This window comes from Bubalus bubalis, chromosome 16 (genome assembly GCF_019923935.1).
Source record: "Bubalus bubalis isolate 160015118507 breed Murrah chromosome 16, NDDB_SH_1, whole genome shotgun sequence".
Lineage (NCBI taxonomy): Eukaryota > Metazoa > Chordata > Mammalia > Artiodactyla > Bovidae > Bubalus > Bubalus bubalis.
This window is the reverse complement of record NC_059172.1, coordinates 50,019,173-50,300,325: the sequence shown is the minus strand read 5'-3', so window position 1 is coordinate 50,300,325 and position 281,153 is coordinate 50,019,173. Positions and strand designations below refer to the sequence as shown.

The 281,153-nt window shown below is 38.9% G+C and overlaps 5 protein-coding genes, 1 long non-coding RNA gene and 2 other non-coding genes across 13 annotated transcripts; 6 read left to right on the top strand and 2 right to left on the bottom strand.

The window, feature by feature from the left end:
* Window positions 1-10,146: 10,146 nt before the first annotated feature.
* Window positions 10,147-57,630, bottom strand: NUCB2 (nucleobindin 2). Of its 4 annotated transcripts, none has more exons than XM_025266717.3 (14): window positions 57,486-57,630; window positions 52,202-52,355; window positions 38,655-38,798; window positions 37,956-38,063; window positions 33,978-34,104; window positions 28,790-28,893; window positions 27,103-27,288; window positions 26,714-26,804; window positions 26,045-26,103; window positions 25,855-25,947; window positions 24,617-24,706; window positions 18,335-18,505; window positions 17,703-17,781; window positions 10,147-10,551 (listed from the first exon to the last, which is right to left on the bottom strand). In XM_025266717.3, exons 3-13 carry the CDS (start codon window positions 38,796-38,798, stop codon window positions 17,707-17,709), a joined length of 1,248 nt encoding a protein of 415 aa, XP_025122502.1. In that variant the 5' UTR covers window positions 52,202-52,355; window positions 57,486-57,630; the 3' UTR covers window positions 10,147-10,551; window positions 17,703-17,706. The 4 variants fall into 4 exon arrangements, with proteins under 4 accessions (XP_025122502.1, XP_006041252.1, XP_006041251.1 ...); XM_006041190.3 differs by lacking the exon at window positions 10,147-10,551 and adding an exon at window positions 17,152-17,292 and having other exon boundaries at window positions 17,699-17,781; XM_006041189.3 differs by lacking the exon at window positions 10,147-10,551 and adding an exon at window positions 17,152-17,292 and having other exon boundaries at window positions 57,486-57,629.
* Window positions 57,631-57,746: 116 nt separating this feature from the next.
* On the top strand, window positions 57,747-61,626 carry LOC102403358. The gene is made up of 3 exons (XR_326046.3): window positions 57,747-57,880; window positions 60,431-60,502; window positions 61,011-61,626. It is a non-coding gene; the product is annotated as an uncharacterized LOC102403358 (long non-coding RNA).
* A 29,899-nt stretch (window positions 61,627-91,525) lies between these two features.
* On the bottom strand, window positions 91,526-91,598 carry TRNAW-CCA. Its single transcript has one exon. It is a non-coding gene; the product is annotated as a tRNA-Trp (tRNA).
* A 59,257-nt stretch (window positions 91,599-150,855) lies between these two features.
* On the top strand, window positions 150,856-259,355 carry PIK3C2A (phosphatidylinositol-4-phosphate 3-kinase catalytic subunit type 2 alpha). Of its 3 annotated transcripts, XM_044929579.2 has the most exons (34): window positions 150,857-151,036; window positions 186,724-186,840; window positions 187,279-188,413; window positions 201,086-201,189; window positions 206,807-206,964; window positions 209,309-209,429; window positions 210,046-210,157; window positions 211,321-211,400; window positions 211,533-211,596; window positions 219,406-219,549; window positions 221,174-221,222; window positions 221,303-221,513; window positions 223,980-224,102; window positions 225,158-225,325; window positions 233,289-233,400; window positions 233,774-233,919; window positions 236,085-236,273; window positions 236,738-236,831; window positions 237,327-237,421; window positions 237,778-237,958; window positions 240,542-240,646; window positions 241,427-241,519; window positions 242,945-243,074; window positions 245,051-245,187; window positions 248,064-248,233; window positions 248,980-249,136; window positions 249,814-249,923; window positions 251,852-252,059; window positions 253,243-253,367; window positions 254,391-254,508; window positions 254,598-254,670; window positions 254,898-255,007; window positions 255,095-255,220; window positions 256,156-259,355. In XM_044929579.2, the coding sequence occupies exons 3-34, from the start codon at window positions 187,343-187,345 to the stop codon at window positions 256,336-256,338; spliced, it is 5,067 nt and encodes a 1,688-aa protein (XP_044785514.2). In that variant the 5' UTR covers window positions 150,857-151,036; window positions 186,724-186,840; window positions 187,279-187,342; the 3' UTR covers window positions 256,339-259,355. The 3 variants fall into 3 exon arrangements, with proteins under 3 accessions (XP_045018911.1, XP_044785514.2, XP_006077826.2); XM_006077764.4 differs by lacking the exon at window positions 186,724-186,840; XM_045162976.1 differs by lacking the exons at window positions 186,724-186,840; window positions 254,898-255,007; window positions 255,095-255,220; window positions 256,156-259,355 and having other exon boundaries at window positions 150,856-151,036; window positions 254,598-254,777.
* LOC102390640 (adenosine kinase-like) lies at window positions 156,259-157,537 on the top strand. Its single transcript, XM_045162977.1, is given in 1 exon segment — window positions 156,259-157,537. A coding segment is annotated over 1 exon segment (1,038 nt). The 5' UTR covers window positions 156,259-156,405; the 3' UTR covers window positions 157,444-157,537.
* Window positions 259,356-265,932: 6,577 nt separating the features above from the next.
* Window positions 265,933-268,724, top strand: RPS13 (ribosomal protein S13). The gene is made up of 6 exons (XM_006077765.3): window positions 265,933-266,045; window positions 266,192-266,240; window positions 266,416-266,494; window positions 267,450-267,619; window positions 267,937-268,037; window positions 268,647-268,724. Exons 1-6 carry the CDS (start codon window positions 266,023-266,025, stop codon window positions 268,678-268,680), a joined length of 456 nt encoding a protein of 151 aa, XP_006077827.1. The 5' UTR covers window positions 265,933-266,022; the 3' UTR covers window positions 268,681-268,724.
* LOC112579759 lies at window positions 267,205-267,294 on the top strand. The gene has a single exon (XR_003104093.1). It is a non-coding gene; the product is annotated as a small nucleolar RNA SNORD14 (small nucleolar RNA).
* A 10,131-nt stretch (window positions 268,725-278,855) lies between the features above and the next one.
* On the top strand, window positions 278,856-279,455 carry LOC112579681 (ubiquitin-40S ribosomal protein S27a-like). Its single transcript, XM_044929004.1, has one exon. The coding sequence runs from the start codon at window positions 278,871-278,873 to the stop codon at window positions 279,414-279,416; it is 546 nt and encodes a 181-aa protein (XP_044784939.1). The 5' UTR covers window positions 278,856-278,870; the 3' UTR covers window positions 279,417-279,455.
* The last annotated feature ends 1,698 nt before the right edge of the window (window positions 279,456-281,153 follow it).

The following is a 281,153-nucleotide window of genomic DNA, read 5'->3' as shown; positions in this document are numbered from 1 at the left end:
TGGTCCATATATTGCTGAAGCCTGGCTTGGAGAATTTTAAGCATTATTTTACTAGCGTGTGAGATGAGTGCAATAAATGGAAGTGTTTTGTGTTATTTTGGGGAAATGTCCTTAAAGGGAGGGATATGCTCTTTACCCTTTCATCCGTCTGCTGGAAGGAATGGAGATGTAATAGCTAGAGCACAAGCAGATATCTTAGACCACAGCATAGAAGTCATGCACTGGGGACACTGCGATAGCAAAATAGAGGGGTGCTGGGTCCCTCATGATTTGTGAAACTTCCCTACCGGACCTAGGATGACACCCCGGAACTTGCAGAACATAAGAAACAAAGTCAGTAAGTCATTCTTATTTGAGGTGTTCTTATTTTCAGCAGAATTTAACCCTAATCACTACAAATGGTAAAAGAAATGGAGTTACTTTTGCTTGAAGTAGACTGAGGCTTTAAGATGTGTCTCAGTTTTTTAAGTCTTAGAAAAGCTAACACCTAAGGATATGCATAGACATGCTATATGATGTTTTTGCAGGCAGAAGTAAAGTCCCTATGTAGAATTTATGGAGAGACAGATTTGAACTCAGCATAAGAAAAACTTCTCCAATAAAGGAATGGTCATTTTAAGTCACCCCACAGGCAATCATTCACTGAACTCTGACAGGTATGGTCTGAATGTAATGGATTCAGGTGACTAAAACATAGTCCTTAGCCTCAAAAGGCTATTCCAGACACTGCTTGTCAAAATAACTGAGACAAAGGACCTTTGTAAAAAAAAAAAAATTCAACCTAAAATATTATATAACATCCCTTATATGCAGAATCTTTAAAAAAAAATGATACAAATGAACTTATTTACAAAACAGAAGCAGACTCACAGACTTAGAAAACGAACTTAATGGTTGCAGGGGTGAAGGGTGGGGGGAAGAAGGGATGGTTAGGGAATTTGGGATCAAGAAGTACACACTGCTATATTTAAAACGGATAACCAACAAGGACCTACAGTATAGCACAGGGAACTCTGCTCAGTGTTATGTGATAGGCTGAATGGGAAGGGAGTATGTGGGAGAAAGATACATGTATATGTATAACTGAGTCCCTTTGATGACACATGAAACTATCACAACATTGTTAATTGGCTATACTCCAACATAAAAGAAAAAGTTAAAAAAAAAAAAAAGAATATCCAACCTATTGAGGACTGATATTTTGTAAAATACAATAAAAAGGAATTCTGAGAAAAATGAAATCAAAAGACATAAAAATTAAGCCTCCAATTTTTACTATAAAACAAATGTAAAATTATTTTCAAAGGCACAACAAATTTCAGTTTCTATGTTTACCCCTCATTGTTGGGTGACACTGGTGTATAGACAGCATCAGTCACAGAACATACTTTGAGAAATAACGGTCTAGACAAATGCAAGTTGAGGGCCATTCTATAAAATAACTGGCCTGTACTTTTCATGAAAGACAAAGAAAGGTTGAAGAGCTATTTTAGATTAAGGGAAATGAAAGAGATGTGAGAAGTAAATGCAAAGCTTGATTCTGGATTAAATCCTAGATTACCAAAAAAAAAAAAAAAAAAATTTGACCATGAAGGACAGTATTGAGACAATTGGTGAAATCTGAGTATGGACCAGATGTTAGATCAATACTTTGTAATGTCAACTCAAAAAAAATACATAATCAAAAAACTGAGAATTGTGTTTTATTCAGTGGTCTTACTGAGGACTAAAGCCCAGGAAAGAGCCTCTTGGAATAGCAAAAGATTCCCATTAACTAGAGAAAATCATATATCTCAAGTAATGAAGTTAGTGCTTTTCTATGTATGGAAAGATTCAAGAGTCTGGGCTCATTGAAATCAAGCCTTTGATAAGCACCTCAACTCGCTAAGGCTGGTATCCTGTTTATCTCCCTCCTGAGTTCTCCTCGGGGTGCACACCTGCACAGAGGGCAGCTATGAAGGCTGATGATGGTGGTAATGCAACATTCTTTATTTACAGAAGTGGCAGACCACATTCTTTGTCCACAGGAAATTTCCTGAATTTGAATAAGATGATAATTTGACCACTTCTAAAAGATGGTGAAATTCTGAAAGAGATGGGAATACCAGACCACCTGAACCTGCCTCTTGAGAAACCTATATGCAGGTCAGGAAGCAACAGTTAGAACTGGACATGGAACAACAGACTGGTTCCAAATAGGAAAAGGAGTACGTCAAGGCTGTATACTGTCACCCTGCTTATTTAACTTCTATGCAGAGTACATCATGAGAAACGCTGGGCTGGAAGAAGCACAAGCTGGAATCAAGATTGCTGGGAGAAATATCAATAACCTCAGAGATGCAGATGACACCACCCTTATGGCAGAAAGTGAAGAGGAACTCAAAAGCCTCTTGATGAAAGTGAAAGAGGAGAGTGAAAAAGTTGGCTTAAAGCTCAAATTCAGAAAACGAAGATCATGGCATCTGGTCCCATCACTTCATGGGAAATAGATGGGGCAACAGTGGAAACAGTGTCAGACTTTATTTTTCTGGGCTCCAAAATCACTGCAGATGGTGATTGCAGCCATGAAATTAAAAGACGCTTACTCCTTGGAAGGAAAGTTATGACCAACCTAGATAACATATTCAAAAGCAGAGACATTACTTTACCAACAAAGGTCCATCTAGTCAAGGCTATGTATGGATGTGAGGTCATGTATGGATGTGAGAGTTGGACTGTGAAGAAAGCTGAGTGCCGAAGAATTGATGCTTTTGAACTGTGGTGTTGGAGAAGATTCTTGAGAGTCCCTTGGACTGCAAGGAGATCAGTCCTGGATGTTCTTTGGAAGGAGTAATGCTAAAGCTGAAACTCCAGTACTTTGGCCACCTCATGTGAAGAGTTGACTCGTTGGAAAAGACTCTGATGCTGGGAGTGATTGGGGGCAGGAGGAAAAGGGGACGACAGAGGATGAGATGGCTGGATGGCATCACCGACTTGATGGACGTGAATTTGAGTGAACTCCGGGAGTTGGTGATGGACAGGGAGGCCTGGCATGCTGCGATTCATGGGGTCACAAAGAGTCCGACACGACTGAGCGACTGAACTGAACTGGAAAGATAGTTATTATAAAAGAATGTCCTTGTTCTTAGGAGATGCTAATTTACAGATTTAGGGTAAAGGATCATAGTGTCTGAAACTTCTGAAATGCTTCAGTAAAAAAATCAGAATTGTAGAGAAAGAGAGAGCTTGATGGCAAATGTGGCAAGCTGCTAACAACTGATATATCTAGGGGAAGGGCATTCTAGAATTAGCTGACCTATTGTTACAACTTTTTTGGATAGGCTTTTTTTTTTTTCAAAGTTAACAAACACACCCATATATACAACTAACTGCAATGTGTGATCCTGAATTGGCTCTTTAGCCTAGCAAAAATGTATTAGTGGGATAATTGGCAAAATTTAAAGATTAGTTAACAAAATTATATTAATGTTGACTTCCTGATTTTACTAACTCTGTTTAAGGTGTTAACATTTGAGGAAGCTAGGTGAATGGCATATACTATTTTTGCAAGTTTTTTGCAAAGCTGAAATGATTTCAAGTAGAAAAGTTGGGAAATTTTAGTAAAATTAGTAAAATCTCACAATCTAAACTTTAGAGTTTTTTCTCAAGACTCTAGGAGGGGGGAAAAAAAAACATACAGTTGGAGAATGACAGAGCCAAAGTCCTAACACCCAGACCCCAGAACTTTCCACTACCCCATAATCAGAGATTCTTTGTCACTGTTCTTGAATTTAGGTGGAAATGTTTCCTGCATGTTACAAACACTGGTATGTGCATGCAGGTAGCTGAAAGTGAAAGCTGCTCTGTCAAGTCCAACTCTTTGAGACCCATGGACTATACAGTCTATGGAATTCTCCAGGCCAGAATACTGGAGTGGGTAGCTGTTCCCTTCTGCAGGGGATCTTCCAACCCAGGGATCAAACCCAGATCTCCCACATTGCAGGCAGATTCTTTACCAGCTGAACCACCAGGGAAGCAGGTAACTGAAGTGACATTTAAATGCTTATAGAACCTTCATAACATCAGTCAGCTTTCCTCCCCAGTGTAGATTCTCTAATGTTGGTTGATTTCCACATAATTTACCAGCAGTTCCCAAACTGGCCTGCACATTAGAATCACTTGAAGATCTTTCAAAAATTTCAAAGCCCAGATCACACTCCAGAAGAATGAAATCACAATCTCTGGAGATGAGACCCAGGAATCAGTCTTTTCTGAAGCTCTCAGGTGATTTCAATATTGAAGACACGAGCCTAGAAACTACTGTGATTTTCACTTCAGTCCTGTCCCTGGAAGCATATATGTGAGTGGTAAGTCATTTCAGTTGTGTTTGACTCTTTGCAATCCTGTGGACTATAGCCTGCCAGGCTCCTCTGTCCATGGGATGCTCCAGACAAGATACTGGAGTGGATTACCATGCCTTCCTCCGGGGAATCTTCCTGACCCATGAATCAAACCCACATCTCTTATGTCCCCTGCATTGGCAGGCAGGTTCTTTACCACTAGTGCCCAGATGATGTCCACTTCAATCCTGTCACTGGATAAAAGTATACTAAGAAATATAGGAGAAGAGGTCCCTTCCAGGGAAACAATTTCTAAGACCCTGAGGTTCCATGACTCTGCAACTTTAATGTTTTGCAAATAATTCATTTTTTCAATGTTGTCAAATTTCTTTTTCCCCAGAAAATTACAACAAATACTACATATTTTCTGATTTTACATTTAGTATAATTAAATATAAACCTATACAAATGATGACCAGAATAATATTTTCCAACAAATATTTCTCTGGAAGAATTCTTACAACATATAGCCAAAAAACAAGTTCAAATATAGCAAAGTTTTATAAAGTCTCTGTGTCTTCCTAATTATCAAATTAAAATCCAAGTATTTATTTGTAGTCTTAAAAATAGCCCAAAATATCTAAATAAGCCAAGAAGAATTACATCTGAAGACACTTGAAACTAATAAAATTTCTTCCCAAAGTTTAAGATCAATAGAACATTTTTGGCCCATACTTATAAAAGGTTATTTTTTAACATTTAATTTTTGAAAACTTCAAAATCCCCCCAAATTAATTGTAACAAATAAAAGGTCTTTATAATCTTGACCTTAAATAGGATATATAAACCATCATTATTAAATGGTTTTTAGAATATAATAAATATTGATAAAATATGGGTTATGCAATATTGGTCTCCTTCATGAGAAGAAAAGGCAACAATGGAAAAAATGTTTTTTTATGTTTTAATTCCAGAAGACAATTTTTTTCAAAAGACACAAGATAACTAATGGTCTTCCCTCCAGACCTGTTTTAGGCACAAGCTTACACATAAACACATATTCCTTCCAAAACTATGACCTTTTAGTTAGAGGCTATATAAATAAGTACACATACAGATACTTTGAAAATTGCAAGGGCTTGGAACTTTCATGTGCTAATAGATCCTGGATTAACCACCTCAGAGAAAGAAATACCTTCAGTGGAAAGGGGGCTCCTTCCTCCACCTTGGCTCCTTCAGCCTCCAGGGCCCGTCCATTCTTAGGCCCTTAAACTGGATTGACAGGGGAAAACTGAACTACCAAAGCCAAAGTCACCAAAGCCATCGCAAATGAATGAAGGTTACTCTGGTCATTAACTGCCTTCAAATTGTTGTCCTTAAAAGATTTAGCCTCTATTTTAATATAATTTTTTTGAAAATTAATCCTGTTTTAATAAAATCACCTCCAAATTTTAATTAGTAATACAACAGACTCCCTTAGAGAAAAGATTAATAGTTTGGAATTATGAGGAAAGAGGAGAATTTATTTGAAATATTGGATAGTAAGTGCCATGGAGATGGTGGCCATGAAACCTTAAAAATGTCTAGATGTCTAACAATGGTACTACAACTGTCTGTATCCCTATAAGCTTTCTCTAATGATTAAGGAGGTGCATTGGAAATACAGTAGTGGAAAAGTCAATAAGCGTTAGCGTTAGGCACTCAGTCGTGCCTGACTCTTTGCAACCCTATGGACTACAGCCCACCAGGCTCCTCTGTCCATGAGATTTTCCAGGCAAGAAGACTGGAGTGGGTTTGCCATTTCCTTCTCCAGGGGATCTTCCCAACCCAGGGATTGAACCCGGGTCTCCCGCACTGCAGGGAGATTCTTTACAGACTGAGCTACAAGGGAAGCCTGGAAAAGTCAATACAACAGTAGAAAAATGGTAGAGTACTTAGAGAGGAAAGAACTTAATTAAAACTCAGATCATCTAGGCAAAAGTAATAATAAAACAATACACTATGCTACTTCTCATCTAATCAGTGAGTGCATGTGCTAAATCACTTCAATTGTGTCCAACTCTTTGTGACCCTATGGACTGTAGCCCACCAGACTCCCCTGTCCGTGGGATTCTCCAGACATGAATACTGGTTGCCGTGCCCTCCTCTAGGGCATCTTCCTGACCCAGGGATCAAACCCACATCTCTTAAGTCTCCTGCACAGGCAGATGGGCTCTTTACCACTAGCGCCACCTGGGAAGCCGCTCTCTTCATATCAGAGATTGTCAAATTTATGTCCTGGTCTTCCTGTTTCCCAAAATACTTACTTTCCTTTACTAACAACTGTAAGATGGAAAATGTCTGTTGGGATGCACAAAGTATTTTCAAAAACACTATTATTATTTAAGGAGGGTATCAAAAAGCTAAAGAATTGGACAAGGGACATTTACAGTAGTCTGAACAGATGCTTTTTCTCCATAACCTGTTTCACTCTGTTAAAGGGAGGGAGTCAGGACATCTCTACTCGTGAGTCAGAAACTTTCTTCAGGGTTAGAAGCACTCTCTGCACTGCTCAGAAACCACTCTAGGAAGATTGCCCTGTTGCCTAACGAGCCCTAGAAAACCTGACTTTTTTACAAACATGGTTTTCTTTTCCCCAAGATCAATTCTTAACTCTGAATGAAACAGAGATGTGTATGTGTTTTCAGAGAATGAAACACATCAAAGGAAGCAAGAAATAAATGCAGGATTAGGACTGAGCTTTAGTCAGGGAAAAAGTTAAAAATACAAATTCTAAGATAACCTTACTCAATGCTAGAGAACAAGAAGGAAAAAATGCTTCAATACTACCGTTAAAAATGTTTAAAACATCAAGGGACATGGCAAATATGTCTCAAAAAGGAAATAATCTGTAAAATATCACTATTCGAATAAGGAAATATTTATGAAGCAACAACACCAAGAAAAGAAAGGATAAAGTTCAAAAGTAAAGCAAACTTAAATCACTGTAACAAATGTAACAGTGGACAGCACAATGGTTAAGTCACATGGAACAAAACAAATACAGAATGGCATAGGCTGAACACATGTTTCTTACTCCATACACAGGGAATCTAACGTGAGGATAAGGATTTAATTAAAGGGCACCTGTTCTCACACCACTAAAAAAGAGCATTTTAAATAGACTACAATTTAAAAGTAACATTTTAATACAATGATCCACGGGAGGTGGCAAAGAATACTAATAGATGGAATTTTTTTTTTTCTCCCGTATTTTTAAAACACTCAGACAAGGAAACTTTAAAATTAGAACTTTAAAATCACATGGAAAATCAATTATTCATTTAAAGATTTCAGAGTAGCAAAATTTTAAGAATTGTAAAATGAATTTTTTTTTTTGCAAGCGAATAGGATTTATTAAGAAGGAAAGTACAAAGCTCTCAACATACACCCTGGGGGGGGTTGGTAAACAGTCCCTTAAAATGCAATATTTTAACAATTTAATTGCAAGATATATTTTCATAATCCTGGACAGTCTTAGGAAACATACTCATCACTAAGGATAAAACAAAAGGAGGAGGAATTCCTGATGGTCCAGTGGTTAGGACTCGACACTTTCATGCTGAGACCTGGGTTTCATCCTGGTTGGGGAACTAATATGCCACACATTGTGTGACATGACCAAAAAAAAAAAAAGACAGGAAGGAAGAAAATTTGCACAGCTAAAGTCGTATCTATTGCTTATAGTAGATTGTAAACAAATTATAAACAAAACAAAACTTATTTTTAAAATTATTTTTTAAAAAAACCTTGTTTAAAAGGCAGGCAGAGCTTGGAAGGCAACTGGAACAGTGAGCCTGTAAGACAAATACACAGTCAAGGGCTGGCTGACCAAGCTGGTACATGGCATTCATCATCCAGACTATGACTAAATAAACTTGTGAAAATTACAGACACCTGTAAGCATGAAATGTTTTATTTGGGGGGGGGGGGGCTCCAAAATCATTGCAGATGGTGACTGCAGCCACGAAATTAAAAGACGCTTGCTCCTTGGAAGAAAAGTTATGACCAACCTAGACAGCATATTAAAAAGTCTCTGCTTTTTACTTTGACAACAAAGGTCTATCTAGTCAAAGCTATGGTTTTTCCAGTAGTCATGTATGGATGTGAGAGCTGGACTATAAAGAAAGCTGAGCGCTGAAGAATTGATGCTTTTGAACTGTGGTGTTGGAGAAAACTCTTGAGAGTCCCTTGGACTGCAAGGACATCAAGTCAGTCAATTCTAAAGGAAATCAGTCCTGAATATTCACTGGAAGGACTGATGCTAAAGCTGAAGCACCAATACTTTGGCCACCTGATGTGAAGAACTGACTCATTGGAAAAGACCCTGATGCTGGGAAAGACTGAAGGCAGGAGGAGAAGGGAACGACAGAGGATGAGATGGTTGGATGGTATCACTGACTCGATGGACATGAGTTTGAGCAAGCTCTGGGAGCTGGTGATGAACAGGAAAGCCTGGCATGCTGCAGTCCATGGGGTTGCAAAGAGTCAGACACGACTGAGTGATGGAACTGAACTGAACTGAAACATGAAATGTAAGTTTTTTCTACATAATTCTAATAGGAAATATTCGGAGGGAAATCCTAAATTTCTAAAATGTAATAAAAGGTTTTATTGGTTTTGCTTTGTTTTTGTCTCAATAAACAGGTTGGTAGTGCTTGTAACCATAAGACCAAATTTTTCAATTTGGTGTCTTTACCACTTGCTGCTGCTGCTTGTTCTGGCTCAATTCTTGAATTCTTTAAGCATGGTTACTAATTCATAACAACTATACAATCATAAAAAAGAATGAAATAATGCCATTTGTAGCAACATGGAAGGACCTGAAGATTGTCATACTGAGTGAAGTTAGTCAGATAAAGACAAATGATGTCACTTATATGTGGAATCTAAATAAATGATACAAATAAACTTATTTATAAAACAGAAACAGACTAACAGACATAGAAAACAAACTTATGGTTACCAGGGGGTGAGTGCATAGAGGGATAAATTGGGAGGTTGAAATTGACATATACCCACTGCTATACATAAAATAGATAACTAATAAGGACTTACTGTACCATGCAGGGAACTTACTCAACACTCTGTTATGGCCTATATGGGAAAAGAATCTAAAAAAGAGTGGATATATATATAAGTATAACTGAGTCACTTTGCTGTACACCTGAAATTAACACAATATTGTAAATTAATTTACTCCAATAAAAAATTTTAATGGAAAACAAATAAATTATAGCAACACTATTTATAATGGCCAAGCAATCTAAGTGTCCATTAACAAATGAATGGATAACGAAGATGTGGCATATGGAATGGAATGGAATATTACTCAGTCATAAAAAAGAATGAAATATTGCCATTGGCAGCAACATGGATGAACCAAGAGATTATCATACTAAGTGAAATAAATCAGAGAAAGATAAATATATAACTCATATGTGGAATCTAAAAAAGAATACAAATAAACTTATTCACAAAACAGAAACAGACTCACAGACATAGAAAACAAACATGGTTATCAAAGGGGAATAGAGGAATGGAGGGATAAATCAGGAATATGGGATTAACAGATACATAACACTATATATAAAACAGATAAACAACAAGGATTTACTGTATACCACAGGGAATTACATTCAATATCTTGTGAAAACCTATAATGAAAAAGAATCGGAAAAAGCATATATGTGTATATATATATAAAAATCAGTTTGCTATATACTTGAAACTAACACAATACTATAAATCAACTATAGTTCAACATAAAATTTTAAAAACTAAAAGCTGGAAAAAATTGCCATTTATTAGATCTAAGTTGTTGCATTTTCATTAACTAATTGATTAATTAAAACAGTATGGAAAGACTGAAGTTCTGCTAATGATATTGTGTTAAAGAAAAAAAAAGCAAAGAAAATTTCTGATTTCCTTCAAATCTCATACCTTGAAAACAAGCTGTCATTACAGTCTTCCATTTTATCATCCACAGGAACTCTGCATTTTACTGAATACACCTTAGTCTCTCAATTCCAACAAAACAAAAGCATTAAAGTATCAAGTTGACATACTTGGTTAAGGGTAAAGATGATCTTCTCTAGCAGCTTTTTCAGGAGACACAAATCTTGCATGAAAATTATAAAAATCATCATCTAACTCTGCCTCTTTTTCAGTTTCTTCTTTATTTACTTTACAGCTATAAAAGAGAAATTAAACTTTAGGCACTAACCAGAACTAGACTTGTCAATGTGCTTAGTCGCTCGGTTGTGTCCGACTCTTTACAACCCCATGGACTATAGCCCTCCAGGCTCCTCTGTTCATGGAATTCTCCAGGCAAGACTATTGGAGTGGGTTGCCATGGCCTTCTCCAGGGGATCTTCCTGACCCAGAGATTGAACCCATGTGTCCTGCGTTGCAGGCAGTTTCTTTACCATTGAGCCACCAGGAAAGCCCAGACTTGTCAATATTTCTCCCTAAAAAAACATTTTGGCCGTCCCTGGTGGCTCAGTGGTAAAGGATTCATCTGCCAATGCAGGAGACATGGATTCTATCCCTGCCCAGGAAGATCCCACATGCTGCAGAGCAACTAAGCCCATGAGCACAACTATTGCGCCTGTGCTCCAGGGCCCAGAAACCGCAACTACTGAGCCCATGTGCTGCGACCAGTGAAGCCCGCGCACCCTGGAGCCCAGGGCTCAGCAACAAGAGAAGCCACCACAGTGAGAAGCCCACGTGCAGCAACTACAGAGTAGCCTCCTTTGCTACAACTAGAGAAAACCTACACGCAGCAATGAGGACCCAAAGTGGCCAAAGAATAAATAAATATTTAAACACACACACATTTCTCATCACCTCTCTTATTAGCTCAACTATCTTAAAAAAAGTCATATTATCACAAATTTTTTTTTTATTTTTCCTCATGTGAAAAACAGACCTGCTCTTAGATTTATGGTAATACAAATATGTTCAATTAGCATGAAAAAATGCTATTGTAAACAAATCTTGGTTAAACAAACAAACAAAAAGAGCCATCTCTCAAAAAGATCTTTTACCACTACTTCTAAACTTCTAAATTTAAGTTTCCTTCAGTGAGAGTCAAATATTATATACAGGACTATTGTCTTTGAAAATATAGTTTTAATTATATATAACTAAGTATGCGATAGGCCTTCCCAGTGGCTCAGTGGTACAGAATCCGTCTGCCAATGCAGGAGGCACAGGTTTGATCTCTGGATCAGAAAGATTCTCCTAGAGAAGGAAATGGCAACCCACTCCAGTATTCTTGCCTGGGAAATTCCATAGACAGAGGAGCATAGTGGGTTACATTCCATGGGATCGCAAAAGAGTTGGACATGACTTAACAACTAAATAAAAGCAAGTATACTATAAAACGCTTCATGGAAATTCATATGTGAAACAAAATTTCAAATTACTTATACATACTACTAAGTCAACTAAGCCAAAGACTTTTTAATATCTAAAGAATATAAAAATGAATGGGGTAAATCAAACAGAGGACCAATACTTTGTAAGAGAGCTGGAAAGAATATGATTAGCAACTCTTTAAGAAACAACCCTCAGTAATAAATGCCCAACACACATATCAACTGGAATTCCTTATGTCCATAAATAATCTTAGGCTAACAATTCTATTTTTAATAAATTATAATTTGTTGGAAACTGAGGTATGTCTACATTAACATCTGTCCCTTATCTGCTGCTGCTGCTAAGTTGCTTCAGTCATGTCTTTCTCTGTGCAACCCATGGACGGCAGCCCACTAGGCTCCTTTGTCCCTGGGATTCTCCAGGCAAGAATACTGGAGTGGGTTGCCATTTCCTTCTCCAAGGCATGAAAGTGAAAAGTGAAAGTGAAGTTGCTCAGTCATGTCCGACTCCTAGCGACCTCATGGACTGCAGCCTACCAGGCTCCTCCGTCCATGGGATTTTCTAGGCAAGAGTACTGGAGTGGGGTGCCATTGCCTTCTCCAGTCCCTTATCTACTCATGCCAAAAAAGCATTTTTAAAAATTTCTCTATGCTCTCCTCCAATTAATTTTTTTACTTGAATATATTTGATATATGACACTGTATAAATTTAAGATGTAGAACATGTTATTGTTTAGTTGCTAAGTCATGTCTAATTCTTTGCAACCTCATGGACTGTAGCCCATCAGACTTCTCTGTCCATGGGATTCCACCAAAGTGGGTTGCCATTTTTCTTCTTCAGTAAAACGTGTTACTTTGATATATTTAATGTGTTGTAATACAACTGCATGGATCACAATAAATGGTGGAAAATTCTGAAAGAGATGGGAATACCAGACCACCTGAATCTGCCTCTTGAGAAACCTATATGCAGGTCAGGAAGCAACAGTTAGAACTGGACATGGAACAACAAACTGGTTCCAAATAGGAAAAGGAGTACGTCAAGGCTGTATATTGTCACCCTGCTTATTTAACTTCTATGCAGAATACATCATGAGAAACGCTGGGCTGGAAGAAGCACAAGCTGGAATCAAGATTGCTGGGAGAAATATCAATAACCTCAGAGATGCAGATGACACCACCCTTATGGCAGAAAGTGAAGAGGAACTAAAAAGCCTCTTGATGAAAGTGAAAGAGGAGAGTGAAAAAGTTGGCTTAAAGCTCAAATTCAGAAAACGAAGATCATGGCATCTGGTCCCATCACTTCATGGGAAATAGATGAGGAAACAGTGGAAACAGTGTCAGACTTTATTTTTCTGGGCTCCAAAATCACTGCAGATGGTGATTGCAGCCATGAAATTAAAAGACGCTTACTCCTTGGAAGGAAAGTTATGACCAACCTAGAGAGCATATTCAAAAGCAGAGACATTACTTTGCCAACAAAGGTCCATCTAGTCAAGGCTATGGTTTTTCCAGTAGTCATGTATGGATGTGAGAGTTGGACTGTGAAGAAAGCTGAGTGCTGAAGAATTGATGCTTTTGAAGTGTGGTGTTGGAGAAGACTCTTGAGAGTCCCATGGACTGCAAGGAGATCCAACCAGTCCATTCCAAAGGAGATCAGTCCTGGGTGTTCTTTGGAAGGAGTGATGCTAAAGCTGAAACTCCAGTACTTTGGCCACCTCATGCGAAGAGTTAACTCATTGGAAAAGACTCTGATGCTGGGAGGGATTGGGGTCAGGAGGCGAAGGGGACGACAGAGGATGAGATGGCTGGATGGCATCACTGACTCGATGGACGTGAGTTTGAGTGAACTCTGGGAGTTGGTGATGGACAGGGAGGCCTGGCATGCTGCAATTCATGGGGTCACAAAGAGTCAGACACGACTGAGCGACTGAACTGAACTGAATACGACTGCTAGGTTTCCCAGGTGGTGCTAGTGGTAAAGAACCTATATGCCAATGCAACCGTAACAGACACAGTCTCCATCCCTGGTTCAGGAAGATCGCCTGGAGAAAGGCATGGCAACCCACTCCAATGTTCTTGCCTGGAGCATCCTATGGACAGAGGAGCTTGGCAGGCTGCAGTCCATAGGGCTGCACAGAGTTGGACATGACTGAAGCGACTTAGCACATATGCAATATGACTGCTGTTGTATTGATATTTGTCACATAAAAGTACAATATCATTGTCTCCATTACTTTCTGATTTGACCCCAGTCCGCCATCTAAAAAGTTTTATCGTATATGAATCCCTGTCTTATCACAATACCAGTTACATATAGAGTCATCAACAAAAGGATACCCCAGACCATTTAAAAATATTTCCTATAATTTAAACAACAGAGATAGGAATTCTTCCCCATCTCTAGAAAAATAGCATTACTCTGCTGAGTGATTTTTGTGGGTTTTTTTAAAGATACATATAAGTAGAACTTTTCTAGATTGCTATAGTCAATTCTAGGATCCATGATTTAAGGGGAAAAAATCTGAAGTGTTTGGAGGAGTATGCAATGATTATTTTAAAATTTATAAAATAAGAACTGTTTTTAAATTAATGTTGAGAAGCAATTAAAATTTTGAAGTATTACTGTGGATTTGTTCACTTAGCAGCTGTACGCATGCTACAACAGGGGTAGGAAATTAAATATTATTTCCCAACCTCCCTTGCAGCTAGGATCCCATATATGATTGGTTCAAACAATTGGTTGCACTCACTTGAAACTTTTACTCAGAGCCGAGTTCCATGGGGAGAGAAGTAGGACATGAAGTATCCACTTGTGCTGATCTAAAGTGTGTCAGTGGTGGTGTTCTGGAGCTGGCAACTTCATGGCTTCCTAATCCAGTGGGTGGCTTCCTGATTTAGCAGACAGCTTCTCAATTATTCCCAAAGCAGCAGCTTCTTCAGCAGCCTAGTCTTGTGATGCAGTTCCTAGAAACTCAGCCTAAGTTCCATTCTTTCAGCCCTCCCAAAGATGCTGTGAGCTATCTATACACCCCTCCCACATTAATCCCATTCTGTTTGACAGCTGAAGAGGATTCAATGAGCTGCAATGAAGAATCTTAACCTATCCAGAATTTGGTAACTAGAAATAAGGTATAGCAAGTAAAGAGATAATAAGAATGGAACTTGCTTAGTTGAGGAGGTCAGGTTTGGGGCAGTGATATCTCATGCAAACTCAGGATAAGGTATCAGAGAAAATGGTAATAGAATTTCAGAATGCTAGCACGTGTAGGCTCTGCCTTCCCTCTTTCAGCAAAGTCCAACAAGACAGATGTGACTTAGGCTAAGGATGGTCAGGTCTAGAGAGATGGAAGGGAATGTATCTTTGCTGAGAGAACTGCTCTCTATCTACCAAATAAATTGATAAAGCCCCAAATCTGGAGCCCTGAAGAACTAAAAAAGGCAACTACTGTACTACCGTACTCCAGACTGAAACAATTATAAATAAAGGTTCTGAGGAAGCTGCTAAAGCGTTCACAACCTTTCCAAGAACCTTCCCTTAAGAATTTTCTGCCAAGTAATGGGAACTATCCTAAAGAAAAAGATCAGAGTAAGACTGTTGTTATCCCATCCCAGCCTACAGTTCAAAACAATACTAAGTAGGTCCCACTCATTAAAGACCCAAAGGGAGAGAAAGAACACAGAGGCCAGCAAGTAAAAGATGAGGTTCTTTGTTAAAAGCAATCTTGATAAGATCTTTGTGCTTTCTCATGGTAATAATCGAAGAAAACAGACCAGAGACCTACTAAATTTTTAGGGAACTGTTTTGCAAAAAGCAGAAGAAAACAAAAAACAAATAAAAACCCTAAGCCCAAGCTGAAACAGCTTATAACTTTCTAAAACAATTCCCAAGGCCCTAAACCCATAATAACAGGAAGAAAGTGTGAAAGCTGTCCACTCTTCAGGAGGGGGACACTTTCCAAAGGCCACTTGTGTCCTTGAAGGTTAGTGGGCAATAAAAACATCCCAGAGGGCAATGCCAAGGGCCCCTGAGGACATAAGACGAGGGAGTTCCTCCCAGAAAGGTGAAGCAGGGGTTGCCTGATAGAAAAACCAAAGAATGTATTTATGGACAGAGCAGCGAGCTATTAGCACCTTGCTATTTTTGCCACAGAGTATTTTTTTTTAATTTCCATGGATGTATGACTGCTATGTTTCCTGCTTTCCTTTTTTCTAAAAGGTTGATTTTACTGCAGTTACCCTGTACCTATTTCATTATGCATACGGTGCTCAGGGGGTAGACACGCTGCTTTTTAGTTTGCAAGTGGTGGGAACGTAAGAAACCACATTCTATCCTCATGAAGGGGACTATACTCAGATATCATAGGCTTGTGTTACAGTTATTAATGGATTCGATTTTGGTGGTTTCCTTTTGTGGTGGGGGATGTGAGAGTTCTCTGTTTCAGAAGAATGCACACAGATATTTAGGTCACCAAAAGGCTGATTAAGTTTTCAGAGCTGTAGTTACCCATCAAACATCCCCCTTTCCCTTCTGAAACGGGATTTTTCCCTAGTTAAAGAATCCTGATTTTTAGCTGGTCTCACTTACACTGGATTTCTCAGCTTCCCTAGCAGCTAGATGGCAATGTGACACAGCTCTGGCCAAGGACATGTAAATTCAAACGCTGTGTGGTCCTCTGGGAAAACCGAATCCAGGACACTAACTCAGCTGGGGAAATTTCCTTTGGTTGCCCTTCGCCCACTGCTTCCAAAAGCCACTTTGGAAAATGAAACTGAAATAACTTGAGAATAAAAACCATGCAATGAGGAGAGCAGAGCAGAAAGATGGGAACCTGGACACTACCTACTTACAGATTTCTTTTATGTAAAAGGCAAAAACTCTGCTTTAGTTAAACCAGCATTCTCTTTGGCAATTCTGTTACATGAAGCAAAACCTGATCTTGAATGATAGAGCATAATGCAAAAATATTGTAAATGAAAAATGACCTTAAGGGGTAGGAGAAGCTGTTTGGTAGAAGAATTTCTAGCAGTTAATATTGCTGAAAGTTAAAAGTTTCAGGGAAAAGTTACCAGCAAACACTGGGGAATACTATGGTATTCTCAGGAGAAGAATCATTAATATCAAAGAGACTTTTATTGAGAGAGGGGATGATAAGCACCCAAAAGAGTATCTATATTTATGAATAAGTGAAAGCAATTTATTTTAAAAGCAATGGATGAAGCTTTCTCACTTAAATAGTTACTAATAATTTCATTAAATTATGGCATAGGCTGCTTAATTAAATAACTAAAGGAGAACAAGGGGAAAAGAAGGGAGGTATGAAAATGACAGCAGGTATTGAGTTTGTTTCCTTCCTGGTTCTGATAGGCTTCAATCCTTAAATATCTGTGTTAAAAGAAATATGTTCCCATTTAAAAAGTATCTTCCTTTATTCTACATATGCTTTAAAATATTTATTGAGCAGAGGAGAAGGAAGGGAGGTAAAAAGATGACACAGATGATGATTCAACAATTTTCTTCCAAGTTCTGGTGGACTTCAAACTTTAAATGTCTGTACAAAAGAAAAATATATGCCCTCATTTTAAAGGTATCTTCCTTTACCCTGAATATTCTTTTACACATAGACATATTGAGTATTTGTTTCTTAACTATGCTTAACCACAGATCACAATTTAAAAACATGTTCTCTAATAATATCAATACTTGATTAGGAAGAATTATGAGTAATATTGAAAGCCATCATTTCACCATGTGTATGGCTATCAAATTACATAGCTTTTGAAATGTACTAGTATATAAAGATTTTAGAGGCCTTTTCATTTTTCTGTAATACAAATTGCTCTTCTACACATAAAGAGAAAATAGCACAGATATTAATGATTTGAAATTGTATTTGTAACAAAAGTAAATTTCTATTTATTCCATTTTTAAAAATTTTCTCAAACAAACAAAATTACCTACGTGGCTAGATCTTTGATTCTCCACCAGGTGCTGATGGGGAAATCTGTTGTAATTTTTTTTGTTCCATCTGCTGTACAACCTAGTGAATGGAAAAAGAAGGTCTTAAAAGTAAGTATTATTTGATTTTCTCTGCTATGGATGCCCTTTGCCAAAGCACAACAAACTAACTAAAAATTGTTTTCCAAAATGAGATATTCATATTCTAAAATTTAAGGCAGTCAAGAATGCCATTTAAAAAATACTAAAATTTAAAAGGCAATGGCACCCCACTCCAGTACTCTTGCCTGGAAAGTCCCATGGACGGAGGAGCCTGGTGGGCTGCAGTCCATGGGGTCGCGAAGAGTCGGACATGACTGAGCGACTTCACTTTCACTTTTCACTTTCCTGCATTGGAGAAGGAAATGGCAACCCACTCCAGTGTTCTTGCCTGGAGAATCCCAGGGACGGGGGAGCCTGGTGGGCTGCCGTCTATGGGGTCGCACAGAGTCGGACATGACTGAAGCGACTTAGCAGCAGCAGCAGCAAAATTTAAAATATAACATCTAATTGAAATATTATAGTACCAAAACAGAGGCATGTAGAAAAGACCCTAGAATCCTTTTCAATGCCACAAGCATTTTACAAAATACCACCTGATGGTATTCCAGCTTCTGAGCCTCAAGTTGGTCATGCTGACGTTGTAGGTCTTCTTTTTGTTTCTGAAGCTCATCTGCCTTTTTCTTAAGTTTACTTTCTTGTACGGAGATAAGATTTTCATATTCCTTCAGTTCTTCCTCTGTGAAGAACTGTTGCTGGTCCAATGTCTAAAAGACAAAAAAAATGAGAAAAGAATAACCTTAGAAATAAAACAAAAAGCTCTGATTCAGCTTTTAAATTCTGTGATTAACAAAGTACAAAAGAATATCTATAGTAGTATATCTTTGGGGTAAGAAAGAAGGGGAAAAAGAAAATACATACTTATATTTATCCGGGCAAAAAGTATGACAGGAAGGAAAAATCCAGAAACTACTGAGACTGGTTATTGGTCCATGAATCAAGGTAAATTAGAAGTGGTCAAACAGGAGATGACAAAGGAAAACATTGACATTTTAGGAAACAGTGAACTAAAATGGACTGGAATGGACAAATTTAATTCAGATGACCATTATATCTACTACTGTGGGCAAGAATCCCTTAGAAGAAATGGAATACCCTCATAGTCAACAAAAGAGTTTGAAATGCAGTACTTGGGTGCAATCTCAAAAATGACAGAATGATCTCTGTTCATTTCCAAGGCAAACCATTCAATATCACAGTAATCCAAGTCTATGCCCCAAGCAGTAAGGCTGAAGAAGCTGAAGTTGAATGGTTCTATGAAGACCTACAAGACCTTCTACAACTAACACCCAGAAAAGATGTCCTTCTCATCACAGGAGACTGGAATGCAAAAGTAGGAAGTCAAGAGATACCTGGAATAATAGGAATATTTAGCCTTGGAGTACAAAATTAAGCAGGGCAAAGGCTAACAGAGTTTTGCCAAGAGAACGCACTGGTCATAGCAAACACCCTCTTCCAACAACACAAGACAAGACTCCACACATGGACATCACCAGATGGTCAATACCAAAATCAGATTGATTATATTCCTCGAAGCCAAAGATGGAGAAGCTCTGTACGGTAAGCAAAAACAAGACCGGGAGCTGACTGTGGCTCAGACCATGATTCCTTATTGCAAAATTCAGACTTGAATTGAAGAAAGTAGGGGTAACCACTAGACCATTCAGGTATGACCTAAATCAAATCCCTTACAATTATACAGTGGAAGTGACAAATAGATTCAAGGGATTAGATTGCCTGAAAAACTATGGACAGAGGTTTATGACATTGTACAGGAGACAGGGATCACGACCATCTCCGAAAAAAGAAATGTAAAAAGGCAAAATGGTTGTCTGAGGAGGCCTTACAAATAGCTGAGAAAAGAAGAGAACTTAAAGGCAAAGGAGAAAAGGAAAGATATACCCATTTGAATGCAGAGTTCCAAAGAATAGCAAGGAGAGGTAAGAAACCATTTCTCAGTGATCAATGCAAAGAAATAGATGAAAACAACAGAATGGGAAAGACTAGAGATCTCTTCAAGAAAATTAGAGATACCAAGGGAACACATCATGCAAAGATGGGCACAATAAAGGACAGAAATGGTATGGACCTAACATAAGGAGAAGATATTAAGATGAGGTGGCAACAATACACAAAAAAACTGTACAAAAAAGATCTTCATAACCCAGATAAACACGATGGTGTGATCACTCACCTAGAGCCAGGCATCCTGAAATGCGAAGTCAAGTGGGCCTTAAGAAGCATCACTACAAACAAAGCTAGTGGAGGTGATAGAATTCCTATTGAACTATTTTAAATCCTAAAAGAGGATGCTGTTAAAGAACCACACTCAACATGTCAGCAAATTTGAAAAACTCAGCAGTAGCCACAGGACTGGAAAAGGTCAGTTTTCATTCCAATAGCAAAGAAAGGCAATGCCAAAGAATGTTCAAATTATCACACAATTGCACTCATCTCACAGGCTAGCAAAGTAATGCTCAAAATTCTCCAAGTGAGGCTTCAACAGTTTGTGAACTATGAACTTACAGATGTTCAGGCTGTATTTAGAAAAGGCAGAGGAACCATTAAATTGCCCATATCTGCTGGATTATCAAAAAAGCAAGAGAGTTCCAAAAAAACATCTATTTCTGCTTTATTGATCATGCTAAAGCCTTTGACTGTGTGGATCAGAATAAACTGTGGAAAATTCTGAAAGAGATGAAAATACCAGACCATTACCTGCCTCCTGAGAAATCTGTATGCAGGTCAAGAAGCAACAGTTAGAACTGGACATGGAACAACACATGGGTTTCAAATTGGGAAAGGATTACGTCAAGGCTGTATATTGTCAACCTGCTTATTTAACTTATATGCAGAGTACATTATGCAAAATGCCAGGCTGAATGAAGCACAAGCTGGAATCAAGATTGCCAGGAGAAATATCAGTAACCTCAGATTGGCAGATGATACCAGCCTTGTGGCAGAAAGCGAAGAACTAAAGAACCTCTTGATGAAAGTGAAAGAGGAGAGTGAAAAAGTTGGCTTAAAGCTCAACACTCAGAAAACTAAGATCATGGCATCCAGTCCCATCACTTCATGACAAATAGATGGGGAAACAGTGGAAACAGTGGCTAACTTTATTTTTGGGGGGCTCTTGACTGCAGCCATGAAATTAAAGGACACTTACTCCTTGGGAGGAAAGTTATGACCAACCTAGACAGCATATTCAAAAGCAGAGACATTACTTTGCCAACAAAAGTCCGTCTCGTCAAGGCTATGGTTTTTCCAGTAGTCGTGTATGGATGTGAGAGTTGGACTATAAAGAAAGCTGAGGGCTAAAGAACTGATGCTTTTGAACAGTGGTGTTGGAGAAGACTCCTGAGAGTTCCTTGGACTGCAATGAGACCAAACCAGTCAATCCTAAAGGAAATCAGTCCTGAACATTCATTGGAAGGACTGATGCTGAAGTTGAAACTCCAATACTTTGGTCATCTGATACGAAGAACTGACTCATTGGAAAAGACCCTGATTCTGGGAAAGATTGAAGGTAGGAGGAGAAGGGGACAACAGGGGATGAGATCATTGGATGGCATCACCAACTCGATGGACATGAGTTTGAGCAAGCTCCAGGAGTTGGTGATGAACAGGGAAGCCTGGCATGCTACAGTCCGTGGGGTTGCAAAGAATTAGACAGGACGAGCAACTGAACTGAACTGAATGAGATTGGTTACCTATAGAATAAATAGAGAACTGGGTGGTAAGGACAAAGAAAATGTGAGAAAGAAAATCATACTTTTTTGAATAAATCTTTTTTGCACAGATGTGATTGCTGGTAATATGTCAGTGTTTCACATGCTTAATAAATAAATAAAATCCATAAAGACAGAAAACTCCTCCATATTGAATACAAATAGAAACAAATAAATAATACTTTTAAGTGAACAAAATACTTCACAGAAGGGGGAGGGGAAAAAAACAACTAATCCAAGAAACTTGTGATCACAGTATATAGACTATATGCACTTAGGCTAAAACAATGACAAAAAATGTAAACAAATATTAAAGTCTGGTTTTTCAGAGATATTGATTAGCAAGTCTGAAACTCTTTGTAAATCCTATGATTGAAGAAATAAGTAAATATTATTCCCATCAAAAACCTTACGAATATTCCCTTGGTCCTGGTAATACTACATTGAGAATCTATTTTAAAAAATAATCCTTAACACAGAAAAACTTTATATAAAAATGGGTTAATAACAGCACTATCTTTTTAAGTAACAATAAAAGACTGGAAATAACCTAAATGTCTAACACTTAGAAAACAGTTAAGTACCTCCAAAGTTATTAATGCTTACCAATACTTTTGATATGATGTTGAATGATTCTTTTTTAAGGATTCTGGCAGTGGATTAGACAAGTTACTTTTCATATTACCAAAGATAAAATAGTAATTTTACATTGGGAAAACCTGGATGACACCACCTTAACCAAATAATCAAAGTTAACCTAGCCAGTTATGGAAATAATCAGCAGCATATGCTTCTTGATATGATGCATTTAACATCACTTCAGTGATATTCCTACCAAAAGTAGGAATCATAAAGAAACAGCAGACAAATTCAAACTGAGGGTCATTCCATGCAAATAGAGGGAGAAAAAGAGGGAGGTAGTGACAGATTTCCTTTTCTTGGGCTCTAAAATCACTGCAGATAGTGAATGCAGCCATGAAATCAAAGATGTTTGCTTCTTGGCAGGAAAGTTATAACAAACCTAGATAGTGTGTTGAAAAGGAGAGACATTACTCCTCCGACAAAGGTCTGTATAGTCAAGGCTATGGTCTTCCCAGTGGTCAGCTGGACCATAGAGAAGGCAGAGCGCCAAAGAATTGATACCTTTGAACTGTGGCGCTGGAGGAGACTCCTGAAAATCCCTTGGACAACAAGGAGATCAAACTAGTCAATCTTAAGAGAAATCAACCCCGAATACTAGTTGGCAGGACTGATGCTGAAACTGAAACTCCAGTATTTTGGTCATCTGATGGGAACAACTGACTCATTGGAAAAGTCCCTGATGCTTGAAAAGATTGAGGGCAGAAGGAGAAGAGGGTATTGGAGGATGAGATGGCTGGATGGCATCACCAATGCAATGGACATGAACTTGGACAAACTTCAGGAGATGGTGAGGGACACAGAGGCCTGGCGTGCTGCAGTCCATGGGGTCGCAAAGTCGGACACAACTGGGTGACTGAACAACTTTTTAGAAATATCAATACTATGAGATACAAAGACTCAGAAACTTTCAGATTCACTAGAAAGACAGTGCAACTAAATCCAATGCATGATCTTGGATTTTCCTTTGTAAAGGACAATACAGGGAAAATTGACAAACCTCTCAAAAAAATCTAGAGATTAGAGAATAGTATTGTGTGTAGCATTGATAATCTTACTGTGATTATATAAGATAAATCTTTGCAGAAAAAACACCGTCAAGTATTTAAGGTTAAAGCAGCATCATGTGCAACTCTCAAAAAAAAAAGGTGTTCAGGAATTCCTTGTTTATTCTTGCAGCTCTTTTTGTAAATCTGAAATTAAGTCAAAGTGAAAAAGGTATGTAATTATCTATTGATCCAGTTCACCAGAAGCACTCAAGGGAATTCATGTTCAAATAATCTGAACATTCTTCTTCTTCACCAATGTCCAGAAATAGTTCAAATGTTAGACAAAAACTTAAAACAAAAAAGAAGCTGATTTATTTAACTTCAAACTAAGATGACCAATTGTCCCAATTTATCCAAGACCATCCAGGTTAAAACACTGAAAAGTTACACATCCTGGGAAATCCTCAATCCAAGGTAAACCAGGACAGTTGGCCACCTTATTTCAAACTAACTAAAAAGGTAATTTTATTTTATATAGGAAAAGACAATGTTCTCTTTTCAGTCTACTATGGTTGGTTCCTCTCGACCATTCTTTTCAAGACGTGTCTGCACTCACTCATACAGAGTAAACTATGATATAAATTCAAATAACTTTGGTAGGGAGCAATTTGGCAGCTATGTTTAGAAACTAAAACCTGCTCATAAAACTTGAGAAAAGTTCTATTCCTAGGAATTAATCTTAGGGAAATCCTCACAGATGCCCCAAAATGCATGAACTAATGGATAGTTATCACAATGTTATTTATCACAGAAAAAAAAAAGTCTAAAACCTGGAAGAATGGCTATAAAAATTATGCTATCACACAACTGCATACTAAGTGGTCATTTTTTAAATCATGATTTTGAGACACGGCTTTGGAAATTTTTCATGAAATATCACTAAATTTTACAAAACAGAATTTCACAAAGTCATTTATATAGTATAAAGCCATTTAAAACATATATAGATATGAATTTATACATATATGTAAACTAAAAATGGGACAGGCACTATTTATACACTCTATGCTATATGTATGCATAATACTAAATACACAAAGGATTTCCAAACTTGCATAACACAATGCATAATTTGTGTCTACTTCTGGATGGTACAATTACATGTAACTTCCAATTCACTCTTCGAATGTATCCATATTTTTAATTTTCAAAAATGAATATTATTTTACACTTAAGTACAATTTTAAAAAGACTTCTAATTATATGCAATGTGATTGCTAGTAGAGATCAGCTGCCACAGCTTTTCAAGAAATCGAGTTCATTATTTTATAGTGACATTTTATGTGAAAAGCCAAGATGGTATAACTATCCATGCAAACATAATGGCAAATAAAAGTTAAAAGGGGATAAACTGATATAAATTTCTTGAACCATACATCCCATTTCAAGTAGGTTCTCTTACCTCCCAGCTATCCGGCTCTAAGAATTCCTTTTTTTCTGTAGCCTTTAAAAATTCCTCTAGCGTCACCAATCGGTCTTTGTTAGTATCAACCTGATTAAAAGAAAATGTATATGTAAAATAAAATAACTCTTTCTCATTATTTAGACACTAGAAATTCTTCTAATAGATGCTGCTACATAAACATACAGCAATTAGCATTAGCCTAACATCCATAGAAACTGAGAAAAAACAAAACAAAACAGAACACTTAATATCATACTAGAATCAGAAAATAGATAACTTTCTCTTCTATATAATTCAAATTTGAAAATACCTGAAATCCCCAAAGATCACCAAGTTTGAGTCTGGTGATATGGCTGGTTAGACTAATATTATTTTCCTTCCTCCCTACACCATTTATAATTCCTTTTGAAGCTAAGTGCTTGGGCAACAATCTTTCCAGAAAGAGGACTTTTTTAGGCAAGAATAAAGCAGTTTAAGTTAAATGCTCACAGCATTTTTTTCCTAAAAACAAACAACTAACTAAATCAAAGATGAAGTTGACAACCTTTCCAAATCCTTTTCAGTGGCTCTTATAAACTATGGCAAATTCAGTTACAAAATTGAACTTTATGATGGCCAAAGAAATTCATTTGTTATGTAAGATGCCAGCACTCAACAGAAATCCCAGTTTACCATGAATAGCTCAAATATCAGGTGAAAATCACTGAAGCAAAGCAGTGGGCTTGGGGAATTCCCTGGTGGTCTAGCAGTTAGGACTCCACACTTTCACTGCCAAGGGTCTGGGTTCAAGCCATAGTCAGGGAACTAAGATCCCACAAGCTAATCACACAAGCTGTGCAGTATAGATAAAAACAAAAACCGTGGGCTTAAGTTATCCTGTCTATGATAGCTCTTTCAGAGTTTTTAGCTTAATAACATGAACAAGAAATAAATATTTGTTGTTATAAACCATTAAGGCATTGAGTTTTTAATTTCTTAGCAAAAATTAATTTTTTACTTCTAAAGAATGTTTTATACATTCTTTTATATGCAGAGCATCTTAATCTTTTAAAACATTTTAAAGTAGTTACAAAATAATTTTATTTACACTAAGGGATTCTACTGACTGTTATGAATCAAAAATGAAAAATACAATTATATATCTATTCTGTATATTTGTTTTCCATTTAACAATAAGATTTATTGCAAGAACTTGAATAATCCACAGAAGTAACAGGCAAACATTTCAAACATACCTCATTCATTACATGTTCCCTCATTCTAAGCCTTTCTTCCTCCATTTCTACCATATCATCCTCTTCATTTTTGGGGTCATATACTTTCTCCAACTAAAAAGAAAATTTTAAAACCAACATAAAAGAAAGGAAGATAATAGAAGGAAAAAAGAGAGAGCAAAGCCACTGAATACTTAATGAACTCATTTACCTCTTTAGTAAATAGGGCTTCTAATTCTTGTTCATCTAGGAAGCCATCACTATTGACATCTAAAGTTTAAAAGTTACAAATGCAGAAACTGATTTTAATGCCTTAGAAAACAGATAATTAAAGTACAACTAATTACAAGTGGTTTGCAACAATATTACTTACATAAAGCATCAACATGCTACAGAAAAAGGTTTCTTTCTTTTTATGAAGCCTCCGATCAGTCCAACTGATAACAATTCACTACTTACTCATAATTCACCATAGTTATTGAGAAAAATATGTTAACCAATTTTTCCCAAAATATAAAGCAATGTGCTTTAAGACTATATTTTAGTATTACAGCCTAATGTCTGTGAGATGCAACCTAGCTAGTCACAGAAATACCTTCACTTTACAGAGAAACTTGCAGTAAGTCATATAACAATTCAAAAATAAAAGCAAGTATAAAGACAGCTACTGAACTAAAATATTTTATACTACAGACCAGTAATAAAGACTATTATACTACCCTTGAGAAAAACTCAAGTTTTTCTCTTGATATTCTTGAGTAAATATTTACTACCAATAGGACTCAATTAGAAAACTTTAGCAGAAATCAATTAAGACTAAAGCATCTATTATTTTTCAAACAGAAGATATAAATATTAATATTTGTATCAACTCTGTTACCATGTAATTTGAAAAATGTCTTGGGGTCGAAGTCATTAGGATCCAATCCATCAGCCTCTTCCCACACTTCTTTAAGTTGATCTTTGCTTCCCTGTGAATCAATTTTTAAAAAAAACACATAAGACAAACTGTAATCCATATATAGAGACTCAAATGCAAAATTGAAAAACTATAAAAAATTAACTCAAGATTTTAAGAACTAATAACATGATAAAATTCTACTATCTGGCACAAAGAAGTATCTTCATTTAATTATGATTTTATATATATTTTGTTTTGTTTTAATTAATTCATTTATTTTTAATTGAAGGATAATTGCTTTACAATATTGTGTTGGTTTCTGCCATACATCAACATGAATCAGCCAGAGGTAAAGTCACAGTCCTTACTGGATGATTAACTTTAGGGTGATTTTCATGTTTTTTCTTCATTTCTGCAAATTTAGATTCTTCTTCTTTTCTCTTTTCTTCACTCAGTGTTTTTAAATATTCTCTCCTTTCATGTTCCTTCATCATTTCATATTTTTTAAATTCTTCATGCCGAGCTTTATCATAGTGTTCCAGATCACTTGTAGCCTATAAAGCAATATTTAAATTAAATAAGAAGATGTGCTTACAAATATGAATAAAAGCTTCTTCCATATAGCATACTCTCTAACAGAAGGTAGTATTCAGTTCAGTTCAGTCGCTCAGTCGTGTCCGACTCTTTGCGACCCCATGAATCACAGCACGCCAGGCCTCCCTGTCCATCACCAACTCCCGGAGTTCACCCAGACTCATGTCCATTGAATCCATGATGCCATCCAGCCATCTCATCCTCTGTCGTCCCCTTCTCCTCCTGCCCCCTATCCCTCCCAGCATCAGAGTCTACATACTCAACTTTTGTTTTAAATTCTACCCTTCTAATTCAGTCATTATTTTTGTCAGAGATGGGCTTCCCAGGAGGCTCAGTGGTAAAGAATCTGTCTGCCAGTATAGGAGATGCAGGTTCATGCTCTGGGTCGGGAAGATCCCCTAGAGAAGAAAACATCAACCCACTCCAGTATTCTTGCCTGGGAAATCCCACGGACAGAGGAGCCTGGAGGGCTACAGTCCATGGGCTCAAAAAGGAGTTGGACATGACTCAGCAACTAAACCAATCAACACTATCAGAGGTGTAGGCATTCAAAGAAGCTAAAAGTTCAAAGCTAGTTTCAACCTTAGAAAAGTTGCGACCCCATGGACTATACAGGTCATGGAGTTCTCCAGGCCAGAATACTTGAGTGGGTAGCCTTTCTCTTCTCCAGGGGATCTTCCCAACCCAGGGATCAAACACAGGTCTCCTGCATTGTGGGTGGATTCTTTACCAGCTGAGCCACAAGGATTGGGGGGGCGTAATTTTTAAGGTAGGCAATAGATTCATATGGCCTAAAACAAGAGAGTATAAGAAAGTATAAGAAAGAAATGACTGAGCGACGTTCACTTTCAAATTAAGCCCTTCTTCAAAGTAAAAAGCAAGTAATATATAAATTTACTTTAAAAAGAAAAAGGAAGAGACTGTCAAATCTGTATCATATAGAGAACTAGAATGGTTTCTAACAACTTAACTAAACGTAAGAATACCCAGACAAGAACATCTAGTCTGCTAACTCCATACAGTACAACACAGGAGGTCTATGAACTGCTATCTAAAATTCCTGAGGCCAGATGTGTTTCAAAATCTTCAAGATTTTATAAAAGATATATGGCATATATGCAATATTATGTAACACTCATGAAGAGTATAAATAGATTAGTACTTCCTTATCAAAATCTATGAGTACTCATATTAAGTAAGCTAGGAAAAAAACTATAAACAGCCTTATTAGAATTCAAGCCAGGTTTCCATTTTTATAGTATTTTGGATTTTGGAATTGTTGGCAAGGGATTACAGATCTGTATGTCCACATTATTATCTGTACTAATAAGAGTTATACTATCTCCCTTTAAAGATATTCTAGAGAGTATACAAAAGTTATACTACCATTTCATGAAATTTGTCAAATTACAAAATCTCAAAGGTACAATAAAAACAATACATTTTGACAATTATTCTCACCGCTTTGATTAGCATATCTAAATCTGTAGATTCAAACTTGTCAGGATTCAGGTGGTTTAGATGATCAAATTGTTTTAGAAGAGCATGGTGGTCTATACCTGTATCTGAAAGAAAATGAGAAAACTATAAATAATAAGTTACTAGAAGCTAGAATCATTAATATAAATGATACATAAGAATAAAAATTCTTATTTTATAAGAAAATTTGACATTTTAGATTAAAGGTTAATTATTTTTTTAAGAATATTGCATACATTGTTATTCTAGACAAAGATAATATCCCTGAATCTGGAATGGAATACAATTTAATGTGTGCATTTTAATGTTATTTCAAGAAAGACTAGTTGACTATCAGTGTAACTTACAGTAAAATCTTTTTTCTTCTTTTTAATTTATTTTTTATTGAAGGATAATTGCTTTATAGAATTTTGTTGTTTTCTGTCAAACCTCAACATGAATCAGACATGCTGCTGCTGCTGCTGCTAAGTCGCTTCAGTCGTGTCCGACTCTGTGCGACCCCATAGACGGCAGCCCACCAGGCTCCACCGTCCCTGGGATTCTCCAGGCAAGAACACTGGAGTGGGTTGCCATTTCCTTCTCCATGAATCAGCCATAGGTATATATATATTCCCTCCCTTTTGAACCTCCCTCCCGTCTCCCTCCCCATCCCACCTCTCTAGGTTGATACAGAGCCCCTGTTTAACTTTCCTGAGCCATACAGCAAATTCCCATTGGCTATCTATTTTACTTATGGTAATGTAAGTTTCCATGTTACTCTTTCCATACATCTCACCCTCTCCTCCCCTTTCCCCATGTCCCAAATATCCATCAACAGGGTTCTGGTAAATAAATTATGATATATCTATATAATGGAAATATATGCAGCTGCTAAAAAAAAAAAAAAGATGGTCTCTGCATATTAATACAGAAAGATCTCCAAAATATATTATTAAAGGAAAAATACATGGCACAAAATGTATATTGTATATATCGTTCGCATAAAAAGAGAGGAAAAATGAGAACTTTTATTTGTATTTGCTTATGTATGAGTAAAGAAACACAGGAAGGATGGTATTAGGGGGCAGTGGAAACTAATAATGTACAAAACTATCCAGGAACTTTCTTACGCTCTCTTGTTTTAGGCCATATGAATCTATTGCCTACCTTAAAAATTACAGCCCCCTCCCCCCAATCCCTGTGGCTCAGCTGGTAAAGAATCCACCCGCAATGCAGGAGATCTGGGTTCGATCCCTGGGTTGGGAAGATCCCCTGGAGAAGGGAAAGGCTACCCACTCAAGTATTCTGGCCTGGAGAACTCCATGGCCTGTATAGTCCATGGGGTCACAAAGAATTAGAAATGACTGAGCGACGTTCACTTTCAAATTAAGCCCTTCTTCAAATTATCAGAAATTTTAACTCATAAATTGTGAATCAAGGAGAAAATATTTATAACCTTTCTAAGGATGTAAGTCAGTTTACTTTAGATAATGAAATCTAGCCCCTGTTTTGGAATAAAGAAAACATTGCCAAGATTAAGGAGATGGAAGTTGTCTAAATGCAAAGAAATCTCAAACCACCTTAGGCCTGGCTTCAAAGACAGAATTGCTTTGTGTGTCTGACTACAGGAAGTAGGATGGTATGAGTTAATTTACCTCTCACTGATGTCCTTAGTTTCAGGATAATGAGTATTTGGTACTTGTTTTCTAAGTCTATTCACCAGCAGAGAGTTTACCCTCTACACTGAAGTGAAGTGAAGTCGCTTAGTCATGTCTGACTCTTTGTGACCCCATGGACTGTAGCCTACCAGGCTCCTCCATCCACAGGATTTCCCAGGCAAGAATATTGGAATGGGTTGCCATTTCATTCCCTAGAGGATCTTCCCGACCCAGACGTCGAACCCTGGTCTCCCACATTGTAGGAAGAGGCTTTACCGTCTGAGCCACAAGGAGTCACCAACCTCCAGGACCTAAAGCCTGATGATCTGAGGTGGGATGAGTGAATGAATGAAAGTCGCTCAGTCGTGTCCAACTCTTTACAACCCCATGGACTATACAGCCCATGGAATTCTCCAGGCCAGAATACTGGAGTGGGTAGCCTTTCCCTTCTCCAGGGATCTGAGGTGGAGGCAATGTAATAATAATAGAAATATAGTATACAGTAAATGTAATACACTTGAATCATCCTGAAACCATCCCCACCACCACCAGTCTATGGAAAAATTGTCTTCCATGAAACTGGTCCTTGGTACCAAAAAGTTTAGGAACCACTGCTCTACACAATTTCTCCAATATGACCCATTGCAGAGGTACAAGTTTAAAATGCATATTACTTATCCCCAGAATCAGCATATATAGAGGTGAGATTCAGTAATTTGTATGTTTAAACTAGCTCCCCAGGTGATTTTTATGCAACTGGAGTTTAAAAACTGATACTCTGTCCTTAGTAAATATTCAGATATTTATTGATGACAATGAACCACCCAGATAACCAGCCTATACAGGCATATTACAAGGATACAGGAGCCAGCTTGAAGGGTATCTCACTTGCCAAATCTGGCCCTTGGGTTTTGATTCATAATTAGAAAGGCCATTCCAAGACAATAAAGGAATTCACTTATGTTGTCAACTTTGCTTTTATGGTTTTATTTTCTACTCTTAAATCTTTGATTTACATAAGCACTTATCCTGATATATATGAGATATAAATCTAACTATACCTTTTTCCAAATGGCTATCCAACTCTATTAAGACCACTTATCTCACTAATGAGATACCACCTTTAATGCAAATGAAATTCCATATGTATTTAATTTTATTTCTGGAATTTTTATTTTGTTTCACTGGTCCTTCTACTTACATGACAAAATCATAGAATTCTAATGTCTGATGTTCAGTGATATGTTTTGATATCTAATATAACAAGTCCTTCTTCTTTGTTCTTCCTAAGAGGCATATTGCTTTTCTTGCTTGTTTTCCTTTTCATATGAATTTTAAAATTAACTTGGCCAGTACCAGGGAAAAAATGTACATCTTTTTTATTTGAATCATGTTAAATTTATAAATTAATCTAGGAAGAATTGACATGTTTATAATACTGAGTTTTGTATCAGAAAAATGCTATGTCTTCCTTGTTTTTTCAAGTCTACTTTTGCATCTTTCAGGAGCATTTTCAAGTTTTTATCTTTAAGTCTTTCATATCTCTTAATAGGTTTATTTTGGGTATTTTATTTTTGTTGGTATTGTGCAATAGTCTTCTCTTCCATTACATCTGCTAACTGGCTGTTGTTTGCACATATGAAAAAACACTGATTTCTATATATTGCTTGTGTGCATGCTAAGTTGTTTCAGTCGGATCCGACTCTTTGAGACCCTATGGACCATAGACCACCAGGCTTCTCTGTTCATGGGATTCTCCAGGCAAGAATATTGGAGTGGGTTGCCATTCCCTCCTCCAGGGAATCTTCCCTACACAGGGATTAAATTCGTGTCTCTTACATCTCCTGCATTGGCAGGAGGGTTCTTTACCACTAGCACCACCTGGGAAGACCTCTGTATATTGTTTACCTTGCTGAATTTTCCTGTTGTATATACTAAGTTCTTCAGACAATTACATTGAGTTTTCCAAGTGCCTATTATCTGCAAATAGAGATGATTTTATTGCCTTTTTTCCATTTACTTCACCTCCAATTTTTTCATTTGTATAATTGATTATACCCTCTAATACAATATTAATTAGTAGTGGTGACACAGTGAGCATTGTTTTGTTTCTGATTTTAGTTAAAATACATATTTGTGTTTCTCCAATAAGTATGTGTAGCTGAGCTGGACATATGTGATCATGTTACAGAAGGATCTATTGATTACTATTTTATGACTTTAAAAAAATTAATTAGATGTGTTAATTCTTGTCAAATGCCTTTTCTGAATATATGGAGGTGATCGTATGAACTTTCTTTGAGATAGCTTCACATTTCAAAAATTCTGCTTCTTAGCTGTGTAATCTCCTCATAGTCTAAATTAGACCATGGGAGGATAAATAGGCAGAGCCAGAGGAGTTTTAGGGCAGTGAAACTACTCTGTATGGTACTATAATGGTAGATACATGTCATCATAAATTTACCTGGACCCATAAACTGTACAACCCCAAGAGTGAAATATAAAACTGTGGATTTGGAGGTACCATGATGTGTCAGTGTAGGTTCATCAGTTGTTGGGAGATGTTGGTATTGGGGTAGGCTGTGAACGTTTGGGGACAGGGGGTATATGGGAAATATCCGTACCTTCCCCTCAATCTTGCTATGAACTTTCTATTGTACCAAAAATAATTATCTTAATTTTTTTTTTTTTAAATTGAGGAGAATTCCCTAGTGATCCAGTGTTTTAGAGTCCACACTTTCAATGCAGGGAACCCAAGTTCGATCCTTGGTCAGGGAACTATATCCCACGTACCACAATGAAGTTCAAAGACACCCCATGCCACAATTGAGACCAGGCACAGCCAAAGAAATGCGTAAATAGATAAATATAATTTTTTTTAAAATACAAACTTGAAAGGTTTATTCCAATTAATTATTTGTCCTTTGACTTTGCAAGTTCTTTTGTCACCAAAAAATTTTTTCTTCCTGTATATACACATATAATAATTTATAATATTAGATTTCCTAAAAAGTTAATCTTGCATTCCTAAAATAAATCCACTTGCTATGACAGAGTATTCTTTTAATATCCAATAATTTTGGTTTTGGCATCAATACATGATAAGAGCGTGGAAGTTTCCTTCTTCATCTGTGCTCTGGAATACTTTAAATAGCACTGACAACCTGCCCCCTAATGGTTTAGTGGAATTGCCTTTGGTATTGTCTGAACCTGGTGTTTTTGTGGAGCTAGCTCCGACCATTTTTCTATTTCATCTATGGAAATTATTCTAATTAGTTTCTCTCCCCTTCTTTCTTTTGGTCTTCTTTGATGTTATTTTTCCTCTTTAAAGCAATGGCTTAATTAATTATTTTTCATTCTTCCTTTTTTGATATTATTATTTAAGGGCAATCATTTTGATTTTTGAATGACATTTTAAAAATTAAGAGCAGCCAAATCAATTTTAACATTAAATTTTTACTAAAGGAACATGGTCTGTAAACTGACCTCAAAACCAAATATTGGAATTTTCTGACCTTTTCTTTAGTACTTACCTTGAAAAGAATCTAATTTAGCTTTAATCAGCATTCTTAACCTTGCCACTTCTTGCCTTTTCAGTTCATCAAGTTTTGTCCTCACATGGTGACTTACTAAATCCAGTTCTTTGCTTAGCCTCCCACTCTGTTAACAAAAATGATAAATTAATGTTATCTATTCCATTGCATTTTTAGATAAGATATAATATATCTAAAATAGGATTATGATAAAATAGTGATAAATGCTTTGACTAATTGAGATAAATTTGATATTACAAACATTTCTTTCAGAAGAAATTCAGTTTGTAACTCTAAATTAAGGCATCTAAAAGCCATAATTAAAGCAAAAACAAGAAACTCAAAAAGTAACTTAAATTGTAAAATGGTACAGCCACTTTGGAAAACAATTTGACAATTCCTCAAAAAGTTAAACACTGAGTTACCATATGATCCTGCAAATCCATTCCTAGATATATACCTAAAGAGTAGAAACATATGTTCACATAAAGTCTTAAATATGAATGTTCACAACAGCAATTTTCACACTAAAAAAAGTAGAAATAACCCAATTTATCAGTCCGTCAACCGATAAATTGATAAAATATGGAATAGCCATATAATGGAATATACCAATACATGCTACAATATGCTGAACATTGAAACCACTATGCTAAGTCAAAGAAGCCAGGCACAAAAGGCCAAATTTTGTATAATTCTACTCATATGAAATGTCCAGAACAGGCAAAACCACAGAGATAGAAAGTAGATTAATGTTGGCCAGGGGCTGAGGGGAGGAAAGGGGGAGAGATTGCTTAATGGATACAGGGTTTCATTTTAGAGGAAACAAAATTGTTCTAAAATTAGATAGTGGTGATAGTTATATAACTCTGTACATGTATCAAAACCACTGCATTGTACACTTTAAAGGGGCAAATGTTATGGTATATTAATTATATTTTGATAAAGCTTTTTAAAGTAACATAGCTTCCTTAAGCTTTAGTCATTCCATATATTAAAAACTTATCAAAATTCATCTTTTTTAGGTTGTCTCCTTTGATTACTTTTTTCATAGATGAATATATACATGCTTCAAAATTTAAGAAACAAAATAGTTAGTGGTTTACTTTCTCTTGTTATAAATGCACTTGCAATCATAACTGCTACTGCTGCTAAGTCACTTCAGTCGTGTCCGACTCTGTGCGACCCCATAGACGGCAGCCCACGCAAGTCTAACTAGCAATCAGGCACACAAACCCTTCAGGATTGAGTCAAGGGGGCCTGCTGAGGAAGGGACGGTAAAGAAACTCCACAAGGGAGACCAAGAAAGAATGTTCAGAGTGGGGAAAGGGAACCAAGAGAATAGTCTGTTACAGAAGCAAAAAGAGTAGTATATTTCAAGGAGAGATGGTCACTATTATTGATAAAGCAACAGTTCTCAAGCAGAAGCACCAACATCACTTGGGAACCTCAGATCCACAGGCCCTAGACTTACTGAATCATAAAGTCGGGAGGTGGGGCCCAGAAATCCGTTTTAACAATTTTAAATTTTGAGAACCACTGAGATAAAATAAAGGAGTCCAGTAAGAAGAGGAATAGAATGTGTGCCTTAGATCTGGCAATGAAGAAGTCATGACATCCTTCACAAAAGCACACTCAGGGAAGCAGCACAGGCACTGCCATGATCCTCCCCGTTAGCAATGTTTGGTAAGGGAAGAAATGCAGTATGAGTCTCCTTTCAAAATGGAAGGAAAGGACAACTTCAACTTTTTTTCCAGTTTTTCCTGAGAAAAGAGGAATTGCCTAGCTGTTTGTAATGATTCTCTTGGGTTGGGTTTTGTTGTCTAGTTTTACTCATTTCTTTTTCATTAAATAACTGTTTAAGTCACTCTATTTTGTCTCCCCCACCCTTACCCGATACAACCCCGTAAAGAAAAGGACCTGACTGTGAAAGGGAGACAGTTATAAAAGTATTCCCATACCAAATAAGACAAGCTAGTTGCCTTCTTTTCCCTGGTTATCTCTATATAGTAACTCCCATTATCCACATTTTTGTTAGCCCTCAAATAATGCTCTTAGTCCTAACTGAAGTATTGTAGATAAGAGACACTGAAAGATCTATATTAGATATCATTCATCCCAGGAAATTAGTTCCATAGCTCAAATAAATTTTTCAAGGAAACACAAAATTATTCAGGGGATTGTGGGTATTACCTAAGTGAAATAAGTCAGGCAGAGAAAGAAAAAATGCTGCCTGACATATGTGGAATCTAAAAAAACAGAACAAACCAACTAAACTAAACAAAAAACAGACACATACAGAGAATAAATTGGTGGTTGCCAGAGTGGAGGGAGGCTGGGGAAGAAATGAAATGGGTGAAGGGGGTCAAGGGGTACGAACTCCCAGATGTAAAATAAATAAGCCATGGGGATGTAATGTGGTGGGGGTGTGCAATCAATAATATTGTATTAATTTTGTGTGGCGACAGATGGTTACTAGACCTATTGTGGTAATTATTTCCCAAAGTATACACATGTCAAATCACTATGTCCTAAACATTAAACTAATATAATACCATATGTCAAATATATGTCAATTAAAAAAAAAAAGGTAATTCTAAAATAAAATAAAGATAATTCAAGGGAATAATTGGCATAAGGCTGTTACCATTCTCCCAGAAATGTTCACAGCTTCCAAGAGGAAAGCTGTGAACTAAAAGCCACACACAGGCTCTGATAGTAGCCACAACCTTATGTAGGTCAGACTTTCAAAAGGGGCCCAGACCAGGGACAGAAACTAAAATAAGAAGGATGCTTGATCCAGAATGTTTCCTTCAAATGAAGTTCACTAATTCTGATTCTAGAAACAGCTGAGACAATTTTTTAGGAAAGTTAAAAACAGATAAAAATAACATAAGCAAACCAATAAAACTATCTTGAGAGATATAACTGAAAGTTTAAAATTAAATCATTGGATTTTTTTTTTAAATTTCTGACTCTAAGATAAACCAAATTAAATGGATTCATTACCCTTCAAGGATGGGCTTCCCTAGTGGCTCAGATGGTAAAGAATCTCCCTGCAAGGCAAAAGACCTGGGTTCAATCCCTGGGTCAGGAAGATCCCCTGGAGAAGGAATGGCAACCCACTCCAGTATTCTTGCCTGGAGAATCCCTTGGACAGAGGAGTCTGGCGGGCTACTGTCCATGGGGGTCACAAAGAGTTGGACACAACTGAGAGACTACACTTTCACTTTCACCCTTCAAGGATGGGCTTTTAAAGAATCTCTCATGTCAGATCTTGTTTTTTACAATCTCTTTTCTTTATTATGAGTACTAAGGAGAGGTCTAGGACTAAGATAATGTCTAATAAATGGACTAAGATAATGTCCAATAAATGCTTCTTAGGACAGAGGCAAATTAAACCTCCCCTACTGAGATAAGATGTGGGCCATTACATCTTCTATTAATCTGGATTTGATTAAACACCAGAACTAAACTTATTCTAAACCTTTGAATAGCTTCCTGCTGGCCTCCCATCATGTTTTGAGTCTCTTACCATGATGTACAAGACCCTCTGTCATCTAGCCCATGATGCCTTCCAAGCTCATCTTTAGGCCAATCATGGCCTCCACTTCCCAGGCTAGCTTCCAGAAACATTTCCTACTCCCAGGTTTCTATATGTCTCCTGCACCGTGGCCTGGGATGCCTCCCAGTCTTTCTCCTTTTCTCAGCCACATCTTCAAGCAATAGACATAATCTCTAGGAAGAAAGATGACCCACCTTCCCCCACTGCTTTATACTGAATTAGGTGTCCAATCTTATATCTCCAAAATACATTATACACTTATCATATATTCATTGTAGTAATATTTTTCTTGGTATTAGTTTCCCTTGAGTTCTTTAAGGGCTGCAAATGAGACTCATCTTTGTAATCCCAATACTTAGCTCAGTGTCTGGCATGCTTAAATATATGTCAAACAATTATTTAATTACATTTACCTTTATTTCCTCTATGTCTGCTTTCTGGAGCTTTTCTCTGAAATGACTATCTGTTTCCAGCACGTCAATCACTTGCTTGAGGTATTCATCATAATAAAGTCCAGTATCCTTCAAATTAAGAAACAAACAATAACTCTTCTGAAAGTTTTTCCTTCCCTGTATCTAAAGATCTCAATCCTAAAAAACAAAACAAACAAAAAAATGTCTAGAAAAATGGTATTGAGACAAACCTACTTTGACAGTTTGGGCAGTCAAAGTTAAAAAACTATTTCTCAAATGAAGAACATTGTATCAGAACCAATGTCATGTTTTATTCCTATGTAAAAGCCAATTTTCTATATCGCTTAGACAATGTAGACTTAACCAATAATATTAAAATTATTGAGTTTACCCCATTGTTACCTGTCTCCTTCATTGTTATCTGTCTCTTCTCTGAACATAATGTTTTCTTGGCTGGTTATCTCCATCTTGGAAATGTATTATGGTTAATTCTCTTATATACTATCTAATATACTAATTAGATATATATATCTAATATAACTACATTAAATAAATTTTTTCTAATATTAAACAACAACATATACTTATTCATTATACTTTTTACTACTTTTTGAAAAATAGTTCCTAAATTTCCAATTTTATAAGTAATAAATTTAGTTAAAATTCTTCTCACAAGGTTATCTTTGTCATTTCACTTACTGGTGGTTCTATCTTTGCACTGTCCACAGGCTGAGTACTTTTCACTTTTGTCTTGTCTATGTCTATAGGCACAGCTTCAAGAGCAGTAAGTGCACACGTAACCAGGAGAAAACAACACTGTGGAAGGATGGTCCTCCACTTCATCTGAAATAAAGGTACAATTATATTAAGGTTCTGAAAAAACATTTTCAAACCATATATATATACCACATTATCACATTAATACCACATTAATAATACCACCATTAATAATATAATATACTCAATTTTAGGGAGCTTAATTCTAGGAATTAAAAATTCTAGGAATTCTAGAATTCTAAGAAAGGGGTTAAGAATAGATTATAACATCAAAAATAATGCTTAAAATAGATCACTAAAGAAAATCAGGAAAGAAATGCTTTTCAGCTAAGATTAAAAAGACAAGTAAACAAAATTTTAAAGTTTAAACTGCTTATATAAGAAAACATTTGGTTAATTTAAAAAGCTTCAAATAAAGATGGTAATGAGGAACTCAATTTTTTAAAAAATAAATAGCCCAAGTTTAAGAAAGGGAGAAGGGAAAACTATATATTTTTTCTCAATTAAAATACTAAAGAGCCAAAATTACTTCTGGATATATTTAAATTAGCTTTGATCTAATTTTGAAAGTAATTTGCTCTATGAACATAAATTGATTTAAAAAGACAAATAACTGGCTACAAATATTCTCTTAACCTTACCAGACATTATTTTATCATAGCCAATGTTTATTGTTCAGTCATTAAACCATGTCCGACTCTTTGTGACCCCATGGACTGCAGCATGCCAGGTTTCCCTGTCCTTCACTATCTCCTGGAGTTTGATCAAACTCATGTCCATTAAGTCGGTGATGCCATCCAACCATCTCATCCTCTGCTGCCCTCTTCTCCTCCCACATATGACAAAGTTCTTTTTGGTCAATAATTTTTCAAATAAATAGGTCAATAAAATATCAAGCAGGATGTAACAGGGTTGAAGCAAAAGAGTAACAACTAGTGCTGGTCCCACAATATTATTCAAATCTTGGGGATCCCTGGTGTTCCACCTTGCAAGGCAGGGGACATCAGTTCAATCCCTGGTCCAGGAAGATCCGACATGCCACTGGGCAATGAAGCCTATGTGCCACAACTCCTGAGCCCATGTGCTGCAGCTACTGAAGCCTGTATGCCTAGAGCCCGTGCCCGCAACAAGACAGCCACAACAATGAGAAGTCCAAGCACCACAACTAGAGATAACCCCCGCTCTCCACAGCTAGAGAAAGCCTGTGCATAGCAAACAAGAGCCAGTGTAGCCAAAAATAAATTAGTAAATCTTTAAAAGAAATACATTGTTCAAATCTTGCTTATTAATTTTCTACTTCATAAGGATATTTGTAGCTCCAGAGGATCTACTACAAGAATTAGAATGAATGAAAAGCTCATAATTTATTTGATACACATAGACTGATAACAGGATCTAAGTAAAAAATAATGGTCTGACCATCAATCTGGAATATGCATTATTTAATTCAGAGACTTCCAAACTTAGCTGGCCATGGACTTTTTTTTAAGTAACATGTCTTTATCCACAGAACACAGTTTGGGAGAATACACTGCCTCATTTTCACCACAACCCTAGGTAGGATATAGCAGTGACTCATTTTACAGATGAAGAAATTTTTAATGGAAATAATTCACTCACACAGCATTGTCTTGAATTAACAAAATCACTAGAATTCACATGTTAGTGCTATTTCTAGTATATCAACATTTTTAACATCATTATTGAGATATAATTCACTTGCCAGAAAATTCTCCCATCTAAGGTACAGGATTTGTCTATTCTATAAAGATGCTACTCAAAGTTTAGTTCTCAAACTTAAAGGATAAAATCATCTGGGAGCTTGTCGGAAATGCAAATTCTCAGGTTGTACCCAAGACTTCTAGAGTCAGAATCTCTGGGGTGGGACCCTGGAATCTGCTTTAACAAACACTCCAAGTGATCCTTACATATATATACTCAAGTCCAAGACTCACTCTTCTCTAGGACACTAGTCCTTCAACATGACTGTTGTGAGTAAATGTTACTTATAATGAAATGTTTGGGAGATACTGGCTTAATGAAGTTACATATGTTCCCATCTTCGTAAGACTTTGAGGACTTGTGACAGGCTACTCAGCATTAGGAATCTTTAACAGAAGGATGATTTGTTTTTCCACAGAATCTTTTCCTGGCCATGAATCACCTCCTCTTCTCACAATGATTTTTTATGATAACAAAGGTTTATTTCTCATTCATGCTTCATGCCCACTATAGGTATATGTTTTGCCTTTGTTCTTTTGAGATATAATTTACATGCTATAAAACTTATCCTTTCCAAACACACAATTCAGTGGTTTTTAGTATATTCCCAAGGCTGTGCAATTATCAACATAATCCAATTTTAGAACATTTTCATCATACCAAAAAGAAACCACATACCTATTAGTAGTCATTCCCCATTCCCTCTATTCTCTCAGTCTGTGGCAACCACAAATCGACTTTCAGTCTATATAGATTTGCCTACTCTGGACATTTTATATAAATGGAATCATATAACATATGGCCTTTTCTATATCTGGCTTTTTTCATTTAGCATTATGCTAAATGTTGTAACATGAATCAGCACTTCACTTTTTTTTTTACAGCTGAATAGATATTCTACTGTATGGATAGTCTACATTTTGTTTATCAGTTCATCAGTTGATGAAAATTTGGGTAATTTCTGCTTTCTTTTTTTTATTAAAGATTACAATAAACGGTCTCCTTTTTTGTTGTTGCTTTAAAATTTTATTTACTTATTTTTTGGTCACACTCAGTCTTTGCTGCTACGAGTGGGCTTTCTCTAGTTGCAGGGAGTGGGGGCTACTCTTCATTGCGGTGCACAGGCTTCTCACTGTGGTGGCTTCCCCTGCTGCGGGGCACAGGTTCTAGGCTCCAGGGCTCAGAAGTTGCAGCTCTCAGGCCCTAGAGCATGGGCTTAGTAGTTGTGGCACACAGGTTTAGTTGCTCCACAGCATGTGGAATCTTCCCAGACCAGGAATCGAGCTCGTGTCTCCTGTACTGGCAGGCAGATTCTTAGCTACTGTACCACCAGGGAAGTCCTACTTGTACTTTTTTTGGCTAGTATGAATAATACTACTATGAATATTTATGGTCCAGTTACTGTGTTTGATGCAGCAACTTGAATTCTTTTTGTTGTATATCTAGGAGGAGAATTGCTAGATCAATTCTGTAACTCCATTTATAATTTCTTGAGGAACTGCCAAACTGTTTTCCATGGCAGCTATATCTTTTCCCACTACCACCAGCACTATATAAGGGCTCCAATTTCTACATCCTCACTAACACACACTATTTATTGTCTATCTTTTATTATAGCCAACCTACTGGGTGTGAAGCAGTATCTTATTGTGAGTTTGATTTGCATTTTGTTGGCTACTGATGTTGACCATCTTTTCAAGTGTTTATTAGCTATACCTTTTACCTTTTAAAAAATTAATTTAAAAAGTGTAAGTTAGTTTTTTTTAATTCTGAATTGAAATTTTTGTTTACCTTTGCAAGTCCCCTATGCCACTGTAAACAGGCTGCCCAATCTAATGACTATTAGACATCACTAGAGTTTTAAGTGTAATCACGACTGAAAAGCCCGAGTGACGGCTTAACTGCTCAAGTCAATTTTGATATCTTCTACATATACTTCTGGGGCTTAATTGAGTCTCAATGGCCCCTAACATGGTACACATATAGTTAGAAAATGAATAATTGCTAAAATGATTTGGGCATGCATGCTAAGTTGCTTCAGTCATGTCCGACCCTTTGTGACTCTATGAATTGTAGCCCACTAGGCTCCTCTGTCCATGGGATTCTCCAGGCAAGAAAACTGGAGTAGGTCGCAATGTCCTCCTCCAGGGACTCTTCCCAACCCAGGGATTGAACCTGCAGCTCCTGCAGCTCCTGCACTGCAGCCAGATCTTTTACTGCTAAGCCATCAGAGAAGCTCAAAATGACTTGAATAGTCTCTACATTGTGCATGTGGAAAGTCAGCTCAGTGATACACCTCCGTAACTTCACTTTGCAAACCCCACCAGGAACTGTGACTGCTATCACTTGATACAGTAAATCCAGAGTTTAAAAGACTCTTTCACACAGACTCCTTCCTCCACCCTGGGTTCATCTCCCATGTTCCTCAGGCTCTCGTTTTCCCACCATACAGCACATACATTAATAAACAGTTCTGCTTAGCAACTGGAAGCTAAGTTGCATGCTGTTAAATATGCCCTTTCTTATAGCGTCTACCTTTACTTCAATACACAATAGAAGCCTGAGAGTAATGAAAATAAACCTTAGTTAAATACAGTCTTGGAAGTGGAATCGCTTCACCAATTTGTCATTTCTACTCTCTCATTCTTCTTTTAAGTCTATCATAAAATGAAGAGAGTCATGGAGGAATGTGTGTATATGAAAATGTCTGTGTGCATGCGTTCTGATAGCATCTCAAAGTGACAAAAATTCTCTGAGCATCTGCTCTAAAACAGTGGATGAGTTAATGGTACATAAACATTTAACTGAGTCCTGCTGCTGCTGCTGCTGCTAAGTTGCTTCAGTCATGTCCGACTCTGTGTGACCCCATAGACAGCAGCCTACAAGGCTCCCCCGTCCCTGGGATTCTCCAAGCAAGAACACTGGAGTGGGTTGCCATTTCCTTCTCCAATGCATGAAAGTGAAAAGTGAAAGTGAAGTTGCTCAGTCACATCCAACTCGTAGCGGCCCCATGGACTGCAGCCTACCAGACTCCTCCATCCATGGGATTTTCTAGGCAAGAGTACTGGAGTGGCTTGCCACTGCCTTCTCCAAACTGAGTCCTAGGCTTATTATAAATAACAACAGAAACCATCTATTGAATGTCTACTAAGTACTTCCCTGGTGACTCAGCTGGTAAAGAGTCCTCCTGCAAAGTGGGAGACCTGGGTTTGATCCCTGGGTTGGGAAGCTCCCCTGGAGAAAGGAACAGCTACTCACTCCAGTATTGTGGCCTGAAGAATTCCATGGACTGTATAGTCCATGGGGTCGCAAAGAGTCGGACACGATTGAGCAACTTTCACACACACACACACACACACACAACATACTAATCAGTATGCTAAATTTTTTTATTACATTAATTTAATTCTTACAATGGCCCTGTGAAATAAATACTATTATTCCCATTTTAAAGCACAGGAATCTGAAATATATCAGTTAAAAAATTTGAACTGGATCACATGGCAGTAAGTGGTAGATCCAGAGTTTGGACCTGGGAGTGACTGACTCCAAAGCCTATGTCTGCTTTTAAGCAGCGATTCTCAAAGCGTGGTGGTCCCTGAGGCAGCAGCACCAGCACCCCTTGGGAATTTGTTAGAAATGCAAATTATTAGGGCTTACTCCAGATCATCTAAATCAAAGAATCTTTGAGGGAGGTGGGGGTGGGGGTGCAAAGTCTATTTTAACAAGCTCTACAGGTGGTTCTGAAGCAGCTAACATTTGAAAACATACTGCTTCCCTTAGCTCTGTTATTCACAAACCTCCTCTGCAATGAGAGACAAAGAGAATGCTTATTTGAAAAGTAAATTTGGATCCTCAAGGAAAAGAAAAATGGATGATACTACCACGTGTAAAATAGACAGCTAGTGGCAAGATGCTCTCTAATACAGGGAGCTCAGCTTGGTGCTCTGTGATGATCTAGAGGGATGAGACGGGGGAGGTGGGAGGCTCAAGGGGAAGGGAATGCGTGCATGCTAAGTCACTTCAGTCGTGTGTCTTTGCAACCCCATCGACTGTAGCCCACCAGGCTCCTCTGTCTACGGAATTTTCCAGGCAAGAATACTGGAGTGGGTTGCCATTTCCTTCTCTGGGGGATCTTCATGACCCAGGGATCAAACCCCACATCTCTTAAGTCTCCTGCATTGGCAAGCAGGTTCTTTACCACTAGCAGGAAGTAGAAGGCTCAAAAGGGAGGGGATATATGTATACATATAACTGATCCACTTTGTAGTACAGCAGAAACTAACACAATATTGTAAAGCAATTATACTCCAATTTTTGTAAAAGGTGTTACACCTAAGAAGAGTAAGGCAAATTAAATTTAGGTGTATATACTATCCACTTGCTATGTGATCACAGATCAGTCAATTAACTTTCCCTGCTTGTTTCCTCATTTTTTAAAATAATGAATTTTTTAAAAGAGAATTCAATTAGACCTCAGTATTATTTACACTCTTAGATTCTATTATTAGTTAATTCCATTGAATAAAGTGTAGATCTTTTCTGCTACATTATCAGAAATACTAATAAAATTGTTTGTATTCACACCAATTGTAAGAAATGATTAAGCTATATGATTTATAAATGCCTTTAAACCAAACACTGCTTATTCAGCCAGCTGAAAACTACCTTGGTAGATCAAATAGAAGATTTAGGTGGTAGGATACAAAGAACACAAAAATCAACTACCAATAAAATTTCCTGTCTAGATATAGTAAAAATGAAGTAAAGCCAGGAACGTCTCACACTTCGGACAGAGTGTGAGACACTGTACACTTTTTAAAGAGTGAATTTTAAGATATGTGAATCATACTTCAACTGTTTTTAAAGTAATGAAAAATGGAGCAAAAAACCTGAGCTTGTAAAAGAAATGTGAACATTAAAAAAGGAACAATTATAATTTTCAGGCATAATTTATTATAAAAGTATGTAAGTTTTAAAATTAGCTCAGCTCTATAACTTTTCATAATTATCCAGTTTTTACATTCTTAATCATTTTTGTCTAGATAAGATGACTATTATCATACTAGAAAAGTGAAAATCTTGCACTTTAATTTTGGATTTATCTGTTTTTCCTTATAATTCTGTCCATTTTCCTTTAAATATTTTGAGGCTGTGTTTTTAAATGTACACAAACAAGATTTTCTAGGTTTCTGGTAGATTTAATCTTTTTCACATTTGAGTGACCTTTATATCCTAATTTGCCTTAAAGTCTATTTTGATAATTTTTAAACCAGTTTTCTTTTGATTAGTGTGTAGATACACATACACACCCACACACACACAGTCTCACACACTTTCTTAAAATTCAGCATAACAATCTTTCCAACTAGAATATTTTCTCTGTTTATATTTAATCAAATTACTGACAATGAACTTAATTCCTCAGTTTAACATCTCAGAAATCAGAGTGTTTTTCAGTTAACAGAACATTAAAAAGTGGTTGACTAAGTGGCAGTAGCAACATAATCTTTACTGCCAGCACATACATGAACTTTATTATAGCTATTTCTACTGCCATTACTTTAGACTGAGTTTTTGCATTTTTTGGTCTCTCACAAATTGAATTTAATTGCCATTTAATACATCTTCAAAAGGATTAAATTATGATTTGGCATTAAAATGAAAGGCTATTTGGGTGAGTTCCCTGGTGGCCTGGTTTGACCAGTCAATCCTAAAGGAAATCAATCCTGAATATTCTTTGGAAGGACTGATGCTAAAGCTGAAGCTCCAATTCTTTGGTCACTTGATGCAAAGAGTCAACTCATGGGAAAAGACCTTGACGCTGCGAAAGACTGAAGGCAGAAAAAGAAGGGGACGACAGAGGATGAGATGGTTGGATGGCATCACCAATTCAATGGACATGAGTTTGAGCAAAATCTGGAAGACAGTGAAGGACAGGAAGCCTGGCGTGCTGCAGACCATGCCTTCACCAAGAGGACACGACGAAGCAACTGAACCACGACGACAACTGGTGGTTAGGATTTTGGGCTTTCATTGCCCAGGGTCAGTCCCTGTTCAGGAAACAGGATGCCACAAGCCTTCTGGCCAAAAAAAGAGAAAGCTATTTTGTAAACATAGAAATGAAGTAGCTGATACTAGTAAAGCAAATATTTGATGTTAAAGGAATAATTGCAGCTTTACACTTTCTTGTAAAGGAACATCTAAGTGTTTCACCTGACTACAGACAGGAAGATACTCACAAATAGACAAAACTACCTTACATTTTGAGATAGAACAAGATTATTTATAAGCAGCCAAACAACGCAAATGAAGGCAGCAGAAACTATGTCTCCAATTAAAAAAATTATATAGAATATAAGACTGATTTGATGGATTCATGACCAAAGTCAACTTGTCAGAGACTTCCAGCCAACACTGAACAGAAGCCACATAACTTCCAAGTAATTTTGAGGAAAAAATAACAAAGATGTATTTAGTCAATAGGAAATGCTGAAAAAATCCTGATGCCCTTTTACAGGTCTCCAAATGATACAGTAATGCTAAAGGTGCTAAAGAAACTGATACTCCAAGAATGAGTTACACAAGAAATAGCACACTGTTCTTGCCTGGAGAATCCCAGGGATGGGGGAGCCTGGTGGGCTGCTGTCTATGGGGTCGCACAGAGTCGGACACGACTGAAGCGACTTAGGAGCAGCAGCAGCAGTAACACTGGCATAGGCATCTATGGCAAAAGTTCTTGCCATATTAAAATTTAAACTACAGAAGAATTTCTCAAAAATGTTACTATACATGTAAAAGAGGGATTATGGCTAAGAAAGGAAAGTTAACTAAAGTTGGCTTGAATGTCCAAGAGCCTTTAGTAGCCTTTCAAGTGCGTGAGTTTAGTTCTGGATGCATTCTGAGGCTGCATACCTGAATATTTGAAGAACAGGTTGCCTGAAAGGTATCCCAACTGGATGTTATTTCTGATGCCATGTCTAGACAAACTGTAACCCCTCAGTGGTAAATAAACCACTGATGGAGGGACTGGGGAAAGAAGGTGAATCTGACAACTTCCCATCATCATCTTTTGAAAAGCACCAGCATCAAAGCTTGTAAGATGATGATCATCTTCAGGAATGCACTGGCATCAAAGCTTGCAAAATGAAGGTCAGAAGCTTAGAAGAAAATTTCAGGCAGATGGTTTTAAAGAAACTCCTAGAATTAAATCACCATCACTCTCCACAGTAGAAAGGAAAATGTCATGTGGAAAACACTGCTGCTGCTGCTAAGTCGCTTCAGTTGTGTCCGAATCTGTGCGACCTCATAGATGTCAGCCCACCAGGCTCCCCCGTCCCTGGGATTCTCCAGGCAAGAACACTGGAGTGGGTTGCCATTTCCTTCTCCAATGCATGAAAGTGAAAAGTGAAAGTGAAGTCGCTCAGTCGTGTCCAACTCAGCGACCCCATGGACTGAGCCTGCCAGGCTCCTCTGCCCATGGGATTGTCCAAGCAAGAGTACTGGAGTGGGGTGCCATTGCCTTCTCTGGTGGGAAAACACAAACAGTCACAATTCTGAATCAAGGAAGCATTTCAGAAGACTTAGGTTATGAATGTGAAAGAGTCTTAAAAATACCTTAACTGATTTGTTTAGCTTCTTTAAATTTCTTAATGTATCTGCAAATGCAATGTAAGAAAAATCTGTATGTTTAAATGTATCTTAAAAGCACAGAATGAAATTCTAAGTGATAAAGAACTCAGTTTTATGGGCAATATGTATTCTATATGGTATAAAATGGTATGTCTTAATATCAGTGTGTTAGGGGAAGCACGCTGACTGAAACCTTGCACCCTAGCCATGCACCATAGTAACCATTTGCATCAGCTGTTTTAGGACAGGAGGTCCTAGTAACAAACACAGAGCTAATAAGCCACCACCAATCAGAAGAGTTCAGGAAAGATAAAAAGGAGATACCACGTGTCCGACCACCTCCCAGAATCCTTCTTGCTGGCATCCATCTTGGCTAAGCAATGCGCGTGTCACCAAGGACCCTGAGTCAGAATGACTGGCCAAAGACAACCCGGAAACTAACCCCATGACCATAAAACCCAAGACTCAGAACCACGTGGCAGAGCAGTTCTCCTGGGTTCCTTTACCCTACTGCTCTCCCCTTGGGTTCCCTTTCCAAAAAAATCTCTTGCTTTGTCAGCTCATGCGTCTCCTCAGGCAATTCGTTTCTGAGTGCTAGATAACAGCCCACTTTTGGGCCCTGGTAGAGGTTCTCCTTCCTGCAACAAATGGAGTCTTAGAGTCAATGAAACACCACCTTTTGGGGGGCTTTCTATGTACCCTGCCTCTTTACTATTTATTTCCTTTCCTTTCTTGCCTGTATTTAAATTTTGCTTTTGATTGATGAAGAATTTTTTAAATATACTTTTCCCTTCTATTAATTTTGAATCTTTTAGTGTTTATTTTATAAATAATCAGGACAATTAACTTACTGGAGCCTAAAACAAATTAAAACATTTACTCCTTAATAAAGCCTCAATAAAAGTTAACTGTTATCATAACAAAAGAAATGAACATTGTCCTAGCTCATTAGGTATAAAAGTAATGTTATAAAAATCTCTTTAAATGCCAAGATAATGTCAAATGTGTCAGAGACAAGTTTCCAGATTTTCGTGAATCCAGTAATATACAAATGTCCATACAAAAGAAGGAGAGATGAGTGACAAAGAGAGGCAATGCGGAAAAAAGGAAACTAATTTATTGATACTTTTCTTCCACTATCAGATCAGTAAGAATGGCCTTCTCCTTTCTTTTATCAACCTCTTTGTCCATAAGAACAGAGACCTAAAGAGAAAATACTGGGCTAAATGAGGTTGACACAGTAGACTGATCCAAACCAGGATAGGCTGAAATTAACACTCTAAAGTAGGATAATGGAGGGAGGAGGGAGGAGGGTTCAGGATGGGGAACACATGTATACCTGTGGCAGATTCATTTTGATATATAGCAAAACCAATACAATATTGTAAAGTTAAATAAAATAAAATAAGGAAAAAAAAAAAAAAAGAAGAAAAAATAAAGTAGGATAATGTAAAATTCTAAATCAGGCAGTGATCTCAAGATAGCATGGAAAGCACTGATTCCAAAGGCATTAGAGCCTTAAGCAAAAGCACAAAATAAACAGAGTTCTTAAGCCTCTCCTAACATTCAGTAGATACAAAATAATTTCCCTCAATTTCCAAGTCCTAAAAATAAGCTTCTCTATTCTTCCCTGTCTCCACCAAAACAAAATTCCCATTCATACACAGAGGCACATTTCTCAACTACTGATTCTTACCAGTAATGATCTGGATTAAGCCTACCTGGGGTGGGTGTGGATGGGTGGGTGTGGGTGTGAGTGGGTAGGGGTGTCTGTGTGTGTGTGTTTCCTGTTTTGCTTATAGGGACAAATATCCTGAGTGGTTAACAAGAATGGTCGTGGGTAAGAAGGGTGAAGAATACAGAAAACTGAAACTGGTTTGTCTCGTTTTGCTTTCAACAGTCTCTCTTCCTTCCTCATTTATTGATTTCTCCCTCCAACCTCCTTCTTTTACTCCTATTGCTCTTAAGTTTAAGACTGAACTGAAGTATATTTTCTTTACTCTGTTATCTGTTATTTATTAATTTAACAAACACTTAACTAAGTACCTACTATATTCCAGACATTATGCTGGATACAAAGATAAGTGAGATAGACACGGTCTCTACCCTCGTAGGGTTTTCAATCCAATGTGGAAGGCAGCCTATTAAGTAAACAATTGCAATTTGAAAAAAGCTGCTTACAAAACAACATATAGCATTATTCTTTCTATTAATTGAAAAAAATTTAAGGCATTAAAATTGTATTCAGCAAATAAGATATTTTCAGTCAGATGACTTACAATGCTAAATGCTCCTTATAGTCTTTCTAATATCCCTAAATGATGGACTGAATCTTTAAGTTCTTCCCTCACCAATTTCCATTCCCTAAATTTCGGTTTCTTTTTCTCAAAATTTTATTTCAATTCACTTTCTTTACAGATAAAATGGCAATTGAAGCATTTCATGTGACAAGTATAGGGTATATTTGGGCTTCCCTGGTGGCTCAAACTGTAAAGTGTCTGACTGCAATGCGGGAGACCCAGGTTCAATCCCTGGGTCAGGACTATCCCCTGGAGGAAGAAATGGCAACCCACTCCAGTACTCTTGCCTTGAGAATTCTATGGACAGAGGAGCCTAGTGGGCTACAGTCCATGGGGTCACAAAGAGTCGGACACAACTGAGCAACTTCACTTCACTTCACTTCTATCCAAAAACTTCTAGAAGGAAATAAAATACTGGTATACCTAAGTAAGTTAGGCAAGGGAGAGTAGTTAAGTAAAAGGAAATTTCAAGACAGTTAACAGTTGAGTGGTTAAAAAAACACACACACAAAACCACAACATCTTTTAACCAACAAAGGCAACAATGTTCCTTGCATGACAACATTGAACTTAAAAGTATCTTAAGGTGAATAACAATTTTCAACATAAATTTACTTACTGATGATTTATTATGTGGTACTCTTTGGATATTGGAGAAGGAAATGGCAACCCACTCCAGTGTTCTTGCCTGGAGAATCCCAGGGACGGTGGAACCTGGTGGGCTGTCGTCTATGGGGTCGCACAGAGTCGGACACGACTGAAGCGACTTAGCAGCAGCAGCAACTCTTTGGATAACTTATATGTCTTTTTAGTACTTTGCATAAAGCAAGTGGCTCAATAAATGTTAGCTATACAACAAACATCTACTATTGAATATTTATGGATAATTTTTTTTAAATAACCAGAACAAATACCCAATTAAGACAGAAAGCCTTCTACAGTGAATCCTGGGATAAACATAAAAAAAGAAAAACAGTTTGTTAGATGAAAGTTATTTCCTTCTGGAGATAATGGCCAAACTTAAAACTCTGACATGACAAATTACTGAAGCTTCTTTGAGTGCTTATCACAGCACACAGATCTCAGGGATGAAAGAGAAAAAAATTCATATTGTGCAAACACTTTTATTTGCCAGTCAATATCCAAATCTTCCCTTCCTCTGCAATAACAAAAGCCCAATTTTATTCAAGGCAACCATGCATTCAGCTACATTTCCCTACTTCCCTGGCTCAGGATAATCTTTTGGTTATTATTATAACCAAAGGATAATTCCTTTGGTTCAGAATAATCTCCTTAAAGGGAGAGGTTGCATCTTTCTTTGTCTTTGCCTTGCTACCTGGAACTTTGCTTTGATGGATACAGCTCTGGCTGCTATTTTGGACTATGAGGACCAAGGCCACATTTTAGGGATAACAGATCAAAGAACTGGAAAAAGTTTAGGTCCCTGGCAACTTAATGAAGCAACTATCCTAGATTGCCTACTTTAAGAATTACTTTACATGAGGTAATAAATATTTTATGTTTAAGCCACCACTAAGTCTGTTTTCATTTTTGCTTTCTCAAATGATCGTGCAAGTGTGCTAAGTTGCTTCAGTCATGTCTGACTCTTTGCAACCCTATGGACTGTAGCCTGCCAGGCTCCTCTGTCCATGGGATTTTCCAGGCAAGAATATTGGAGTGGGTTGCCATGCCCTCCTCCAGGCTGGGGATCTTTCCGACCCAGAGATCAAACCCATGTCTCTTACATCTCCTGCACTGGCAGGAGGGTTCTTTACCACTGAGCCACCTGGGAAGCCCTCTTAACTGATCACTTACCTTCAAACAGGTAAAGAATTTCTATCTCCTTTTTACAGATGAGGCAACTGAGATCCAGAGAGGTAAGATGACTTGCACAATATCAAATTAGTGAAGAGGTGGGTCTGGCTCCTGTCTCAATGCTTTTTCACCAAGAACTGACTCTTCACAGGTTCTAAATATAAAAAATAAATAAAAATAAACATAAACATAAATTTAGGCTTATTACAGTGGTAGTGGCACATTATAGTGTATATATGTGTCAAATTCTATGAAAATAAAAGGTGCCAACATTTCTATACTGTGGAAGGAGTCTATATCATATCCCAGTGGGGAAGGAAAAGAAATATATTATCCAAATAGAATCAAAGACCAAAATAAGCAAAGGTATTTATTTATATGCCAAGGTTTTACCATATTGCTCTTCTTTTAAATAGTTTAGAAAAGTTCAAACTAAAAGCTTATTTTTTCCTCTTCAATGAGACTTCAATATACATTCTAAGTTTCCCCATTCAATCCTTAACTGGATTTTTTCTTAAAATCTTTACCTAGAATCCTTTTTTACTCTTATTACCACTTTTAAAAATTAAGCTTAGCCCATGCCTTAAATACAGAGATCAGTAATAAAGCACAACATCTCAAATTCTTTTTTGAAGCACACCACCCAACTGTAAAATATAAGGCAGTTATATTGCAAACTCACCAGTGAATATAATCAATTATTTCTAAGCAGTATATAAAGAAAATAAGGAAATAAAATATCTTCAAATTTTAAGAACACATATTTATTTCTTTTCATGGTACTATAGTTAACATAAAATTATCTAAGCAGGAGAGTGATCATATGCAACTTATGTTGGAAAGGCACATGACTTTTATTAGCATGGTCAAAAATAAACTGCAGATTGAATCCTAACCACTCCCATTTACTGCCAAGCTACTTGACTCTCTGAGTCTCGATTTTCCTATCCATAAATCAAATTAATACTTCTTCATAAGTTTTTGACTGGATGAAAATAAGAATGAATACAATGGAATTAGCACAGTACATGGCAACAGTAAATGCTTCATAAACAGTAATGCCCTTCCTGTCTTGAAAATTTAATATCTATATATTTAAATAATAAAAATCTGTGTTGTAAACACCCAAAGTCATCGAACTTAAACAGCAATAAGCCAGTTTGACATACAACCTTAAAATGTCATTTTTTTTGGAAAGGCCACGTTAGAGCTCTCCCTAGAGCATGCCACAGCCAAAGTCCTGATGCAGGTCAATGAAAAAAATACAACCCACAAAAGAAGAGTACAATCTCTTCCTCCCTGACATTAAAATCAAGCTTCTGAAAGAGACCCAGGTTTCTTCCTTCAAGTCAAGAAACTTGGGTTGCTTCAACCTACTGTCAGTGTCAGAATTCCGACAGAGAAAAGGGGTGGGGTGGAGAAAAACAGATGGCTTCTAAATTTCTCCATGGCAGCAGCGAAAAGGGCAAAAGCCAACCTACGGCTCAACTCCATTTTTCCATTTGAAAGTGACAGTCAATAGGAAAGTGAGATTCACAATAAAACATCAGATGTATGACCAGCTGAGCTGTATTCTAACCCTTCCCTGTATCAAGACATCAGTATAGATCTTAGTGTCTTTGATGCTCGTATCTGTAGAAAAGGACACCAATCAAGAAAACCAGTATTTTGCCTTTTTTCTCAATCTTAACAGATGGCTATAGTGTTAATTTTTTTTAAATCAACTCTTTTTAAAAACTGAAGTATAACTAACTAATTTACAATGTTGTGTTCCTTTCAGGTACACAACAAAGTGATTCAGGTATACATATATGTATATTCTTTTCAGGTTATTTTATATTATAGGTTATTAAGATATTGAATATAGTTCCCTATGATATACAGCAGGTCCTTGCTGCTTATCTGTTTTATAATTAACAATGTGTGTATTAATCTCAAACTCCTAATTTATCTCTTCCCAACCCATACAGCATGCTTGATAATGAGTTTCTGAAAAGCAAATACCATTGCTCATGTGTATATTCAATAAACATAAAAGCAACAGCAAAATTTTTAAATTTATTAAAATTATAATGTCTTCATCATTTACACATACTATACTTCAGAGCCTCTTGAAAGTGAAAGAGGAGAATGAAAAAGCTGGCTTAAAGTTCAACATTCAGAAAACAAAGATCATGGCATCCAGTCCCATCACTTCATGGCAAATAGATGGAGAAACAGTGGAAACAGTGACTGACTTTATTTTTGGGGGCTCCAAAATCACTGCAGATGGTGACTGCAGCCATGAAATTAAGACGCTTACTCCTTGAAAGAAAAGTTATGACCAACCTAGACAGCATATTAAAAAGCAGAGACATTACTTTGCCAACAAAGGTCCATCTTGTCAAGGCTATGGTTTTTCCAGTAGTCATGTATGGATATAAGAGTTGGACTGTGAAGAAAGCTCAGCGCCGCAGAATTGATGCTTTTCAACTGTGGTGTTGGAGGACTCTTGAAAATCCCTTGGACTGCAAGGAGATCCAACCAGTCCATCCTAAAGGAGATCAGTCCTGAGTGTTCATTGGAAGGACTGATGCTGAAGCTGAAACTCCAATACTTTGGCCACCTGATGCAAAGAGCTGACTCATTTGATAAGACCCTGCTGGTGGGAAAGACTGAAGTCGGGAGGAGAAGGGGACGACAGAGGATGAGATGGTTGGATGGCATCACTGACTCAATGGACCTGAGTTTGAGTGAACTCCAGGAGTTGGTGATGGACAGGAAGGCCTGGCATGCTACAGTCCACGGGGTGGCAGAGTCAGACATGACTGAGGGACTGAACTCAACTGAACTGTACTTCAGATAACTAAAATACAATATATTAAAAAATTCTGCCAAAAAATAAAAGAAATACAGCTGCCATTTAATTTTTCATTAGGTTGCTTTAGATTTTTAAAATCAGAGCATGCTGGAACCAGAAATGATCTTAGAAGTGGTTCGGTTCAGATCTTACTTTTATAAAAGGTTTAAGGCACAAGGAAGTTAATTGACTTGGCCAAGATCACCTGGCAGAGCCAGGATTGGAATCTGGCCCTTAGAATTAATTCTAATGAAATACACTTTTTACCAGATTGTGGTAGTTTTAGAAAATTTAGATTAATCATTAAAGTTATCAAGGTTTTTCCTTGAATAAATTATTTTAAATTGTTAGAAGCCTGTTTTTTAAAGTCTATAAACTAACTGCATGTATTAAGCATAAGAATAACAGTTTCCCCACTTTAGACCTTCAATTATTTTTAAAAAGCTAATCATCTATCATGTCAAATATAGTCAACTCAATTACTCACAGTACTTAGAGGATTATTTACTTTAAGAAATATTTTTGATACATTTTTAAATCTTACACTTGATTCCTCCAGCTACCCAATACTTAAAAGGGTATTTTGCACACTTCAGTCATCCAAACGGTCCTTAGAAAGTGGAAAACACTTAGAAAGTGCATATTCTAAATAACACAAAAATTAGTTTGGTATGTCTAGGAGGTATATAATGTGCCCCCAAATAAAAAGACACTGGTATTGAGCATGCTACTGATACTCTATATTAGTGCCCATAATCAATTATCGCTGTTTTGAAGCATACCTTTATTGCCTTAATTGTGCAAGTCATTTTAACTGGTATTTACAGAACACAAACCAACTTGGCAAAAAGCATACTGAAAGGGTATATACAAAATGTGTGGTATAAACAATAAATAACTCAGGAAATCAGAGATATGTAAATGCAACATGGACTCCACCCTTGCAAAACAGATAAAATTAGAATAGATGGAGAACAACATGGATAACTACAAGGAGACAAATGAATTTTTCACTCATCTTGGAAAGCTGGAGCAGATCATGGGGAGTTTCAAGACCAAGATGAGAAACAGGAGTTCCTATGTTCACCCTAACATAGGGTGAACACCCTAATTATTTGATATTTCATTTCTAATTCTAAATTTCCATGTTTTTTCTTAAACTTTGGACTCTACTAACTGAGGAAGAATTGTTGAAATATCTGTTTGTTCAACATTTGTTGAACTTAGTTTTCAAATTTTATAAAACAAGAAATACAACTTGGCTTAAATCTGAACTAATCCAAGGCACTATCTATGAGGGACAAGATGCAAGAATCTGGAGACTGCCTCACACTATTCAACCGAATTCATGAGGAAGGATAGTAAGAAACAAGTAACTTAAGTAGGCCGTTAAAAACAACAACAACAACAACAAAAAACCACTATAAGCTACCCGATCCAAATCTATTATACAACTAATCATATTACTTTTCATGCATTCCTGAAAGCAACCATCTCATCAATTCAGTTCTTATAAGGAAAATCCACAATTTCCTTCAAACAAAATTGACAATCAGATATAATTGCATTTAACCTCTCTTTTCCCTCCTCCTCCCTTTTCTAACGAAAGTAATACATAGTTTGGTGTTCATATTCACCCATGGATTTAATAGCTTTAATAAAAGGCTTAGATGGCAGCATTCTTATTCAATTGTGCAAATGGACACTATCCAGTTTAGGAGTTTGGTAGACACTTTGAGACTTTCAAGAGGTTTCTGTCTCCAAGAAACGAGAATGGTTCAGTGGTTCAAGTTCATTTTTCCTCTCTTACTTAACTTTATAAAAATAATTGTCATCCAAAACCACTGCCCAGAACCATCCACAACAATAACCACATTTAGTCACTCAGTTACCATTTAGCAGGTGCAACAAGAAAGTACCGTCTTTCTCAAACTCCATACCACCATCTTACATCTAAAGATTTGTCACTTAGGGAAAACAATACCATAACTGGCACCAACTTTCTCCTCTCCTGATGTCAGCGGCTGCCGGCTTAACAGAACCGGCAGAAGAGCAGGATTCACCGGCCTAGCTTAGCTCGGCGTCGCGGGATGCGGTGAGCATCAGCCTGGAAGTGGTAGGTGTACCCTGTTCACCAGTGAGCACGTCCCTCGCCCATCGCCCTGCCAAGGCCAGGCTGGAGCCCACCCCGGGACTCGGTCCTGCACTTACCGACCCTCGCCTGCTCTTCTCCAAGAGCCTGCCCCTTGATAGACCCCAAAGAAAGCACCGGTGCCCTGCAGCGGGTAGAACGGAGAAAGGGACCCAGCGCCTCCAGCTAGAGCTGGAACCTACTCCCCACTGTGCCCGTCCATAGTGGAGCTCCCACCATCCTCACTGCTGGGGCAGGGCAGGCGAACTAAGCCTTATCTCAGGACCTGCCCCAGCCTCCCGATCCTCACCCACCTTGAGGCCGCCAGCTTTACGAAGCCGGGTCTCCAAGCGCGAGGCTCCGCCTGCTGAATGCTTGCAGGGAACAGGCTGGCCTCTAAAGCCCCCAGCCGCCGGCTCTGCACTGTACTTCTACCCACGGCGCGCTCCCGCCTCCTTGCTGCCATGGCGACAGCCCGGGTCCCCGGCAGCCGCTGATTGGTCCCACCGGGAGGGTGGAAGGCGCCGATTGGCTAGGGCGGAGACCAGGCCGCGCCGGAGGGCTAGGAGGCGGGCGGTGTGAAGCTCTAAGGCGTAGGAGCCTCGGGGAGGGTGAGCCAAGAGGGACGTGGCGCTCTGCGGCGCGGACTAGGAAGCCGCGCCCCTTCCTTCTTGGGCTTTCATGGAGAATCCTGTGGAGCAGGATTAGGGTGGGTGAGGTGCTTACCCGCGACCGGGACAAAAAAACAGGTGTCTCCTCGCCCTCGGCCGCCGGTGCGCGCTGGCAGCGCCCAGACTGGTCAGGCGGTCAGGCGATTTTCGCCCGCAGGCCTCCTTGGGGTCTAATACCCCGGGCCTCCTCCTTGGCGGGAATCTTACCCGTATTTGTAAGCTCACCTACCCCGGTTTTGTTATGCCGTGGGCCACTGTGGCTTGATTGCTTTTTGTTTCACCTTCTCTCACACCCGTCTGCGGTATCTTTCTTTTCTCCGCACCCTCCTTCTTATAGAACTAAGACATCTCCACACCCATCATTTTAAAGATGGGGAAACTGATCGTCAAAGATACTTGTCGCTCGAGGATTAGAGAAACTTTTGGAGCCTCGAGGCTGGTTTCGATTGAGTCTGCTAAGTAATGGCATCTTTCTCTGAAGCTGTTTTCTTGCTTGCAAAAATGGTGTTTATCTCAGAGTTGTTAGTGACGCTTAGATAAGATTCCAGAAAACCAGTATAGAACCTGCTGCATATGTTAGTAATGTTAGCTGCTTTTTATCAGGAAATAATACAGGGTAGTAGCTAAATCACCTATTTGGAGCCCAACTGCCCACGTGAAACCAATTCCTTGACTCGCTTAAGCGCTGTGTGCCTCACTTTCCTTGTCTGTAAAATGAGAATAATAATAGTATCCTCCTCTTTACAGCATAAGTAAATAGAATAGTGACAGGCACATAGTAAGTGCTCTATAAATGTTAGTACTTCTCATGTTAGTGGCTGAGCCAGGGCTGTAATTCAGCTCTCTAGATTCCAAGACCGGTGATCTCTACTCTTACACAACTCTCATCTGTACGTGAAGAACAATACCTAGAAATTCAGCTTATTTTAAGGTTCAGGAGGAAGTGCTTGTCCCTTTTCTTCAAATCGCAAACTATCTCCCTTACTGTCATGAAAGTCCTAGTATGTTGTGACTGCCTCCACTGAAGGTTTAATAGCAGAGGCAAATGCAAGGAAAATAATCATAGTTCTGATGGAGAGATTGAAGAATGAAAGCACTGGAGTAAGAAATGAGTTCAAGAAGTTATGGTGTAGGAACACTACACCATAGTAGTGTTTCATCTCTATCTGAAAAATATAAATACTAATGTGAAGGTATTGGTAATATTAATATATAATTAGTAACCAATGTTAGTGTTAGATTAGGAGACAAGCCACATCCCGTCTCTGTGGAAAATACTGAATTGTGAATACATCAAAAGCAGGAAGTATCTTCCACATTTTTATTACCCATTATCTACCACAGGGCCAAACACACTGTGCTTGATCTAAGCCCTAACATTTGAGATAAACCCTTTAAGGGGAAGCCCTGAAAGATCTGGTAATCTTCTACACTATTATCAAGATAAATATTATTTATTATTATTATCTAGTAACCCAATGGAAAATAAGAAATTGGATTAGTCCAACAACACAATGAAAAGAGAAAGAACCATAGCTGGGTGACTGAGACGTCAGCAATATTCTCAGCAATATTCTGGGGTGAAGGAAGAATAAAACAGGAAAACAGGGCAAACAGAGATGAAACAGCAAGATTCAGGATTAGGAGAGATCCCTAAGGAAGATATTTCAATATGTCATGTGCCTGTAAAGCAGGCAACAGCATCTATACTAGTAAAGATGCTTTTGTGATGGAGAAAAATAAGAACGTTAATCATGAACCCTGGAACTATGGGCTGAGGGACTTATAAGGAAATGTTACTTTATTTAATAGGTAAAACTCCAAACTTGGGGCTTTGGCACTAATGGAAAATCTCCTGATGGGAAGAAGGACGGAAGAACACACTACTGCACTGTTCAAGGAAGAAAACAAGGCTTTGGAGTCAAAACTAGGTCCCAACCCTGCCTAAATTAAAAACCCGCTTCTATATTAGTTGAGTGTTCTCTGCCAAGTAACTTAACCTTTGTCCATAGCATAGCTTCCTTATTTATAACATGGAGGCAATAATAGTTCCCACTTCATAAACAGGTGAGGATTAAATGAGTTCGTATTTGTAAAGCAAAGGGGTGCTTGGCACATAGTAAGCCCATAGCCCATATATTAATGTTGGATAAAATACTGATATCAGTTTCTCTATCTGCAACCTGGGATCATAATAGTGAACTTACTATAAGGTTCAAATGATGTAGGTAAATTGTTAGAGAAGAGATGCTCATAGACATCATTTCTCTGCCCCTCCATCCCTACAAGCCTGCAACCTGTTACCTCTGAACTCCTTTCTGATTCACACTGTCACTGCCATCAAGGGGCTGTTGCTCAACCTGGTCTAAGCAAGGATAAAATATCATTGCATGATTTTTCTTGACTCAGGTGAAAAGCTCAAAATGAGTTTACTGGAGGCCAGGAGAAAATGGAAGGGAAACAACTCCAGAGAACCAGCTGATGTGAAGCCTACCTCCATACTTTGGGTCGTCCAGGAAAAAACAAAAAGGTGTCAGGGGGATTCTGGTTTTTCAATACTTCTACTTTCCCCTTCTCTCTTTTTCTAGGGTCCCACCTGGCCGAGTTCCTCATTGCATTTAGAATGGAAGAGAGGGAGGCAGTAATACTTATAAGAGATGGTAAGTAATCTGAAGGAAGAAAACAACAGTACACTCTACATGGGCACCAAGACTTAGTAGTTTTATACGGTCTAGGTCAGTGGTCAGCAAACTATGGCCCTTGGGCCAAATTACCCAACTGCCTGTAAGGTATAGTTCAGGCCGAGGCAGAAAAGAAGGAGAGACGACCTCAATGGAAGTAGGTTACCTTTATTCAGGCAAGGAGGAGTGACAGGCAGCCTAACGACCAGGCTGAGTGCAAGAGGGGTCAGGGAGGCTTCATATTTAAAGGGAGGTTTGTGGAAGTGATAAGGGAAACATTAGTCAGGTGGGATGTTTTGGGTATTCTTTAGTTGAGATGGCATTTGTAGTTCGGCAGGGGGTGATAAATCCCCTGGGCAGGGGGTGATAAGTCTCAGTTAGATACAACTGGCCTGGAGCATCAGGGAGAGACCTAAAGTTCGGTTTTGTTTTCTCTGAAGTTAGATGATTCAGCGAGGGCCTTTGACACTGTTGTTTTCTTTTCTAGGCCCAAAGACTCCTTCATTCCAGATCCTGAAATCATAAAAAATGGGGGAAAGGGCGCTGTATCTCTCTGGCTACTACCTGCTCGATAGGGGTGACGGTTTTGGGTCTGGAACAGAGGATCGTCCTAGGACCCAGGGTCTCCTTTTCCTGAGCTTGGGATGAGGCTCTTGAGAAGAAGAATGGTCTTGACCTGGTCTCAAGAGATGGCCCGAGTCAGTTCTTGGAGAAACCTTTGAAACAGATTGAAGAGACAGGGTCCAAATAAGAGGAATAAAATGATAAGTACCAGTGGTCCCAGGAAAGGGAGCAACCAAGGGAGGGCCTGTTGGAACAGGTTTTGGGGACTGTAAAGGTTTTGTAACTCTTTTCTGTAGCATTCAATTCTAAGTTCTTTGACTCTGCCCTGGACTATGCCCTTTTCATTAACAAAATAGCAGCTGTCCTCTCCTAGGAAAAGGCAAGTCCCTCCCTTTTTCACGATGAAAAGGTCCAGGGCTCACCTATTTTGTAGGACCACAGAAGCTAATGAGTTAATTTGTCTTTGAATTGAAACGAAGGACTCCACTACATGCTCCATGTCTTCATTAAGTTCTTGGGATATGCTAAGTCACTTCAGTCGTGTCCGACTCTGTGTGACCCCATAGACGGCAGCCCACCAGGCTCCCCTGTCCCTGGGATTCTCCAGGCAAGAACACTGGAGTGGGTTGCCATTTCCTCCTCCAATGCATGAAAGTGAAAAGTGAAAGTGAAGTCGCTCAGTCATGTCCGACCCTCAGCGACCCCATGGACTGCAGCTCACCAGGCTCCTCCATCCATGGGATTTTCCAGGCAAGAGTACTGGAATGGGGTGCCAATGGGCCGAGGTCAAGATGCCCCCAATCCCAGTGCCTAGGGCTGCTGCTATGCCGGTAACAATCAGGAGGGGGGCTATGACAGCTCGTCTTTTCCTGTTGGAAAGTTCCCCTTGTGGGTAGACTATTTGTTCTACCGCTTCTTCTTTGAGGAATGTTAGGCCCGGGGTCAGGAAGACCAAGATGCAAGGTCCAAGGGAGTCCAGGGGGAGACATGAATATGCATAGGTCCTGCAGAGAATGAAGAGTCTCGGATTGGTGCAATTATTTGTGCTGTTCCAGAGAACCCAAGTGGAACAGAAGGAGGGAGCGGAGTTTGTAAGACCAGTGTAGTTGGGACTAGAGTAGTTGATACAGGTTAGGTTTCAAGAGGCTGAGAGTAGGACATTGTCAGAGACTGGTCCAATGAGTTGTGTAGTTTTTTGTTGGGAAGGGGAGGTATAGTTGCCCTGTGACAGCCAGGTTGAGGGTAAGGGAATTGCTATGTGTGGTGAGGGAGACAGTGACATGCATATCCAACACTGGGATGTGTGTTGTGTGTAAAAAGAAGAGTTGAGAAAGTGGGTAAGGTGTTGGTTGCCAGAGGGAGGTTTTAGGAGAGGCCATAATTGGGAAAGGAGGTCTAGGCATTTATAAGGTTCAGGAGTCGCCTGTAACCAGGAAATTATGTTCCTTATGACTTGTTCTTGTTTGTTTTTTTTTCCCGATTTTGATCTAGTACCCCCGGCATCTGAGTACCCCCAGTGGGCAATGGAATAGAAGCATATGTTTCTTTCATTTGGCTTACAGCAGGTACTCATGAAACTCCTCTTTTGTACTTTAACAATGAGTAGGGATTTGGACTTCCCCCCCACCGAGGTTCATGGTGCATGGTCTTGGAGCCATATTATAACATGAGGAATGAACATAAGAATAAATGTCTGAGCAGGGGCAGGGAGCAGCCAGAAGGCTGGGAGTGCAGAAGGATAAGGAACGAGGGAGTCATGGGGCTGTTAGTTAGGCAGTGCAGAGGGAGTAGCACCCTAGGAGTAGAACACAGCTAACAACGTAGGTGATACCCACGGAAAGATGAAGGATAGGTGGCCAGTCCCAAGGGGAGACAGTTACTAGGCCTATAGCAAGGACTAAAATTAAGAGCGCAGTTATAGTTAGAGAGATGGGGACAGGCCAGTCAGGGCGAGGGGCAGAAGGCCCCAAGTTGGTGATTGCTTGAATCTGAGGAGGAACAGTGTTCATTAAGATGTAGAATGATGTAGAGAATGAGAGTAAAGAAATCAATTTTGTCTGGAGTCAGGTCGTAGAAGTTTCTCTGAAACCTTGAGACACCAGTTGAGACATCAGTTTGGTCAGGTCTTTGAAGGAGGTTCCTGTCGGGGTGCTGGTCCAGAGGTCTTGTAGTAGTTGAGTCGGAAACCAGTTGTAGGTTGAAGAGAGTCCAGGTCATGCAGTGTCTTCTTGGATGGTTGACAGGTGTTGTTGCCGGGTGAATTTTAAGGAGGTGGGTCCTGTGAGGGAGACCTGATAGGGGTCAGTTAAGGAGGGCAATGCAGGATTGGAGGTGACCCATTTTAGGCGAGAGAGGTGTACCCAGGAGGTGACCTTTTTGAGTTTAGCTGCAGTTGCGGTAAGGAGGATGATTTTGAATGGTCCCTGCCACTTTGGGGTTAGGTCACCCTGGGGATTATCAGACAGATAGACCATGCCCCCAATTTGTAAAAGGGTCAGGGAGGCTTGGGGGTCAGGGGCAGGCGAGTTGTGGTTGATGTATTTCCAGAGGGCATTGTGGAGTTCTTCCAGCAGAGGGGAATGTAGGAAGCTTGGTATGGGAAGAGGTTCAGGGGTTAGTCCAGGAGGTTGCATGGGCCTTCCATACATTACCCCAAAGGGGCTCGGCCCTAGGGGCTTTCTGGGCAAAGCCCATACTCTGAGAACAATCGGCAAAAGTTTAGTCCAATCCAGATGTACCTCGAGGGTTAGTTTGGTAAGAGTTTCTTTGACTATTCTATTCATCCTTTCTACCTTTCCTGAGGACTGGGGATGATATGGAATGTGAAATTTCCAGGGTATCTGTAAGAATTGGACAAGTTGTTGGGTGACCCTGGACGTAAATTCCGGGCCATTATCAGACTGTAAGGATGAAGGCAGGCCAAATCTGGGGATAATTTCTGTGAGGAGGATTTGGGCCACGGTGTGGGCTCTTTTGTTTGTAGTGGGAAATGCTTCTACCCATCCCGAAAAGGTGTCCACAAGGACCAGGAGGTATCTGACTCTCTGAACCGGGGGCATATGAGTAAAGTCTATCTGCCAATCCTGTGCTGGAAGGCTGCCTCACATTTGATGGGTTGGAAAGGATGTTGATTTAAGGTTGGAATTGGGATTAGTACGTTGACATGTTTGACAGGCACTGGTAAGGTTATCTAAATATTGTTGGTCAGCAGTGAATATGGGGAAGTGGTTACAGAGGAACTGTTGGAGTGTCTTGGATGAGGAATGAAAGAGTGAGTATAGATAAGAGAGGATTTCTCTGGTGGTGGGAGGGTCGGATGGAGTCAGGGCTAAGATGACAGGGGACTGGAGAGAAGGATGGGACAGGGCTATCTCCTTTGCCTTCTGGTCTGCAGCATTGTTGTAGGCCGATATGAGACTTCCCTTTTGATGTCCCCTACAGTGGAGGATGGTGGCTTTGTTTGGTAAGAGTGCTGCCTCTAGAAGTTTGTGGATCAGGTCTGAATTAATAATGGGGGATCCCTTTTGGGTTAGGAAACCTCTTTCTCTCCATATTAGGATGTTTGAGTGAAGTATGTTATAGGCATATTTGGAGTTTGTGTGGATGTTAACCCTTCGATTTTTAGCCAGAGTTAAAGCTCTGGTGAGAGCTATCGGTTCTGCCTGTTGGGAGGTGGTGTGAGGTGGCAGAGGTGAAGCTTCAATTGTCTGGGTCTCATGATTATGATGAAGGTCTCCCGGATGATGGCATATCGTGCCACGAAGGGTGGGGATTTTTGAGAGCTGCCATCAACGAACCAGTGTGAGGTGTCTGGGTCTAGGATGGGCTGATCTGTTAAATGTTGGAAGAGATTTTGGGTAAGATCTACTGTTAGGCTGCAGCTATGTAGAAAGGGGTCTGTTATAGAGGATGTGGGTAACAAGCTGGCGGGGTTAATGGGAAAGCACAGGGAGAATGAGAGCTGAGGGTCAAGGAGAAAAGGCATGTAGGACCTGTACCCTGGAAGGGGGAAGGGAGAGGAAAGCCGGATGTGATAGTAAGTCTCAGAAGGTGTGTGGAGAACAGACTGTTAAAGGGGCATGCCTAGAGAGTTTATTTGCTTCGGGTACAAGGGCTGAGATAGCAGCCATGGCCTGTATACAGTGAGGCCACCCCTTGGTCACCATGTCCAGCTGTTTTGATAGGCTATGGGAGCCCAGGTGTCTCCAGCCTGCTGACATAGAAGTCCCAGGGCCTGTCCTTAGTTGGAATGGGCAAAGAGAAAGAATGGTCTGGTGTGATCCTGCAGGTAGAGAGTTGGTACTCGGAGGAGGCTCTGGGTGAGCTGGCGAATAGGATTGGCCAGCAAGGAGGGCTTAAAGAGGGGCTCATCCAGATATCCTTTAGTTGCTTCACAAAGTGGCTTTGTAATGAGGGAGAAGTTAGGGATCCAGATACGGAAAAAGTTTAGAAGGCCAAGGATAGACAGGAGTTCCCTTTTTGTTTTTGGAAGTGGACAGTTAATTAAGGCCTGGGTTCTATATGGGTGAATAGTTCTTTGTAGGTGGGATATGGAGAGCCCCAGGTAGGTGACTTCTGTCTGGGTTATTTGGGCCCTGGATCAGGACACCCGATAACCCCAGGAACCTAGGGCCCCAAGAAATTTGGCAGTATGTTGGAGGCAGAGTTTTCGGGTTGGGCTACAAAGGAGGAGGTCATCTACGTATTGGAGGAGATGACTCGGGGCTAGGTCGAGTGTCTGTAGGTCCTTTTGTAAAGCCTGTCCAAAAAAGTGGGGGCTTTCTCTGAACCTCTGGGGGAGAACTGTCCATGTTAGTTGTTGGGAAACGTGAGTCTCGGGGTCTTGCCAGGTGAAGGTGAAAAGGGGTTGGGAGAGGGCATGGAGGGAGATGGTAAAAAAGTGTCTTTGAGATCTAATACTGTGAAGTGGGTTGCAGTCGGAGGTATGGCAGACAGAAGGGTGTAAGGGTTAGGGACTACTGGGAATGTCGGCGTGATGGCCTCATTGATTTTTCGCAGTTCCTGGACCAGACTCCAAGAGTTTGGTCCCTTCCTTACTCCCAAAATAAGGGTGTTATGTGGTGAATGGGTAGGAGTTAAGGTACAGGCTTGAAGAAGACAGTCTATGATAGGCTTAAGTCCCTTATGGACCTCCGGGGTGAGAGAGTACTGTTGTTGGGTGATTATAGTCGAGGGGTCCTTTAGGGTAATGTGGACTGGGGGATGATGTCTGGCTATAGATTGATGATCAGTGTCCCAGATTTGGGGGTCTAAGGCGGGTAGATCCAAGGGAAGGTCAGGGGTGAGGGATAGGGATGGTCCAGGTGCCATCTGCATGCAGAATATAGAGCTTGTATCGAAGTGGGGTATGGTAATAAAGACCCCCATTTTGGATAACAAATCTCTCCCTAGGAGTGCCATCAGGCACTGAGGCATTATGAGGAATGAGTGTATGAGGGTTGATTTTCCAAATTGACAAAGTAATGGAGGACTGATTTTTGGCTTTCAGGGAACTCCAGAGACCCCCTTGATTGTGAGTTCTGAGTCTTGAGTTGGGCCAGAATAGGAAGTTAAGAGAGAGAAAGCAGCTCCAGTGTCTACTATAAACGAGGTCTTTTTTTCCCACCACTACCCTGTCTACCCTAAGTTCCGAGCTTGTGTCTGGGACACAGGCCGGGGGACTGGAACCTGGACCTTGTCACTGGAACAACTCTCATAGGGTTGGGCTGGGGTTTTGGGGAGAAGTGGGGATATCCCCAGCGGTGCCAGGGCAACCCTGTGGACATTCCACTCTCCAGGTCTGGGAGGTGGGGACCTCCTCAGGGGTGTCAAGGTGTCCCTGGGGGCAGTCCATCTTCCAGTGTCCCCACTGGCTACAGGTTGGGCATGCTTTTGTTGGGGGGCCGTGGGTTTGGGCATGCCTTTGACCAGTGTCCCAACTGGTTGCATCAGAAGCAGGGTCCCGGGAGGCATCTTAACCCCGTTCTGGGAGACTTGGGCCAGGCTGATCTCTTCCCTTGATTGCTGCTGCCAAAAAGGCATATTTAGCTTTTCTCTCACGGTCTTTTTCTCTCTTAGCCTCCTCCTCTCTATTATTGAACACCTTGAAGGCTACTTCTAGAAGGTCTCTTTGTGGGGGGTGTCTCAGGGCCCTTCTCTAGTTGAAGCTTGCGTCTAATGTCAGGGGCTAACTGACTGATGAATTGAACACAAAGGTAGAGGAACCCAGCAGGGGTGGTAATATCTAGGTTGGTATACTTCTGGACTGCCTCTGTGAGGCATGCCAAGAATAAAGCTGGATTTTCATGTGCCCCTTGGGTGATTTCCCTGACTTTATCATAATTGACATGGATATGAGTATTTTTCTGCATTCCTTTTAGAAGGCAGGTAATCATATGATTGAGTCTCCTGAAACCTGGGTCACCGGGCTTGTGGGTCCAGTAGGGATCTAACTGAGGCACCGCCTCATCAGCAACTGGGCTATCCCGGTCTTGGTTATGTAAGTGATCAGCATGGGCTTTTGCTGCTTGCCAGATATGGTCTTTCTCATCTGGGGTGAGAGTGGCATTTAGGATATAATATACATCACTCCATGTGAGGTTATAGGCCTGGGAGAGTCTCAAGAATTTTTTTCTATATCTGGTAGGGTTTTCAGAAAATGATCCTAACTTTTCTTCTGTCTGACTCATGTCTGACAATGAAAATGGCACATGGTTGTGTGTGTGTGTTGGGGGGGGGTGTCCTAAGATGGCAGAGGAATAGGATGGGGAGACCACTTTTCCCCCCACAAATTCAATGAACGAACATTTGAACGCTGAGCAAATTCCACAAAACAACTTCTGAACGCTGGCAGCGAACATCAGGCACCCAGAAAGGCAGCCCATTGTCTTTGAAAGGAGGTAGGACATATTTTGTCTTTTATATTTTAAAAGATAAAAACAGAGACAAAAGAGTTAGGGATGGAGAACAGTCCCGGGAAGGGAGTCCTAAAAGAGAAGTTTCCAAACACCAGGAGACCCTCTCATTGGCGGGTCTGTGGGGAGTTTTGGAATCCCAGAGGGCAACATAACCAGGAGGAAAAATAAATAAATAAAACCCACAGATTACATTCCTAATGGCAACTCCCAACAGAGAAGTAGCCCAGACTCTCGCATCCGCCACCAGCAAGCAGAGGCTGAACAGGGAGGCACGAGCTGCACTGCTTAGGGTAACCGGGCCTGAATGCCCTGAGGGCAATCTACGGGAACTGACGTGAGATAGCAACCCAAACTGTGGGAAAGCCAGAGAGAGAGAAAAAAGAGAGTGAGAGAGAACTATCCCACAAAAGCCCTAACCTAAGTCACTGCCAAGCTCACAGAACAAAGGACTGAGCAAATACCAGAGGAGTGCTAGTCGTGGACCAGCCCATCCCCCGCCAGAGGCAGGGAGGCAGCGGGGCAGGGGTGTGAAGCCAGAGCCAGAAAGGGGCAATCTTGGCCCCAGAGATGGCATCCTCTACCAAACTTCAAGAAGGCTCCCAGTTGTTAACCAAGACTTCTTGGGGTTCTGGACACTTGACATCCACCAGGAGGGTTGCAGCCAGAGATAAGCCCTCCAGAGGAGACACACGGCACATCTGAGACAGGCACGCCCGCTGCCACCCAGGAAACCGAGCGGCTGGGACTGGGGAGGTGATAAGACGCACTGCACCTGGGGAGAGAGCGCTTGGCAAGCACCTGGTCGCCTGAGCTGCTCGAACCTGGGAAGGACACAAAATGCAGGCCCAACCGAGTCTGTACCTTTGTGGAGTACCCAAGAACCTGAACCTGAACGGCTTAGACCTGGGAAGTGCACGCAAGCCAGGGCCCACCTCAGACAGTTCCCTGACAGAGCAACCTAGAGCCTGAGAACTGTAGACTGGGAAAGCACACGCACCATGAGCGGGGGCAAACCCAGTGAGGCCAAGACACTGCAAGCACTCCCCACACATGCCAGTGATATTTGTTTGCAGTATTCCTCCCTCCCCACAGCACGACTGAACAAGTGAGACTAAATAAGTGACTACCTTTGCTGCCTTATGTCAGGGCGGAAATTAGACACTGAAGAGATCAGCAAACAGAAGAAGCTAAAATAAACAGAGAGAACCACTTTGGAAGTGACAGGTGCAACAGGTTAAAACCCTGAAGTTAGCACCGACTACATTGGAAGGGGCCTATAGATCTTGAGAAGTATAAGACAGATCAAGGAACTACCTGAAACTGAACTGACTCCACACTGCCCACAACAGCTCCAGAGAAATTCCTAGATATATTTTTACTATTATCATTTAAAAAAATTTTTTTTAGTTTTTTTTTGTTTTTAGGTTCTCTATTACTCCTTTAATTTTCATTTTCATAACCTATTATTACCTTGTGACTGCAGCCATGAAATTAAAAGACGCTTACTTCTTGGAAGGAAAGTTATGACCAACCTAGATAGCATATTCAAAAGCAGAGACATTACTTTGCTAACAGAGGTTTATCTAGTCAAGGCTATGGTTTTTCCTGTGGTCATGTATGGATGTGAGAGTTGGACTCTGAAGAAGGCTGAGCGCCGAAGAGTTGATGCTTTTGAACTGTGGTGTTGGAGAAGACTCTTGAGGGTCCCTTGGACTGCAAGGAGATCCAACCAGTCCATCCTGAAGGAGATCAGCCTGGGGATTTCTTTGGAAGGAATGATGCTAAAGCTGAAACTCCAGTACTTTGGCCACCTCATGCGAAGAGTTGACTCATTGGAAAAGACTCTGATGCTGGGAGGGATTGGGGGCAGGAAGAGAATGGGACGACAGAGGATAAGATGGCTGGATGGCATCACTGACTCGATGGACGTGAGTCTGAGTGAACTCCATGAGTTGGTGATGGACAGGGAGGCCTGGCATGCTGAGATTCATGGGGTCACAAAGAGTTGGACACGACTGAGCGACTGATCTGATCTGATCTGATTACCTTGCAAAAAAAAAAAAAAAAACCGTATTTTAAAAGCAAACTTCATATATCTATTTTATAATTTTTGTAACTTTGTTTGTTTTTTTTGAGATTGTATTTTCAAGAGTCTAACCTCTACTCTAGATTTTTAATCTTTGCTTTTTGGTATTTGTTATCAATTTTGTACCTTTAAGAATCTAATCTTTAGTATCTATTTTTACTTAGGGGTGTGATTACTAAATTGATTGCTCTCTTCCCTTTTGATTCTCCTTTTTCTCCCCCAAGTCACCTCTATCTCCTCCCTCCCCCTTCTCTTCTCTACCCAACTCTGTAAATTTCTTTGTGTGTTCCAGGCTGTGGAGAACACTTAGGGAACTGCTTACTGGCTAGATCTGTCTCTCTCCTTTTGATTCCTCCTTTTCTCCTCCTGGTCACCTCTATCTCCTTCCTCCCTCTTCTCTTCTCTATGGAACTCCATGAATCTCTCTGAGGAGTCCAGCCTGTGGAGCGCACTTAGGGAATTGATTACTGGCCAGCTTGCTCTCGCCCCTTTTGATTCCCGCTCTTCTCCTCCTGGTCACCTCTATCTCCCTCCTCCCTCTTCTCTTCTCCATGTAACTCTGTAAACCTCTCTGGGTTCCCTAACTGTGGAGAATCTTTTCATCATTAACCTAGATGTTTTATCATCAATGCTGTATGGATGGAGAAGTCTTGAGGCTACTATAAGAATAAGACTGAAAAACAGAGGCAGGAGGCTTAAGTCCAAAACCTGAGAACACCAAAGAACTTCTGACTCCAGGGAACATTAATCAATAAGTGCTCATCCAAAAGCCTCCATAACTACACTGAAACCAAGCACCACCCAAGGTCCAACAAGTTCTGGAGCAAGACATACCATGCAAATTCTCCAGCAATGCAGAAACATACCCTGAGCTTCAATATACAGGCTGCCCAAACTCACACCAAATCCATAGACACTTCAAAACTCACTACTGGACACGTCATTGCACTCCAGAAAGAAGAGATCCAACTCCACCCACCAGAACACTGACACAAGCTTCCCTAACCAGGAAACCTTGACAAGCCACTCATCCAACTCCACCCACAGTGAGGAATCTCCACAATAAAGAGGAACCACAAACTGCCAGAGTACAGAAAGGCCACCCCAAACACAGCAATCTAAACAAGATGAAAAGGCAGAGAAATACTCAGCAGGTAAAGGAACATCATAAATGCCCACCAAACCAAGCAAATGAGGAGTCTACCTGAAAAGAATTTAGAATAATGATAGTAAAAATGATCAAAAATTTTGAAAACAAAATAGAGTTATGGATAAATAGCCTGGAGACAAGGATTAAGAAGATGCAAGAAATGTTTAACAAGGACCTAAAAGAAATAGAAAAGAGTCAATCAATAATGAATAATGCAATAAATGAGATCAAAATCACTCTGGAAGGAACCAACAGTAGAATAACTGAGGCAGAAGATAGGATAAGTGAGGTAGAAGATAGAATGGTAGAAATAAATGAAGCAGAGAGGAAAAAAGAAAAAAGAATTAAAAGAAATGAGGACAACCTGAGAGACCTCTGGGACAATGTTAAATGCCCCAACATTCAAATCATAGGAGTCTCAGAAGAAGACAAAAAGAAAGGCCATGAGAAAATACTTAAGGAGATAATAGTTGAAAACTTCCCTGAAATGGGGAAGGAAATAGCCACCCAAGTCCAAGAAACTCAGAGAGTCCCAAACCAGATAAAGCCAAGGTAAAACACCGCAAGACACATATTAATCAAATTAACAAAAATCAAACACAAAGAACAATATTAAAAGCAGCAAGAGAAAAACAACAAATAACACACAAGTGAATTTCCATAAGGATAACAGCTGATCTTTCAATAGAAACTGTTTGGGCCAGGAGGGAATGGCAGACATACTTAAAGTGATGAAAGAGAAAAACCTACAACCCAGATTACTGTACCCAGCAAGGATCTCATTCAAATATGAAGGAGAAATCAAAAGCTTTACAGACAAGCAAAAGTTCAGAGAATTCAGCACCACCAAACCAGGTCTTCAACAAATGCTAAAGGATCTTCTCTAGACAGGAAACAAGAAAAGGTTTATAAACTTGAACCCAAAACAACGAAGTAAATGGCAATGGGATCATACTTATCGATAATTACCTTAAATGTAAATGGGTTGAATGCTCCAACCAAAAGACACAGACTGGCTGAATGGATACAAAAATAAGACCCCTATATATGTTGTATACAAGAGACCCACCTCAAAACAAGGGACACATTCAGACTGAGATTCAAGGGCTGGAAAAAGATATTCCACGCAAATGGAGACCAAAAGAAAGGAGGAGTAGCAATACTTATATCAGGTAAAATAGACTTTAAAATAAAGGCTGTGAAAAGGGACAAAGAAGGACACTACATAATGATCAAAGGATCTCTCCAAGAAAAAGATATAACAATTATAAATATATATGCACTCAACAAAGGAACACCGCAATATGTAAGGCAAATGCTAACAAGTATGCAGATGACACCACCCTTATGGCAGAAAGTGAAGAGGAACTAAAAAGCCTCTTGACGAAAGTGAAAAAGGAGAGTGAAAAAGTTGGCTTAAAGCTCAACATTCAGAAAACTAAGATCACGGCATCTGGTCCCATCACTTCATGGCAAATAGAAGAGGAAACAGTGGAAATAGTGTCAGACTTTATTTTGGGGGGCTCAAAATTACTGCAAGATGGTGATTGCAGCCATGAAATTAAAAGACGCTTGCTCCTTGGAAGGAAAGTTATGACCAACCTAGATAGCATATTCAAAAGCAGAGACATTACTTTGCCAACAAAGGTCTGTCTAGTCAAGGCTATGGTTTTTCCAGTGGTCATGTATGGTTGTGAGAGTTGGACTGTGAATAAAGCTGAGCGCCAAAGAATTGATGCTTTTGAACTGTGGTGTTAGAGAAAACTCTTGAGAGTCCCTTGGACTGCAAGGAGATCCAACCAGTCCATTCTAAAGGAGATCAGTCCTGGGTGTTCTTTGGAAGGAATGATGCTAAAGCTGAAACTCCAGTCCTTTAGCCACCTCATGCAAAGAGTTGACTCATTGGAGAAGACTCTGATGCTGGGAGGGATTGGGGGCAGGAGGAGAAGGGGTCGACAGAGGATGAGATGGCTGGATGGCATCACTGACTCAATGGACGTGAGTTTGAGTGAACTCCAGGAGTTGGTGATGGACAGGGAGGCCTGGCGTGCTGCACTTCATGGGGTCGCAAAGAGTTGGACATGACTGAGCGACTGAACTGAACTGAACTGAAAGTCAAATGTGCCAAATTCAGGTCAGCGGTCTTGATTGTCTAATTAGTATTGAGGCCAGATCTGTATACAGAGTTGTTTTAAGTGGTTAGCTTTGAGTTCAATGAGTAAGAGCAATTTGAGATTTTTTAGAACATAGGCCAGAGGGGAATCTTTTGAGACAAATTGGCCAGACTCCTTAATTGAAAGGCAAGCAGAGGCTCCTATTAGGAGTTCGAGTCGTCACCCGTAGTCGCAACAGCAGTTATGAGAAGAGAGCTCTGTGTCGAGGTGGAGTGTCCTCCACCGTCACCTACAGAGTGGCCCTAGACCGGTGGTCCCCAAGACCCGGAGTGGGCTGAGTTCTAGGGCGCCTCTAGAACACGGTCCAGATCTTACCTTAATCTAGGGGCCAGCTTGAGTGGAGTGTTGCATGTAGAGTGGTCAAATGGCAAGAGTTCCCTCCGCTGGTCATCAGAGAGAGAGTGAGAGAAAGGGGGTAGAGCCGAGGCCTGGGGGTATGCAAAACACCGGTAAAGCCTTAGAACAAGGCTTGTACCACTCACAAAGACACTAGGCATCCCCGAGGGGATCTTATGAGCCCTGGCAGAAAGTGAGCTAGGTGGGTGTTCACGCTCCCAGACTCCAGGAAAAGGGAAAACAATGAAAGGGAGGGAGAGTAAGAGAAACAGAGTGAGACAAGTGCCTCGCCCTCTCCCGGGTTTTGGCACCAAGAATGTAAGGTATAGTTCGGGTCAAGGCAGAAAAGAAGGAGAGAGGACCTCAGTGGAAGTAGGTTACCTTTATTCAGGCAAGGAGGGGCGACAGTCGGCCTAACAACCAGGCTGAGTGCAAGAGGGATCAGGGAGGTTTCATATTTAAAGGAAGGTTTGCGGAAGCAATAAGGGAAACATTAGTCAGGTGGGATGTTTTGGGTATTCTTTAGTTGAGATGGCATTTGTAGTTGGGCAGGGGGTGATAAGTACTCTGGGCAGGGGGTGATAAGTCTCTGGCAGATGTAGAGGGTGGAAGGTTTCTGGACAGGGGGGTGATAAGTCCCCTGGGCAGGGGGTGATAAGTCTCAGATAGATATAACCGGCCTGGAGCATCAGGGCGAGACCTAAAGTTCTGTTTTGTTTTCTCTGAAGTTAGATGATTCAGCAAGGGCCTTTGACACTGTTGTTTTCTTTTCTAGGTCCAAAGACTCCTTTACTGCCTGTTTTTTATAAATAGTTTTATTGGAACACAGCCATTCTCAGCAGCCACACTCACCTGCCTGTGTCGTGTCTCTGATTACTTTTGTACTACAAGAGTAGGGTTCAGTGGTTATAATGTAGAATGTATGGCTCTCAAAGCCAATATATTTACTACCTGACTCTTTACAGGAGAAAAAAAAAAAAATTGCTAACCTCTGATCCTGACAATTCACCCAGAATTATCGTCAGTATCCTGAGTGCAAAAATTTTCACCTCCATCAAATCCCCTAATCCATTGCTTCTCAAATTTAAATGAACATACAGATTACCTGGGGGTCTTGTTAAAAATGCAGATTCTGATTCAGTAGGTCTACAGTGAGGCCTGAGGTGCTGCATTTCTCATAAATACCAAGGTAATACCAGTATTGCTAGTCCCTAGATCAAAATGATCACCACAATATCTAGTTAAATGTCCATCACCACACCTAGATGAGATTTTTTTTTCTTGTGATGAAACTTAAGGTTTACTCTCTTAGCAACTTTTAAACATGAAATACAGTATTTTAAACTATATAAACAACTGACTGTATAGCACAGAGAATTCTATGCAATAGTCTATAATTACCTATATGGGTAATTATAAGTACCCTATGGTTTTTCCAGTGGTCACGTATGGATGTGAGAGTTGGACTGTGAAGAAAGCTGAGCGCCTTAGAATTGATGCTTTTGAACTGTGGTGTTGGAGAAGTCTCTTGAGAGTCCCTTGGACTGCAAGGAAATCCAACCAGTCCATTCTGAAGGAGATCAGCCCTGGGATTTCTTTGGAAGGAATGATGCTAAGGCTGAAACTCCAGTACTTTGGCCACCTCATGCAAAGAGTTAACTCATTGGAAAAGACTCTGATTCTGGGAGGGATTGGGGGCTGGAGGGGAAGGGGTCGACAGAGGATGAGATGGCTGGATGGCATCACTGACTCAATGGACGTGAGTCTGAGTGAACTCCGGGAGTTGGTGATGGACAGGGAGGCCTGGCATGTTGTGATTCATGGGGTCGCAAAGACTTGGACACGACTGAGAGACTGAACTGAACCTATATGGAAAAAAATCTTTTAAAAAAGCGGATATATGTATATGTATAACTGATTCACTTTGCTGTTCACCTGAAACTAGCACATTATAAATCAACTATACTCCAATGAAAATTAAAATAGAATAATAAAAATAAGCTATAGTCACCATGCTTTACTTGACATCTCCAGGATTTATTTTATAATTGGAAGTTTGTACCTTTTGACTACCTTCACCCTTTTCACCTGATCTTGATCCATATTGCCTCTGGCAACCACCAATGTGTTCTCTGTATCTGTGAGTTCCTGTTTTCATGTTTGTTTTTTAGATTCCATATATAATGAGATCATATAGTATTTGTCTTTTTCTGTCTGACTTATTTCACTTAGCATAATGTTCTCAGGGTTCACCCATGTTGTCAGAAATGGAGGAATTTTCTTCTTTTTTGTGGCTAAACAATATTCTATTTTTTTATATGTTTATTTTATTTATCCATTCATTCATTGATGGACATGTAGATTGTTTCCATGTCTTGGTTACTGTAAATAATGCTGCAGTGAACACAGGGGTGCAGATAACTTTTTCAAGTTAGTGTTTTCATTTCCTTTGGGTAAATACCCAGAAGTAGAATTGCTGGATTGTATGGTAATTTGTATGGGGGTTTGTAACATTGTTCAGGAGGCAGTGATCAAAACCATCCCCAAGAAAAAGAAATACAAGAAGGCAAAATGGTTGTCTGAGGAGGCCTTGCAAATAGCTGAAAAAAGAAGAGAAGTGAGAGGCAAAGGAGACAAAGAACAATATACCCATCTGAATTCAGAGTTCCAAAGAATAACAAGGAGAGATAAGAAAGCCTTCCTAAGTGAACAGTGCAAAGAAACAGAGGAAAACAATAGAATGGGAAAGACTAGAGGTCTCTTCAAGAGAATTAGAAATACCAAGGGAACATTTCATACAAATATGGGCACAATAAAGGACAGAAATGATATGGACATAACAGAAACAGAAGATATTAAGAAGAGATGCCAAGAATACACAGAAGAAATATACAAAAAATGATCTTCATGACCTAGATAACCACAGTGTTGTGATCACTCACCTAGAGCCGGACATCTTGGAGTACAAAGTCAAGTGGGCCTTAAGAAGCATCACTATGAATAAAGAGGGTGGAGGTGATGGAATTCCAGTTGAGCTGTTTCAAATCCTTTACAATGATGCTGTAAAGTGCTGCATTCAATATGCAAGCAAATTTGGAAAACTCAGCAGTGGCCACAGGACTGGAAAAGGTCAGTTTTCATTCCAATCCCAAAGAAAGGCAATGCCAAAGAATGTTCAAACTACCGCACAATTACACTCATTTCACATGCTAGCAAAGTAATGCTCAAAATTCTCCAAGCTAGGCTTCAACAGTATGTGAACTGAGAACTTCCAGATGTTCAAGCTGGTTTTAGAAAGGCAGAGGAACCAGAGATCAAATTGCCAATGTCTGTTGATCATAGAAAAAGCAAGAGAATTCCGGAAGAACATCTACTTCTGCTTCATTGACTACACTAAAGCCTTTGACTGTGTGGATCACAAAAAGCTGTGGAAAACTCTTAAAGAGATGGGAATACCAGACCACCTTACCTGCCTCCTGCAAAACCTGTATGCAGGACCAGAAGTAACAGTTAGAACCAAACATGGACTGGTTCCAAATTGGGAAAGGAGTACGTCAAGGCTGTATATTGTCACGCTGCTTATTTAACTTATATGCAGAGTACATCATGAGAAACGCTGGGCTGGAGGAAGCACAAGTTGGAATCAAGATTGCAGGGAGAAATATCAATAATCTCAGATATACAGATGACACCACCTTTAAGACAGAAAGTGAAGAGGAACTAAAGAGCCTCTTGATGAAAGTGAAAGAGGAGAGTGAAAAAGCTGGCTTAAAGCTCAACATTCAGAAAACGATCATGGCATCTGGTCCCATCACTTCATGGCAAATAGATGGGGAAAGTGGAAACAGTGTCAGACTTTATTTTTGGGGGCTCCAAAATCACTGCAGATGGTGATTGCAGCCATGAAATTAAAAGACACTTACTCTGTGGAAGGAAAGTTATGACCAACCTAGATAGCATATTCAAAAGCAGAGACATTACTTTGCCAACAAAGATCCGTCTAGTCAAGGCTGCACAAAAACTACTGGTTTTTCCAGTAGTCATGTATGGATGTGAGAGTTGGACTGTGAAGAAAGCTGAGCACCGAAGAATTGATGCTTTTGAACTGTGGTGTTAAGAAGTGTCTTGAGATTCCCCTGGACTGCAAGGAGATCAAACCAATCAATCCTAAAGGAACTCAACCCTGAACATTCATTGGAAGGACTGATGCTGAAGCTGAAGCTTCAATGCTTTGGCCACCTGATACGAAGAGACAACTCATTGGAAAAGACCCTGATGCTGGGAAAGACAGAAGGCAAGAGGAGAAAGGGACAACAGAGGATGAGATGTTTAGGTGGCATCACCCACTCAATGGACATGAGTTTGAGCAAGCTCCAGGAGATGGTGAAGGACAGGGAAGCCTGGTGTGCTGCTGTCTATAGTTGGACATGAATGAGCAACTGAACAACAAAATGGTAATTCTAGTTTTCATTTTTTGAGGAACCTCCATATAATTTTCCATAGTGGCTGTAACAATTTACATCCCCATCAACAGTGCACTAAAGTGAAAGTGCAAGTGGTAGTCACTCAGTCATGTCCAACTCTTTGTGATCCTGTGGATTGTAGCCCTCCAGGCTCCTCTGTCTATGGGATTTTCCAGGCAAGAATACTGGAGTGGGTTGCCATTCCCTTCTCCAGGAGATCTTCCTGACCCAGGGATCGAATCCAGGTCTCCAGCATTGCAGGCAGATTCATAACAATCTGAGCCTACAAAGAAGCTCTAGGTACACTAGGGTTCCTCATTTCCATATCCTTATCAACACTTCTTTTTCACTTTTTAACTGAAATATAGTTGATTTACAATGTTGTTAATCCCTGCTTTACAGCAAAGTGCTAAAATTATAAATACATATATATTCTTTATACACATATATATGTATCCTTTTCCTCTATGGTTTATCATAGGATACTGAACCAACACTTATTTCTTATCTTTTTGATAACACCCTTTCTAGTAGATGTGAGATAATCTTATTGTGATTTTTTATTTGCATTTCCCTGAAGATTAGTGATGCTGAGCACCTTTTCATATAGCTGTTGGCTGTTTGAATATCTTCTTTAGAAAAATGTTCACTCAAGTCCTTTGCCAATTTTTAAACTGGATTATTTGATTCTTTGCCATTGAGTTGTATGAGTTCTTTATATATTTGGATATGAACCATTTATCAGATTTAGGATTTGCAAACATTTTCTCCCATTCCATAGGTTGCCTTTTTGTTACTGTTTTTCTTTTTCGACCCTGCCACATGGCCTGTGGTTTCTTAGTTTCCTGACCAGAGGTAGAACCTCTGCCCCTTGCAGTCAAACCATGGAGTCTTAACCCCTCAACCACTAGGGAGGTCCCTGCAAATGCTTTTTAATTTGATATAGTCCAACTTATTTATTGTTGCTTTTATTACTTTTGTTTAAAAAAAAAATCATCAATAAGATTGATGTTCAGGAAGTTACCACCTGTGTTGAAGTTCTTCTAGGAGTTTTATTGTTTCAGGTCTTACATTCATGTCTTTAATCCATTTTGAGTTCATTTTTGGTTATGGTGTAAAACAGTGGGCTAGTTTCATTGTTTTGCATGTGGCTGTCCAGTTTTTCTGATCATTTATTAAAGAAACTGTCCTTTCCCCAAAGCATATTCTTGTCTCCTTTGTAAAACCTATTTCTTGGCTCTCTATTTTCTTCCATTGATCTGTTATGTCTATTTTGCACTAATATACTGTTTTTATTGCTATAACATTGTAATATAATTTGAAATCAGGACGTGTGATGGCTTCAGCTTGTTCTTCTTTCTCAAGATTGTTTTGGCTACTCAAAGTCTTTTGTGGTGGTGGTTGTTCAGTTGCTGAGTCGTGTCTGACTCTTTGCAACCCGATGGACTGCAGCATGGCAGCCTTCCCTGTCCTTCCCTATCTTCCAGGGTTTGCTCAAACTCATGTCCAGTGAGTCGGTGATGCCATCCAACAATCTCATCCTCTGTCATCCCCTTCTCCTCCTACCCTCAGTCTTTCCCACCATCAGGTTCTTTACCAATGAATCGGCTCTTTGAATCAGGTGACCAAAGTATTGGAGCTTCAACTTCAGCATCAGTCCTTCAAATGAATATTCAGGCTTGATCTCCTTTAGGATTGACTTGTTTGATTTCCTTGGCTTCCCTGGTACTCATGATAAAGAATCTGCCTGCAATGCAAAGGCCTGGGTTTGATTCCTGAGTCAGGAAGATTTTCTGGAGAAGGGAATGGCTACCCACTTCCATATTCTAGCTTGAAAACTCCATGGATAGAAGCCTGGCAGGCTACAGTTCATGAAGTTGCAAAGTCAGACAAAACTGAGCGACTAACACTTTCACTTTAACTTTTGTAGTTACATAGAAATGTTAGGATTGTTTGTTTTGTTCTATGAAAAATGACATTAGAATTTCATTAGAGATTGTATTCAATCTGTATATTGCTTTGGGTAGTATGAACATTTGAATAATATTAATTTTTCTAATTTATAAGCACAAAATATTTTTGCATTTATTTGCATTTGCGTGTATTTCCAATTTGTTTCATCAGTGTCTTATAGTTGTCAGTAAACAGATCTTTAACCTCCTTGGTTTAGTTTATGCCTAGGTAATTTATTCCTTTTGATGCAACTGTAAATGGGATTGTTTTCTTAATTTCTCTTTCCCACCAGTTTTGTTTTCAATTCTCTTATTATTTCTCTTGTTATCCAGCTTAATTTCTCTGGTTCATCAACTCCTTTGCCTTTCTTTCCCTCTGTTGCTTTCACCTGACAAAAACTCAGTTCTGGATGAACCCAAATTATGCCTTCTCTTTATCTGTACCAACATAGCTCTACATAGCAGGAGAAATATCAATAAACGTTCCCCTGGAGAAGGAAATGGCAACCCACTCCAGTATTTGTACCTGGAGAATCCAATGGTTAGAGGAGCCTGGCAGGCTATGGTCCATAAGGTTGCAAAGAGTCAGACACAACTGAAGTGACTTAGCATGGACGTCTCCAAATTCAGTCACTGACCTTAGACAGACCCTCACCATTGCTCCTCAGTCCTCCAGTTTCCTTAGCGTGCTCTCTCTTCCACACTCTCAAAGTCCATTCCACACTTCCCCTTGCTGCTCAGACCTCCCATTCTTCCTTCCCACTCATTATCCACTGATCCTGTCAGATTTGTTGAGAAACTCCTTGTCCAGATTAAAGAACCCCTGTTTTTTGTTTTTTTGGTTTTTTTAAATTTAATTTTATTTTTTAACTTTACAATATTGTATTGGCTTTGCCATATATCAACATGAATCTGCCACAGGTATACACGTGTTCCCCATCCTGAACCCTCCTCCCTCTTCCCTCTCCGTACCATCCCTCTGGGTCGTCCCAGTGCACCCACCAGCCCCAAGCATCCAGTATCATGCATCAAACCTGGACTGGCAACTCGTTTCATATATGATATTATACATGTTTCAATGCCATTCCAAGAACCTCCGTTTTAAAGCAGGTTTTTTCAACAGCACTATTTATACTTTGAGCCAAATATGTTTTTGTTATGGAAGATTGTCCTAAGTGTTATAGGATGTTAGCAGCTTTCCTGGTATCTACTCAAGATGCCAGTAATACCCCAGGTGTCAAACAAAAATATCTCCAGACATTGCCAGATATCTGTTGAGTAGTAAAATCTCCCCTAATCACAACCACTGGTTTAAAGCAACAGAAATCAATTCCAGCTAACTACAAGAAAAAAGGGGGATTTCCCTGGTATTCCAGTGGTTAAGAATCCACCTGCCAATGCAGGGGACATGGGTTCATGGGTTCAATCCCTGGTCCCAGAAGATTCCACATGCCACGGGGCAACTAAGCCCATGTGCCACAAGTACTGAGTCCCATGTGCCTACAGCCTGTGGTCTGCAAAAGAAGCCCTCATACCGCAACTAGAGAATAGCCTCCTCTCCCCACGACTAGAGAAAGCCCGTGTGCAGCAACGAAGACCCAGCACAGCCAAAAATAAATTTTAAAATTAATTTAATAAATGGAAATTTATTGGAAAGATAGAAGAGTAATTCATAGACTGAATGGGAAAGAATCCCAGGGCCAGGAGATTGTGGGTTTTCTTTCTAGAGGTGACAATTAGGTTGTCTCCTTCTGTGTTTTGGTGTTCTTAATTAAGTTTAAAATCCTCAGTAAGAAAAATCTAAGTCCTGTTAGGTCAGGTATTCACTCCTGTGGCCTAGGGAATAGAGTCTATAACCAGAATCAAGCTAGGGAAGGCTGTTCAGCAGAAAAAAGAATAGCTGTCACACGCCTCCCATATTCTGTATCTTTATTCACCTAAAATGATGGAAAACCCGATGACAGAGGCTTCAGTGAATTGAAGTTTAATTTTCTATCATAAAAGTAAGTCTGGAGGTAGGTAGTTGTTGGCATTGCTTCAGTTGCTAAACAATATCATCATGGTCTTTTTCCTTTTCTGAGCTCTGGCTTTTCATCTTCAAGTTTATGGAAAGTTGAAAGATGGCTCTCATACTTCCTGACATCATGAATCATGACCACATTCAAAAGTAGGAAAAACAAAGGGTGGAGGAAGCAACAGAAGGACCTTATGTGAGAAGTTCCCTCTCCTTTTATCAGCAAAGGAAAAGCTTTCACTGAAGCCCCCTCAGCAAGAAACCCTTAAGATCTATTGACCAGAAATAGGTTATATGGCCATCTCTTACCTTCAAGATATGATGGGATAGTTAGTATCTGGCAGAAGGGAATGTAATAGTCATGACTGACTTAGACCATTGTTAATTCTCCTGATCTGGGCTTGTTGGTACCAAATTTTGGGTTCTATTAGCAATAGAAGAGGATCTAAGCTGTTAGTTAGCCAATGGTATAGTGCATGCTAAATTTGCTCAACGTTAAATCCACAAACCTACATGATTCAGTAACTATTTCCTCTTTTTTCCATTCTGTAACAGCAAAGTTCAGTTCAGTCGCTCAGTCGTGTCCAACTCTGTGACACCATTAACCACAGCACACCAGGCCTCCCTGTCCATCACCAACTCCCAGAGTCCACCCAAACCCATGTCCATTGAGTCAGTGATGCTATCCAACCATCTCATCCTCTGTCGTCCCCTTCTTTTCCTGCCCTCAATCTTCCCAAGCATCTGGGTCTTTTCAAATGAGTCAGCTCTTTGCATCAGGTGGCCAAAGTATTAGAGTTTCAGCATCAACATCAGTCCTACCAATGAATACCCAGAACTGATCTCCCTTAGGATGGACTGGTTGGATCTCCTTGCAGTCCAAGGGACTTTCAAGAGTCTTCTCCAACACCACAGTCCAAAATCATCAATTCTTTGGTGCTCAGCTTTCTTTATAGTCCAACTCTCACTTGCATACATGACTACTGGAAAAGCCATAGCCTTGACGAGATGGACCTCTGTTGGCAAAGTAATGTCTTTGCTTTTTAATATGTTGTCTAGGTTGGTAATAATTTTTCTTCCAGGGAGTAAGCTTCTTTCATGGCTGCAATCACCATCTGCAGTGATTTTGGAGCTCCCAGAAATAAAGTCAGCCACTGTTTCCACTGTTTCCCCATCTAATTCCCATGAAGTGATGGGACCGGATGCCATGATCTTAGTTTTCTGAATATTGAGCTTTAAGCCAACTTTCTCACTCTCCTCTTTCACTTTTATCAAGAGGCTCTTTAGTTCTTCACTTTCTGCCATAAGGGTGGTTTCATCTGCATCTCTGAGGTTATTGATATTTCTCCCAGCAATCTTGATTCCAGCTTGTGCTTCCTCCAGCCCAGCATTTCTCATGATGTACTCTGCATAGAAGTTAAATAAGCAGGGTGACAATATACAGCCTTGACATACTCCTTTTCCTATTTGGAACCAGTCTGTTGTTCCATGTCCAGTTCTAACTGTTGCTTCCTGACCTGCATACAGGTTTCTCAAGAGGCAGGTCAGGTGGTCTGGTATTCCCATCTCTTTCAGAATTTTCCACAGTTTATTGTGATCCGCACAGTCAAAGGCTTTGGCATAGTCAATAAAGCAGAAGTAGATGTTTTTCTGGAACTCTCTTGCTTTTTCCATGATCCAGCGGATGTTGGCAATTTGATCTCTGGTTCCTCTGCCTTTTCTAAAACCAGCTTGAACATCTGGAAGTTCATGGTTCACTGAACCACGGCTTGCTGAAGCCTGGCTTGGAGAATTTTGAGCATTACTTTACTAGAGTGTGAGATGAGTGGAACTGTGTGGTAGTTTGAGCATTCTTTGGCATTGCCTTTCTTGGGGATTGGAATGCAAACTGACCTTTTCCAGTCCTGTGGCTACTGCTGAGTTTTCCAAATTTGCTGGCATGTTGAGTGCAGCACTTTCACAGCATCATCTTTCAGGATTTGAAATAGCTCCACTGGAATTTCATCACCTCCACTAGCTTTGTTCGTGGTCATGCTTCCTAAGGCCCACTTGACTTCACATTCCAGGCTGTCTGGCTCTAGGTAAGTGATCACACCATCGTGATTACCTGGTAACAACAAAAGACGTCTCTTTACCTGTACTGTGAATCCTGTTCCATTCCCTCAGTTCTCAAGGACTTCATTTTTTTTTTTCACTTGGTTATCCCCTTTCTTTCCTGTATCATTCGTCTTCCCTAGCTATTGAATCATATTCTAAGCATACAAACATGCTCTAGGAATGTTTTCCATCTTTAAAGATTCCTTCCTTATGGGTAGATAAAGAGATATGATAAAGCAAGCATAGTAAAATGTTAATTATAGAGCTCAGTGAAACTGCAACATTCTTTCAACTTTTCTGTATGGTTAGAACTTTGATAATAAATATTCGAAATAAAATCCTTTCCTTAACTCCCAGTCACCTTCCAACTTGTTCCTCTGCTTATTATTTATTCAGATTCCTTTTAAAAGTTATTTTCTCTGCTTGCTTCCCTCTCTTTACTCTCAGTTCAGTTCAGTTCAGTCACTCAGTCGTGTCCAACTCTTTGCGACCCCATGATCGCAGCACGCCAGGCCTCCCTGTCCATCACCATCTCCCAGAGTTCACTCAAACTCACGTTCATTGAGTTGGTGATGCCATCCAGCCATCTCATCCTTTGTCGACCCCTTCTCCTCCTGCCCCCAATCCCTCCCAGCATCAGAGTCTTCTCCAATGAGTCAACTCTTTGCATGAAGTGGCCAAAGTATTGGAGTTTCAGCTTTAGCATCATTCCTTCCAAAGAACGCCCAGGACTGATCTCCTTTAGAATGGACTGGTTGGATCTCCTTGCAGTCCAAAAGAGTCTTCTCCAACACCACAGTTCAAAAGCATCAATTCTTCGGCTTTCTTCACAGTCTAACTCTCACATCCATACATGACCACTGTGAAAACCATATCCTTGACTAGACGGACCTTTGTTGGCAAGGTCTGCTTTTCAATATGCTATCTAGGTTGGTTATAACTTTCCTTCCAAGGAGTAAGTGTCTTTTAATTTCATGGCTGCAATCACCATCTGAAGTGATTTTGGAGCCCCAAAAAATAAAGTCTGACACTGTTTCCACTTTCCCCATCTATTTGCCATGAAGTGATGGGACCAGATGCCATGATCGTTTTCTGAATGTTGAGCTTTAAGCCAACTTTCTCACTCTCCTCTTTCACCTTCATCAAGAGGCTTTTTAGTTCCTCTTCACTTTCTGCCATAAAGGTGGTGTCATCTGCATATCTGAGGTTATTGATATTTCTCCCAGCAATCTTGATTCCAGCTTGTGCTTCCTCCAGCCCAGCGTTTCTCATGATGTACTCTGCATAGAAGTTAAATAAGCAGGGTGACAATATACAGCCTTGACATACTCCTTTTCCTATTTGGAACCAGTCTGTTGTTCCATGTCCAGTTCTAACTGTTGCTTCCTGACCTGCATACAGGTTTCTCAAGAGGTAGGTCAGGTGGTCTGGTATTCCCATCTCTTTCAGAATTTTCCACAGTTTATAGTGATCCACACAGTCAAAGGCTTTGGCATAGTCAATAAAGCAGAAATAGATATTTTTCTGGAGCTCTCTTGCTTTTTCGATGATCCAGCAGATGTTGTCAATTTGATCTCTGGTTCCTCTGCCTTTTCTAAAACCAGCTTGAACATCTGGAATTTCACGGTTCACGTATTGCTGAAGCCTGACTTGGAGAACAGGAACAGGAGACAGGGATCAAGACCATCCCCATGGAAAAGAAATGCAAAAAAGCAAAATGGCTGTCTGAGGAGGCCTTACAAATAGCTGTGAAAAGAAGAGAAGTGAAAAGCAAAGGAGAAAAGGAAAGATATAAGCATCTGAATGCAGAGTTCCAAAGAATAACAAGAAGAGATAAGAAAGCCTTCCTCAGTGATCAATGCAAAAAAAATAGAGGAAAACAACAGAATGGGAAAGACTAGAGATCTCTTCAAAAAAATTAGAGATCCCAAGGGAACATTTCATGCAAATATGGGCTCAATAAAAGACAGAAATTGTATGGACCTAACAGAAGCAGAAGATATTAAGAAGAGGTGGCAAGAATACACAGAAAGGAAAGTGAAGTCACTCAGTCATGTCTGACACTTTTCAACCCCATGGACTGTAGCCTACCAGGCTCCTCTGTCCATGGGATTTTCCAGGCAATAGTACTGGAGTGGATTGCCATTTCCTTCTCCAGGGGAATCTTCCCAACCCAGGGATCAAACCCAGGTCTCCCTCATTGTAGACAGACGCTTTACCGCCTGAGCCACCAGGGAAGTCCTAAGTGACCAAGATAATCACAATGGTATGATCACTCACCTACGGCCAGACATCCTGGAATGTGAAGTCAAGTGGGCCTTAGGAAGCATCACAATGAACAAAGCTAGTGGAGGTGATGGAATTCCAGTTGAGCTATTTCAAATCTTGAAAGATGATGCTGTGAAAGTGCTGCACTCAATATGCCAGCAAATTTGGAAAATTCAGCAGTGGCCACAGGACTGGAAAAGGTCAGTTTTCATTCTAATCCCCAAGAAAGGCAATGCCAAAGAATACTCAAACTACCGCACAATTGCACTCTTTACTCTCAGCTTATATCAGTTTGGCTTCCATCTCCACCACTCCTCTGATATGGCTCTTATTAAGCTTGCCTTTGAATGGACACTTTTCTGGCCTCATCTTATTCAACTGTTCAGCATCATTCTTTGCTGCTGACCTGTCTCTCCTTGAAACAATTTGTGCTCTTGGCATGTGACACCACTTGTTTTAGTTTTCTTTCTACCTTTCTATGTACTCCTTTTTCCGTCTCCTTTGCCAACTTCTTCTCCATTGTTGTTTAGTTACTAACTCACATCCATCTCTTTTGTGACCATATGGACTATAGCCCACCAGGCTTCTCCGTCTGTGAGATTTCCCAGGCAAGAATTCTGGAGTGAGTTGCGATTTCCTTCTCCAGGAGATCTTCCCCATGCAGGGATCAAAGCCACGTCTCCTGCATTGGCAGGCAGATTCCTTCTTGCTGAGCCACCAGGGATCTTCTCCATTACCCAACTTCTAAGAGTGGGAATGTCCCAAGGGTTGGTTCTAGGACTACTTCTCTGTCTACAGCCAATTTCCCTACACAGGCACTTTTGGAATTTTCTGCTGGATACTTCTTCATTGAGTAGGATTTCCCACGCATTCTAGGGTGTGGTGCAGTCCCAGGCCCTGTGCACTGAATGCCAGCAGTATTCCTATTGTCCCTTCAGTCAGTGTGTCAACCCGAGTTGCCTCCTGACAGTCCCTAGGGAAGTGATATTTCTCAGGGTTAAAAACTATTTTGTCCAGTCCAGGTTCAATGCACAATACTGGATGCTTGGGGCTGGTACACTGGGACGATCCAGAGGGATGGTATGGGGAGGGAGGAGGGAGGAGGGTTCAGGATGGGGAACACATGTGTGCCTGTGGTGGATTCACTTTGATATTTGGCAAAACTAATACAATTATATAAAGTTTAAAAATAAAATAAAATTAAAAACAAAACAAAACAAAAAAACTATTTTGTCTCTTAATAGGTGATACCAACCAGTCTGTGACCTTAAATGTCATATATATGCTAATTTTCAAATATCTCTGGCCCAAACATCTCTTTTGAACTCTCAACTGCCTCCAATTATGTGCATGACATTTTTATTTGAGTGGTCTATTTAGAAGCTCAATAAGTATTTGATGAGTGAATGATCTAATTAATTGTCTTAGTCCCTCCCTCCTATTGAAAACTAAATTCTTGATCTTTTCCTACCTGTTGTTCCCTGTGGGGACATGGAGATGTGCTTACTCAAATCCCTCTTCAAGAAAGGACTGGCTGGCTGCCGAGCTATGAAGCATGTGGTTAGCTGACAGCTTCCAGTTCTTACCTGCTTCAGGGTCCACCTCACCTTTAGAGCCAACATTATATGCCATATAACTGATGGCATGCTCTTCTTGGGGAGATTCCCAGCCAATGAATGAGCAAAGTGGTAGTAAAAGGACCTAAAGCAGTGTTAGACACCAAGCAGTCTAACACAGAACTCTACTAACTAGCAGCCTTTGCTCTGGTACTTGCCACTGGGCTGGCAGAGACTTTGTCAGGTTTCATCACAGCTTGCAACTTTCCCGGTACCATTCTGCTCCTGCTTCTTTTCCTTTTACAAGTGTTGTTTCCTTCTACAAGTGTTGTGGCACACCTAACTCTGTTTCAGCATCCGCTTTCCAGAGAACCTGTTCAGCACTCTGTCTTTTACATTTCAGTAAATGGAATGTACCTAGTTGCTTAAGCCAAACCCTGTGAGTCATTTCTGATTCTTCATGCTCCTTCATACTGTATAACTCATCAGCAAGTTCTGTTGACTCTACTCTGACATACATAATCTACTTGTCTCTCTCCTCCCACCAACCCAGTCCAAGTCATCATCATTTCTCACTAGAATACTGCAAATAGCTACAAAAGTTATGTCTGAAACTCATTCGGATCTCCTATATCCCATTCTCCACACAGTAGTTGTGGGGGAATTGGGGGTGGGGTAGGGGATGATCTTTAAAACATAGCCTGGTTTTACTTGAAAACAATGGCTTCTAATCCAAACTCCATCCAGCATCTGTCAAGACTCTTCATGAGGTCTCCTAGCTTTCTGTTCAACCTTATTTCTCACTAATATCCTTCTCAGTCACTGTACTCTAGCCATGTTTATTGTCGTTCTGAAAAGCCATTCCTAGGCAAGGCCATTGCCCAAGCTATACCCACTTCATAGACCACTCTTTCCTCTACATTTTACATAGTCAGATCCTTCTCCTTCACTAGTACTCAAGTGCCATTGCCTCAGAAAAGCCCACTCTGGCCACTCAACCTAAAGTAATTTTCCTCTCCTCCTTCCCATTATTCTTCCTAATAGTATACATGTACATATGTATGAAATTCATTTATATATAGGTATACATATATTTGGGCTTCCCTGGTGGCTCAGTTGGTAAAGAATCCTCCTGCAATGTGAGAGACCTGGGTTCAACCCCTGGGTTGGGAAGATCCCCTGGAGAAGGGAAAGGCTACCTAATCCAGTATTCTTGCCTGGAGAATTCCATAGACTGTATAGTCTATGAGGTTGCAAAGAGCGACTTTCACTCACTCACTCACTCATACATATATATGCACTTTTTTCTTTAATTGTTTTTGTTTTAATTTGATTAACTTATTTTTGGCTGTGCTGGGTCTTCACTGCTGCTCAACTTCTCTCTAGTTGTGGCAAGTGGGGGCTACTCTCTAGTTGTGGTGTGAAAGCTTCTCATTGTGGTAGCTTCTGTTGTTGCAGAGCATAGGCTCTAAGGCGCGTGGGCTTCAGCAGTTGCAGCACATGGGCTCAGTCGTTGTGGCCCCTGGGCTCTAGGTCACAGGCTCAATAGTTGTGGAGCACCATGGGGTTAGTTGCTCAGAGGCATGTGGAATCCTCCCAGATCAGGAATCAAACCCATGTCTCCTGCGTTGGCAGGTGAATTCTTTACCACTGAACCACCAGGGAAGCCCCTCCTTAATTGTTTTTTGTCTGTCTCTCTCACTTGGCCAGAAAATCTGTGAGACTATGGACAATATTTTGTTTATCACCATTTACCCAGAGTCTGATATGTTTAATAGGCAATTAATACATATTTGTTGAATGAACAAATAAGTAAATAAAAGGAAAATTACCAAATTATCTTAGGTATTCTAAGGATGTTTTTCTTAGTATTTTGACAAGGGGATTTGATTTTTATTTTTATCTTTTTAAAATATTTTATTTATTTATTTGATTCCACCGAGTCTTACTTGTGGCATTCAGGATCTTTAATTGTGACATGTGGGATCTAGTTCCCTGACTAAGGATCAAACCTGAGACCCCTACATTGGGAGTGTGGAGTCTTAGCCACTGGACCACCAGAGAAATCCCTGCTTTTATCTTTTTTCCTTTAGAAAGAGAATGGAAATTGTATCCTCTGCCTGCTGATATTAGTGATCTTCACATAGGAGACACATATTAATAAGAGTAAATCAAACAGTAAAAACAGTATCTAGATCCATGTTACAATGACAATAATTTCAAAAGTCCTCTCAATTCAGTTCAGTTCAGTGGCTCACTCGTGTCCGACTCTTTGCGGCCCCATGAATCGCAGCACGCCAGGCCTCCCTGTCCATCACCAACTCCCGGAGTTTACTCAAACTCACGTCCATCGAGTCAGTGATGCCATCCAGCCATCTCATCCTCTGTCGTCCCCTTCTGCTCCTGCCCCCAGTCCCTCCCAGCATCAGGGTCTTTTCTAATGAGTCAACTCTTCACATGAGGTGGCCAAAGTACTGGAGTTTCAGCTTTAGCATCAGTCCTTCCAATGAACACCCAGGACTGATCTCCTTTAGAATGGACTGGTTGGATCTCCTTGCAGTCCAAGTTTTACTTTAAAAAGTAAACTATCTCTACTGAGAAAGCTGTATAATATCCTAAGAACAATAATTTTACTCCCACTTACCAATCCTTGGGTTTCCCTGGTGGCTCAGACAGTAAAGAATCTACCTGCAATGCCAAAGACCTGGGTTCGATCTCTGGGTCAGGAAGATCCACTGGAGAAGGGAAAGGCTACCCACTCCAGTATTCTTGCCTGGAGAATTCCATGGACAGAGGAGCCTGGCGGGCTACAGTCCATGAGGTCACAAAGAGTCGGACATGACTGAGTGACTAGCACTAGCAATCCTTAAAAAAGGAAAGAACAAACTAGAAACAAAGTAGTAGGAAGTATTTGTTCCATAGATTATAAGAATTTAGCGAGAAAAAAATTCAGTCGTGCTGCAGTAAGGAACATTATCAAGTAGTGTGTGCTACATTCATAATTCTTGTTTCTGTTCAGCAAAAAACTAAAATGTGCAATGACTGTAGTTTTATAAATCTTATTCCCAAGCACTAGATTTTTATTTTTATTTTATGAAGTTAAAAAAAAGATAACCTCTTGTTCCCCCTAAGGAATAGACAGAATATCCAGAAAGCAGAGTCGCTTTATAGATCTCCTATAAAACTTCACTATGATAGATGTTTACCTGAAATACTTGCAAAACTGAGTTTGTACTTTTACTCACTCTAAATAGATCTGACTCACAGTGTTTACACATCCTTCTCTAACTTTTATGATTCTTTTTAAAAAATGTATATTTGCACCAGCTCTTAGTTGTGGGACACAGGACCTTCAGTCTTTGATGTGGCATGTGGGATCTTTATTTGTGGCATGCGAACTCTTAGCTGCAGCATGTGGGATCTAGTTCCCTGACCAGGGATCGAACCTGGGCCCCCTGCATTGGGAGCATGGAGTCTTAGCCACTGGACCACCAGGGAGGTCCCTCTAGCTTTTATGATCCTTTTAATGTAGACATTTTCTAATGACATCATGAACTTTCCCAAGCAACTCACCCTTTTGTGGTGCCATACAAATACATTGGACATGATACAATGAAACTGGCAGAAGACTGCAGTAGTAGGAAGGCATTAGCTGACATTCCAAAGTGGTAACAATTCATGACGTAAAGGGTGTGGCCAGGCAAATTCAAAAATGTAGAAGATTGTTAGTATAGTTCCTGCTATCACAAAAGAGGGGTAAAACTTGATGCTTAAAGGGGTGGACAAACTGAAATTACTAAAGGGTAGTGCAAAATAATTCTTCACAAGAGGAGAAGGATGAGTCCTTATTTGGGAAACTAGTAATGTCAGAAGGAGATGGAACAGTCCTTTATTCCTTTAAACATGATATCATAGAAAACTAGAAAAGTTTTGGGACTAAGGTTACCAACTGGTGCCCAGGGGTACAATTAGACCTATAGACACATGGTATTGGCCTGCCTACAGAGTTGGGGTTTCTCCCAACTAGTTACCAAATCACAAGTTTTCATAATAAAAATTAGGATGTCTGGCTTCTCTTGAAAATGTTGGCATTCTGACAATCCTTAGCCTGCATTCCTACATGGCAGCAACTGGCTGGAGCAAAGTAACAGCTTCTCTCTTTGGACAAGGCAGATAGTTTTTACAATCCCCACTTGTCAGTTTTACTTATATCATCCACCTAGCACTTGTAGGCATTTAAGTGTGTGACACTGGTTTGGGGAATTCCATTTAATAAAGAGATGAATCAACATTGTAGGAGGGGAATCTATGACATAAGATATATAGACCTTAGAAAATTCATTCCGACCAGAGTAGAAGCAGCAGAATGTTTATATCATGCCATTTTAATCCCAATAGTATTCTTTCTAAACCTGCAACTCTAACCTCAGAGCATTTGCCTCCATCATGCAGTCTATGCATCAGTCAAGGAACTAAACTGGATCAATGAAATTTAATTTATAGGATATTTACTTTCCTCCTAAATTTACTAATATTGGCGTGATTTTTATTATATGCTATTGTCAGGTGTCCTTTGTGTCAAACATCTTCAGGTCAAGTTTAGAACAAATCTCATTGTCCTCAAGTGTAATAAACCATTATGTTTCCAAAAGATAGCACATTTCAAAGCATCACCAACTATTTGTCCTTGGGGTATCCTATTCTCCTTACTGCCTGCATGCCTTGGCACAGAGTCCTTTTCTTGTAATGTCTTTCTCTCTCACTAAACTCCTAGTCATTTTTCAAAAAAATAGTGAATAAATCACTTCCCCTAACTACACCCTCCTAACATTAAAAAATAATTCCTCCTTTAGGCTCTCAGAGAATTTTTTTTTTTTTAGGCAAGGAATATGACTTTATTTGGAAAGCCAGCTGACCAAGAAGATGGAAGACTGATGTCTCAAAATACCATTTTATCAGTCTCTGGATGCCAGGTTCTTTTTGGACAACAGAGGATGAGATGGTTGGATGGCATCACCGACTCGATGGACATAAGTTTGAGCAAGCTCTGGGAGTTGGTGATGGACAGGGAAGCCTGGCGTGCTGCAGATCATGGATTCAAAAAGAGTCAGACACGACTGAGCAACTGAACCAAACTGAAAGAAGAGGAAGTGAGGAAGTAAAGTAAAAAGGTCATTAATTTTGCAAATATCTTCCAGAATGGCAAGCTTTGGGGAGGGGATGTATTAATCTCTTCTTTCTTGCAGAGGCTCTCATAGAATTTTAATTTTTTTATTTATTTATTTTTGGCTGTGCTGGGTCTTTGTTGCTGCGTGGCTTTTGTCTGGTTGCAGCAAGCGGTGCTACTATCTGGTTATGGTACACAGGCTTCTCATTGCAGTGGCTTCTCTTGTTGCCAAACACAGGCTCTAGGGTACACAGGCTTCAGTAGTTGTGGCACATGGGCTCAGTAGTTTCTGCTTCTGGACTCTAGAGCACAGACTCAATTGTTGTGGTGCATGGGCTTAGAAGCTCTGTGGCATATGGGATCTTCCCAGACCAGGGTTGAAATCTGTGTCTCCTGCACTGGCAAAAAATCAAATCTCTCATGCTTATACAGTGGAAGTGAGAAATATATTTAAGGGACTAGATCTGATAGACAGAGTGCCTGAAAACCTATAGATGGAGGTTTCTGTACAGGAGACAGGGATCAAGACCATCCAAAGAAAAAGAAATGCAAAAAAGCAAAATGGCTGTCTGAGGAGGCCTTACAAATAGCTGTGAAAAGTAGGGAAGCGAAAAGCAAAGGAGAAAAGGAAAGATATGCCCATTTGAATGCAGAGTTCCAAAGAATAGCAAGGAGAGATAAGAAAGTCTTCCTCAGTGATCAGTGCAAAGAAATAGAGGAAAACAACAGAGTGGTAAAGACCAGAGATCTCTTCAAGAAAATCAGAGATACCAAAGGAACATTTCATGCAAGGATGGGCACAATAAAGTACAGAAATGGTATAGACCTAACAGAAGCAGAAGATATTAAGAAGAGGTGGCAAGAATACACAGAAGAACTGTACAAAAAAGATCTTCATGACCCAGATAATCACTATGGTGTGATCACTTACCTAGAGCCAGACATCCTAGAATGTGAAGTCAAGTGGGCCTTAGGAAGCATGACCACGAACAAAGCTAGTGGAGGTGATGGAATTCCAGTGGAGCTATTTCAAATCCTGAAAGATGATGCTGTGAAAGTGCTGCACTCAATATGCCAGCAAATTTAGAAAACTCAGCAGTGGCCACAGGACTGGAAAAGGTCAGTTTCCATTCCAATCCCCAAGAAAGGCAATGCCAAAGAATGCTCAAACTACCACACAATTGCACTCATCTCACACGCTAGTAAAGTAATGCTCAAAATTCTCCAAGCCAGGCTTCAGCAAGCCATGGTTCAGTGAACCATGAACTTCCAGATGTTCAAGCTGGTTTTAGAAAAGGCAGAGGAACCAGAGATCAAATTGCCAACATCCGCTGGATCATGGAAAAAGCAAGAGAGTTCCAGAAAAACATCTACTTCTGCTTTATTGACTTTGCCAAAGCCTTTGACTGTGTGGATCACTATAAACTGTGGAAAATTCTGAAAGAGATGGGAATGCCAGACCACCTGATCTGCCTCATGAGAAACCTGTATGCAGGTCAGGAAGCAACAGTTAGAACTGGACATGGAACAACAGACTGGTTCCAAATAGGAAAAGGAGTATGTCAAGGCTGTATATTGTCACCCTGCTTATTTAACTTATATGCAGAGTACATCGTGAGAAACACTGGGCTGGAAGAAGCACAGGCTGGAATCAAGATTGCTGGGAGAAATATCAATAACCTCAGAGATGCAGATGACACCACACTTATGGCAGAAAATGAAGAACTAAAGAGCCTCTTGATGAAAGTGAAAGAGAGTGAGAAAGTTGGCTTAAAGCTCAACATTCAGAAAACGAAGATCATGGCATCCAGTCCAATCACTTCATGGCAAATAGATGGGGAAACAGTGGAGACAGTGGCTGACTTTATTCTCGGGGCCTCCAAAATCACTGCAGATGGTAACTGCAGCCATGAAAATAAAAGACACTTACTCCTTGGAAGAAAAGTTATGACCAACCTAGACAACATATTAAAAAGCAGAGACATTACTTTGCCAACAGAGGTCCATTATGTCAAGGCTATAACTTTTCCAGTAGTCATGTATGGATGTGAGAGTTGGACTATAAAGAAAGCTGAGTGCTGGAGAATTGATGCTTTTGAAGTATGGTATTGGAGAAGACTCTTGAGAGTCCCTTGGACTGCAAGGAGATCCAACTGGTCCGTCCTAAAGGAGATCAGTCCTGAGTGTTCATTGGAAGGACTGATGTTGAAGCTGAAGCTCCAGTACTTTGGCCACCTGATGTGAAGAGCTGACTCATTTGAAAAGACCCTGATGCTGGGAAAGATTGAGGGCAGGAGGAGAAGGGGACGACAGAGGACGAGATGGTTGGATGGCATCACTGACTCAAAGGACGTAAATTTGGGTAAACTCCAGGAGTTGGTAATGGACAGGGAGGCCTGGTGTGCTGCAGTCCATGGGGTCGCAAAGAGTCGGACATGAGTGAGCGACTGAACTGAACTAAACTCCTGCATTGGCAGGCAGATTCTCTACCATGGAGCCACCAGGGAAGCTCACTCTCATAGAATTTTGAAGATCTTTATTAAAGAACTTATTTTAGAATTTCAGTAGTTTTTTTTTAATGTATTAATCTTTGGGGGTAGAATTAAAGACTGAGTTACTTAAAAGCAGTATTTTAGTGTCTCCAGAACCTAGCAATCTAAAGACATTTAATAAATATGTGTTGAATGAATGGTCATAAGCAGGTATAGAAATCTACTAGGTCAAATGTTATGGGATGAGGCCATAAACTGACATGCTATTATGTAATAAAAATTTGCCATAAGGGGATGAAGCAGAATATGACATCATGAGAAAAAATCTGTGAGAATTTATCTGTTGACAATAGTCTGGAAACGTTGACTACAACAGGAAGAGGAGCTGGACCATGCATTTAGCTCACTAGGGTGATGCAAGCCTCTCTGGAATCCTGCCATGCCCAGATAAGCATTAACACTTACATAGTGCCTGGAGCCTAGTAAGCCTGCAATAAATACTTGTTGAATAAATTAATGTGTGAATGATCTGGGAATGATCTAGCATATTCTGGACTCTGGGTCATCATAAATCAGACTTTTGTTCTATTAATAATCTGGGTTAGTCAAGGGTGGTTTGGTTTGTGTGTCAAGCTGGACTGGCATATAACTGTGTTTTGAGTTGGGCTGATCTCTTTGCTGAGGACATAGTGGTCTATCTATGTCAACACAACTCTGAGTACTACGTTGTATTAAGACAGTACCAGCTGTGATTCTGAGTGGATTGTAAACTAGTTTCTGAACTGATATGCTAGGATTGGTCAGCCGGTCTAATCTTGGATGTAAGAAGGAGGGGAGGAAGGAGGAGGGAAGAAAAGAAGGACAGAAGAAAGGAAGGAAGGCAGAGTGGAGTGCATAAACAAACTAGCAACTGTAAGAAAAGTTTGTCAGATGTACACACTGCTGCTGCTGCTGCTGCTAAGTCGCTTCAGTTGTGTCTGACTCTGTGAGACCCCATAGACGGCAGCCCACCAGGCTCCCCCGTCCCTGGGATTCTCCAGGCAAGAACACTGGAGTGGGTTGCCATTTCCTTCTCCAATGCATGAAAGTGAAAAGTGAAAGGGAAGTCGCTCAGTCGTGTCCGACTCTTCGCGACCCCATGGACTGCAGCCTACCAGGCTCCTCCATCCATGGGATTTTCCAGGCAAGAGTACAGGAGTGGGGTGCCATTGCCTTCTGCTTTATTTAAAATGGATAACCAGTAAGGACCTACGGTACAGCCCATGGAACTCTGTTCGATGTTTTGTGGCAGCCTGGATGGGAGGGGAGTTTGGGGGAGAATGGATACATGCATATGTATGGCTGAGTCCCTTTGCTGTTCACTGAAACTATAACAACATCGTTTTTTGTTAATCGGCTATGTGCTGTGCTGTGCTTAGTCACTCAGTCATGTCTGACTGGGACCCATGGACTGTAGTTCTCCAGGCTCCTTTGTCCATGGGGATTCTCCAGGCAAGAACACTGGAGTGGGTAGCCTTTCCCTTCTCCAGGGGATCTTCCCGACCCAGGGATAGAACCCAGGTCTTCTGCATTGCAAGTGGATACTTTACCATCTGAGCCAGCAGGGAAGCCCAAGAATACTAGAGTAGGTAGCCTATCCCTTCTCCAGGGGATCTTCCCAAGCCAGGAATCGAATTGGGGTCTCTTGCATTGCAGGTGGATTCTTTACCAGCTGAGCTACGAGAATAGCCCATTAATCAGCTATGAAAGTGGAAGTGAAAGTCACTCAGTCCTGTCCGACTCTTTGCAACCCCACCAACTATAGAGTCCATGGAATTCTCCAGGCCAGAATACTGTAGTGGGTAGCCTTTCCCTTTTCCAGGGGATCCTCTCAACCCAAGGATCAAACCCAGGTCTCCCACATTGCAGGAGGATTCTTTACCAGCTGAGCCACAAAGGAAGCCCATTAATCAGCTATACCCCAATATAAAATAAAAAGTTAAAAAAAAAAAAAAAGAAAATCTTGTCATGCCATCAAGTAGTCTTCCAGCTGAAATCTCTGTAAGAAAAGAAACAAGTAAAATGAAGAAATTAATTAAAATTTTAAAAAGAAAAGAAAAAAGTAAAGCAACAAGTCTCTCATGAAAGGGCCTACCTTATTATCCTCGCTATGCTCAGTCACCAGCTAGGGAATCATGGACTTGTGAGTTGCCAAGCACAGCAGCGGAGGCCTACAGTCAGTCATGCTCCCTGTAGTTAGAGACCCAAGAGGCACTTTCTCATCGCTGCCATAGTGCACCCATTGTACCACGCAGACCCACTTGTCTATTCAGGTTCAGGGGCACCTCCTCCATGCTGCCCATGGGTCTCTCTTCTTGAGGGAAACTTCCTTCAGGAGGGAAGTGTGTTGGAAGAACTACAGCATCTACTCCTGCATTTGATCTCAAGGCCTCAACTAGTACTCACCCTCTCCTTCCTCCATTATGGGTTCTAAATTCCCCTCACCCTCAGCTACCACCTCAGCAGGTCTGCATGGCCTTCCTGATCCTGCAACTCAAACTTCTATGTCTGAGGGTCCTGAACCCATTGGTAATCATACCCCTCTCAGTCCAGGTTTGCTACATGTAACCATTCGTAGTTATAATGGAGCAAAAGGATTCCAGGAGGTGCTCAAGGTGATAGAAGAGGCCTGATACACTCAACCTGCCCCAAAATGGCTGACTGGTCTCTTGGAGGAATAATGTCATAAAAGCAAGCAGTTCAAGACAGGGTGAACGTCACTAAAGCCCTTGTCCATTTCACAGCTTCTTTTCAAACTCAGGTAGCATAAATCAAAGTGCTGTGGTCTGAATGATGTATCGTGCCCTCCCCCCACCCCTGGAATTTATATGTTAAAAACCTAACACCCAAAGATGATAATATTTTCAGAGCTGGAAACATTGAGAAGTGCTTAGGGTGGAATGAGTGCCTTATGAAAGGGACTCCACGGGATCCCTGGCCCCTTCCACCACGTGAGGACATAGGGAGAAGGTGCCGGCTAATGTGATAGTTTCAGTGAACATCCCTTTTCAGCTTCTTAAAGTGGCAAAGTGAACATGTTTATTATCATGACCCAAGTTACAACCTCTCTACAATACATAAGGTCTGGTGAGGTCACCCTCACCAGAAAGTGACCTTTCTGGTCACTGCAAGATCAAAGTGACCTTTGGCACTTGATCTTCGACTTTCCAGCCTCTAGAACTGTGAGCAATAAATTTCTGTTGTTTGTAAGCTGCCTAGTCTGTGGTATTTTGTTAAAACAGCCTGGGTGCACAGGCAAATAAAACTAATTTTTAAGTTTTGTCCTGCATTACGCCCTTTAATATTCTGGAACTAACTGACACTCTAATAATGTTTAGTACAGTTGTTCTCTCTTGAATCCATGAGATCAAAGCTATTTTATGGTAATACTGTGATGTTATTTACATTATCATCCATGGAGTCATCATTGCTAAATCAATCAATCAATGAAAAGGTCTTTAAACTTCCTTTGGTTCCATTTCCAATGTGCTAAGTGTTCAGAAACCTAGAGACCAAAAAACCAGAGGACTTCTGCTTTAGGACAAAAGCTTTTTCTTTTTCCCTCTTGAAAAACAAAAAGACATTCACAGTTTTATTTCTCTATTACTATTGCTCATAGAATGCTGCTGCTGCTAAGTCACTTCAGTCATGTCCGACTCTGTGCGACCCCATAGACGGCAGCCCACCAGGCTCCCCTGTCCCTGGGATTCTCCAGGAAAGAACACTGGAGTGAGTTGCCATTTAGTCCCAACCATTTATGTTGACTACCTTTAACCACAGCAACTAATTTGTGTTGTACAGACAACATCAGGGGATGGGTAAGTAAGAACTGCTTCTTGTACAGGAGCATTTTAGCAGATGAGCAAAGCTCATGAGCACATATAATACAACTTTCTACAACCACATACATCCCTTTTCAGCTTCTTAAAGTGGCAAAGTGAACATGTTTATTATCATGACCCAAGTTAAAACCTCTCTACAGCACATAAAAATAAGCAAAACTATGTATACTTAAAACTATGCTTAGTAATAATCAACAATCCAGTATTCTACATTACTGAGAAGTTATCTAGGTATTCAGTGATTATCTATTAATTTATCTAATACCAGTCCAATGTTTTTGTTTGTTTGCTTTTTGTGTGTGTTTTGTTTTGGGCTGCATCTCACGGCTTTCGGGATCTTAGTTCCCTGACCAGGGAACAAACCTGTGCTCTCTGCAGAGGAAGCACTCTGGAGTCCTGACCACTGGAATTCCCAGGCCAATGTTTTAAGCTAAAAAGAACTTAAACATTAACTTCAGGTTACTACCAAACATACATACTATAAAATGTAATTACTATTGAAATAAAAATGTTGTCAGTGTGATGATTCAATTTATTTGATTACAAATTTACATTTCACAGTCTTAAATATTGTTTATGCCCTTCAGGCAAAGACCATCAGGAACACTCCTGTAGTTGAGCAAGTCTGGTTTATAACTCACTGAAGCAGGAGAGAATATATACCATAGGGAACTGTGGGGCAACTCAGTACAAGAGTGTAAGAAAGGACTTACAGTACTAGAGATTTGGTTGGGTGATTTTGGAGAAGGTACAGGAAGAGAGGGTTTACTCTAGGTGGAGGTGGGGACAAACTAGGATTATCTCAATACCTCTTATTCCTAGGGAGGGCGCACTAAGCCTAGAGCTATTATTGGTAAAGCAGCATCAGTTACTCATACTAGCTGGTACAGGGAGATATTTGGTATTTTACAGCTTGGACAATATTCTTGTTTTGTCTGTGTTCAGACATTATTGGAATGGGCTTGTTATTGTACTAATCCATCCTGGTCACAGGGTGGTCTTGTCTTTTGTTGATGTTCTGTGAAATTGTTCATGTCCACCAGGAGCACATTAAGAACTAGCTGTGAGTGCCAAGCCAGCCTGCATTGGCAGGCGATTCTTAACCTATAGATTTAAATCTACAATTTCAGCTGTAAGTCAAGAGTAAAAACAGAAACCAAAAAACTTACTAGTTTGGATGTCAAAAAGCTGTTTCCCCTCCTGGTCAAAGGTTGTTCTCCTTCCTAGTTTGCATGGACTTAAGATGGACAAATAGATAAACAAATATGACTAACAAAATTTGGGGAATAACTTAGCCATAAGCAATCCAGAAACAAAAATAAATCACAGAACTAATAGTGGCTACAAGATACTAGAGAAACATGTGTTACCTAACTCGAGTTTGGCTGCTTGCCACTCAAAAGCCAATTCTGAAGAGACAAATGTTGGTTGGAAAAGAAAGATTGCTTTATTCAGGAGGCCAGCAACCTGGGAAGAAGGCAGACTCGTATCCAAGAACCAACTCTCAAGATTCTGCTTGACCATGAACATTTTTTAAGAGAGAAAGGGGGATTTAATCACAGTTAATCATTTAGGGAGGCGGTCAGAGTCTTTTATCGTCCACTGTGTGCAGATTTTTTCTGGCTGGTTAGTGGTGAGGTAACAGGGCAGGGCCCCAGGAATCTTGTACTCAGATGAAGTGAACTCACTAGGTGGGAGCCTTAGCTCCTGCTGAAGAAGCCGAATATATTGTCAAATATATTCCTTGAGGAAGAACCAGGATGATGCTTTTCATTACACTATTGTTTCTTGACTGCTCCTCGTTTGTTTCTTCACTCCCTCCCTTCCCTGATAAGCAACTCTTTGAATCTGCCCTTTGGTACTCAGGGAATGTCTAAGAGGCTGAAGCCTCTTAAAAACAAGAAATGGGGACACAGAAAGGATGTGTACCTGGGAGAGCTCCATAGTGTCCATATCAGTTCCGCATAGTGGCAGCAAAGTTAATGTTCTTTTGCCACTTGGCATTCATCTCTAGAAGCCAAAAAATAAGTGTCTGAGTTTAAGACACCCATGAGGTTCCTTCTCCAGCAATGTAATACACCTGGCGCTTTGATGTTAATGCACTGGACATCATGGTGGATAACCTCCATAGCCTGTGGCACAGGTTCAAATCCCTGGTTGAGGAAGTAAGATCTTGCAAGCCAAGTAGCATGCCAGTTCAGTTCAGTTGAGTTGCTCAGTTGTGTCCAACTCTGCGACTGCATGGACTGCAGCACACCAGGCTTCCCTGTCCATCACCAACTCCTGGAGCTTGCTCAAACTCATATCCATTGAGTTGGTGATGCCATCCAACCATCTCATTCTCTGTCATTCCCTTCTCCTCCTGCCTTTAATCTTTCCCAGCATCAGGGTCTTTTCCAATGAGTCAGTTCTTCGCATCAGGTGAACAAAGTATTGGAGTTTCAGCTTCAGCATCAGTCCTTCCAATGAATATTCAGGACTGACTTCCTTTAGGATGGACTGGTTTGATCTCCTTGCAATCCAAGGGACTCTCAAGAGGTTTCTCCAACACCACAGTTCAAAAGCATCAATTCTTCGGCGCTCAGCTTTCTTTATAGTCCAACTCTCACATCCATACATGACTACTGGAAAAACTATAGCTTGCCCCATCCCCCACAAAAAAATTTGTATATGATATTACCATATTTATCATATACCATATATAATATACTATATTTCTTAGTCAAACCCTGAGAAGGGGAAGCATATCTTACTGTCTACAATAATATGACTTTGTGCTATTCCTGTCTTCATTAGCTTGATTTCGTTATTCTTCTGTGTTCATTAGCATCACTTAATTTCCAGGAGTCTCCCATCCAGATGAATGGCTTGAGTGTTCATTATAGAAACTTCTTGAAAGAACCATCAATACTTTGATGGAAAGCATCAATAGTTTGTCCCTTAAGATTCTTTGAAGTCCTCCCCTCAAAATTCTCCTCTTGGCTGTTTCTACCATTCCTCAACTGTTATATCATGATCCTTACCTAACTGTAATTAAGCACTTATTTTGAAAGACTCACCCTAAATCAAACCTCCAATTCTCCATAAAGTCTGTCCTTGCTTTTTCCCTTCAAAATACTGCCAAAGCTTTTTTGGGTGGTGTTCTCCTTTATGCAATAAGCTCTACTTGTCTTACTACAGATTGTATCGGTGGTATATGGGGAGCCACATGTAAAATGCACATATAAAAGCCATCAGGAATACTGAAAAGACTCATTTAGTAAATGCAAAACTGACTTCCTCCACAGCGGAGCAGGGAAATTGAGTGAACCTCTACCCAACAAAATTAATGAACAAAACACCAAAGGTCAACAATCCCACATGCAGCAACTAAGACCTTGTGCAGCCAAATTAATAAACAAATAAATTTTTAAAAATCTATATTTAAAAAAAAAAAAACCTATACACCAGGGCTTCCCTGATGGCCCAGTGGTAAAGAATGCACCTGCTAATGCAAGAGACATGGGTTCAATCCCTTGTCCAGGAAGACCCCGCATGTTGCAGAACAACTAAACTCACATGCCACAAGTAGTGAGCCAGCACCCTAGAGCCCGCGAGCCTCAGCTACTGAAGCCCACGCACCGTGACTACTGAAGTCCTTGCACCCTGGAGCCTGTGCTCCACAACAGGAGAAGCCACCACAATGAGAAGCCCATGCACTGCAGCTAGAGAGCAGCCCCCACTTGCCACAACTAGAGAAAATCCCGAGCAGCAACAAAGACCCATCGCAGCCAAATAAGTTAAAAAAAAAATACCTATACACCAAAGCAAACTCTTTACAAAAGCCTTGAAGATTTTCTAATAGTTGCCACCTCGCTTCTGAGTCTCACCAGCTTCTCTGTTCTGCTTCCGGTGCCAGGCACCTTCCTCTGCAGTAAAGTCTTGCACTTACACTTACCTGCCAAGCTTGCTCATGCTTCCTTCCCTTTCCTTAAATGTATTATTTTGCCCAAGATTCTCTCCACTCTTCTTTGAATGCATGTTGTTTAGAGTTTTCAAAGCTGATTTCAAAATGAGTCCTTTACAGGAAGTCATCCTTGATTGACTCATCCCAAAGCCCTCCTCTGTATTCCTCTTGGTAACTTCTCACTTTATCAAGTCCAGTCTTCATACAATTCTTAGTCTTCTTGGCCTCTTGGCAGCATTTGATGCTTTTGGACAGTCCCCTCTTGGCACTCTCTCCTCCATTGGCTTCCTTAATAGGTCCTTCTTCTTCCTTCCCTGACCTTTCTCCTGTTTCCTAGCCTGCGTTCTGTCACCTAAAAGGAGAGATTCTCCAGTGATCTGCTTGAGTTGAGCAGACTTGTTTATCTGCAGTGCCCAGCACCTCACTCAACCTCTCTTGCATTATTTGTACTATTTCCAGTATTCACTACACTCATCTGGCGAAGAAAGAGACAGACTAAGAGGAAACATGGATGTCCACGTTGTACTGAGACTTGCCTTGAGAAATGCCCCATGGAGCCCTTGTTAGGGCTGCAGCATGGCGTGCATTGGCCAGTGGGGAAAGCACCACCTTTGTAGGGGAAGAAAAACTTTCCTAGGGTCCCTGGCTGGATCTGAAAATTAAACTGAAAAAGGCAGACTAATAGGAGAAAAGCAAACTAACTTATTTGATATTTATGTGTCACAGGAGCCTGCATAAAGAAATGAAGGTTTAAGGAAACAGAGCTGAGTATTTTATGCTAGGTTTGATGGAGCAAGGACCGTCATGGAGGAATGTGATAGATTAAGGAGTATGAGATAAATATAGTAAACTGGGAAAAACTTAGCAAGGACTGTTTGTTAGGATGCTTCTTGGCATCCCTTTGTCTTCAGGTAAGGATGCTTCTTCCCTCTGAATATAAGGAAGGTAACTCTCACATGAACGTTTTATGACATTTCAGGGGAAAAGGATGAGGGGAGGGTCAGAGTGACCTTCCTACTTCTGTCATTTTCTCAAAAGTCCTTCAGTTTAAAGTATTCAGGATGCTAAGGTGCCATAATTTGAGGTAGTGTGTCCAGCATTCCATTGCCTTCCATGGGTTAGTCTTGCCAGTACTTCTCTAACATAAGAAGTGGGTGTGGCCAAAAGAACAAATGTCCCCTCTCAGCACTTGCTTTATAGTCCTTTCTTAAGGAGAAAGCAAGGCACGGACTTGGGAGAAGACTACCTGGACTCTGCCACTTACTAGCTGTGTGATCTTGGGCAAGCTACTTATCTTTTCTGTACTCCAGTTTCCTCATCTATAAAATGGGGATAACAGTAGTGATGATATCTCATAGAGTTGTTACAAGGATTATTTTCCAAATATTTATTTGGAAAATACTTAAAACAATGCCTAGCACATATTAAGTGTTATATAAATATTATATAAAGATATGTGAATAATTTTGCTGCCTAGTTAATCCGTTTTCAAATAATATGTTCAGGTACACTAATGCTAAGTGTAAAGTGAAGTGAAAGTGTTAGTCGCTCAGTCATGTCCGACTCTCAGTAACCCCCTGGACTGTAGCTCGCCAGGCTCCTCTGTCCATGGGATTCTCCAGGCAAGAATACTGGAGTGGGTTGCCATTTCCCTTCTTCAGGGGATCGACCCAGGGATTGAAGCTGGGTCTCCTGCATTGCAGGAAGATTCTTTACCGTCTGAGTCACCAGGGAAGGCCTGGTGCTAAGTATTATGAGAATGTTAAAACTTTCTCAAAGGAAAAGGAGTGGGGAGGGACGAGGTATATCTGCAAAAAATGGGTGGGTATTTTTAAATATTATTTTTTTATTTGGCTGAGCTGGATCTTAGTTTCAGCGCTCAGTGTCTTTGGATCTTCATTGCAGTATACAGAATCTTTAGTTGTGGCATATGGGATCTAGTTTTCTCACCAGGGATCAAGCCCAGGCCTCCTGCAATGAGATCGTGTAGTCTTAGCCACTGAACCACCAGGGGAGTCCTAATGGGTTTTTTCCCACTGCCACCCCTTTCCTATTCTCTGGTTGTGAGTAATATTGTTGAGAACACCTGACATCCTTGCTCACATATGTGTGCAGAGGACAGACTCTTGTTCGGTTCCATTGCAAGATATTCCATAGCCTGCTTTGTCCTCCTGAAAGTAACCTTCCTTTCAGTTCCTCTCCCTAATGCTGCAGACCTGCTCCTTTGCCCCAGCCCTGCCCTCTGTGCCCCTGAACTAGGGAGACAATCTCCTAGATGCAGAATGCCTGCCTGGCTAACCACACAGATGCACCAGACATGGCTTCGACCTTCCGGTCACTCACAGACCAAGAGGATCAGTACTGTGAAGTCTTGAAACTAGCCATTTTGGTGGTAAATGAGAACTTAACTTGCTTTCATGTGGTTCTCTAGCATAATTTTGGAGAAGGCAATGGCACCCCACTCCAGTACTCCTGCCTGGAAAATCCCATGGATGGAGGAGCCTGGTAGGCTGTAGTCCATGGGGTCGCTAAGAGTCAGACACTACTGAGCGACTTCACTTTCACTTTTCACTTTCATGCATTGGAGAAGGAAATGGCAACCCACTCCAGTGTTCTTGCCTGGAGAATCCCAGGGACGGGGGAGCCTGGTGGGCTGCCGTCTATGGGGTCACACAGAGTCGGACACGACTGAAGTGACTTAGCAGCAGCAGCAGCATGATTTACATCCACACCTCTGACCATTATCAGTTGGTTATGACTTACATTAAGTTACCCAGAAAAACACCCACTTCCTTAGAGGAAATTATGTTAGACCAACGTCTTCTGTGGTTTTTTTCCTGGTGCATTTTTATTTTAATTTCAGAGAAAGAAGTTCACCTCTGAAAAGAATTTTAAGTCACTTGACTTTGTAGAAAATGTCCTGAGCTGGAAGTCAGGCATTTTGAATTATAATCCTTGTTCTCCCCTTTTAGCACCAGGAGTGAGTTGCTTCACCTTTTCATGTCCCCACTTACTGAAACATTCAGTGGTAAAGAAAACCGCAAATGCTTTTTGATGCTCTCACAAAATCAAGCTTCTGTATCAATGAAGCACTGGGACTGGATACCAACTAGTCTAATCTCTCATTTTACAGAGGATAAAATGAGGCTTGATACTTGATAAAGTGGCTAACCAAGGTTAGACATCTAGCTAAGATCAAAGACAAGACTGTGTGATGAAGAACTGTGTTCTGTTCTTTGCTAGACCTCAAGCCATTGTGTGCCTACTGGTTATTATGTAGCAGCAAACAAGAATATGCTTAGCTTAAAAACACACTTTTCTTCTTTTATCTAGACAGTTTCCTTTGAAGGGAATAAAGTCCTTGCATTCATTGTGGTGTACTTTGAGGGATTACAGCTTTTATCTTATGTTGTTGATTGTAATAATTAAAACTTTGAATAGCTTTAAACATTATTTGTGGGTTTCTTTAAGATGAAAAATGTTTAATTTTGTAACTCAACAAGATGCTTAGCCTGCAGAAAAAAGAGAATGTTAAAGTATCTTTATTTGAATATAAGAATTATAACAGGATTTCCCTTGTGAGAGAAAAAAAACGTAGGCACAAGTTTTAAAGACTTCAAGGTTTTTTGATAGTTAGCGACCCCATGGACTGCAGCCTACCAGGCTCCTCTGTCCATGGGATTTTCCAGGCAAGAGTACTGGAGTGGGGTGCCATTGCCTTCTCCTTTGATAGTTAACACATTGGTAATTAATTTTCTTCTGATTTCTTGCACTTTATTATTGTATAACAACATTCATCTAAAGACTATACATGAAAAAAAAAAAGACTATACATGAGTTTTAATCTTGTCTATACTTGAGTTTCATATAACCTGCTTTTTAATCTTTTATTGAAGTATAGTTGATTTACAATGTTGTGCTAATTTCTGCTCTACAGCAAACTGACTCAGACACATACATGCATTCTCTACTCTATTCTATTCCTTTATGGTTTATCTATAACCTATTTATTTCTCTTAGCTTTCAGATAACCAAATCAAACATTTCAAAAGCAAGATACTCTCAAAAGGCCTGCATTGCCTGTTTCTTACTTTAACAAACTCACGCCTGGATATGACTTGATTCAAATTTAGCCTTGCCTGTTATAGGAGTGATGAATCCGTCACGCAGCCTGCAAGTTCAGGCTTTGCCAGATAAGCTGAGATCTCCTAACTCCTAAGCAATCACCTACCGCCATCTTTTCACCCCTTTCTCAGGTTCTCTTCCCATTCCCTCAAATAATTTTACTTCAGCTTCCCCTGGTTTGCCTTTGGGCTTCCTGTGGGACCCCTGTTCAACCACCTTTTTCTCTCTCTCAGCTTCAGTCTACCTCAAACAAGATACCTGGCTAAAACAGCCTGAGCTAGTGCCCTGCCGTGGTTTAGAGAGAGGGAGATTTAGACACCAATTATTGTCCAATGTATGAGGCAAGGTATGCCCATAACTCTAAGTATGAGGGAACAAGGAGAGGAGGCAAGTCTTTGACTTGCTCCAGCGACCTCCCTGGTGGTCCAGAAGCTAAGACTCCATGTTCCCAATGCAGGAGGCCTGGGTTCAACCCCTGATCAGGTAACTACATGCCACAATCAAGAGTTCACACACCGCAACTGAAGACTCCACATGCTGCACCAAGACCCGGTGCAGCCAGATAGATAAAAATATTTTAAGACAACAACAACAAAGGCTTTCTCCAGTCCCTAGATGTAGAGTGCTTGGGCAGCAAGCATTAGGTTCCAGGTTGGAAACTTACAACCCCCAAAAGAAAGAGATGATAAATACTGTTCCTGAATTCTTGTAGAAAGTAGAAGTGCACTGGAAGTGGGGATGTGTTTTCAGCAGCTTTGTCACTCAGTGTGATCGAGGGACCAGCAGAATCAGCATCACCCGGGAGCATATCAGGCCCCACCCCAAGTCTTCCGAACCCACATCTGCATTTTAATAAGACCTCAAGGGGATTGGTATGCACACTGCCTAAGGTGCGTCTGGCTCCATCTGACCTTTACTATGAAAGGCCTCAGAATGTCCAGGGCTGAGAGACAGACTTGGGCAACTCAACACGTACCAGAGTCAAGTGCTAATCTAGTCATCCACAGAGAGACTCACTGCCACGGGGCTTACATACTTGAAGACTGAGTGCCTGCTCATTTCTCCCTATTGGCAAACTTAACCTAGGCGGCTAGATCCTCATCAAGTTACCGGGAGAACCTGGGATATTTACTCTCCCCTCCTAAATAATTCAGTGTTCCTCCAAATACATTATTTCCAACCTAAGAACCTTTCAGTCTCCTTCTTTCACTTGTGAAAAACAATTGTACTTTGCCTCATTTTCTCAAGCTTGGGGGACATCTCTGAGTAACTCCCAAATAATTTTGATACTTAAAAGTCAGTTACACAACCTCATTAAATCCTTATAACAGCCAACTATTCAATAGGTACTATTATCCCCATTTCACAGATGCAGAAACTGAGGCTCAGAGATGCTAAGCAACATGTTCAAGGTCACACATCAGAATCCTTGCTGATTTGGCAAAACTAACACAATTATGTAAAGTTTAAAAATAAAATAAAATTAAAACAAAACAAAACAAAACAAAGTCAGTGGTTTTAGCACCTGTAACATACACAACCACCTCTTTAGCCTTTTCCTCAGACAAGTTCCAAAGCTGCTCTGCAAGCTGTTATTTACAGACATATGACTTGTTTTCCTGCTCCTTCGTGTGGTTCATATGTCATGTGTCAACCTCTTCATTATGATTACTATCATTTTCATCATCATCAATTAACATTAGTTGAAAGCTGTTGTGGTGCTGGGCACTATACTTTTAATTCCCTGTCTGCAGTCTCTACCTGTATACACTTCCTTTTAAGTAACCACATTGCTAAGAATATTTTCTTTTGAAAGTATGACAAACCATGCAGATGCTGAGGCACTTGTTTTAGTGCTGGAAACTGGAGGAAAAAAGACATTTACTGAGTTATTCACTGTGTACAAAATCTGAGCAATCATGAAAACACTTCATGTTTGATGACTTCAAAGATCAAAATAAATCCTTTCCACTAGAGGAAAAATAAATCCATAGGAGCTTAATCTGTGGTTTATCACTGTTTAATGTTGAACTCGTACGCTTTTATTCTATTCTGAATTCTTTTTTTATTTTTATTGGAGTACAGTTGATTTCCAATGTCATGTTGTTTTCAGGTATACAGCAAAGTGAATTATACACACACTTATGTGTGTGTACTCAGTTGTGAAGCTGTGTCCAACTCTCTGGGCCCCATGGAGTGTAGCCCACCAGGTTCCTCTGTCCATTGGATTTTCCAGGCAAGAATACTGGAATGGGTTGTCATTTCCTTTTCCAGGGGATCTTCCCAAACCAGGGATCGAGCCTGTGTCTCCTGCAGCTCCTGCATTAGCAGGCACATTCTACATGTATTCAGTCTGTTTTAGATTCTTTTCACATATAGGCCACTATAAGTATTGACTTACATGTGAAATGTATTGGGTAGAGTTGCCTGGGCTGTATTTATTTTAAAATTTTATTTTTTTCCTAAGACATTTTATTTTATTTTTATGCTCTCTCTTTTTTTAATTGAAGTATAGTAGCCTCCTAAGTGGCTTAGTGGTAAAGAATCCATCTGCCAAGCAAGAGATGCAGGTTCAATCCCTGGTTGGGAAGATCCCCTGGAGAAGGAAATGGTAACTCACTCCAGTATTCTCGCCTGGGTAATCCCATGGACAGAGGAGCCTGGTGGGCTACAGTCCATGGGGTCCCAGAAGAGTCAGCCACAACTTAGCAACTGATAAACAACAACAACAATCCAAATCTAGGGGAAAAGTTGGGTGGGTGTACAAGTGAAACAAAACTGGCTAATATGTTGATAATTGTTGAAGCTAGGTGATGAGTACCTAGGGATTCATTATACTATTCTCTCTACTTCTGTATATCTGAAATTTTTCAGTTAAAAGAATGAAAAAAAATCCTCATAGGTCCCATGAATGTTAGAAAATATACGTGAAAGTGCTGTAGTTTGGAATAATACCATTTTCAAGCACTTACTGTGTGCCGTAAGCCACAGAACACTTTATGTACATTATTTCATTGAAGTATCAGAACAGTTGCATGAATTAGGTAATTGTTATTATCTGCATTTTAGAGATGAGGAAAAAGACACAGAATCTAAGCAACTCACCCAAGGTCACATAGCTAATTTACCAAAATCAGATTCAAACCTTAGCAGACCTCCAGAGCCATGCTCCATTGCCTCTCATCTGATGAGCATTTCAGTAATAACCAATAAGAGCTGCCATTTTTTGTTCCATCTAAATGCCTCCTCGACATTATCTCTGACTTGTTCGCTTTTTCCCTTTTCCTCCTTATGCCCACTGTTTAAAAGTATCTTTCCTAAACAGTGGAGAAACAAAATAATTTCCTTGACATCATTAGTTAACAATTCAGGAGTATTGATCAAGAATATTATATTTCTCAGAGAGGAAAAGGTTAGTAAGGCTTGAAGAAGTAAGAAAAAACCCTTCTGGACTTGGAGCTTCAGCATCCCACAGACCCACTTTGAGAAGCTGAGAAATCTCTGAACCTTCTCCCCCAGAGAAAGCACATGTATACATATACACACAAAATTTGCATTCCATATCAAGAAGCTTGTGAATTCCCTGAAAGCCATCTGTGAATCCCTGACCTAGATAAGAGAGGGGAGAATATTCCAGGCAGAGGTCCCAGTACTATTAGTTACAGGAAGTGAGGGGAACCATCTGCTGGACCGCTTAGTGCTTGTAAGGAAATACGAAATCAGACCAGAGGGGCAGAGAGGTAACCAGGCAAAGAGGACACTGGATAGCCCACTGTTCTTACACTTGGATCCCACCCCTGGGAATTTATCTTAAGAAAAAAATTCATATAATCATTATTTCCAACACTAAAATATCTACATAAGATAGTATCATAATACAATCTAATACTGTAACTCAGAAAAAACTGGAAACAACCTAAATTTTGATAATAGAAAGATATTAAAAATTAGGGTGCTTCAAATTGCTAGAATAATGTTTAGCCATTAAACACAGTAATTCTAAATCCTTTGCATAAGTGTCTAGAAAAATTGGCCAAGATTTTAAAATAGGCAGAAGAGATTACTGGCATCCTTTCTGTGGAATGCTAGGCATTATCTAGTGAATCAGCTGAGGATAAATTGATTCTACAGGGATGTGTACTTCCAATTGTCTTTCTTCTAACCAGGCTATTTTACAGTTCTTTGGGAAGTTAAATTATAGAAAACTGATAGTGATGTAAAAGATATTTGTTCACAAAAATGCACATGAATTTTGTTGATAGAAATATAATTAATTTCCACCCTGTAAACAGATGACCCAAAACATTATATTGCCCTGTAAGATATTAATCAGATTTTCATCTCTTAGCAAATTTATTTCAGCATTCCTCTTTATCTACTCTTCAATTTCTTCTTTGAATTGGTCATAATATCTTACTGATCATGTTAATTAACTAGGTGAAAAATCCTTAGCATCTGTGTTAGTTACTTATTGCTTAATAACAAATAACCCCTACTCTTAGTGGCTATAAGTGGTGTGTGCTAATTTGTTTCAGTATTGTCTGACTCTTTGTGACCCAATGAACTGTAGCCCATCAGGCTCCTCTGTCTAAGGAATCTTCCAGGAAAGAAGACTGGAGTGGGTAGCCATGTCTTCCCCCAGGGGATCTTCCTGACCCAGGGATTGAACCTGTGTCTCTTATTTCTCCTGCATTGGCAGGTGGATTCTTTACCACTAGCATCACCTGGGAAGCCCAGTGGCTAAAAAGCAGACATTTATTATGTCATAATTTCTATGAAACACAAGCTGGAATCAAGATTGCAGGGAAAAATATCAATAACCTCAAATATGCAGATGACATCATTCTTATGGCAGAAAGCGAAGAAGAACTAAAGAGTATCTTGATGAAAGTGAAAGAGGAGAGTGAAAAAGTTGGCTTAAAACTCAACATTCAGAAAACTAAGATCATGGCATCCAGTCCCATCACTTCATGGCAAATAGATGGGGGAAACAATGGAAACAATGAGAGATTTTATATTTGGGGGCTCCAAAATAACTGCAGATGGTGACTGCAGCCATGAAATTAAAAAATGCTTGCTCCTTGGAAGAAAAGCTATGACCACCTAGATAGCATATTGAAAAGCAGAGACATTACTTTGTCAGCAAAGGTCTGTCTAGTCAAGGCTATGGTTTTTCCAGTGGTCATGTATGGATGTGAAAGTTGGACTATAGAGAAAGCTGAGCGCCAAAGAATTGATGCTTTTCAAGTGTGGTGTTGGAGAAGACTCTTGAGAGTCCCTTGGACTGCAATGAGACCAAACCAGTCAATCCTAAAGGAAATCAGTCCTGAATATTCATTGGAAGGACTGATGCTGAAGCTGAAACTCCAATACTTTGGCCACCTGATGTGAAGAACTGACTTATTGGAAAAGACCCTGATGCCGGGAAAGGATGAAGGCAGGAGGAGAAGGGGATGACAGAGGACAAGATAGTTGGATGGCATCACCAACTCAATGGGCATGAGTTTGAGCAAGCTCCAGGAGTTGACGATGGACAGGGAAGCCTGGCATGCTGCAGTCCATGGGGTAGCAGAGTAGGACATGATGGAGCGAATGAAATGAACTGAACTGAACTGAATTTCTGTGAGCTAAGAATCTGCAAGTAACTTAGTTGGGTGTGGGTCAGGATATCTCATGAGACTGCAGCCTTCTCAAGGCTTAACTGAGAAAGGGTCCAATTCTAAGCTCATTCATGCAGTTTTTGACAGGTCCCAGAAGATCTACTTCTAAACTCACTCACATGGGCATCTTCACAGTGCTGTCTCATGATATGCCAGCTGGCTCCTCTCAGAGCTGAGGGATCCAAGACAGACACACACACGCAGAGAACACACCATGTGAAAGCCACAGTCTTTTTATAACCTGGTGTGACATCGTCATTTCTGTCATACTCTATTCCTATGAGGCTTCCAGCTAAAATTTGTTTCAAGCTGAAGATATTTGATAATAAACAGATACAAGAAGAGGTGTTTTTCTCCCTAAACTCCCTTTGTCTGCCTAAAAGCAGAGCCTCCCAATAGAAGCTTCTTCCAAGGAAGAAGACAAACCAGGGAAGGTTGACCCTATCACCAGAGAGGGCTGACAGCACCAGGATAAGAGATTACCTAAACAGACATTTGATAGATTTTATCTTCTTGGGCTCCAAAATCACTGCAGATGGTGACTGCAGCCATGAAATTTAAAAAATGCTTGCTCCTTGGAAGGAAAGCTAGGACAAACGTAGTTGTGTTGTTGTGCTTAGTTGCTCAGTCATGTCTGACCCTTTGAGACTGCATGGACCGTAGCTCGCCAAGCTCCTCTGTCTGTGGGATTTTTCAAGCAAAAATACCGGAATGGGTTGCCATTTATTTTTTAATTGGCCATGCTGTGCAGCTTGCAGGATCTTAGCTTCCCAACCAGGGATGGAACCCGAGCCCCCTTCAGTGGAAGCACAGAGTACTAACCACCGGACCGCCAGGGAATTCCCTGCTTACCCTATTAAGATGGTATATAAGCTCCAAATTCTAACTGCCTCCTTGAGTCACATTTTCCTGTGTGCCTCTGCAAATATATGTGATTTAGAATTTGTCTTTTCTCCTGTTGATATGTCTTTTATCAGTTTAATTCATAGGCTCCCGATCACTAAATCTAAGGGAATGGAGGAAAAGGTTTTCCTTCCTGACACTTAGAAGCCAGTCAGTAAAAGCAGCCAAGCTCAAGGTGAGGGGACTACACAAGGCCATGACAAGCAGGAGGCAGAAATCATCGGGGTCATTTTAGAAGCTGCATCACAACATGTTTGCACAAAAGTCAGGCTTTTAAGTCTGAAAATAATACTGTAGCGCAAAGAAAAGATTTATGATATAAAATCACACAAAAAGAACAGACTAAAAAATGAATACATACCATTATTTCAAACATTGAAATAATACTATGCCTATGGACAAGTACTGGCAGAGAAACAGAGAAAAAGAAATATCTAAGAATGTAACAGCTATGTGAGAGTGGAGTTTAAAATCTGGGGTTCTTTTTCATTCTTTCATTAATTCTTTTTCTTTAAAATTATTTCAAATATTATTTTGTTTTCAACTCAAAACCAAAAATCAAAAGAAGGTTTGATCTTATCAGGATACAAAATATGAAGTCCTAAATTGATCAAACAGGAATGCATCAGGATGAAAGCAAAATTTCTTTAAGTGAGAAAAAAAGAAACTGTACTTCAGGAAAGCAATCAAAGTGTAGTCACTTGAGATTTGAATGTGAAAAAAAGAAAATGAAAAGTGATTTCACTGTACCATTGGAATCTTTCTTCTTAGCAAACTTTGAGTCAGAACGATAGGCAGATTGGAATAATTGAGAGGAAGGAGGTCCCCTGGGGAGCCGCTTCAGTCTTAGAGAGCCCAGGCTCTGAGCCTCAGCACATCTGTGATCACCTGTGACACATTCTCCCACCGAAGCTGCAGAAGAAATCCAAGTCAGGAGACAGAAATCTTAATTATTCAAGCTGTGAAAACAGCATGTCCTTTGAAATCTTCTAATTGATTTGCATACCACTGGGTTCAGTGAGTTTAAGATACATAGCCACCATTGCTGCTCCAAAGCCAGTTTTGAATAAAGGAATTGTCTTCAGTTTCTGTTGCATTTTCTCTAAATTAATAAACTGAGGCAAATTTAGAGCCCGGGGGACTAAGTACTCTGAACTCTTTTTGAATAAGTGAGTTGGCTAGGTCTGCTCCCTAGCCAACACATCAATAACGGATAGAGCACTAGTTCATGGTTAACAGCTGTTTTTCTGAGAGGTGGAGAGAGAAAAGCCCTGAGCTGCGGCATTTGCTGGGATAATACTCCTAGTAGGGGCATGTTTGCAAAGTCATTGAGTGAAGAACTGGGGAGAGATATGCAGTTATTACTCACTGTTGTACAGGACTTTCACCTTGCAGAATCAGTCAATATAAACACCTTCAAGAAGGCAGGTAATGGCAAAATGTAGTAGAATAAGGAAGTGGTGAGTTTTGATTGTTTTTTGGTCTTTGTTCTTGATGAAATTATTTAATTGTAGTGTATATAAGTTAATTTTTAATAATGGCATTGTTTAACAGCTGGCTCACAAAATTCCTGAAAATTGAACAGTTGGCTCTTGTGAGCTGTTATTAATATAGAACAGTTCTAACATAACACTAAAAGCCAAAAGTTTGCTATCAGTTAAGTAATAGTGAAAGGTAAGTGGTTATTGGCAGCAAAAATGATTGGCCTAAAAATTAGGAATTTGCAGAAGACAGTTTTATCACCAGATTTCTTTTCATTTAGAATTAATTTCCCAGGTATAAATACAAATGTATATGTTGATCTGAGACTTCAATTTGGAGGAACTTGTGAGTGTAGACATGAATGACTTTAGAAAAAGGTAATTTCTGCTAGAATCTAACAATCAAATGGCTCTAAAATACAACCCATCAAGAGATCTAAATAGGAAGTTCATAGAAAAGAACTAGAAAGGCCCTTCATCATATAATCAAAAGACTCATCTTTCAAGAGAATGAGAAGACAAGCCACAGACTGGAAGAAAATATTTGGAAGAGACATATCTGATATAGGAATGTTACTCACAATATACAAAGAACTCTTTAAACTCAACAGTGAGAAAACAATCTAATTTAAAAGTGAGCAGAAGACCTGACAGCTCACAGAGAAGAGGTACAGATGGCAAACAAACATGTGAAAAGATGCGAAATATCACACATCATTGTGAAAGCGAAATCGCTCAGTTGTGTCCTACTGTTTGCCACCCCGTGGACTATACAGTCCATGGATTCTCCAGGCAAGAATGCTGGAGTGGGTAGCCTTTCCCTTCTTCAGGGGATCTTCCTAACCCAGAGATTGAACCCAGGTCTCCTACATTGCAGGGGGATTCTTTACCAGCTGAGCCATAGGGAATTGCAAATTATAACATCAGTAAAATACCATACTATACACCTGTTAGAACAGCCAAAATCCAAAACACTAATAACACCAAGTTCTGAAAAGGACGTGGAGCAATAGGAACTCTCATTTATTGTAGCGGAAATGCAAAATGTTAAGTCACTTTTTGGAAGACGGTTAGAAAATTAAATGTACTCATCCTATGATCCAGCAATTGAACTCCTTATCAAAATGAGCTGAAAACTTATGTTTGTACAAAACTCTACAGGCAGACATTTCTAGCAATATCATAATTTTATTCATAATTGGCAAAAGTTGGCAGCAACCAAGATATCTTTCAATAAATACATGAATGAATAAACCGTAGTACATCCAGACAGTGGAATGTTATTCAGCACTAAAAAAAAAAGATCTATCAAGCCATGAAAAAATAAAGAGATATCTTAAATGCATATCAGTTTGTGAAAAAAAAAGCTAATCTGAAAAGGCTACATACAGTGCGATTCCAACTATGTGACATTCTGAAAAAGGCAAAACTATGGAGAGAGTGAAAAGATCAGTGGTTGTCAGAAGTTAGGAGCATGGAAGGGATGAATTAGCAGAGCACAGAGTATCTTTAGGGCAGTGAAACTACTCTGTAGGATACTATAATGGTAGATACATGTCATCATAAAGTTGTCCAAATTCAAAGAATGGACAAGAGTGAACTAGAATGTAAACTATGGAATTTAGGTGATGCTGATGTGTCAACATGTATCAGTTGTAACAAATGTATCACTCTCGTGGGAGATGATGATAGTGGGGGAGGCTATGTCTGTGTGGGGGCAGGTGATACGGTATAATGGAACTCTGTATCTTGTACTCAATTTTGCTGTGAACCTAGAAGTGTTCTAAAAAAAATGGCTCATCTAGACTAAAAAAGGCAATGGCACCCCACTCCAGTACTCTTGCCTGGCAAATCCCATGGATGGAGGAGCCTGATAGGCTGCAGTCCATGGGGTCGCTAGGAGCTGGACACGACTGAGCAACTTGACTTTCACTTTTCACTTTCATACATTAGAGAAGGAAATGGCAACCCACTCTAGTGTTCTTGCCTGGAGAATCCCAGGGACGGGGGAGCCTGGTGGGCTGCCGTCTATGGGGTCTCACAGAGTCGGACACGACTGAAGTGACTTAGCAGTAGCAGTAGTAGACTAAAAAAAGAACTCATCTAAAAAAAGAACTCATCTACACTCATAATAGACATCAAATTAGAACCACTGAAATGTTATCTCCTACTATCTGATTAGCAAAAAACGGAAAGGTTGATAACACACTCTTGGTGAGTCTGTGGGAAAACAGACACTTGCTTACTCCACTGATAAGACTGTCAATTTCTATAACCCCAGTGGAGGACAGCCCGGCAATAACTCTCAAAATTACAAGTGTGTGCACCCTTTGACACAACAGTTTCATTTCAGGGAACTTACTCTAAGGCTCTGCTCCTCCATGTGTGAAATGACGATGGACAAAGTTATCCATTGCAATGATTTTTTTGGTGGCAAAGATTGAAAAGAGATAACATATTCATCATTAAATAAAGTTCAAATAAGACTTCCCTAGGAATGCAGAAGCTTTTTAGGTACTAAAACAGAAATATTTCCTGGATGGATTAATAGAAAAGGAAGAGGCAAAACTGAGTGGTTATCTGTTTTAAGTTGAAAAATAAAACACTAGGAGATGCATTCACATTCCTATATATTATCAACATAAAGAATATCTCTGGAAAGATATACAGTTAATAATAGTAGTTACCTATTGGGAGAGTGTGGGGATTGAACAAATAATGGAGGGACAGAAAGAAGACTTCTCTGTATTTTTTAAAATCATGTGAATATACTTAATATGCAATAAAGCAAATATTTAAGCACAGACTCAGAAAAAATATATACATAGCCCATGCCCAAGCCGTAAATATACTCCCCCCCCCCAATAAAGTGGAAAACATCTCAAATATCAGTTTTTATTTGAATTTTATAGTTGGAATTTTGGATGATTTTCATAGACATATGCATGTATATGTATGCACACCTGTACACACACACATGCATACATATATATAGGTTTAGAAAAGAAAAAAACATCCTTTGACACCCAGGAACTGATCTGGTACTACCAGCTGCTGGACCTTGGAGTTATTAATACTATGAGCTGGGCTGACACTCACAGCTAGGTCTTAATGCACTCCTGTTGGACATGAACTATTTTCATAGAACATCAGCATCAGACAAGGCCACTCTATGACCATGATGGATTAATACAAAAACAGGACCTCTCCATAACCAAGTCTGAACACAGACAAAACATGGACACTATCCAAGCCATAGAATGCACACATCCTCCTAGCCTGGCTAATGGATGCTGCTGTTGCTGTTCAGTCTCTCAGTCATGTCCGACTCTTTGTGACCCCATGGACTGCAGCACTCCAGGCTTTCCTGTCCATCACCATCTCCTGGAGCTTGCTCAAACTCATGTGCATTGAGTCAGTGATCCCATCCAACCATCTCGTCCTCTGTTGCCCCTGCTCCTCCTGCCTGAACCTCTAGGCAAAGTAAGGTATTTCTTTTTCACCGATATAATTTTAAACAATGATATTTTGGATACTCTATGAGGTTAGAAAACAAGGTTTTTCAGTAAGAAAACAGTGGTCGCTCCAGAATGGGATCATTATAACACTTTGTAGTTACAGCATGTCCTTGGGAGAAACTATGGTTCTTGCCAACTTTGCAGCAAGCTTTATCTGTGTCTGTCCTCCCAACCCCCACCTTGCCTGCCAGCTTGATGAGCTGCAAGACAGACTTACTTTCTCAGATTCCATCTGTGCCTCTGACTACGCATTTTCACACAAGTAGCTTGACCTCTTATGCTTCAGTTACCTCCACTGTAAACTGAGGATACCGACTACATAGGGTTGAGAAATAAACAAGATAATGTTTGTAAATAGTCCAACATGTTACACGGATATAGTGTATACTCAAAAAAAAAAAAAATATTATCTGTCTCCACACAACTTAGTGGCTGAACAACAACCACAGAGGTAGATTTCATAGGTCAGATAAGTTGTTAACTCCTGGTCTAGGATATAAAAACAAATCCTGTCTAATGAGAGTCTGTTAGATTTCATCCTGCCATATGATACTCTGTTTACTGAGTGCCTGCACTCTTGCCAGCAATGAGGAGAGAAACTTCATTACACAAGGAAAAGTTCAGCCCTTTGTCAGGGCCACCAATGCAACCTGAAAGGTGAAGAGTTTACCACTCAGGGAAATGATGGATGCAGGATTCTTTTTTTTTTCTTTCAATTTTACTGAGATATAATTGATATATAACACTTATTCATTTTCAGTTCAGTTCAGTAGCTCAGTCATGTCCGACTCTTTGTGACCTCATGGACTGCAACAGGCCAGGACACCCTGTCCATCACCAACTCCCAAAATCATGTCCACTGAGTCGGTGATGCCATCCAATCATCTCATCTTCTGTCGTCCCCGTCTCCTCCCGCCTTTAATCTTTCCCAGCCTCAGGGTCTTTTCAAATGAGTCAGCTCTTCCCATCAGGTGGCCAAAGTACTGGAGTTTCAGCAGCAACATCAGTCCTTCCAATGAACACCCAGGACTGATCTCCTTTAGGGTGGACTGGTTGGATCTCCTTGCAGTCCAAGGGACTCTTAAGAGTCTTCTCCAACACCACAGTTCAAAAGCATCAATACCTCGGCGCTCAGCTTTCTTTATAGTCCAACTCTCACATACATGACTACTGGAAAAACCATAGCCTTGATGAGATGGATCTTTGTTGGCAAAGTAATGTCTCTGCTTTTCAATATGTTATCTAGGTTGGTCATAACTTTTCTTCCAAGGAGTAAGCGTCTTTTAATTTCATGGCTGCAGTCACCATCTGCAGTGATTTTGAAGCCCCAAAAAACAAAGTTTGCCACTGTTTCCACTGTTTCCCCATCTATTTGCCATGAAGTGATGGGACCGGGTGCCATTATCTTAGTTTTCTGAATGTTGAGGTTTAAGCCAACTTTTTCACTCTCCTCTTTCACTTTCATCAAGAGGCTTTTGAGTTCTTCTTCACTTTCTGCCATACGGGTGGTGTCATCTGCATCTCTGAGGTTATTGATATTTCTCCCAGCAATCTTGATTCCAGTTTGTACTTCCTCCAGCCCAGCATTTCTCATGATGTACTCTGCATATAATTTAAATAAGCACAGTGACAATATACAGCCTTGATTTACTCCTTTTCCTATTTGGAACCAGTCTGTTGTTCCATGTCCAGTTCTAACTGTTGCTTCCTGACCTGCATACAGGTTTCTCAAGAGGCAGGTCATGTGGTCTGGTATTCCCATTTCTTTCAGAATTTTCCACACTTTATTGTGATCCACACAGTCAAAGGCTTTGGCATAGTCAATAAAGCAGAAATAGATGTTTTTCTGGAACTCTCTTGCTTTTTTGATGATCCAACGGATGTTGGCAATTTGATCTCTGGTTCCTCTGCCTTTTCTAAAACCAGCTTGGATATCTGGAAGTTCATAGTTCATGTATTGTTGAAGCCTGGCTTGGAGAATTTTGAGCATTACTTAACTAGCATGTGAGATGATCATGAACTCCTTATTGCAAAATTCAGACTTAAATTGAAGAAAATAGGGGGAAACACTAGACCATTCAGGTATGACCTAAATCAAATCCTTTATGATTATACAGTGGAAGTGACAAATAGATTAAAGGGATTAGATCTGATAGACAGATTGCCTGATGAACTATGGATGGAGGTTCACTATATTGTACAGAAGACAGGGATCAAGACCGTCCCCAAGAAAAATAAATGCAAAAAAGCAAAATGGTTGTCTGAGGAGGCCTTACAAATAGCTGTGAAAAGAAGAGAAGTGAAAAGCAAAGGAGAAAAGGAAAGATATATTCATTTGAATGCAGAGTTCCAAAGAATAGGAAGGAGAGATAAGAAAGCCTTCCTCAGTGATCAGTGCAAAGAAATAGAGGAAAACAATAGAATTAGAAAGACTAGAGATCTCGTCAAGAAAATGAGAAATGCCAAGGGAACAATTCATGCAAAGATGGGCACAATAAAGGACAGAAATGGTATGGACCTAAAAGAAGCAGAAGATATTAAGAAGAGGTGGCAAGAATACACAGAAGAACTGTACAAAAAATGCTCTTCACAACCCAGATAATCACAATGGTGTGATTACTCACCTAGAGCCAGACATCCTGGAATGCGAAGTCAAGTGGGTCTTAGGAAGCATCACTACGAAAAAAGCTAGTAGAGGTGATGGAATTCCAGTTAAGCTATTTCAAATCCTAAAAGGTGATGCTGTGAAAGTGCTGCACTTAATACGCCAGCAAATTTGGAAAACTCAGCAGTGGCCTCAGGACTGGAAAAGGTCAGTTTTCATTCCAGTCTCTAAGAAAGGCAATGCCAAAGAATGCTCAATTCCTATTCATTTTAGGTGTACAGTATAAATATCAGTATTCTGATTAATAACAGTTTAGCATACCTCCAGTTCCAATAGCTACTAGAATTTACATTATATGCTGTTTTAAGTGGGGTTTCCCAGGCGGCTCAGTGGTAAAGAATCCACCTGCCAATGCAGGAGATGCAGGAGACGCAGGTCCCTGGAGGATGAAATGGCAACCCACTCCAGTATTCTTGCCTGAAAAAAAAATCCCATGAACAGAGGAACCCTGGGGTCCATGGGGTTTCAAAGAGTCAGACAAGACTGAGCACACACACGTGCTGTTGTAATTGGTAATAATATGTTGTTAAAAGAAAGAAAGAGAGAGAGGGAGGGAGGAAAGAAAAGAAGAGGGAAGGAGGAGAAAGGAGAGAGGGAGACTATAAACATAAGCCCAGAGATGGATTTTCTTTGTGATGTCCTAGAAGGCAGAGCACTTCTGAGCTGGAGATAAACTTGTATCTGATCCTACCTGTAACATTTCTGAACCACTTTACTTAATCATCTTCTAAGATTTGATCTTTTTCTTTTTGTCCTGAACTATACATAATTAAATCTGGATGACCTACGACCCAGCAATCCCACTGCTGGGCATACACATTGAGGAAACCAGAATTGAAAGAGACACGTGTACCCCAATGTTTATTGCAGCACTGTTTACAATAGCCAGGACATGGAAGCAACCTAGATGTCCATCTTATCCAGTGGACATCTATTGGATGTCCATCTAAAACATCTATTTCTGCCATCCATCTAGATGAATGGATAAGAAAGCTCTGGTACATATACACAGTAGACTATTACTCAGCTATTAAAAAAAATGCATTTGAATCAGTTCTAATGAGGTGGATGAAACTGGAGCCTATTATACAGAGTGAAGTAAGTCAGAAAGAAAAACACCAATACAGTATATTAATGCATATATATGGAAGTTAGAAAGATGGTAATGATGACCTTATATGTGAGACAGCAAAAGAGACACAGATGTAAAGAACAGAGTTTTGGACTCGGTGGGAGAAGGTGAGGGTGGGATGATTTGAGAGAAGAGCATTGAAACATGTATATTATCTTATGTGAAATAGATCGCCAGTCCAGGTTTGATGCATGAGACAAGGTGCTCAGGTTGTTTCACTGGGATGACCCTGAGGGATGGTGTGGGGAGGGAAGTGAGAGGGAGGGTCAGGATGGGGAACACATGTACACCCATGGCTGATTCATGTCAATGTATGGCAAAAACCACTACAATATTTTAGAGTAATTAGCCTCCAGTTAAAATAAATAAATTAATTAAAAATAAATACATAAATCTGGATAACTGACCATCCTATTCTCTAATACTAGCTGCATTCAAATGGAGCCAGGAAAAAAGTACAAAATACATCAAGACCATTTAAGTATGAGTGTCAAATACATCTTTGAAGAAAACTCATCAAGCAAAAAAAAAAACAAACCTTCTTTCAGAATTAAAAATATTTATATCCTTTGACTTAATAAAAATATATCTGAAGGAAAGAATTACAACTATGCAAACACTTTTATGACAAAATATTTACCAAACATTATTTATAATGGTGGAACATTGGTAACAATCTAAAGATACAACAGTTGAAGATTTATTAATTAGGGTATTTCAACTGCATGGGCTATTATGCAGCCATTTTAAAAAGTTTTATTTCTGAATAATTTATAAGCCCCTAGAAAAATGCTTATATAAAATTGTTATTTAAAATGCAGAAAGTAGGGACTTCTCTGGTGGTCCAGTGACTAAGACTCTGTGCTCCCAATGCAGGGGGAGCAACCCTATTAACTGTAGCCTGCTGGACTCCTCTGTCCATGGGATTTCCCAGGCAAGAATACTGGAGTGGGTTGCCATTTTCTTCCCCAGCGGATTTTCCCAACCCAGGGATCAAACCAGTGTCTTAGGCATTGCAAACAGGCTCTTGCATTGCAGGCAGATTCTGTACCACTGAGCCACCAGGAGGGCTGAGATTATGTCCCTCATTCTTTCCACATTTTGGTATTTTTGCAACTTTTTTGTGATGAGCACACTATATTTTCCTCTTGCTGTTTCTTCATCTATTTTTTATTATCCTTACATAACTCTTAGAGCCCTGAGCAACAGCACCCTCAAGGAGTTGTGCTGTGGAGGAGCGAGTACAATACTAAAGAAATGGAGGCTAGAACTCACCATCCTAAGAACTCAAGTAGGATGCATCCAAAACTAACTAATGTCAGACATTGTTTTTCACATGAGATTTTAATTTGCTTAGAATTTTTTTTAAGTTACTGTAATTCCAACTCCCAGAGGGAGTTAGAAGGGAAGTCTAGATAATAAATATGTAGCAGGCTTATAAAACAACACATCTAGATTGGAAGTGTACAAGAACAGGAGGCTCCAGGAGGAGTATCTCCAGGAAAGCATGGAGATCATGAGTTGTCTGATATGTTTGGTTCTATAAAATCCTATAATAAGAAGCTGTTGTAGTATATGGCAAGAATTAACAATTGATATAGAGAAAATTGAGCAAATAAAAATAATAATTATTAAATCTGGAAAAAAGAAATATGTATCAGAAAAGAAATATAATTTATGTATAATTCATGCTTCAATAGTCAATTATACTTAGTCATGTTGGATTAACTAAACTTGTCTACATAATTATATTGGAACGATGGGAGGAGTGGAAGAAGAGAATAGTTGAAGAATGCTAAATCTCTGTATGCTGCAATTTCAAACTAATGTAATAATAATAATAAGTGAAACAGATAAATCAAGAAATAACAGTGTTAGCATATTATTTAGTACCATGGAGTTGAGGACCAGAAGACCAACTGAAATAGACGGGGAAAAAAGTTGGTCTAATGAGCAGGATTGGGGCAGAAAGGGATGGGATAGGAATGAGGACATTAAACCCTTTTAGAATCACATTATTTGACTTTTTAACTTCATACAGCCATTAAAAATGGTTTTATTTTTATTTTTTTAAATTAACCACAGAACCACAATGAGATATTACTTCATGCTTATTGAGATGGCTACTATAAAATGAACAAAAGCAATTAGAAAATAACAAGTGTAGCTGAAGATGTGGAGAAATAACAATCCTGTGCACGGTTGTACACTGTTGGTAGGAATGTAACATGGTGCAGCCACTATGGAAAACAGTATGGCAGTTCCTCAAAAAAATCAAAAATAGAATTACCATATGATCCAGAAATTCTGCTTCTGGATGCATAACCCAAAAGAATGTAAACCAAGGTCTCAACGAGATATTTGTATACGCATGTTCACAGCAGCACTATTCACAACAGCCAAATGGGGGAAGCAACCCAAGTGTCCATAAATGGGTAAATAAAATGTGCTATATACATACAATTGTATGTTATTCAGCCTTAAAAGGCAAAGAAATTCTGACACATGCTACAACATGGATGAATCCTGATGACATTATACCAAGTGAAATAAGCCAGTCACAAAAAGATAAACACTTCTGTATCATTACACTTATATGAGGTTCCCAGCGTAATCAAATTCATAGAGACAGAAAGCAGAAAGGTGGTTGACAGGAGCTGAAAGGAAGGGGAATGGTTAGCTGTTGTTTAATGAGGGTAGAATTTCAGCTTTGCAAGATGAAAAGAGCTCTGGAGATTGATTGTACAACAGTGTTAACATACTTAATGCCATGAACTATATACTTAAAAATGGTTAAGATAGTAAATGACATGCTATGTGTATTTAACTGCAATTACAATTTTTTTTTAATTAACCAAAGTAGTTGGAATTCAGACTGCATAGGATTAAGATATGTGCTCTGCTGTTATACTCTCCTGTGGAGTATAATAATCTTTAGCTGAGCTCTAGACTGCAACTGCACATATTAAGACAGCAAGAAATTACAAACATACCTCAAGAGAATGCAATATATTTTCCTTTTAAATGATGAATAGGCTTAGAGTCAGTTCAGTTGCTCAGTCGTGTCCGACTGTTTGTGACCCCATGGACTGCAGCACTCCAGGCTTCCCTGTCCATCACCAGCTCCCAGAGCTTGCTCAAACTCATGTTCATCGAGTTGATGATACTATCCAACCACCTCATCCTCTGTTGTCCCCTTCTCCTCCTGCCTTCAATCTTTCCCAGCATCAGGGTCTTTTCCAATGAGTCAGTTCTTCACATCAGGTGGCCAAAATATTGGAGTTTCAGCTTCAACATCAGTCCTTCCAATGAATATTCAGGACTGATTTCCTTTAGGATTGACTGGTTTGGTCTCATTGCAATCCAAGGGACTCTCAAGAGTCTTCTCCAACACCACACTTCAAAAACATCAATTCTTTGGTGCTAAGCTTTCTTTATGGTCCAGCTCTCACATCCATACATGACTACTGGAAAAACCATAGCTTTGACTAGACAGACCTTTGTCAGCAAAGTAATGTCTCTGTTTTTTAATATGCTGTCTAGGTTTGTCATAGCTTTTCTTAGAAAGAGCAAGCATCTTTTAATTTCATGGCTGCAGTACCATCCGCAGTTATTTTGGAGCCCAAGAAAATAAAGTCTGTCATGATTTCCATTGTTTCCCATCTATTTGCCATGAAGTGATGGGACCAGAGCCATGATCTTAGTCTTTTGGATGTTGAGTTTTAAGGCAGCTTTTTCACTCTCCTCTTTCACTTCCATTAAGAGGCTCTTTAATTCCTCTTCTCTTTCTGCTGTAAGGGTGGCATCATCTGCATATCTGAAGTTATTGATATTTCTCCCAGCAATGTTAATTCTGGCTTGTGCTTCATCCAGCCCAGCATTTTGCATGATGAACTCTGCATATAAGTTGAATAAGCAAGCTTACAACATCTGACTAAATTTAGAATGTAAAAGGAAGGAGTTTTAGTCATCCTAACTAATACCTGGAAACTAGCTTGACATCAAGCTAACATCAGTGTCAAATTAATTGATGGTTACGTTCAATATTCATTCAACAAATGTTACTTGATCACTGACGATGTGCCAGGCACTGTGCTGGACACTGAAACTATCTTGTAATTCATGAGCCAACTTAAGAAAGAGAGTTTAAATCAGGAAGAGCAAGGTCTGAGTGCCTATGGGGTACTAAGCACTCTGCCAGCTTTATACACATTATCTCCACTAAGTTACAATCCATTATATACATGGAGTTATACTTCATTAGCAATCAAACTATAAGCCAATTACTTTTATGCAATAGGCATCCTGGATGTCTATGATATTTTTTCCAGTCAACATATAATGGATTTATCTATTACTGAAGAACACATATCTAAGTATGCCCCATCTTTTAAACCACATTTACTTTAATGCCTTTGATTTTCAGGTTGACAGTTTCTGCTTCAAATTCTTCTTTGCAATCCCACCACAGCTCCTCCTTAATTCCCATAGCTGGATGTTTTCACACTTCTGTGCTTTATAGTTTTGAATCTCCTTTTTGTATTGCCCCTGAGTTGCAGGGATCAGGGGTTGATGTGTTCACTGCAAGTGTCTAATCTCACAGAGACAAACTAATTGTTCCATTTTGCCCCAGAACTGAACAGGTTTTCAGGTCATGACTTAGCTTTAAAACTGAGAAAGTACTTGGCAAACTCACTTTCAGCCAAGTGAAGTCCCATGTTCTGGGAACCCCTTAGTTCTGAAGTTGGTCATCCTAACTCTCAGTTTTCTCTTCTCGTTGTCTGTCTTGATATTGTGTGTGTGTGTGTGTGTGTGTGTATTTATATAAAGTCAAAGGCTCAGCTGAGCAGGAGCGAACTGAGCTGCCAGATGTTCAGAGTGCTCAATTAAAGCAAGAAGCTATTAATAAAATGAAAATAAGAATCAAGCCTTTCATCACTTACTGTGATATTATAAGCAAGAGACTAAAACCAAAGTTCTGACTCCCTCTCCTTGCATTTTTCCCCAGGGGAACACGACAGGTCAGGTAGATCAGCACGATATGGGGGGTGAGGAGTAAGGGGGTTTATAGGATGGCTAGGAGTGGAAAAGTACTGAGTCACAGTGGGAAAGTACTAGTACTGAGTCAGACGGAGAAAGTCTCTTCACTGCCTCTCCCTCCCACTTCTCCCACCAATAAGGAAACCTAAGCAAAGGCACAAGGAAAATCTTAGAGAAAAAGACCCCCAAGAGATGGCTCCTTGTCTAGAAATGCAGATATGTAAAACCAGGGACAGCTCGTTCTTGACTAAAACTCCCTTTAGAGGCTGCAGTGTCCTGCCTGTGCAAGTCTAGTAGGGGGCAGTATTCCCCTCAAGACTTGCCAAGTAAGGCCTTTGTAATTGCCTATGGCTGGGCCTGGAAAAAAAAAATTACACACAGGTTTTTGGCCAAGAGCTGGAATATTAATATATCTCTCTCTATGACCCAATAGAAAAATGGACAAAGATTAATATCAAATGGTCCACACACACGAAAACAAATGTTAAATAATTCTTAAATACATGGAATGATATTTGAAAGTGATACAAATTAAACCTGCCCTGAGATGATAGTTTTTTACTTAACACACTGTTATGGTGAGGAAATGGGGAAACAGATACTCCTATTTTAGGAAGGCATATATACTGGTAACCACTGCCTCTACTTCGAGCAATTTCACACCTTCAATCAAAATTACAGATTCAGGTATCTTTGACCAGTAAATACATTCTAGGAATTTATCCTGCATATAGGCCATACCTGTGGAAGACGACATATACACGAATCTTTCCTTGCCATTTATTGTTTATGATAGCAAAAGTTTGGAAAAAAGTTAACAGTTAGGGACTGGTAAAACACAAATATAATACATCCATACACAGAAATACTGCACAGCCGTTCAGAAGATACGTTTTTTTAACTGATTTTTAATTTTCGGCTGCATTGGATCTTTGTTGCTGCACGGGCTTTCTCTAGTTATGGTGATCAGGCGCTACTCTGTACGTTGTGAAGCATGGGCCATAGGGCGGGTGGGCTCAGTAGTTGTGGCCCATGGGCTTAGTTGCCCTGAGCATGTGGACTCTTCCCAGACCGGAGACTGAACCCGTGTCCCCTGCATTGGTAGGCAATTAACCACTGGACCACCAGGAAAATCCTATCATTATGTTTTAAAAGCAAATATGAAACTGTATGTACCATATACACAGTTTGTGTGATAATACGGAGGAAATAACATGTATTTTCTGTTTGGATACAGAAAGATACATAAGAAACTAATAGCAGTGGTTTTCCGGGAGAGAACTAGGTAGCCGGCAACAATAATGGAAAGAGCCATTTCATCATATACTATTTTACACCTTTTGAATTTTGAATCATTTTGAATATAAATCAGAATTTAAGGGACCTCCTTGATGGTCCAGTGGCTAGGACGCCACACTCCCAGTGCAGGGGGCCTGGGTTTGATCCCTGGTTAGGGAGCTATATCCTGCTTGCCTCAACTAAAGATACCATATGCCACAACTAAGACCCAGCACAGCCAAGTAAACGAATAAGTTTTTGGAGAAGGAAATGGCAAACCACTCTAATATTTTTGCCTGGGAAATCTCATGGACAAAGGAGCCTGGCGGGCTACAGTCCATGGCATCTCAAAGAGTCAGACACAACTTAGCAACTGAACAACAACAACACAGAATCAGGCCGATTGTGATTCGGGGAAATAGTTCTTGATGGAAATGCGGCATAAAATGGAGAGCGAAGTGACCTAGCAATACGGAATACACAGTTTTGTAAGAAATTAAAATTTGTGTATAGAATAATGGTTGCAAATATTCAAACAATAAAATCCATGGCTAACGGGGAAAAAAAAGAATTTAAACAACAACAACCAGCAAACCAACCACAAAAACATGGGCTCTCATGTCAGACTGCTAGTTTAAACCTTTCTTCATCACTTACCAGTTGTGTGTGACCTTAGGCAAATTACTTAACCTTATTTTTCTTTCCACATCTACAAAATAGGCACAATGATAGCACTTATTTCAAAGAGTTGTTGTGAGAATTAAAGTCGATCATGGGGGTCAAATATCAGATCAGTGGCAGAGACTCTGGAGCCACACTTCAGGGCTCAAATGCCGGCTCCCCCCCTCCTATGTTGCGTGACCTTGGGCAAGTTATTCAGCCCCACTTTTTCTCAGTTTCTTCATTTGCAAATGGGGACAATAATCAGATTGTGTGAAGATTAAATTAAATAATACTTATAAAGTACTTACAACTGCACTTGGAATATATTAAGTGCTATGTATGTGTTTGTTGAATATTAAATATTTATTTAACACAAATATTAGTTATTACGATTAGCTGTTATCCATCATTGTTGGATTAAACCCTTCTTAGGTTACTTTTCAGAATTATCTTACCTACTCTCAACCTTGCTCCTCTCCTAACTATAATTCTACAAATACACTGCATTTGTTCATATTATTCTGATTCTGGAATGCCATTTCCAACCATGACTGACTGGAGAATGCTAAACTTTCCTTCCAAATGCAGTTCAAAGGTCTCTTCCTCCCTGAAGGTGGTGCTCTCTCCTATGAACTGCCCCATCACAGATCTCTAGTCTGACGTTTCCCACTTGGCTGAATCACCTCCTGCCCCAGACCAGCAGGCAGAGCAGGCAACAATTCATGCCTGTGGGGATAAAGGGGTAAATAGAATACTGACATTTTCAAAGGAACTCAAAAAGGTGAAAGTTTTCTGCTGTGACATGTATCAACTTCATTATTATGCCGGAAAGTCTCTGACTGAGAAAAAAGAAAGAGCTGTTCGGGGACATTTAAAGGAAAGTGGGAATAGAATACTTTGGAAACTACAAGGTATTTTTTTTTTTTTTTTTTTACATTTTTTTTTTAATTTTATTTTATTTTTAAACTTTACATAACTGTATTAGATTTGCCAAATATCAAAATGAATCCGCCACAGGTATACATGTGTTCCCCATCCTGAGCCCTCCTCCCTCCTCCCTCCCCATTCCATCCCTCTGGGTCGTCCCAGTGCACCAGCCCCAAGCATCCAGTATCGTGCATCAAACCTGGACTGGCAACTCGTTTCATACATGATATTTTACATGTTTCAATGCCATTCTCCCAAATCTTCCCACCCTCTCCCTCTCCCACAGAGTCCATAAGACTGTTCTATACATCAGTGTCTCTTTTGCTGTCTCGTACACAGGGTTATTGTTACCATCTTTCTAAATTCCATATATATGCGTTAGTATACTGTATTGGTGTTTTTCTTTCTGGCTTACTTCACTCTGTATAATAGGCTCCAGTTTCATCCACCTCATTAGAACTGATTCAAATGTATTCTTTTTAATGGCTGAATAATACTCCATTGTGTATATGTACCACAGCTTTCTTATCCATTCATCTGCTGATGGACATCTAGGTTGCTTCCATGTCCTGGCTATTATAAACAGTGCTGCGATGAACATTGGGGTACTCGTGTCTCTTTCCCTTCTGGTTTTCTCAGTGTGTATGCCCAGCAGTGGGATTGCTGGATCATAAGGCAGTTCTATTTCCAGTTTTTTAAGGAATCTCCACACTGTTCTCCATAGTGGCTGTACTAGTTTGCATTCCCACCAACAGTGTAAGAGGGTTCCCTTTTCTCCACACCCTCTCCAGCATTTATTACTTGTAGACTTTTGGATCGCTTGGAAACTACAAGGTATTTTTTTAGGTGACTTTTTTGAGGGGCTTGAGGCGGGTTCTGGTTTGTTTTTTGCCTTTGATCAACGTGGACCTGGCTCCCCCTGCTGGATTTAAAGTAAAATATGAATGGACTTGGAGAGTATTGGTGAAATGTCAGACAAATACTGTATGATATCACTTACACATAGAATCTAAAAAATAAAACAAACTAGTGAATATAGCAAAAAAGTAAAATCACAGATATAGATAACAAGGGAAGGGGGAAGGGCAAAATAGGGGTAGGGGATTAAGGGATACAAACTACTATGTATAAAATAAGTAAATTACAAAGATATATTGTACAGCACAGAGAACATAGCCAATATTTTATAATAACTATAAATGAAGCATATATTTTTAAAATTATGAATCACTATGTTGTATACCTGAAACTTATATGGTATTGTACATCAACTGTATTTCAATTTAAAAAATCAATTCATTTATGTAAATGAAGGCAAAGGAAATAAAACTTGTAGCATATTTAAAGTAGTATCTAGAGCTTTCATCAAGGTTCTTATTACAGATGACATCGTTATAGCTATGACATTCCAGCATTCCCATAATGACTGGCTACATAACAATTACAGTTACCTCATGTAACTAGTGAAGTGACTTAGCAGCAGCAGCATGTAACTAGGGCGAGAGGTGTGGCTTTGAAATCTAAGCCCAGGACTGCAGGCCAGGAAGTCCTGAGTGTATATCCTGCTTTGGCAACAGCTGCAAAAAGTGGCCTCTGGCAAATAATTTAGCTTGTTTTTCTTTTTAATTGCACTGTTAATTTTTATTTTACTGTCTGAGTGATGGGCATAAGAATGCTAGTATCATCCTGTTACCATTGAAGCACTTGAATGATATCAGTTGTCAATTGAATACAAGATGTCTCCTATGTGCACAGCAACACTCAGGGCCCTGAGGAATGCAAGAGCAGTACAGTGTTCCTCCCCTCAAGTATCTGTGTGTCCTAAGGGAACGCGGAGGCTCTGTATGGTGCTTCAAAAGGTGTCTGACGTACAGTAAGTCTTCGAGAAACATACATTCACTTCCTTCTTCCACCCTTAAATCTGGCTTCTGCTCAGAGCCAGAATCCCTGATTCCAGGCCTGATAGAACACTTTCTGAGGTGGATTCCTCCCATCTAGATTGCTTGGATTGACTAGATTGTCAACGCCATGAGAACAGGAACCAGGTCTTATTCACGCTCCATTCCTAGTACCAGGACAATGGCTGGCACATGAAATGTGCTCAGTAGTTAGTTGAGTGAATGATTTTCCAAGGAAACTCATTCTATTTTTGGCTTACCCTCATTATTAAAGAAATGAGCTGAAATCTGCTTCCCTGTCACTTGCCTTCACTAGTTCTTATCTTCCCTAATCTAAATAGTTCTCAATAAATGTAAGCTCTTTTTCTACCTCCCCTTCTTGCCTTTCTGTCATCATTGCCCTCATGAATATCACAAGAGACTGTTTAGAGGCCTTGCTAAAATCTAGATACTACTGGCTATACCTCCAGTGTTCCTCTAATCCATTAGCCAAATAATTTAAAACTCACAATGTAATTGAGGAAATTCGTTCTGAAACATGAAACAAAGAGGAATCAAAGCCCTTAAATGTGATGAGTGATTGTGGTCAGGGAGGAGTAAATTCAGGAGTCCAGAAAATGAAACTATCCTTAAGTATAAAAGTGTGAGAAGAGATTTTCTGCAGTTTTGGTGCTGAAACATTTATTCATTCATCTTAAGACCTAGATAAGCAAACGACATGGTACATCCTCTCACACGTTCACTCTCTAGTGGAGGAGACAGTTAACTAGCAGGAGAATTAATCAAATGAACTTAAAAGGTGGTGCTATGAAGAAAAAGGCCACGTGCCGGGAGGGAAAAAAAAATGAGGTGAGGTAGGTAGGGGACAAACATCAGCTTTAGAAAGAACAGGGATCAGAAAGCCTCTCTGAAGAACCATCAAGAAGGAACTTGAGGGACTTCCCTGGTGGGTGGTCCAGTGGTTGAGACCTTGCCTTCAATGCAGGGTGTACGGGTTCGATCCTTGGTCAGGGGGCTGAGAGCCCACATGCCTCCTGGCCAAAAAACCAAAACATAAAACGGAAGCAATATTGTAACAAATTCAATAAAGGCTTTAAAAATGGTCCACAGCAAAAAAAAAAAAAAAAAAAAAAAAAGAAGTGAGAAAAAGCAAGGGTGGGAGGGATTGAAAGCTTAAATTAGACAGGTATTAGAAGCAGACAAGTATAAGAAAAGAAACAAACATGAATTCCAAGAAAAACTTGTATGTAACAAATATCTATTTCAAAATCTTCTGTTTGTTATTGCAGATATTTGAGCATGCCAATAGTTTATATGCTCCCAAAACAATTTGAAGAAACTTATAGAACTATAACAGGAAATTATACAGAAATTAGAATGAAGGTAAAAAGTAAAGACAAACAGGAGAAGAAAAATAAAGTCAATTGCTAGAACTGACATACAAAAGTGCATATTATGCAGTTCTAAACAGTGGCTAGGTCGGGGCTGTATATTTGATTCTGAGCTTCCAGGAACAAAGCAATAGGGAAATATGAACAATTATGAAATTCAGTGTGCCAGTAATAAAAAAAAATGAAGTAGTTCTAAGAGAATTATAACTTCCTGGTATTAGTATCTGAGAGAAATGTTCCTTCATCATGAGTCACTCTATGACATAATGGTCAAAGTCCTTAACAAAGCCCCACAATAAACACAACAGCACGATTCTTAGGGCCATTTCTCAGAACTAGCTTCAGTACATAAAACCAAAGAGCAACTAAGTAAAAGCAACTCTATAGGAGACCAGAGGCAATCCAGCTACACAGCTGATAGCAGCTGCTGTGAATCAGGGATAACATTCAGAATGTCTACAGAAATGGATGGATTACTTACCTTTCAAGTTATCCTCAATGAATATTACTTCTTTCACTTGAACTTTTGATGAACAATGTGTAGTAGAGAATTTGAAGTCATTTCTCTGGCAGGAAACTAGAAGAATGGAAATGACCTTGCTGCTAATTAGTAATTGTTTTGAAAATCAGTGGCGCTGACTAACATTTTTTCAGGGAAGTAAGGGGTCTAACAATGCGATAGCTTGAAAAAATGCCATTTGGAAGTGGACCTAACGTGTTCCTCAAAAAATAGATCTGGACCCACATAATCACTTGGATGGAGGAGGGGATGGGAACCCACTCCAGTATTCTTGTCTGGAGAATACCATGGACAGAGAAGCCTGGTGAGTACAGTCCATAGGGTCGAAAAGAGTTGGACACAACTGAAGTAACTTAGCACGCATGCAATCACATGGACAGATAATGCCTCAGGCTCCAAAGTTCTTCCACTCACATGTGGTCAAGATCATCTTAGCCTCTGTTAGTCAAGAGAAAACCTTAGGAAATTAGTTAAGAAATTTTACTTTCCAGATAGCTGCAAAGTTTATGTGCTGATAAATTTTTTGGCAATAAATCAATTAAATGTTGGAAGATAGCTACCAAAAACAATATTCATTTGTAATAAGAGCTGATCTCAAGCCATGCTTTCTGACAGTAATTTTATATAGAAAAAATCAGAGCCTGCTTAGTGGTAAAAATACAATACAGTATCTTCAGCTTAAAGGTGAATAATTATCTTTCCCTTCTTTAAAAAAAAAAAAAAAAAAAAGCCATGCACTAAGCTCATTTAAAAATGGTTTTAGAGGAGGGAGGAGCTTCTCTGGAGGTTCAGTAGTGAAGACTATGTTCAGGGGGTACAGGTTCCATCCCTGGTCCAGGAACTAAGATCCTGCATGCCATTCAACATGACCAAAAAAAAAAAAAGTGGTTTTAGTTCTTAATGAGCACATTTTGAAAGAAAAAAGGGAAGCTTTCTGCTTGAACCTATAGTTATGTGATCTGTTGGCTTGACAGAGACTGGCTAGCTTGTTGCTGTAGCCCACCAGGCTCCCCAGTCTATGACATTCTCCAGCCAAGACTACTGGACTGGAGTTGATTGCCATGCCCTCCTCCAGGGGATCCTCTGGACCCGGGATTGAACCCCTGTCCCTTACCTCTCCTGCAATGGCAGGTGAGTTCTTTACCACTAGCACCACCTGGGAAGCCCTTAGTTCAACTAAATTTCCCAGCATCCCTTGAAGTTAAGTTTAGGCAAAAGAATTCTGGCCAGTGGAACTGGATGTATTTCACCTTCAGGATGATGCAAGAAACCTCAGAGTGACTTTGGATGCAGTGTATCAAAGATGACAGACCTTTCCATCAGTCTGAGTCACTTAACACCCAAGCCCTTATTGAGCTTATGTGAGAAAGAAATAACTTTATATTGTGTCAAGCCACTGAGATTTCAAAGTTGACTGTTAACAGCAGCTAGTGTATAGTCAATAGGGCATTTAAATCAAATCATGAATATGCTGCTACCTCTCTGTACTTCAGTTTCCTTGACTGTAAAATGGAGATATTAATAGCATTTACCTATTAAATTTGATCTAACAATCGAATATGTTAATGCATGTTAATGTTTCAAACTGTGTCTAGCACATAGTAAACACTCAATTCATGTTAACTATTATGGTTATTATTATTACAAATTTTCCTGGTACTATTAAAATGCAAGTTCCATATAACTCAGATTTCCTTTGACCATTCAGATTGTTGTAACAAGTGATGTCACATTTATGTTACCCACTGCACTGTGCTGATCTATGCCCCCAAGACTACAGGGTTTCAGTACATTTCTTGGTCCCCTTGGGTTGTCCTATACATGCTCTGAAATCATTCTCCTCTGATCTCCGTTTTGTTCTCTGCTAACCACTGTTGAAGTTACTGGCAAGGAGGGGTGACAGAATGAGGAAGGCTTGCTGTCATCTTGTGGTGACCCTGCGGAAGGCACTGCCTCTCATTTGTCCCAAAGCTGTAAACCCTCAAAATGCCAAAACAGACTCCCATCCATTTGTTTCTTTCTTAAAATTTTATTAAATTTTTTTAAATTTGTAAACTCTGTGAAATAACATACTGCATTTCAGGAAATGTCAGAAGCACATTTAAGGAGTTGTTTGCAAATATCACAGAACAAGTTTTAATTTATTTAATTTTCCATTGTCAATCAATGTCAGTCATTCAGCCCACACCACTGAATCCATGAATTTTCAGTCAGTTGCCAGGGCCTCTTTTTAACCCACTTCTTGTCCATACAGTATACCCAGAAACTGCTCTTAGGTTTGGCTCACAGGAATTTTTAACCTGAGGCCCACAGACCTCCCTACCCAGCTGAAATAATCCCCAGGATACCCATGGACAGAAATCAGGAGGCCTGTGATCTTGGATGAGAAAAAAAAAATCATGTTTTAACTTTTACTAATCTCTAATAGAAATTTAGCAATTCCTTTCATCACTAATGAAGGCAACGCTATAGTATAATTAGCAGCATCTGTGACCTTATCACCAATAGCTATAGCAATAGATATTTCTATGTCATATTATAGCAGTTAAAAGTATTTTGAAAGATTACTTATGCTCACACTGCTATGAAATTATAGTAGTCACTAGAGTTGCCACTGTCCTCCCATTTGTCTTATTTCATACGTCAATAAGGATGTATATTATTATAGCAAGGGCTGGTTAATATTCTGAGAACTATATTTTAATTTAATTGGCTTCCAGATGTTTGTATGTAAAAACATTATTCTGGGAAAGGAGTCTATAGACTTCACGTGACTGCCAAAAGGGTCTACAGTACAAAAAAGAAGAATTTTAACTCCACACTCGCATGTGTTTTTTTTTAACTTTTTTTTTTGTATTGAGGTAGCCAATTAACAATGTTACAATGTTTCCAATGAACAACAAAGGGACTCAGCCATACATAAACATATATCCATTCTCTCCCAAACTCTCCTCCCATCCAGGCTGCCACATAACATTGAGCAGAGTTCCCTGTGCTATATAGGAGGACCTTGTTGGTTATCCATTTTAAATATAGCTCGATGTGTACATGCTGATTCCAAACTCCCTAACTCTCCCTTCCCCTCATTCCTCACCCCCTGACAACTATAAATTGGTTCTCTAAGTCTGTGAGTCTGTTTGTGTTTTGTAAATAGGTTCATTTGTATTATTTCTTTTCAGATTCCACATATAAGCAATCATCATATAGTATTTCACCTCTCTCTGACTTAGTATGACAATCTCTAGATCCATCCAGGTTGCCCCATGTCTTTTTTCTTACTCACTCTCCTGTAGTCTCAAAGAGGACTGTGCTGATAACAGACACTCAGACACATTGAAATGTCATGCCCTAGGCCAGCATGGTAGGTGACTGAGTTTGGGCACTTGAGTCAACTTGTTCTGCTCCAGCATTTATTAACTGTGTGACCCAGGGCAAGTTACTTAACCTGTCTGTGCCTTATGTCTACAAAATGGGAATTATAATTGTTTCTTCCTCATAGGGTTATTGTGAAGAATAAATGAGTTGATCCATTAAATCTCTTAGAGTCTACCACATAGTACGCTCTCAGAAAATGTTAGCTGCTCTTTCAAGTGCCTGTTACAGCTGTTTCTTTATGATATTTTTAGGGGAAGGAGAAGAGGAGAGAAAAGAGTAGGTTAGCCATTCCTTTTGTGAGTCATAGCCTACACATAAAATAACTTGTATGATGCACAAATTTGATATCTTTTTTAAACCACACGAAGGAAACTGTTGATAGTTCTTCCTTGAAAAGTTTCCAATTTAATTTTATATTCTATATAGTTACTCCCAACTGAATCCTTTTTTTTCCAACTGAATCTTTTTTAATGCTTCAGAGGCGGTACAAATGCTCCCTGCCTTTGATTTACAAAGCAGGGCTTATATTTAGACAATATTAAGGTTGGTACAAAAGTAATTGTGGTTTTGCATTGTTGAACGTTGCTGTTTGATATTGGAATACATTCTTAAACAAAGGTGGCTATGTTATGCATCATTTTAATGTACATGTCTCGCTTTATTTACTTATTTTTTTGCTAATGACATTACTTGCTGTGTATTTTATATTTATTTTAGACTATGGAAATGATGTTAGACAAAAAGCAAATTCAAGCAATTTTCTTATTTGAGTTCAAAATGGGTTGTAAAGCAGCAGTGACAACTCACAACATCAACAATCCATTTGGCCCAGGAACTGCTAAGGAACGTACAGTGCAGTGGTGGTTCAAGAAGTTTTGCAAAGGAGACGAGAGGCTTGAAGATGAGGAGAACAGCGGCCAGCTATTGGAAGTCGACAACAACCAACTGAGAGCATCATCTAAGCTGACCGTCTTACAACTACACGAGAAATTGCTGAAGAACTCAAGCTCAAGCATTCTAAGGTCGTTTGGCATTTGAAGCAAATTGGTCAGGTCAGTAAGTGGGTGCCTCATGAGCTGACCAAAAAAAAAAAAAGTCATTTTGAAGCGTTGTCATCTGTATTTCTAGGCAACAACAACAAACCATTTCTCAATTGGATTGTGATGTGCGATGAAAACTGGACTTTATTTGGCAAATTCTGATAACCAGCTCAGTGGCTGGACCAAGAAGAAGCTCCAAATCACTTCCCAAAGCCAAACTTGCACCAAAAAAATGTTATGGTCACTGTTTGGTGGGCTGACCCATCCCAGCTTTCTGAATCCTGGTGAAAGTATTGTATCTGAGATGTGTGCTCCACAGATGGATGAGATGCACTGAAAAGCGCAGCGCCTACAGTCAGCGTCGGCCAACAGAAGAGGCCCAATTCCGCTCCATGACAACGCCTGACCACATGACAGCCAAGGCTGCAAAAGCTGAACAAATTGGGCTACGAAGTTTTGTCTCATCCACTATATTCACCTGACCTCTCACCAACTGACTGCCACTTTTTCAAGCAACTTTTTGCAGGGAAAATGCTTCCACAACCAGCAGGAGGCAGAAAGTGCTTTCCAAGGGTTCCTCCAATTCCTGAGGCACAGATTTTTCCACTACAGGAATAATAAAACAACTTATTTCTCATTGGCAAACATGTGTTGATTGAAATGGTTCCTATTTTGATTAATAAAGATCTGTTTGAGCCTCATTATGATTTAAAATTCATGGTTCAAAACTGCAATTACATTTGCACCAACCTAACAGTCTTTCAAAATTCATGCTCATTTCTAAGCCTTTAAGAGGTGAATGTCGGCTATGTCATTTTAACTGAAGGAGAGAAGACACTAAAAATAAATGGAAGTAGATTCATTCATTTATGCATCTAACAATTATTACATTCCTGCTCTGCGCCAGGCACCACTCTAAATGCTAAGGAATTAGTGATACAAAGTCACTGAGCTTACATTCTAGTGTGGACAGTGAAAAGTATCAGGAGGTGATCAGTGCTTCATAGAGCATTAAAATAAAGTGATGTTATATGCATAAGAACCAGGCAGTGATTTTAGTCTGCCTAGTCAGGGATATTCTCCTTAATGAGGTATTAAGCAGAGCTCTAAAGAACAAAACAGAGCTAGCCAGAAAGGAGACAGCATTCCAGGCAAAGGGAATAGTACAAATTCACTGGAGCAGGACTGAGGTTACCTATTCTTATCTCTTTAGGAATGTAGAGAAGGCTGATATTGCTTCCCAGGTGGTGCTAGGGGTAAAGAACCCACCTGCCAATGCAGGAGACATAAGGGACATAGGTTCAATCCCTGGATCGGCAAGATCCCCTGGAGGAGGAAACAAAGTGGGAGGAGGTAACCCACTTCAGTATTCTTGCCTGGAGAATCCCATGGAGAAAGGAGGCTGACAGGCTACAGTTCATGGGGTCGCAAAGAGTTGGACATGACTGAACACACAAGCATGTTGCTGGAACAATAAGTGTGCAAGGGGTGGAGCCATTCAGGAGAGGTAAACAGATCAGATAGTGTGAGGTTTTGCAAGTAAAGGCAAGGTTTATTTTCAGTGCAATGGGAAGCTACTGCAGAGTTTTAGTCAGAGGCAAGGTGATCTGATGTGCCATTTTAAATCACTCCGAGATAGGGAAGGAAGGTTGAAAAATAAATAAAATAGACTCCCAGTTACTCATGGGGAATGGGTTTAGTGGGGAAAACTAGATATCGGAAGGCTGGTTAGATGGTGGTTTAGACCAGGATTACAGCAGAGAGATGGCAAAGAGGGTCAGTTTATCCATTACAGTATATTTTGGAGGTAATGCCAGGAGTATTTACTAATTGGGATGTGAAGAAATGAGAGGAATAAAAAAAAAAAAAAAAAAAAGAAATGAGAGGAATCAAGGATAACTCCTGAGCTGTTAGCCTATATAATTGTATTGATGGTGCCAAATAGAGGTGGATAAATCCTGGGAGAATGAGAGGATGAGGAAGTGAGAACAAACATGATGTAATGAGTTGCAATCTCTCATTTTGTGCTCATCTTAATTTTGAGTTGCCTATCAAATTTCCAAATGGAGATATCAAATATACAGTAAACACAAGTTTAAAGTTCGGGGGATAAGGCAGGGGCTGGAAACATAAGTTTAAGAATCACTGGCCTAAGAATGGTATTTAAAACCAAAAGAGTTGAAGTGTCTTGGGGCACTCCTAACTTTGATAAAGGGGAAGGAGCTGATAAAAGACTAAGAAATAAGCAGAAAGACAGAAGGAAAACAAGAGGAACCTGGCATCATGGACGCTTTGAGAACAAAGTGCTTCCAGGAGGGAGTGATAACTACTGCCAGGAAACGCTGAGTGGTTCCGTCTTCGGCCAGATGTATGCCAACGGTGACTTGGGAGATGTTTCAGTATATGGAGGGGATGAAAGTCCAGTGGGATGAGAAAGTAAAGTCAGCAAATATAGATAGTTCTTTTGAGGCGCTGAAATCAGGCGGAAGCTGGAGTTGGTGTATGATCAAGGGAGAGAGGAAAGTTATGTGTACAAGGGGATTACATGAGGAGGGCTGGGTAGAGAAGTTGTGAAAAGGGAAAACATAGATCTAAACTTTATTTTCTGCCCTCACGGAGTTTATGATCTTATCTGGGAGAAGTTGAGGATAGCATTGGTCAAAAGGTCAAAGGATAGCTTTGGATTAAATACAACAGTAACCATTAACGCTAAGCATGATGCCTAACAGTAAGAACTCAATAGATGAGAGGAAACTATAATTACAAAACAATTTGAAAACACTCTAAGATATGAGGTAATTAAGGATTAAACTGGGTAGGTAATTAAATGTTAGGATTCCAGAAAATGGAGAGATTACTGTCAGCCACAATGATGGAATTCCCCAATGAAAAATCACAATCTACCATATGATAGTGGCTTTAAAAAATCTGTTACTATATGTATGTGTACAAATTTGCAAAGCTCTACAGATTTAGAACATTTTCAGCCACCTACTTAATTGCCTTTATTGGAAATATTTAAATTTCATGTATCCCCAAATACCCTGAGCCTTTTTGAGGCCTCTGCACCTGTGCTCATGATTTCTCCTCTGCCTGAAACCCCATTCCCCATCTTTATCTTTCTGACTTCTGCTCCTTGGGGCTACTTCCCCTGGGAAGCCTCCCTTGCCCTGCCCTCCCCTCCAGCAAGGCTGGGAGGTCCTGTGTTGGGACCTTGTGCGCAATTTTACCATAGCTTGTACCACAGTGTACTGACATTTTGTATTTGTGTATCTGTTGTGTTTTTTTTTCTGTTGCTTTGGGGTTTACCTGACAGCAAGCTTTCCAAGGGCAGTGTCAAGATTGTATTCACCCTTGTTTCCTTTGCACCCAGCCCAGCTTCTGGCTGGTCTCAATCAATGTCTATTGAAACCAACTGAATTTACTATTAGGACTAGCGTGGAATATCCTGGACACAAGTCCCTGAAGGACTGATAACTAACTTAACACCCCATGTAAGGTTATAACAGGTTTATAGCGTGAGAACCATTCAGGACCCCATCCTTCATCAGTCCCTCTGAGTCTGCACAACTCCACACACTTCTTGAGCTGTTTTAAATCACTTCCCAATAAATTTTTTCAAAAATCCTATTCTTTTATTATTCAACTTCTCATCAAAATGTATTAACATCCAGTGCAGTCTAACTATACTTCATGTTGTTAAAAGTTGCAAAGTTGCTAAGCTCTCTTATATTTTTTTCTCCCCTATTTGAAAGGAATACATGCTCATAGCAACAAAGCCAATCTGTATGAAAGGAATATACAGTAAGAAGGAAGGCTCCATCCTGTTTGCTGATCCACACTCTGCCAGGTCCTCTTTGTAGAGGCAGCCATTACTACAAACTTCTTGTGTGTCCTTCCAGGGGTACACTATGCTATTACAACACACTCCATTTTTTAAAACATAAGTGCTAGCATTGCACAGATTATTTGTAACCTGGTGTTTTCCTTTAACAGAATGTACTAGAGATTATTCTATATTGGAGATTTTTCCTTACTAGTACATATTTTCAACAGCTCTATAGTATCCTAGCTCCCATTTTATGACATATCAAATCTATTTGACCCATTCCCTATTGATGGAAATTTAGGTGGGTCTCACTCTTTTCCTACTATGTGATTATTATAGATTAACTTGTGCTACCCCCCAAATTCATATGTTGAAGTTCTAACCCTTAGTATCTCAGTAAGTGACCTTATTTGGAGATAGAGTCATTATAGTCAAATTAGAATGAGGTCATTAGGGTGGGTCCTAATCCAATATGACTGATGTCCTTATAAGAAGAGGAAATTTGGAAGGAGACACTTAGGAAGGAAGAGATCTAAAGCCACAGGAAGAAGACAGTCATCTGCAAGCAAAGGAAAGAGACCTAGAACATACCCTTCCCTCACAGCTATCAGATGGAACCAACCCTGCCAGCACCTTGATCTCAGACGTCTGGCCGCTAGGACTGGGAGACAATAAATTTATTGTTTAAACCACTCAGTTTGTAGTACTTTGTTGTGGCAGCCCTGACAAACGAATTACAATGATGCTTTGATGAATATCTTTGTACATGTATTTATAGAAGCAAATTTATTATCTTTCAATCATGGCCTTTTTATCTCTTGGTCAATTTCTTCAACTGAATCAGTGATATCCCCTAAGTCCACCTCACCTGCTCATGGAATGGCCAACAGCAAACCCTTCAACACATGAAATTCTTTCATACCTCTGTATCTTTGCACATATCCTTTGCTTAGAATGCCCTTCCTCCTGAGATGTTCTTGAAAAACTCCAATACAGTCACTTCAAGTGCTGCCTCCTCTGTGAAACCTTTAATCAGCCTCTGGGATGGCACCCTGTGATTTCCACCTCCTAGTATTCAAGCCTTTGTGTATTCTCCATCTTTGTGTATTGCCCTTCTCTTTATTGTGGACTGGACTTACTGTCTCACTTCTAATGAACAGAGTAGGGCAGAAGTGATGGGACATCAATTAGATTACAAAAAGACCTTGGCTTCTGTCCAGAGGTGATTGCTCTCACACACGCTTGTTCTCTCTTCTTCTTTCTTGGTCACTAACACTGAGGGGAGCCTAATGTCATACTGTGAGGAGGCAGCTTTGTGGAAAGGTTCTTGTTTCAAGAGATCAAGTCCCTTTAACAACCACATGAGTGAAAATGGAAGTGGATCTCTCCTCTCATTCAAGCCTTTAGATGAAACTGGACACAGATAGCTTGACTACAACCTCATGAGAAAAGCCTTGAGGCAATCCCACCTAAGTCATACCTGGATTCCTGACCAAAGAAATTATAAGATAGCAAATCTTTGTTGCTATGAACTGCTAAGCTTTGGGATAATTTGATATGCAGCAGTAAATAACTAGTCTACCTTCCATCCACCTGTCTTTTCCCCAAGTTCCTTAGACGTATTTCCAGTAGTGCTCTTAGCACACTACAACATATTTGTTTTGAAATCTTTTTCCCCTAATTGCCTAATTCCAAGGACAGGAATCCTGGCTCAGTTAGCTTTATATTTACTGTGTCTTACACAAAGTTCAAGCTACCATCATCACTTCCCTAGTCTGTTTCAATAACCTCCAAACTGAGCTGTCCAAATCCCCTCTAGCCTCTGACTAATCCATTCACTACCTAGCACTAAGAACCTTTTTAAAATGCAATTTGGGTTATCTGAGAGCTTAAAATCCTTCTCCCCATTCTTAGGATAAGGACCTAAATTTGTAATACAGCCCCCCAGGCCTGGCAGGGTCTGCCTGCCTCACCACCACATCCAAAGCCACTTCCGCATTGCTCCCAGCACGACAGCAACAGTGGTCTTTCAGTTCCTCAGTTGAACCATGCTTCTTCCTCCCTTGCTATCTTTGCTCACACTGTTCCCACTGTCTGGGATGCTTTTTCCCCCTCCTCCTCAATTTCTACTCATTTCTCTAAATCTGAGCTCAATACCTTTCTGCCTTCCCTTCTAAAGCAGAGAACCCTGTAGTTTTCCTCCGTATCACTTTTCACAATTGAGATTAAATGACTAATTAGATGTTTAATATTTGTCTCCTGTGTTGGACTCTGAGTTCTATGAGGGCAGGGACACCTTGTCTTGTTCACTATTGTATCCCCAGCACAGACCATGGTGTCTGACCTATTGAAAATAAGGGCTTGGTAACTTTTTCCCTCTATTTTTTTGCTGAATGAAACACAGGACAAACACTTCCTATTCTTTACACAAACTTGAAATCTTTTCATCATCTACACATTTAATCTTTTGAGTGTCATCCCTCTATGCAAACAAATAGAGGAAAACAATAGAATGGAAAAGACTAGAGATCTCTAGATACCAAGGGAACATTTCATGCAAAGGTTGGCACAATAAAGGACAGAAATGGCAAGGACCTAACAGAAGTAGAAGAGATTAAGAAAAGGTGGTAAGAATACACAGAAGAACTATACAAAAAAGGTCTTAATGACCCAGATAACCACGATGGTGTGGTCTCTCACCTAAAGCCAGACATCCCAGAGTGTGAAGCTGAGCCTTAGGAAGTTTTACTAAAAAACAAAGCTAATGGAGGTGATGAAATTCCAGCTGAGCTATTTCAAATCCTAAAAGATGGTACTGTGAAAGTGCTGCACCCAGTATGTCAGCAAATTTGGAAAACTCAGCAGTGGCCACAGGAGTGGAAAAGGTTAGTTGCCATTCCAGTCCCAAAGAAAGGCAATGCCAAAGAACATTCAAACTACTGTACAGTTCAGTTCAGTCACTCAGTCGTGTCCGACTCTTTGAGACCCCAAGGACTGCAGCACACCAGGCTTTCTTGTCCATCACAAACTCCCAAAGCCTGCTCAAACTCATGTCCATCGAATAAGTGATGCCATCCAACCATCTCATCCTCTGTCATCCCCTTCTCTTCCTGCCTTCAATCTTTCCCACCATCAGGGACTTTTTCAATGAGTCAGTTCTTCACATCAGGTCACCAAAGTATTGGAGTTTCAACTTCAGCATCAGTCCTTCCAGTGAATATTCAGGACTGATTTCCTTTAGGATTCACTGGTTGGATCTCCTTGCAGTCCAAGGGTCCAAGGGACTCTCAGGAGTCTTCTCTAACACCACCGAACAAAAGCATCAATTTTTCTGCGCTCAGCTTTCTTTATAGTCCAACTCTCACATCCATACATGACCACTGGAAAAACCATAGCCTTGACTAGATGGACCTTTGTTGGCAAAGTAATGTCTCTGCTTTTTAATATGCTGTCTGGGTTGGTCATAGCTTTTCTTTCAAGGAGCAAGCATCTTTTAATTTCATGGCTGCAGTCACCACTGTTTCCATTGCTTCCCCATCTGTTTGCCATAAAGTGATGGGACTGGATGCCATGATCTTAGTTTTCTGAATGTTCAGTTTTAAGCCAACTTTTTCACTTTCATCAAGGGGCTCTTTAGTTCTTCTTCACTTTCTGCCAGAAGGGTGGTGTCATCTGCATATCTGAGGTTATTGATATTTCTCCTGGTAATCTTGATTCCAGCTTGTGCTTCATCCAGCCTGGTATTTTGCATGATGTACTCTGCATATAAGTTAAATAAGCAGGGTGACAATATACATCCTTGATGTACTCCTTTTCTGATTTGGAACCAGTCCGTTATTCCATGTTCAGTTCTAACTGTTGCTTCTTGACCTGTATACAGATTTCTCAGGAGGCAGGTCAGGTGTTCTGGTATTCCCATCTCTTTCAGAATTTTTCAATTTATTGTGATCCACACAGTCAAAGTCAATAAAGCAGAAGTAGATGTTTTTCTGGAACTCTCTTGCTTTTTCGATAATCCAACAGATGTTGGCAATTTGATCTCTGGTTCCTCTGCCTTTTCTAAATCCAGCTTGAACATCTGGAAATTCACGGTTCACATACTGTTGAAGCCTGACTTGGAGAATTGTTCCATGTCTGATTCTAACTGTTGCTTCTTAACCTGCACTACTGCACAATTGCACTCATTTCACATGCTAGCAAGGTATTGCTCAAAATCCTTCAAGCTAGGCTTCAACAGTTTGTGACCTGAGAATTTCCAGATGCTCAAGCTGGATTTAGAAAATGCAGGGGAATCATTTTAAATTGCCAACATCTACTGGATCATAGAAAAAGCAAGGGAATTGCAGAAAAACATCTACTTCAGCTTTATTGACTATGCCAAAGCCTTTGACTGTGTGGATCACAACAAACTGTGGAAAATTCCTAAAGAGATGGGAATACCAGGCCACCTTACCTGCCTTCTGAAAAACCAGTATGCAGTCAAGAAGCAACAGTTAGAACTGGACATGGAACAATGGACTTGTTCAAAATTGGGAAAGGCTGTATATTGTCACCCTGCTTATTTAACTTCTATTCAGAGTACATCATACGAAATGCCCAGCTGGATGAAGCACAAGGTGGAATCAAGATTTCTAGGAGAAATATCAACACCCTAAAATATGTAGATGATTTTACTCTAATGGCAGAACGGGAAGAGGAACTAAAGAGCCTCTTGATGAGGGTGAAAGAGGAGAGTAAAAAAGGGGCTTAAAACTCAACATTCAAAAAATTAAGATCATGGCATCTGGTCCCATCACTGCATGGCAAATAGATGCAGAAAAAGTGGAAACAGTGACAGATTTTATTCTTTTGAGCTCCACAATCACAGCAGATGGTGAATGAAGCCATGAAATTAAAAGACGCTTACTTCTTGGAAGGAAAGTTATGACCAACCTAGAGAGCATATTCAAAGACATTACTTTGCCAACAAAGGTCCATCTAGTCAAGGCTATGGTTTTTCCAGTGGTCATGTATGGATGTGAGAGTTGGACTATAAAGAAAGCTGAGAGCCAAAGAATTGATGCTTTTGAACTGTGGTTTTGGAGAAGACTCTTGAGAGTCCCTTGGACTGCAAGGAGATCCAACCAGTGAATCCTAAAGGAAATCAGTCCTGAATATTCACTGGAAGAACTGATGCTGAAGCTGAAACTCCAATACTTTGGTGACCTGATGTGAAGAACTGACTCATTGGAAAAGTCCCTGATGGTGGGAAAGACTGAAGGAGGGAGGAGAAGGGGACAACAGAGGATGAGATGGTTGGATGGCATCACTGACTCAATGGACATGAGTTTGTGATGGACAGGGAGTTTGTGATGGGAGTTGGTGATGGACAGGAAGGCCTGACATGCTGCAGTCCATGGGGTTGCAAAGAGTCAGACACAACTGAGCAACTGAACTGAACTGAACTGGAACTGTCATGGCACCTCTGGGTGTGTCACTTCACTTAGTGATTGAGGATCAAGGTCTAGTCTTGTTTGCCATCAAGGTCTAGTCTTGGTCCCATTTGATTCTAATCAGTTTATGTTGTGTCCTCGGGCTATGTCATTCTTTCAAAAGTTGTGCCCTGCCCCTTTCCCTCCTGTTACAGCATCAGTGACTTAATGGACATGAGTTTGAGCAAACTCCGGGAGACAGTGAAGGACTGGGTAGCCTGGAGTGCTAAAGTCCATGGGGTCGCAAGGAGTTGGACATGACTTAGTGACTAAACAACAGACTATTGAGTAACTGTGTAACCCTGGACAAATTATTTATGTCCTCTGTTCCTCAAATTCCTCAGCTATAAAATAAGGATATCATAATGGTACCATTTTATAAGCTTGTTGGAGGGATTCTTGTAATTTCCTCTCCATGACTTATAAAGCACTAAGAACAGGGGCTGGCCTTCAAAAATGCTCAATAAATGTCAGTCAGTATTTTTTACCTGTGGCAAAATAGGGTTGCCCATTTCTCATTTAGTACTGAAAGAAGTTTAGGGATATTTATGGTGCTGTGACATTCTCTGTTAGGATTGGAAGGTTAGGGAGGTTAGGATTGGAACACTTAAAAATATAATGCCTCCTCATCAATTCTTTCCTCTACCTTTAAATCTTAATATTGAAGCCAGTGGGAGAAGGGAAAGAGGAGAAATGGTGCCAGCTATGTCCTATTTGGTTCCAAAAGATAGCAGCATCAGTTTGCACTTTCTCCTAGAAGTTTGTTTCTATTGTTCACACATGCATCTTCATATGCTCATTGTCAGAGATGAGATAAACTAAGAGAGGGCTACCATTTCAGATTCTTGACACTTGGCAGTTTGTGAATGCTGCTTTTTTGGAATCTGGAGAACCATCAAGCTGCCTTTCTTCTTCTTCTTATTAGGACCCTTCTGATTGATCAGAGCCTATGAAGGAAGTATTGGCTATTCAAGAGCCATAATAAAACAGTAGTAAAATAATGAAGTCTGAATTGCAACAAGGAGCTCACTCAAGCAAGGGCCCTCTGCTGCTGGGTCCCAGAGAAAATATTTCTCATAAGAAAAATATAAGATACAAAAAAGTCAAACAGATAACCTTCCCTCAAAACACAGTGTTCTCTAAAATCCCTTTCCTTCTTTTAGAAGGCACACTCAGTTCTGGAACAGAAGCTAGGAAACCAGTCTGAGACAATTAGTTTCCCCCTCCCTTTTTAATCTCTTGAGAAAGAGCTGCCAATTCTAGAAATTCCTCCTTTGATCAGAAGATAAAGCAGAACAATGCTGTAGCACTAAGCGGATTCCTAAGGGACATTTTTCAAGGGTGTGTAAAGCCTGCCTGGAAGTGTGTATACAAGGAGGGAGAAGGGGAGTTGGTGGAAATGGAAGGGTGGGTAGACTAGAGATGATAGTCACAGCGAGAAGGAATAATCATACAGTTGCTTCTAGACTCCATAGAGGAGCAACTCCAGTCAGTCTGAGGTGACTTTTTGTTCTTGTTTTTACTGAGAATTGCAAACTAGTCTATCACATTAAGATTGTGAATCTCTGAAAGGAGGTCTGTTTAAAAGATAAAAATACTATGGATTAGAGCTAGGACTAAGTTTGAATCATGCCGCCAACTTCACTGTCTGTAAAACGGGGGTAATTTTCCTATCTGTTTAACACGGCCACGTAATTTTTTTTTTAATGTAACACTTGAAGACTATTTTATGAGCATAAGCTCATTCAATTCTCATGAGGAAGGTATTATTATGGAGATTGTATGTAAAGATATTTTGTGATGTAGAAAAGAGCCGTCTGGTTCTGAGTTATCATTGGGCCACCTTCTCACCTGGCTGTTGTGAGGATTAAATGTGATGCGAAAGCACTTTAACACTCCACGTGATGGGCGGACTACTAATTACACACCCCGCAGCACCTGATCCACTGTGAGGAAACGGTAGACGCTGGTTGGAGTGAACGATTTTATATCTTCCCTGTTCCTTTCAATCCTCCAATCACAAGCTAATGTCCGCAGGCCTGGGGCCAAAACCACGAATCTGGGAGCTGCCGTCTGGATGGAGGCGAGCGCAGAGTCCAAGAAGAGGGCACGGGAACAGTAAAGTAGTTCAGTGGCTGGGGGGAGCTTTCGACGCTGGGCTTGAGAGGTGGCCGACTGGGGTCCCCGGAGTCCCTCTACTCTGGTCTGGGGCTGCACAGAGAGACATTCCAAGCCTGCTGGGCACTATACCCCAGGAGCCGGACTCATTCGCAGCTACCCGAGTTAGAGCCTCACGCGACTCACCCAAGACCCGCCCACTACCTCAGGTAGGCCCTCCGCACCAGCCAATCCGAAAGAAGCCTGGGTGCGGAAGGCGGTGCTTTCCCGACCGGAAGTGACGTCTATGCTTGGCTGGCCGCGGAGTCCGCCGAAGCTCTCGGCAGCGGCTGAGGCGACTGAGTGGAAAATGGCTCGGATTTTTGCGGCTGTGGCGCCTTGGGTTGTGGTGGAGGCAGAGGCTCAGGCAGCGTGAGGTGAGGAACAGTAGGTGCGGCGGGGGCCGGAACCGGGGACCCTGCTCTCCAAAGGCGCTGAAGGGCCCCTGGGGTCTTGGATGGGAGAGTCTCTTGCCGCGGCCCCAAGTCCCCCGGGTGTCCGCTTCTGACCCTTCATCCCGTACTCTTGGCGCTGCCCCAGTCCGACTCACCTCTCCCTGGGCCTTGCTTCCATCCCGGCCGTTGCCAGCTTCCCTTCCGAAGGTGCCCGCATCCCACCAGGACCCTCTTGTCGGGGGTGGTGGGTGGGGGGGCTCCTGGGAGTTAGTATTGTCCGAAAGGGCGAGGGGAAGCCACCCCCTTGTTCTCGGGACCGGGCTGGAGCCGCGGTGGCGGGTCCTATTCTCTGGTCGAATTGTTGAATTCTGCCGAGTGCGTGTGTTGCACTTCTCAGTTGTGAACCGTCCCCCGCCCCCTCCCCGCTTCTTTTCGCCCCCTTGTCCCATCTCCGGCTTTGGGGGCTACAGATCCTTTTTCTTCTCCACGCACCCCCCTTCCCCGGTTGCTTTTTTTTTTTTTTTTTTTTGCCGCGAATCCACTTGCTTCAGGAAGACAGTATTATTTCTGTGTGTATTTAGCGCATCATCTTTCTGGGAGGGCGGTCAGATTAAAAATACTTGCCTAAGTCTGAGTGACGGAGGAACAATAAATAATTGAAGGGAAAAAAGCGCATGCTTATTTTCCTCGCTAGATGGTTTGGCTTTAAAAACGAGATTCTGCAGCTTTGGAGTTTTTTTGGGGGGCGGGTGGAGCAGGCATTGAGGAGGGAAATAAGAAAGGAGAAAAATAAGTAAGGAGTAAAGTCTGGAGATAAGGAACGTGAAAGAGGGAGCCTGTGTTAGTTCTTTCCTTCTGTTAGTCTGATGGGAGTTCAGATTGTAATTATATTTTTATTTTGAACAGTGGGTGTTGAATTGAGTGTAAAGAAGGAGACCTTTGTCTTGGAACAAGATTATTTATTAAAGCAGTACCCCAAAATCTTTGCAGGTGGGTGTCAGGCAGAAAGATGCTGTTGGGAAAATTGTGTAACATTGGTGCAGCAAAGCCACAGATTAGAAGAGATTCAGAAAAAGGAAAGCTATTCTTAGAAGAGTGGTGGAGACTTATTATGAAAAGAAGGAAGGCTGTAGGGAGATCCAGGAACACTGATTCCAGCCTAGACTTTGTACCTTTGCCTCCTTGGCTTGTGGTTAAGTTTCCACATAAGACGCCTCTCAGCAACTCAGCCAGGGCTGGGGCTGATGCTCTTATTCAGAGGAGCAAATTAGACCGAAGTGCTTTAGTTGAGGTCTGTACTGTTGAAGATAACTGCTTGTTTAATATTATGATAGTCTTTAAGTACTGAAAAACATTTTGACTGGATTATTTAACTCAAACCTATTTCAAGAGTGATTTTACATAGGTACAAAGTGCATATAGAGCTGCTTCAAGTAATTTTGCCTAAATTAGTAGATTCCAAACCAGTTTTTTTCTTAGGAAAGTCTCTGTTGTGTTGTGCGTTGTATGCATGTCGCTTGCAGTTTTTCTTGGCAAGCAATATATGTACATTGTTTTCATCCATAGATTTTACAGTTTTTTCTGTTTCATGGGATATAAAAGTTGGCATGCTTGCATTTAGGAATTCTAGAAACTATAACTTTATGTAATAATTGTATATTAAGCATATGATTCATTGTTTCTTCCTTCTGCTGTAAATGATTCTAAAATTTTCAACTAATTGAAGACTGGTACATCAGTTCCCATGTCCAGGAATCGTTCTTTAATCTAGCCCAGTGTTTTTGCACTTAGTAAGCACATTCAGTAAATGAACTTATACCTAACCAAGAATGTTGAATTTCCCGAGTTCAGAGTTCTTATCAGAGCATTGGACCAAATTTTTCAGAGCAACAGGGTGAAGCAATTTTTTTTATGCTGTGTAACTTGTGTTTCTTTGATAGTATAAATTACCCATTTTATTGTATTTGCCATATTCCAAAAATAATTTAAGGCATGTAAATTATAAAGGTGAATGTTTCAGTACAGTTCATTTACTTGATTTGTTGTACCTGACTAAGGCTAAAAGTCCATTTTATGGAAGATCTTGTATCCAGAGGGCCTACAGGGTGCCTGGTACAGCAGTGGTTCTAGGAATAGAAAAACGAATGAGATAGTACTTGTCCTCAATAAGTTCTCTAGTCCATCTGGGGAGACAAACACAAATTATAACAGTATGGTTATAATGGCATGTAAGGATGGTGGATCCAAAATACTAAGAATGATGTGATCACCTGGCCTGAGAGATGGAGAGAGAATGAGTGCATCTGATGAGGATGGAGGTGCTCAAATTGAGTCTTAAAGGATGAATTCTTTTTATGAATGAGGGAAAGTTGGACGTTATCAGCTTCTAGACCCTGCTGAGATACTACCAAGCTGTTTAATACCTCTGGTATCTTGTTTCTTTCATGTGAGAGTTGGACTACATCTAAATCACTGCTGTTTAGTAGAAATATTAAATGAGAGCCACGTATGTAAGGTATTTTACATTTTCTTGGTAAATCTTTGAAATCTGGTGTTCATTTTACACTTAGAACACATCTTACTTTGGACTAACTACTTGTCAAGCTCTCAGTAGTTGTTGTGTTTATTGTTTAATTGGTAAGTTGTGCCCACTACTCTTTTGGGATCCCATCGACTGTAGCCCGCCAGACTCCTCTGTCCATGGGATTTCCCAGGCAAGAACACTGGAGTGGGTTGCTATTTCCTTCCCCAGGGGATCGTCCCTACTCAGGGATTGAACCCGCGTCTCCTGCATTGGCAGGTGGACTCTACCATTGAGCCATCTGGAAATCCCTGTTTGTGTTTAGCATATACCATACTGGACCATACAGTTCAAGAGTATGAAAATTCTGCTTTTCTGTCTCGGATTCTTGCTTGAAAAGGAAAAACAACTCCTATGAGAATCGTATAAATGTAGTCATTTATAATTTGTACTCCTTTTGATAGTATTCATGCATGCCTTTAGATTGGAATTATACTTGAAAATGATTTGCTAAAAAAAAAAAAGAAGAAGAAGAAATTGATTTGCTGTAGGATATCATTCAGATTGTTCATAGAGTTTTTGTTGAGACTGTTTTCCCTGTGTCTGGTGCAGTCAGGTTTTGAAACATCTTTATTTTGTGCTTTTATGTATACTTTGTATCTCTCTTGGTCTCTGCAGTCTGTTCTTTATAACAAGTGATGGATTCAAAGCACAGTGAGAGAATGTACATGGACATTTTGCTGCTGCTGCTAAGTTGCTTCAGTCGTGTCCGACTCTGTGCGACCCCATAGATGGCAGCCCACCAGGCTCCCCCATCCCTGGGATTCTCCAGGCAAGAACACTGGAGTGGGTTGCTCTTTCCTTCTCAAATGCATGAAAGTGAAAAGTGAAAGTGAAGTCACTCAGTCGTGTCCGACTCTTAGCGACCCCATGGACTGCAGCCTACCAGGCTCCTCGGTCCATGGGATTGTCCAGGCAAGAGTACTGGAGTGGGGTGCCATTGCGAATGGAGATTTGTACAATTTTAAACAACTTTTTGGATTTCTTAAAAACATTAAAAAAATATTTTTATTTATTTATTTTTGGCTGTACTGGGTCTTTGTCGCCGTGCGGGCTTTTCTCTATTTGAGGCAAGTGGGAGCTGCTCTCTAGTTGTGGTGCAAGGGCTCCTCACTGCGGTGGCCTCTTGTCGCTGAGCATGGCTCTAGGGTATGTAGGCTTCAGTAGTTGCAGCACATGGGTGCAGTAGTTGCAGCTCCAGGGTCTAGAGCACAGGCTCAATAGTGGTGCACGGGCAGAGTTGCTCTGCAGCATGTGGAGTCTTCCTGGACCAGGGATTGAACCTGTGTCTCCTGCATTGGCAGGCAGATTCTTTACCACTAAGCAGCCACCAGGGAAGCCCAGAATTTCTTAAATTTTTTAATTCAGCTATTTGGGTACAAAAGTGAATGGGATATTTAAACACTCTTGATTTTAATAAATTTGAAGGCAATTATCTAGCAGAGTATTTATCTTTTCACCTTGAGAATGAATTAATATACTATAAAATTAACAACCCTATTGTTAAACACATAGCTTTCATTAGTCTTATAATACAAAAGTTACCTTATTGATGAATAAATGATGTACAACGCTGATTCATTTAATTTGTTGTGCATTGAGTTTGGTTTTAAAAAAAAAACATAGGCTTATTTTAGTCATGATAACTATGACTAACAATGATAAAGTAAATAACGTCCTTACATTTGTGTTGATTGATGATTATAGAGCCTGTAATTCTCCCCCTCCACCAGCCTTATTCTTTGTGAAGTAAATAGAGCAGGTATTTTTTTTCATTTTCTTGAAGAGGAAAATGAGACCCAATGAAGCTGTGACTTGTTTTGGATAATACATTACAGATACTGCTTGAACATAGCAGGCTTACAATGCTAGCCTACAGTTCTCTTCATTGCATCTCTTCTATGGTGCTTGAGTGTTTAGATACATAGCCCTTAACAGATTTTGGAGTGTATTCATGGGTAATTCCTGCCTTGAAGCAGAAAATAGTTTAGTTATTAAAAAATTATTAATGGGAAAGAAAAATGTAAGGGGTGGTATTGTTGTTTAGTCACTAAGTCGTAACCAACTCTTTTGCCACTCTATGGACTGCAGTCTGCCAGACTCTTTTGTCCATGGGATTTCCCAGGCAAGAATACTGGAGTGGGTTACCACTATGGTTTAGTTACACTTAAAATTGGGCTTCCGTCGTAGCTCAGGCGGTAAAGAGTCTGACTGCAATGCAGGAGAACTGGGTTTGATCCCTGGGTTGGGAAGATTCCCCTGGAGAAGGAAATGGCAACCCACTCCAATATTCTTGCCTGGAGAATCCCATGAACAGAGGAGCCTAGCTGGCTCCAGTCTATGGGGTCGCAAGAGTCAGATGTGACTGAGCAACTAAGTGCACGCACACACACTTAAAATAGATGAGAGTTAACTAGGCAAGATTTTTTATTTTGAGCAAAGAATTTAGATTTTAAACTATTGTTGTAGGAAGAAAGTGATGAAGTGTCAAGGACAGAGCTATATCAGTGTTCAGGGAAGAACTTGGGGAAAACTTAGGTAAGAGAAGAAATTTAGCTTTAAGGAAGGATTTGCATGGCTCATTTAAAAACATAAAAATGGGGGTGGGGTGGGGAGAGGGGACGCCTGCGCGCGGGGTGTGTGAGGACGCGCTCCCGGGTCGCGGAGTGCTTGAGCCCAGAAGCAGTGGCTGTGGTACCTGCTGCTGCCACCCGTGCGGACGCAGAGCATCGGACGTGAGCGCTGTCGCGTGGGGCTGGAAGGTGAAGCTATGATGGCCATCAGTGAAAATATTCTCTTTGGAATGGGAAATCCTCTTCTTGACATCACTGCTGTAGTGGATAAGGATTTCCTTGATAAGTATTCTCTTAAACCTAATGACCAGATTTTGGCTGAAGAGAAACATAAGGAACTGTTTGATGAACTTGTAAAAAAATTAAAAGTTGAATATCATTCTGGTGGCTCTACCCAGAATTCAATTAAAGTGGCCCAGTGGATGATTCAGCAGCCACACAAAGCAGCAACATTTTTTGGATGCATTGGGATAGATAAATTTGGGGAGATCCTGAAGAAAAAAGCTGCTGAAGCCCATGTGGATGCTCATTACTATGAACAGCATAAGCAGCCAACAGGAACTTGTGCTGCATGCATCACTGGTGGCAACAGCTGACTTGTAGCTAGTCTTGCTGCTGCCAACTGTTATCAAAAGGAAAAACATCTTGATATGGAGAAAAACTGGATATTGGTAGACAAAGCGAGAGTTTATTATATAGCAGGTTTTTTCCTCACAGTTTCTCCAGAGTCGGTTTTAAAAGTGGCTCACCATGCTTCTGAAAACAACAGAATTTTCACTTTGAATCTGTCTGCACCATTTATTAGTCAGTTCTACAAGGAATCATTGATAAAAGTTATGCCTTTTGTTGACATACTTTTTGGAAACGAGGTGGAAGCTGCCACTTTTGCTAGATAGCAAGGCTTTGAGACTGAAGACATTAAAGAAATAGCCAGAAAGACACAGGCTCTGCCAAAAGTCAACTCAAAGAGGCAGCGAATTGTGATTTTCACCCAAGGGAGAGAGGACACCATACTGGCTACAGAAAGTGAAGTCACCGCTTTTGCTGTCTTGGATCAAGACCAGAAAGAAATTGTTGATACCAATGGAGCTGGAGATGCATTTGTTGGAGGTTTTCTGTCTCAGCTGGTCTCTGACAAGCCCCTAACCGAATGCATCCGTGCTGGCCACGCTGCTGCAAGTGTCGTAATTAGGAGGACTGGCTGCACCTTTCCTGAGAAGCCAGACTTCCACTGATGGAAAAGCATGAAACTGCATCCCAGGAGTACAGACACTGCCCTGATTGTTTCCTGAGAATTCCCATATTAATAAAGAAGAAAATTAAATGCCACCTTTCCTACTATAATAATGTTCAATCTTAATTTAGGGGGTATAGTAATACACAATAGAATCTTTATTCTCTCAACAACCTAAAGTAGGAGGTTTATTTCCATAGTCTGATAGTGCCAGGTAAATGTCAATTAAACAGGAATATAGTATTTCAATTGAAATTTTTGTTTCATTTTCTATTACATTGTAAATTCATGTGTACTAAGCAAAGTGATCATTTTTTTACATTTCTGCTTTGAATGCAGATGCAATTTAATATAATAGATTTTTTTAAAGGAATTAAAGATAATACATAAATCTTTAGCTTTTATACAAGTATATTTAATTCAGAAGTGTGTTTGTACACATATACACACACATGTGTTCATATATGTACCACATATATACATAACAAATGGTTAAATAAGGTACAGAAATATTTATCTTTCCAAGTTATGCCAAGTAATTTCATCAGTGTGTACTCAAACATGTAATAAATTTTGGATAATTTGCCCAATTATAAGCTGTATTACAATATTCAAGTCATAATCTTATATTTACTTATGGTACTCTGTATTTGATACAAATAAAAACTTGTCATAAAGGGAAGAAAAATAGAAACATAAAAACAACACAGGTGAAGTAGGAGATGAGAATAAATAGACATCTGCAATAAATATTTAGAGGCCAGTGGTCAGAATTTTTATATTATTTGGATGATTCAGGAAATCTTAGCACGTGCTCTAAACTTGTGGCTTGAGTAGTGTGGAAGACATGGCTAAGAGCATGGAAAGAGAGGTTGTTGACTAATGAGAAGCAGAGTAATTTGAGTTCCTATTGTGAAATCAGTAGGGATTTGATAAGAATTTTACTATGAGAAAATAATAGGCAGTGTTCATAAAGGAGAATTAATTTAAAAATTTGCAGTATGGGAAATTCTAATTGAAACAGGTAATTTTTAGAAGTATTTTCCTATAAAAAAACCTGAAATTGACAATTTACTTTCAGAAAATGCTCAGAGAAACAGGAAGATGTTAAGTGTTGTTAAAGTTCTACTGTGGAGTGAGAGGAAAAAGCAGATGGTCTTTCTAGATAAAAGGGTGGGGAAAATGAGAAGAGACAATAGAAGGAAGTCAAAGATAAGGGATACTTACCTTCTGGTGAGGTGGGAAAAGAACTTGGATGTTGATGGGAGAGCTACATCCCACTGGGCTTCCCTTGTAGCTCAGTTGGTATAGAGTCTGAATGCAATGCAGGAGACCTGGGTTCAATCCCTGGGTTGTGAAGATTCCCTGGAGAGGGAAATGGCAGTCCACTCTGGTATTCTTGCCTGGAGAATCCCATGGACAGAGGAGCCTGGCAGGCTATACCATCTATGGGATCGCAAGAGTCGGACACGACTGCGTAACTAAGCACAAAGCATTAATACCTGTCTAATTAGGGAATGGGAGAATACTTTTTCAAATGTTTTATTTGCAGTTTTGGAAATCATACAAAGCAGGTATACACCCCACCCCAGCCCCCATAAACTCTGAAGGAGTTGCTGCTGCTGCTAAGTCACTTCAGTCGTGTCCGACTCTGTGCGACCCCATAGACGGCAGCCCACCAGGCTCCCCTGCCCTTGGGATTCTCCAGGCAAGAACACTGGAGTGGGTCGCCATTTCCTTCTCCAATGCATGAAAGTGAAAAAGTGAAAGTGAAGTCGTGTCCGACTCTTAGCGACCCCATGGACTGCAGCCTACCAGGCTCCTCCATCCATGGGATTCTCCAGGCAAGAGTACTGGAGTGGGGTGCCATTGCCTTCTCCACCCCAGCCCCCATAAACTCTGACGAAGTTACATGTAATCAAAACCATAGTGCTGTGAGTAGCCATAACGAGATTGATTTATTAAATCACTTTATATGTGTTCATAATGTAATTTATAACTGTTCTGACTTTTCTTTTTTGTTTAGTGTGTACATGAATTGAGCAAAGCACTCTTTGGCTTGAGAATGTAGCCTGCTTTCATCTGACTAGATTGCGTGATGATATTTAGCAGACTAGAATTCTGCGTGTATTAAAATACATGACATGAGATTGTAGCTGTTCAGGTTTTTTTTTGAAAGACAGTTATTAATATATAATTTACTTATAGTAAAATGCATCTGTTTTGGGTGTACAACGCTATTGTTGTTGCTAAGTCACTTCAGTCGTGTCCTACTGTGTGTGACCCCATACACGGCAGCCCACCAGGCTCCCCTGTCCCTGGGATTCTCCAGGCAAGAGTACTGGAGTGGGTTGCCATTGCCTTCTCCACCCCTTCTTCCTAGCTCCTGGTAATTGCTAATCTACTTTTCTGTCTCTTTGACTTTACTTAATTGCCAGGATATGGAGGCAACCTCAACTGCCAGTCAACAAATGAATGGATAAAGATACTCTGTGTGTGTGTGTGTGTGTGTGTGTGTGTACACACCATGGAATACTACTTGGGCATAAGGAAATTTTGCCATTTGTAACAACATGGATAAACTTGGCAGATATTATGTTAAGTGAAATAAATCAGAGAAAGACACATATATATCACTTAAATGTAGAATCTAAAAATTCAACAAACTATTGAATACAACAAAAAAAGAAACAGACTCACAGATATAGAGAACAAATAAGTGGTGAAGGGCAACATGAGGGTAGAGGATTGAGTGGTACAAACTATTATGTATAAAATAAGCTATAAGGATGTATTGCAGAATACAGGGACTATAGCCAATATTCTATAATAACTATAAATAGAGTATAACCTTTAAAAATTGTGGGAACTTCTCTGGTGGTCCAGTGGTTTGGACTCTGTTGTCACTGCTGAGGGCTCAGGTTCAATCCCTGGTCAGGGAACTAAGATCCCACAGACCACACGGATTTTGGGGCCAAAAAAATTAGGAAAAAACAAATTGTGAATCACTATATTGAATACCTGTAACTTATGTAATATCATACATCAACTATACTTCAATTTTTTAAAAAAGTGTTAAAATGTGGCTGCAACATTTTATATTCCTATTGGCAAAGTGTGAGGGTTTCAGTTTCTCTATATCCTTGTCAATGCTTCTTTTCCTTTATTTATATATTTATATTGAATTATAGTTGATTTACAATCTTGTGTTAGCTTCAGGTGTATGTGGTTATCTTCCCTGGTGGCTCAGCAGTAAAGAATCCGCTTGCCAACACAGGAGATGTGGATTTGATCCCTGGTTGGGGAACATCCCCTGGAGAAGGAAGTGGCTACCCACTCCAGTATTCTTGCCTGGAAAAATCTCATAAACAGAGAATCCTGGTGGGCTGCAGTCCATGGGGTTGCAAAGAGTCAAGCATGACTTAGTGACTAAATAACAATAGACACACACACACACACACACACACACATGCACGCACACACATACACATACATATATATTCTTCAGGTTCTCTTCCCTTCAGTTCAGTTCAGTCAGTTCAGTCACTCAGTCGTGTCCGACTCTTTGCGACCCCATGAATCGCAGCACACCAGGCCTCCCTGTCCATCACCAACTCCCGGAGTTCACTGAGACTCACATCCATAGAGTCAGTGCTGCCATCCAGCCATCTCATCCTCTGTCGTCCCCTTCTCCTCCTGTCCCCAGTCCCTCCCAGCATCAGAGTCTTTTCCAATGAATCAGCTCTTCGCATGAGGTGGCCAAAGTACTGGAGTTTCAGCTTCAGCATCATTCCCTCCAAAGAAATCCCAGGGCTGATCTCCTTCAGAATGGACTGGTTGGATCTCCTTGCAGTCCAAGGGACTCTCAAGAGTCTTCTCCAACACCACAGTTCAGAAGCATCAATTTTTCGGTGCTCAGCTTTCTTCACAGTCCAACTCTCACATCCATACATGACCACTGGAAAAACCATAGCCTTGACTAGACGGACCTTTGTTGGCAAAGTAATATCTCTGCTTTTCAATATACTATCTAGGTTGGTCATAACTTTTCTTCCAAGGAGTAAGCGTCTTTTAATTTCATGGCTGCAGTCACCATCTACAGTGATTTTGGAGCCCAGAAAAATAAAGTCTGACACTGTTTCCAGTGTTTCCCCATCTATTTCCCATGAAGTGATGGGACCAGATGCCATGATCTTCGTTTTCTGAATGTTGAGCTTTAAGCCAACTTTTTCACTCTCCTCTTTCACTTTCATTAAGAGGCTTTTTATTTCCTCTTCACTTTCTGCCATAAGGGTGGTGTCATCTGCATATCTGAGGTTATTGAAAAATATTGAGTGTAGTTCTCTGTGCTATATAAGTATGTCTTGGTTGATTGTCTATTCTTTTTAAAAATTATTGTCATTCTAGTAGGTGTGAAATGGTATCTCATTGTGGTTTTGATTTGCATTTGGGTAAACTCCAGGAGTTGGTGATGGACAGGGAGGCCTGGCGTGCTGCGATTCATGAGGTCGCAAAGAGTCAGACATGACTGAGCGACTGAACTGAATGAACTGAACTGAACTGAATGAGTAGTGATGTTGAGCATCTTTTTATGTGCTTATTAGCAATAAGCAGCCTTTTTTTTTTGGAATCTTAACCACCGGACCACCAGGTAAGTTCCTAAGCTACCTTTCAGGTAGCTGAACTAAGCTACCTTTGTTCTAATATTTGAACAAATGTAATGAAAAGACTCTGATGCTGGGAGGGATTGGGGACAGGAGGAGAAAGGGACAACAGAGGATGAGATGGCTGGATGGCATCACTGACTTGATGGACGTGAGTCTGAGTGAACTCTGGGAGTTGGTGATGGACAGGGAGGCCTGGCGTGCTGCAATTCATGGGGTCGCAAAGAGTCGGACATGACTGAGCAACTGAACTGAACTGAATGTATTTTTTAAATGCCTTTTATATATATTATATATGTATATAATATTATTATATATATATTATTTTATTTGATCCTGACAACACTATATCTGTGCTTTACATATGAGAAAACTAAGAAAAAGACAGATTAAATAAATTATTTAGGAATACACAGTTAATAAGAAGGAGGTATGATATTTGAGCTTGGGTCTACTCAAAAAAAATGCGTCTTCATTTTTTCTTCTTTGTTATCACTTGTTTTTATAAAACTAGTAATTTTCATGCATTACTTGAAAAAAATTACATTTTTTATGCATTACTTGAAAAAAAATACATATTTTGAAATGTAATTACATTACATTTCACAAAAACTTGTGAAAACAAGTTTTTGTTAGCCATAGAAATTGACAGTTTGGGAGAAAAATTTCAGAAGTATTCACATCATTTTCATTATTATTCCTTATTTGGGGGTTCTCAGTTGTATTTTTTCCTACCTTAAACCATGTTGGGAATGGAAGCATATACCATAACAACACAAAAAGCTTACTGTTATTTGCCATGTTGGAATTGGGGTAATGTCTGAGTATATTTAATGATTCATGTTAAATGAATGAACAATAAAGTAGTCCAAAGTTCACTAATTATCTTCACAAAGCAGTACTACTGTTGAGATTCTGGGTTAGATTGAAAACTGCTTTGTCAGTAAAGTGTCTTTGTATAGGACCTCTTGCTTTTAACAGTATTTCCCTCTCTGTCCCCCTCCCAAACACATACAGTGATACACATATGCAGATACAGAAAGTTGCTCTGGGCGAATGCTCTGATTGTGAATCTCTTATGTGTAGAATGCGCTAAGGGCTGAGGGTGATACAATGACTGCTAGTGCTTATTAGATTCCAGTGTAGCTGTTGCTTTTTGTCAAAATGGAAGAATTAAGCCCTTTATTAGTTGCTTATAATCCTTGGGCAAAGCATAATTGTAAGTGTGGTATAGAGGTTAAAGAATACAAGATCCAGGCTAAGGCCATACATCTTTAAACTTGTGGAGAACCTTGGGAAGACTGTTAACTTTTCTCCATGACTTCACTGTTTTCTTATGTCTAGGTTATGGCTCCAGTTTCATCTTTTCCCTCATTCCACTATTAAAAATACTATCCCCTATCTAAATCACTCTCTATCACACTACTTTTCACCCCCACTTTATTTACTATCTAAACTTCTTTTCATTTGTTTAAACGAAGCCACTTATTTCCAGAATTGTTGTTCTAATTCAGATTATTGCTAATTCTTTCCTATACCGGTTCAGTTGTTTTGTTAATTGGTTTCCTGGTTTCTGTTTTTGTTTTTCTTACATCTGTTTTTTGCAGAGCAAATAGAGATCTTTGAACAATGCAAATCAGATCACATGAATGTCTGTGCATAAAACATACCTTCAGCTTCTTAATCTAATAATTGAGTATACTGGTTTTCCCCTCCTTGGAGGTATATTAAGTTTGACTATAAAAGTTCATATTGGTAGATGGAAATTTTAGGTTTTTTTTTTTTTATTTTTTTAGAGAGGATTTTTAGGTGGAGAGAAATTGAGCTTGATGGTTTAACTTATTCTTAATTTTTATTAAAAAAAATTTCACTAAAAATCTACAGAGTAAAATTAAGTTAGGTTGAAATGAAGAAGTTTGATTGTGGCATACCCTAAACCTAGAAATATAACTCTACACATTTAACATATCTAAATTTGGAGAAAAATGATTCAACTGTACAAGAGAAATTATTATCGAAACCTCCCTGGTTTCTTTAGGAACAGGCTCTGTAGATAACTATATTGATTTGACCTAAACTCCACCATCTATGGAGTCACACGGAGTCGGACACAACTGAAGTGACTTAGCAGCAGCAGCAGTAGCAGCCACCAATGTTAGTAAAAACTGAAGCCATTTCTTTCAAGTAGTTTAATCTACATTCCTCTGCAACCCCATTAGGTTAATTCTCTGGTATATTTTTATCCTATTTGGGCTTCACTCAACTTAAATTTGTTTGACTGATGACCTGCTTCACTTATAGAAAGTTCTTGGTCATTTTCTCTTCAAATATTTGTTCTGTTCAGTCTCTCCTTGCCTGGGACTCCAATTACATGCGAAGTGAAAGTTGCTCAGTTGTGTCCAACTCTTTGCAACTCCATGGACTGTAGTCTGCCAGGCTCACCTGTCCATGGAATTCTCCAGGCAAGAATACTGGAGAAGAGAACTGGGTAGCCATTCCCTTCTCCAGGGGATCTTCCCAACCCAAGGATTGAACCCAGGTCTCCTGCATTGCAGGGGGATTCTTTACCGTCTGAGCTACCAGGAAAACCCAAGAATACTGGAGTGGATAGCCGTTCCTGTCTCCAGGGGATCTTCCCAACCCAGGGATTGAACCCAGGTCTCCTGCATTACAGGCGGATTCTTTACTAGCTGAGGTACCAGGGAAGCCCCCAATTACATGTATGTTAGACTATTTGAAATTGTCCAGTAGAATTCCAGCATTCTATTTTACTTCTCCTCCTCTTTTTTTCTCTTTTAGTTGGAATATTTTCTATTAATTTGTCTTTGAGTTTACCAGTCTTCTTTGTTGTGAAGTCCATGTAATTAATTCTTCATTTCTGATACATTTTTATTTCCTAATATATGTTTTGGGTTCTTCCTTTTTTTTTTTTTTTTAATAAACAGTAGCTACCTGTCATTTAATGCAGACCCACTATATGTGAGGCACTTGACATATATCATGTGATTTAATTCTCACAAAATCCCTGAAAGTTGAGCATTATTATTACCTTTACATAAGGTGAAACAGAGAGAAGGTAAAATTAGAGAAGGAAATAGGGTAAGACAGATAGCTAGTAAGTGGCTGTGCTAAGTCACTTTGGTCGTGTTCGACTCTGTGCGACTCCATGGACGTAGCCCTTCAGGCTCCTCTGTCCATGGGATTCTCCAGGCAAGAATACCGGAGCGGGTTGCCCCTCTCCTCTCCAGGGGATCTTCTCAACCCAATGATCGAACCAGCGTGTCCTACATCTAACCTTCATTGGCAGGTGGCAAGGTTTTGTGGTAAACCTGCATTTACTACTAGCGCCACCTGGGAAAGCCCAAAAAGTGGGAATCAAACTTCTGACTCTAACCAGCCACGTGGACCTGGTGAGAATCAGACTCTTCTGAAACTGATGTGAGTCTCTGTTTTCTCAAATCTCAGAAAGCTGGTAACAGATGCTGCTGCTGCTGCTGCTACTAAGTTGCTTCAGTCGTGTCCGACTCTGTGTGACCCCATAGATGGCAGCCCACCAGAATCCTCTGTCCCTGGGATTCTCCAGGCAAGAACACTGGAGTGGGTTGCCATTTCCTTCTCCAACGCATGAAAATGAAAAGTGAAAGTTAAGTTGCTCAGTCATGTCTGACTCTTCGCAACCGCATGGACTGCAGCCTACCAGGCTCCTCCATCCATGGGATTTTCCAGGCAAGAGTACTGGAGTGGGGTGCCATTGCCTTCTCCGGGGTTCTTCCTTTTTTTAAAAAAAAAAATTTGTATTACTCTGGTGAAATTCTCTCCTGCTTCATGTGTATCATCTATCTTTTCTGCTAAATTTAGCATTTTCATCCAGATTACTTAACATTTGGGCCTATCTGTGTCTGCTTATTTTGACTGTCTCTTCCATGGACCACATTTTCTTGTTTGTCTTGTAATCTTTGATTACATGCCAGACAGCTTATCTAAATTTGGATCCTGAAATTTATTTATTACTTAAGATTTACCTTCAAAATACTCTTTATTCTGTCAGGCCACTAAATTGATAGTCTGATTTATAAGTCAGAGGGGTCTGTGCTTTGTTGCCGCTTTTAATTTGATTCGGTTCACTACTGCATTGAAATAGTTTGGGGCAGAATCATAACTTTCTCTTGAGTAGAATTTGAGATCTGAGCATTGACTTGATTCCAGAGATTGGTTTTGTAGCCTTGCTGCCAGCTGTTTAGGTTGCTGGGAGTCTCTGTTATCTAGTCCTGCTTTCTGTGTCTCATTGGATCTCTGCTTTGTTTCCGTTATCCCAGCTTCTGGAGGGCAGCTGTCTTAGAGTATGCAAAAGTCTAGGATGCCTTGGGGGGCTTTTTCTTAGCTCTCTGCCAGGTCCAGAGCCATCGGTAGCTGGAAACTTGGAGCGCTCTGGTAGGTTTCTCCCTGCTCACCTCCCCAGTCCTTTTTGGCAAGTGGCTGCCTTGTACTTTACGGAGGCCCACACACCTCACCAGGGGATCTCTTTCAGCTTTTCTGTCCTGCTCCCAGCTTTTCAGTGTGCTACCTATGCATTTAGTAAAGCCCCATGGGAAAGAGTTGATGAGTGGGTATAGACTTGTTCCATGTCTGGGGTTTCTTGTAATTCTTTATCTAGTACTTTAGACCACTCTGCCTTGCCTCTATCACTCCTCTGAATTCTAAACTGTCATGCTGGCCTCCATGTGATTGTTAGAAGTCTGGCTTATTTCACTTTAATCCTGTCTACAGTGCATTCCTTCTCTCCCTGCTGTGTTAGGGTTGAGAGTAGTGATGGGCCTGATTTGAAGGGTTTATCACTTTCTGGAATTTAATTCATTTGGTTTTTTAATGTTCTCTACTCTCTGATGTCTTAAAACTATTTTTTTTTAAAGCATTTTTGGCTTGATTTTTTTCATTGTTGGGGTGAGAGTGACAGTCTCTTGCCACTTTGTATATTCTAGTAAGAGAAAATTTATATTATGTATTTATGACATTCATTTTAAAATAGTAAAGCTTGAAATATCTAAAACTCTACCAAGGTTTAGATGAAAATGAAAGTGTTAGTCGCTCATCACATCTGACTCTTTATGACCCCATGAACTGTAGCCCACCGGGCTCCTCTGTCCATGGGATTCTCCAGGCAAGAATACTGGGTTGGGTTGCCACAGGCAGGTTCTTTACCATCTGAGTCTACTTTCTATCATTGGCTCTTCCCAGTCCTCCATTTTTAGGTATTCTCTTAGTAATTCCTTACCTCTGTCACCTCAGTCTGCTAAGGTAACTCTTCCTTTCCAAGTCAGACCCATGCATCTATTGCTTCTGATTCTCCTATTCATCTGCACCCAGTGTCTGAGCTAGTACTAATATTTATCTTCTATCTCTTGTGCCTTTCAGTCTTTGTGCCCTGAATCCTCTTCAACCTACCACATGTTGAAATTGCTTCCCATTTTCAACAGCCATTCCTGACACCTCCTCCTATCTATCTAGTTCCCTTTACTGTCAAAGAATATGCCCTTTTTACATGTAATTCCTTGCTTTTTCAGTTTTCATATCTGTCTAAATCACTAATTAGAGTCTGAGAGTGGGAAATGAGGAGTGACTGCTAATGGGTAAGAGTTATACTGGGGGGTGATGAGAATGTACTGAAGTCTGATAGTGGTGATGGTCACACAACTCTGAATATATCAAAAATAACTATGGATGAATTTTATAAGTTAATTACATATCAGTAAAGTTGTTAAGATAATCCCAAATGAGGTTTTAAATCTAGTTTTTTCAGTCCTCATCCTGTATCGGTCTCTGTAGCTTCTCCATTTTAGGACATCCTGTTCCCTTATTTTTCTGTTACCAGTCTTTACACCTATCTGTTATTTTCTTCTGACCTTTTGTTTCCTGTTTAAGTATTTGTGGCCCTCATGATTTCTCTTTTTCTCTCTTCACCCTGAACATTATCTCCATGCAGTCTCAATTACTTTCATGACTTTAGGCCTTTAGTTTTACATAGATAACAACTAAAGGTCATCTCTAAATTGCTCTGTTGAGCCCAAGGCCAGTATTTTAAGTCAGCAAGCAGACATGAACTTTACATCCCACATGTACTTAAAATAATAATGTGTTTCAGTCTGTCTAAAAAGCATGTGGCTCTGAAGAACAGTTCTGAAAATATGTACACATGATTTTCTTCCCTCAGAGAAATTCATGGTTGTTATTTGCCACATTTGAGATGATTTCTAAGTACTTTAAATGAAAACAAATGCAACAAGAGTGGATTAAAAATCTGTTGTGTCTCTTAGGTTAAAATGTTTGTTTTGAGTATATTTTTGTGTACTATGGCACCCCACTCCAGTACTCTTGCTTGGAAAATCCCATGGACGGAGGAGGCTGGTAGGCTGCAGTCCATGGGGTCGCTAAGAGTCAGACACGACTGAGCGACTTCACTTTCACCTTTCACTTTTATGCATTGGAGAAGGAAATGGCAACCCACTCCAGTGTTCTTGCCTGGAGAATCCCAGGGATGGCTGAGCCTGGCGGGCTGCCGTCTGTGGGGTCGCGCAGAGTCGGACACGACTGAAGCGACTTAGCAGCAGAGTATGTTACAGAATACCGAAGACACTCCCCAGTGAAGAACTACTTCTTGCTTGTTCCAAGACTGTTCTATGTGCTTAGGGATACAAATGTGAATCCAGCAGTTAAATTCCAGTTTCATGAAATTTGTAGTCTAGTGGGGAAACATAGATAATAAAATAAGTAAAATAAGCAATATATAGGATGGTACTATGTGCTAAGAAGAAAATAAGTAAACTGCATAGGCAGTTGAGTTAGAGAACATTGTGGTTATAACTAGGTTATCAGGGAAGACTTTAATCATATGGTACCTTCTCGATGGAAGACTTGAAGGAGGTGAAGAGGGAGCCATTCAGCTCTCCAGGGGAAAAACAGTCCAGTCAGAGGAAGCAAAAGAGCAAAAGCTCTGAGTGAGAGGCATATGTGTTTGAGGAACAAGGAGACCAGTGTGACAGCAGAGAGGTGAGTTTTAGGAGAGAAAAAATAGGGTGACTAGTTTTAGAGTGCCTAGTGGACTTTTGCAAAGATTTTATCTTTTCTCTGAGTGAGATAGAAACAACTGCAAGTTCTCAGCATAGGGGTGAGATGACCTTTTTCAGTATCATTCTGGGTGCTGTGCTGAGAATAGTGTGAAGGGGTAGGATCGAAGGGTGATGCAGACAGATTGGGAGGCTATTTTGGTCTAGAATGGTAGCAAGAATACAATGAAGAAATGCCTAAATTCAGAAATATTTGAAAGTAGAGCCTCTAAGATTTTATACACATATCCATAACTATTTCATAGAGCCACCACCAAACATTACTGCCTTCCTGACATGCTATAATTGAATTAAGATTTTGTAGTTTAATTCAAATAAGCAAAATAAATATACTGGACATGCGTACAATGGTGAGGGTATACAGTCATCCCTCTCACTGATAGGAATATCTTACTATGTGTTTTTAAATGCAGTTAATATTTTTTAAGTGCATTGATCACGCTATGTGCAGTGCCTATGAAGTGTGATTCACAGATGGTGAAAATTTGAGAAACCATATTTTGTAGTTTGTTGTTTTCTTTTATCCCTTAACACTTTCCCCATATCCCTTAATGACTTAGAGCAGTATCCTTAATTTAGCCTAATAGATTGGCAAATGAAAAAGGATAGTATAGCTGTTACTTGTATTTTGTTTTTTTTTAATGGCATCACTAAAAAGGCAAACTTCTTGTGTTCACATAATTTGCCATGTGGGGGTAAGGAAAAAAATTCACATGCAATTCATAATGCAGATGTTCTTTACTTTTCACATACCACGTATAATATAGAAAAGAAAGTTCAGTATTTTAAATATGTGGGAAGTGGATTCTTTTTTATTGTGAAATAACAGAAAAAAGTTCACAAATTGTATATGATTGTTTAACAAATAGTAATTGTAAAACAAACTCTTGTTTAACCAGTTGTGACTTTACAGACTAAAATACTGCTGGTATTCTGGAAGTCCCCAGTGTTGTTCTCCATTATAAATCCCTCCCTCCCTCCATGAGCAACCACTATTCTAACTTTTGATAATCTTTTCCTTTTCTTTGAGGTTACACTGCTATGTAAGCATTCTTAAACACTAGACAGTGTAGCTTTTCATGTTGTTGAACTTTATACGGATGAAATTTTCATATTTTTGTCTCTCCCTTTGCCTCTCTGGTAGCTCAGATGGTAAACAATCAGGCCTGCAATACAGGAGACCTGGGTTCAATCCCTGGGTCGGGAAGATCCCCTGGAGAAGGGAATGGCAATGCACTCCAGTATTCTTGCCTGGGATATCCCATGAACAGAGGAGCCTGGTGGGCTCAAAGAGTTAAGAGATGACCGAGCGACTAACACTTTCACTTTGTTTAACATTATTTTTCTAAGTTTTATCTTTTTTTTTTCCCCAAAAGTTTGTTCTGAGGTCAGCTATACTGTCACTCTCGCAGAACTCCTTCCCTCACACTTTTTATAGACTCTTGTGACATTGGCTACACTTGCCTTGGGTTTAATTCTATTGCTCCTTGAAGATAGGGACTGTATTTCTCATGTGCCTCTTCATATTATATCCATTGCACCTTGTACAGTGCCTCGCAATGGTGGTGGTGAAGTCGCTAAGTCCTGTCCGACTCTTGCAATCCCGTGAACTGTAGCCCACCAGGCTCTTCTCTTAATGGGATTTCCCAACTAGAGTACTGGAGTGGTTTGCCATTTCCTTTTCAAGGGAATCTTCCCTACCTAGGGATCGAACCCAGATCTACTACATTGCAGGTAACCTCCTGCTTTACAGGCAGATTCTATACCAACTGATTCTGAGCCACCACAGAAGCCCTTATCTATTTTTTTATAGTTCTAATTCATTCTTTGGCACTGATGTACAGAATTCCGTTGAATGAATTACAATATAAAGAAAAGTAAATATTTGGTCTTTGTCCCTAGTTCCTGTCATGCAACTCCTGAAACTCTTGGAATCTCCAGACCATTTTCTTTTGTATACTAATAAGATGACTATTGTCTGGGATCCCTGGGTAGTTTCTGAATGATGGCTAGTTGCCAGGAAGACCAAGGTGTGACTGCCGGGTTGGAACTTCCAGCTCCACCCCCTGACCTCTGGGGAAGGGACTCTCCACAGCTGGAAACTGAACTAATCAACAGCCAGTGGTGTAATCAACCATGCCTATGTAATAAAATCTCTGTAAAAGCTCTATACAGTCAGCAAAAACAAGACCAGGAGCTGACTACGGCTCAGATCATGAACTCCTTATTGCAAAATTCAGACTTAAATTGAAGAAAATAGGGGGAAACACTAGACTATTCAGGTATGACCTAAATCAAAACCCTTACCATTATACAGTGGAAGTGACAAATAGATTCAAGGGATTAGATCTGATAGAGTGCCTGAAGAACTGTGGACAGAAATTCATGACATTGTACAGGAGGCAGTGATCAAGACTATCCCCAAGAAAAAGAAATGCACAAAGGCAAAATGGTTGACTAAAGAGGCCTTACAAATAGCTGAAAAAAGAAGAGAAGCTAAAGGAAAAGGAGAAAAAGAAAGAAATACCTATCTGAATGCAGAGTTCCAAAGAATAGCAAGGAGAGATAAGAAAGCCTTCCTAAATGATCAGTGCAAAGAAATAGAGGAAAACCATAGAATGGGAAAGATTAGAGATCTCTTCAAGAAAATTAGAGATACCAAGGGAATACTTCATGCAAAGATGGGCACAATAAAGGACAGAAATGGTATGGACATAACAGAAGCAGAAGATATTAAGAAGAGGTGGCAAGAATGCACAGAACTATACAAAAAAGATCTTTATGACCCAGGTAACCATGATGGTGTGATCACTCACCTAGAGCCAGACACCTGGAGTTCAAAGTCAAGTGGGCCTTAGGAAGCATCACTATGAATAAAGCTAGTGGAGGTGATGGAATTCCAGCTGAGCTGTTTCAAATCTTAAAAGGTAATGCTGTGAAAGTGCTGCACTCAACATGCTAGCAACTTTGGAAAATTCAGCAGTGGCCACAGGACTGGAAAAGGTCAGTTTTCATTCCAATCCCAAAGAAAGGCAATGCCAAAGAATGTTCAAACTACCACACAATTGTGCTCATCTCACATACTAGCAAAGTAATGCTCAAAATTCTCCAAGCGAGGCTTCAACAGTATGTGAACTGTGAACTTCCAGATGTTCAAGCTGGATTTAGAAAAGGCAGAGGAACCAGAGATCAAATTGCCAACATCCTTTGGATCATTGAAAAAGCAAGAGAGTTTCAGAGAAACATCTTCTTCTGTTTTATTGACTATGTCAAAGCCTTTGACTGTGTGGATCACAACAAACTGTGGAAAATTCTGAAAGAGATGGGAATACCAGATCACCTTACCTGCCTCCTGAGAAATCTGTATGCAAGTCAAGAAGCAACAGTTAGAACCAGACATGGAACATCAGACAGGTTCTAAATTGGGAAAGGAGTACGTCAAGGCTGTGTATTGTCACCCTGATTATTTAACTAATATGCAGAGTACATCAGAAGAAATGCTGGGCTGGAAGAAGCACAAGCTGGAATCAAGATTGCCGGGAGAAATTCAATAACCTCAGAGACGCAGATGACACCACCCTTTTGGCAGAAAGTGAAGAGGAACTAAAGAGCCTCTTGATGAAAGTGAGAAGAGGAGAGTGAAAAAGCTGGCTTAAAACTCAACATTCAAAAAACTAAGATCATGGCATCCAGTCCCATCACTTCATGGGAAATAGATGGGGAAACAGTGGAAAGAGTGTCAGACTATTTTCTTGGGCTCCAAAATCACTGCAGATGGTGACTGCAGCCATGAAATTAAAAGATGCTTGCTCCTTTGAGGAAAAGCTATGACCAACCTAGACAGCATATTAAAAAGCAGAGACATTACTTTGCCGACAAAGGTCTGTCTAGTCAAGGCTATGGATTTTTCTAGTAGTCATGTATGGATGTGAGAGTTGAACTATAAAGAAAGCTGAGCACTGAAGAATTGATGCTTTTGAACAGTGATGTTGGAGAAGACTCCTGAGAGTCCCTTGGACCCTTGGACTGCAAGGAGATCCAACCAGTCAATCCTAAAAGAAATCAGTCCTGAATATTCATTGGAAGGACTGATGCTGAAGCTGAAACTCCAATACTTTGGCCACCTGATGCAAAGAACCAACTCATTGGAAAAGACCCTGATGCTGGAAAGATTGAATGCAGAAGGAGAAGGGGATGACAGAGGATGAGATGTTGGATGGCATCACCGACTCTATGGCCATGAATTTGAGCAAGCTCTGGGAGTTGGTGATGGACTGGGAAGCCTGGTGTGCTGCATTCCATGGGGTCGCAAAGAGTTGGACACGACTGAGTGACTTGCACTGAACTAAAAAGCTCTGAAAATGATGGGGCTCAGGGAGCTTCCACGTTAGTGAGCACACTGAGGTGCTCAGGGGATGGTACCTCCAGAGAAGCCATGGAACCTTCAAGCACTTCCCTACCCCCAACTTTGTCCTATACATTTCTTCCATTGCCTTTCCTGAATAGTTTACTCCTTAATAAACTGGTAATGGTAATAAGTAAGCTGTTTTCCTGTGTTCTGTGAACCTTACTAGCAATTTATCAAACCTGAGGTGGGATCCTGGGAACCCCTGATTTGAACCTAGGCTGAACAATAATGCGGTAACCTCGGAATCCAGTACTTGAAACTGACTTTTGCAGTGAGAGCAATCATTGTGGAACTTCTGTGCCTGTAAACCTGTGGATTCTGACATTAACTCTGGGTAGGTGGTGTCTGAATTGAATTGTAGAACAGCCAGTTGGTGTATGGAGAGTTGGAGAACTCTTCAGAGTGGGAAAAAACCCCACATATTTGGTGTTCAGAGTGATGTGAGTAGAAACAGACCATGAACGTATTCTCTTTCATCCATGTTTAGATTGGTGAAAATTAGGGTGGTTTTTTCCTGTTTGGGGCTATTATGGGCCATGTTATTTTAAAGTTCTTATGCATATATTTTGTGCACATATGTGTGAGTTACTGTAAAATATATACACTGGAATGTAATTGCTGGGCCTTAGAGTAAGGGTATCTTCAACTTTTCTATATGACACATGTTTTGTTAAACAACTATACCAATTTACATTCATCCTAGCAAAGTGTCTGATTTCCCATTGTTTCACATTCTTGTTATCACTTAAGTAAATAAGATTTAAACTTTTCCCCCAGGTTTATGTATGTGTCATGGTATCTTACTGAGATTTTAATATGCATTTCCCTGTTTACTCCTAAGAGTTAACCTTTTTTTCATATATTTATTGGTTTTTTCATATATTTATTGATTATTGGATTTCTTTTTCATTAAGTTTTTGTCTTTGCTTGTTTTCCTTTTAGATCATCTGTTTTTTTTTTTAATTTGTAGGAGTTATTTAATTCAGGACTTGAATCCTTGGGCGCTCAGTGACTCAGTTGTCCTGCTGTTTGCCACCCCATGGACTATATAGCCAGCCAGGCTCCTCTGTCCCTGGAATTTTCCAGGCAAGAATACTGGAGTGGGTTGCCATTTCCTATTCCATTGAATCCTTTGGTTGCATGTTAAAAATATTTTCCTTTCTGTGGCTTGTTTTTATCATTTTCTTTGTTTTTTTTTTTTTTTTTTGAAATACAGTTGATTTATAATGTTGTGTTAGTTTCAGGTGTACAGATCTCCTTGGTGTCTTGATGGATGAAAGTCCTGGATTTTACTCTAGTCAAATTTATTACTTTTTTCCTTGTGGTTTGTTCTTTCTATATCTTAAGAAATTTTTCCTTTCTCTGATTTTAAAAGCTTTATAGTTTTTCCTTTCAAAGTTTGGTATTTGGCTTCCCTTGAGTTGATTTTTTGCTTAAGGAGTTCAGGAGGAGTCCATTTCATTTTTCCTGCATTTGTTTTAGCACCATTTATTCTGAAATGCCTCTTTTTTTTTTTTTTTTTTTTAAATCAGGCATCTGTGTATGTGTGTCTGTTTCTGGGCTCTTAACATGATACTTAGATTCATCTCTTCCTGCATAAATACCATACTATCTTTAGTAAAATGAGCTTTGTAGTAAGTCTTTAATGGATAGCGCAAGTCCTTTCACTTTGTTCTTTTTCAAGTAAGTCTTGGCTGTTTTGACCCTTTTGGTTTTATAAATTTCAGAATCATCTTGTCAAATTTTATATTAACAGAATGTATTTTGATTGGGACTGCACTGAACCTGTAAATCTGTTTCAGGAGAAGTGGTATCTTTATAAAATTGTCTTCAAATCTGTAAACATGAGAAAATATCCATTACATTGAAATAGTCAATATTTGTCAGTAAACTTCTATAATTTTCCCTACAACTTGTGAATTACATATATTATTAGTGGGTTTCATGTGTGTGACCTTATTAGTATAAATATTGCTTTTTTGAAAATTGCCTTTTCTAGCCATTCCTTATGGGTATATGGAAATATAATTAATTTCAGTATCATTTCCAGCAACCTTGCTAAGCTCCGACATGTAATTCTATTAGTTACCTGCATATTCTTTGGATTTGTTGGTTTATCAGAAAACAGTATTTTGTTTCTTCCTCTTTGATCCTGTCGTGTTTCTTTTTCTTGCCTTTCTGTGCTGTCTCAGTTCAGTTCAATTCAGTTGTTCGTTAAGTTTTCACCTTTCTACTTTTCTAGCATCGTTTAAAACAAAAATTTTTCCTTTATCTGCTGTTATATGTATCTAACAAGTTTTGGTATGATGAATTTTTTCCCCTCTGTGTGTTTGTTATCAGTTTGATATAAAATTAGGTTTAGTATAAGATTTGCATTGGAGAAGGAAATGGCAACCCACTCCAGTGTTCTTGCCTGGAGAATCCCAGGGATGGGGGAGCTTGGTGGGCTGCCGTCTATGGGGTTGCACAGAGTCGGACCTGATTGAAGTGACTTAGCAGCAGCAGCAGCTATTACCTCAACATGAGTAAGGGTAGGTGTCTTTACTTTTTTGTGACCAGCCTATTCAAACTTTTTGTCCATTTTCCTATAAGGTTGTTTTTCTTTAAGGGCTTTATGTTATGAAAATAGTTCTTTCTGTGTGATTTATATCAATAAGTAGCAAATTTTTTTCCCCAGTTTGTTCTTTCATTGACATTCTTAATGGTTACGTTATTTTTATGTAAGTTTTCCGCACCTAGAACAGTGCCTGGTGTTTAACATACACCTAGTGAATATTTATGGAAAAGATGAATAAATTCAGTGGTGCTTGAATGACAAATAAAAGTTATTTTTTTAAAATACGTATTTGAATATTCTCTCATGACTTCTAGGTTTTTGAATCATATTACTAACAGCACCCTTTCTTATGTTGATGTTATGTAGGAATTCGGTGTTTCTTCAGTTTTATGATTCTACGTTTTAAGTTTTTTTTTTTTTTTTAAGATTCATTTATTTATTTATTTATATATTTTTTGGCTGTCGTGGGTCTTTTTTGCGGCATGCGGGCTTTCTCTAGTTGTGGCAAGCGGAGGCTACTCTTGCTTGCTGTGTGTGAGCTTCTCCTTGCAGTGGCTTCTTGTTGCCGAGCCTAGGCTCTAGGCACTCGTGCTTCTACTCACGCTGAAGCGTGAGCTCAGTAGTTGTGGCACACAGGCTTACTTGCTCCATGATATGTGGGATCTTCCCGAATCAGGGATCAAACCAGTGTCCCTTGTGTTGCAAGGTTGATTCTTAACCCCTGGACTACCAGGGAAGCCTCCTGTGACTCAATTTTTTTTTTTAAACAGTTAAATATTTAATCTTTTTGTAATTTATCCTGTGTGATTAGTTGTGAACATGTTTCTCTATGAAATGTTAAGTTTTCTAATTGTAAATGGCTAATTGGAAATTATACACTTTAAAAATAGAAAAGTTGCAAAGGATGATAAGATAGTCCTTAGTAAAACATCCCATTTATATTTTTCATATTGACTATCTATTGAAATAATAATATTCTGGATATAATGGATTAAAGTTTATTAAAATTAATTTCATCTTTCTTTTAATTAATGTAGCAATAAAATTTTTAAATTCCATATGTGACTTGCATTCTATTTCTGTTGAATTGTGGTACTCCAACCAAACATATCCCTGAACACTGTGTTGTGTTTTTTTTTTTTTTTGTCTTTGACAGATTTGTATAGTGCCTAGTACCAAAGTACTTGATTTTTTTTTTTTTATTATGAGATTTTTTTTTCCCCTCCGTGAATCAATTAGATAGGAGAGTATTCTTTTTTTTCATACTATATATGTTATTGAAGTTCAGTTCACTTGCAGTGTTTCAGCAAGGTGATTTGGTTATACATATGCATATGTATTATTTTTGAAATTATTTTTCATTATAGATTATTATAAGATAGTGACTATAATTCCCTGTGCTATGCAGTAAATCATTGCTGCTTGTTGCATATCTATTTTTTTTAAATTAGAAATCTAGCATTCTATTTATACTAAGTGAAGTGGAGTCAAAATGTCAAATTTTTTAGTTAGGCAAAAATTTGCAAGTTTTCTGAGGTATATGTTATACATACTGTTTATATGTATGTATATAAAAGCTTTACTACACTTGATAAAGGCTTGAGAAAGACTATAAAAAACAGAGATGGAAAAATTGGAAAACATAAACTAAATGAAATGGGAGCACTGAACATGAGAAAGAAAAAGTGAAACAAACTAGATAAAAGTAAAAGATCATCATATAGCCCAGTTCTTGTTAAACATGACTGTTCATTAGAAAGATATCTGGAGCTTTGGAGAAAAAAAAAAGCGGTATCTGGGCATTTGTATTTTTCAAAAAATTCCAAGGTAATTCTGATACATCTGGATTTTAAAAAGTGATTACAGTTTTTTTCTATTAAATGGTAGTTTTGGTGATATAGAATTCTGTTATTTTTCTGTTGACCAATCATTATACACTGGTATTAAGTGAGTAATAGTTGCATACTCAAAATAGTAAAAGATGTTTATCAGTTTTCACAATCAATAACCAGACAAAAAATAAAAAGGTAATTACAATTGCAAGCCATAATGGGGGCTTGATTAACCTAACAATATTGAATGCTGCTGCTGCTGCTGCTAAGTCGCTTCAGTCGTGCCTGACTCTGTTCAGCCCAATGGATGGCAGCCCACCAGGCTCCCCCGTCCCTGGGATTCTCCAGGCAAGAACACTGGAGTGGGTTGCCATTTCCTTCTCCAATGCATGAAAGTGAAAAGTGAAAGTGAAGTCACTCAGTCGTGACCCCATGGACTGCACCTACCAGGCTCATCCGTCCATGGGATTTTCCAGGCAAGAGTACTGGAGTGGGGTGCCACTGCCTTCTCTGAACAATATAGAATAATTACATGCAATTTGGGGCAGGGATCAAGCAGAGTGATGTGGTAAGTGGAGGTGCATATATGCACATATTTTCATCCACCCAGCCAGTCTGTGTCCTTTGGTTGGTGCATTTAATCCATTTACATTTAAGGTAATTATTGATATGTATGCTCTTGTTACCATTTTTTCAACTGTTTGGGGTTTATTTTCTGTAGGTCTTTTCCTTGTTTTGTGTTTCCTACCTTGAGAAGTTCCTTTAGCATTGTAAAGCTGGTTTGGTAGTGCTGAATTCTCTTAACTTTTGCTTGTCTGGAAGGCTTTTAATCAAATCTGAATGAGAGTCTTAACTGGGTAGAGTATTCTTGGTTGTAGGTTCTTCCTTTTCATTACTTTAAGTACATCATGCCATTCCCTTCTGGCTTGCAGAGTTTCTGTTGAGAAATCAGCTGAACCTTATGGGAGTTCCCTTTTATGTTATTTGTCATTTTTCCCTTGTTGCCTTTAATGTTTTATCTTTGTCTTTAATTTTTGTCAGTTTGATTCCTGTGTGTCTTGATGTGTTTCCTCCTTGGGTTTACCCTGCCTGGTACTCTCTGTGCTTCCTGGACTTGGTTGACTTTCCTTTCTTGTATTAGGAAAATTTTCAGCTATTATCTCTTCAAATATTTTTTCAGGTCCTTTTTCTCTCTCTTCTCCTTCTGGGACCCTTATAATGCACATGTTGGTGTGTTTAATGTTGTCCCAGAGGTATCTTAGGCTGTCTTCATTTTTTTAAACTCTTTTTTTCCTATATTCTGTTCTGTGGCAGTGACTTCCACCATTCTGTCCTCCAGGTCATTTACATGTTCTTCCCCCACAGTTATTCTGCTATTGATTCCTTCTTATGTATTATTCTGGAGAGGGCAATGGCACCCCACTCCAGTACTCTTGCTTGGAGAATCCCATGGATGGAGGAGCCTGGAAGGCTGCAGTCCATGGGATCGCTGAGGGTTGGACACGACTGAGCGACTTCATTTTCACTTTCCACTTTCATGCATTGGAGAAGGAAATGGCAACCCACTCCAGTGTTCTTGCCTGGAGAATCCCAGGGACAGGGGAGCCTGGTGGACTGCCATCTATGGGGCCGCACAGAGTCAGACACGACTGAAGTGACTTAGCAGCATGTATTATTCATCTCTGTTTGTTCTTTAGTTCTTGTAAGTCTTAGGTAAACATTTCTTGTGTCTTCTCCATTGTTTTCCCTAGACCCTAGGTCATCTTCACTGTCATTATTCTGAATTCTTTTTCTGAAAGTTTGCCTGTCTCCACTTCATTTAGTTGTTTTTCTGGGGTTTTATCTTGTCCCTTCATCTGGGAAATAACTTTTTGCTTTTTCATCCTGATTAACTTTCTGTAATGTTGTTTTTGTTCTAGCTGTAAGATTGTGGTTCTTGCTTCTCCTGTCTACCCTCGACAGAGGAAGCTAAGAGGCTGTGTAAGCTTCCTGATGGGAGGGACTGGCAGTGGGAAAAACTGGGTCTTTATCTGGTGTGCAAGGCCTTGCTTAGTAAAGCTTTAATCAAATTATCTGCTCATGGGTGGAATTGCGCTCCCTCCCTGTAAGTTGCTTGGCCTGAGGTGACCCAACCCTGAGGTCTACTGGCCTCTATGGTAGGGTTAATGGGGACCTCAAAGAGGGCTTCCCTGGTGACTCAGACAATAAAGAATCCGTCTGCAATGTGGGAGACCTGGATTCAATTCCTGAGTTGGGAAGATCCCCTGGAGGACGGCATGACAACCCACTCCAGTGTTTTTGCCTGGAGAATCCCCACGGACAGAGAAGTCTGGCGGGTTATAGTCCATGAAGTTGCAAAGAGTCGGACATGAAGTTGCAAAGAGTCGGACGTGACTGAGCAATAATCACAATGCACAAGGCGGCTTAGGCCCTCGGGGCCTTCCAGGACCCCTGCTGTCAGTGCCTCACCCCTGTGGCGAGCCCCTGCCGACCCATGTCTCCACAGGAGACCCTCCAACACTAGCAGGTGGTTTTGATTCAGTCTTCTCTGAGGTCACTGCTCCTTCCTTTGGGTCTTGGTGCATGTAAGATTTTGTTTGGGCCCTCCAAGGCTGGAGGCTTTGTTTCCCCCTGTCCTGTGGAAGTCCTATAATCAAATCTTGCTGGGCTTCAAGGTCAGATTACCTGGGGATTCCCAGGTTAGGAAGCCTGATTTGGGGTCAGAACTTTCACAACAGTAGGAGAACTTATTGGTACTATTGTTCTTCAGTTTGTGGGTCACCTACCAGCGGGTATGGGATATGATTTTACTGTGATTGTGTCCCTCCTGCTGTCTTGCTGTGGCTTCTTCTTTGTCTTTGGACGTGGGTTTTCGTTTTTTGGTAGGTTCTAGTGTCCTCCTGTCGATGGTTGTGCAATAGCTGGTTGCAATTTTGGTGCTCTCACGGGAGGAGATGAGCACATGTTCTTCTACTCCGCCATCCTGAACCAAAAGTAGGAGAGTATTCTCTTCTAATGCAGTTTGTTTTTAAGCACAGATGGAGTTCCTTTCTCCTATGGTTACTTTTCTATTGCTGTCTCTTTCCCTCCTAGTTTTCAAGATAATTTTTCTCCCACCACTTGTTTATTCTGAGCTCAGCCATGTGATTTTTCCATTTCAGTTGAATTATTAATAAATTACTTCTTTTAGTCTGTTTTATTTATTTGTTTCAGAGTTTAGTTTTTCTGATAAAAGATATGGTGTCTTAGGTTCTCTAATCATTGATGCATTATGCAGCAACTGTAGCTTAAGTTTGAGTGAAGTGAAGTGAAGTCGCTCAGTCGTGTCTGACTCTTGGCGACCCTGTGGACTGTAGCCTGCCAGGCTCCTCTGTCCATGGGATTCTCCAGACAAGAATACTGGAGTGGGTTACCATTTCTTTCTCCAGGGTAAGTTTGAGAGTAGAGGGTAAATAAGATAGGAATTCAATGAAATTATAACTTTGCTAGTCATCTGGTGATAATATATTAGCTGATAAATTGATGCATCAGTTCAGTTCAGTTGCTCAGTCATGTTCAATTCTTTACAACCTCATGGACTATATAGCATGCCAGGCTTCTCTGTCCATCACCAATTCCCAGAGCTTGCTCAAATTCATGTCCATTGAATCCGTGATGTATGTTACAGCTAAAAAGTGATACTAACTACTTCATGATAGAATTAAAAGAAATAAAATTTATTAATGTAAACAGAAATATCCCTAGGATTGAGAAAGAAAATTGATATTTTTAAAGGATAAGATATGTCTGGACACTTACTGATTCCATTTAACTGTTAACATAGAAACATCATCTGAATTTGAGTCCTAATTTCACCAGTTGCCTAGCTGCTATGAGCTGGGCACATTATATTAATATAACATTTGTATACTAGGGATAGTAGTAGCAGCTACTTAATAGAATTTGTGAAGGTTAAATTAGTTAATATATTGCTTAAAGCAGTGCTTGACATATAGTACCTATATATCTCCAATCACAGGTCTATGTATTTGTTGTTGTTTAGTCACTAAGTTATGTCCAGTTCTTTTGTGATCCCATGAACTGTAGCCCACCAGTCTCTTCTCTCCATGGAATTTCCCAGGCAAGAATACTGAAGTGGGTTGCAATTTCCTTCTCCAAAAGATCTTCCCAGCTCAGGAATCGAACCTGCATCTTCTGCAGCGGCAGGTGGGTTCTTTACCACTGAGCCACCAGGGTAATCGAGGTTTCTGGGTAGATGGAGCTGTATAGATATTTTCTAGAATTAAAAAAAAACATTTAACTGCAGTCTTCATAATTTTATTTTTAGTAGTGGCATAAATTCAATCCATGGAGGTAACATAACTTATTTGTCTTTGATTTTCATTTTCAAGGAGAATATTTGTATGGTTGAATTCAAATAATTGTTTTTCCATTTTCTTAGGTATTTTGAATTTTAAGATCAGAAAGCATTTAGATGGATAGCAGGACTGACTTGTTTTATTTTTGTCTGAGATTTAAATTTAAATTGTAAATGAGTGTCAGTAGAAGCCAACAGCTTTTAAATTAATTCCTTTGGGTCTGCGAATGGTTTCCAAAAGTTTAACTGAATAGTTTAATTGCCCTCTTTTAAAGAATTTTAAAGCAGCTACAGCCTTGTCATCTGCACTGAGTTACTCTATGTTGGGAAATTTTTGGCAGATGGTATACAGTCATCATTCAAAAACAAGTTACATTGTCTTTCCCAGCTTGAATTAGTGGAACATTAGCATTGAACTTTTCATTTTGAATGAGCATGTTGGAAATTATTTCCTGCTAAATGTTTGTCATCAAGTGAAGTTTCATTTTAAAAAATTAATGGAGCATATCAGTGCAGCAGCCTTAGAAAAATAGCTGAGGCACAGGGTTACTCTTGGACAACCTTTTAAGTTCCTTATTATCATTTGAGTATACATGCTTAATAATCTTCTGGGAAACTAAAATACGGTATTTTTTTTAAAACCAAAAACTTTAAAATATGATATTTGGCTGCTAACAGACAGCTGTTAATGACTACTTAGAGTTGTATTTACTTTCTGGGTTGGAACTAGGGATAGAGCAAGCAAATGAATTGATAATGTGAGAAAACACTAAGTTCCTTGTTAAAATATATTTTAAAGTGTTAGTTTTATACCTTTATCAGTAAATGAAAGATGACATTAATTTGAAATAATTGGAATAAGTGTGCAATCCATTGAATTAACTGTATCTCAAATGTACTTTAAAAAAAATCCAGATTCCCTCTTTGAGAACAAGCCCTATCATTAGCAAATAGGGTAGCCAGAAGAATACTTAAATAACAAATCAGCATTATGTTTGTGGAAGATGAATTGAATTCCCTCGTATCTCAGTTGGTAAAGAGTCTGCCTGCAGTGCAGGAGACCCTGGTTCGATCCCTAGGTTGGGAAGATTCCCTGGAGAAGGGAATGGCAACCTACTCCAGTATTCTTGCCTGGAAAATCCCATGGACAGAGGAGCCTGGTGGGCTCCAGTCCATGGGGTCATAAGAGTCAGACACGACTTAGTGATCATACCAAACCAAATCTTTGTCTTTCAGAATGTTGTTTTGTTCTAATCCACCTAGCTTTGTGAAAAATAGGCAGTGTGTTGTGTTGGCTAACAGATAGTTAAATTTGAATCATTTTTCTCATCATATACCCATATTTTTGTGCCATCTGGAATCCCTTCTCTAAGACTTTTTAATAGCTTTCATTCCTTCCTGTTAAAACACATGTTCATTACATTAAGTTCCATATTTATTAAGCAAAGTGTGTTTAAATGTAGTGGGGAGGGAAAATAAGCAAACTAGGCCTCCTCACAAGCTTATTCTAGTCTGTTAGGGTAGACATACAGGCTACAGATTCTGTGTTAAGATACTTTTGGTTATCATGGCAAAAAGTAATTTTAAACCAGCTTAAGCAAGGAGAGGGATTTATGGGCCTACATAAATGAAAGATTGGCCTTGGACATGGGTTAGATCCAGATACTTAATGTAACATGTAGGATTTATCTCATTTATCTTAGCTCTACTTTCTTCTGACTTGGATTCATTCTCAGACAGTATCTCCTCAAGTGGTGGCAAAGATGGCCCAAACAGTGCCAGACTTACATCCTGTCAGCTTAGCAACCTCAATGATAAACTTCCTTTCCAAATAGTTCCAGAAATTCTGGCATTAATTCTGGTTTGGCCACACTTGAATCTTCTGGAGCTGGGGTGCTGTGGAGTGGGGGGCGGTGTGGAGTGAGGATGGTCTAGCTCAAATTCAAAGTAGATGAAACAAAAGAAAGACAAGTAGTTTCCAAAAAGGAATTTAGAAATTCTGCTACCAGAAGGAAGGATGCTGAGCAGACAAAAGCAGCATACAAAAGTAAAGATAAAAATTTTTAGTTGAGCTATAATAAAAAGATAAATTCTGACAGAAGGTGCTTAAGTAAAGCTTCAGATAGGAGACTGTATTTTGAATTGGGCTCTGAAGGGCAAGTAGAATTTTTTTAAGGCAGAGTAAAGAAAGGACTTTCTAGGTCACTCATTTGAGAAGCTTGGCAGTGAAAGGAGAAAAAACGAAAGCTACTAGAGTAAAGGGAATATTCAGATATATCCCCCCTCAGTATGGAGAACATTTGAACAGTTTTATGGTAGAGGAGCAGAAGCAAGTAAAGGAGAAATTAACAAAGGACTGCAAAGGAGGCAGTCATTGATAAAGAAGGGAAATTCCGTAGGATCAAGGATATAAGTGGAGGGGGCCTCCTTAGAAAGGAAAAGGGATTGTTTATTCTCTGAGGACATGTAAAGGAAAGTAGTAATGGTGACTACGGAGGTTAAAACAGAAATTTGTTATTAAATATGTAAGTGGCTTCAGTTTTGTTTTCTAAAAGTAAGAAGAAAAGGTTTACCAGTTATCTATTGCTATGTAACAGACCATTCCAAAATGATTTTGTGCATTCGCAATTTGACTTGAACTCAGGCTGGGTAGTTTCTTCTGCTGGCCCTGGGTCACTCATGTGGTTGTGGTCATCTCGGCTGTGGATGGATGGTCTGTGATGGTGGCTGCACTCACATGCTTGGTTGATGCTGGCTGTTACCTGGACCTCTCTGTGCTCTCTCATCCTCATGAGCATTCACATGGAAGTGGCTGCACTCAGGGAAGAAAGAGCTGAAGCAGTCAGCCTAGATGATAGACTTAGGTATGAAAGACTTATGATGGACTTAGAACTCCCACAGTGTCACTTCTTTCACATTCTGTTGGTCAAGGCAAGTCACAAGGCCAGCTCAGATCAAGTAGAGAAATAGACCCCACCTCTTTATGGGAAGAGTAATAAAGTTGCATTGCAAAACAGATGTGTATATGGAATGGGAGGAATTTCTGCCTATCCCTCCCCCAACACTGTATTGTGAAAATTTTCAGTCATGAAGCCAAGTTGAAAGAATTTCAAAGTGAATATCCACATAACTACCCCCTAGATACTACTGTTAACATTTTACTATACCTGCTTTATTATATATTTATCCATCTATCATTCTTTTATCAATTTATCTAATTTTTTGATGCATTTCAAAATAAATTGTAGGTATTAGTTCTTTTCTCTTAAGTACCTGCTGCGTGTATTTAGCAAGCCAATATTCAGTTTTTTCTTTTGATAAAAAACATTTACATACAATGAAGTGTACAGACGTTAAGTGTACGTCACACCTAGTTTTGCAGCCTGCCAGAGAAGGGGAAAATTTGGGATAGCTTTTCAGTGAAATGACTCAAATTCAACTATAGTTGTATAGAAAAGTTGCAAAAGATATCTTTCTTGAAAACCTTTCTTCATATCCTTATTGCTAATAATTTATTCATTTAATATACCTCAACACTTAGAATTTGCATTTGTGTTACAGTACTAAAATTTCTCCTTTATTTGAATTCACTTTGGACAGTTGGAAAGTTTGCCTCCTTTCACTAAACATTTATAAGGATATAAACAGGTGCTCTCTTGCTTTATAGATATTCAAACTATGTGTATCTCCAATCAGGTTAGATTAACAGTGCGTACCTTCTCAGTCATGTCTGACTCTTTGCAACCCCTGGGACTGAGCCCGCCAGGCTTCTCTGTCCCTGCAATTTTCCAGGCAAGAATACTGGAGTGGGTTGCCATTTCCTACTCCAGGGGATCTTCTCAACCCAAGGGTTGAACCCACGTCTCCTGCCTTGGCAGGTGGATTCTTTACCACAGAGCTACCTTGAATACAACTGAGTGACTAAGCATTCATGCATGCATGAAAAAGTTTTAATAAACTATCTTCTAGTTTATGAATAGTTTAGCTGTCTGAAAAGGAGAAATTTTAGTATTGTAACTATTGATTTAACTTTAGATAATCAGAATAGAAGTGTGATCAGAACTATGTGGCAAATTCAGCTGTAATTTAACCTTTGAGTGGAGTATTAGAGCTTCTTATAACCTTAACACTTGCCTTATTATTCTAATCTATGTTACCGTATACATTTAAAAAATTTCTAGAATATTATAAGTCCTTAGTTTTTCATGTGTTGATTTGATAAAATAATAGTTACTTACTTTCATTTACTAGGTATTGAACACTTTTATTGCTAATTGGCTTTTGAGCCTTTTTACAGATAGCAAAAGATTGGAATCATTTTGACTTGCTGTTTGCATTCTAGTAAACCCTGTCAGAACTCTTGAAAATATGTGACTAGCACTTAAGCCACTTCATGCCAAGAATTCTGCCGGAAATGCAACTGGTTAATGACACTCAGTGTGACAACTGAAGTGAAAGCTTGAGTTCATTTACTGTATTGGAATGGGGTAAAGTCATGTATGTCTAAACATCTCTCTCTTAACAAGTGTATGAGATGTTTTAAAAGTGTTCCTTAACCCAGATTTTCTCTATTTCATTTCATTTCATGGTGTAAATGGCATGACATCCTAAATCATATGTGAAAGTGAAAGTCACTCAGTTGTGTCCGACTCTTTGCGGCCCCATGGTCTATATAATCCATGGAATTCTCCAGGCCAGAATACTGGAGTGGGTAGCTGTTTCCTTCTCCAAGGGATCTTCCCAACCCAGGCATTGAACCCAGGTCTCCTGCCTTGCAGGAGGATTCTTTACCAGCTGAGCCACCAGGGAAGCCCTAAATCATATGTGCTGGGTTACAAACTAAACAAATTTGTGTTTTAAAAATCTAATTGAGTGTTATATTTATTTTTATGTACAGGTCTTGCTATTTCGGAAACTACAAGAGAAAACTAGATTGGGGAGGTTTGGATTTGTAAGTGGACATGGCTCAGATATCCAGCAACAATGGATTTAAGAAATGCTCATCTTCCCCTCCGGAATCAACAAGAACAAAAGATGTGGACAAAGAAGAAGCATTACAGATGGAAGCAGAGGCTTTAGCAAAACTGCAAAAGGACAGACAGGTGACTGATAATCAGAGAGGCTTTGAGTTGTCTAGCAGCACTGGACAAAAAGCACAGGTTTATAATAAACAGGATTATGATCTCATGGTGTTTCCTGAATCAGATACCCAAAAAAGAGCAGTAGATATTGATGTAGAAAAGCTTACCCAAGCTGAACTTGAGAAACTATTGCTGGATGACAGTTTTGAGACTAGGAAAACACCTATATTGCCAGTTACTCCTGTTCTGAACCCTGCATTATCAGCACAACTCTATCTTAGACCTGCTGTTCAGAGAGGACAGTGGCCACCTGGATTATCTGGACCTTCCAGTTACACTTTACCTTCTATTTATCAGTCAACTTACAGTACTAAACAGACTGCATTCCAAAATGGCTTCAACCCAAGAATGCCTACTTTTGCATCCACAGAACCTATATATTTAAGACTTCCAGGACAGTCTCCTTATTTTTCATATCCTTTGGCACCTGCCACACCCTTTCATCCACAAGGAAGCTTACCTATCTATCGCCCAGTCATCAGTCCTGACATGGCAAAGCTGTTTGACAAAATAGCTAGTACATCAGAATTTTTAAAAAATGGAAAAGCAAGGACTGATTTGGAGATAAATTCAAAAACTACAATCAACAATCTGCAGGTATCTCCAAAGTCTGAAGATATCAGTAAATTTGATTGGTTAGACTTGGATCCTCTAAGTAAGCCTAAGGTGGACAATGTAGAGGTAGAGGACCATGAGGAAGAGAAAAATGTACCAGATTTGCTAGCAGACGATCCTTGGGATGCTGTTCTTCTTGAGGAGAGATCACCAGCAAGTTGTCACCTTGACAGAAAGGTGAATGGAAAATCTCTTTCTGGAGCAACAGTAACAAGAAGCCAGTCTTTAAATATTCGAACAACTCAGCCTACAAAAGTCCAGAGCCAAATATATCAGGTATAGTCTTTTCTTACGAACTTCTCAAACTTAGTATAACACAGAATTCATGCTTGTGTACATAATTTATTAGGTGAAAGAAATATTTTTTTGAGTTTTGTTTTCTTTTATTCTTAAGTACACTGTGCATCTTAGATTGTGTGATAAAGGATTAAATGTGTTTAGGCCAATTGAAAAATTAATTGCTATTAATATCTTTTTCTAGGATTGTGAGTTTTGAAAACCTAAGGATCTGGCTGTTGCTTATAGGCGTTTAGGATAATTTTTATCTGTCTCTCCCTCTCCATTCTTTATATGTGGTCCTACTTTCTTTGCCTTAGCACCTTTATTTTTCAGAGTAGATGAGGAATTTTGGTTTTTAACTCCATTATAGAAATTCTAATGTATATTGTTTTATTGTTTTTAACCATGAAGGAATAGAAGAACAGGAGGGAGGAAGGGAGGTGAAAAAGGAAGAAAGGAAGGGAGGCCTCAGAGAGAGGGGAGAAAAGCCATTTAAAGGACTCTGTTTAAACACTTATATTGATGCAAATGAAGAATAGAACTGTATATTTGCTGAGTTCATATAGTCTTACTGTCTGGAAGAATTAGATAAGGGTTCATGGAGCAGAATGTCTTCTCTTACAAGAGGGGGCAGTAAGGTTTAGACTTTGCCTTTCCATATATAGTATACCACTGAAGATTTTTATTTTGCTTTTTATATTATCTGTGAATTCTAGGAATGTTTAAGCTTCATTCTCACCTTAATGTGAATCATATCATTCAGTTAATTAGATCAGCATTTAACTACTCTTTAGGCAGTGAGAATCAGCTAGGATTTTGGGAAGGAGAAGCAAATTTTGCATGATTGGGATGGATTTATGTTGAATTGTTGATTTTTAAAAGCCATTTTAGGTGTCTGGGGAGAAAACAGTAGATATTAAGGTTAAGAAAAAAGGATGAGGATGTTTTTGGATAACATGATCAGAATCCAGAAAAATCTTAACCAGTGCAGTGTATTCCAAATACATTTTGACTGCAGCTCACACTGAGAAATACATGTTCTTAAGTTCTCTTAAGCTTTTCAATACTATTTGCACATTTAGTAACATAATTTCTTGACACCTTTCAATTTAAAAGTCACAGGTTAATTTAACATTTTAAATTGGAAAAAAAATTTTTAAATTGGAATCATAAGTATAATATCAGATTATTTTCTCTTAATATTCTATGTTGTCTTGTCTTGGTTTTTGTTTTTACAAAGCATCTGTCATTTCCTAAAATATTTGTAAGGAGAAGGGAAGACTGAGCCAAATCAAAAAATGTGGGGAAGGGAGCATATACCTAGGAGTGGAATTGCTGGCTAGTTTATGTTTAGCTTTTTGAGGACCAGCAAACTGTTTTCCACAGTGGCTGCATCATCCCCTTTCCAACTCCCACAGTATATGAGAGTTCTAGTTTCTTTTCATCCTTGTCAACACTTGTTATTTTCCATTTTGGGGGTTATAACCTTCCTAATGGATGAGAAGTGTGAAGTGGTATCTTATTGTGATTTTGATTTGGGTTTGCCTGATAACTAGTGATGTTGAGTATCTTTTCATATGCTTATTTGCAATTTCTTCATCTTTTTTGAAGAAATGTATGTTTAAATCATTTGTCCATTTAAAAAATCGGGTTGTTCATAGCAGCTTTATTCAGAAGAGCCAGAAAGTGAGACAACCTAAATGTCCATCAGCTGATAATGGGCAAGCAAAAATGTGTCCATACAATGGAATATTATTCACCCACACAAAGGAAGCAGCATAGATGAACCTTGAAAACATTGTCAGTGAAAGAAGCCAGACACAAAAAAACATGTAGATTCAATTAATATGATATGTCCAGAAAACACAAATCCATAGAGGAAGAAAGCAGATTAGTGTTTGCTGAGTTACTGAGGGAAAGAGGAAATGAGGAATGATTGCCTAATGGGTACAGGGATTTGGGGGGCAAGTGATGAAATGTTCTGAAATTAGAACACTGCAGTGTTCTTCCCATAATAGTGATGGTTTACACTCCACTATGAATGTATTGAGAGCCAACAAATTGTACATTTTTAATTGGTTAATATGGCAGATTTTATGTTCTATGAATTTTTACCGTAGTTTTCTTTTTTTTTTTAAAGAAAGACACTGGTTCCCTGATCCTCCTGTTATGCTTAGGCCACGTTCCTGCTTGATTCATATTTGGGTCAGTGTTCCAGTAAAGAGATCCCTCTCCAACTGTGGATCTCGTTTTTATGGACTTAACCATGATGGCATGTGTTTGACACTGTGTAGTCTGGAATAGCGATATCAGCTGTTTACAGAAATTGTTAGGAAAAGGGTAGCTGCCTAGAACCTGGAGATCTCATGACCTGTGGAAAGTTGCAGTCTCTGCTATCAGGGATAGAGTCTCCTCTGGTCCTCTTGTGGAGCTGAGTTTAGACTCAGGCCTCCCATTGGTGGAAGGCAGAGCCCCTGATAGTCCAGGCAACCCAGAGTGAGCATCCAGGTCACTTTCAAATAATCTTCCTGCTTCTTGCATCACACTTCATATGAATGTGTTTGCACCTCTACAGTATATGCGTTTTAGCCACAGGATAATAGATTATCCTGAATTTAATAAAATATTTATAAATGACTTTGGTTTATTTCTTTTTTACAATCACTGAGAGAGTAGAGACTTCCTTAGAATCCTGTGATATCAGAGTGATTCATGCCTATTTCACTGTTGAGGAAACTGAAATGTAAAGAAGTTAAGTAATTATTAATTTTTTCATGTAATGACAGTATTGTTATTAGTTAAATGAATTCATTTTAAAGATGTGTAACCATAGTCATCTAGTCTAACCAACTTCATTTCATGGATCCACAAACTTAGATCCAGAGAGTGACTTATCTGCAGTTAATGTCAGTATTTTCTTTTTCAGTTGCTTTGTGACAGTGCTTTTGCTGCAAAGCACAGCTTCCTTTCCCTGTTGCCCTGTATGGTTTAGACTGGTCATTTCTGGTTCAACTGATGTTTTTTCCACCCTTTCGTTTGGTGGGGGCAGGGGTGTGATACTCATTTATGTTCCTTTCATTCTCTCTCTGCATACATCTTTTCCTACTCATTTTTAATATTTGTCACAGTATCATCTTGATATTTCCCAATTTGGGGTGCTTTCAGAAATCATCTTGCAGGACTGATGAGGACAGGTAGTTTTCTAAAGATAGGTTTCCCCCAGCAAGATCTGTGAGTTCAGATCACATGGAAGTGCAGAGAATTACTAGTCACTCAGACTCTAGGAATTAACTAGGTTTCTGGACAAGTTTTAGCAGAAACATATTCTTAGATTTTCTTTAAAGTATAGGGGAAAGGATCAAGGAGTAAGCAGATTGGCTGCGAGAGGCATGAGTCAAAGCCAGGTAAGCAAAAATACCTTGACTTGATCAGCTGATCAGTCAGAGATGGGAGCTAGATTATTACAGTGTACGTCAGAGCTTTACTAAATGACACAGTGTCTGAATTGAAGTGGCTTAGGCTTCTTAAAGGAGTCTACCTGTGGCATCATGAGGTGTTATATAGTTGTTGATCATTCTGTTATATTCTTCTCTGTTAATACTTATGTTTGACCACCACATTCTAAGAGGGACCAGTCAAAGTGTGTCTTGAAAAGAAAAAATTACAATGTTCAGGATCTAGAAGCTGTGCTATTTAAGGAACTGTTGAAAAGATTGGGCATATTTTACCTGAAGAAGAGAATATTAATTGGAGATAATTCACAATCTGAATCTGAGTTTCTTCATCTTTGATATAAACCTGGTTTATATCAAACCAGACTAGATGATTTCTGAGATCCTTTCAGGAATAATATTTCAAGTTTAGAAAGTTGCCATGTAAAAGAGGAAGTTGAAACTTTTTTTCTTTTAAAGTTTTACATTTTGGACATATGTTCTCAAAACAGTTCAAGAAATAGACTATCTGAAAATCATGGTATGCTTGTAAAAAAGATAAAAGTAGTTTATGTACTAAATTTTCCAATTTATTGTGTTGCATTGTACAAATAGCTCTTTGTGCTAGATTTTAATAGATAAGATAATTTTAAGCTTTCTATAAAGTTAAAATACCTTTTATAGAAAGCTTAAAATTATACAAATCCTATTTGTTTATATTTTTTTCCTGTGAATTGAGAAATTCAGTTTAGTTTAGCTTTAAAATCATTGTTCCAAAAAGTAGAACAAGGACCAATGGGGAAGAAAACTCAAGGAGGCAGGTTATATAGTTAAATATCAATAACAAAATTTATAAATAGCCATTTGGTAATGGTTGCTCTCAGGGGGTCAGTGTATAGTTATTGGAGGTCTTCAGTCAGAAGTTTAGTGTGAATTTGTTACAAATGCTATAAAAGGGATTTTGTTAACTCTTAAGATTTTATCATTTTGTTTGTGTACATGAAGGTTAAGTTTGGTTTAATTTAGGCCAAAAGGGTAAACAGAATACTAATAGTAAGCTGACTTTGGAGGTCTATGGCACAAACATTGGCATGGAACTTTTAATTTTCACACACCGTTCATTTCTATTCAATAAACTTTCCCTGAGATTCCTGTTTTTTACTGTGAAATAAGATTACACTGCCTATTCTTTATAATTACGTACGTTTAAGTATTCATTTCCTGTAGAATTTTATGCTTTGTGGTAAAAACTCTGAACGGTGTTTTTCTTCTCACTCAGCAGTCTTACTTCCTATTTCCTTCTAGTGTCTTTTGTTCATAATAATATAAATACTTTAGTTCAAATTTTTGTTTCCTAAAGGAAGAGACACAGTACTTAAAACTGTCTTCTGGCAATTTAAATTTAAATCACATTTTTAGTTAACAGCTGTAAATTTAGCTACTTTGAGTAGATTTCAAAGATTTTAGTAATGAATCAAATTATTTTCATAGAAATGCGTTTGCAGAGTATTGATTCTATTAACATTATAAACATTTACATCCTAATTAGCACAATGTCTAACAGTAATTTTGAACACGAAGTAAAGTTGAATAAAATGTGGTTTTCCATTGTCTAGTTGTATGTAATACAGTATTTGAATAGATTACTGAAGTCTACAAACTTAAAAAAAAATTCAATTAAGGAAATAACTGACTTTGTTCTGAATAGCAACTGATACGTTTATATTTAATGTTTAAAATATATTTATTGAAAACTTGGTGTTCCATCTAATTTCTGGGGTAAGATGGCATGAATCTGAACTTGTTTAGATGTAAAGCTTTCCCTTATTCTTATAACTACTTTATAAAGTATACACTGGTAAGTTTTCATGAATTATTTCAAACCTGTATCACTTTCCTTAAACCCTTAATTTACCTTTTCCATTACCTTTTAAGAAAATTGAATTATGGTTGATCTATAACACTGTTAATTCCAGGTACACAATATAGTATAGTAATTTGGTATTTCTGTACATTACAAAATGATCACCATGATAAGCCTAGTTACCATCTGTCACTAAATAAAGTTATTACAATATTATCGATAGTATTCCTAAAGCTGTACATTTCATCCCCATGATTCATTTAGTAACTAGAAGTTTGTACCTCTTAATTTCCTTCACCTATTTCACTCCCTCTACCCCCCCAATCTCTTCTTTATATCTATCAATCTGTCTGTTTTATTGTATTCATTTGTTCATATGTTTTTATATTTCACATATAAGTGAAATTATATGGTATTTTTCTAACATTTCACTTAGTATAATACCTTCTTGCCATATTGTCCCAAATGGCGAGATATATTTTATGGTTGAGTAACAGTCCATTGTGTGTTTGTGTATCCTGTACCTTCTTTATCCATTCATCTGTTAGTGGACTTTCAGTTGCTTCCATATCTTGGCTATTGTAAATAATGCTGAAATGAACATAGGGGTGTGTATATCTTATCAAATTACTGTTTTTGGTTTTCGTCAGAAAAATACCCCAAGGTGGAATTGCTGAGTCATAGGGTAATTCTATTTTTAATTTTTTGAGGAACCTCTCTGGTGGCTCAGACTGTAAAGAGTCTGCCTGCAGTGCGGGAGACCCAGGTTTGATCCCTGTTTTGGGACGATCCCCTGGAGAAGGAAACAGCAACCCATTCCAGTGTTCTTGCCTGGAAAATCCCATGGATGGAGGAGTCTGACAGGCTCCGTCCAGTCCATGGAGTTGCAAAGAGTTGGACATGGCTGAGTGACTTCACTTTCCATATTGTTTTCCATAGTGATTACCAATTTACATTCCTACCAATAGTCCAGTAGAGTGCCCTTTTCTCCACATCATCACCAACACTTGTTATTTTTTGACAATAGCCGTTCTTACAGGTATGAGATGATACCTCATTGTGGCTTTGATTTGCATTTCCCAGTGATTAGCGACGTTGAGCCTCTTTTCATGTGTCTATTGGCCACTGTATATTGTCTTTCAAAAAATGCTCATTTTAAAAATCATGTTGTTTGTTTTTTGATAGAGTTGTATGAGTTCTTTGTATATTTTGAGTATTTAGCCCCTTACTGGATGTATCATTTACAAATATCTTCTCATTCAGTAAACCACCTGTTCGTTTTGTTGATGTTTCCTTTGCTATACAAAAAATTTTAGTTTGATGTAGTCTCATTTATTTATTTTTGTTTTCCTTACCTAAGGAGACATATTAAAAAAAAATATTGCTAAGATCAATGTCAAAGAGCATACTGCCTGTTTTCTTCCTGGAATTTTATGGTTTCAGGTCTTACATTTAAGTCTTTAATTCATTTTGAATTTATTTTTCTATATGGTATGAGAAAATCCAGTTTAATTCTTTTTTTCCTGTAGCTGTCCAGTTTTCTCAGCACAATGTATTGAAGAATCTATCTTTTCCCTGTTGTATGTTCTTGCCTCCTTTGTCATGGATTAATTCACTGTGTAAGTGTGGGTTTACTTCTGGGCTGTTTTTTCTGGTCCAGTAATTGATGTGTCTGTCTTTGTGCTAGTACCATACTGTTTTGGTTACTGTAGCTTTGTTGGGTGGTTTGAAAGCAGGAAGCATGATACCTCCAGCTTTGTTCTTTCTAAAAATTGTTTTGACTGTTGCAGGGTTTTTTGTGTTTCCATACACATTTTATAATTGTTTGTTTTAGTTCTGTGAAGAATGCTATTGTTTGTTTGTGGGTTTTTTTTGGCTGCATGGCATACGGGATCTTAGTTCCCTGACCAGGGATTGAACCCATGCTCCCTGCAGTGGTAGTGTGGAGTCTTAACCACAGGAGAAGTCCCACCATTGGTATTTTGGTAAGGATTGTGTTGAATCTATAGATTACCTTGGGTAATATGGTCATTTTAACAATATTAATTCTTTAGTCCATGAGCACAGTATATCTTTCCATTTGTGTTGTCTTCACTTTCTTTCATCAGTGTCTGACAGTTTTCTATATACAGGTCTTATACCTGTATCAGTTAAATTTGTTCCTCGGTATTTTGTTATTTTTAATACAGTTGTAAATGGGATTATTTTATTAATTTCTCATTCTGTTAGGTTTTGTGTATAGAAATACAACAGATTTCTATATATTAATTTTATATCCTGCAAAATTCATTTGTATCCTACTGAAATCATTTATTAGTTCCAGTAGTTTTCTGATGACATCTTTAGGAATTTTTCATATCATGTCATCTGCAAACAGTGACAGTTTTACGTCTTCCTTTCCAAATTGGACTTCTTTTCTTTTTCTTGTCTGATTGTTGTGGCTAGGACTTCCAGCTACTTGGGGTTTTTTTCTTTTTTCTTTTTTTATATAGTGAGATCAAGGTTATTCTTAGTATGTACTTGTCCACCTCAGATTAATTTGCCTCTTCTTTCTGGTTTGGAGGGAAGAGAGAGAGATTCCTTCTCTTTTCCCAAATGTAACTCATCTCTCTTTTCTTGTTCTTGTCTCCCCAAAGTATTTTTCTACCATTATTCTTTAAAGAGGAATTTGTACTTACTGTTTTTCCAGTTCCTCACCATCCTCTCTTGTTCCTATCATATTGCAGAAAGTTGTCTCTAGGAGTATGAATACTAATTTTCAATACAGTGACCATACTTACTGTCCAGCCTTGTTGCCTCATTTGCAACAATGTACCATATTTTTTTTCTTGAAACTTCTTCCATTGCCCTGGTTAAATCTACTTAATAGTTTTCTTCCTATAATCTTTGACTTCTTTTACTTGTCTAGCTTCTAAACATTGGTATTCCCCCAAGGTTTTGTTCTTGGTTGTCTTTAATATATCTTATTTGTTCTCTTTTAATCAGTACTTTATTCTTGAGGCTCTGAGATAGATACAGAGTTTGAAAGCTACTAGTCCAGATCACTTGGCAGCCTTTATAATCACATGAGCTAATTTCTTATAATAAATCTCTCTCCATTCTTATATGTCCCATTTTGATGCCCAGTAAGTGTAATCACTTATGTATCCCTCAGCCTCCTAAAGAAACTGTCTCCTATTGGTGGAACTTGGACCCAAAATCCTTTGGTTTGCCTTGGTGATCCTGATGGTTGCTGACAGCAATTAGCAGAGAGAAATTTCCTTATAGAAAATTGCAGAAATTGGATGATTCTCAATTCAATATGTTTAACTCTGGAATAGAAATTTGTGATAGAATATTTCTCGATGATGACCAAACATCTATATGGATTTCCAAACCCAAAATATTTACTAGAGAACTCAGTATCTTCCCCCACAAACCTTTCTTTGTTTCATGTATTGGGTAATGACACTAGCAATTTTTCTTACTATCATTTGCCTCTTTCATTCATAGAAAAACATTTGAGGACAAAATGTGTGGGTTACAAATAATGACCATTCTTAGATCTCATCCTTAAAGAACTTGGGTTAGAAGGGGAGACAAGATGTGTGTATATAAGTGGAGTATGAAAGCCTTGAATGCTGCATAAAAGTTTGTGCAAGACCATTGAAGAAAAGAGATGATTTGATGCTTAAGTTGTTTGCAGTTTGAAGAAGGGATTGGGAGCAAGAGTTGAGGGAGTAGGTGTGAAATTGAAAAAAAAAAAAAAAAATTTTGGTTTCAGAAAGAATGGAGAAAAACAAGAAAATGATGACATTGATGTACAGATAAAATTGTTGGGAGCCCAGCTGTTTTTTACTTTGTGGACAGAACATTGAGTTAACTTTCCAGATTCTATTATTACCTTAATGTATGACTAGATAATTGATTATTATAATCTGTTTTTGCCACTGTCAGTTGAAACTCATAACCTGCTTGAAAGGAAGGAACTAATACATGAAAGGAACTGTAAAAAATATTTTTTTATTAAAAAAAAAGCATCTAGGAATGCCATTAAGGAGATTCAGAATCTGTTAATAGGTGGAACATGAAAAACAGAGATAAGAAAAGATAGTTATAGGTCAACAAAAATACAGGTTGTTTTTTTTTTCTTTTAATAGCATTGCTTGTACTAGGTCTCAATGCTGTCTTTCTCTCGCTCTCTCTTTTTTTTTTTTTTTTGATATTTATCTATTTATTTGGCTGTGCTGGGTCTAAGATGCGGCGCTCGGGATCTCTAGTTGCAGCATATGGGATTTAGCTCCCCGACCAGGCCCCCTTCCCAGAGTCTTAGCCACTGGGGAGTCCCTCTCATGTTTTAGAGGGTTTTTTTTGTTTGTTTGTTTGTTTGTTTTTAAGGAGACTTTGTTGTGAGGTGATTAAGCTAGGTAGTGATTAAGCTAGGTTGCCTAGGTTGAAATACTAACATTTTTTCAGTCCTGTGACCTTGTTGCCTCTTTAACTTCTCTGTGCCTCATTTTTTAATGTGTAAAATGGGGATAATAGTCATGTTACACATCTACTAGAACTTTGTGAAAAATAAATAATACATACATATGTACATAAATGACTAAGTTTCTCACAGCAGAACCTGGCATGTAAGAAATGCTCAGTAATTGCTAGATATTTTTGTGTGTGGCATCTCACTGTATTTTAGGTATTATAATAATTATAAGACTTATTTTATAGAATACATTAATTATGAAAATTACTGCTATTTTAGGAAATAATTGAAGAAACTACCAAGTGCCTTATAATTTTTCAGTGTATTATGATCACTATGGAAAATTCACTGGTTATATGAAAGTAACTTTTAACTTGTTTTTAGTGGGAACAAAACATTTAACAAGTTAAACCAATGGTTGAGTGCCTTCTGAATTGGATGTAAAGTTTAAAAAAAAATAACGAAATTCAAATTAAATTTGATTCTTGTACTCAAGGAGCTTTCATATTAGGACAAATATAAAACAGGATGTAATGATATGGTATTTGGTTCAGACTAAGTATTTAGAAATGTTAGGAGGGAAGAAATGATCCATACTAAATTCTCAAAAAAGACAGTGTAGATGAAGTGGCATTCTACTGGGCCTTAAAAAATTAATGGATCTTGAACTTGTGCTATGAGGGAAAGTTAGGAGGAAGCTTTGAAGACAAACAGCAAGGATTTAGAGGCAAGATAATTCAGTTTGTACTTTATAGGAACAGAATATGATTCAGGTTCACTTGGATATAGTATTCATTTGGGAAGTTCTGGGAAATACAACTGGATTAGATTGTGGCAGACTTGGAGCGGCAAACCAGAGGCTTTGTTTAGAAATGCATTTTTCTAACCAGAAAATATTTATATATTTGTTCTCTAATCTTGCTTGTTATATCACCTCTTACATCTAAATAGGATAGTATTTTGAATGCTAGAAAGAAAATTAAGTCTCTTTATAACAAAAAAAAGACAATTTTCTTTAAAACAAGAAACGTTTATTTATTTTTGGCTGTGCTGGGTCTTCGGTGCTCTGTGGGCTTCTCTCTGATTGCAGGGAGTGGGGGCTGCCCTCTAGTTGCAGTGCACAGACTTCTACTGCAGTGGCTTCTCTTGTGTAGCATGGGCTCCTGGGCGCGCGGGCTTCAGTAATTGTGGCTCCTGGGCTCTCGAGCACAGGCTCAATAGTTGTGGTGCATGGGCTTAGTTGCTCTCAGGCATGTGGGATCTTCCTGGACCAGCGATCGAGGCGGATTCTTTACTACTGAGCCACCAGGGAAGCCCGACGTTTTCTAATTCTAATGAAACTTCTGTGTTTAAACCATATTGTTCCTTGGTAATAGAGTATTAAAAGTCTAGAAATATAAAAATCCATTCTTAGAATAGTATGGTCTATTTGCTATAATACTTTTTTTTTGTAACACAAATTAACTTATGTAACTGGTACCTATGGGATTGATGTCAGTATAATGGGGAAGTAGCATTTGTTTTAAAATCATCTTTCCCAGCATATTAATACTTCAAAGCAGTCAAGAACAAACTCTCTCATAGTTAAAGGGAAGGCCTTAGTAATTCAAGAAAATACTAGAAAAACACTGAAGGTTCCACAGAAGTAAAAAATGGTGGCTTCAAGAACAGTTCCACATTCCACAGGGGTAAGCATTCCGGTGAAGCAGTGAGTGTAGACAGAGAAGCTGTAAAGACATTTCTTTTTGCATTAAGAACTTTGGTGAAGAAGTCTATATCCTGGATTGTATTTTTAACTTCATTGAAATTCTGCTCTTCAGAACGCATATAACAAAGTAGGAAGCAGGAGCTCCAGGATTTAAAGAGGCTTCAAAGAATAGAAGATCATAATTCTAGGTGCAAATTTAAGTAGAGATTTAACTGTGCTCGTATTTTTGTAAGGACTTCTTGTTGTTTTAATTAGGACTTTGATTACACTGACTTTGGGTAGTCTGCCTGTATTTTTATCTATGAACTCTGTTATTTGTAGTAGCAGCTTTTCTAGAACTCCAGGCTGGTCACTTCCCCATGTATATATCATATTATAGCAGAAAAGGCTCTGCCATGTTTTAAAAGCAGTAAATTAATAAAGGAATTGTTGCCCTGAATTTTCAGTTTAATTATCTGACAAAGTCTTGTGTGCTGTGATTATTGAAATCCACCACAACTCTTGAAACTTATACATGGTGTTCTCCTTCACTCAATTTCAAGTTGAGAATGTTCCCATTCTAATTTTAAAGGAAATTTACATTTGAAATTTGTGCTAAATCAAGTATTTTTATGTAGTAAGTCAAAACACCTCTAAATGGACTCTGCTGTTTGACTATGCTTGGGTAGTGAATTTTTGTCCTTAAATGTTTTTGATCAGAAATTTGATCACAGAAATTTTGGTCAGACATAAACTTAACTTTTGAAAGACTGTCAGGATGTTTGTACAAGTTTATTAACATAGAAAATGCCCACTCCTAAAACTCATTCTTTATTAGAGGAGTCCCAGTTCCAAATGGGCTTGATCTCTTCCTTTTCATAAGAGAGTATAGTCCTTTGATTTCATTTAGCTGTTGACTTTCTGAAGTATTCATTTCTGAAAGATTTTGAATAGCAATGTATTTAGCATTCCGTTCTTACTGACCAATACTAAGTACAGCCTATGTCTACTTTTGAACAAGTAAAACCAATGAACTTTAAAATAAGGCTCACTTGGCATTGCTTTTATAGGGATAGAAATCCATACTTCAAAATTTTGTTGCTGATATGGTTTATTTAACCTCCGTATTTTTGTACATATTTTCATAAGAATGTGTTTGTGCTATTTGCTATTTAGCATTTTGGGGATCTTTTATTTTAAAGTAAAACACTTTTTTTCATTACAGAAAGACCCAAATGGGACCAGTACTTTGCCAACTGAAAGTTCTCTTCTACAAGAAATTGAAGTACAGAATGAGGAAGTAGCAGCTTTTTGTCAATCCATTACAAAGTAAGACATTTTTCTTTATAAATTAAAGGTTATTCTTATTAAATAAGTATTAAAAATTTAACTTCAAAACCAGCCTAGTGCTAATAATTCTAAAATTTTTAAATATTTTCTCTCTGTCACAAAAACATCAAGACAGTTAATTGGTACGTTAACACAAACTACACTTGAACCTGTTAAGTTTCTGAGTGTTTAGAAGGAAAAATTAAGGTCAGTCAGTAGACTTCTGACACTGTATTACTGAGGGAAAATATGGCTTAAATATAGAAGTTTCTTTAGAATTAGAAAATGGCTTTTTTTTTTTGTTACAAGGAGACTTAATTTTGCTGTGAACTTTCTAGCATTCAAAATACTGTCCTATTTAGATGTAAAAGATGCTATAATAAGCAAGATTAGAGAAGCAAACATATTTTCTGAAGGCTAGAAAATTGCCTTTCTGAAATGTTCTTTTAATCTTAAGTGTGTCCAGTGTTCTTAGTATATGAAGAAACTGAGACTTGGAGAGGTTACCTACTAAAGTACGTTACTTGGCTAGTCTGTAACAAACAGAGCCAGGTCTCCACTGCCTTCTGTTAGTGTGTTTTCTTTCCGTTATATTACTATATTAGTCAGCACTTCTGTTATGAGTGCAAGAAACCCATCTTAAACTAGCATAAATCAAGAAAGGTTATGTATGGATTCATAAACCCATATAGTAGAGGGAGGGTGGGGCAGAGCTCAGTGACAGCAAGACCCAGGAACTCACGCACTGTGTAGTTGATGCCTCCTCTCTTTGGACTTCGCTTCCTCCCATTTCTCCCCCTGCCCTTTCACCATGCTTGTTTACTTCTATTACAGATGGGGTTTTGAAGCCACTGATAGCTTAGACTTGGTATTCCAGTGGTCTTGCTGGCGGAAAGGAAAGAGTCCTTTCAGCCAGCACCACATAGAAAAATCCCACGGAAGGAAAGAGTGGACAGCAAACATTGCAGCCAACAGGGTGAGATCTGTTATCAAAAGAAGGAAAAGTAGATCACTCCTGGAAGATTTATTCTTTTTTTAAAAAAAATTTTATTTTGTATTGCAGTATAGCCAATTAACAAACAATGTTGTGATAGTTTCAAATGAACAGCAAAGGGACTCTGCCATATATATACATTCTCCCCCAAACTCCCCTCCCATCGAGGATGCCACATAACATTGAGCAGAGTTCCATGGGCTGTACAGTAGGTCCTTGTTGGTTATCCATTTTAAATATAGCACTGGGTACATGGCCATCCCAAAATCTATCCTTTCCTCTCAACCTTCCCTTCTGGCAACTATAAGCTCGTTCTCAGTCTGTGAGTCTGTTTCTGTTTTGTACCTAAGTTCATTTGTATTGTTTCTTTTTAGAGGGATGTCATATATTTCTCCTTTAACTTACTTCACTCAGTAGGACACTCTCTGAGTCCATCCATGTTGCTGCAAATGGCATTATTTCATTCTTATTAATGGCTGAGTAATATTCTGTTGTATATATGTACCATATCTTCTTTAGCCATCCCTCTGATGGACATTTAGATTGCTTCTGAGCGATTTATTTTGAATCCAGTATTTTCCCATTGTGGTTTAAGCAAAGCAGAGTTTGGAGTTCCTAGATCATTTTTGAGTGTATTCATCATTTTTATTATAAGGGACTTATTAATATTAAACTAGACTTTCTAGACTATTGGTAATGTTTGATTACAGTTTTATCTTTCCTATGTATCACTTTCTAACCAGCATTCTTTTTTCTTCAGAATACCGTAAGGGAGAAAGAAGAATATCAGTAGAGTCACTGTTTCTTTCCTGTGCAAAGGTTACTCTTAACTGGATTTTTTAAACTCACATTTTTCAGTAGACATTTAAAATAGACATTCGGTGACTTAGAATGCAAATTGCATGTATCAGAAATTACCTATGCCTTTATGCCACATATACATACCATTATGTGTGTGTGGTTAAGAATTTGGAAATAATCTTTTAATGGTTTGAAATTAATCTGATAAATGTTCATCTAGTTCCTTTAATTTTCTCTCCACACAAGCCCTATTAGACTGTGTTGAGTGACTATTGCATTTAAGTTTTGCATGTTGAGAAATTAGGCTTTCTGTGATCTGCCTTTTTTTTCCCTGCATTTGAATCTTATTGTTATTTATATAAACTCTGCCACTAAGCTGATCTTTTTTATTTACATGCATATGCACACACACAAACACAAATGACTTATGAATATTAAAACCTCAGATGAATTAGAATGTTATTTCTGTTAGAGTGGGATTGTAACAAATATTTCACAGAAGTAAGAGGCAGAGGTGTTTTGAAGTATGTTCTAGAAAATTCTCCGTTCCCCTCTTGACCTTGGAGATTGGAGTCAGATATCACTTGAAGAAATTAATGACACTTTCTATTTTTTCCAATATGCAGATTTTAAAAACAAGTATTTATACTCTTAGTTAATTCTCTATTTTTTTTGAAATCTCCTAAAATTATTATTTTAATTCAGCTGTGATATTAGTGTGAGATTGTCATTATGGTATTTGTTTGTAGTTAAGCCTACTATAAATAGAATTTAGTGCCAGTTCTAGGCCTTGTTTTTTTGCTCCTGTGAAATTAGAGAGTTGGATTAGTGATCTCCAGGGTAGCTTTCAGTTTAAAGTTCTGTGAAATACTTTGATTCAGGACATTGCTTTTTTTAAGTTTTTATTTCGTTTTTTTTGACTTTCACACTCATCGTAATTGACAGCTTGCTGTATCTACCAGTTACTTAGGTCTCCAGAGAAAGTACTGAGAGGAATATTAGATACCAGTGGAAATTTTTCATGCTTCATTTCTGGTCTTCTAGGACAAGATGAGTATTACACTTTACACTTGTCATTCTGAGTAGCCTTTAGTTTCCTTTCTTCATTTATGGTTCCTATCTGATATTTATAATCTAAAAAGTGTCTTGAACCCAAGGAATCAAGGACTTCACCTCTGCATTTAGTTTATTTTAGTCTAAATAATGCTGACTCAACTTTCTTATAAAGTAATATCAATTCAATTTAAAACCCTCACTTTTATATTTACCTTTTAAAACCCTCATTTTTATGTCTTCTGTCTTTCTGGTTTGGCTCTGTCTATATGTAACCTTAACTTAATAGCACATAGTATGAAATACACCATAAAGGATTTTGGTATTTGCATAAGGATAATTAATTTCCTGAGCTATAGAGCCACATTAAGCAAACAAAGCCGTTGCTTTGGTGATGATAGAGAAATGGACCCTGAATATTCATTGGAAGGACTGATATTAAAGCTCCAATATGTTGACCACCTGATGCAAACAGCTGTTTCATTGGAAAAGACACTGATGCTGGGAAAAATGAGGGCAGGAGGAGAAGGGGGCAGCAGAAGATGAGATGGTTGAATGGCATCACCGACTCAGTGGACATGAGTTTGAGTAAACTCCAGGAGACAGTGAAGAACAGGAAAGCCTGGTGTGCTGCAGTCCATGGGGTTGCAAAGAGTTGGACACAATTTAGCGACTGAACGGGGAAAATGGATGGTTTAAAGAAAATGAAAATTAGTATTAAAAAATGCTCTCTGTAGGTAATTACTTAAGAACATCAAACTACAATGTGTGGTTTAGAGTGTTCATAAAATACTTTATCTAGTCTGTTATATATAATGGAGAAGGCAACGGCACCCCACTCCAGTACTCTTGCCTGGAGAATCCCATGGACGGAGGAGCCTGGAGGGCTGCAGTCCATGGGATCGCTAGGAGTCGGACACGACTGAGCGACTTCACTTTCACTTTTCCCTTTCATGCATTGGAGAAGGAAATGGCAACCCACTCCAGTGTTCTTGCCTGGAGAATCCCAGGGACAGGGGAGCCTGGTGGGCTTCCGTCTATGGGGTTACACAGAGTCAGACACGACTGAAGCGACTTAGCAGCATATTAGTTAGCTATGGATTTGCTGTGAGTATCTTATTTCATATTGTAGGAAATGAGAATATCAAATACGTGAGAAAAAATAAAAATCTTAGGCTGGATCCTATGAAGGTTTTGTCATGTTGCAGGGGCACGTGTTGCTTGACAACAAGCAAATATTTGAAGATAATGTGTCCACATCTAAAGGTGCATTTCCAATATCAATTTAAGTTTATTACTTTGTTACCTTATTTTTCAATTATATTTCTTTTTAATATTGGATCCTTTGTGGCACTTAAGATCACAGTGCAGAAACCAGATTTATTCATTCATCCATTCATTCAACAAGATTTTTATAGCACTGACCATGTACTAGACACTATTCTGAATGTCCTTAAAAACTAAATTTACATAATTCTCACAACAAACCCATGAAGTTAGTATTATCCCTAGTTTATAGAAGAGGAAACTGAAGCAACAAGGTGATTTGTAACTTAAGATTACACAGCTAGTAAGTAGTAAAATCAGGATTTCAGGTTGAGTAGACTGACTATCGGAGAAGGCGATGGCACCCCACTTCAGTACTCTTGCCTGGAAAATCCCATGGACGGAGGAGCCTGGTAGGCTGCAGTCCATGGGGTCACCAAGAGTTGGACACAACTGAGCGACTTCACTTTCACGTTTCACTTTCATGCATTGGAGAAGGAAATGGCAACCCACTCCAGTGTTCTTGCCTGGAGAATCCCAGGGACGGGGGAGCCTGGTGGGCTGCCATCTATGGGGTCGCACAGTCGGACACGACTGAAGCGACTTAGCAGACTGACTATAGAAGCTGTGCATGAATACTTACACTTGTTGCCTCTTCAAAACCTTTCTTATTGTCAACTCAGACTATTTTATTCTATTCCAATCACTTGATTATTTTAATCTCTACATGGAAGTGAATAGATAAAACTTACAGCATTCATTCCATTTACAGCCCTATGAAAAGAAGATGTGAGGATTGGAACTTGTCCTCTAACTTCCAGAAGAAAGTCAGTTAAAGGAAGTCCACAAGTTTAAAGAGGCATCAAATCCTCCTTTGTCTTCAGATAATAGAAGGGCTATCTGGAGATGAGCTGTACACCTGGCTCATATATTTAAACTATTTTGCTACTGTGAATACCAAGACTACTTCACAGACAATTTTCTGCCATTCCCTAAGTTTTAGTTTTATTCACTTTGAGGGAATAAAGCCCTCATAGCACAGTAAAAACCCATTGCCTATGTTTTTCTATCATGCTAAACAAAATCAATATGTAAGAGAAAGGACGTCAGAAGAAAAGATTTTTAAAAGACAACAAATTTTCTATCCTTCTGGCAATTACAGTTTAGGGCTATCACCTGTATCATGGTTCATTAAAAACGTATCATTTTGTGAAATTATACTGCTTAACAAAAAATCAGAAACAGAAAAACTCATTTAATGTTGTGTATCCAGTGTGTGCTTGGTTAATGTTGGTAGCATTATGTTGAAGTACTTAATCTCTTTTCTTGGATTCCTTTCATTTAAAAGGCAGACAGGAGTCCATTCATTACATTTCTCCCTGAGCTGCTCTAGAATTGGACAAAAACACAGAACTGAATGGCTGTAAGCATGCAAAGCCTTATTCAGGGTTCTCAAATGCAGCTTTCAAAAGAGAATTTAATTTCTTCTTTTTTTGTGACTAGATTGAAGACCAACTTTCCATATACCAATCACTGTACAAATCGGGGCTATTTGTTAAGTCCAGTCACAGTACAAAGAAACATATGTGGAGAAAATGCTAGCGTGAAGGTCTCCATTGAAATTGAAGGATTTCAGCTACCAGTTACCTTCACATGTGATGGTAGGTTCATAGTTCCCGAACCATCTTGTTTTGCTCTATGTTAATGTTATTCTTTTAATAAAGTGACTCTTTTATCATTAGTTTGTGTGTGTGTGTGTGTGTGTGTGTGTGTTGTGTGTGTATGTGGTAAAATACTTAATATGCATTAGTTATCCTTTTCCAGAAATTGGCATTCATATGGGTAGTTTTTTGGTATGGACACCCCACTCCAGTACTCTTGCCTGGAAAACCCCATGGACGGAAGAGCCTGGTGGGCTGCAGTCCGTGGGGTTGCTGAGGGTCGGACACGACTGAGCGACTTCACTTTCACTTTTCACTTTCATGCATTGGAGAAGGAAATGGCAACCCACTCCAGTGATCTTGCCTAGAGAATCCCAGGGATGGCGGAGCCTGGTGGGCTGCTGTCTATGGGGTCGCACAGAGTCGGACACAACTGAAGCGACTTAGCAGCAGCAGCAGCAGCAGCAGTGAGAAAGTTTACCTTTATACTACATATTTCTTTGAAAAGTGTTGAGTATCTTGGTTAATTAGTGGCTGTTGGCCAAAACCTGAAAGCACTAGCTAGAAAGGCTAATTATGTTCTTATTCCTTATATTCTAAAAGAAGACTTATTCTTTTTAAACATCCCTTAAATTTTAATTTAGGGAATCATTGAAGTATTGAGTAAGAATTAGTACTAAAATTGAAGGAAATAATGGTCCATAACTTCTTGATTGAAATAAGCATTGGTCATTAAACTATGTATTGGAAAAAAAATAATAACCTACGTGTTTAGAGATGGTGACTGTATCCAGTTTTAGTGACAGAACCAATTTCCTGAATTTTAAGCATTCAGTGAGTGAGCTGCCAATTTTGATTTTGTGTTGCTGTTTACCCAAATGACATTTGTTTTTTTTTTTTTTCCCCCATTTTTTGGAGGAGGGGGCAAAAAGCAGCAATACTGTGTTTGAAAATGATACTCTGACTCTCCTGTGTATGTTAACCACTTCAATGTTATTATCCTGCTTTGGTTTTATAGTGATTGTGAGGCATTCAATGCAAGTATACAATTATTTTCTCATTAAAAAAAAATAATAATAAAAAAAGAAATAAGCATTGATAAGCCTTGAGAGTAAGTGTTTTAATTTGTATCAAAGTTTTACTTGATATATCAAGATTTGATTCATTTAAAAAATATATCAAATGCCTATTGTTTGACTCCATAAATGTACACATTTATAATGTACATCTCTGTTAAGAAATGTAACCACATTATGGTAGAAGTGCTTTGTGTGTTTAAATGATAACTGTTACAATACATATAAATGTGTTCAGAAATGTAGCTATTGTATTAGAGGTTTTATGGCCTTTTCTGTCAAGCTGATGATTTTCATGAATTTTGAATATAGTCATTGGCTTCTAAAATAAGAGCTCTAAGTATAGAAATAGGTTACTTGTAATGGTTTGTAATCTTGGTATCCAGCTATTGCAAAGTATGGTATTAAATAATAGGTCCTACTTGCTATATTTTTATTCTTTATTGGAAAATTTATCAGGCAAATGTCAGCTGTTTAAAATGGTGATTCTTTTTCCTTATAATTTGGTTTAAATAATTGCTGCTGCTGCTGCTAAGTCGCTTCAGTCGTGACCGACTTTGTGCGACCCCATAGATGGCAGCCCACTAGGCTCCTCTGTCCCTGGGATTCTCCAGGCAAGAATACTGGAGTGGGTTGCCATTTCCTTCTCCAATGCATGAAAGTGAAAAGTGAAAGTGAAGGCGCTCAGTCGTGCCCAACTCTTAGTGACCCCATGGACTGCAGCCTACCAGGCTCCTCTGTCCATGGGATTTTCCAGGCAAGAGTACTGGAGTGGGTTGCCATTGCCTTCTCCAATTGCTTGCTAGAAACTGCTAAATGTTATCCTCTTTGGAGGAGTCTGTAAAACAGAGGTGGCTTTCTTAGCTTAGATCTGCCCTGTCTAATACAATAACCACTAGCCACATGTGGGATTACTTGAAATATGGCTAATATAAATTGAGATGTTTTATAAGTATAAAATACACACTGGATTTCAAAGACTTAGTTTGAGAAGAGAATGTAAGATATCCTATTAGTAAATTTTAAATACCAGTTGCTATATATTGAAATGACATTTTAAATATATTAAATAAAACATTATTGAAAATAGCTTCTTCTGTTTCTTTTTACTTTCTTCAATGTGACTACTAGAAAATTTTAAATTGTATATGTGTCCTGCATTATATTTCTCATATATAGTACTGTTTTAGACTGTGAGAAATAGTCTGAATAGGTATATACTTAGAGTTAAATGAGTAAAATGAAAATAATGACTAACTCTTTTACAGTGAGTTCTACTGTAGAAATCATTATAATGCAAGCCCTTTGTTGGGTACATGATGACTTGAATCAAGTAGATGTTGGCAGCTATGTTCTGAAAGTTTGTGGTCAAGAGGAAGTGCTACAGAAGTAAGTTTTTTCATTTAATTACTGAGCAACATTTTTGGAAATTTCATTTTAATGGGTTAGATTAAAAAAATTTTCAAGTTAAATTTATAATCTAAAGCCACATTGGGTTCTAGTGAATTGATATTGGGTCAGTTAACTTATATTGAGATATGCATTATCTGACATGATCTTGCCCTTAAGAAGCTGATAGTCTTAGATGGGAAGAATGGTGGGTAATTGGTTGACAGATGAATTTAATTTTTTTTCTTTCTGCAGAGAGGCAATAGTTACTTCATTATGAACTCCATTTTCCTTTTGTGGCATGTAGTATATCTTTAGCCACAATGTTTTGCTGTGATTTCTTTTTAGTTGCCTGAAAATATCATTATATGAATCTTTTTCTGAACCTACCAGAAATTCTCTGTCCCTGTCTTTTTCCCTTCTTTGTCTTCATCTTCTTTCTTCTTTGCTTTAACACTTCTCATGTAGAAGTATTCCTGTATTTAAATGCTCATATTTGATTTAAAAATCTTTGTCATCCTCTTCAATTTCTGATGCATAAACAATTTATATTTACTCTCTATTATTTCTAATTTGAGGAGAATAATGTTGATGAATAACTAATATATTTTAACAGTAATCATTGTCTTGGAAGTCATGAACATATTCAAAACTGTCGAAAATGGGACACAGAGATTAAACTGCAACTTTTGACCTTCAGCGCAATGTGTCAAAATCTGGCCCGAACAGTAAGTGTATACCCTATACTGAATTACGTTTGGTTGAATCTGAATAACTTTGTTAATGAGGCAGTTTGCAGTTTATACCTTCTTTAAGAGATTTGGGTTTGACTGTGAGTGAGGAACTCTCTATCTACTTTCTATGGAAGTCTGTATAGCAGATGGGGGGAAACTTTCAATCATGGAGGTTTAGGTAGCATAATACTCAGAGCTGGAGGCATGTGTGAAAATCAAAGTTTTATAAGAGTTTGACTTGTAATAGTTTTACCCAAGTTGCACAATGAAAACATCAGCATCAGTCAAGGAGAACTGAGGAAAAAAGATTTTGAATGCTAAATATGGATTGGGGGAGAAAAAGATACATATTGACATTTGCACCAAACTGAGGAAAATATATTATTTTTCACCACATGAAAACTAATTCTCTGTTCTAAAAGTATAGTACTTTATTTTGAGGTTAAAGCAAAATAGAATATAAGAATTTAGGTCATTTTATTTCTTGATGAATTTTAATATGTAAAGAGAGATAATCTTTCTTCATTTGGTAGAATTTAGAGAAGAAAAATATCTGTCATTTCTGCTTTCTCTTTTCTTTATTTTCCTCAGTTTTGCTCCTATGTTAAGTAGAGTTTATTTCACTTGGGTGAAAACTGTTTCACAAAATTCAGTACATTTTATCATATCATTAGTAACTTTTCTTTTCAGTTTCCTAAGGAGTGATGTTCTTGAGTACTTTGCATAGTAAGGGTTATGGTTAAAAAGACCAGAACCTCACTTATTGAGGGTGAGGTAGAAGGAAATATGATTATCATTAGAAAATATAATGCAGAAATTTAGATGATCTCTTCTCATCTGGTTCCCACCTCACCTTCATTTGGCTGTCAGCCATCTTTAAAAGTGTTTTTAACTCTCCATTCTCTCTCTATAGAGCAGAAGTGGTTTTCCTTTGAAAAAATTTACATATCAGAAACTAGACTTCAAAGTATTTATGTTTTTTCCACTTAAACAGGTTTTTTAGAAGACAGTCACTTTTCACAATTATAAATATTTAAAGCCTCAGTTCTGAAAAATCACTTTCTTTTTAAGAGTTTATCATATGCTTAACCCTGTTTAACAGAAAGACTAATGGATTTCATTATTTGATAAATGTTTGTCTGTATGTGTTTATTTAGGCGGAAGATGATGAAACACCTGTGGATTTAAACAAACACCTGCATCAAATAGAAAAACCTTATAAAGAAGTCATGACGAGGTGTGGCATCTGAAACATTAATTTCAGATTTTCAAACTTTACTTTTGGATGTGAATGCATTTATTTTGGTAAATAAAACTATCATTCTTGTATATAGTATCTTTCAGCCACAATAACTGTTCTTCATTTTAGACATCCTGTTGAAGAACTTTTAGATTTGTATCACAATCAAGTGGAGTTGGCTCTTCAAATTGAAGTAAGTTCTAATTTATATTTTGGCATGATGGTTTAAAGATTCTTTCCCTGTATTCTCTTAAATACTAGTGTTGAAATTGGATTAAATATTTTAGAAGGACTATTTAAACTATATTCTTGATGTTGCTATTTGAGAACTTGTTTTCTGATCCAACATATTAATAGAAATTTAGTACTTGGGTTACTTCAGCTTTATTACTAAGAGGAACCTTCAGTTCAATTCAAAAAGCATTTATTGAATGCTTGCTAGATGTGCTGGAGTTGTGAAAATGAATGACCTGAGCCCCACCTACCAGGAACTTAAACAGAGACTTAAATAGAATTTCAATATAGTAAATGTAGAATAGGGGTATGCATTGAGGTTTTTTGAGAGATCAAACAAGGGCACTTTTCCAGTCAACTTGAGAGTTCAAGGAAGAGGCCTCTAAGAAGCGTTGTTGCCAAGTCTTAAATGGTATGAGTTAGCTAGAAGATAGTTGGAAAGGGCATGTGAACAAAAGTATATAGGTGTGAAACATATGGGGAAGTATAAGCACTTATCTAATACAGAGTATGAGGTGAAGATTGAAAGATGACATTGGAGATAGGCCAATATAAATTACCACCCTGTAATCCATATTATGTTTTACTTTATTCTCCAGATCAGGGGGCCATGTATAGTCCACTTCCAATTCTTGTAAATAAAAATTTGGCAGGGGCACAGCCACATCCCTTTGTTTACATGTTTTCTATGACTGCATCTGTGCTCTAATACTAAAGTTGAGTAGTTGGGATAGAGACCATATGCCCTGCAAAGCCTAAACAAGTTACTATTTTCATTTTATAGGAAATGTTTGCTGACCCCTTCTGTAATCATTTAAGGTGTTATTTAAGGTGTTTTAAGCTGAGGGTGGGAGGTGGAGTGGGGTAGAGTGGTTGACTTGTTTAATCTTGATCTTTGAAGTCCCTCTGTCTAAAGGAAGTTAGGGTTGCCAGGATTGGTCTCAGGGAGACTACTTAGGCAAGACTTTTTATAGTGGTCTAGGTAAAAGACAGGCTTCCCTGGTGGCTCAGTGGTAAAGAGTCCACCTGCCAATGCAGGAGATGTCGATTCAGTCCCTGGGTCAGGAAGATCCACTGGAGAAGGAAATGGCAACCCACTCCAGTATTCTTGCCTGAGACATCCTATGGACACAGGAGCCTGGTGGGCTATAGTCTGTGGGGTCATGAAAGAGCTGGACATGACTTAGCAACTAAACAACAACAGCAGGTAATATATAATGAGTATGGTGACAGTAAAGAGAAGGGACTGATTAACGATATTTAGGAGATAAAATTGGTTAGATTTTGATAGATAATGAGATATAAGTGAAGAAATAGTGTAGGATGACTTCCAGATTTCTAGCTACTAGTATATATTTTTTATCAGTATATAATTATGTCAATTTATTTAATAGGTATTTACTGAATTCTCTCTCAAGTCACTGTTGCAGGTGTTGAGCATATAACAGTGGATAAAAGAAACTGTAATCCTTGCCCTTTAGAGAATTTACATTCTAGTTAGAGGAAACAGAAGTTTAGTAATAAACTAGCAAGGTATATATCAGGTGGTAAGTGCTGTTAGAGAAAAATAAAGGGGGAGGGTAATGTTGCAATTTCAAATAAGATAATCAGAGAAGGGCTCATTGAGAAAATGAATTTGAGTAAATTACCAGAGAAGAGAGGAAGAAGCTACCTGGTCATCTGGGGAAGTGGTATGCCTGGTATATAGAACATCTGCCAGGCTAGACTAGAACGAGGAGAGGGGCAAGAGTAGAAACAAATCAGTGAGGAGAGAGAATGATGGCTTAGACCAGAGTGATAGTAAAAGTGATGAAAAGTTAATGCTAGGAAGATTTACCAATAGATTGGATGTGGAACATGAGAGAGAGAGATGAGTAACTTCAGAATTTTCTACCTGAGCACGTTGGAAGTTTGGAGTTGCCTTTAGTGAGAGGTAGTGTGAGATGAGTGCAATTGTGCGGTAGTTTGAGCATTCTTTGGCATTGCCTTTCTTTGGGATTGAAATGAAAACTGACCTTTTCCAGTGCTGTGGCCACTGCTGTGTTTTCCAGATTTGCTGGGATATTGAGTGCAGCACTTGCACAATATCATCTTTCAGGATTACCCTAGGGGCTTCCCTAGTGGCTCAGACGTAAAGAATCCACCTAGAATGCAGGAGACCTGGGTTTGATCCCTGGGTTGGGAAGATCCCCTGGAGGAAGGATCATCTACCCTCTCCAGTACTCTTGGCTGGAGAATCCCATGGACAGAGGAGCCTGGCAGGCTACAATCCATGGGATCACAAAGAGTCAGACACAACTGAGCAACTAACACTTAAATCCCCTACCTAGGTTGATCGTCACTTCAGATTCAGATTTCTGATACTTAACTTTTTATATAAATGTCTAACATCTCAGATTTAAGATGTATAAAACTATGTTTTTATTCTACCCTTTATATCTATTCATCAGTCTTCCCCTTCTTAATAAAATGGCCACTCTGTCCTTCCATTTGCTCAGGCCAAAACTTTGGAGTCATTTTTGATTTCCCAAGAAAAAGATAATTCACATCTCACATGCAATTCCATTTCTGTCAACTTTACCTCAGAAATACATTCAGAATGTGACAACCCTCCACTACCAGGGCTATACTCCTAGTCAACTACAAGAGTTGACAGCAGTTGCCTACTGGTCGTCCAACTTCTACCTGTCCTTCTATAGCCTGTCTTCAAGAGGCAATCAAAATTATATTTTAAAAACAAATCGCTAAATGCAGTGTGGTATCCTGGATTGTATCATGGAAGAGGAGAAATACATTTGGAAACACTGGTAAAATCTGAATAAAGTCTGCAGTTTAGGTAATAATAATGTAGTGAGTGTTAATGTCTTAGTTTTGACAAATTTAACATGGTTATATAAGAAGTTACTTAACCAGTTTCCTTTAATGTTGAATGAGAACTCTCTCTACTATTCTTGTAAATCTAAAATTGTTCCAAAATAAAAAAATTATTTTTAAAAATGAATATAAGCACAGAAAGCAAATGTAAAATGAGAGAAAATCAAAGCCAAAAAATGGTTGTTTGAAAAGATTAATCAAATTTATAAACCCTTAAGAATATTAAATCATGCCACTATTTTGTTTAATATTCTGTTTACCATCTCAGTGAAATTTAAATCTTAATTATGATTTCAAAGCCCTACACATTCTGAGCTCTCTCATGGCTTCCTACCCCTTTCTTTAAATGTGTGTGTGTGTGTGTGTGTGTGTTTTCTTTTCCTTTTTCTTTTTAAAACTGGAGTGGGGTTGCCATTTCCTCCTCCAGGGGATCTTCCCAACCCAGGGATCAAAGCTGCGTCACCTGGAATCTTAGTTGCAGCATATTGCATGTTTTTTAGTTGAGGCAGGCAGGATCTAGTTCCCTCGCAGGAAATGAACTTAGACCCCCTGCATCCCTGCTTTGGAGCGTGATGTCTTAGCCGCTGGACCACCAGGAAAGTCCTTTCTACCCCTTTTCTTACTTTGTTCTAGTTGACCTGCAGGTATGCTTCCCAACTGGGACCCTTGTACTTGTTCCTTCTTTTAATGCTGTTTCTCCAGATACTTGGGTAACTTATTCTTTCAGTTCCTTAGGGTCTGTGCTCTGATGTCTAATAAGAGAGCTCTTCACTGACCATCTAATGGGAAATAGCAACTCTCTATCATATCTATTCCCCATATTTTGTATTGCTTTATTGAGATACAATTTATGGATCATAAAATTTATCCATTTAATGTGTACAATTCAATGATTATTTTAGCAGATGAATCAGTTCAGTTCAGTTCAGTTGCTCAGTCTTGTCCGACTCTTTGCGACCCCATGAATCGCAGCACGCCAGGCCTCCCTGCATCACCAACTGCCAGAGTTCACTCAAGCTTACGTCCATCAAGTCGGTGATGCCATCCAGCCATCTCATCCTCTGTCGTCCCCTTCTCCTCCTGCCCCCAATCCCTCCCAGCATCAGAGTCTTTTCCAATGAGTCAACTCTTTACATGAGGTGGCCAAAGTATTGGAGTTTCAGCTTTAGCATCTGTCCTTCCAGTGAACACCCAGGACTGATCTCCTTTAGGATGGACTGGTTGGACCTCCTTGCAGTCCAAGGGACTCTCAAGATAGAGTTGTATAATTGTCATTACAGTGGCGTTTTAGAACATAAGTTTCCATGTGCTACTTTCCACTCATTCTCCCATTCCCATCCTCAGCCCCAGACAACGACTAATCTGGTTCCTATCTCAATAGATTTCCATTTAATGGAGATTTCCTGTAAGTGGAATCATACCCTGTGTAATCCTTTATATCTGATTTCTTTTACATATCATAGTGTTTTTTTTAAATTGGAAGATAATTGCTTTATAATGTTGTGTTAGTTTCTGCTGTACAACAATGTGAATCAGCTGAAAGTACACATATATCCTCTTCCTCATGAGCCTCCTTCCCCATTCCATCCTACCCATCTAGGTCATCATGGAGCACCAAGCCAAACTCCAGTGTTATACAGCAGCTTCCCACTAGCTAACTGTTTTATACCTACCATACTGTCTTAAGCTTTGTTCGTGTAGTGTGTATCCATTGTTTTGTTTTATTGCTGAATCCTTCTGTTGTTTGGCTATACCATGTTTTATTTATCTAGTCACCAAGTAACTGACATTTTTAACTGTACTTTTTGCTTTTATTTTTTAAAACTGTTTATTTAATTTTTGGTTGCTTTGCTTGGGCTTTCTCTAGTTGTGAGTGGGGGCTACTCTCTAGTTCTGATGCTTGGGCTTCTCATTGCAGTGGCTTCTCTTGTTTTGGGGTACAGGATCTAAACACATGGGCTTCAGTAGCTGTGGCACGCTGGCTTAGTTGCTCTGCGGCATATGGAATCTTCCTGGACCAGGAAGATGAACTCGTGTCCCCTGCATTGGCAGGCAGATTCTTATCCACTGTACTACCAGAGAAGCCCCTATTTGCAGTTTTTGATTAATATGCATAATGCTGCTGTAAACATTCATGTGTAAGTCTGTGTAGATGTATGTTTTAATTTCTCTTTAGGCAGGTTTATGTGAGAGATCAGGAAGTTGCAAAAGTTTTGATTCCTCCTTGTCTTAGTTTTCTAGGGATAAGATGTTAATTTATTTCACTAAAATGAAGCTAGATGTTTTGAGGTAAGGAATAATGGTTTAGCTTCATACACTAAGGGAAATAGAAAATAAAGCTGACTAAGGGCTTGTAAATGTTAAGTGGCATGCAGATGCCGGCTGAAATCTGAGATGATTGGATCTTTAGGATTTGTGAGCTATTCTGTAGATGTACATGCTGCCTGGTAGAAGAAGTAGAGAAGTCTCTGAGCTCGGAAAATAGATTTCGTCAGAATGAGAGTGTGTGGGCTGGAAGCAAAGGAGACTGTGATCAGAATATGATACTGTTAAGATTCTGATAGGGCACACAGTTTGGGGGTTGAAAATGTGAATTTGCCACATAGACAGTTAACTGAGGTTTCTTTTAAGGTATAGGATAGAAAGTCGGATAAATGTCCAGAGCAAAAATAAGGCAGATAGTAGAGGTAATACATGCCAGTAGCAAGGCAGATCAGTCAGTCACAGGCCAAGTCAGGCAACAGAAACTATAGTAGATTTTTGAACAGGGAAACTTAAAGAATTGTTAATTAGTAAAAGGTAGTTAATTACTATAAGGGATAAAAGAGGGCTAAAGCAGGAGTTGCATATTAATGCCAAACCTGGCCATTAACCCAGTTTTGTAAATAAAGTTTTATTGTAACACAGCCATGCTCATTAATTTATATATTAGAAAGTGAAAGTGAAGTCGCTCAGTTGTGTCCAACTCTTTGTGACCCTATGGACTGTAGCCTACCAAGCTCCTCAGTCCATGGGATTTTCCAGGCAAGAATACTAGAGTGAGTTGCCATTTCCTTCTCCAGGAGATCTTCCCAACCCAGGAATTGAACCCAGGTCTCCCATATTGTAGGCAGATGTTTTACTGTCTGAGCCACCAGGGCCTCAATTTATATATTACCTATGTCTGTTTTCATGCCGAGTTGAATTGTGACAGACTGGCCTACAAAACCTAAAACATTTGTTCTCAGGTCTTAAAACAGTGCCAGCCTTGCTCTAAGAGGTCCAGAAGTAACAGGTGCCAGGTGCAAAGAAGCAGTCATTAAGTACAGGTTGAGGAACAGTGGATAGTGAAGGAACTTTGAGGATTTATGACAGAGCCTCTTCCCCAACCCCAGGCTGAAATTCAGCCTCTTTGAAGTGGGTATGGCTGTGTTGCCTATGGCAAAGAAACTTGATAGTGCTCTCAGATGGGAAGAGCGTGGCCTGAGGGTGCAGCTGGAGCTGATCTTTGAGGACCACTGGGCTTCCACACTGAATTTTAAAATGGAGGACTGGAACCCTGATGAAAATATCTTCCTGCTGCTCTTGCCTATGAGTGTCCTTTCACTGCTCTCTAGTCACAACACCTAACATTGTGCTATCTGGCAAGGAGGATTGTCTTTAAGGTCTAGTTCTAGAATTACAAAGTAGAGCAAAGGGTAGATTTGGAATCGGCACACAATAAATTGATAACTGCCACATAAAAGTGATGGAGAATAGTTTGGGAGAATGACATGAGCCTCAGAGGTTTTTGCATGAAAGTGGAAGAATAAAAGAAAGCAGAAACACAAGCAAGCAAAAATGGAAGCCTTCAGGATCTGAGGACTGCAAGGTAATTAGGTGTTTGAGAAAATGCAGTGGTTTCATTTAAGCATGCACACAAAGAGAACATTGGGTGTAGCCAAACCTCAAAGCTGGAAAATTTAAAATTTTTAAGGGATTGTACAGTACTGAGTTTCAGTCCTTTCTAGCAGTACTTGGCATTTAAGTTTGGCATAAATATTTTATGAATTAATTCATTATACAAAAATGTTTCTTAATGAGATGTACTCTAAAACAGTGATGGGGTAGTGAAGAAGGATTTTTAAATCATTCTCATCATGTAAGTTATTTTATAATGTATTTGTACATGTACTTTTGATTCACGGTAAAAAGGACTGTGGTTGAATAGTAAGGAAGGATTGTGCTCACAAGTGTTTTCATCATATAAAACTTAGAAAGTGAATGTTGTATAGATTTAAATGTTGCTGAAAAGTTGGCTCACTTTTAGTAACTGTTGCCAAGTGTTATTTGTGACCAGTCTCATTAGAGATTGGTCACAAGTTAATTGGTCTGTGTGTGGGTTTTTTTTTTTTTTTTTTGTTTTTTTTTTTTGGTCTCTGGTTTTTGATACCAAAATTATGCAGGAGAGGGAAAACAGTTTTTAGTGTGGAAATTATTCCCAAATGAAAATCAAAAAGATGACTCAAGTTTTTTAATGATTTCAGAATTTGTAATTTATTACTTTTGCTCCTGATTCTAATAAGAAATTAAAAGGTATTTGCATGTGAATAATTGTATCAGGCAAAGTGAAAATTAACCAGGCCTGCTTTTTCCTACTTCAAAGTAAAGTATGTAATTGGCACTTCCCTGACAGTTCAGTGGTTAAGACTCAGTGCTTCCACTGCAGGGGTGTGGGATCCCTGGTGGGGACAGGGGGTGAAAACAAAGTAAATTATGTAATTGAAAAGCTATCTTGTTTCTTTTCTTTTTCATCATAAAAGCCTAAAGGATACCTGTTCTTAGGCACATCTAAAATGTTTGCTTTTTCCCTCATCCCTAAAATGATCCTTAAAATTCCACATACTTATGTTTATTTTACTTTTTATTTTTAAAGAATCAGCACAGAGCAGTAGATCAAGTAATTAAAGCTGTAAGAAAAATCTGTGGTGCTTTAGATGGCGTGGAGACTCTTGCCATTACAGAATCGGTAAAGAAGCTGAAGAGAGCAGTAAATCTTCCAAGGAGTAGAAGTGCTGAAGTGAGTATTTTTTAGTTGTTAGCATTTTATCACATGCAAATATGTACATAAGTGAGCATCTGTCATTTAAACTAGGAGATTTTTGCTTCTGCTAGACAAAATGGTACCATTTTAACTCTAGCTTTTACTTTTGAGCTGATTTGGTCACTTATTTGGTAAGGGGAGGGAATTTCCAAGAGGAAATGGACTGCCTTGAAGAACTTTGTGAGAGTTGACATTGAATAAATGGATATCCAGCTGAACTTTTTGTGTGTAGGGGAGAAACTCTGGCAAAAATGAGTTGGTCGAAGATTTTAAGGTAATACTGCCCTTGAAGGAGCTGGATATTAATAGCTAACATTTCTCCCTCTGGATGAAAATGTCCATGGTTGTCAATGGGGAAGTTCTGCTTTGGAGTAAACCTTCCTATTGGAAAGACCCAGAAGTCTCCGTAATAGTGACTTAAATTGCCTCAGAAGCAACCAGATTAGGAGCCCTCACTTGATATCATACTGTTGTATTTAGTAAAAGTCCTCCCTGTGGTATTTTCCACTGGGATTTAATTAACTGTTCAGAGGGATGTTCATAGCTCTGATTGGAAGGATGAAAGAAGGATCACAAGACATGATAAATTTCAAGAAAGGAAAAGTTATGTTGATGGTATGTTCTTCAACAAATGTCTGGGAAATAACTCAATCCATTTATTGTCTCAAAGACCCTATCCATATGGTATACAGAAATTTGAGTCTCTCGTGTTTTGTTAGTTTGTTCTTATTATGTGCTTGTTTTTTAGAAATTAAAAAACATCTGAAATCATTTGGAGGCAATAAAATGCCATGGTCTGGGATTTCCCCAATGGTCCAGTGGTTAAAGAATCAGTCCTGCAATTCAGGGGACATAGGTTCAGTCCCTGGTTGGGGAACTAAGATCCCACATGCTGTGGAGCAGCTAAGCCTGCCAGCCACAACTACTGAGCCCAGGTGCTCTGGAACCCATGTGACACAACTAGAGAGTCCATGTGTTGAAACAAAAGATGCCACATGTTGCAACAAAGATCCTGCATGCTGAAACTAAGACCTGATGCAGTCAAATAAATAAATATTTCTTTAAAAAAAAAATGCCATGGTCCTAATGCTGTCTGAGGCTTCTATTCATTATATTCATTGGCTGGGTAAATGAGCAGAGAGTAGGAGATAAACTCAGTTCAAATAATTATAAGGGCTTTTTTGAGACACTAAATGGTAATAAGTAGATTTCTAGTTTCTTTAAGGATATGCTTATGCTAATTGTAGAGCAAGTAATGGAAAATAAAATACTGTATTAATATATTTAGCACATTTGAGTTTCAAATATTAATTACCAAAAAATGGTTTGATGAGGCAGATTTTGCTGATTTTATTTTGCAGTACTTTTCATTTATTGCATGGTTTTCTTGATATTGAAAGTATCTTTTTATTTGGTTTGGGACATTCACTTTCTTTTTGCATTCTTTTTTATTGTTTTATTAATTCTTCAGACACTTGGGAAGTTTCTCCAGTGAAGGATTTCTTTGATATAGAGTTTAATAAGTGTATTGAAATTAAAAGTAAACATTTTATATTCCATCATGGGTGATTTTCTGACTAATCTGTATGTGTGTAAGCAGGCAACTTCACTGTCTGGAGGAGGAGACATTAACAGGAGTTCAAGTAGGGGTATGTATTTAAGTTCCTTACATTTTAGGAGTAATTGTTGCTTTTACAGAGAATTATATTAACAATTTCTTTAAATCTAGGCTCACTGAATCCTGAAAATCCTTTTCAAGTAAGCATGGACCAATTAACTGCAGCAATTTATGATCTTCTCAGACTCCATGCAAATTCTGGTAGAGGTTCTGTACATTGTGCCCAAAGTAACGGGAACATTAAGGAAGCATGGACTACAACAGAACAGCTCCAGTTTACAATTTTTGCTGCTCATGGTATTTCAAGTAACTGGGTATCAAAGTAAGTAGCTATTTAGAAGAAGATATGTACAACTTTACCTGGAGGCTAATATAACCTTGTAAAACATCAGCATCCACTGTTACCTTGGTCTTTAAATGGATACTTGATCCACCAAATACCTTTGTGTTTTTCCTAAGAATTACAGAGATGTTTGATGCTGTTAGTAAATATTACTATCACTCCCACTACATGCAGAAAAAGCAGGAAAATATGTTTAAACTAACAAGGGCAAATGTTAATAAATTAGTTAATTTATGACTGCTGTTTCTGGCTTGCCTTTAGAACCAGGGTAGTGGGACTAGACTTTTTTAGCACATTTATTTTTCCTCTTTAGTAGTTTTTACAGTTTACTCTTGTTAGACTTTGAAGTCTACAAGGGCATATTTCTTTTGTTGAATTTTTAATATGGGTTTTTCTTTTTTTTTTTTTTGTCAGTACCAAAAAGTTTACCACCTTCAGCTTATCTGGAAATGACTAGTATAAACTGAAAAGTCCAAATTGAATATATTTAATGAAATAATTTTTATAATAGTTTAATGCTATAAAATAAAGCCAAGTTGTTGCTGTTGTTCAGTTGCTAAGTTATCTCTGACTCTTTTCGACTGCATGGACTGCAGCATGTTAGGCTTCCTTATCCTTCAGTATCTCCTGGAGTTTTCTTAGATTCATGTCCATCGAGTCAGTGACACTATCTAACCATCTCATCCTCTGCCACCCTCTCCTCCTTTTGCCTTCAATCTTTGCCAGCATCAGGGTTTTTTCCAGGGAGTCAGCTCTTTGCACCCGGTGGCCAAAATATTGGAGCTTCAGCTTCAACATTAGTCCTTCTAATGAATATTCAGGGTTGATTTCCTTTAGGATTGACTGGTTTGATCTCCTTGCTGTCCAAGGGACCCTCAAGAGTCTTCTCCGGCACCATAATTCAAAGGCATCAGTTCTTCAGCACTCAGCCTTTATGGTCCAGTTCTCACATCCATACATGATTACTACTGCTACTACTACCAGCCTAGTTATGAGATACCAAATGTAAATTCTGCTTTAGAACATAAACTGAACATTAGATACTATATAATATAATGACTTGAAAATGGTATATTAATTCATTCAGTAAATATTTACTGAATACCATCTGTGGGCAGTGTTCTTTGTACTAGGGACTCAGCAGTTAAAAGGCAGCAAAAAATCTTTGCCCTCTTGGAACTTGCATTTTGATGGGTACTATTGCTGTCTTAATGTATTTCATTCTTTTAAATAGTTACAGGGATAATATTATCCACCTTCTTCATGCAAAAACATGTATGTACACAAATTTAGGGACACTAATGAGAACAAATACTCAGCAGAAGACGATGCAGTGATAATTAAAATGAATTTTTTTTTTCCCCCTGTGCTGTACAGCTTTTGGGAACTCAGTTCCCAGACCAGGGATTGAACCCGGGCAATGGTAATGAAAGCCCGTATTTGAAACTACTAGGCCACCAGGGAACTCCCAATACAATGCTGATTTTAAAAGAGGTTGAAAAAAGCAATCAAATAGCTATGTGAACCAGTGAGATTAGATTTGAAATATAGTTTGAATGATAAACAGATTGTATGAACAAAATGGACGAACAAAATGTTTAATGGGTAAGCCTAGCAGTAAGTTAGAATACTAGTAGAATACAGTTTTATTGAACCCAAAACTCCCTACAAGATTGCCTGACTGTATATTACCCAGTTCTGTAATTGTGGCAGTTAGGGACTAAATCATTGCTTTCCCATGAAAGATTACAGTAGCATCTGTCCCCATGGATGGTGCTGCTGCTGCTAAGTCATGTCAGTCGTGTCCAACTCTGTGCGACCCACAGACGGCAGCCCACCAGGCTCCTCTGTCCCTGGGATTCTCCAGGCAAGAATACTGGAGTGGGTAGCCATTTCCCTCTCCCCATGGATGGAACCCTCCTAATCAGGAAGATCAGCTCAGTGCAGCTCAGGCCCATGCACCATTAATAAGGTAAACGGACTCTACTTCAGTGGCTCCCCAAAGGAAAATGGCACCTAGGGAACATAAATGCTTATACTGTTACTTCCCAGAATGAATATACCTAGAAATGAGGAATTATTCAGTGTCATTTAACTAAAATTTAATGCTGGTAACTAACTGTTACCAAATTGAGATAAATTCTCCAGTTGATATCAATATTGGCTCCTTTAGACTGACACCTAGGAATATATGTTCCCTTCTGTATTCCCTCTGCTCTGCCTCTATTTTTGTAGGATTTGCAATAGTTAAATTTTAGATGTTTTTCCAAAAATTCACTGATACAGTAACCAAATTATTTCAGATAATAGTCACTTAGGGAAGAATGGCTAATGATATATATATATATATATATATATATATATATGTATATATATATATATTTGGTTAGTTAACTCATTTGTGTTATCAAATAAAAATTAAATTAAACCCTTTTATTTTCTCAGTTATGAAAAATACTACTTGGTATGTTCCCTGACTTACAATGGAAAGGATCTTTTTAAACCTATTCAATCCAAGAAGGTTGGCACTTATAAGAATTTCTTCTATCTTATTAAATGGGATGAACTGTAAGTGAGACTTTTGGCTTTTTATTCTTTCAGTATGTCCTGTTCTTTACCTTTTTCCATGTATGCTTCCAGCTTTCATTTTTAATTACAATTTCCATTAAAATTTGATTCTTACTGATACCTTAAAGATTCTTCTAGATACGATTTTATAGAATGGACTGAAGCTCTCATTTAAAATCTGAAATACTCTTGAATATTCATATTGTTAACTTACAGAACCATGCCATCAATTCTTCCTAGCCTTTGTCAAGTTAAAGTCATGTGTAATTCTGGTGTTTTATAATATTGCTTTAGTTTAGTATTTATTCTGTGACAATGTATCTAGGAAGCCTAGTTCTTGGTTAACAGATTTTAAAAATTATCTTCAATCCATGTACAAGATGATATTTTGAACTGTTAATATTTTTAAAATGTTATCTTTGAACTAAGGGAATGCTTTCATTATTTAGGCAAATAGGCAATTGCAAAACTTTATTCTGCATTTATTAAATAGTTTCCTATTTTTCTTTTTTTTAATTACAAAAGTAGCACATGTTTGTGAAAACAGTCAAATAATGTAAAAATGCATATAGGGTGAAAAATGTCATTTTACTTCCAGCACTTAACCGTCTCATGACTCCTCAGAGTGACTGCTCTTGACCTCATGTGTCCTTTCAGATCTTATTAAAAAAAAGCACCAGTAAACATATATGTTTGTCTGTGCATGTATGTGCACCAAACGTCTAGAGTCAGAAACACTCATGAACATTCATCTAGCTTTTCCTAAAAGAAATAAAGATGATGGTTATCTTGCCTAAAAATTGTCATTGCAAGTCTTAAAGAATTAACAAATTTTTGAAGAGAGAAATGTTATATGTTTGAAATTTTAATGAAATTTATTTAAGATTTTTTAGTATTTGTTAGCCAAGCTTGCTACTTACTTACATAAAGTTTACTCAGAATAAGGATTATTTGAAGAGTCAAATAAAATACCTAAAATTGTCAGTTTCGTTAAAGGGTTAAACTTCATATTCAATCTAATTTGTTTTTTCTATTAATACATTTCCCCCCCATAGAATCATTTTTCCCATCCAGATATCACAATTGCCGTTAGAATCACTTCTTCACCTTACTCTTTTTGGAATTTTAAATCAGAGCAGTGGAAGTTCCCCTGATTCTAATAAGCAGAGAAAAGGGCCAGAAGCTTTGGGCAAAGTTTCTTTACCTCTTTTTGACTTTAAACGGTAAGTGTTGCTGAGCTGTAATGGTGAGTTACTGTGAACCCCCCCTGCAGTATCAGTATTGGCCAGAGAATGGAATGGGGAAAACTGACATTCGTGATGAGATAATGAGTTGTCACCATTTCCCAGTGTGATTAAAAGAGGTCATTTCAGAGATACAGAGAAAACCGAAGTTGTCCTGGTATCATTTGAACATATCTATATGGGTTTTCAAAGGATTCTTCGCTGCTCACTGTTCCAGAAGAAAAGCAGCAGCCAATTCATTCTTTTTTTTTTTCAATTCATTCTTTAATTGTCATTTATGAAAAGCATTATATTATTGACATAATATTCATGGTCTTAGACGTTCCTTTGATTAAAACAACAAAACTCCATTTTCCATCTTCTCATCCTTTCCCCATCCTCCTCCTGTTTGAGTGTACAGCTGCATATTATTCCCTTCTCTTTACCTGACTGATCTCCCCTTACTGTTATGGGCCCCTGGCCTTTAATCTTCAAAAGTCCCACATGTATGCAAAACTTGCTGATCCTTAAGGTAAAAGAAATTCCTTTTGAGCTTTGTGTCTACTAATAGCCTTTGGGATAGTATAATCTACCTGGCTTTTCAGCTGACTGTTTTGATTATGTTTTAAGTAATAATATGTTCCTTGAGACCATGAAGTGTCTTCTTAAATGAAAAAAAAAATCATTGACTAAGTTTGTGATGCTTGATATAGAACATGATAACATTTTTGGAGAGTGATAATGGACATTATCATACTGGAGTATCTAAGTTCTGCAATCAAGCAATATTACTGTAATAACAAACACATAACATGTACTCTATGCAAGCTATTAGTCTGAATGCTGTATACATAGCCTTATATACCTCAGAACAACCCTATGAAGGTAGGTATTATTATCCCTTTTTACAGAGGGGGAAATCAAAGTGGTTTGCCCTTGGGCGCTTAGTTAATAAATGGTAGAACTGAGTTTGAATCTAGGGAATCTGGCCTCAGGGTCTGTATTCTCAACATTAACCTATATTGCCATTCTCAGATTTATTTGATACCATGATACTTGTTTTGATTTAAAATCCATCTTTGAAACCATTTTGGGAAATGATTTAATAATTGATCTATTTAACTTACAAGAGCTGCTGGAAGATCCACTGGAGAAGGGATAGGCTACCCACTCCAGTTTTCTTGGGCTTCCCTTGTGGCTCAGTTGGTAAAGAATCTGCCTGTAGTGCAGGAGGGAGACCTGGGTTCGATGCCTGGGTTGGGAAGATCCTCTGGAAAAAGGAAAGCCTACCCACTCCAGTATTCTGGCCTGGAGAGTTCCATGGACTCTATAGTTCATGGGGTCACAAAGAGTCGGACACACACTGAGTGACTTTCACTTTAACCTACAATAAAATGATTAAAAAATATTCTTTTCCCATGTATTTAAATATCGCATTTTTTCATATATATATTTTTTCTTTTGTCTCTCCCCCTATATTTGAGAAGGCCATGTAAGATTTTTTAATTATATACCTTTCGTTGGGCTCCAATTTTTTTTGACACCTGACATAATTCTGAACTGAGAAACACTAGAGAAGAGCAGTTAAAGAGATTGCTATTAATGATACATATTTAGAACTCCTTGCTAAATACAGTCCATAACTACTCTAAAACAGAATATTGGCCACATAAAGGAAGGGGATCGTGTTCTCAGTCATCTTAGATAAATAAGTGTCAGGTAATAGTTAATGTGAGAAAATTAAATGTAATTGTGTCTATCAATTTTTATAAATGAGTCAGTTTTGAAAACCTTCGTGCACTTGAAAGCAACAAGAGTCTGCTTCATTCAAGGAGTATTATCACTTTTTGCCATTTTATTTGCTTATTAATAAGTGTTTTTATTGAGTTAACAACCTTCTTTCAAGATTCAAAAGAGTAAAGGGAAGGGCAGTTGACTTTTGTTAGACAATTAAATAGTTTGCATGTATCCAGTGCTCAGCGGTTTAAAAGAATGAACTGATGTCATTAAGCTTGAGAGTTTGCCAAGCTGTGTAGTCAATCTAGATAATGTTAGGATTTAACATTCAAAAAATGCTCAGAAATCAAGAAGGAAGATGACTTTATATATAAATACATAGAATCTGTGTTAATGATTTAGTTGTGCTCATGTGCTGTAGTATAATGATCAGAAATCCTGGTCTTGAAATTCTTTTAAAATTAATTATGTTTAAGCTACAACCTGTATACAGTCAGATGAAGTTATAAGAGCCAAATGATTTACAGGCATTTCAGTCAACCTCAGCAACAAATGAGTTCTTAACTCATTTTTAAATAAATGGAATCAAGCGTTTAACCTGCTTGCTGTTCCTTTATAGTTGAATCTCAGGATTACCAAATAATTGATGTGAGAAGGTTCTTTGTAGAAAAATTTCAGCTAATAGATGCAGAAAGAATGACAGAATATCAGAATTTTGTAATTTCTGTTGTTATTCAGTCGCTCAGTTGTGTTTGACTCTCTGCAACCCTATGGACTGTAGCATGCCAGGCTTCCCTGTCCTTCACCATCTCCTAGAGCTTGTTCAAACTCATGTCCATTGAATCAGAGATGCCATCTAACCATCTCATACTCTGTCATCTCCTTCTCCTCCTGCCTTCAATCTTTGCCAGCATCAGGGTCTTTTCTAATTGAATTCGCTCTTCGCATCCGGTGGTCCAGAAGTATTGGAACTTCAGCTTCAGAATTGGTCCTTCCAGTGAATAGTCAGGGTTGATTTCCTTGTAGTCCAAGGGACTCTCAAGAGTCTTCTCCAACACTACAGTTCGAAGGCATCAATTCTTTGGAGCTCAGCCTTTATGGTCCAATTCTCACATCCATACATGACTACTGGAAAAACCGTAACTTTGACTAGATGGACTTATGCCGGCAAAGTAGTATCTCTGCTTTTTAGTACACTGTTTAGGTTTGTTTTAGGTTTTCTTCCAAGGAGCAAGTGTCTTTTAATTTCATGGCTGCAGTCACCATCTGCAGTGATTCTGGAGCCCAAGAAAATAAATTCTGTCACTGTTTGCATTGTTGGCCCATCTTCTTGCCATAAAGTGATGGGAGTGGATGCCATGATCTTAGTTTTTGAACGTTGAGTTTTAAGCCAGCTTTTTCACTCTCCTCTTTCACTTTCATCAAGAGGCTCTTCAGTTCCTCTTCACTTTCTGCCATAAGGGTGGTGTTGTCTACATATCTGAGGTTGCAATCCCTACTGAAATAATAGATTTAGGCCAGGAAATCTCAGTCTTGGCACTGTTGTTATTTTGAGCCAAATGATTCTTTGCTGTGGGAGATTGTCCTGTGCATCGTAGGATGTTTGGCAGTACCTTTGACTTCTGCCCACTAAATGTCAGAGGTACACCCTAGTTGCCAACCAGAAAGTCTAGAGACATTGCCAAATATCTAGTGGAGTCAAAAGCATTCTTGGTTGACACTGATTTAAGTCACTTCAGTTCAGTTGCTCAGTAGTGTCCAACTCTCCGCGACCTCATTAAATGCGGCACGCCAGGCCTCCCTGTCCATAACCAACTCCCGGAGTGCACCCAAACTCATGTCCATCGAGTCGGTGATGCCATCCAGCCATCTCATCCTCTGTCGTCCCCTTCTGCTCCTGCCCCCAATCCTTCCCAGCATCAGGGTCTTTTCTCATGAGTCAACTCTTTGCATGAGGTGGCCAAAGTATTAGAGTTTTAGCTTCAGCATCAGTCCTTCCAATGAACACCCAGGACTGATCTCCTTTAGGATGGACTGGTTGGATCTCCTTGCAGTCCAAGGGACTCTCAAGAGTCTTCTCCAACACCACAGTTCAAAAGCATCAATTCTTTGGTGCTCAGCTTTCTTCACAGTCCAACTCTCACATCCATACATGACCACTGGAAAAACCATAGCCTTGACTAGACGGACCTTTGTTGGCAAAGTAATGTCTCTGCTTTTTAATATGCTGTCTAGGTTGGTCATAACTTTCCTTCCAAGGAGTAAGTGTCTTTTAATTTCATGGCTGCAGTCACCATCTGCAGTGCTATTGGAGCCCCCCAAAATAGTCTGACACTGTTTCCACTGTTTCCCCATCTATTTGCCATGAAGTGATGGGACTGGATGCCATGATCTTAGTTTTCTGAATGTTGAGCTTTAAGCCAACTTTTTCACTCTCCTCTTTCACTTTCATCAAGAGGCTTTTGAGTTCCTCTTCACTTTCTGCCATAAGGGTGCTGTCATCTGCATCTCTGAGATTATTGATATTTCTCCTGGCAATCTTGATTACAGCTTGTGTTTCTTCCAGCCCAGCGTTTCTCATGATGTACTCTGCATATAAGTTAAATAAGCAGCGTGACAATATACAGCCTTGATGTACTCCTTTTCCTATTTGGAACCAGTCTGTTGTTCCATGTCCAGTTCTAACTGTTGCTTCCTGACCTGCATACAGGTTTCTCAAGAGGCTGGTCAGGTGGTCTGGTATTCCCATCTCTTTCAGAATTTTCCACAGTTTATTGTGATCCACACAGTCAAAGGCTTTGGCATAGTGAATAAAGCAGAAATAGATGTTTTTCTGAAACTCTCTTGCTTTTTTGATGATCCAGCAGACGTTGGCAATTTGATCTCTGGTTCCTCTGCCTTTTCTAAAATCAGCTTGAACATCTGGAAGTTCATGGTTCACGCACGTAATGCTCAAGCCTGGCTTGGAGAATTTTGAGCATTACTTTACTAGAGTATGAGATGAGTCCAATTGTGCGGTAGTTTGAGTATTCTTTGGCGTTGCTTTTCTTTGGGGTTGGAATGAAAACTGACATTTTCCAGTCCTGTGGCCACTGCTGGGTTTTCCAAATTTGCTGGCATATTGAGTACAGCACTTTCACAGCATCATCTTTCAGGATTTGAAACAGCTCAACTGGAATTCCATCACCTCTACTGGCTGGGTATGGTTTTTGCTTTGGCTGCATCCCTTCATTCTTTCTGAAGTTATTTCTCCACTGATCTCCAGTAGCATAATGGGCACCTACTGACCTGGGGAGTTCCTTTTTCAGTATCCTATCATTTTGCCTTTTCATACTGTTCATGGGGTTCTCAAGGCAAGAATACTGAAGTGGTTTGCCATTCCCTTCTCCAGTGGACCACATTCTGTCAGACCTCTCCACCATGATCCGCCCGTCTTGGGTGGCCCCACAGGGCACGGCTTAGTTTCATTGAGTTAAACAAGGCTGTGGTCCGTGTGATTAGATTGATTAGTTTTCTTTGATTGTGGTTTCAGTGTGTTTGCCCTCTGATGCTCTCTCACAACACCTACTTGGGTTTCTCTTACCTTGGACATGGGGTATCTCTTCACGGCTGCTCCAGCAAAGCACAGCCGCTGCTCCTTACTTTGGGCGAGGGGTATCTCCTCACGGCCGCCCCTCCTGACCTTGAACTTAGAGTAGCTCCTCTCGGCCCTCCTGTGCTGGTGCAACCGCTGCTTCTTGGATGTGGAGTTGCTCCTCTCAGCTGCCGCCACTGACCTTGGATGTGGGGTAGCTCCTCTCTGCCGCTCTTGCGCCGTCACAGTCTGGCGCTCTCCGCCGCTGCCCCTGGCCTTGGGTGTGGGGTAACTCCTCTCTGCCGTGCTTCTGTGCTGTCCATCACCTCATGATTTAAGTAATGATTTATTAATGCCTGTTAGGAAACCATTGTGATTAACTTTTCTGGAACTTTGTAATAAATGGTTTAGACTGATAGCACTTGAACAGATTATCTTAACATCACAGAAGGAGAGATACACCAAACAATGCATGCTTTATTTGATGCATCAGGAGCTAGTAGTATACAATTCCAGCTGTAAAACATTACGTATTCTTGCCAGATTACTAACCTTCAATCAGCTCAGTTCTTTAGATCTAAATATTACAGAAAACATGGGAGATAAAGGGACACGCTAAAATTATACCAGGGGAATGCAGTCAGTAAAAGCCAGGATATAGAAAAGTTTTCACAACAAAAGACAGGTTATTCAACAAGTAATGGGATAAAAAGGAACAATGTATAGGGTAAAACAAGAGTTGGTTAACTTTCTGTAAAGAGAACTGGACAGAAGTAGTTGAGACTTTGTAGGTCATGTAGTCTCTTTCGCAACAACAAAAGCAATGATAGGCAACATGTAAATGAATGAATGTGCTTTGTTCTAATACAAGTTTACTTACAAAAGCAGGTGACAGTCTGGAGTTTGACCTTTGACTTAAAAGATACTTAAAAAGACATATCACCCAACACACATGTTGGACCTGCTTGTATCCTAATTCAAACCAGCTGTTAAAAATTTTTTTAGAGCCACTCAGAGAAATTTGATTGCTGACTGTATAGCCGATACCTTTTTTTAATGTATTATTAATTATTTGGCTGTAGTGGGTCTTTGTTGCTGTGCACAGGCTTTCTCTAATTGTGGTGAGCAGGAGCTACTCGTGTGGTGCGTGGGCTTCTCATAGCAGTGGCTTGTTGCAGAGCACAGGCTCTAGGTGTGTGGGCTTCAGTAGTTGCTGAGCCTGGGCTTAGATGCCCCATAGCATGTATAATCTTCCCAGAATAGGGATCAAACCCCTGTCCTCCCTGCATGGGCAGGCGGACTCTTAACCATTAAACCACCAGAGAAGTCCCTAGCTGATAACTTACAAGTAGTTATTTTTAATTATTTTGTTGTAATTATGTTTAAATAACAGTATTTATCATTTGGAGACTCATAAAAGTATATACAAATAAAGTGATATAATCAGAATTTGCCTTCAGATAATCTAGCTGATGGTGAGGGTGGCTCTAGAATAGATAGAATATAATGTGTGAAGATCTTATTTTTGGCCACCCCACATAGTTTGCAGGGTCTTGGTTCCCCGACCAGGGATCGAACCTGGGTCGCCTGCAGTGGAAGCACAGTCTCGTAGCCGCCAGAGAATTCCTGTGCCAAAAATTTGAAAGCTGTTAACCTGCTGGAGAAAACAAACTGGAGTCTAGTTTTGGACAGGATATTTACTATTTGAATAAAATGAACAAAGTTTGATGAAGTTTATAGTTTCCTACTTTTATATATCATGTTATTTTTCAGAAATTTCATCTGTGGAAAGATATATCAGTATTTTTATTGGTAAATGTTTCTAATTTCAGTAGATTATAAATTGGTAGTTTAGGGCAAGGGTCAGCGTACTCCAGCTCACTGCCTGTTTTTTGTTTTGTTAGAACACAGCACACAGTTTTAAAATGTATTATTCATGGCTTCTTTTGGCCCTGTAATAGGAGAGTTGAGTCTGTCAGAGATTGTATAGCCCAGCTGCTACTGCTGCTAAGTCACTTAAGTCATGTCCGACTCTGTGCGACCCCATAGACGGCAGCCCATCAGGCTCCCCGTCCCTGGGATTCTCCAGGCCAAGAATACTGGAGTGGGTTGCCATTTCCTTCTCCACAGAAAACCCCAAATATTTGTTGTCTGGCCCTTTATAGAAAAAGGTTGCTGACCCCTGGTCACAAACAGGTTAAACTTCTCATCTGGAACAATCCATACTTTGACACAAAGTAGATACTAGTTTCCTTGACATGTGTTTTTATTCTTATGGTAGAATTCAAGGAGTGGTTATGAAATCCAAACCACCACCTTGAGATATATTTCCCTGTAGATGATGTTCAAACACTGTCCTATTTATAGAAGTTGTTTTGGGGACAGGTGACTCTGAGACTTTACCCATCTTTTCTTCTGTCCCGAGCCCCATTTCATCTTCCCTTCTTTTGTTCTAACTTCCATACTTCAGTACATTTACCTAAAGTGAAAATACACTATAGAGAGTGACTCCTCCTAATATGTTCTTTCTATATAGACGATGCTTAATAAATATTTGATTATTAACATTTCAAATACATTACCATGTGTTGTGAGTTTTTAATTAATTATTAAAATGAAAACCACAGTATTCTTCTGTTTACATTCATGAAGGTTTTTAACATGTGGAACTAAGCTTCTGTATCTTTGGACTTCATCACATACAAATCTTATTCCTGGAACAGTCCCCAAAAAAGGATATGTGATGGAAAGAATAGTGTTACAGGTAATGATACTTCCTGACACATGGAGACGTTTAAGTTTGAATTTCTTTATAAAGAATATATGTATACCATGGTCTCAGTTGTTACTAAAGAAGCCTAACTGATCTTGTTTAGATCTTAGGATCTGTATTTAAGTGTTAATAAGCCATTTCCTATTTCTGAGAAATAGTAAAAGATGCACTTATACCAATCCCACAAATATATGTGCTATTGAGAAGTACTAATAACGGTAATCACTCTTAATAAAAGGACAGAAGCATTAATTTAATATTTGATATTTTCACCCTTATGGCTAAGACAAATCAAAAATAAGTAAATGTAGCAAATATGTGGACTTTTCAGCTGTAATTTGATCAATTTCTATTGATTTTTAAGGTTGATTTTCCTTCTCCTACGTTTGATATAATTTATACCGCTCCTCAAGTGGACAGAAGCATTATACAACAACACAACTTAGAAACGTTGGAGAGTGATGTGAAAGGGAGACTTCTTGATATTCTTCACAGAGACTCATCACTTGGGTATGCTCCTTTAATTCTTTTGCCTGATTATCTCTTACAATGTAAAGTTCAAGTTAATGGTTTATTAAATGTCCTGATTTAGTTCATGATTTAGCAATGTTCCTGATATGGAAAGTTTTCTTTTTCTGTTTTTAGTTGTATAAAAAGACTATATAACTGCATAAAATTTAGAAATTTGTGTAAGTCAAACTTTCTGCATAATCAAATGCAAATAACAGACTGGGGACTATAATCTATTTCCTTAATATATGAAGAACCTTTTTATGTAAGTAGAAAAACCGACAACACAGTGGTAGACAAAGAATATGAATAGGTTTTTCTTCGGAAAAGAAATACAACCCTTTTAAACGTCTGAAAAAAATGTTTAGCCTCTCAGTAATCAAAGAGTTTTAAAGTAATACAAGCTACCATTTCACACATCAGATTGTTGAAAATTAAAATGTCTCATTATATGACGTATTGATAGAATACAGAAAAATAGGAATTATACAGTGGGCAGAACTCTGAAAGTTTTGGGAGAGCAATTTGGCAGTCTGTTAAGGCCACAGTGTCCATAATCTGTGACCTAACAATTCCACTTCCAGTTATAGTATTATTTTCTTTTTTTTTTTTTCTCCTCCTCCCTCCTCCCCTCTATAGTATTATTTTAAAGAAAACCCTTTTATATTTGCTTGTGGAGACAAGAATATTCCTTGCGGTATTTCTTTGGGTTGTTGTAAAATGGATATACATGTTCATTAATGGGTTAAATTATGGTACATTTATCTAATATCACTATGTAACTATTAAGAATGAAGTTATGGCTATTATTAAATGAAGAAAGCAAGTAGGATAGTTTGTATAGTGTGTTCAGTTCACTTCAGTCACTCAGTCGTGTCCAACTCTTTGCGACCCCATGGACTGCAGCACGCCAGGCCTCCCTGTCCATCACCAGCTCCTGGAGTCCACCCAAACTCATGTCCATTGAGTCGGTGATGCCATCCAACCACCTCTTTCTCTCTTGTCCCCTTTTCCTCCTGCCTTCAATCTTTCCCAGCATCAGGGTTGTCTTCAGTGAGTCAGTTCTTCTCATCAGGTCACCAAAGTATTGGAGTTTCAGCTTCAACATCAGTCCTTCCAATGAACACCCAGGGCTGATCTCCTTCAGAATGGACTGGTTGGATCTCCTTGCAGTCCAAGGGACTCTCAAGAGTCTTCTCCAACACCACAGTTCAAAAGCATCAATTCTTCGGCACTCAGCTTTCTTTGTAGTCCAACTCTCACATCCATACATGACTATTGGAAAAACCATAGCTTTGTCTAGACGGACCTTTGTTGGCAAAGTAATGTCTCTGCCTTTTAATATGCTCTCTAGGGTGGTCATAACTTGCCTTCCAAGGAGTAAGCGTCTTTTAATTTCATGTTGCCATTAACATAAAGGAAAGAAGAATTCGATATATGCACCTTTGTATATGCTTCTATAAAAATAGACTAACTCTGGAAGAATATACTAGGTGAGGCAGTTGTAACTGGGAGAGGAACTGGAAGGAGAGAAACCTAATTGTGTGCCTTTTTGCAATATTTGATTTTTTTCTTCATATTCCACATGAAATGAATACATTTCAATTCATTGCATGGATTATAAACACAAAGGTAGATAGGTAGTGAAATAGTGAAATATTTCATTCACGTAAACATTTGTCATTAAGAGTAAATTGCAGTCTCCAAAACAGGTTTTTATTTTGAATATTCCTCAAATGAGCTCTATATTCATTGTCTAAAATTTTGTAGTAGTATTTGATTTTGACATGACTTTTGATTTTACTTGTATAAAATGATGAAATCTTTGCTGTCTTTTAGAGTAGGTTCTCCTTATTCAACTCTAATTTCTAGTGCCTGGCATCTGGTTTGAGCTCAATAAATTTTATTATGCTGAATTATCCTTCAGTTTCTTAACTAAGACTCTCCTCTCAAAGCAGAATGATTTCTTTCTATCCCCCAAATTAGGGTAAATTAGTGGTGTTTGATGTACATTGCATTTTTCTATCCCAAATTAGTATTAATGATTCTACCAAGAAGTGGCTGTCCTAAAAGGAATGAATATTTCCTTTGTATTTTTAATCATTGAGATTATAACTGTCATTATGGTATCACTGAAAAGTAATTTAATTGTATTATGTGTTTAGACTTTCTAAAGAAGATAAAGCCTTTTTGTGGGAGAAGCGTTATTATTGCCTAAAACACCCAAATTGTCTTCCTAAAGTACTTGCAAGTGCCCCAAACTGGAAATGGGTTAATCTTGCCAAAACTTACTCATTGCTTCAGCAGTGGCCTCCATTGCATCCACTGACTGCCTTGGAGCTTCTTGATTCAAAGTAAGTTAACTGGTTGAATTTATTTGTTCTGTTTTATTGTTGTCAATTTTTCTGGCAAGATATTATTTACAGGATTAGTTCCCTTTGTTTTAATGTGAAAGCAGTGTCATATAAATGTGTAAATGCATATTTCTATTATCACATCTTTTGTGTTGAGAGTATTAAAAAGGGATGTCATATCATTGAAAACTAATCTAGAGAGGTTGTAAATTTTCAATAATTTGTTTTATTTTTATGATATGGGTCAAAATTTATTTTCATGATCTTAAAGGTTTCTAAACAGTCACAAAATTGGATTTGTGTATAGGACAAAATGATTTTTTCCTAAGAAAAAAGATGATACACATTGCTTTTCAATAGCTATTTTAGCGTTCTTTGTCAGGAATAAATTGAGATTGTGTCATCAGGGAAAACAGGTTCATTAGAAATCATCATCAAATCTTGATTTTGTGGTATGCTTCTAGATTTGCTGATCAGGAAGTGAGGTCCCTAGCTGTGACCTGGATTGAGGCCATTAGTGATGATGAGCTAACAGATCTTCTTCCACAGTTTGTGCAGGTGAGTTTTTTACTAGGTTATCTACCCTTCTTATGCTCTCTACAGTTTTTATAAGTAGGGAGGGATCTTGCTAAGGGATCTCCTTTCTGTTTTGATTAAAAGTACTGAATACTTTGGTTCAGTCGGGATGTTAAAGTGCTTTGCATTTGAATTTAGTGTGAAATTTTTTCTACTATTGTCAGCTGCCTTGCTTGAATACTATATATATATGTACCTAGAATTTTAATTATCAGAATAAACCAGACTTGAGGTTTTCTTTCTTTTTTTTTATATTGGCCACTTAAACATAGCTAATGAATGTTATTCCCAAGTCAGTGTACTTTTCTGCTTGATTTCATTAATTTCACCTAAATTAATTGTTTCATTTTTTTATTAGTATCATCTTTACTCAACAAGAGTAATCCTTGATTTATATAGTTTATATTTTGATAATTTTATCCTAACAATGTAGTATGGGTTTGACAACTACTGATTCTTATTTTTCTTTGCATGTAGGCTTTGAAATATGAAATTTACTTGAATAGTTCATTAGTGCACTTCCTTCTGTCCAGAGCATTGGGAAATATACAGATAGCACACCATTTATATTGGTAAGATTTAAATTTTCTTAAGTACTTTATTTCTGTCCCTGTTATTTATACAAATGACACTCAAAGTCTAAACAGTATGCTCAGACCATTTGCTGTTGATACCAGGTGTTTTATTGAAGTGACTATTGTAAAGAAGCTAAGTTTTTATGTATTTAGAAATAAAACCAGAAGTAACAGAACCCTCTATTGCAGAATTACTTGGCATATTAGAGCTCTGTAATATTGAAAGAGTTTTTCTTGCTTGTATAGCTTAAAATTAATTCCTAGATACCCCAAATTAAACTTCTTAAATTGATTTTTGAGAGACATTAATCTAGTTCTTAGAAGTGGCTGACATCAATATTTTGCTGTATTAGGCTCCTCAAGGATGCTCTGCATGATGCACAGTTTGGTGCCCGATACGAACATGTTTTGGGTGCTCTCCTCTCAGTAGGAGGAAAAGGACTCAGAGAAGAACTTTTGAAGCAGACAAAGCTTGTACAGCTTTTAGGAGGAGTAGCAGAAAAAGTAAGACAGGCTAGTGGATCAGCCAGACAGGTATGTACCCACAGAGGGAACATAAATGTTTTGATGTTAAAGAATCTTTGCAGTACTGACAAGTTAAGCTTTTATTCTTTTTCAGTAGACATCCACTAGAACTCATCTATGCTGTCTTAAGCAGATTGAATTCAAAGGTTGCTTAAAATCTATTGGAAAAGATTTTATATCCTAACTCAGTTCCCTTTCATTTCCATGCTTATTAATTTCTTTCCGATCAAAATTGTTCTCGAGTTTCTTTCTCATTGTTTTGCTTTTTAACTTTTTTGTGATTATAAAAGTAATAAAAGTATGAATTGATGCTACTGTTGAAGAAGTTCAAATGAATAAGCTTATAAGCTTAAGATTCATTTATATTCTAGCAGGTGTATCTAATAGTGTTCCATTGTGTAAATAATAATAAAAACATTTTTTTATCCATTCATCTGTTGATGGACATCAAGCTTGTTTCTATTATGTGACTATTACTGAATAGTGCTCCCGTGAATATTTGTGTGTTTTTTTTTGTTTGAACATCTGTTTTCACTTTGCCTAGGAGTAGAATTACTGTATCGTATAGTAATTCTGTTTTTTGAGGAACCACTGAACTGTTTCCTAAAGTAGCTTCACCATTTTATGATTCTGGTATAATACTTGTAAGGTATGAAGGTTCAATGGTAAAGAATCCGTCTGCTAATGTAGGAGATTCAGGAGACATATGGGTTCAGTCCCTGGGTCAGGGAAGATCCCCTGGAGAAGGAAATGGCTACCTACTTCAGTATTCTGCCCTGGAAAACCCCGTGGACAGAAGAGCCTGGCAGGCTACAGTCATGGCTTCCCAAAGAGGCGAACATGACTTAGTGACTGAATAACAAAAAAACAAATGAGGGTTTCATTTTCTCCATATCCTCACCAAAATTTATTTTTAGTTTTTTTAAACTATAGTCATCCTAGTGAATGTGAAGTGGCATCTCATGGTGGTTTTCATTTGCATTTCCCTAATGTCTAATGATTTGGAGCTTATTTTCATGTGTGTGTTGGCCATTTGTATATCTTCTGTGGAGAAATTTCTAAGTCCTTTTTAATTGGTTTGTCTTTTTGTTGTTGAATTGTTAGAGTTCTTTATGTATTCTGGACACTCTCAAATATACTGTTTGTAAATGTTTTCTCCCATCTTGTGTATTTTTATTTCCTTCATAATGTACTTTGATGCACAGATTTTAATTTTATGAAATCTAACTTTTTTTTTCTTTTATTGCTTGTTATTTTACTTGTTCTTGTCCTATCTAAGAATTCATTGTCAAATCCAAGGTCACAATGATGTACACTTATGTTTTCTAGGAGTTTTATAGGTTCACTTTTTAAAAGTCTTTGATCCATTTTGAGGTTATTTTGTTGTTGCTTGTTTGCTTTGTTCTATGATCCGAGCTTCCCAACTTCATTCTTTTACATGTGGTTATCCAGGTGTTGCTGCACCATCTGCTAAAGGAACTGTTCTTTCCTATTGAATAAACTCAGCACCCTAATTGAAAATCAGTTGACCATAGTTGTATGGATTTATTTCTGGACTCTCAGTTCTGTTCCATTGATCTATATGTCTGTCTTCACACTATACTTTTTTCATTACATAGCTTTGTAGCAGGTTTTGAAATCAGAAAGTGTGAGTCCTCCAACTTTTTCTTTTTCAAGATTGTTTGGCTGTTTGGAAGTCCCTTATAATGCTATATGAATTTTAGTATCAGCCTTCCAATTTCTGCAAAAAGAGCAGTTGGAGTTTTGATAAAGATTGTGTTGAATTTGTAGATAAATATTTGGGAAATATCACAATCTTAGTAATTAAGAAGTCTAAAAGTTCATGAACGTGGGATATCTTTGATCTTTAATTTCTTTTAGCAGTGATGTTTTTTTTTATTTGTAAATTGCTTTTTTTTTTAACTTGGAGAATTCATGTCAGTACATACAACTATACTTTTTGTTTCTTAATGAGAACATAGTATTACAAGGTATGGTAGCATAAATTATGAACCATTACATCTATGCAGGTTGTTTATACATTTTTTCTTTTCCTGAACAGTTCTGTGATGAACTTGAATGTGTAAGTGTTTGTCCCTTTGCTGGTATTCCTTTATAGGATAATCCTACAGATGAAATAATTCAGTCAAGAGCTATATACATTTTCAGTTATAATAGTTTATATTAAATTGCAATATCAAAAACAAAACTTAACCAGTGAAGACCCCACTCCCCACCAATAGATTATGAACATATCTATTTCTGACCCTGTTGCCAGCGCTGGATGTTATCTTAAATTTTTCATCTATTAGATAAAAATTGGTATCTCGTTATTATTTAATTTCTGTTTGTTTATTTGACTGTCAGTATTGATGAATATGTTAAATATGAGCATATGTACTTCCCCCTTATGTTTATAGTCTTTGCTGTAAATTTTATTTTTATAGTAAAATTAACTTTCTTTAGCAACAGTTGTTTTTGATGGCATGACAGTTGGGCATTTAAAAAATTGGGTCCACGTCATGTTTTTGGTGTCTGAAAAATAGGTCTTCATTTTCATTATGTACTTACAATATCAACTTCTTTAACTAGGTTGTCCTCCAAAGGAGTATGGAACGAGTACAGTCCTTTTTTCTAAGAAGTAAATGCCGTCTTCCTCTCAATCCAAGTCTTGTGGCAAAAGAATTAAATATTAAGGTGACATAAAACACTTTAGTTCATATTACATTTTCAAATATTGTGTAATAAAAAGGCAGGTGGGCAGGTATGCTTAAGGCAAATGCAGTGCGTGGGTTGGTTATAAGTACTTCTGGTTGTGTGTTTGTGTAAGATCTGTTTTTATCTCAGTATATGCTTATCTAATTACCATTCCTGAACAAAACAGAATGAAATTATTTATTGACTTGAAATAAATTATTTTTTGCTATGGTATAATAGTTGCATATGTTATAATTCCAGTGGTAAAACTCCCTAGCCACAGGTAGGCAGTTTTTTACCTTCCTTGTGAATGGCCACGTGGACTCTTCAAAGGTTTATAACACTTTTTAGAGTCATTAAAAAGTAGTTGTAATATCAAAATTGAGTAATTGTATTTTTAATTGGGCTAATAATAATACAAATAGTGGATTTTTCTCTAACATGAGTTCAGCAAAAGCAACCAGTTAATTCATCCATTAGAGTCTGTTATTTTGAAAGGAGTCTCAGGTTTAATTTTTTTTTAAGTTGACATATGGCTACTCTTCATTGGACTATAACAGTGGGTGACAGGGTTGTGTAATTATGTCACTGAAGGTGGGTGTAGCAGGGATTACATTTTCCCTTTGGATTTTGTTTATTGTTTTCTTTAAATTACTCTCACAGTCTTAAATTAGTTTTTTTAACCAGTTTAATTTTAAATTTGATGTCTGCTAATGAATTTGTTCAGTTTATTTTTATTTTAGTATTATCATTTTAATGCTTAACATATTGTATTTGTAGTCATGTTCCTTCTTCAGTTCTAATGCTGTGCCCTTGAAAGTCACAATGGTGAATGCTGATCCAATGGGGGAAGAAATTAATGTCATGTTTAAGGTGAGCAGAATAAGGTGACTTTGTTTGTTTGTAATTTAAAAATTCTTTTCTCAAATTCCTTTTTCAGAATTGCAAAAGTAATTTTATTTAGTGTTAAATGAAATTGAATAACTGTCAAAAATTATTACTGCTATAAACTGTTTGCAAATGGATTTGGGAACAAGTGCAACTCTGGGGGTAGAGCTGCTGCATATGGCCATCTTCTGCTAGTTAAGTATATCACAGCTCCAGGTAGTGCCTTTCACCCAGACTATGATGTAAATGGTACACCCTAGAGATGGGCAGAGTAAAATTGCAAAACTATGAACTGGCACTGTTCTTGAAAACATGTAACTTACCTGTGGGAATCTGTTACCAGTCAGAGCTTCCAGGTGCATGGTAAAGGGGCAGTAGTAAAGAATCGTCCTGCCAGTGCAGGAGACTTAAGAGACATGGTTCAATCCCTGGGTCAGGAAGATCCCCTAGACAAGGAAATGGCAACCCACTCAGTATTCTTGCCTGGAAAGTTCAATGGACAGAGGAGCCTGGCAGGCTACAGTCCATTGGATCACAAAGAGTCAGACAGACACAACTGAGCATGCACACACATGTATTAGCAATCAAAGTTTTCTTTGTTGCAATCACAGTTAGTATTATTTTTAGGAAAGAATGTAGAGATTTAGTTAATTCAATGAGTTTGATTAGTCAACTACCTTTGATACATATAGCAAGTTCCCATATACTCAGATCTGGTTTTGGACTCCATTTTATTTTACTGATGTCTTTGCCTTTTCCTAAAACAGTCTCATCTTTTTGAATACAGTAATTTTGTATGTTGTAATTTTTTTTAAGGCAAATTACCTCTTTTTTTTCCCCCCCATAATTTTCTTGGCTCATCTCAAAAATGTATTTATCATTATGTGTTTTAAAGTTATTTTATCTAATTTAAGAAGAAAATGAAAACTTAATGTAATTCCAGTTGGAATTCAGTTTTGGAGAGCTAAATTTTTTTTTAAAGTTAAAGTATACTGATCATTGTAGATTCGTAGTTCACTTTAAGAAATTACACAGAAATCCTGTGTACCCTCTACACAATGATATTATCTTGTACAATATTGCAGTTAGGATGTTGACATCGATACAGTTAAGATATGAAATATTTTGATCATCAAAAAGATCACCCATATTGCCCTTTTAAAAAATTGAATATTATACTCACACTGTAAAACCTAGTCTTTTAAAGTGTACAGATCAGGAAATCGAGACGTAAAGAAGTTAAGTAACTTTCTCTGGGATGCTGCAGAAGAATAAAAAAGTGGTTCAGTTTATCTCATTCTTTACTCTTTTCTCTATTCCCTTCTCCCCACTCCTCCCCCCCTTTTTTATATGTCATCTATTAAGGCTTTTGGAAATGTACAAGTTTCATTTTGTTTCCTTGATTTCAAGGTTGGTGAAGATCTTCGGCAAGATATGTTAGCTTTACAAATGATAAAGATTATGGACAAGATCTGGCTTAAAGAAGGACTAGATCTGAGGATGGTAATTTTCAAATGTCTCTCAACTGGCAGAGATCGAGGTAAATAGGTTAGATGTAGTCTTTTTTTTTTTTTTTTTTTTCCCTTGAATAATGCTCAGAGTGTTCATGCTCTAACAGTCCTGATGCTGGTCTGTGATCTCAAACCATATTAGAATGTACAGACTTTATCTTATCAAAAGGAAATCAGGTCAGAGACTTCCCCCATGGTCCAGTGCTTAAGACTCTGCCTTTCCTCTACAGCGGGCACAGGCTTGATCCCTGGTCAGAATAATTCCTCAAAAAAGGGGCAATCAAGTCAATTTAAGAATTCTTGCTGATATTCAATAATAACTCAATGAGTAGCCCTAATCTTGCAAGACAGTACATCTTATAAAATAGAAGTCACTTTATCAAGAGAGATTGCTCAATAAGAGCCTGTCATTTGCTTGGATTAGTTTTTCTGTCACCATACTTATTTCATATAGTTGAACTCTTCTCTCTTATGGATTTCTGTGAAATTTTGTAGGCAGTGAACTTCCTCCCTTTTATGTTGTTTCTAACTGATGGTTGAGTGCTTACCTTGTGCCTTGCCTTGTGGTAAAGCTTTTTATTTGTGTTATCTTTCAGTGTCCTTATTTTTCAAATGAAGAAACCACATTCACATGGTTAAAACCTGAAGTTTTTAACAAGCACCTTAGCCTATAATAATCAGTGTTTAGTAATCCTCCCTTCTCCAGGTTCAGCAGTTGTCTTTGATACTTACCAGACATTGTGTCTTCTCTGCTGGATTCATTTTAAGTTCCCTTAGAGGATAATTGTACTTTGTATCGTTATGAACTTTTATCCATTGTTTTGTACATAGTAGTTTGTATGTGTGTATATTTGATAAAGAAATTAGAAATTTGTATGTATATTAAAAATTTGACTAATCATACTCATAAAATCAGGATGCAGGTATTCATTGAAAAAGGATGTCACTGTGAACTATAAATCAGATGATGTAATTAAGCAACATAAAAGATTCAAATGAATTCACTCTGCCATGTGTGACTAGACTACTGGGGTTATAACCTAGCCCTGAGTGCTTTCTTTTGAATGCCTTCTTTTGGACTGGCCTGGAGGCCTTAGCCTTCTTTGTTATTTCTAGTCCTTTCTTCAAAGCAGGTCTCTGTATCTGTATCTTTTATTCTGTATACACATACAGTAAAATACCCATATAGCCTGTAATAGAATAAATTGGAGTCTAAATCTTAGTTTTCACCCACACCTCCTTGGCAGCCTGGCCCCAAAATATAACCATTTACATAGCTTTCTGAGACTACTTTTTTTTTATTTTTTATTTTTTTTTGCCATATCGCCCAGCATGCAGGAATCTTAGTTCCCTGACTAGGAATTGAACTTGTGACCCCAGCAGTGAAACTGGACCACTGGGGAATTGTCTTTCTGAGACTACTTTGTATATGTTCCAACATGCATAATAGTCTTTCTTTTAAACACAAAAGGTACAGTTCTCTATGTGGATTTGTGTTTAAAAACTTTTCTACATAAGTACAGCATTTACATTTCAGTAAGGAAGAGAAAACATGTAACCTGAGACTCATACACATCACAAAGACCATCTTAATCTGTTCTTCCCTTTGAAAGGGCCTCCTATACTCTGAAACACTCTTACATTGCCCAGATACATGCTATAGAGAAGGTTCTTTTGTGCTGAAATGGGACAGCATGTATCTTATAAGTAGCTTTATTAGTGGAATCAGTTTTACCTGGTTTATAATTAAAATTGTTACTCTGTGGGGGTAGCACATGATTATACAAAGTCTCAAATAGTCAAATTCAGTTTTATATCTTGGGTACTTCTGAAAATAAAATTGGTTTTTATATTGATAATTTTGATTGCTCAAACTTTCTTGTATGGGCTGCCAGAGTTGATTTTTTAAAAATGATTATTCTAAGCTGGTATCTTATGTCAAACATTGAAAGCTGTTCATTTGCAGGGACACATTTTCACATGTCTTAATGTTTTGTTGCTAAAGGCATGGTGGAGCTAGTTCCTGCTTCGGATACCCTCAGGAAAATCCAAGTGGAATATGGTGTGACTGGATCCTTTAAAGATAAACCGCTTGCAGAGTGGCTGAGGAAATACAATCCTTCTGAAGAGGAATATGAAAAGGTAATTAACTAGTCTCCATATTCTCAAGTACTTTCATTTTCCAGCTCTTGTGACTAGTCATTCAGTTTTAAGTTGTGAAAACAGCATTTTTCTCCAAGTAAAGAAAAGATTAAAAAACAGAATGCTTTTAATGGCAAGGATCTGAGTGAAACCAATGCTAAATTACAAAAAAAGAAAAAAACTCCAAACATATATTTAGAGGCCAGCAAAACCAGAGGTATTTTTAGAACCCAGACTGTTGTATTTCATGAAAATATGATAATAGAAGAAGATTGTAAAAGTAGAAGATTCAAGCTCTCTGAGCTTGAATTCAGGTCCCAAGTCACTCACGAACTGTAAGGATAAGTTGACTTAACCTCTTGTGCTTCAGTGATCTTTACTATAAAACAGTATAGTATATATTATGACTGTAAAAAATAATGTATAATATAATTGTGAAAATTAAATGAATTAATATATGTAAAGCACTACATAGAATAAATTCTATAATTGATATTCTTCCTGTAGGAGGCATCAAGTTTTTGTTTAGTATACTTTTGAATTACATAATAGGAAAGGGAAATCTCTTAGCACATAAGGCTTCTAATAATCCTAAATTGGTCTAAGGAAGACTCAAGAAGACTTTCAATGGTGATACAGATCTCAGTTTTAATGAGATCCTAGTTTATGTCAAATCATTAATATATTACATTTGCAGATAGATATGTACAAATGCTACCTGTTGCTACCAATGCTACCTGTTGACCCTATGAAAGTAAAGTACAGAAATCTTGTCCTCTGTTGGTCTTTACAGTATTTAAGAGCTCTCTCTTGTAGTTTGGGACAAGAAGCCAGTGTTTATTTATAGTAATACTAGCTCTGTGATTCTGGATAAGTTGACACAAAATAATTGTCAAGTTGTTGTTCAATCACTAAGTCATGCCCGACTCTCTTCGACTCTGTGGACTGCAGCATGCCAGACTCCCCTGTCCATATTTTAAGTGGATTTTATGCACTTGACTCTTTTATGTGCTTTGCTTAGTAAGAGGGAATATAACACAGTGGAATCTAATTGCCTGGGTTTAAATCTTGACTCTGCCACTTAACAATGATGTAATCCTGGGCAGATAGATAATTTCTGTTTTCTTCAGTTTCCCTCATGTGTAAATGGCAAGATTAGTAGTATTTACATCACTATTGTAAAATTTTAAATGAATTTAATATGTACATATACACACATACACACATTTATATGCATGTGTGTGTATATGTCATATTGAATTCATTTAAAATCTTATAAAAAAAGAATGATCTAAATACTATTTACATTAATGTAAATAGTATGTGTGTGTATGTAGAGAGAGACTAGTGCAGTGCCTGGTTTGTGATAAGTGCTGTGTAAACATATGCTCTTATCATCATCATCATCATCATCATCATCACCACTAATAATTTCTAGGGAGTTATGGAATAAAATTAATCCCATGAACATGTGGAGCCTTATGACTTTCACACAGAAATGTGGTGTCTTGAGAATAAATGCATGTGCTTTTAACTCAACATTAATAAAACTAAGATCATGATATCTGGTCCCATCACTTCATGGCAAATAGAAGGGAAAAAAGTGGAAGCAGTGACAGATTTTATTTTCTTGGGCTCCAAAATCACTCGGGTTGTGATTGCAGCCAGGAAATTAAAAGATGTTTGCTCCTTGGAAGGAAAGCTATGACAAACCTTGGCAGCATATTAAAAAGCTTTTTAATCACTTTTAATCACATCACTTTTCCCACCAATGTTCATATACTCAAAGCTATGGTTTTTCCAGTAACCATGTATAGATTTGAGAGTTGGACTATAAAGAAGTCCGAGTGCCAAAGAATTAATGCTTTCAAATTGTGAAGCTAGAGAAGATTCTTGAGAGTTCCTTGGACTGCACAGAGATCAAACCAGTCAATCCTGAAGGAAATCAATCCTGAGTATTCATTGGAAGGACTGATGCTGAAGCTGAAGCTCCAATACTTTGGCCACCTGATGTGAAGAGCCAACTCATTGGAAAAGACCCTGATGCTGGGAAAGACTGGAGGCAAAGGAGAAGGGGGCAGCAGAGGATGCGATGGTTAGATTAGTACCACTGACTCAATGGATATGAATTTTAGCAAACTCTGGGAGATAGTGGAGGACAAAGGAGTGGGATGTGCTGCATTCTATGAGGTCGCAAAGAGATTGAACAACAACATGTGCTTTACATTAAAATATGCATTGTATACAATTGTATCCTTCTATGTGATATTATATTATTAATTTAATCCCCAGAACAGGCAGGGCTAAAATGAAAGTTCTTCCAGCTTTGAGAAACTTGATGATGACACATAGTCACTAAATGGATGACAAAACACACTCATCATATTATTAGATGTTTAAAGATATAAGCTTACTTTCTTTACACATGCCATTCCTACAAGCCAAAAAAGGAAAAAAAAAATTCCTTTATTTAGATTAATCTTTGTCCCAGTGTTAAACAGCTTGTGGTAAGGAGCAGAGTCTGTGAAGGGCAGGGTTCCACAAACATGATGCTTAAAAGATGTTCAAAGGCAAATTATACCCTAAGTAGAGACTGGCAGAATCTCTACCTGCTGAGAAACAAAAGCTAGACAGAAGGGGCAATAACTCTTAGAAGGGTGTTTACTTTTGAAAAACTGGTATCTGTTACCAAAACCCAGTTCACAAACTATTGAGAAAGAATAGAATTGTGTTTTCAATGAGTGATAAATTACTTTAATCTTTGTAACTCTGCCTCCTTTAAAAATAATCTTTTTCCTAAGATAATTTTATTTTCCCTTTATTTTTCCTTCCTAAGATAATTTTATCTTTCCTAAGATAATTTATCTTTATTATAGGCTTCTGAGAATTTTATCTATTCTTGTGCTGGATGCTGTGTAGCCACCTATGTTTTAGGCATCTGTGATCGACACAATGACAATATAATGCTTCGAAGCACAGGACACATGTTTCATATTGACTTTGGAAAGTTTTTGGGCCACGCCCAGATGTTTGGTAGCTTCAAAAGGTACTACTATTGTTATTATTGCTAAAGAAAATAGAGGCACTTCCTATTTCACAAATTAATGTCCCAAACTATTACCATATAAAATAAGCTACAAGGATATATTGTACAACATACGAAATACAGCCAATATTTTATAACTATAAATGGAAAATCTTTAAAAATTGTCAGTCACTTTATACATGTAACATAATATTTTATATCAACTAAACTTCAGTTTTAAAAAAATTTTCTTGCTGTTCTTTGTCTTGTTGCTCCCTTTTAGCATAACTAGGGATGAAAAAGGCTTTAAAAGATGAGTTTACATGTGGTAGAGAAGAATGTGTATATGTGTGTAACCTTTGTTGAAATGAATTAAGGTGTATTTTGTCTTATCTAGTTAGGGTACTTATTAGAAATGTTCCCAATTGTACAATGGCAACAAATAGAAAAGTTTTCTCTGTATTCATTTGTATGTACTGTTTGATCTCTGGTTGTGTGTAGACTGATAATCACCTTGGAAAATATCATATATAAATTCTACCCAAATAATGAGATTATATGATGGCTTTTCTTGAAATGTGAATTGTTTAGAATTATGTAAATTCAGAACTTCCTGATATTAAGTTACCCAGTTAGAAATTGCTATGGCTCAGGTAGCCTTAGTTCAGTAACTATGTAATAGCAATAGCACTTACTTGCATATCTTCTGTAAATAATACTTTGTGTATACTTTCTTTTCTTTTCTTTTTTTTGTACTTTTAAAATAGGGATCGGGCTCCTTTTGTGCTGACCTCTGATATGGCATATGTCATTAATGGGGGTGAAAAGCCCACAATTCGTTTCCAATTGTTTGTGGACCTCTGCTGTCAAGCCTACAACTTGATAAGAAAGCAAACAAACCTCTTTCTTAACCTCCTTTCACTGGTAACTCTGTTATTTACAAGCATTTAATTAATTTTGTATCAATTCTTCCATGTTTCAGTATCTAAAGATAGATATTATGTGATTTTTGGAATAAAATTTATTCTGGTTTTAAATGTCAGGTATATTACTACTGAAATATTTTAAAATGTTGCCATGTGAAATATGCCAGACACCATTTATATGTCCATGCAATTAAAAAAAAGACCCTCAAGTGGATACCGTGGGGATGAGCAGTAATAGTATCTGAAAGGGACCCTGCGAGTGTCATATGGGATGCTGGTGAATATTTTTTGTCTTTACCTGTATATGTTCAGATTTTGGATATTTATTAAGCTGTGCTCTTAAGATTTCTGTGTTTTTTTGGATGTATATTGAGAACAATCCAAAAAAAAAACCCTATGATTATTGTGACTGAAATTGATATAGAAATGAAAGACTACACAGAGGGTTTGGATTTCACAGTTTTTATTCCATAGACTGTGACTTCCAACAGTTGACCTCCTTGGCCAAGACTTTTCTTATTTCTGAGAGATTTAGGTCCCTAAAATACTAACAAACTCCTCAAAACTCTGAGTCATTTATTTGCTTTTTTTCTGATTACTAGGCCAGCTTTTAGGGAGGGGTGCAGAACAGACTTGTAAAAAATTTGAGTCACAAGCTCTTTTTCCTTTATATAGATGATTCCTTCAGGGTTACCAGAACTTACAAGTACTCAGGATTTGAAATATGTTAGAGATGCACTTCAGCCCCAAACTACAGATGCAGAAGCTACAATTTTCTTTACTAGGTAAGGTATATTTAAGTATATTAGAGAAGACACACCCTGTTTAGCTTTGATTTGTTTTCCTTAGTTTAAACAAATGCTATATATCAAAATTCTGACTTAACAAGAAAAAATTATGATTTACAATAAGCAAGTAGTAGGTTTATCAAAAGCTTGTTTCAAAAGTTTATTTACTGAATAAATGTGAAGGATTGGCAATAGCACTTTAAAAAATCCTTTGTTTTGGAAATTGCCTGGTGGTCCCGTGGTTAGGACTCAGTGCTTTCATTGTGGTGACCTGGTTTCAATCCCTGTTCAATGAACTAAGATTTTGCAAGACATACAGTGTGCACCCCCCCCCCCGCCACCCCCAGATTATTTATCTCAAAATATGATCTTACATTTAGAATATATATGATTTTAATTCTAAACATTCCATTTATGAACAGTTTTTGCAAAACATTTTTTCTACAGTGCTGAATACAAGGGTTTTTCCTAAAATGATACCTATACCACTATATCTTTTAGGATTCTGCCATAACAATTTTCATAGGTACCGTAAGTGCTTAAAACAGTGACCTCTGGGACACTGCTGTTAAATTGTTATTACATGATGTAGTGCTTGAAACACATATTCCAGTGACTGGCATTTGAACTTGTGATTATTACTTTTAAAGAAAATCTTCCTGTAGGCAAATATGTTCTACACGTCTGGTGACCAGGTTGGTCACAGACTGGTGGTACCTCCTCATTAAATGCCACAAAAGGGAAGAAGGAGCACATAGGCTCATGTTCTTTTCTTTCCTTTTTCTCTTGCCTTCTTCCTCTCAGTGGAGAAGAAGTAGCATACACTGGGCTGGACTTCCCTAGTCTCATGAGTCTGGGCTGAGTTGAATTGAAGGAAGCTGACTTTTGTATAGCCTTCCAGACTAATGCTGATAATTTAGGTATTGATGAGTTTTGTTTTGTTTATTGAGACTTGTTGGCTCCCCTGGGCCAAACTGTAAAGCAGGCATTAAGTGTTAGTCAGTTGGCCTGCCATACTAATATACCGTATACCATAGACAGGGGACTTAAACAAAGGAAATGAATCTTCTCATCGTTCTGGAGGCTGGGAAGTCCAAGATCAAGGTGCTAGCCAGTTTGCTTCCTGGTGAGGATTCAAGCTTGAAGATCACTGACTGCCTTCTCGCTGTTCCCTCTCATGGAGGAGGGAGGAGAAGAGAAAGGAGGAAGAAAGTCATTGTAATAAGGACACTGTCTCCATAAAGGCCCTATGGAGTTGGGGCTTTAGCATATGAATTTTGGGGGACACAAACATTCAGTCCATAACAAGGACAAACTCTTTCGTGTGAGGTTCCCTCACACAAGAGAGTTTCTTTTGACACTGTTTCTTTGTGTATTCATTAATTCTGTTTTCCTTTGCTTGTCTAAAATGATTTATTCAGGCCTGCCTTCCAAATTTATCCCCACCAAACTCTACATCTTGTCAAAACTTCTTTTTCCAACTGAGAGAAATGATAACTTTCTGAAGAAGGAATAAGATACCAGATTCTACTAGTCAACTATTTGATAGAATGGGGTTTTGGAATTTTGGATTACTTTGGTTGCTTTCTTGTATGTCTGTTTAGTTGCTGCCTTCCATATTTATTAAAGTGAATAAAATGAACCATCATCTTCGCTCCCTAATAGCTTTTAAAATTAGTATTGGACCCCACAGAGCTTAAGAAATCCAAGCATCATTTCTTAGAGATAGTGGGATGGGATGGAATGGAGACTTTCCTGTGCTAAAGTATTTTTGTTGGGGTGAGATACATTGTAACAGGTTTTTGGCCTATGGGGCAAAGGGAATCCTGACAAAGTGAGAATCTACTTACTATTTTTAAAAGGAATGGAATTGTTTATTTAAATGAGAATGTTTTCTCAGTGTGTTAACACATTTTATTTTGTAGACTGATTGAATCAAGTTTGGGAAGCATTGCCACAAAGTTTAACTTCTTCATTCATAACCTTGCTCAGTTGCGTTTTTCTGGTCTTCCTTCCAATGATGAGCCGATCCTTTCATTTTCACCCAAAACATACTCCTTTAGACAAGATGGTCGAATCAAAGAAGTTTCTGTTTTCACTTATCATAAGAAATACAACCCAGATAAACATTACGTAAGTTTGGTTTGGTATCAGTAGAGACTCATGCATGCAGTCTTGTTCTCTCCTACTTCCTTCACTGACTCTGCTGAAGTTCAAGCATTTGTTCTTTTCATACTTCTTTCTTCCATGGATGGTCCCAAACCCCTAAATGTACTTGGAGCATCCCTAAACTGGTTTTTGGTGTTTATTTCTTGGTAAATTTGCTCCAAAACCATGAGGGACCAATGTTACTCTTCTTTTCAGAGACAAGACTGAAAGGGTGATGCTATTTTACTTTTCTCCTTATCTTCAATTTGTTCTTAATTTCAAAGGTAAAGCTTGCTCAGTGTAAAAAACTCAGCCAATATAGACGTATATAAATTAAAAATCTAAGTTCTCATTCCACTCTCTAGGGATGAAGTATTATAACATATGCACATAAAGTTTGTTTTTTGAACAAAACAGAATCTTTCAGTGTGCTTTTTTCCCCCTTCAATAGTATAGCATTACTATCTTTTTTGCTGTTATTTTTGTGCTAATATTTTTGCTGGATAATATTTACAGTACTGTCAGTCTTTAAATTTTTGACAAATTGATAGAGCTTAGAAAGTGACTTCACTAGTATTTTGATTTTCAGCTGTTATTAGTAAAGTTTTATATGTTCACAGAATATTTTAGGGGACCATTTAATTGAATAATTCATTGTTTCCCCCAATGATTTATAATACCTTATTTAAATATACTGAGTTATATCCATGAATTATTTCTGGTCATCTGTAGATATAAATGACTCTGTGCACCAGTATTTTACCCTGTAAAGTATGTTATAATGCAGTTTAAATATCAAGTAAAACAGGTTTTCCCCATCTCCCTGTCACGCTGTGTTTTGCCGTCTCCTTTGCTAACCCTTAATGAATTTACTTGCTAATATTTTCATTGAAAATGCACTGCACTTATAAATTTGGAAAGTACATTTATTTAATCCGAGAAATAGAATGCCTTTCACGTTCCAATTCTTATTTATCTTAGACAATAGTAAAAGATACTCTTAGAAGGTAATTAAATACATTGGTTTTTATATTTGTTATTTCCTATTGTGACATACATATTACAAAGTGAAGACCCCTTTGGTACATATGATGATCAAGCTGAAAATTTTCTATCAAGAAAGGTTATATTATAAATTTAACGTGTTTGGGATGTGATTTCCTTTCAGATTTATGTAGTCCGAATTTTGAGAGATGGACAGCTTGAGCCATCATTTGTGTTCCGAACATTTGATGAGTTTCAGGAACTTCACAATAAGCTCAGTATTATTTTTCCACTTTGGAAGTTACCAGGGTATGTTCTCATTCTTGTTCATTAATGTTGTTTTAATAGGAAACAGTTGCTTTATTACCAAGTACAGGTCAAAAGCTTTGTGTTAAGTTATTGTAAAATGGACTATGTGTGACTATGGACTGTGTGTGACTAATATTCCTTGGTATCACAAGAGCCTAATACGTACGAGACATAAACAAGGAACTAAGTTTTTCTTGAATGAATAAATGATCACGATCTTAAAATATGGGATTTTCTAGCTTTCTAAAGCACTGCAGGAATAATTATTGTGGTCATACTGAGCTTCTCTGAAAAACAAGAAATTGAGACACTGCAGTAATCAAAATGATAGTGTTTAGGTTTGTTTTTGATGCCCTTTGGAAACCTTCAGTTTTTAATGTAGGTAATGACCAGTAAATTCCTGTGTTGAATTACTCACATTCTTCTCAGACTAGATTTCAAAAGTAAGGAGGCAGAAAAGTGGGTATGAGTTTATTTCCATGTGCAGTCTCATTTTTCTGTTGCCACCAAAATTAGCAGTTAAGATGATTTGAGCTCTGTGGCATTTGTGGATTTTACTGATACCTACAATAGCTGTGATTATTGAGTAATGGTTGTTTTGGAGGATAAGATCTGCATATTTGTGAGTGGTTAATCTTGAGAAGAAATAAGTAGGAAATAAGTAATAAATATAGTGTATTAACAAAACAATATTCCTTTTGTACCAAGGTCATAAAAGGATGATGTATACTTGAACTGTTTCATCTCCAGTACTTAGAAAAGAAATCAAAAAATAAATGGCAACCCACTCCAGTGTTCTTGCCTGGAGAATCCCAGGGACGGGGGAGCCTGGTGGGTTGCCGTCTATGGGGTCGCACAGAGTCAGACATGACTGAAGCGACTTAGCAGCAGCAGCAGCAGCATAGTGAATTAAGGCTCCATTTTCTATTTCAGTGTATAAAAGAGTATTTCTGAGTGTTGATTCTATAAATACTCCCAAATGAAATTACTTAAATCCCACTTCTTTTTGTCTTTCTTTTGTAGCTTTCCTAATAGAATGGTTCTAGGGCGAACACACGTAAAAGACGTAGCAGCCAAGAGAAAAATTGAATTAAACAATTATTTACAGAGTTTGATGAGTGCGTCAACGGATGTAGCAGAGGTGACTATCCTAACTGAAAAATAATAACATACTTTTTTGTGTGCTGCATAATATTTAAATTAATGAATCTTTCTTCTCTTCCACTTTAGTGTGATCTTGTTTGTACCTTTTTCCACCCTTTACTTCGTGATGAGAAAGCTGAAGGAATAGCTAGATCTGCTGGTGAGATTGTTTTTTTCTTTATTGATACTTCATGGCTCCCCTGTGACCTGCAAGCCTGTAACTTCTCTGTGGATGTGGCGGAGTGACAGTGGGGTTACTATCTATAACCAGTGAGAATGAGATTTTCTCCAACATGTGAGGATCTGGGAATTAAAGCAAAAACTTTTGTTGCAGCTTGAACCACTGCAAGCAACATCACATAAAAATGAACATCTTTGTATTTTTAGATGCAGGTTCCTTCAGTCCTGCTCAAGGCCAAATAGGAGGAGCAGTGAAATTATCTATCTCTTACCGAAATGGTACTCTCTTCATCATGGTGATGCACATCAAAGATCTTGTGAGTGATTACAAATAATGATGATTGTAGAGGAAACCTATTCTGTGGTACGAAGCATTACTGTTAAGGGAATGCTTTTCTTTACAGGTTACTGAAGATGGGGCTGACCCAAATCCATATGTCAAAACATACCTACTTCCAGATACCCACAAAACATCCAAACGTAAAACCAAAATTTCACGAAAAACTAGGAATCCAACATTCAATGAAATGGTAAGTTAAAAATCTGTTAAAATCTGCTAACTCTTAGTCAAATACTATTTGGGCATAAACACCACATTATTTATGTACGTTAACATATCCTCATAAAAATATCCGGATAGAGATTCGGAAGCAAATAATACTGAATTTTCATCAAGGATATAAATTTATGAAAACCATGGAATACCCTTTCAGTACTTTAAAAGCATATAAAATGTTTGGTGAAGATAGTTGGTATTATTCTCACAAAGTAGTATTGTCTTTTTTCTAGTTAGTGTTATATACTTCCACGAAACTGAAATGAGATCAGTTTTTCAGTTTTCTTAGTCAAACAGAGAGGACTTGATTAAGGAGATAATACCCAGAAGTTAAGAGACGAGCTTTACAACACTCCAGATTTGCTATAAATTGCATTTGTAGTTGGCAAGTTTGCACTGAATGATGGATAATCAGAAATTATCACCTCATGGTATATAAAATCCAGAAAAAAAGACAATCTCCTTTTAGGAGATTGTAATCGCTCACTTTTTATAAAATTATTACAATTACTCTTTCCCAGCTTGCTTCTTCTACTCTTTTTCTTCCATTCTCTTCCTTCCATTTCTCTTTTAAAGATGATCTATTAAATCATCTTAAGGCAGGCTGCTTTGTAATTTCCCTTCCCCATACCTCCATTTCAGAAAAACCATGTTTTTAATTTTTAGCCAATAGTAATTTTCTGCTTTGTGCATTTGAATGTGAGACACTGGGAGGAATGGCAAGATAAAGTCCAAGACTCCTAAAGTACAACGTGTGCATCTAAATACGAGGCAGACTCTACTCGATGTGTCACAGGCAGTGTTACCCGTTGAAGGCACTCTAATAATCTCTTATGTTTTTACATAAAATAATCCTAAAAACCAGACAAATGATTTGTAATCTGCTGTTTCTTTCTGTCTTTGCTATAGCTTGTGTACAGTGGATATAGCAAAGAATCCCTAAGACAGAGAGAACTTCAGCTGAGTGTACTAAGTGCAGAATCTCTGCGGGAGAACTTTTTCTTGGGAGGAATAACCCTGCCGTTGAAAGATTTCAACTTGAGCAAAGAGACGGTTAAATGGTATCAACTGACTGCAGCAACCTGTTTGTAAGTTAGTGAATTTCTGAGCTTTGGAAGCAAGAACAGTTATATAAATATGTGTACACACACATGTGAACTTTGTATATTTTTATACTTGGACAGAAATTATACAGTAAATGTACTTGCTGCATTTCAACACATCTGGTGGACCAACAGTCACTTAACTAACTTTTATGAATTTGTTGACATCATTGCTGTTTTAAAGTCATTGTATAGAATGCTGTAAATCTTAAACTTAATATATAATAAGTCCTAAAAAAGACTTTGAGTTGGTGAAGGAGTTAATCCTTTCTTGAGTAATTGAGTAATAGCTTTAGTGTGGTCTGATACTATTTTTTCAGTTCAACCATCTATTTTGTATTGTTTCTTACACAGACACAGCACGTTTGTTTCCCTGTTTTGCACCTTTTACAGCCTTTACCACTGTGTATGTTCATAAACACCAAAGGGGAGGAAAGGTGCAGGATGTTACCATAAAATGCAGCTGCTATTCATAGGGCCGAAAAGCAAAGCACAAATAATAAATAGTTAAGAACTACAAAGTAGTTTATAGAGTAGGGAAAATAACACTGCTTTTTATTATATTCATGTCTTTCAAGCCTTTTTCAGAATAAGTGCCAGTCACTGAAGTTGTAAATAATGGTGCCTTAACTTCATATGCTTCTCTGGTACTTCATTCTGAGTTTTTTCCTGACTTCATAACTAGTTCAGTAGTTTTCACTCACTTTTTACTAAAATAAGAAGTAATGTACACTTACTAATGTTTTTCCCACAGATAGATAATTTTCTATACTTCAGATGTATAACTTATTTAAACATCAGCCATTTGATGCATGTTTTTATTGCCCAGTAACTGAATGAGATTCATCAACATAACTGTACACTAAATTCCATCATTCCATTATAATCCTACTTTTATTCCCAGGAGTGTGAACTGAAATTTCGTAATTTCACCCCCATGTATCTATACTCCACTCTCTCATTAAACAAGAGAAAATGTGTGCATCCAAGTGTCCATTCCTGTTCTGTAGAAGAACTCCACAAGTAGGGCAGACTCTTCACAAGAGGCCCAGGACAAGAGATCCAGGGTCCACACTAAATTTTCTTGTTTTTTTTTTTTTTTTTTTACTAAATTTTAATGTATACCTTTGTGGCACAGTTTGTCTGATTTACTCAACATATGTAAATATTTTACATTCACATGAATTACTTTCCTTAATACAATATTTAGAATCATTAGGGACATGATTGAAATCATTCTCTAGTAACCATTAAGAATAGGGTTCATTTTTATTAGTTATTCATTCAACTTCACACATAAATTGTTTAGTTCAGATAAAAAGGTATATATAATACTAATTCTCATGGCTAGAATAGGAATTCAGACACTTTAAAGTTACCACTTTTAAGTAGCAAGAGATTGTAGCAATCTAGTTGCTGTGAGATAACTGATAAAATATGCAATGAAAAATACCAAGAAAGGAAGGACAATCTCTGATTCAGTTGCCCAGAACAGAATTTTTATAAACTGTGCAGATATTTAATGTAAATGGTGATACCTGCAGAGCAGACATAGAAGAGTTGAGATGTATCAGTGGGACAGGTTAAAAAGAAAACTTGAATTTTTGGTGCCTAACACTAATGGTCCATTTGTAGGATACCCCATATATGAATGTCTTTTTTATATTAAAATGTGTTGTCTATTTAATAAGTTAATTAAAATGCAGATCAGAGCACCACCATTTATTTGCTTTTTCCATATACAGTTAACATTTCCTTAAAGTGTGTAAGTAGCTTTGCAAATGTAAAAAAGTACTAGATATTTTCACTTGTTTTTAAGACCTAATTCCATTCCATGAATTGTCACTTAGCCACTGTTTAAAAAAAAAAAAAAAGTACTGTCTTGGTAAAAGGTCACTGTTACTTGGACTGAGTGTATGCTGCCTACTTGCAGTCTTGTTACCGCAGTGTCTTTTACAAATAGTAGAGCTAGAGAATGGGATGTCACTTTTCAATTATAAGAAATATGGATTCTTATCCAAAAGTGTATATTATATACTCTGTATGGTTAACCAGAGTTCAAACAAGTGGTAATGTTTCTCTTAATTTAACTCATTATGTGCCTTCTTTGGACATTAAAAAACACATATATTAAATGTATTTTAAATATAAGTTATTTCTTTGTGAACGCTAATCGTCAGCCCTTACCAAAAAAATAAATTGACAGAGGCGCCTCTTTGCACTACTTACTATCAATAAACTTTAAATTGGTTGTTTTTTGAAACATTTTTTTTAAAGCTTGCATTAAAGTAAATCTGAAACATGTTTAAACAAACTAGCTAAGACACTAATTTTTATGTATAATCACAATGTTTCACACCTATCTTTATTGAGTAAAAATAGTTATGCTACATGTAAGACTGTGTGTAAAGAATAATGGAGCTAAAAATACATTTTGTAATGATCATAGTGTAACTGAAGCAGAATTTTTTCCCCTTGCAGTGTTTTAGAATTTGAAAATAATGGTTTCTCAAAGAACCTATTAATTTCTGTACTGAGGAATCCAAGACTTGCACTGATGTTTTTATTACTGCCTTTATAAGAATCTATAGGTATCTCAATGTTAAGGCATGTATGATCTTTGATAAAATATTCTTTTACCTTTTCAAATTAATGTTGTATGAAACTTTCAATATTTTGCCTTAAATTGGTTGACTGTTTTTTCTATGATTCACGTGGCATTTAAAAAAGAAAACATTCAATTTGATACTTAAGATTTAAGATCACAAATGGATAAAGCCCCACTACCATAGTCCATGGATTTACTTACATGCTGTTTGACTAGCAGTGCAAATAGGAATATCTATGGCAATTAGTCTCATCTATAAGAACCAAATAATTTAATTATATTAAGGTAGTGAATAAAGATGTATAATATTTTTATTAATACCTTAAAATATTCAGTGGATTGAATGTGACTTCATAACTGTACTATGATTGTATTAAAATATTTCTGGAACAAAGGAACTGTGCTGTCATTTTCTTCATCAATATGTTAACACTTTTGGTTTCAGACTTTGATAATGAGCTCACTGTTGCTCTCTTTGCATCTCACCCAGGAGTTTATTAGGTTCAGGTAATCCTGAATTTCAGAACTGGCCTGTGATTTGCCCTTAAAAATGTCCAGAGAGTGTCTGACATTTAAGTGTGGTTCTTGGAAAGTCTGGATTGCCACTTTGTTAGAGTTCCATCACCATTTCATTGAAGTGAAATGCTTCTCTTTGCCTTTGGTAGTTTATTTAAATACTAAAGAGTACAGTGACAGCCATGCTTGCAGACATATCTTCAGAACAGAGAATGCAGTTCTTAATACCGTGCCTCCATCCTGGAATGATACCAGTGAGCTTGTGGTTCTCTCATCCTAGAGGTAGCGTGTAAAAGAGCCAGAGACCATGAAAAAGCAGTAACTTAATTACAGCCAGTTTACTTTTTGAAATACTGTCATGCAAATTTTAGACATACAAAGTTAGACAACAGTTTAATGAACTCCATGAATGAATCCCATCACACGCCTTCAACAGTTACTACCTTAGGGATAATCTTCTTTGGTCTGTATTAATGAGGATGTGCCTAGGTGTAGACACCTTTTTATATTTTTCTCTTTAGGATTCTTAAATATATAGATCAGTAACTTTCTTCAGTTCTGAATAATTTATTATGAATTCTTTTCCAATTCACTACTTCTCTTTTCAACTGTTTAAACCCCATCCATTGAGATTTTAATTTTGGTTATTATATTTTCACATCTGTTTGGGTCTTTTTGTTTGGATCACAAACCAAGAGACAAAGGACTTCCAGGATCAATGAGGAAAGAGTAGTATTTTTTTTTTTTTTTTCAACAAACGGTGTGAGGACAACTAGATAACCATGTGCAAAAAATAAAGTAGGACTCTTAGAACATAAAATTTAATTCAAAGTGGATCAGAAACTTAGACATAACTGAAGTTAAAAATCCTAGAAGAAAACACAGGTGTACATCTTTGTAGCCTAGAATTAGACAGGTTTTCTTAAGTATGTCACAAAAAAGGACGGGCAACAAAAGAAAAACAGATAAATTTGATTTCATCAAAATTAAATACATATATGCATAATAAAGTAAAAGGACAACTCACAGAATGGGAGAGAGTATTCACAGGTCATGTATCTGATAAGGACCTGGCATCTTGAATACATAAAGGACTCATAAAATTCAAGAGAAAGCAAAGAATTTTTGAATAGACATTTCTTTGGCCAAATGTCACCAGAAGAGATGCTCCAGTCAGTTGGGCTTCCCCAGTGGCTGAGATGGTAAAGAATCTGTCTGCAATGTAGGAGACACAGGTTCCATCCCTGGGTTGGGAAGATCCCCTGGAGAAGGGAATGGGAACCCACTCCAGTATTCTTGTCTGGGAAATTCTGTGAACAGAGGAGCCTGGCAGGCTATAGTCCATGGGGTTGCAAAGAGTCAGACATGATTGAGTAACTAACACTTTCACTTCATCTCAGTCTCTAGGGAAATACAAAACAGGCATGTGAAAAAATGTTCATCATCACTAATAATTCAGTTCAGTTCAGTCGCGTCTGACTCTTTGCAACCCCATGAACCGCAGCACGCCAGGCCTGCCTGTCCATCACCAACTCCCAGAGCCTACCCAAACTCATGTCCATTGAGTTGGTGATGCCATCCAACCATGTCAACCTCTGTTGTCCCCTTCTCCCCCTGCCCTCAATCTTTTCCAGCATCAGGGTCTTTTCAAATGAGTCAGCTCTTCACATCAGGTCACCAAAGTATTGGAGTTTCAGCTTCAACATCAGTCCTTCCAATGAACACTCAGGACTGATCTCCTTTAGGATGGACTGGTTGGATCTCCTTGCAGTCCAAGGGACTCTCAAGAGTCTTCAACACCACAGTTCAAAAGCATCAATTCTTTAGTGCTCAGCTTTCTTCATAGTCCAACTCTCACATCCATACATGACTGCTGGAAAAACCATAGGCTTGACTAGATGGACCTTTGTTGACAAAGTAATGTCTGCTTTTTAATATGCAGTCTAGGCTGGTCATAACTTTCCTTCCAAGGAGTACAAGTCTCTTAATTTCATGGCTGCAATCACCATCTGCAGTGATTTTGGAGCCCCCCAAAATAAACTCAGCCACTGTTTCCCCTCTATTTGCCATGAAGTGATGGGACCAAATGCCATGATTTTAGTTTTCTGAATGCTGAGCTTTAAACCAACTTTTTCACTCTCCTCTTTCGCTTTCATCAAAAGGCTCTTTAGTTCTTCACTTTCTGCCATAAGGGTGATGTCATCTGCATATCTGAGTTTATTGATATTTCTCCTGGCAATCTTGATTCCAGCTTGTGCTTCTTCCAGCCCAGCGTTTCTCATGATGTACTCTGTATATAAGTTAAATAAGCAGCGTGACAATATACAGCCTTGATGTGCTCCTTTTCCTATTTGGAACCAGTCTGTTCCATGTCCAGTTCTAACTGTTGCTTCCTGACCTGCATACAGGTTTCTCAAGAGGCTGGTCAGGTGGTCTGGTATTCCCATCTCTTTCAGAATTTTCCACAGTTTATTGTGATCCACACAGTCAAAGGCTTTGGCATAGTCAATAAAGCAGAAATAGATGTTTTTCTGGAACTCTCTTGCTTTTTTGATGATCCAGCAGATGTTGGCAATTTGATCTCAGGTTCCTCTGCCTTTTCTAAAACCAGCTTGAATGTCTGGAAGTTCACGGTTCACATATTGCTGAAGCCTGGCTTGGAGAATTTTGAGCATTACTTTAATAGCATGTGAAATGAATGCAATTGTGCAGTAGTTTGAGCATTCTTTGGCATTGCCTTTATTTGGGATTGGAATGAAAACTGACTAATAATTAGAGAAATGCAAATCAAAACTACATTGAGGTTATCGCCTCACACTGGTCAGAATCAGTTTAGTTCAGTTGCTCAGTCGTGTCCGACTCTTTGTGACCGCATGAATTGTAGCACGCCAGGCCTCCCTGTCCATTACCAACTCCTGGAGTTTACCCAAATTCATGTCCATTGAGTCAGTGATGCCATCCAGCCATCTTATCGTCTGTCGTTCCCTTCTCCTCCTGCCCCAAATCCCTCCCAGCATCAGGGTCTTTTCCAATGAGTCAACACTTCGCATCAGGTGGCCAAAGGATTGGAGTTTCAGCTTCAGCATCAGTCCTCCCAGTGAACACCCAGGACTGATCTCCTTTAGGATGGACTGGTTGGATCTCCTTACAGTCCAAAGGACTCTCAAGAGTCTTCTCCAACACCACAGTTCAAAAGCATCAATTCTTGAGCACTCCGTTTTCTTCACAGTCCAACTCTCACATCCATACATGACCACTGGAAAAACCATAGCCTTGACTAGACGGACCTTTGTTGGCAAAGTAATGTCTCTGCTTTTTAATATAGCCATCATCAAAAGCCTAGAAATAAATGCTGGAGAGGGTATGGAGAAAAGGGATCCCTCCTACAGTGTTAATGGGAATGTAAATTGGTGCAGCCATTACGAAAAACAGTATGGAGTTTCCTTAAACTAAAAAAAAAAAAAAAGCACCATATGATCCAGCAGCCCCACCCCTGGGCATATATCCAGAGAAGACAAAGGTTTTAATTTGAAAAGTACATGAACCCTAACGTTCATTGTTGTTGTTCAGTCTCTAAGTCACATCCAACTCTTTGAGACCCCATGGACTGTAGCATGCCAGGTTTCCCTGCCCTTCACTATCTTCCGGAGTTCGCTCAAACTCATGTCCATTGAATTGGTGATGCCATCCAATCATCTTGTTCTCTGTCACCCACTTCTCCTCCTGCCCTCAATCTTTCCCAGCATCAGGGTCTTTTCCAATGAGTCCATTCTTATCATCAGGTGACCTAAGTCCCAGAGCTTCAGCTTCAGCATCAGTCCTTTCTATGAATATTCAGTATTGACTTCCTTTTGGATGGACTGGTTTGACCTCCTTGCAGTCCAAGGGACTCTCAAGATTCTTCTCCAGCACCACAATCAAAAAGCATCAGTTCTTCACCACAATTAAAGAAACTCAGCCTTCTTAATGGTCCCACTCTTGTATCTGTCCAGGACTACTGGAAAAACTATAGCTTTAACTATATGAATCTTTGTCGGCAAAGTGATGTCTTTACTTTTCAATATGCTGTCTAGGTTTGTCAGAGCTTTTCTTCCAAGGAGCAAGCGCCTTTTAATTTCATGGCTGCAGTCACTGTTTGCAGTGATTTTGGAGCCCAAGAAAATAAAATCTGTCACTATTTCCACTGTTTCCCCATCTATTTGCCATGAAGTGATGGGACTGGATGCCATGATCTTAGTTTTTTGAATGTTGAGTTTTCAGCCAGCTTTTTCACTCGCCTCTTTCACTCTCTAGTTCCTCCTAGCTTTCTGCACTAGAGTGGTATTATCTGCATATCTGAGGTTGTTGATATATCTCCAGGCAACCTTTCATTCAGCCCTGCATTTCACATGATGAACTCTGCATATAAGTTAAGTAAACAGAGTGACAATAGACACCCTTGACGTATTCCTTTCCCAATTTTGAACCTGTCCGTTGTTAACGTCTGGTTCTAACTGTTGCTTCTTGACCTGCATACAGGTTTCTCAAGAGACAGGTAAGGTGGTCTGGTATTCCCATCTCTTAAGAATTTTCCTGTTGTGATCCACACAGTCAAAAACTTTAGCATAGTCAATGAGGCAGCAGTAGATGTTTTTCTGGAATTCCCTTGCTTTTTCTATTATCCAACAGAAGTTGTTGGCAATTTGATCTCTGGTTCCTCTGCCTTTTCTAAATCCAGCTGGTATATCTGAAAGCTCTCAGTTCCTGTACTGCCGATTCCTAGCTTGAAATATTTTGAGCATTACCTTGCTAGCACATGAAATGAGCCCAACTGTATGGTAGTGTGAGCATTCTTTGGCATTGTCTTTCTTTGGGATTGGAATGAAAACTGACTTTTTCCAGAGTGGTACTATTTACAGTAGTCAAGACATGGACACAACCGAAGTGTCCATCAACAGAGCAATGGATAAAGAAGATGCTGTGTACATCCTAGCTCAGTTGTGTCCAACCTTGCAATCCAATGGACTATAGCCCGCCAGATTCCTCTGTACATGGAAGTCTCCAGGCAAGAATACTGGAGTGGTTAGCCATTCTCTTCTCCAAGGGGTCTTCCTAACCCTGGGATCGAACTCATTACAGGCTGAATCGTTACCACTTGAGCCACAAGGTAAGCCCCAGTGTGTATCACTCAGCCATTAAAAGAATGAAATAATGACATTTCAGCAACACGAGTGGACCTAAAGATTATAGAGATAAATACTACATTACTTTGCCAACAAAGGTGCATCTAGTCAAAGCTATGGTTTTTCCAGTAGTCATGTATGGATGCGAGAGTTGCACCGAAGAACTGATGCTTTTTAACTGTGGTGTTGGAGAAGACTCTTGAGAGTCCCTTGGATCAGTCCTGAATATTCATTTGGTGGACTGATGCTGAAGCTTCAATAATTTAGCCACCTGATGTAAAGAACATACTCATTTGAAAAGACCCTGATGCTGGGAAAGACTGAAGGCAGGAGAAGGGGCTGACAGAAGTTGAGGTAGTTGAACGGCATCACCAACTCAATGGACATGAGTTCGAATAAATTCCCAGAGATGGTGATGGACAGGGAAGCCTGGTGTGCTCCAGTCCTTTGGGGTCGCAAAGAGTCTGACACGACTGAGCGACTGAATTGACTTATATATGGAATCTAAAAAACAGTACAAAGGAACTTACTTTAAAAACTGACTAACATATATAAAACAAACTTTGGTTACCAACAGGGAAAGCAGAGGACGGATTAGGTATGAGTTTTTTAAAAAATGTAAAACGACTGTGAAATGACATAGAGATCAGGACCAGACAGCTTGTAGTCAGGCACCCGTCCCCTGAAAGGTTACAATTAGAGATAAGTGTTACCAGTTGGCTAAGGGCAGTCCTTATCGTCATGCTATTGTAAGCTTTTTTTTTTTTTTTTAATTTTGGCCATGCTCTGCAGGCTTGGTGGATCTTGCTTCCCTGACCAGGTATCCAACTGAGGCTTTCGGCAGTGAGGGCAAGTATCATAACCACTAGCCGGCCAGGGAATTACCCCTTGTGAATATTTTAAGGGGAGGGACAGACTTGAGGTAACTAGTGTCAAGACAAGCCTGGGCGCAGCTGAGTGGATGAGCAATAGTGTATGGATGAACTTTGCCGCCCACACTCGCTGGGCCACGGGGACGCAGATAACCACCTTGCCCAAGGCCGGGGAACCCCTGCAGCTCTATGTGCTCCAAGCGCACTCCCAGTCCAGCATCCAAATCCGCAGTATCCTGGGTAAGCAGTGTCTCGTCTGGATTCAACTGCCCAAACCGGAGGCGGATCCTTTTTTCCGCTCCGACCTAGTATCTCCAGATGCCTACCGGGAAGTGTACTCCACGTCGAAGTGCATTTTGGGACATGTAGTCACGCGGACGCCGGGAATTACGCAGCGAAGCCCCGCCTCCTGCAGGGGCGGAAGCCAGGACGTGTGAGGCCACTTCCTGCGTGGAGGGTGGCTTCCTGCGGTTCTCCCACCCTCTCTCTCCTTTTGCTACCACACCGCCGCCATCATGGGTCGCATGCACGCTCCCGGGTGAGCTAGGGTTTATGGGCGGGTTGCAAGGCTGAGACTAGGGGTGTAGGGAATGGAAGGAGCGTAGGCAGTGGGTCGAGGGGGTAAGGTTTGGGGCTGCTGTGGCGGGGCTCGCTTCTTCACCCCGATACTGCTTTTCTCTCCAGGAAGGGCCTGTCCCAGTCGGCTCTGCCCTACCGCCGCAGCGTCCCCACCGTAAGTAGCGTGCGGGTACAGAGGAGAGGCCGGGAGGCGGTGGGGGGTGCCATCAGTTGCTCGGAAGATGGGGACCACATGTGCATGAGCGCAGTTTTGAGGGTGGAGAGGGCCGCTGCTCTTCGGTTCCATCCCGGATTTCTCGTCTTAAGGCCGCTTTCTTTCCCGCGAACAGTGGCTGAAGCTCACTTCTGACGACGTGAAGGAGCAGATCTACAAACTGGCCAAGAAGGGCCTGACTCCCTCACAGATCGGTGAGTGAGTGTGTTTAATGTAGCCCCTTTCTCCTGACCTCGTGTAACGTGTTGAAAAACAGTGGGGCTAAATGTCTCACATGTGGTTTGAAAATTTTTTGCTCGTTTTCCTGACTTTACCGTTGACTGAGGCCTAGCCCTCCTTTGCTGAACTCTCAAGCTCTTTGAAAGACGGTAAAATAATTAAAATGCGCTCCAAATTTTAATGAGTATTTTCTTTGGGCTGGGCACTCTTCTTAGGTGCCTGGTTCTAAGCGCTTTCCATTTTATGACCTGAGTTAATTCTGACAGCCATAGTTTCAAATAAATAGTAGAGGTCTTCCTGAAGTTGGGGTAACTGAGGCACGTTGCAGCTATATAAACAAGCCTCAGATCACACAGATGTTAGTGAAGCTGGGACTGGCTGCTCTGAGTGCTCATTGCTTTCTAACAGATGTGGTTTGAACCTCAGCTGTGTGTGACTTTGTGCAAATGGCTTCGTTCTGCAAATGTTTGCCAGCTGTGTGATCCCCGATCCTGAGAATACAGTGATTGTAAAAAAGCAGCATAGCCTTCTCTTGAGCTTATGGTCTAGTGGAGATGTTATACATAATCAGAGGTGTGTGTGTGTATATATATGTAGAGAAAGAGAGACTGTGGGGTAGTCAGATGGTGCTGTTTTGACGACTCCTTGATTTTTTTTTTTTTTGGTGGCCTGTAATCTAGCAAGCTTACTATGATGATGGTCTTCCAACATTCGCAGTTTCCACCAGAAAGGTTTTCCTTAGTGTTGGGTAAACCTTCCTTGGATGTCTGAGTGAGCTTCGCTTGTGCATTCTGTTGTTGGTGTCTGATGTATAAAAAGTAAGCTGTGTTTTGCAGATGGGAAACTTGGAAAGTGACTTGATCTCAGTCTTGACATCACATGTTCCAGTTTGTATGTATGATGTGGGAATTTATATTACTCCCTTTCCAGGTGTGATCCTGAGAGACTCTCATGGTGTTGCACAAGTACGTTTTGTGACAGGCAACAAAATCTTGAGAATTCTTAAGTCCAAAGGACTTGCTCCTGATCTCCCTGAGGATCTCTATCATTTAATTAAGAAAGCTGTTGCTGTTCGGAAGCATCTTGAGAGGAACAGAAAGGTAAGAGGATGAGACTGCTTGTACTAAATTCATATCAGTAAAATATAGTGCCTCTAATTTGAATTATCCAAGGGGCACAAACAAATCACAGTGTTTGCTTTGAAATGTTTCACCAGAAGAGATTTCGGGGGTGGGGGTGGGGGTTAGTTCCCTAAATTCCCTTAAGGACCTAATCTAGCCACACAAACCCTAGGCTCTGGTTCTATTAACAACACTAAGCAATTTTTCATTAAAATGCAGGGTGTCTGTACATTCTTCTATTAAAATGATGTTTAGTTTTAAGTGGTTTTCCTGAATTCTGTCAATTTTATTTTTAGGATAAAGATGCTAAATTCCGTCTGATTCTGATTGAGAGCCGTATTCACCGGTTGGCTCGATACTACAAGACCAAACGAGTCCTACCCCCTAATTGGAAATAGTAAGTTATCAACCCTTTTTGTTGACAAAAATAGGAGTTGGCCAAGTATTAAATAGAGTAGTAATTATAGTAAAAGGACTGATCATAGATGTTTTAGATTGAACCTATATGGTCTTTCAGTTCTTAGCAAGAAAACAGTCGTAGACAGGTAGAGTGGTTGTGTTTTGTTGATACAAAGGGTGGTACTTCTGTAGACTCGTTTAGAGCACAAATGTGCTCTTTAAATCACTTTCAGATTGTGGGTAAAATTTAAGTTCTTCTGCTCCCAGGTGCTTATGTTGTTTAAATTTTTGCATAGATAACTCACTGTGATGATTAACATCCTAGCATTCACAGTTTCCACCAGAAAAGTTTTTCCTCGTGCTGGCCAGTTCTTGGAGGCCTAAGCGACCATCTTCATATTATGGTTGATCACAATGAACTGATTCCAGGAACTCATCTATTCGGTGGATTTTATATATTGGGGATTTATTGTAACCGTTAGGAAATAGCTGTTTTCAGAGATTGTGTGAATATGGAGGACATTTTTTTTAACAGATTATGTATAAATATAGAGGACTTTTTTATTAACCCAACTCTCCCCCCCCACCCCCTTTTTTTTTCTTTCAGCGAGTCATCCACAGCCTCTGCCCTGGTTGCATAAATTTGTGTATTGTACTAAAGCAATAAAATCATTGTTTAACAGAACCATGTTTTGTAACTTTTTTTGGTCCAAAAATTTGTCTGTGTATTTATCTGTTTAATGTGGACGTGTGTTCCAGCATTAGAATTGCGTGATTCCACAGGGAGCAATAAGATAGCATCTATCCATTGCATCCCTTCACTGCTCAACTAGTTGAGCAGCTTGTAACTTCACTGCGATTGGTGGGTACTGGAAGAAACTAGGAAGTGGTAATGTTATTTTCACAAACGTCTCTAAGTAATTTGGATACATTTGTTGTAGATCTCTCATGTTATCTACAGTGTAGTATCAGAAATAGACATGAAAGTGTCTCTGGAGGGGAGGGCATCTCTAGTATGGAGGAACCTTGGAAGTAATATTTGATCCCAGTCTTGTGGGTGATGCTCAAACATAAGGAAGAACGGCTTCAGGGAACAGGAAGAACCATGAGATGAGCTCAGCTCCATGAAGCTGGCAACTTTTGGATGGGTTATGATAAAAATTACTTAGTTAGGTGTTGTCAGAATATTTAATTTTTAAAACCTAGTGACAGTCGCTCAGTCATGTCCATCTCTTTGCGACCCCATGGACCATAGTCCATGGAATTCTCCAGGCCAAAACACTGGAGTGGGGAGCCTTTTCCTTCTCCAAGGGATCTTCCCAACCCAGGGATCAAATCCAAATCTTCCACATTGCAGGCGGATTCTTTACCAGCTGAACCACAAGGGAAGCCCTTTGAGTCAGAAAATTCAAGCCATTTGTATGTACCACTTTTGGGTGTTTATCACTTGAATAAATGTTTAATCCCTTAAGCTTTAACCAAAGCAGTAATCAAAGTTGAGTTCAAAATCACATGGTCAGGCAAAGCCCTTTGTTTTTAAGACTAGTATCATAAGTAGCATTGATGTCTTGTGGGATGCTGGGCTCTGAGGATAGAGACACCCACTTCACCTTCCTTGTTCTTCAGAACACTGCACATACTTGCCACCAACTCTGTTGGGTGCAAACTGACTAAGCCCCACATCCTAGTGTGGAAAATAGAGGAATCACAAATAGGGGAAAACAGGTGTGGGAATTCTACTTAATTCTTTTTAAATTTATTTTTAATTGAAGGATAAATGCTTTACAGTATTGTGTTGGTTTCTGCCAAACCCAATTCAAGCCCTACTGTTAGATGTAATTTTCTAATCCCTGTGCTGCTGTGTTTATGTCTTAAAAGTGGCTGTCATAAACCAAGAAATAACATAAGGCAAACTTCTCCAAGAGTAACAACTAAACAAGGTTAGCAGCAAGATCTTTACGAACTCCAGGTAAAGTAGGCAAAGTTGGGTATTGATGGCTCTGGACTAAAAACTAGTTGGTAGTATGTGGAGCATTTGATGTATCAAAGCATCTCTAGGTTTTCTTTTAATTACATGAAGTATTTACATATGATTTTGCCTTCAAGCCAGCAGTTTACTGTAAATATTAAACAGGACTATGTGTTCATGGGAAATAGATGGGAAAACAGTGGAAACAGTGTCAGACTATATTTTTGGGCTCCAGAATCACTGCAGGTGGTGACTGCAGCCATGAAATTAAAAGACACTCCTTGGAAGGAAAGTTATGACCAACCTAGATAGCATATTCAGAAGCAAAGACATTACTTTGCCAAGAAAGGTCCATCTAGTCAAGGCTATGGTTTTTCCAGTGGTCATGTATGGATGTGAGAGTTGGACTGTGAAGAAAGCTGAACGCCGAAGAATTGATGCTTTTGAACTGTGGTGTTGGAGAAGACTCTTGAGAGTCCCTTGGACTGCAAGGAGATCCAACCAGTCCTTTCTAAAGGAGATCAGTCCTGGCTGTTCATTGAAAGGACTGATGCTAAAGCTGAAACCCCAAGGCCACCTGATGAGAAGAGTTAACTCAATGGAAAAGACTCTGATGCTGGGAGGGATTGGGGGCAGGAGGAGAAGCGGACAACAGAGGATGAGATGGCTGGATGGCATCACCATCTCCTTGGACATGGGTTTGGGTGAATTCCAGGAGTTGGTAATGGACAGGGAGGCCTGGCGTGCTGCAATTCATGGGGTTGCAAAAAGGAGGACACGACTGAGCGACTGAACTGAACTGAATGTGTTTGGAGGTATTTTAATTCCTTCAAAATGTAAAAAAACCACCTGCAGTCTTTTTGACTGGGCAGAAAGTTCAAATTTGGCTTTCAGAAACAGTCCTGCTACTTGTGGCCATGTGGTTTGGGAGGTCCAATCTCATGAATCTTATGAAAAGTTACTGTGAGCATCACATGAGTTTCTTAGTATGTGGCAGTCATGCAGGGCTTCTCTGATGGCTCAGATGGTAAAGAATCCACCTGCTATGCAGGACACCTGGTTTCCATCCCTGGGTCATGAAGATCCCCTGGAGAAGGGCATGGCAACCCACTCTAGTGTTCTTGCCTAGAGAATCTCCATGGACACAGGAGCCTAGTGGTCTACAGTCTATGGGGTTGCAGAGTCAGACAACTGAGCAACTAAGCAGTTAAGTCATGCAGAGAAAACCCTAAGTCTCTCCAAATCACTATGTGTTATTGAGACACTTTGCACACGGACATCGCATCATGCTGCAAATATCATCCCGTAGTCTTGTTAGGTCCTGGTTGTGGGTTCTTACTCCATAGAAGATGTTATGTACTCTAATTTGCCTTGTAGTTTCCTTGAGATACTCCCAGATGTTACTCTTTTCTGTTACAAATATTTCCCCCAATTTATTCTCTGCCTTTTGATTTGTGTTTATGGTATTTTTGCTATAGAAGCTTTAAGATACTGTCTCTGACGTTTTCCCCTAATGATCATTTTCTTTTTTAAGTGGATTAGTCTGTTTAAATATTTTTTTTTTCTGTTTCTCCCTTCTGTTACAGTATCATCTGTCTTCATCTGTCTTCCTGACTTAGACATTTATCCTTTCTTTTCAAAGGTTCCCATATGCTTTTTCTTTGTAGTATCTATTTTGACAGAGTTGGAATCAGCATATGGATATAACTCCAGATCTACCCATATATGAGCTCCTAGGATTTCAAGGTTTCCTTCAACAACTGTTCTCTTTATTTAAAAATCATCTTTTTTTCAAGTGATAGATATTGATCTTATTTTTTAGCTGAGGTTATCCATATATCTGGTTTTAAAAGTCATATACCATTTTATTGGACTTCACTATAAGCAGCCCCTTCCACTTTGCAGTATAATGCCTAGGACAACCCCTTTCAGTTTTCCTGACATGTAATGTGCCATCTGATTTCTAAACATTATTTTTAAAAATTGAGGTGAAACTGACATATCATAAAATACATCCTTTAAAAGTGAACAGTTGTGTGGCACCTAGTACATTCTGCAACCACCACCCTTACCTAGTTCCAAAACATTTTCATCACCCCAAAATAAAACACTATACTCAAAAAGCACTCTTTATTCTTGCCCTGCAGCTCCTGGCAACCACCAGTCTGCTCTCTGTTCGTAAGGGTTTACCTATTCTGGTTATTTCCTATAAATGGAATCATACAATGTATGACCTTTAATGTCTAGTTTTCACTTAGTATGGTATTTTGGGAGCTCATTCACATTGTAGCATGTTACCTAGGTTATTTATTTTATGGCTGAATAATATCCCACTGGATAATAAGGTATGTATATACCATAATTTGTTTATGTGTTCATCAGATGATGGATATTTGGATTGCTTCCACTTTTTGGCTATTTCAAAAAGTACTGTTATGAACATTCATATACATGTACTTGTTTTCAATTCTTTTGGATATATATGGAATTGCTGTAACATTTTTCTTTTTTTTTGGTGTTAGTTGCGGCATGTGGGATCTAGCTCCTGGTGAGGGATTGACCCTCCCTTGCCACATTGGAAGTGCAGAGCACTAGCCACTGGACCACTAGGGAAGTCCCAGTAACATACTGTGATTTCTTTTCCTTTTTTCTTGGCCATGCCACACTGCTTGTGGGATTTCAGTTCCCTGACAAGGGACTGAACCTAGACCTCAACAGCAAAAGCCTGGAATCCTAATCACCAGGCCACTAGGGAACTCTATTATGATTTCTTGATTTTTAGTTTATACCTCTTCATCTGGAATTCTCACAATTAGATAGTGTTTTATATAATATGTATAATTTATACTTAGAATGTTAGTAATTACCTTGTTCTTCCATCTGCTTAGCATTCTGTGTTCCTGTCTCTAATTCATCCCCAGATGTTGAACCATAGTTTAAATTTCAGTATGTTCAATCAGATTTGTTTTTGTGTTTTGATGGTATCCTTTCCAGGACACTCATCCTCTAGCTCCAGCTAGATTATTCGTGAGACCTATAGTTCTGGAGTCTCCTTTGCTGTCAGTAGGAGATTCTTTCTGCTTCCGGTGTCAAGAGTGCCCAGTTCCACATCATGTATGTTCCTCTTTTCTCGGTTTACTCCTTTTTGGTGAAACATCCTCTGGTAGCTCTTGAAGAAGGCCCAATCCTTGGACCTCATTTCTTTGTTTATGCCAACTCCAAGGAAATTCCATCTAGTCTGTGGCTTTAAAAGCTTTCATTGATGTTGTTTAGTCACTGAGTTTTGTCCAGCTATTGTGACCCCATGGACTGTAGCCTGCCATGGGAATCCATGGGATTTCCCAGGCAAGAATACCGGAGTGGGGTGTCAGTTTTTTCTCCAGGAGATCTTTCTGATCCAAGGATCAAACCTGTGTCTCCTGCATTGCAATGCAGAGCAGTGCTCAGTTGTGTTCGACTCTTTGTGACCATGTGGACAGCAGCCCGTGTTGCAGGTGGGTTCTTTACCACTGAGCCACAAAGGGAGCCCATCTTTGCTGTTACTTCACTAAAATTTCTACTTCCAGCACAGACCTTCTCTGAAATCAGTCTTAGATATGCAACCACCAATTCAGCATCCCTAGACCATCCCCATGGAAAAGAAATGCAAAAAAGCAAAATGGCTGTCTGGGGAAGCCTTACAAATGGCTGTGAAAAGAAGAGAAGTGAAAAGCAAAGGAGAAAAGGAAAGATATAAACATCTGAATGCAGAGTTCCAAAGAATAGCAAGAAGAGATAAGAAAGCCTTCTTCAGCGATCAATGCAAAGAAATAGAGGAAAACAACAGAATGGGAAAGACTAGAGATCTCTTCAAGAAAATCAGAGATACCAAAGGAACATTTCATGCAAAGATGGGCTCAATACAGGACAGAAATGGTATGGACCTAACAGAAGTAGAAGATATTAAGAAGAGATGGCAAGAATACACAGAAGAACTGTACAAAAAAGATCTTCACAACCCAGATAATCACGATGATGTGATCACTCACCTAGAGCCAGACATCCTGGAATGTGAAGTCAAGTGGGCCTTAGAAAGCATCACTACAAACAAAGCTAGTGGAGGTGATGGAATTCCAGTTGAGCTATTCCAAATCCTGAAAGATGATGCTGTGAAAGTGCTGCACTCAATATGCCAGCAAATTTGGAAAACAGCAGTGGCCCCAGGACTGGAAAAGGTCAGTTTTCATTCCAATCCCAAAGAAAGGCAATGCCAAAGAATGCTCGAACTACCACACAATTGCACTCATCTCACACGCTAGTAAAGTAATGCTCACAATTCTCCAAGCCAGGCTTCAGCAATACGTGAACCGTGAACTTCCTGATGTTCAAGCTGGTTTTAGAAAAGGCAGAGGAACCAGAGATCAAATTGCCAACATCTACTGGATCATGGAAAAAGCAAGAGAGTTCCAGAAAAACATCTATTTCTGCTTTATTGACTATGCCAAAGCCTTTGACTGTGTGGATCACAATAAACTGTGGAAAATTCTGAAAGAGATGGGAATACCAGACCACCGGATCTGCCTCTTGAGAAATCTGTATGCAGGTCAGGAACCAACAGTTAGAACCAAACATGGAACAACAGACTGGTTCCAAATAGGAAAAGGAGTGCGTAAGGCTGTATATTGTCACCCTGTTTATTTAACTTATATGCAGAGTACATCATGAGAAACGCTGGACTGGAAGAAACACAAGCTGGAATCAAGATGGCCGGGAGAAATATCAATAACCTCAGATATGCAGGTAACACCATCCTTATGGCAGAAAGTGAAGAGGAACTAAAAAGCCTCTTGATGAAAGTGAAAGTGGAGAGAAAAAGTTGGCTTAAAGCTCAACATTCAGAAAATGAAGATCATGGCATCTGGTCCCACTACTTCATGGGAAATAGATGGGGAAACAGTGGAAATAGTGTCAGACTTTATTTTGGGGGGCCTCCAAAATCACTGCAGATGGTGACTGCAGCCATGACATTAAAAGACGCTTACTCCTTGGAAGGAAAGTTATGACCAACCTAGATAGTATATTCAAAAGAAGAGACATTACTTTGCCAACAAAGGTCCATCTCGTCAAGGCTATGGTTTTTCCAGTGGTCATGTATGGATGTGAGAGTTGGACTGTGAAGAAGGCTGAGCGCCGAAGAATTGATTATTTTGAACTGTGGTGTTGGAGAAGACTCTTGAGAGTCCCTTGGACTGCAAGGAGATCCAACCAGTCCATTCTGAAGGAGATCAGTCCTGGGATTTCTTTGGAAGGAATGATGCTAAAGCTGAAACTCCAGTACTTTGGCCACCTCATGCGAAGAGCTGACTCATTGGAAAAGACTCTGATGCTGGGAGGGATTGGGGGCAAGAGGAGAAGGGGATGACAGAGGATGAGATGGCTGGATAGCATCACTGACTCAATGGACGTGAGTCTCAGTGAACTCCAGGAGTTGGTGATGGACAGGGAGGCCTGGCCTGCTGCGATTCATGGGGTTGCAGAGTCGGACACGACTGAGTGACTGATCTGATCTGATCTGAGTCAGATCTCTAATACACACCTGGCTTTATCCCAAACTGAACTCGATTTTTGCAACTCAAACCTACTCTCTTCTGAGATGTATCTATCTTAACAAATGGCAGCTTGATTCATCCTCAGACCAAATTCCTAAATCATCCTTGCCTTTTTTTCTCTTATACCACATACCCACTTGGTCACCAAATCCTCTTGGCTTGATCTTAATAATATATTCCCCAGTTTGATCACTTATAACCTCTGCTACAAACACCCAAATCTGAGTTACCTTCTCTAACCCTTACTATTGTGAAAGCCCTTTCCTAACTGTTCTCTTTACCACCTGTGACCCCCACCAAAGTCTTTACTATTGATACACCCAGCATGTAGAGTGGACTTTTCCCCACATACTCAAAAATCTCCACTGGTTTTCCATCTTCAGAATAAAATTTAAAGTTTCTTTATCTAGCTCTACAAGGGAGTGTTAGGATCCTGGCAGGAAAACAGGTGGATATCACACTCAAATTGTGGGATTTGGAGAGTGTGTATTGAAGAAACTCTTCCCGGAGGTGTGAGGGGTTTAGGGAAGCCACCAGGCTCGCTGCGTGCCGTTCCCTGGAGCTGGCAGCCCTGGAGAGGTATTAGGCACCCACCCCCCGAGCCCCCACTTCCAGCCTGAAGTGCACAGGGCAACTCCAAGCTGCTAAAGGTCATCTGACAGAAGTGGGGCTCTCAGTAAAGACGTCCACCCTCAGAGTTCTTGCAGGGGCCTCCCATTGGCCAAATCTCACAGGAAGCCAGAGGTCAAGGGAGCTTGTTGATTGGGCCATAAACAGCTTCCCAGGGAGCAGAGAAGAGTGGAGAGTGGGTGTGGGGGGACCAAAGGAAAGCAGCCAACACAAGGGGCGCCGTAAGCTGGCCTGTACGCGTCTCCTGCCACTCTTCCCAGTCACACAGGCCTCCTTTCACACTTGCCCAGGCCGCTGCCCTTGTTCATCTGCCTGGAGGGCTCTTCCGCCAGACATCAGCATGGCTTGCTCCCTTGTTGAGGTCTCTGTTTAACTGTAACCTCAACCAGAGAGGCCCTGTCTAAAAGAGCTCCCTGCTACCCCAGCACTCCACGCCCGAGTCCTGCTGTTCCCCAGAGTACTGATTACTACCTGATGTGGTGCGTGATATTTTCAGATTATGAGAAAGCCCCATTAGAGCAAGGACCTTGTTTGTTCACTGCTGTATCCCTAGAATTGAGAATAATGTCTGGCACATAGTAGGTTCTCAAACACTGGTTAAATGAATGTACGCAAGGGATGAAAAAAACTTTTGAGATCTTGGAAAAAGTTTTTCAGCTCTCATTGTTGAATGATGGTATTTGGGAATAGACTCTTAACTGGAAATAATTTTTCCTAAAAAGCTTTAGCACTGCTTATCGTTTTTAGCTAAAAACAAAAACTGTTTTTAAGTCAAATGTCATTCTTTTCCCCCATGCTTTTGTTATAACCTTTGCTGATACAGGCCATAAATAGCTTCCTAGGCTGCAGAGCAGAGTGGAGGGGGTGTGGGAGGACAGAAGGAAAGTAGCCAACACTTTCTTTTCTTGACCTGATTTTTTTTTTTTTAGGATCATCTCTTTATTGCTTAGTGTTCTGAGATTTGCAATAATGCCTTGGTTTAATCTTTTTTTACTTGTTCTGCACGGTACTCAGTGAGCTATTTGTTTCAAAATTTTCTTGCAGTTCTGGGAAATTTTCTTGAATTATTCCTTTAATATTTCTTCCACACTGTTTTCTATGTTCTCTTTCTAGAACTCATTATTTGCACATTAGATTTCTGGACTGATCCTCTAAATTTTTTATCTCTTACCAACTGTTGTCCATTGCTTTTCCTACTTTCTGAGAGGTTTCAACTTTATCTTTCAATCTTACAAAGTTTTTCCGTTTCTACCTTTATACTTTTAATTCCCCAGAGCCAGTGATACATTGGTAAATACTGTTACATGTATGTTGGGCTGTGTGTGTGTGTGTGTATATATATATGTATATATATATATATATAATATTACATTTATGTATGTTGGTAAATGTTTAACTCTCAGGGGTGTGGAGGGGAAAACCTGATCTATAGTGTTAACCAACTCTGGGATGTAAAATCTCCCACTATGGCTGATTCCAGGCTACCAGTGGGATATCAGCGTGGAGCTGGGAAACGTTGCTTAGTAGTATACCAACTATATATATTTTGCCTATATAAAAACAATAAACATAAATGACTTCAAGGCCATAGATGATAATAAAACAATATAAACTAATTGATGTAAACTAATTGGGAAGTGATAAGCTTTGAGTATTTCTTACGTTTGTTTGAATATAATTTATCTTTCAGTTTATATAATTTAATTTTTGATAATGCCCTGCACCTGTTTTGCAAAATTCCTCAAAAAGTAACAGTTGGTTCTTGTGAGCTCTTTTGAGCCAGATCCAGCTCACCACTGCTCAGAGCTCATCTTTGTTCCCTGAACTTTCTTTTTATAGAAGTTTCAGAGATACATCTTCTTATCTCTGAATACACTAATGATAATCTTAAACTTCTTGTCCCTGTATATTGTCTGCTTTCTCTGAGCTCATTTTTTGTTTATCTTTTATATTAGAGGTTTTCTTCAAATGTTTAGTGATCCTTGTAAGGATCTGAATTGTTGATGCCCACTATGCAATACAGCATATTGTTCAGTCACTAAGTTGTGTCTGACTCTCTTGTGACCCCATGGATTGCAGCATGCCAGGCTTCCCTGTCCTTCACTATTTCCTGGAGTTTGCTCAAACACCTGTGCATTGAGTCGGTCAGGCTATCCAACCATCTCATCCTCTGTCACCTCCTCCTTCTTCTGCCCTCAATCTGCCCCAGCATCAGGGTCTTTGCCAGTGAGTTATTGTATCCAAATGCAGTTACTCTTTTGACCACAAGGGGCGTGTGTGGTCATGCCACCCAGTTTATGAAATAAATATGACAGACACAGTTGAAACTCTCTGTGCAGCCCTGCCCAACCTTGCCCACCTCCTGCCCCTGGAGGAATCACTGTCTTGCTTCGGGGGTTTCTCGTTCTGAATCTACTGTTCACACGTCACAGCAACAGGTAGTAGTGCACGAAGCAGTGTGGCTGCAGGTGAGGCTGGGAACTGGGGCCAGCACCAGTTTAGAGCTGAAAGGCCACGCTTATCCTTAGTTTAAGAGAACACTAATTCTTACTCACAGGTGAGAAAATGAGAGGGAGGGAATTCATTCTCATGCTTTTAAATTATAAGTAGCTGCAGGTATAGGTAGGTAGTTTCGCCAGCACACATGCCCCTTGTGATCAAAAGAGTAACTGCATTCTCACCTTTCGGATCCGCCATCTGCGGTGGAACCGCCGCCAAGATGCAGATTTTCGTGAAGACCCTGACGGGGAAGACCATCACTCTTGAGGTCGAGCCCTCGGATACAACAGAAAATGTAAAGGCCAAGATCCAGGATAAGGAAGGAATTCCTCCTGACCAGCAAAGACTGATTTTTGCTGGCAAGCAACTGGAAGATGGACGTACTTTGTCTGACTACAACATTCAAAAGGAGTCCACTCTTCATCTAGTGTTGAGACTTCGTGGTGGTGCTAAGAAAAGGAAGAAAAAGTCTTACACCACTCCCAAGAAGAACAAGCATAAGAGAAAGAAGGTTAAATTGGCTGTTCTGAAATACTATAAGGTGGATGAGAATGGCAAAATCAGTCGCCTTCGCCGGGAGTGTCCCTCAGATGAATGTGGTGCTGGAGTTTTTATGGCCAGTCACTTTGACAGACATTATTGTGGCAAATGTTGTCTGACCTATTGTTTCAACAAACCAGAAGGCAAGTAATTGTATATTGGTTAATAAAGATATGAGCTAACATTTAAAAATAAATAAATAAAAATAAAAGCATTCTCAGATTTGTTGTTTGATTTTCACAACTTCCCAAAAAGTTTATTCTAGACTTCTTTGGAAGAAGGTTTGACATAAATTCATTTAGTTAAGAAAATTACCCCCATTTTAAAGATGAGGAAGTTGGGGCTCAAAAAAGGTAACTCAAACTAAGGCCCTTTGGATGTTTGGGGTCCTTATCACTACACCTCCACGCCTCTTATCCATTTTCTCATTTTTTTAAAAAGAGAAGTACAAATAATAAAGACCTGTGTTCTATATTTAAAAATTATTAACTAACATTTTTGCTAATTCCTAATATATGACAATATATCCATTAGAGAAATAAAAATTTTAAATCTCTAGAAGCCTGTGAATTTAAGTACTTTTTAATATTGTTTCTGTCTTTATTATTATTATTATTTTTGCCACACTGCGTGGTTTGCAGGATCTTGTTTCCCAACCAGGGATTGAACCTGTGCCTTCAGCAGTGAAAGTACAGATTCCTAACCCCACTGGACCACAGGGAATTCCCTCCCTCTCATTTTCTCACCTGTGAGTAAGAATTAGTGTTCTCTTAAACTAAGGATAAGCGTGGCCTTTCAGCTCTAAACTGGTGCTGGCCCCAGTTCCCAGCCTCACCTGCAGCCTCACTGCTTCGTGCACTATTACCTGCTGCTGTGTGTGTGAACAGTCGATTCAGAACGAGAAACCCCCGCAAGTTTATGAGGTCTAGAGTAACAAACACAGTTCATTCACTCCACAAACATTTATTGAGCATTTCTGTGACAAGCATTCTCCTAGGCAATGGTGAACAGCAATTTAGGGTCTTGATTCACCAATTCATTCAACACACATGTGCTATGCCAGATATTAATAAGGTGACTCACACCAGATCCTGCACCTTCAAAGACTTTTAGACTAGCGTGATACCTCAGGGCACATTAGTTACTATGGATGTAAACCTCGCAAGGTTGAAGTTAGTTTCAGAACAGAGGTACAGTGATAAAGAAAAATCAGAGAGTTTGGGAGGGCTTCACAGAGAAGATGGCAAATGAACTGGATCTCGAAGGAGCCGCTGAGAAAGTGGGGAGGGGTGCATTCGAGGCAAAGAGCCTCCTCTGCACAGGGAACAGCATGAGCAAAGCATGGAGGCGGGAGTGTATGCACTGTGAGGGTCCAGTGAGCATTCTGGTTTGGCTGATGAACTCAGTGGTAGGGAGAAAAAAAGGCTGGGAAAAGAGCTAGCCAAGCTGCTGGACTATTCTGTAGGAGACATGGAGGTATTTGCTGTTGGTGAGGCCAGGAAGGCAGGGGAGTGGTGGGATGCTCATACAGCCTGGATGGGTGCAAATAGGACTTGGAGAAACAGGAGCAGGTGGGAGATCACAGGACTGGAGTCCACACGACCTCCTGATTCATTTGGGCTGGGATCTCCTTCAGTTTCTGCTTGAACTCCTCCAAGGACGGGAAGCTCACCACTCAAAAGAAGTTTAGATGTTACTGCTGGGTAGAAGTTCCCCACGTGTCTACTGGGCCTCACATGGAGCTCCACTTCACAGGCCATGGTGCAGGGGAAGGAGAAACAAGAGGAGAAAGAACCTGGAAAGCACAAAGCGTGCTGTCACTCCAAGGCGACTCTCCTCCCTGCTGCTGAGTCAGCGTGCCTGCGGGGGAGCTGGGCTGGGGGAGCTC

Coding starts and splice junctions, on each gene's coding strand:
- NUCB2 (XM_025266717.3), bottom strand. CDS start 38,798: ATGAAGTGGAGGACCATCCTTCCACAGTGTTGTTTTCTCCTGGTTACG. Junction 28,894..33,977: donor TAAATTAGATTCTTTTCAAG/GTAAGTACTAAA, acceptor ATTTTCTTTCAG/ATACAGGTATAGACCACCAT. Junction 25,948..26,044: donor AAGCCCTATTTACTAAAGAG/GTAAATGAGTTC, acceptor TTTTCTTTTTAG/TTGGAGAAAGTATATGACCC.
- PIK3C2A (XM_006077764.4), top strand. CDS start 187,343: ATGGCTCAGATATCCAGCAACAATGGATTTAAGAAATGCTCATCTTCC. Junction 206,965..209,308: donor AGTTACCTTCACATGTGATG/GTAGGTTCATAG, acceptor ACTCTTTTACAG/TGAGTTCTACTGTAGAAATC. Junction 221,223..221,302: donor TAACAGGAGTTCAAGTAGGG/GTATGTATTTAA, acceptor CTTTAAATCTAG/GCTCACTGAATCCTGAAAAT.
- RPS13 (XM_006077765.3), top strand. CDS start 266,023: ATGGGTCGCATGCACGCTCCCGG. Junction 266,241..266,415: donor ACCGCCGCAGCGTCCCCACC/GTAAGTAGCGTG, acceptor TCCCGCGAACAG/TGGCTGAAGCTCACTTCTGA. Junction 266,495..267,449: donor CCTGACTCCCTCACAGATCG/GTGAGTGAGTGT, acceptor CTCCCTTTCCAG/GTGTGATCCTGAGAGACTCT.
- LOC112579681 (XM_044929004.1), top strand. CDS start 278,871: ATGCCCCTTGTGATCAAAAGAGTAACTGCATTCTCACCTTTCGGATCC.